The sequence below is a fragment of the Saccoglossus kowalevskii genome, chromosome 22 (genome assembly GCF_978046115.1).
Source record: "Saccoglossus kowalevskii chromosome 22, keSacKowa6.1, whole genome shotgun sequence".
Taxonomy (NCBI): domain Eukaryota; kingdom Metazoa; phylum Hemichordata; class Enteropneusta; family Harrimaniidae; genus Saccoglossus; species Saccoglossus kowalevskii.
The window spans coordinates 29912791-30201148 of NC_140662.1; the positions used below are offsets into that span (position 1 = coordinate 29912791).

Here is a 288358-nt window from a genome sequence, read left to right on the forward strand (position 1 = left end):
GTTGGCTTCAAAGTTGTGTTGTGTTGGCTTCAAAGTTGTGTTGTGTTGGCTTCAGTGTTGTGTTGTGTTGGTTTCCATGCTGTGTTGGCTTTAAGGTTGTGTTGTGTTGGCTTCAATGTTGTGTTGTGTTGGCTTAAACGTTGTGTTGTGTTGGCTTCAGTGTTGTATTGTGTTGGCTTCAATGTTGTGTTGTGTTGGCTTCAGTAGTGTTGTGTTGTGTTGGCTTCAATGTTGTGTTGTGTTGGCTTCAGTGTTGTGTTGGCTTTAAGGTTGTATTGTGTTGGCTTTAATGTTGTGTTGGCTTTAATGTTGTGTTGTGTTGTGTTGGCTTAAACGTTGTGTTGGCTTTAAGGTGAACTTGTGTTGGCTTCAATGTTGTGTTGGCTTCAATATTGTGTTGTGCTTGCTTCAATGTGAAGTTGTGTTGGCTTTCATGTTGTGTTGTGTTGTCTTCAATGTTGTGTCGTGATGGCTTCAATGTTGTGTTGAGTTACCTTCAGTATTGTGTTGTGTTGGCTTTAAGGCTGAGTTGGCTTTAAGGTCGTGTTGTGTTGGATTTAAGGTTGAGTTGTGTTGGCTTCAATGTTCAGTTGTGTTGACTTCAACATTGTGTTGGTTTGGCTTTAACGTTGTGTTGGGTTGGCTCCAATGTTGTGTTGTGTTGGCTTTAAGATTGTGTTGTGTTGGCTTCAATGTTGTGTTGGGTTGGCTTCCATGTTGTGTTGGTTTTAAGATTGTGTTGTGTTGGCTTAAATGTTGTGTTGGCTTTAAGGTGAACTTATGTTGGCTTCAATGTTGTGTTGGCTTCAAAGTTGTGTTGAGCTTGCTTCAATGCGAAGTTGTGTTGGCTTCCATGTTGTGTTGTGTTGTCTTCAATGTTGTGTTGTGTTGGCTTTATGGTCGTGCTGTGTTGGCTTTAAGGTTGTGTTGTGTTGGCTTTAAGGTTGAGTTGTGTTGGCTTCAATGTTGTGTTGTGTTGGCTTCAATGTTGTGTTGTGTTGGCTTTATGGTCGTGCTGTGTTGGCTTTAAGGTTGTGTTGTGTTGGCTTTAAGGTTGAGTTGTGTTGCTTCAATGTTGTGTTGTGTTGACTTTCATGCTGTGTTGGCTTTAAGGTTATATTGTGTTGGCTTCAATGTTGTGTTATGTTGGTTTAAACGTCGTATTGTGTTGGCTTAAGTGTTGTGTTGTGTTGGCTTCAATGTTGTGTTGTGTTGGCGTCAGTGTTGTGTTGTGATGGCTTCAAAGTTGTGTTGTGTTGGCTTAAACGTTGTGTTGTGTTGGCTTCAGTGTTGTATTGTGTTGGCTTCAATGTTGTGTTGTGTTGGCTTCAGTGTTGTGTTGTGTTGGCTTCAGTGTTGTGTTGTGTTGGTTTCAGTGTTGTGTTGTGCTGGCTTCAATGTTGTGTTGGCTTCCATGCTGTGTTGGCTTTAAGGTCGTATTGTGTTGGCTTCAATGTTGTGTTGTGTTGGCTTCAGTGTTGTGCTTCAGTGTTGTGTTGGCTTCAGTGTTGTGTTGTGTTGGCTTCAATGTTGTGTTCTGTTGGCTTCCATGCTGTGTTGTGTTGACTTCAGTATAGTGTTGTGTTGGTTTCAAAGTTGTGTTGTGTTGGCTTCAAAGTTGTGTTGTGTTGGCTTCAGTGTTGTGTTGTGTTGGTTTCCATGCTGTGTTGGCTTTAAGGTTGTGTTGTGTTGGCTTCAATGTTGTGTTGTGTTGGCTTAAACGTTGTGTTTTGTTGGCTTCAGTGTTGTATTGTGTTGGCTTCAATGTTGTGTTGTGTTGGCTTCAGTGTTGTGTTGTGTTGGCTTCAAAGTTGTGTTGCGTTGTTTTCAGTGCTGTGTTGCGTTGACTTCCCTGTTGTGTTGTGTTGGCTTCCATGCTGAGTTGGCTTAAAGGTTGTATTGTGTTGGCTTCAATGTTGTGTTGTGTTGGCTTCAGTAGTGTTGTGTTGTGTTGGCTTCAATGTTGTGTTGTGTTGGCTTCAGTGTTGTGTTGGCTTTAAGGTTGTATTGTGTTGGCTTTAATGTTGTGTTGGCTTTAATGTTGTGTTGTGTTGTGTTGGCTTAAACGTTGTGTTGGCTTTAAGGTGAACTTGTGTTGGCTTTAATGTTGTGTTAGCTTCAATATTGTGTTGTGCTTGCTTCAATGTGAAGTTGTGTTGGCTTTCATGTTGTGTTGTGTTGTCTTCAATGTTGTGTCGTGATGGCTTCAATGTTGTGTTGAGTTACCTTCAATATTGTGTTGTGTTGGCTTTAAGGCTGAGTTGGTTTTAAGGTCGTGTTGTGTTGGATTTAAGGTTGAGTTGTGTTGGCTTCAATGTTCAGTTGTGTTGATTTCAACATTGTGTTGGGTTGGATTTGACGTTGTGTTGGGTTGGCTCCAATGTTGTGTTGTGTTGGCTTTAGATTGTGTTGTGTTGGCTTCAAATTTGTGTTGGGTTGGCTTCCATGTTGTGTTGGTTTTAAGATTGTGTTGTGTTGGCTTAAATGTTGTGTTGGCTTTAAGGTGAACTTATGTTGGCTTCAATGTTGTGTTGGCTTCAAAGTTGTGTTGAGCTTGCTTCAATGCGAAGTTGTGTTGGCTTCCATGTTGTGTTGTGTTGTCTTCAATGTTGTGTTGTGTTGGCTTTATGGTCGTGCTGTGTTGGCTTTAAGGTTGTGTTGTGTTGGTTTTAAGGTTGAGTTGTGTTGGCTTCAATGTTGTGTTGTGTTGGCTTCAATGTTGTGTTGTGTTGGCTTTATGGTCGTGCTGTGTTGGCTTTAAGGTTGTGTTGTGTTGTGTTGGCTTTAAGGTTGAGTTGTGTTGCTTCAATGTTGTGTTGTGTTGACTTTCATGCTGTGTTGGCTTTAAGGTTATATTGTGTTGGCTTCAATGTTGTGTTATGTTGGTTTAAACGTCGTGTTGTGTTGGCTTAAGTGTTGTGTTGTGTTAGCTTCAATGTTGTGTTGTGTTGGCGTCAGTGTTGTGTTGTGATGGCTTCAAAGTTGTGTTGTGTTGGCTTAAACGTTGTGTTGTGTTGGCTTCAGTGTTGTATTGTGTTGGCTTCAATGTTTTGTTGTGTTGGCTTCAGTGTTGTGTTGGCTTCAATGTTGTGTTGGGTTGTCTTCCATGTTGTGTTGGTTTTAAGACTGTGTTGTGTTGGCTTAAATGTTGTGTTGGCTTTGAGGTGAACTTGTGTTGGCGTCAATATTGTGTTGTGCTTGCTTCAATGCGAAGTTGTGTTGGCTTCCATGTTGTGTTGTGTTGTGTTGTCTTCAATGTTGTGTTGTGTTGGCTTTAAGGCTGAGTTGTGTTGGCTTCAATGCTGTGTTGTGTTGGCTTTAAGGCTGAGTTGTGTTGGCTTCAATGCTGTGTTGTGTTGGCTTCAATGTTGTGTTGTGTTGTGTTGGCTTAAACGTTGTGTTGGCTTTAAGGTGACCTTGTGATGGCTTCAATGTTGTGTTGGCTTCAATATTGTGTTGTGCTTGCTTCAATGTGAAGTTGTGTTGGCTTTCATGTTGTGTTGTGTTGTCTTCAATGTTGTGTTGTGATGGCTTCAATGTTGTGTTGTGTTACCTTCAATATTGTGTTGTGTTGGCTTTAAGGCTGAGTTGGCTTTACGGTCGTGTTGTGTTGGATGTAAGGTTGAGTTGTTTTGGCTTCAGTGTTCAGTTGTGTTGACTTCAACGTTGTGTTGGGTTGGCTTTAACGTTGTGTTGCGTTGGCTCCAATGTTGTGTTGTGTTGGTTTTAAGATTGTGTTGTGTTGGCTTAGATGTTGTGTTGTGTTACCTTCAGTGTAGTGTTGTGTTGGCTTTATGGTTGTGTTGTGTTGGCTTTAAGGTTGGGTTGTGTTGGCTTCAATGTTGTATTGTGTTGCTTCATTGTTGTGTTGTATTGGCTTCAATGATGTGTTGTGTTGGCTTTATGATTGTGTTGTGTTGGCTTTAAGGTTGTGTTGTGTTGGCTTTTGCGTTGTATTGTGTAATATTGGCTTTTGGGTTGCGTTGTGTTGGTTTCAATATTGTAAATACTACGATAAAGTCTTTCAGTTTTTTTAGTTTTTTTTTCTCCTCCCAAAACTCGAGAATTTCACAATGTCGAAAACAGAAAGTCTTTATCGTTGTTTGTATTTGTATCTGAGTTGCGTTGTGCTGGCTTTGTGTTTGCTTTTGTGTTGTGATGTTTTTTTGTGTTGTGGTGTATTGTGTTGTGGTGTATTGTGTTGTGCTGCGTTGCTCCACGTTGCGTTATTGACTTATATCAATACTATGTTAGCTTTGGTCGTGGCATGCTATCAACCGCAATGATATATCAAGGGAATATTTGTTACATCTTCCAAGTGTATGGCAAGTCTTTAGTTGCAATATAATTAACAATGATCTTTAATTAGGTATATATTTCAGGAGAAAAACGTTACGTTACTGATATTATTGACAGATTTTCAGTGAAGAAATAATACCTTTGATTTACTCTCCTGCAGTTAGTGACATAATTACCGTAATTACTTCCCATTTCTATACTTAGTGAAATGATTTTGAAATTGCATAATTTAAGTACAAATAATGTAAGAAGCATTTAATTTTTGTAACTCTAGAAGAAAAGCTATAACCATGTCCACACCACCAGAAAAGAAATCAACAAACAGGCAAAGGCTAAAAGGAACCAGTTGATTCGAGTAACGAAACTGTTCAAGGTACTCAAGCAAAAAAAGATAAAATAGAATAGCATAGATAGATAAAATAACATAAAATGATTCATGACCAAATTTATATTTAGGTATTTTATATCTATATCAACATATCGATTTTTAATCGATGCATCGAGGCATTGAACACACCTTGTGTTCTAAACACAACATAATATCCATTGCTATTTTAAATACAACCCGCCTTCAATTTCGCTGTTAGCTGGGGCTTCACGAGTGCAGTTGGAATCAGACCAAGTGAAATCGCTGAATTCTTCTATTTGTTCCGCTCGACAAAGTGACTGTTAGTTTTTGTAAAACCCGGAAATGCAAAATGGCATCCATTTTGTGGGTCTAGAAATTTATTTGTGTAGCAGCTATGGAATATGCATAGTAATATTCAAAGCAAAAACTCTATCGGTCATGTGACATCTTTAATTTTCGTAAAACATTCAAGCATTAAATTCAATTTACGTGATATTTTTGTACACAGCATCTTCAGTTAAATCTCTCTCTTCAAAGAGACTTTTTATGATTTGTTATTAATCTCGTAATTCGGGGGTCATCTTGGATATTTTTGTTCAGCAGATATTGAAGAATTACTCGTGATCTATTTGTCAAATTTTATGAAAAAGTGAAGTTGGCTATTTTCGATTTGAATTTTGTTTTGCATGTGATTTGCATATTTTTTATTGAACAAAAGGTCATTTTGTTGCCTATTAAACAGACTACATAAATCTCAAGTTTCTCTACACAAAATATTGTTGAATAGTAGAGTTGAATATTTTCAAATCTTTTATTACATTTTTTTTAGATTGTGCAAAAGGGGTTGGTCCAGTATGCACTGTATACCGATGATGATGGGACGGGGGGGGGGGGTTATGTGACATCATTAATATGCATATCTGCAATATAGATGGCGCTGTTACAGACAGAGACATGGATCTAAAGCTATATTGAAGGCATTGGACATATGGAGATATGATCTACAAAACAGAAAGCAATGTATGGTCATGTGTCCTCATTAATATGCGTAACATGAAACCGATGCTAAAATGATACCATTATAGCTGATTTATTTGTATGATGGTAGTATATGTTACTTTATTGAAATGCCTAATTGTAATATCTCATGCACTATTACAGATAGGGACTTACAGTCAGTATCATAATGATGGCATGGGACAAGACATATGAGTTATGGGACGACCATACATGGTCATGTAACCTCAATATTATGCATAACTGTAATATCTCATGAATCTTGCAGATAGAAGTACAAAACCATATATATAAAGGGGACATCGGACAAGAGATATGACTAACATATCAGATGACATTTATAGTCATGTGACCTCATTATTATGCGTTACTGTAATATGATATCGATTGCAGATTTTCTAAAGCAACCAAACATTTGAAGCATTAGAAAGAAGATATGGCTAACATAACATGGCTAACATATGTCCTATGATATTTTTAACTTTAATATCTCGAATACTATGAAAAATTAGAACACAAATATTACAACGAAGACATTGGACAGGAGATATGATTGACATGTCAGATGGCACATAAGATAATGCAATCTCATTAATATGCACAACTGTAATACATCGAGAATATTGAAAAAAACGTGCAACCAGTGCTATAATAAAGACATTGAAAAAGAGATATGACTAACACATTAGATATTATTGTAAAGCTTAACTGTCGTATACTTGGCATCACAAAAAAATGAAAGCGTCATATGTACTACCGTCTGACACGTGTCTTGCCAACATGATTTGCCTGGATGAGATATGAAACATATCAATGTCCTACAGGACAGGCCAAATTTCTATCCCCCGACACCAGATGTTATAATTCATCGAGGAGGGCCAAAGTCGAATTACTGTCATTTGACCTCAATTGTTATGTCTATAATCGTTGTACCTCTTCGGCCAGGTACCCTAATTCGTGTGCTTCTAGGTGTTCAACTAAGGCATTTGTTGTGGCCTTTGACCCCCGTTTATATTTCCATCTTTGCAGCATCTGATACTTTATTTCCATCAAGTCTGTGGGATACGCAAACAGTAGATGCTGTATTTCTTCATCACTTAATCCAAGTTGACGACGACCAAATGTCTTCCAGTTGTCCTTGTCAAGTTTACTAGCTACCATATCAATAGCTTTACCAAGACGGTCTAAAATAAATAAATAAATAAATAAATAAATAAATAAATAAATCAATCAATCAATCAATCAATCAATAAAACTTGCCTGGGGTAACCTCTTCATTCTTTGGCGATGAACATTGCACTTGAACGTCGTCTGAGAGAATTTTTTCTGTATGCGTTTCTGGTTCCTCTTCGTTCCACGAAATCTGTAAAGATGACAAAATGTGTTAAGACGTTTATTGTATACCTGTGTTTGGAGCTGGCAACTAGGTGTTACGAATAGCAATGTTGGCCACATTTAGCAATTTTGTTATTGTATAAGAATAATAATATGTGGTACCGAAAATAATAATTATTATTATTATTCATGCATATTCAGACCATTAATGATCTCAGAGTGTAAATTTAAATATAGAACGAAAATAACATACCATTGGCAAGACAAATGGCAACTCAACAAGTGGCTCTATATGGCGAGAACAAAATCGCAATCGAGATAAAATTGATCTTTTGTCACGCATCTGGTTTTCACAATAAAACTGAATGATGCCTGTCACTCTTGGCCGTGATCCTGTAACTGTCTGCTTAATATCAACGGATACAAACCAGTCATTGTTACGACTTTCATAAAATGTGTATGTTCTCTTCTTTGTACTCAAAATGAAGTTGTGGTCCACACCAATTGTGACACTTTCACCATTCTCCATCTGAATATCTTCACTACAAGGTATGTCTTTCTCGTAGTATGACCTATAACCTCTGTTTTCTAGCTGGCATATTTTTGTGGTCAGTTTATCCACCTTCACTATACTTAGTACCAGTCGACGTGGATCATCTTTTAATTGAAGTAATACAAATCGTACGGTAAATTCGCCATGTTTGACTCCCTGGATTAATTGATTGCATAGCTTGGACATGTTTTGCTTTTCCGTTGAGGGCGCTGATACTGAAATATAACTACAGATGCAGTATTCAGTATATTATTATTATTATTTTGTTTTCTGTGCATTGTTAAATGCTCATTTAAATCTCTGATAAAAGGTGAAACAGCTGGGCCTTTATGAAAGAGTTTTCAACAACAAAATAAAGAAAAGAACAAACAAACCCAAAGTGGGAATATCTTGCGTACGCTCACAAAAAGTACAATTTAAAAATTATAATTGTAATTAATTTAAGTTGAATAAAGAAAACAACTGATGACTAACAACACAGACTGAAATAACGTTCATGTACATTTCGTCAACCAAAAGCTGCAATATAATAAACACTGAGTATTAAATAACATAACAGCGTTTTGAGTCATGACAACTGGTCAATGTATTTAATACAAAAATTATCAAACAATAATATTATAATTGACATATTGCATGTTGAAGAGACCTGGATGAGATGACTCTTACCCGGATAAATCACGAACTTTAAAATTGATAGCTTGATCCGTCTGTGACTGTTCCACGACATCAGTTATATCTTTCCATCGTCCTTTGCCAATTTCTTCCAATATTCTCACTTCTCGTTCGCTAGCTACGTCATCGGTTGAAGGTATGGGCAGGTTGACAACAACGTGCTCAGTAAACTGAGGCTTATTCTCGCTAGACTTATTAATGTAAACAACAGGACCAAATTTAACTTGTTCCTCTCTTTCTATTTTGTGGACAAAAGCCAAGCTTTTATCGGGAACAAAAACCTGCGTAAATATTGAATGCAAGTAATTCATTTGCTGCGACAAAAGTGCCATAGTGAACTTCAAATTGACTAAACATTTATTTTACAGTAAACAATGAATGACATTGGCTTCCATCGAATTGTACACAAATTATTCCATATTAAATAACTTGATTGATTTTACCTCCATAGAAAGGTCAACAGTCTTGTCTGTTGCATTTGCAGGGACATCAATAGACACATCATTGGACACATTAGATACACAGTTGCCACCGTGTTTGTCGACACTAAACGTGTCCCTTTTCGGTGTCGATATCGCAACAAACATGCTTAGACCAATAACTTCTGCTGTAGATCTTGATTCATTCTTCAAACAAAACACAATTATAGTTTACTTAATATAGCATTTAATTAAAACTCATTGGATACTCAATATTAGAATCTTTAACTAATTGCGTTGTTCGTGCTAATATACGCAGGTCATGTAAATTCATATATAGGACATATTTCCAGTCAAATTTTCCAGAGTTCAAATCGAAAATCTGAGTGAAATCTAGTGTTATTGCTACTATATATCATTATTGATAATATTAAGACATTGGCAGAGTAGAACGCACGATGTATCCACATACCAACTAAATAGTATTTCATACGGTGGATGAACGAATTGGTCAGTTACCTGTTTGGTTGAAAGTTCATTCCAAGTGAAACCATTGTCACTCTGTAAAATCGTTATTTGTCTTGTAAGATACGACGCAAAACGAAAACTTAGAGTTACAGGTTTATAAAACAAATCTGAATGAGGCATCATGTCGATGACGTCAGATTCCAGCATCTGATAATCACCCAATACAGGTCTCAACTTTTTTTCTTGTACTGACGTCACTGTTACATCACTAGATACATTAATAGATCCAGGTGGCAGCATTAGTGAGAAGCCGCTGAGTAGTATGTGTACCCTGGTGTCCTACAAACATATTAATCATTGGTGACTGCTGGTGTTGATATCATGGATAGCGCCCTCAATGTGTGTAGATGCCACATTTATATAGTATGCAAAACAGTCTGTTACCGGCATGCATTTCATTAACACATAGCAAAGACCAAATATTATATCACACATAATAATGCACATAAATTTAACATGGCCGACCAGAGGCCGTACTGATTAATATTTAATTTGTGTCGTCGACGTCATTAACGATTTTTAATTTTCATTCACTTCCGATTCACTTTCGTTCATGTTGATGAGAAATATTTAAAATGAAATGGAATAAAAAATGAAAAAAACAAAAAAAAAACACCTTTCATTAAAGAACAACAACAGAAACAATATTTTAAAACCAAACTAGTGTGCTCATCCCATAACCAATATCAAGATATGAGAGTAGCTTCAGTTAGTGTATGGTTCAATACACCAGTATGGAGGTCGTATTCCCCACACTCTGAACAGATAATGGTCACTTCCTGTGAAAATCTCACCCATTCCCAGCCATTCTTGACGTCACAAATACGACGTGATACGAGTTAGTTTTGTGTGTGTGTGTGCGAATACTCGTGTTACCATATATGGTAAGTCACGTGACACTGATAAATATCACCTCATAGTCGGGAACTAGTTGAATACAACGTCGCTCCTCGGAATTCTCGAGATCTGGAGGTCAGAAAACAAAATTATATAGACAATGTGTGTCGTCATATGTCCCCACACTTTGACATACAAACAATGACCATTAAAACCCGACGAGTATTTTAACTTTGAAAAAAAACTTGAGAGTGTATCGCTATATGCAATCTGGTACACTCTCGTACACTGGTACCCACCTTCTTCATCCCAATATTGTAGCATTCTCTCAATACCACGAATACATATATTCATAGGTGGGTCTTCAATCGAATTGCCGTCAACGTAGAATTCAGATACACTAACAAGCCTTTTAATTTCTCTTGGCAGAGCCCTAAGTTTGTTGTCACGAATATCAAGTGATTCCAGTGATGAAAGTCGACCTACATTAAAATTATTGTACAAAATTATAGTTTAAATTCGAGAAAACCTAAAGAACGATAATTAATTCCAATTAATTGTACCCTGAATGTAACACTAATAACGAACATAGCCACTCAAACTATTATGCAAAGTTACATGAACAATACGGTAGTAATTTTAAAAAAAATAAAAAAATCATATTTATAAATATAATTACGAAGTACCATCAAGGTAAGTCTAAGGACAATAATTCCATCTCATCAACAATTTGGTGAGTGTGTCATGCTACGTATCAAACAGTGAGTGCACAGAAAGTGAGTGAATGTTTGAAGAAGTTCTCAAAAAAGAAAAAAAGAAAATAAAAAGATGGAATATTAAATACAAAGGTAACAACATTGGTACACATGAATACATGGATACATGTGGCATTGGAAGACGTCATCATGTTCGAAAATAAAGTCAGTGCCGAGTATAATGAATGAGCTGGACGAGGTTTTCAATGCAATTGCGACGAAGGAGTGGGGTAACTCATAGTCTTGTCTAAGTTTCATATCGTTGAGGCAAGCATACCAAAATTAAATAGTGGACAGCCAGCCTGAGTTAAAGAGAAAAAAAAAAACAGATTGGAAATAAAGTCTCAGGCTTGCAATTTGTTTACAAGTCTGGCATGATCGCTATAAGTTATTGCGCCCTCGCCGGCGGATTCACTAGGACGCAAACTAGTAGTTGGCGTCCTAGTGAATCCGTCGGCTAGGGCGCACTAAATGTCGCTGACCATGTCAGAATATATGCTTACCTATTTCTGGTGGTAACGCCAGTAACTGATTCTTAGCGATGTACAACGCTATTAGCTGTGTAAGTTTACCGATCGTCTCAGGTAAGTACATAACCTGGTTGTCCGTTAAACGTAATTCCTGTAGTTTTACAAGGTTACCAATACCAGAGGATATCGTTATTACCTGATTACAGCGAACGTCGAATTTAACGAGATTCTGTAAATCACCAATCTCTGGAGGAATTTCGCTTATTTTGTTTTCCGATACACAGAGCATCCGAAGGTTAATTAGTTGACCTATAACCGGAGGAATGACCCTCAGTTTGTTTCTGCTGATGTCAAGGTCAGTGAGATGACGTAATTTTCCAATGGACTGGGGAATCTCGGAAATATTGTTGCTCGATAAATACAGTTCTTTTAGTTTTCTCAGTCGTCGTATTTCAGATGGGATAATCTGTAGTTCGTTGACATTCATAAATAGGATAGAAAGACTTTTGAGTTTAAAGATAGGGGTGGGCATTCTTTCAAACCAGTTAAACGACATTCTTAGTTCTCTGAGTTGCTGAAGGTACGACATCTCCGGCGGTAGTCTTGACAACGAATTCCAATCAAGATCTAGCTTCCTTAAATTCAGATATTTGCCGATAGATGACGACAGATTATCAAGAAAACTGTTGTTAAGACTGATTGATTCTGAGTTCACAGGAAAATCATCCAACGATTCCATATTTCTCTGATTTAAATGTAAAGCACAACATTAAAAACATGACAACATTAACATACGTAACAGTGTTTTATCAAATATTAATCCGCTTTATGAAAATGGGTTCTCAAACTATATGGTTAAAGTGTGTGTATAACAGACAAATTGACGAGTTTAATTCATCACAAATAGTTGCGATTTATATATTCATAACAAAAACATAATTATACCATGACCGGCGTCTAAGTGGTCTTATTTGAGGACCTAAATTCAACCGTGACGAAATAGACATGCTCTTATCAGTCAAGCTAAGGGTTTGTTCAAACAATATGACAGAGTTGTGAATAGATATACTGGTATGCATATTGGTAGATCACCCTCTAATACCCCCGGTTTCATGTAAACTTGGAATGAGTCTTCAATATTGGCTCGAAACTAGGAAATCGGAAATTCCAATGATTGACTAATGGTTATCATTCAATACTTATGGAGACCCTAACGGATGGAATTTAGACTCAAAAAACTTATTGGGGTCACTTTTAGCATGCCATAACAACATTAATATTCATATAAATTATTCATTGTTATCTGGCTGTGTACTGTTCCCTCCAACGCATGACACGCCATTCCTAACGCCCAATACACATAGTATTGGTTGAAGTAGATTTCTATTATTATTTTCATATAAAATGTACACAGACCGAGTAAAAAACATGATTATCTTCAAATCAATGGGTCATATGACCTTTGACACTATCTCCTACCATCATCGTTCATAGTCTGAGCTTTGAGAATAATACTATTGCTTCCAATTTTTTTAGTTGACGATGAATAATGCATTAATACGAGAGTGAAATGGGATGAACGTTTTCTAATATTCTGAAAACAATAGTCGCTGTCCTAGGAAACATATTCACAATTTAAGTCAAGAACCGGTATCCATGGAGATGACATTACAACAGTCACAACAAACATATACAAAACAACATTACAAAACGCATAAATGTCTCTGCCATTTATTGATGGACAAACTGACGTCATGACTTAAAGTATCACGACTTAAAATAAGACGGAAGGTATATCACATGACTCACTTACCTATGATGAGGAGGGATAAGAAGATATCTTGAGTAATTAATTACCAAACATCACCACAGTAAATGCCAATGCCATCTAAACCAGAATTGATAGTATCCACTTGGTAATGGTTAAATACGGGAATTTTTGGAGTCACTGTTTAGATGTATGCATGGCTAGTATAACCTATGATCAGACAGTGTGACCAAAGTACGTTACTAAACTGTGTTACCAAAGCAGCACAGGTACCGTATCAAAGTACACTACATATGAATATGGCATGCACACATTCGTCAGTGCGAACTAATTATAGTATTCTTTCTTTCTTTTTTTCTTTCTTTCTTTCATTCGACAAACCATTGAATAATGCCGATAGATTTCAAATCTTCAAATTTTCAGATGCATCTTTCATCTATGATGAATTTGTTGCTAATTAATATGTATGTTGATATGTTTGACACTTATTGCTTGAATTTGGCATGGGTAAAATGCAGTATCTATAAACACTATATACCAAGAACTGGGTTTTATTTACATTGGTATAAACTGGTCATCTTAAGAAGTGTAAACACAAATATGAAATGAATATGTTCGTAATAGTCCAGCAGTTCATCTGTTAAAGATTCAACCTCACCAGTGGCGGCGCTACATAACTAGAAAATCAGTTAATGGACACGGTTCACAAAACAAATACTATGCTGTATTGAGGGCATTGTTTGAATATCCAAGGAATTTGCACTTGAATATATAGTTGCCAGGGAAAAGGTAACTATGTGAATGCTATGGCAACAGTATTGACCTGAACACATTTCTAAAGACCACTTAGGCTTTTATGTTAACGTTAGGTTGGGTTACCATAATCCAAAACACGTACGTTGCCAAATAATTGTGTCTTTCTTCTCTTGTTGGTTACCTGTACACGAGCGAACCAATCGCTGTTAAGCGAGTACAATTTAGCATGTTTGTTATACTGCCATCAACGCATGTCTTATTACAGCCAAGGCAGAAATACAGTCGTGAAGCGTTAAAAGATTAGTTGCATGTAAACCTTGTATGTTTGCATAGGTAAATTATAGTATGTACAATTACTGGCTGTACAAATACAGCGTTGGATACTCTGGGTTAATATGCATACGACCGTTTGCCATGAATGCATATCACGTCATTGGTCAAACCAGATATAACCAGCTGCAGATATAAGAATACGTTATGCATGATGGCGAAGCCAGCTAACAAAGAGATTATTGTGGCGGATACCAGATGACAACGGTGACCCTTGAGATTGTACATTACCGTCATTCATTCATTCATTCATTCAGTCAGTCAGTCAATCACCCGTGAGGTAACCAACGTTACAGTTTCTGGACGCTACGAAATCGACTATACAGTCAGTCTAAAACTAAATTACGGGAAGAATAACAGCAGTCAACAACGTACACACTTACATGTACTTGAGTGTTACCTAATTATATAGGTCAAAATAACCTCATTTATAAGAAGTAAAGAATTGAATCGTACACCATGACAGTTACTGGGTGAAGTGTTATCTTTCAAACTGACCAATAACGTAATTCCATGTAATTACTGAAAGTCTGCTTCTTAGCCATATGGATCAGTGTTAAAGTGAGGTGAATACAACAATAGAGTGAAACTTGTTAAAATGTGTGTAACTTTTGACTACTAGACAATATCAAATCAAGTTAACGGAATAAAATAAACAGTAATTTTCTAACATCGATAAAGTAACAGTGAATCAAAACAAGTAAAAATAAATGTCTATTGTAAGCATTTAAACGATACAAACTAGCACAAACTAGCACAAACTAGCACATGCCTGAGTTGTCATTAATAAATATTTGTTCGGTTTCGCCAATTGATGAAAGACGTTTGTTTGTATAAAACCGGATATTGAGGGAATCAAAATTACTGCATTGAATATTGGTATACTAAAAAGATCAAATAAACCCAAGTTACGCATGTATGTTAAATTAAAATAATAGTTCGATAAAGAAACTCGTTTTTGCATATCTCAAAGGCAGTAAAAGTTGCTTCTTGTTCATCATGCACGAAACGTTAGAGCATATTTTGCAACTATTAGAGCAAAATAAGCTGGAATATGAAAGTCGTATCACTTGATAAATTATCGATTACGTGACAAGAGCAAATACATGAATAACTAAATCTTTTCCACGACAACGAAACACTAAATTTGCATAATCATATAGTATAATATTATTTGCAAAGTCGTTTATGATTGTATTGATTTGTAAGCCTGGCAGGCTGGGCAATCCTTTAAAGGTTATAATCTTGTGAAATTACAGGATATATGTAAACACAATCAACAACAACTACCATGGAGAGTGTTTGTTTCGTTTACAATTATATAAACGAGTCGTGGTGTGTGACAACACAAATAAAATCAATTAGTCTGGAAAGTTAGGCAAATTAATAATACATTTGAATTACAAAAGAGAGTTGAATTGTCAATCGCTGTCGATAATGCAACATTACCTATGGTGGCGCTGCATAATTTGAAATTCAGTTTATTGTGTTGCCGTGGATGGCTTATCAAACGAGCTTGCCAACGTATATGCAGTAACTGTGTTGTCATGGCACCGCAACTATGTCAATGTTATGAACCAAATATTCACCCAGAGTACATTTCCCGGGACCACTTAGGTCACTGTGTTAAATTGTGATTGCATTGCCATATTGTTACATTTTCTGCTATTAAGAAGCGTCAACTCAATAAGTTATGCTCACCCACGCCACTTCCGCTCACTTCAATTAGGATGCAATCGTTTTTTACTGGATGAAGAACTATTGGTATTCGCCAAAGATATTGGTAACACTGTTCATTGATCAAATGTATTATTAATCTGTGTCCAGTATTGTGGGCACAAAGATTGCCTTCCTATCCCAGAATTCCAATTTTGATACTGTTTACAGTGCCATGTTGTTAGTTTTGTGACATTTAAATTGTCATGCTCTCGTCACTTAAGATAACACCTCGGTCACTCTAAAAACTACACACAATATGATAGGTTGAGTTCAATTTTGTCTACTAGCAGAGGGTTTGCCGACGCTCTAACTCTGTTTATTCAACTTATATACAGCGAAAGCAAATACAATGATATTTTGCTTAGCTTCAAAACAACATAAACGTATTCAAATAAACAAATCACAATTGAATAAACATAATACACAATATTAACATATAAGTTACAAACTATGCATCAGACAACCTCGTTAAGCACAATCACTGCCACACTTGATCAAAACCATCCGTTAATCGAATGCTTTAATTATACATTAAAGTCACATAAGTATTCAATCATATACAGTATTTGCAATTTCATGTTCAACAATTACATAATTAGTAATTCATGAATTGTGCTGTACAACGATAGATAATCGATATCGCCAGTGAGAAAGATATTTAGAGCTATACAACCTTGTTACTAGGAAATACTAAATAGTGTCACTTTAAGTAGGGGAGACTAAATAATGTCACTTTAAGTAGGGAATACCAAATAATGTCACTTTAAAGAGGGAAGACTAAATAATGTCACTTTAAGTAGGGAAGACTAAATAATGTCACTTTAAGTAGGGAATACTAAATAATGTCACTTTAAAGAGGGAAGACTAAATAATGTCACTTTAAGTAGGGAAGACTAAATAATGTCACTTTAAGTAGGGAATACTAAATAATGTCACTTTAAGTAGGGAATACTAAATAATGTCACTTTAAGTAGGAAATACTAAATAATGTCACTTTAAGTAGGGAAGACTAAATAATGTCACTTTAAGTAGGGAATACTAAATAATGTCACTTCAAGTAGGGAATACTAAATAATGTCACTTTAAGTAGGGAAGACTAAATAATGTCACTTTACGTAGGGAAGACTAAATAATGTCACTTTAAGTAGGGAAGACTAAATAATGTCACTTTAAGTAGGGAAGACTAAATAATGTCACTTTAAGTAGGGAAGACTAAATAATGTCACTTTATGTAGGGAAGACTAAATAATGTCACTTTGAAGAGGGAGGACTAAATAATGTCACTTTGAGAAGGGAATACTAAATAATGTCACTTTAAGTAGGGAAGACTAAATAATGTCACTTTAAGTAGGGAAGACTAAATAATGTCACTTTAAGTAGGGAAGACTAAATAATGTCACTTTGAAGAGGGAAGACTAAATAATGTCACTTTGAAGAGGGAGGACTAAATAATGTCACTTTAAGTAGGGAAGACTAAATAATGTCACTTTAAGTAGGGAAGACTAAATAATGCCACTTTGAGAAGGAAATGCTAAATAATGTCACTTTTAGAAGGTAATACTGTATAATGTCACTTTTAGAAGGTAATACTGGATAAGGTCACTCTGAGGAAGGAATATTAAATAATGATATTTTGAGAAGGGAATACTAAATAATGCCACTTTGGTGAATTAGACTAATTGGTGAACGGTGAATTAGCAATATTTTTTCATCTAAAATATTATTAAAGTGTCAACCGCTTGTTAATAAAATTTCAATTATAGTTACAATACTGTCACTTCAAATTTTATAAAGGTAATATATTGAGAAAATTTAGTATTTATAATCAAGATTTGAAACACATTCTCGTACATTAATTATTTTTAAATCTAGGTTACTGAAGTGTATTGATTAAGCAGACAGGAATACTCAATAAGCAATATTATCCTGCTATAGCCATCTGCAAATATAATGTGACCTTCTGAAAGGAGATATTCTGAGAATGGCACCAAGTCAAATCAAAGAAAATCCACACAAAGTCAGTTCTGGGCTCTCCCATGTACAGTTACAAACACAGAATGGAGAAGCTAAAAACAAAACACATAGATAGATTGTTAATATGACAATTTAAAGTATGTATTTTATATATACAAGTATATCACTATGCTTTATTAACGAGAATAGTTGTGCTCTATTTTGAAACGAAATACGAAGAAATTAAGTATCAACACTATGATACCGAGAATGACATTTTTGAGTAGTAACCAATTTGTTAGGAAACGGAGAAAAACAATGTGACATACCTTGTGTATCTTCTCCTGAATGTGATGTGTCTTTGGATGAACACTTGCCAATCATATTCTGAAAACATGAAACATATGTGCACTCATTATATGAGAATAGAGGCGACTAACTACTAAAATTGACATTTACAAACACATATATCACTTAACCTACCTTTGGAATAGTAAACGAGAATTCTTCCACAGGTTCTATTGGATAGGTTGCACCAGAACAACAACGCCTTTTACGTCGTGTATCTCTGTCGTGGAGATGCATAACGACTGTCACGTCATCTTCTAACACGGCATCAACGTCTCTTACACTTAATGCAGTGAGCAAACTACTGTGGTGACTTTCATAAAACCTGTATCTTCTCTTTTTACTTGTCAGCATGAATTTGTCCTCTACACCAATATACCAGTCTTTTCCATTAGTTGAACTTATGTCATCAGCTTCAATGATGTTATTACCCCATTTCCTACGTTGATGCGATAATTCACTCTTTTTAACAAGACTGAAGAATAAATTCTTATTGTCCTGGCGTAGGATTGGTTTGACTATGTACTGTGGCTTGACCAACGCATCTACTATGTTTTTGCAAATGCGAGCCAGATTTGGCACCTTACTTGCTGCTACAAGTGCCACGACATATCTAAATAATAAACAAAGTAGAGTTGTAAGCGAATGGCGACACAACATTATGTAACTGGTGAAAAATGAAAACAAACTTTTTACACCCAATGGCGATTTATGGAAACAATAGATTTTAAATTTCATAATTCTAATCAATTCAACTAATATTACAAACTAGTGATCTACAGCGACAATACAACCACACTTAAGTGGTACCAACTAGTGACCAGCAAATGCAACACTACTAAACTCACTAACACTAAAAGATGGTTTCAGTAGGTGATCTACAAATGCTTCCAACATAAAGTCAACAATAAAAATACTACCAAACATAAGTGATACCAACTAGTACAAGCAAAAGACTTTCAACTTTAGTGTTTAGCTTGTGGTGATGTACGATGAAAATACTCATGACATTAGGTGGTACCAGAAGTGACCTATACCAAGAGCAATAAACGTAGATGGTACAAACATCTATTAAACATAGATGGAAGTTTCGATATATCACGTGTTGTGTATTGTGCTCGTAAAGCACACTACACAATAGGTGATGTATGGAAACTACTAATCACAGGTGGTACCAACTATGGATCTACACAGACAGCACTACCACTAGCATTACCGATATCTTGGAAAATATAAATGTCACAATTAGAATTCTCTAAATGTCAAATTGGGTTATAAAATGTCGGAGAATCCAAATTGCTTAATGTTCAAAAAATCGAATAAAAATTGTTTATTCTGTGGATCGAATTCAGACTGTTACTGTAACCACAAGATAAACTTGTTTATGCTGGAGAAAACAACAACTACAATGATAACAATAGCATCCAGGGCGTTCATTTACCCATCAATCACTTTTCCATTCATGATCTGATGATCGAGCAGTGTAATACTCATTAAACCTTTAAACCGTTTGTCATTTTAGATATTTGAATGAATACATATGCAAATGAGATTGAAAGTTGCTGAGCAAATGGTCTGATACCCACTTTGCTAAATGCTGCCATGTAAATGTGACTTGACCATTGACTTGACCAGAAAAACTGTAATGTATAGGTTCCCATTTTCCTTGAACCTCCTCCATTACCATCACATCCTTGTCGTCTCTATCACTGCTCTCTGGGACTGGCATTGTTAAGGTAGATCTATTTTGTAGTGCAGTTTTCACAGTAGTGTTGTCTCCAGAATCTACTCGCATTGAAACCACAGGACTGAATAACATATCCTTCTTAATAGCATTTGTGATTATGAGATCACGTGTTTCCTCAACCTGCCGACACATTTATAGTAATTTATTAGTATATGATTATAGATTAACAATGCTTGAGCGCTTAAAAGATGAATGTGAATAACTTGATACAAGTAACTATAGGTGATTCATGCAAGCGCATATTAGTGTCCAGGCATTTCATCGAACGATTTAAAGTTCGTACTCGAAAGTTTTATCATAACGCAATATCGACAATTGTTTAAACATGCTTTATCCACACTGCCTTTTTAGTAAACACAATAATTATTTCTTATTAATTGTTTAGTATAAATATTAAAGTTTACCTCCAATTGTAGATTGGTCTTATTGTCCTGTTCATCTTGCGTAGGTGATATATCTATGGCTATCTTATCATTAACAATAGACGCATGGTGCACACTCTTGTTTCCAACTTCAATTATATCCTTTACACGTTTATACATCAAAACGAACACCCCCATGTTTGATACCCTCGCTTTTACATGCGAACTGCACTGAAATAATGTAAACATACATTTTCAAAATATTATTAATTATGTCCATGAAATGGAGTATATGAATCACAAAATGTGTGCATTACTTCATGGTAGATATTTCAATTTACTCATCGTTTAAAACAAATTAATGTCGCAAACTGTATTAAATGTGAGGTTTAAAGTCATCTTTAGCGACAACATAAGCCCAGCATCAAATTACTATTCTAAGGTGAAATATGAATGTTAAAGAAACATTGGCAAATATGAGCTGCGCATTTGTTATGATTGTCAGGAAGCGAAATTAATTATACTTAATACTTGTCTTAAGTCAGTAGTTTATAAAATGACATAACGGCGTTGATGCAATGCTACATGTATGAATGGTTGTTACCTGAGATGCATTTAATTGTAGCCACTTCTTATTATCTTGACTGAAGATTTCTCTATCTTTTCCAGCGAATCTTTTCACTCTAAATCCTAAATGAACCGGAGTCATCAGAGAATCCCTACCCTCTATAGATATATGAATGGCATCAGATTCTAGTTGATATCCATCAGGTATGACTACATCATTAATGTCGTATTTGACTTTGACTTTGACTTTGATGTCTCCGCTATGATTAAAAGTGTCACGAGGAATATACAGATAAAATCCACATAGCAGAGGCAGGTGGACATCAATCTGTGTGAAACAACAATTATTCTCCATAATAGCAGTCGTATGACAGTCCTATTACAGCGTACAATCAAAGTACAGTTAAACTACAAAGTCATATTACTATCGAATTACGATCATAGTACAGTCGTAATACAAACCCACTACAATCGCACTACAATCCTACTACAGTTGTATTAATATCCCACTACAGATGTACTACAATTCTACTATAGTCGTACTACAACCAAAATACAGCCGTACTACAATCCCACTATAGTCATACTACAACTATTGTACATTCGTACTGCAACCATATTACAGTCGTACTACAATCCTACTATAGTCGTACTACACCCATATTACATTCGTACTACAATTCTACTATAGTCGTACTACAACCATATTACATTCGTACTACAATTTTACAAATAGTCGTACTACAACCAAAATACATTCGTACTACAATCCCACTATAGTCATACTACAACCATATTACATTCGTACAGCAACCATATTACAGTCGTACTACAATCCTACTATAGTCGTACTACAATCATATTACATTCATACTACAATTCTACTATAGTCGTACTACAACCATATTACAGTCGTACTACAATGCTACTATAGTCGTACTACAACCATATTACAGTCGCACTACAGTCCTACTGTAGTCGTACTACAATCTTATTCCATTCGTACTACAACCAAAATACAGTCGTACTACAATCCCAGTTTAGTCATACTACAACCATATTACATTCGTACTGCAACCATATTACAGTCGTACTACAATCCTACTATAGTCGTACTACAACCATATTACATTCGTACTACAATTCTACTATAGTCGTACTACAACCATATTGCAGTCGTACTACAATCCTACTATATTCATACTACAACCATATTACAGTCGCACTACAGTCGTACTACAATCATATTACATTCGTACTGCAACCAAAAAAAAAGTCGTACTACAATCCCACTATAGTCATACTACAACCATAGTACAGTCGTACTACAACCATATTACATTCGTACTACTCTACTATAGTCGTACTACAACCATATTTCAGTCGTACTACAATCATACTATCGTCGTACTACAACCATATTACAATCGCACTGCAGTTCTACTATAGTCGTACTACAACCATATTACAGTCGTACTACAACCATGTTACAGTCACACTACAGTGCTACTATAGTCGTACTACAACCATATTACAGTCGTACTACAATCCTACTATAGTCGTACTACAACCATATTACATTCATACTAGAATTCTACTATAGTCGTACTACAACCATATTACAGTCGTACTACAACCATATTACAGTCACACTGCAGTGCTACTATAGTCGTACTACAACCATATTACAGTCGTACTACAATCCTACTATAGTCGTACTACAACTATTTTACATTCGTACTGCAACCATATTACAGTCGTACTACAATCTTATTATAATCGTACTACAACCATATTACAGTCGTACTACAACCATATTACAGTCGTACTACAATCCTACTAGAGTCGTACTACACCCATATTACATTCGTACTACAATTCTACTATAGTCGTACTACAACCATATTACATTCGTACTACAATTCTACTATAGTCGTACTACAACCAAAATACAGTCGTACTACAATCCCACTATAGTCATACTACAACCATATTGCATTCGTACAGCAACCGTATTACAGTCGTACTACAATCCTACTATAGTCGTACTACAACCATATTACATTCATACTAGAATTCTACTATAGTCGTACTACAACCATATTACAGTCGTACTACAATGCTACTCTAGTCGTACTACAACCATATTACAGTCGCACTACAGTCCTACTATAGTCGTACTACAATCATATTCCATTCGTACTACAACCAAAATACAGTCGTACTACAATCCCACTTTAGTCATACTACAACCATATTACATTCGTACTGCAACCATATTACAGTCGTACTACAATCCTACTATAGTCGTACTACAACCATATTACATTCGTACTACAATTCTACTATAGTCGTACTACAACCATATTGCTGTCGTACTACAATCCTACTATATTCATACTACAACCATATTACAGTCGCACTACAGTCATACTATAGTCGTACTACAATCATATTACATTCGTACTACAACCAAAAAAAGTCGTACTACAATCCCACTATAGTCATACTACAACCATAGTACAGTCGTACTACAACCATATTACATTCGTACTACTCTACTATAGTCGTACTACAACCATATTTCAGTCGTACTACAATCATACTATCGTCGTACTACAACCATATTACAATCGCACTGCAGTTTTACTATAGTCGTACTACAACCATATTACAGTCGTACTACAACCATATTACAGTCACACTACAGTGCTACTATAGTCGTACTACAACCATATTACAGTCGTACTACAACCATATTACAGTCGTACTACAATCCTACTATAGTCGTACTACAACCATATTACATTCATACTAGAATTCTACTATAGTCGTACTACAACCATATTACAGTCGTACTACAACCATATTACAGTCACACTACAGTGCTACTATAGTCGTACTACAACCATATTACAGTCGTACTACAATCCTACTATAGTCGTACTACAACTATTTTACATTCGTACTGCAACCATATTACAGTCGTACTACAATCCTATTATAGTCGTACTACAACCATATTACAGTCGTACTACAACCATATTACAGTCGTACTACAATCCTACTATAGTCGTACTACACCCATATTACATTCGTACTACAATTCTACTATAGTCGTACTACAACCATATTACATTCGTACTACAATTCTACTATAGTCGTACTACAACCAAAATACAGTCGTACTACAATCCCAATATAGTCATACTACAACCATATTGCATTCGTACAGCAACCGTATTACAGTCGTACTACAATCCTACTATAGTCGTACTACAACCATATTACATTCATACTAGAATTCTACTATAGTCGTACTACAACCATATTACAGTCGTACTACAATGCTACTCTAGTCGTACTACAACCATATTACAGTCGCACTACAGTCCTACTATAGTCGTACTACAATCATATTCCATTCGTACTACAACCAAAATACAGTCGTACTACAATCCCACTTTAGTCATACTACAACCATATTACATTCGTACTGCAACCATATTACAGTCGTACTACAATCCTACTATAGTCGTACTACAACCATATTACATTCGTACTACAATTCTACTATAGTCGTACTACAACCATATTGCTGTCGTACTACAATCCTACTATATTCATACTACAACCATATTACAGTCGCACTACAGTCATACTATAGTCGTACTACAATCATATTACATTCGTACTACAACCAAAAAAAGTCGTACTACAATCCCACTATAGTCATACTACAACCATATTACATTCGTACTACTCTACTATAGTCGTACTACAACCATATTTCAGTCGTACTACAATCATACTATCGTCGTACTACAACAATATTACAATCGCACTGCAGTCCTACTATAGTCGTACTACAACCATATTACAGTCGTACTACAACCATATTACGTCACACTACAGTGCTACTATAGTCGTACTACAACCATATTACAGGCGTACTACAACCATATTACAGTCGGACTACAATCCTACTATAGTCGTACTACAACCATATTACAGTCGTACTACAGTCCTACTATAGTCGTACTACAACGATTTTACATTCGTACTGCAACCATATTACAGTCGTACTACAATCCTACTATAGTCGTACTACAACCATATTACATTCATACTACAATTCTACTACAGTCGTACTACACCCATATTACATTCGTACTACAATTCTACTATAGTCGTACTACAACCAAAATACAGTCGTACTACAATCCCACTATAGTCATACTACAACCATATTACATTCGTACAGCAACCATATTACAGTCGTACTACAATCCTACTATAGTCGTACTACAACCATATTACATTCATACTAGAATTCTACTATAGTCGTACTACAACCATATTACAGTCGTACTACAATGCTACTATAGTCGTACTACAACCATATTACAGTAGCACTACAGTCCTACTGTAGTCGTACTACAATCATATTACATTGTACTACAACCAAAATACAGTCGTACTACAATCCCACTATAGTCATACTACAAGCATATTACATTCGTACTGCAACCATATTACAGTTGTACTACAATCCTACTATAGTCGTACTACAACCATATTACATTCGTACTACAAATCTACTATAGTCGTACTACAACCATATTGCAGTCGTAATACAATCCTACTATATTCATACTACAACCATATTACAGTCGCACTACAGTCATAGTATAGTCGTACTACAATTATATTACATTCGTACTACAACCCAAAAAAGTCGTACTACAATCCCACTATAGTCATACTACAACCATATTACAGTCGTACTACAACCATATTACATTCGTACCACTCTACCACTCTACTATAGTCGTACTACAACCATATTTCAGTCGTACTACAATCATACAATCGCCGTACTACACCCATATTACAATCGTACTGCAGTCCTACTATAGTCGTACTACAACCATATTACAGTCGTACTACGACCATATTACACTCACACTACAGTGCTACTATAGTCATACTACAACCATATTACAGTCGTACTACAACCATATTACAGTCGTACTACAATCCTACTATAGTCGTACTGCAACCATATTACAGTCGCACTACAGTCCTACTATAGTCGTACTACAACTATATTACAGTCGTACTACAACCATATTACAGTCGCACTACAATCCAACTATAGTCGTACTATAACCATATTAGTCGTACTACAATCATATTATAGTCGTACTACAACCATATTACAGTCGTACTACAATCCTACTACCGTCGTACTACAACCATATTACAGTCGTACTACAATCCTACTATAGTCGTACTACAACCATATTACAGTCGTACTACAATCCTATTATAGTCGTACTACAACCATATTACAGTCGTACTACAACCATATTATATTCGTACTGCAATCCTGCTATAGTCGTACTACAACCATATTACAGTCGTACTACAATACTACTATAGTCATACTACAACCACATTACAGTCGTACTAAAGCCATATTACAGTCGTACTACAATCCTACTATAGTCATACTACTACCATATTACAGTCGTTCCACATTCCTACTATAGTCGCACTACAACCATATTACAGTCGTACTACAATACTACTATAGTCATACTACAACCATATTACAGTCGCACTACAACCATATTACAGTCGTACTACAATTCTACTATAGTCGTACTACAACCATATTACAGTCGTTCCACATTCCTACTATAACCGCACTACAACCATATTACAGTCGTACTGTAATTATACTATAGTCGTACTACAACCATATTACAGTCGTACTATAATACTACTATAGTCATACTACAACCATATTACAGTCGTACTACAGCCATATTACAATCGTACTACAATCCTACTATAGTCATACTACAACCATATTACAGTCGTTCTACATTCCTACTATAGTCACACTACAACCATATTACAGTCGTACTGTAATTATACTATAGTCCTTCTACAACCATATTATAGTCGTACTACAACCATATTACATTCGTACTTCAATCCTACTATAGTCGTACTACAACCATATTACAATCGTACTACAACCATATTACAGTCGTACTACAATCCTACTATAGTCGTACTACAACCATATTACATTCATGCTACAATTCTACTACAGTCGTACTACACCCATATTACATTCGTACTACAATTCTACTATAGTCGTACTACAACCAAAATACAGTCGTACTACAATCCCACTATAGTCATACTACAACCATATTACATTCGTACAGCAACCATATTACAGTCGTACTACAATCCTACTATAGTCGTACTACAACCATATTACATTCATACTAGAATTCTACTATAGTCGTACTACAACCATATTACAGTCGTACTACAATGCTACTATAGTCGTACTACAACCATATTACAGTAGCACTACAGTCCTACTGTAGTCGTACTACAATCATATTACATTGTACTACAACCAAAATACAGTCGTACTACAATCCCACTATAGTCATACTGCAAGCATATTACATTCGTACTGCAACCATATTACAGTTGTACTACAATCCTACTATAGTCGTACTACAACCATATTACATTCGTACTACAAATCTACTATAGTCGTACTACAACCATATTGCAGTCGTAATACAATCCTACTATATTCATACTACAACCATATTACAGTCGCACTACAGTCATACTATAGTCGTACTACAATTATATTACATTCGTACTACAACCCAAAAAAGTCGTACTACAATCCCACTATAGTCATACTACAACCATATTACAGTCGTACTACAACCATATTACATTCGTACCACTCTACCACACTACTATAGTCGTACTACAACCATATTTCAGTCGTACTGTAATTATACTATAGTCCTACTACAACCATATTATAGTCGTACTACAACCATATTACATTCGTACTTCAATCCTACTATAGTCGTACTACAACCATATTACAATCGTACTACAACCATATTACAGTCGTTCCACATTCCTACTATAGTCGTACTACAACTATATTACAGTCGTACTGTAATTATACTATAGTAGTACTACAACCATATTTCTGTCATACTACAATACTACTATAGTCATACTACAATCATATTACAGTCGTACTACAGCCATACTACAGTCGTACTACAATCCTACTATAGTCGTACTACAACCATATTACAGTCGCACTACAACCATATTACAGTCGTACTACAACCATATTACAGTCGTTCCACATTCCTACTATAGTCGTACTACAACCATATTACAGTCGTACTGTAATTATACTATAGTAGTACTACAACCATATTTCTGTCATACTACAATACTACTATAGTCATACTACAATCATATTACAGTCGTACTACAACCATATTACAGTCGTACTACAATCCTACTATAGTCATACTACAACCATATTACAGTCGTACTACAACCATATTACAGTCGTATTGTAATTATACTATAGTCGTACTACAACCATATTACAGTCGTACTACAACCATATTACATTCGTACTGCAATCCTACTATAGTCGTACTACAACCATATTACATTCGTACTACAACCATATTACATTTGTACTGCAATCCTACTATAGTCGTACTACAAACATATTACATTCGTACTACAACCATATTACATTCGTACTGTAATCCTACTATAGTCGTACTACAACCATATTACAGTCGTACTACAATCCTACTATAGTCATACTACAACCATATTACATTCCTACTGCATTCATACTATAGTCGTACTACAACCATATTACATTCGTACTACAATCCTATTATAGTCGTACTACAATCCTACTATACTCATGCTACAACCATATTACAGTCGTTCCACATTCCTACTATAGTCGCACTACAACCATATTACATTCATACTGTAATTATACTATAGTCGTACTACAACTATATTACAGTCGTACTACAACCATATTACATTCGTACTGCAATGCTACTATTGTCGTACTACAACCATATTACATTTGTACTACAACCATATTACATTCGTACTGCAATCATACTGTAGTCGTACTAGAACCATATTACATTCGTACTACAACCATATTACATTCGTACTGTAATCCTACTATAGTCGTACTACAACCATATTACAGTCATACTACAACTCTACTATAGTCGTACTACACCCATATTACATTCGTACTACAATTCTACTATAGTCGTACTACAACCAAAATACAGTCGTACTACAATCCCACTATAGTCATACTACAACCATATTACATTCGTACTACAATCCTATTATAGTCGTACTACAACCATATTACAGTCGTACTACAACCATATTACATTCGTACTGCAATCCTACTATAGTCGTACTACAACCATATTACAGTCGTACTACAATCCTATTATATTCGTACTACAACCATATTACAGTTGTACTGTAATTGTACTATAGTCGTACTACAACCATATTACAGTCGTTCTACAATCCTACTATAGTCGTACTACAACCATATTACATTCATACTGCAATCCTACTATAGTCGTACTACAACCATATTACAGTCGTACTGCAACCATATTACAGTCGTACTACAATACTACTATAGTCATACTACAACCATATTACATTCGTACTGCAATTCTACTATAGTCGTACTACAACCATATTACAGTCGTTCCACATTCCTACTATAACCGCACTACAACCATATTACAGTCGTACTGTAATTATACTATAGTCGTACTACAACCATATTACAGTCGTACTATAATACTACTATAGTCATACTACAACCATATTACAGTCGTACTACAGCCATATTACAATCGTACTACAATCCTACTATAGTCATACTACAACCATATTACAGTCGTTCTACATTCCTACTATAGTCACACTACAACCATATTACAGTCGTACTGTAATTATACTATAGTCCTACTACAACCATATTATAGTCGTACTACAACCATATTACATTCGTACTTCAATCCTACTATAGTCGTACTACAACCATATTACAATCGTACTACAACCATATTACAGTCGTACTACAATCCTACTATAGTCGTACTACAACCATATTACATTCATACTACAATTCTACTACAGTCGTACTACACCCATATTACATTCGTACTACAATTCTACTATAGTCGTACTACAACCAAAATACAGTCGTACTACAATCCCACTATAGTCATACTACAACCATATTACATTCGTACAGCAACCATATTACAGTCGTACTACAATCCTACTATAGTCGTACTACAACCATATTACATTCATACTAGAATTCTACTATAGTCGTACTACAACCATATTACAGTCGTACTACAATGCTACTATAGTCGTACTACAACCATATTACAGTAGCACTACAGTCCTACTGTAGTCGTACTACAATCATATTACATTGTACTACAACCAAAATACAGTCGTACTACAATCCCACTATAGTCATACTGCAAGCATATTACATTCGTACTGCAACCATATTACAGTTGTACTACAATCCTACTATAGTCGTACTACAACCATATTACATTCGTACTACAAATCTACTATAGTCGTACTACAACCATATTGCAGTCGTAATACAATCCTACTATATTCATACTACAACCATATTACAGTCGCACTACAGTCATACTATAGTCGTACTACAATTATATTACATTCGTACTACAACCCAAAAAAGTCGTACTACAATCCCACTATAGTCATACTACAACCATATTACAGTCGTACTACAACCATATTACATTCGTACCACTCTACCACTCTACTATAGTCGTACTACAACCATATTTCAGTCGTACTGTAATTATACTATAGTCCTACTACAACCATATTATAGTCGTACTACAACCATATTACATTCGTACTTCAATCCTACTATAGTCGTACTACAACCATATTACAATCGTACTACAACCATATTACAGTCGTACTACAATTCTACTATAGTCGTACTACAACCATATTACAGTCGCACTACAACGATATTACAGTCGTAATACAACCATATTACAGTCGTTCCACATTCCTACTATAGTCGTACTACAACTATATTACAGTCGTACTGTAATTATACTATAGTAGTACTACAACCATATTTCTGTCATACTACAATACTACTATAGTCATACTACAATCATATTACAGTCGTACTACAGCCATACTACAGTCGTACTACAATCCTACTATAGTCGTACTACAACCATATTACAGTCGCACTACAACCATATTACATTCGTACTACAATTCTACTATAGTCGTACTACAACCAAAATACAGTCGTACTACAATCCCACTATAGTCATACTACAACCATATTACATTCGTACTACAATCCTATTATAGTCGTACTACAACCATATTACAGTCGTACTACAACCATATTACATTCGTACTGCAATCCTACTATAGTCGTACTACAACCATATTACAGTCGTACTACAATCCTATTATAGTCGTACTACAACCATATTACAGTTGTACTGTAATTCTACTATAGTCGTACTACAACCATATTACAGTCGTTCCACATTCCTACTATAGTCGCACTACAACCATATTACATTCGTACTGTAATTATACTATAGTCGTACTACAACCATATTACAGTCGTACTACAACCATATTACATTCGTACTGCAATCCTACTATAGTCGTACTACAACCATATTACATTCGTACTACAACCATATTACATTTGTACTGCAATCCTACTATAGTCGTACTACAAACATATTACATTCGTACTACAACCATATTACATTCGTACTGTAATCCTACTATAGTCGTACTACAACCATATTACAGTCGTACTACAATCCTACTATAGTCATACTACAACCATATTACATTCCTACTGCATTCATACTATAGTCGTACTACAACCATATTACATTCGTACTACAATCATATTATAGTCGTACTACAATCCTACTATACTCATGCTACAACCATATTACAGTCGTTCCACATTCCTACTATAGTCGCACTACAACGATATTACATTCATACTGTAATTATACTATAGTCGTACTACAACTATATTACAGTCGTACTACAACCATATTACATTCGTACTGCAATGCTACTATTGTCGTACTACAACCATATTACATTCGTACTATAACCATATTACATTCGTACTGCAATCATACTGTAGTCGTACTAGAACCATATTACATTCGTACTACAACCATATTACATTCGTACTGTAATCCTACTATAGTCGTACTACAACCATATTACAGTCATACTACAACTCTACTATAGTCGTACTACACCCATATTACATTCGTACTACAATTCTACTATAGTCGTACTACAACCAAAATACAGTCGTACTACAATCCCACTATAGTCATACTACAACCATATTACATTCGTACTACAATCCTATTATAGTCGTACTACAACCATATTACAGTCGTACTGCAACCATATTACAGTCGTACTACAATACTACTATAGTCATACTACAACCATATTACATTCGTACTGCAATTCTACTATAGTCGTACTACAACCATATTACAGTCGTTCCACATTCCTACTATAACCGCACTACAACCATATTACAGTCGTACTGTAATTATACTATAGTCGTACTACAACCATATTACAGTCGTACTATAATACTACTATAGTCATACTACAACCATATTACAGTCGTACTACAGCCATATTACAATCGTACTACAATCCTACTATAGTCATACTACAACCATATTACAGTCGTTCTACATTCCTACTATAGTCACACTACAACCATATTACAGTCGTACTGTAATTATACTATAGTCCTACTACAACCATATTATAGTCGTACTACAACCATATTACATTCGTACTTCAATCCTACTATAGTCGTACTACAACCATATTACAATCGTACTACAACCATATTACAGTCGTACTACAATCCTACTATAGTCGTACTACAACCATATTACATTCATACTACAATTCTACTACAGTCGTACTACACCCATATTACATTCGTACTACAATTCTACTATAGTCGTACTACAACCAAAATACAGTCGTACTACAATCCCACTATAGTCATACTACAACCATATTACATTCGTACAGCAACCATATTACAGTCGTACTACAATCCTACTATAGTCGTACTACAACCATATTACATTCATACTAGAATTCTACTATAGTCGTACTACAACCATATTACAGTCGTACTACAATGCTACTATAGTCGTACTACAACCATATTACAGTAGCACTACAGTCCTACTGTAGTCGTACTACAATCATATTACATTGTACTACAACCAAAATACAGTCGTACTACAATCCCACTATAGTCATACTGCAAGCATATTACATTCGTACTGCAACCATATTACAGTTGTACTACAATCCTACTATAGTCGTACTACAACCATATTACATTCGTACTACAAATCTACTATAGTCGTACTACAACCATATTGCAGTCGTAATACAATCCTACTATATTCATACTACAACCATATTACAGTCGCACTACAGTCATACTATAGTCGTACTACAATTATATTACATTCGTACTACAACCCAAAAAAGTCGTACTACAATCCCACTATAGTCATACTACAACCATATTACAGTCGTACTACAACCATATTACATTCGTACCACTCTACCACTCTACTATAGTCGTACTACAACCATATTTCAGTCGTACTGTAATTATACTATAGTCCTACTACAACCATATTATAGTCGTACTACAACCATATTACATTCGTACTTCAATCCTACTATAGTCGTACTACAACCATATTACAATCGTACTACAACCATATTACAGTCGTACTACAATTCTACTATAGTCGTACTACAACCATATTACAGTCGCACTACAACGATATTACAGTCGTAATACAACCATATTACAGTCGTTCCACATTCCTACTATAGTCGTACTACAACTATATTACAGTCGTACTGTAATTATACTATAGTAGTACTACAACCATATTTCTGTCATACTACAATACTACTATAGTCATACTACAATCATATTACAGTCGTACTACAGCCATACTACAGTCGTACTACAATCCTACTATAGTCGTACTACAACCATATTACAGTCGCACTACAACCATATTACATTCGTACTACAATTCTACTATAGTCGTACTACAACCAAAATACAGTCGTACTACAATCCCACTATAGTCATACTACAACCATATTACATTCGTACTACAATCCTATTATAGTCGTACTACAACCATATTACAGTCGTACTACAACCATATTACATTCGTACTGCAATCCTACTATAGTCGTACTACAACCATATTACAGTCGTACTACAATCCTATTATAGTCGTACTACAACCATATTACAGTTGTACTGTAATTCTACTATAGTCGTACTACAACCATATTACAGTCGTTCCACATTCCTACTATAGTCGCACTACAACCATATTACATTCGTACTGTAATTATACTATAGTCGTACTACAACCATATTACAGTCGTACTACAACCATATTACATTCGTACTGCAATCCTACTATAGTCGTACTACAACCATATTACATTCGTACTACAACCATATTACATTTGTACTGCAATCCTACTATAGTCGTACTACAAACATATTACATTCGTACTACAACCATATTACATTCGTACTGTAATCCTACTATAGTCGTACTACAACCATATTACAGTCGTACTACAATCCTACTATAGTCATACTACAACCATATTACATTCCTACTGCATTCATACTATAGTCGTACTACAACCATATTACATTCGTACTACAATCATATTATAGTCGTACTACAATCCTACTATACTCATGCTACAACCATATTACAGTCGTTCCACATTCCTACTATAGTCGCACTACAACCATATTACATTCATACTGTAATTATACTATAGTCGTACTACAACTATATTACAGTCGTACTACAACCATATTACATTCGTACTGCAATGCTACTATTGTCGTACTACAACCATATTACATTCGTACTATAACCATATTACATTCGTACTGCAATCATACTGTAGTCGTACTAGAACCATATTACATTCGTACTACAACCATATTACATTCGTACTGTAATCCTACTATAGTCGTACTACAACCATATTACAGTCATACTACAACTCTACTATAGTCGTACTACACCCATATTACATTCGTACTACAATTCTACTATAGTCGTACTACAACCAAAATACAGTCGTACTACAATCCCACTATAGTCATACTACAACCATATTACATTCGTACTACAATCCTATTATAGTCGTACTACAACCATATTACAGTCGTACTACAACCATATTACATTCGTACTGCAACCATATTACATTCGTACTGCAATCATACTGTAGTCGTACTAGAACTATATTACATTCGTACTACAACCATATTACATTCGTACTGTAATCCTACTATAGTCGTACTACAACCATATTACAGTCATACTACAACTCTACTATAGTCGTACTACACCCATATTACATTCGTACTACAATTCTACTATAGTCGTACTACAACCAAAATACAGTCGTACTACAATCCCACTATATGCATACTACAACCATATTACATTCGTACTACAATCCTATTATAGTCGTACTACAACCATATTACAGTCGTACTACAACCATATTACATTCGTACTGCAATCCTACTATAGTCGTACTACAACCATATTACAGTCGTACTACAATCCTATTATAGTCGTACTACAACCATATTACAGTTGTACTGTAATTCTACTATAGTCGTACTACAACCATATTACAGTCGTTCTACAATCCTACTATAGTCGTACTACAACCATATTACATTCATACTGCAATCCTACTATAGTCGTACTACAACCATATTACAGTCGTACTGCAACCATATTACAGTCGTACTACAATACTACTATAGTCATACTACAACCATATTACATTCGTACTGCAATTCTACTATAGTCGTACTACAACCATATTACAGTCGTACTACAATACTAATATAGTCATACTACAACCATATTACAGTCGTACTACAATCTACTATAGTCGTACTACAACCATATTACATTCGTACTACAACCATATTACATTTGTACTGTAATCCTACTATAGTCGTACTACAACCATATTACAGTCGTACTGCATTCATACTATAGTCGTACTACAACCATATTACATTCGTACTGCATTCATACTATAGTCGTACTACAACCATATTACATTCGTACTGCAATTCTACTATAGTCGTACTCCAACCATATTACATTCGTACTACAATCATATTATAGTCGTACTACAACCATATTACATTCGTACTGCAATCCTACTATAGTCGCACAACAACCATATTACAGTCGTACTACAATCCTATTATAGTCGTACTACAACCATATTACAGTTGTACTTTAATTCTACTATAGTCGTACTACAACCATATTACAGTCGTTCTACAATCCTACTATAGTCGTACTACAACCATATTACATTCGTACTGCAACCATATTACAGTCGTACTGCAATACTACTATTGTCATACTACAACCATATTACATTCGTACTGCAATCCTACTATAGTCGTACAACAACCATAATACTTTCGTACTGCAATCCTACTATAGTCGTACTACAACCATATTACAGTCGTACTACAATACTAATATAGTCATACTACAACCATATTACAGTCGTACTCCAATCCTATTATAGTTGTACTACAAACATATTACATTCGTACTGTAATTCTACTATAGTCATACTACAACCATATTACAGTCGTTCCACATTCCTACTATAGTCGTACTACAACTATATTACAGTCGTACTGTAATTATACTATAGTAGTACTACAACCATATTTCTGTCATACTACAATACTACTATAGTCATACTACAATCATATTACAGTCGTACTACAGCCATACTACAGTCGTACTACAATCCTACTATAGTCGTACTACAACCATATTACAGTCGCACTACAACCATATTACATTCGTACTACAATTCTACTATAGTCGTACTACAACCAAAATACAGTCGTACTACAATCCCACTATAGTCATACTACAACCATATTACATTCGTACTACAATCCTATTATAGTCGTACTACAACCATATTACAGTCGTACTACAACCATATTACATTCGTACTGCAATCCTACTATAGTCGTACTACAACCATATTACAGTCGTACTACAATCCTATTATAGTCGTACTACAACCATATTACAGTTGTACTGTAATTCTACTATAGTCGTACTACAACCATATTACAGTCGTTCCACATTCCTACTATAGTCGCACTACAACCATATTACATTCGTACTGTAATTATACTATAGTCGTACTACAACCATATTACAGTCGTACTACAACCATATTACATTCGTACTGCAATCCTACTATAGTCGTACTACAACCATATTACATTCGTACTACAACCATATTACATTTGTACTGCAATCCTACTATAGTCGTACTACAAACATATTACATTCGTACTACAACCATATTACATTCGTACTGTAATCCTACTATAGTCGTACTACAACCATATTACAGTCGTACTACAATCCTACTATAGTCATACTACAACCATATTACATTCCTACTGCATTCATACTATAGTCGTACTACAACCATATTACATTCGTACTACAATCCTATTATAGTCGTACTACAATCCTACTATACTCATGCTACAACCATATTACAGTCGTTCCACATTCCTACTATAGTCGCACTACAACCATATTACATTCATACTGTAATTATACTATAGTCGTACTACAACTATATTACAGTCGTACTACAACCATATTACATTCGTACTGCAATGCTACTATTGTCGTACTACAACCATATTACATTCGTACTATAACCATATTACATTCGTACTGCAATCATACTGTAGTCGTACTAGAACCATATTACATTCGTACTACAACCATATTACATTCGTACTGTAATCCTACTATAGTCGTACTACAACCATATTACAGTCATACTACAACTCTACTATAGTCGTACTACACCCATATTACATTCGTACTACAATTCTACTATAGTCGTACTACAACCAAAATACAGTCGTACTACAATCCCACTATAGTCATACTACAACCATATTACATTCGTACTACAATCCTATTATAGTCGTACTACAACCATATTACAGTCGTACTACAACCATATTACATTCGTACTGCAACCATATTACATTCGTACTGCAATCATACTGTAGTCGTACTAGAACCATATTACATTCGTACTACAACCATATTACATTCGTACTGTAATCCTACTATAGTCGTACTACAACCATATTACAGTCATACTACAACTCTACTATAGTCGTACTACACCCATATTACATTCGTACTACAATTCTACTATAGTCGTACTACAACCAAAATACAGTCGTACTACAATCCCACTATAGTCATACTACAACCATATTACATTCGTACTACAATCCTATTATAGTCGTACTACAACCATATTACAGTCGTACTACAACCATATTACATTCGTACTGCAATCCTACTATAGTCGTACTACAACCATATTACAGTCGTACTACAATCCTATTATAGTCGTACTACAACCATATTACAGTTGTACTGTAATTCTACTATAGTCGTACTACAACCATATTACAGTCGTTCTACAATCCTACTATAGTCGTACTACAACCATATTACATTCATACTGCAATCCTACTATAGTCGTACTACAACCATATTACAGTCGTACTACAATCCTATTATAGTCGTACTACAACCATATTACAGTTGTACTGTAATTCTACTATAGTCGTACTACAACCATATTACAGTCGTTCTACAATCCTACTATAGTCGTACTACAACCATATTACATTCGTACTGCAACCATATTACAGTCGTACTGCAATACTACTATTGTCATACTACAACCATATTACATTCGTACTGCAATCCTACTATAGTCGTACAACAACCATAATACTTTCGTACTGCAATCCTACTATAGTCGTACTACAACCATATTACAGTCGTACTACAATACTAATATAGTCATACTACAACCATATTACAGTCGTACTCCAATCCTATTATAGTTGTACTACAAACATATTACATTCGTACTGTAATTCTACTATAGTCATACTACAACCATATTACAGTCGTACTACAATACTAGTATACTCATACTACAACCATATTACTTTCGTACTACAATCCTATTATAGTCGTACTACAACCATATTACATTCGCACTGTAATTCTACTATAGTCGTACTACAACCATATTACAGGCGTAATACAACCATATTACATTCGTACCTCAATCCTACTATAGTCGTACTACAACTATATTACAGTCGTACTACAATGCTACTATAGTCGTACTACAACCATATTGCATTCGTACTGCAATCCCACTATAGTCGTACTACAACCATATTACAGGCGTAATACAACCATATTACATTCGTACCTCAATCCTACTATAGTCGTACTACAACTATATTACAGTCGTACTACAATCCTACTATAGTCGTACTACAACCATATTACAGTCGTTCTACATTCCTACTATAGTCGTACTGTAACACTTTATTATCATCACACCACATTCTAATAATATTTACCTTGGTTTTATGATCTAGTGAAATGCTACGTTCTTCTTTAGAATTCTCGGTATCTACAAACGAAAATTATTGACGTCATCGAAGAATCGAATTCGAGGTACTATAGTGAATATTGAACTACTTATAGGATATATTGGATACATATTCATGTTACAAGAACTCATATATGTAATTAACGATGACCGTTATAAGTCAATCGGAATGTAGCTAATTCACAGTTACCTATATCACGCCAGTATCTTTTTATCTTGTCTATACCGTGCAAATATATTGCTGATGGTACATCGCCAATGTAATCAGGGTTACCATCCAACCTTATATCTTTCAAGGCTGGCAGTTGTCCTAACTCTCGTGGTAACGACTCTAATTTATTGGAACATAAATTCAATGTTGTCAGCTTCTCAAGTGACTCTGTTGATAAATGCAAAGATCTATCACACAATCGTGAACACATATCATTCCTACCTACTGATTACTCCTTGTAATGTTACTGTACATTGTAGTTGTATTATGTTCTAACTTATAACTGTTTCATCAATACTTACCAATTTCTTTCGGAATTCTAGTTACTTCATTATGACTGAGATCTACGTCGAGCAATTCAACCAAATGGGCAATGGATGATGGTAATGCTGTCAGATAATTGTTGCTGGCCTTCAAAACCGTAAGCGTTTTGAGTTTAGATATTTCCTGTGGAATTTGCTTTATCGGATTGTTCTCAATATTGAGGTATGTTAACATACATAGTTGATGAATACCGTCAATAGATTTTATCTCATTGATAGAAATATTCAGTTGCTGCAGTTTCTCAAACATGCCGACATTTTCTCTAAATGAAGTCAATCTATTCTTACTGACATCTAACTTAGTAAGTTTGTATGAGTGATTGGTTTCATTTGTAATAATGCTGATACTATTATGTGAAAGATCAACCTCCTTTATATTCCCAATATCTGACGAAACCACTGACAATTGATTGTCACTGACATCAAGCATACTGAGCTTACTGAGATTCAAAATAATTGATGGTAACTCTGGAAATTTATTTCTTGACAAATTAAGTTCTTCTAAATCCGTAAGTTTTCCGACTTCCTCTGGTAAAGCTGACAAATAGTTGTTATGTAGATTTAGTTTCTTGAGGTGTGTGTACTGACTAATCATGGATGGGATGTAAACTAATTGTTTGGAACTGAGATCCATCTCTTCACAGGATTCACCATTTTTCTCCATCATACCTATAGTGCCATAGATTAGAAAAAACATGCAATTATTACATATTTATATAAAATTGTATCGAGTGGTCATTATCTGGCGAGTAACCGATAAGTCAGCTCTAGAAGTAATCGAATTTTGTTATCGGTAGTTCTAGAATTACCCGAGTATTTAAGGAAATACTAGACCCACCCGGAATGTGTTCTAGAACACGTCGTACAAATCATATAGACATATCATATGATGAATGTAAGTGCATCAAACCCTGCTACCTTTATATTAGAGTAGGCAGGTAGCTCTAGTGACTGAATTAAGCTAGCGATTGATGAAGGAAATGCAATGCTTGACCCATGATAAACAAGACATGTCACATTATGACAGAGTGAACACAAGTGAAATGAATAAACCATTTTGAATCAAAACATGAAACAATGATGAATAATGTACCCGTAGTTGTGAAGTTTAATTACGATCAGTCAATGTATGTCAAAAACATGGTTCTAGAACAGCATTTGTGACCCCATTATATATATATATCTGGTTCCAGAATGGCAGAAATGCTTGTTTTTGATGAATTTTTAACATTGAAATGGCCGTCATTCGACAAAGATATACAATACCTCGGTTATTCCCTGAGATAATAATAGCAAAATGCAATATTCCAATGTCACAGGTGTGTTTCAAACTATGTTATACCACGATCGTGACGTCACATTTTGTTGTATTGTGCGGCAATTATAGCTTGAAGAATAGCCGCCAACTTGGACCAGAACACTCAGAAAACGTTTTAAAACCATCTAGAGTGATTTCCAAGCCCAAAACACCTCGATGTTGATAGTTCTCCATTACCTAACCAATTATACTATTATATTAACCCTGGTAACAGGCAATATTCTGACATAGACTAATGAAACGATAAAATAATAACTTTTAAAATAAGAAACATTGTTAGGTCTAGGCTTACCAATGATGTCCCAATAATGATTGAATGCTTTAAAACCTTTACAACATATGTCATACGGGGGCTCTTCGATTGGATTTCTTTCAACACAGAGTTTCGTCAATTTCTTTAGGGAAGTTAACTCGCGAGGAAGGTTGTGAATATCATTGTCCTGTAGATCAAGCACTTCTAATTTGTCTAGAGCTCCTGGAAAACAGAAATAAGAACAATATTACGATAAAATGTTTTATTAACCTTTAAGTTTTAGGTTAATTAAACATGGAAGAAATAGTTCAATATGTGCATGACAGGTTAAAACGTGAATGTCAAGTCAACATATGAGTGAATGTTAGGTCAAAATATAAGGAATAGTTCAACACGTGAGCGCCAGAATAACACATGAATGTCAGTTCTCATGTGAGTGTAATGTCAACTTGTCAGTGCAAGCTTCACATGTAAATGTCATGTCGTGTTAGGGTTAGGGCCATCATGTGAGTGTCGGGTCAGGTCACATGTGAGTGTGAGGTTAAAATATGAACATTTTTTAACAATATTGTCTAATAATAAACTTTACTTGATTGGGAGATGACTTACCTAATTCTGGTGGCAACTTAGTGATTACATTGCCTTTTACATCGAGTAATTCAAGCTTTGTTAGATTGCAAATATTTGAGTCAACGATGGATATTCTAGTCCCGCTTAAGATGAGATGTTGTAAATTTGTGAGCTTGTATAAGGACGGTGGAATATTTTCTAATTTATTTCCGGATACATCTAGTACTTCAAGCTGTGTTAGGTTTCTCATCTCGTCGGGTAAATCAGACAAACGGTTATTCTGTAAATTTAACTTCTTGATATGTCCATATTCACTGATAATACATGGAAGATATTCCAAATTCTGGTTGTTAAGATCCATCTCCTTGTTATCTTTGTTTTTGCTCTTCTCCATCAATTCTAAAAGATATTTTAGAGCAATATAATTTCAGTTATTTATATATCTTGTGTGCATCTATTTTGTGCATTGTTAACTTCGTTAAATATTGTTTTTCAAAATTGAAAACCATCACAGCAAGGAATTATTAAATCCAATTGTTTATATCGGTAACACGCCCGGCTATTGAACTGGGAGGCTTTTAAAGTGAAATCTACACAAAGAATGAACGAACAATGCCCAAATTTGATAAAAAGTTTTACATAATAATAAGTACGAAATAATAATCCTTTGTAATGGAATTATACCTATTATTTGCCAATATCTTTTGAACGCATCAACGCCTTTACTACATATATCCATTGGCGGACACTTTATATCATTGCCACCTATATCAAGAATCTTCAAATTAGTCAGATCCTTTATTTCACGTGGTAGGGTACTGAGACAGTTTTCACTTACGTCCAGTGTCTCCAATCTTTGTAGTGACCCTAGACAAATTGAAAAGCCACAGACAAATAATATTAGTACTGTGCGGTTATATATCTGCCATATACAGTCGACAAAAACTATACTTTTTTAGCTTTTCAAAATAAAATTGTCTAATTTTATTGATTTCTCATTTAAAACAACTTACCGATATTTGGGGGAATAAGGGATATTTGGTTTCCACGTATGTCAAGATGACTCAGGTTCGACAGATCAAACAAAGAAGAGGGAATTTCTTTTAATTTATTGTGAGACAAGTCAAGAATTTCTAACTGTGTCAGTTCTGAGATCGTTTCTGGTAACTCCGACAGTTTATTGCCTCCGAGAATTATCTTCTTGATATGTCTATACTCTCCAACTGAAGCAGGGAGGCAGATAAATCCATTACCGCTAAGATTCATTTCGTCCAGTGAGGTGTCCTTGTATTTCTCCAGCATTCCTACAAAAAGGTAAGTGTAAAGTAATTTACATATCCCATGATTCCAGTGTAACACTTCAAATTTAAATCGTTCCAGTAGAATGATAATAATCAATGTATGCTGTGGCTTGTATTATGTTACTTAGTGTATGATTTGAAAGTGTAGTTCTTCTGTTGTATATTTTGAAATACCACTCTCAAACCAAGTTAAAAACATAAAATGTGTCAAAGTGAGTTGTTTTTGCTAACAAATAGATATCCTATCAGCACTCTATACACATTATGTTGAGACTTCTGTTATCAATTAGACAGTACTGTCTACAATGTAACTTTATTCAGTGTCTTTTGCTTACTAATCTATGTTATATAATATTTACCTATTATTTGCCAGTATTGTTTGAATTCTGGGACACCTTTCTCACATATAGTCAAAGGAGGTTCTTCGATTGGGTTACCGCCAACTTGTAGCGTCTCCAGTATTGGTAGTTCAGCCAACTCTCTAATTAGGCGCATAACTTTGTTGCCATTTAAGTCTAGTGTTTGTAACTTACGTAGGCGTTCTGAAATAACACAATGCATGTGACGTCTATTATGATATTTACGAGTCATGACAGTATGGTTCACATAAGAAAACATTTATCAAAACTTACTGATATCCGGGGATATGTTGTGTATGACATTGCCATTCAGGTTTAGATAAGTTAGGTTAGTTAGCTGAAGTACGCAGCGTGGAATCTCATCTAATTTATTACATGATAGGTCCAATTCGTCAAGCTCCTCACTCATGTATTTCATTTCATCTGGTAATGTCGTCAGCTCGTTCCCACTAAGTCGCAGTTTCTTTATATGCTTATAGTCTCCAATACAATTAGGCAGATAGAATAGACGTCGACCAGTGAAGTTCATCTCTACACGGGATTCGTCTTGGTACTCTTCTAACATTTCTGAAAATACAATCACAGGTAATTATAAATTCTATAGTTAATTCAATAGTTCAATGCTAAAAACACACGTGTGCATTTATAATTTGCATATATTATTGTAATTAACACATACCTATAATTTGCCAATATTGCCTAAAATCCGCAACACTGCCACATTTATCCATTGGTGGTTCTGTAATTGAGTTGCCATCAATTATCAATTCTTTTAACTTCGATAACTTTTTCAACTCACGCGGGATTGACGTGATGTGATTTCCTGTTAAATCCAGCACTTCTAAGTTGGAAACGTTCCCTGAAAAAGGTTGCAAGCATGTTTTATATGGCTTCTACATGAAACAAATAGAACACCATCTCCCATATGAAACATACACTCTTATATTTTAGCTTACATTGTCCTTCTAGTCACAGTAAGACTATACGCTATATCAAGCTGTTATTTTAGGGAGTGCGCGCGTTTGAATCTCATGTTTCCTTTTTATATGTCCGTACATGTGCCTGTAATTTTGTTCTTACCGAGTTCAGGTGGAAGGAATTCTATTCCAATCCTTCTCATTTCAAGTGACGTCAGTTCGGTCATCTCACCCATTGCAAGTGGAAGCACCCCGATATTATTTCCCGATATATTTAACTTTTGTAAATGACTAAGACTGCATATTTCATTTGGTAATGACGTCATTGCATTTTCACTTAGATCCAGCACACTAAGTCTGGTCAATTTCATCAAAGATGGCGGAAAATGAACTAACTTATTACAAGATAAGTCAATTTCTTGTAGTTGCTCCATGTCTTTCACTTCATCTGGCAATGTAGACAAATTATTACCACTTAGCCTTATCTTCTTTATATGTCCGTATTGCCCAATTGTAGCAGGAATATAGGTCAGGCCCTTATCCCTTAGGTCAATCTCAATACAAGTGGTATCTTTGTATTTCTCTAATATTTCTATAATAGAGATATTACAACAAAAATATTAAACATTGTATAAGAATAATATGTCGTGTTGTCCTTACACAACACCAAGATGAAACACTATATTTATATAAATATTAGGTTCTCTCGTGTGTGAATGTAATTGTTCATTTCCTTATAATTGATACTTGAATATTATGAGTACAACTTACCTACAAGTTCCCAATATCGCCTAAATTCTTCAACGCCAGAACATCTGTCTGGAGGGGGGTCTTCAATAGGGTTGTTCTTGACGAGGAGATCCTCCAATAGTTCAATGTCCTTCAACTGTCTTGGTAAAACACGAATATTGTTGTCTTGTAAATCCAATACTTTCAATTCCTTGAGATTCCCTGGGACAAGAATCGACGTGTATTTAATAATTATTAACACAATTTATTTTAATTTGCATGTAATCAAATATTTAGTAAATTCATCAAAAAGTTGTATAGTTTAAACAGAGAGAATATTAACTGACCCAAAGATGTTGGTACTTGTAACATGCTGTTATTGGAGAGTTCTAAACTCTGCAAAGATAACAGCTCACTTATTTCGTCTGGAACTGAACTAAGATCATTTCCCTTCATCTGTAAACATTTCAACTGAGAAAGTTTCCCGATCTTTGATGACATACTCTTGATGTTATTATCATTGAGGTTAAGTAGAACTAGATTGACTAATTCATATACACACATAGGAATCTCTTTCAATTCATTCCCAGAAACGCTGAGCTCTTCCAACTGTGTCAGACTTTTTATGTCAGGAAATGTCGTCAACTTGTTGTCATCGAGACGAATTTTTGTCACGTGATTATATTCGCAAATTCCAGTTCCAATGTAGGTAAACCCATGCCCACTTAGATCCATCAAGTCATGAGATTCATCTTGGTAGTGTTCCATTAATTCTAGAATATAAGTTGATTTCAAGTTTCAGCGATGTTTGTCAAGAACACTCACAGTTATTCTACATACAATAAAAACACCTTGGAATGCAAAGTTAGTTACCACATACAATACAGACACCTTGGTATGCAAAGTTCGATACAACATACAATACAGACACCTTGGTATGCAAAGTTCGTTACCACATACAATACAGACACATTGGTATGCAATGTTCGTTACCACATGCAATACAGACACGTTGGTATGCAAAGTTCGTTACCACATACAATAAAGACACCTTGGTATGCAAAGTTTGTTACCACATACAATACAGACACCTTGGTATGCAAAATTCGTTACCACATACAACAAAGACACATTGGTATGCAAAGTTCGTTACCACATACAATACAGACACCTTGGTATGCAATGTTCGTTACCACATACAATACAGACACCTTGGTATGCAAAGTTCGTTACCACATACAATACAGACACCTTGGTATGCAAAGTTCGTTACCACATACGATATAGACACCTTGGTATGTCATGTTCGTTACCACATACAATACAGACACCTTGGTATGCAAAGTTCGTTACTACATACAATACAGACACCTTGGTATGCAAAGTCCGTTACCACATGCAATACAGACACTTTGGTATGCAAAGTTCGTTACCACATACAATACAGACACCTTGGTATGCAATGTTCGTTACCACATACAATATAGACACCTTGGTATGTAATGTTCGTTACCACATACAATACTGACACCTTGGTATGCAAAGTCCGTTACCACATGCAGTACAGACACCTTGGTACGCAAGGTTCGTTACCACATACAATAAAGACACCTTGGTATGCAAAGTCCGTTAGCACATGCAATACAGGCACCTTGGTATGCAAAGTCCGTTACCACATACAATAAAGACACCTTGGTATGCAAAGTCCGTTACCCCATGCAATGCAGAAACCTTGGTATGCAAAGTGCGTTACCACATACAATACAGACACCTTGGTATGCAAAGTTCGTTACCACATACAATACAGACACATTGGTATGCAAAGTTCGTTACCACATACAATAAAGACACCTTGGTATGCAAAGTTAGTTACCACATACAATACAGACACCTTGGTATGCAAAGTTCGTTACCACATACAATAAAGACACATTGGTATGCAAAGTTCGTTACCACATACAATACAGACACCTTGGTATGCAATGTTCGTTACCACATACAATACAGACACCTTGGTATGCAAAGTTCGTTACCACATACAGTACAGACACCTTGGTAGGCAAAGTTCGTTACCACATACAATATAGACACCTTGGTATGTAATGTTCGTTACTACATACAATACAGACACCTTGGTATGCAAAGTCCGTTACCACATGCAATACAGACACCTTGGTACGCAAAGTTCGTTACCACATACAATAAAGACACATTGGTATGCAATGTTCGTTACCACATGCAATACAGACACGTTGGTATGCAAAGTTCGTTACCACATACAATAAAGACACCTTGGTATGCAAAGTTTGTTACCACATACAATACAGACACCTTGGTATGCAAAGTTCGTTACCACATACAATAAAGACACATTGGTATGCAAAGTTCGTTACCACATACAATACAGACACCTTGGTATGCAATGTTCGTTACCACATACAATACAGACACCTTGGTATGCAAAGTTCGTTACCACATACAATACAGTCACCTTGGTATGCAAAGTTCGTTACCACATACGATATAGACACCTTGGTATGTAATGTTCGTTACCACATACAATACAGACACCTTGGTATGCAAATTTGTTACCACATACAATACAGACACCTTGGTATGCAATGTTTGTTACCACATACAATGAAGACGCCTTGGTATGCAATTTTGTTACCACATACAATGAAGACACCTTGGTATGCAAATTTGTTACCACATACAATACAGACACCTTGGTATGCAAAGTTTGTTACCACATGCAATACAGGCACATTGGTATACAAAGTTCGTTACCACATACAATAAAGACACCTTGGTATGCAAAGTTCGTTACCACATACAATATAGACACCTTGGTATGTAATGTTCGTTACCACATACAATATAGACACCTTGGTATGTAATGTTCGTTACCACATACAATACTGACACCTTGGTATGCAAAGTCCGTTACCACATGCAGTACAGACACCTTGGTACGCAAGGTTCGTTACCACATACAATAAAGACACCTTGGTATGCAAAGTCCGTTAGCACATGCAATACAGACACCTTGGTATGCAAAGTCCGTTACCACATACAATAAAGACACCTTGGTATGCAAAGTCCGTTACCCCATGCAATACAGAAACCTTGGTATGCAAAGTGCGTTACCACATACAATACAGACACCTTGGTATGCAAAGTTCGTTACCACATACAATACAGACACATTGGTATGCAAAGTTCGTTACCACATACAATAAAGACACCTTGGTATGCAAAGTTAGTTACCACATACAATACAGACACCTTGGTATGCAAAGTTCGTTACCACATACAATAAAGACACATTGGTATGCAAAGTTCGTTACCACATACAATACAGACACCTTGGTATGCAATGTTCGTTACCACATACAATACAGACACCTTGGTGTGCAAAGTTCGTTACCACATACAGTACAGACACCTTGGTAGGCAAAGTTCGTTACCACATACAATATAGACACCTTGGTATGTAATGTTCGTTACTACATACAATACAGACACCTTGGTATGCAAAGTCCGTTACCACATGCAATACAGACACCTTGGTACGCAAAGTTCGTTACCACATACAATAAAGACACATTGGTATGCAATGTTCGTTACCACATGCAATACAGACACGTTGGTATGCAAAGTTCGTTACCACATACAATAAAGACACCTTGGTATGCAAAGTTTGTTACCACATACAATACAGACACCTTGGTATGCAAAGTTCGTTACCACATACAATAAAGACACATTGGTATGCAAAGTTCGTTACCACATACAATACAGACACCTTGGTATGCAATGTTCGTTACCACATACAATACAGACACCTTGGTATGCAAAGTTCGTTACCACATACAATACAGTCACCTTGGTATGCAAAGTTCGTTACCACATACGATATAGACACCTTGGTATGTAATGTTCGTTACCACATACAATACAGACACCTTGGTATGCAAATTTGTTATCACATACAATACAGACACCTTGGTATGCAATGTTTGTTACCACATACAATGAAGACGCCTTGGTATGCAATTTTGTTACCACATACAATGAAGACACCTTGGTATGCAAATTTGTTACCACATACAATACAGACACCTTGGTATGCAATGTTTGTTACCACATACAATACAGACACCTTGGTATGCAAATTTGTTACCACATACAACACAGACACCTTGGTATGCAAAGTTTGTTACCACATGCAATACAGACACATTGGTATACAAAGTTCGTTACCACATACAATAAAGACACCTTGGTATGCAAAGTTCGTTACCACATACAATATAGACACATTGGTATGTAATGTTCGTTACCACATACAATACAGACACCTTGGTATGCAAAGTCCGTTACCACATGCAATACAGACACCTTGGTACGCAAAGTTCGTTACCACATACAATAAAGACACCTTGGTATGCAAAGTTCGTTACCATATACAATACAGACACATAGGTATGCAAAGTTCGTTACCACATACAATACAGACACCTTGGTATGCAAAGTCCTTTACCAGATGCAATACAGACACCTTGGTACGCAAGGTTCGTTACCACATACAATAAAGACACCTTGGTATGCAAAGTCCGTTACCCCATGCAATACAGAAACCTTGGTATGCAAAGTTCGTTGTTACCACATACAATACAGACACATTGGTATGCAAGGTCCGTTACCAAATGCAATACAGACACCTTGGTATGCAAAGTTCGTTACCACATACAATACAGTCACCTTGGTATGCAAAGTTCGTTACCACATACGATATAGACACCTTGGTATGTAATGTTCGTTACCACATACAATACAGACACCTTGGTATGCAAATTTGTTACCACATACAATACAGACACCTTGGTATGCAATGTTTGTTACCACATACAATGAAGACGCCTTGGTATGCAATTTTGTTACCACATACAATGAAGACACCTTGGTATGCAAATTTGTTACCACATACAATACAGACACCTTGGTATGCAATGTTTGTTACCACATACAATACAGACACCTTGGTATGCAAATTTGTTACCACATACAATAAAGACACCTTGGTATGCAAAGTTTGTTACCACATGCAATACAGACACATTGGTATACAAAGTTCGTTACCACATACAATAAAGACACCTTGGTATGCAAAGTTCGTTACCACATACAATATAGACACCTTGGTATGTAATGTTCGTTACCACATACAATATAGACACCTTGGTATGTAATGTTCGTTACCACATACAATACTGACACCTTGGTATGCAAAGTCCGTTACCACATGCAGTACAGACACCTTGGTACGCAAGGTTCGTTACCACATACAATAAAGACACCTTGGTATGCAAAGTCCGTTACCCCATGCAATACAGAAACCTTGGTATGCAAAGTGCGTTACCACATACAATACAGACACCTTGGTATGCAAAGTGCGTTACCACATACAATACAGACACCTTGGTATGCAAAGTTCGTTACCACATACAATACAGACACATTGGTATGCAAAGTTCGTTACCACATACAATAAAGACACCTTGGTATGCAAAGTTAGTTACCACATACAATACAGACACCTTGGTATGCAAAGTTCGTTACCACATACAATAAAGACACATTGGTATGCAAAGTTCGTTACCACATACAATACAGACACCTTGGTATGCAATGTTCGTTACCACATACAATACAGACACCTTGGTATGCAAAGTTCGTTACCACATACAGTACAGACACCTTGGTAGGCAAAGTTCGTTACCACATACAATATAGACACCTTGGTATGTAATGTTCGTTACTACATACAATACAGACACCTTGGTATGCAAAGTCCGTTACCACATGCAATACAGACACCTTGGTACGCAAAGTTCGTTACCACATACAATAAAGACACATTGGTATGCAATGTTCGTTACCACATGCAATACAGTCACGTTGGTATGCAAAGTTCGTTACCACATACAATAAAGACACCTTGGTATGCAAAGTTTGTTACCACATACAATACAGACACCTTGGTATGCAAAGTTCGTTACCACATACAATAAAGACACATTGGTATGCAAAGTTCGTTACCACATACAATACAGACACCTTGGTATGCAAAGTTCGTTACCACATACAATATAGACTCCTTGGTATGTAATGTTCGTTACCACATACAATACAGACACCTTGGTATGCAAAGTTCGTTACCACATACAATGAAGACACCTTGGTATGCAAACTTGTTACCACATACAATACAGATACCTTGGTATGCAAAGTTCGTTACCACATACAATAAAGACACCTTGGTATACAAAGTTCGTTACCACATCCAATACAGACACCTTGGTATGCAAAGTTCGTTATCGCATGCAACAAAGACACATTGGTATGCAAAGTTCGTCACCACATACAATACATACACCTTGGTATGCAAAGTTCGTTAACGCATACAATAAAGACACATTGGTATGCAAAGTTCGTTACCACATACAATAAAGACACCTTGGTATGCAATGTTCGGTACCACATACAATAAAGACACCTTGGTATGCAATGTTCGGTACCACATACAATACAGACACCTTGGTATGCAAGGTCCGTTACCACATACAATGAAGACACCTTGGTATGCAAGGTTCGTTACCACATACAATGAAGACACCTTGGTACGCAAATTTGTTACCACATACAATACAGACACCTTGGTATGCAATGTTCGGTACCACATACAATAAAGACACCTTGGTATGCAATGTTCGGTACCACATACAATACAGACACCTTGGTATGCAAGGTCCGTTACCACATACAATGAAGACACCTTGGTATGCAAGGTTCGTTACCACATACAATGAAGACACCTTGGTACGCAAATTTGTTACCACATACAATACAGACACCTTGGTATGCAAAGTTCGTTACCACATACAATACAGACACCTTGGTATACAAAGTTCGTTACCACATACAACACAGACACCTTGGTATGCAAAGTTTGTTACCACATGCAATACAGACACCTTGGTATACAAAGTTCGTTACCACATACAATAAAGCCACCTTGGTATGCAAAGTTCGTTACCACATACAATATAGACACCTTGGTATGTAATGTTCGTTACCACATACAATACAGACACCTTGGTATGCAAAGTCCGTTACCACATGCAATACAGACACCTTGGTACGCAAAGTTCGTTACCACATACAATAAAGACACCTTGGTATGCAAAGTTCGTTACCATATACAATACAGACACATAGGTATGCAAAGTTCGTTACCACATACAAAACAGACACCTTGGTATGCAAAGTCCTTTACCAGATGCAATACAGACACCTTGGTACGCAAAGTTCGTTACCACATACAATAAAGACACCTTGGTATGCAAAGTCCGTTACCCCATGCAATACAGAAACCTTGGTATGCAAAGTTCGTTGTTACCACATACAATACAGACACATTGGTATGCAAGGTCCGTTACCAAATGCAATACAGACACCTTGGTATGCAAAGTTCGTTACCACATACAATACAGACACCTTGGTATGCAAAGTTCGTTACCACATACAATATAGACTCCTTGGTATGTAATGTTCGTTACCACATACAATACAGACACCTTGGTATGCAAAGTTCGTTACCGCATACAATGAAGACACCTTGGTATGCAAACTTGTTACCACATACAATACAGATACCTTGGTATGCAAAGTTCGTTACCACATACAATAAAGACACCTTGGTATACAAAGTTCGTTACCACATCCAATACAGACACCTTGGTATGCAAAGTTCGTTATCGCATGCAACAAAGACACATTGGTATGCAAAGTTCGTCACCACATACAATACATACACCTTGGTATGCAAAGTTCGTTAACGCATACAATAAAGACACATTGGTATGCAAAGTTCGTTACCACATACAATAAAGACACCTTGGTATGCAATGTTCGGTACCACATACAATAAAGACACCTTGGTATGCAATGTTCGGTACCACATACAATACAGACACCTTGGTATGCAAGGTCCGTTACCACATACAGTGAGGACACCTTGGTATGCAAGGTTCGTTACCACATACAATGAAGACACCTTGGTACGCAAATTTGTTACCACATACAATACAGACACCTTGGTATGCAAAGTTCGTTACCACATACAATACAGACACCTTGGTATACAAAGTTCGTTACCACATACAACACAGACACCTTGGTATGCAAAGTTTGTTACCACATGCAATACAGACACCTTGGTATACAAAGTTCGTTACCACATACAATAAAGCCACCTTGGTATGCAAAGTTCGTTACCACATACAATATAGGCACCTTGGTATGTAATGTTCGTTACCACATACAATACAGACACCTTGGTATGCAAAGTCCGTTACCACATGCAATACAGACACCTTGGTACGCAAAGTTCGTTACCACATACAATAAAGACACCTTGGTATGCAAAGTTCGTTACCATATACAATACAGACACATAGGTATGCAAAGTTCGTTACCACATACAATACTGACACCTTGGTATGCAAAGTCCTTTACCAGATGCAATACAGACACCTTGGTACGCAAAGTTCGTTACCACATACAATAAAGACACCTTGGTATGCAAAGTCCGTTACCCCATGCAATACAGAAACCTTGGTATGCAAAGTTCGTTGTTACCACATACAATACAGACACATTGGTATGCAAGGTCCGTTACCAAATGCAATACAGACACCTTGGTATGCAAAGTTCGTTACCACATACAATACAGACACCCTGGTATGCAAAGTTCGTTACCACATATAATATAGACTCCTTGGTATGTAATGTTCGTTACCACATACAATAGAGACACCTTGGTATGCAAAGTTCGTTACCACATACAATGAAGACACCTTGGTATGCAAACTTGTTACAAATACAATACAGACACATTGGTATGCAAAGTTCGTTACCACATACAATAAAGACACCTTGGTATACAAAGTTCGTTACCACATCCAATACAGACACCTTGGTATGCAAAGTTCGTTACCGCATACAACAAAGACACATTGGTATGCAAAGTTCGTCACCACATACAATACATACACCTTGGTATGCAAAGTTCGTTAACGCATACAATAAAGACACATTGGTATGCAAAGTTCGTTACCACATACAATAAAGACACCTTGGTATGCATTGTTCGGTACCACATACAATAAAGACACCTTGGTATGCAATGTTCGTTACCACATACAATACAGACACCTTGGTATGCAAAGTTCGTTACCACATACAATACAGTCACCTTGGTATGCAAAGTTCGTTACCACATACGATATAGACACCTTGGTATGTAATGTTCGTTACCACATACAATACAGACACCTTGGTATGCAAATTTGTTACCACATACAATACAGACACCTTGGTATGCAATGTTTGTTACCACATACAATGAAGACGCCTTGGTATGCAAATTTGTTACCACATACAATGAAGACACGTTGGTATGCAAAGTTCGTTAACACATACAACACAAACACCTTGGTATGCAAATTTCGTTACCACATACAATAAAGACACCTTGGTATGCAATGTTCGTTACCACATACAATACAGACACATTGGTATGCAAGGTCCATTACCACATGCAATACAGACACCTTGGTATACAAAGTTCGTTACCACATACAATAAAGACACCTTGGTATGCAAAGTTCGTTACCACATACAATATAGACACCTTGGTATGTAATGTTCGTTACCACATACAATACAGACACCTTGGTATGCAAAGTCCGTTACCACATACAATACAGACACCTTGGTACGCAAAGTTCGTTACCACATACAATAAAGACAACTTGGTATGCAAAGTTCGTTACCATATACAATACAGACACATAGGTATGCAAAGTTCGTTACCACATACAATACAGACACCTTGGTATGCAAAGTCCTTTACCAGATGCAATACAGACACATTGGTACACAAAGTTCGTTACCACATACAATAAAGACACCTTGGTATGCAAAGTCCGTTACCCCATGCAATACAGAAACCTTGGTATGCAAAGTTCGTTGTTACCACATACAATACAGACACATTGGTATGCAAGGTCCGTTACCAAATGCAATACAGACACCTTGGTATGCAAAGTTCGTTACCACATACAATACAGACACCTTGGTATGCAAAGTTCGTTACCACATACAATAAAGACACCTTGGTATACAAAGTTCGTTACCACATCCAATACAGACACCTTGGTATGCAAAGTTCGTTACCGCATACAACAAAGACACATTGGTATGCAAAGTTCGTCACCACATACAATACATACACCTTGGTATGCAAAGTTCGTTAACGCATACAATAAAGACACATTGTATGCAAAGTTCGTTACCACATACAATAAAGACACCTTGGTATGCAATGTTGGGTACCACATACAATAAAGACACCTTGGTATTCAAGGTCCGTTACCACATACAATGAAGACACCTTGGTATGCAAGGTTCGTTACCACATACAATGAAGACACCTTGGTACGCAAATTTGTTACCACATACAATACAGACACCTTGGTATGCAAAGTTCGTTACCACATACAATACAGACACCTTGGTATACAAAGTTCGTTACCACATACAACACAGACACCTTGGTATGCAAAGTTTGTTACCACATGCAATACAGACACATTGGTATACAAAGTTCGTTACCACATACAATAAAGACACCTTGGTATGCAAAGTTCGTTACCACATACAATATAGACACCTTGGTATGTAATGTTCGTTACCACATACAATACAGACACCTTGGTATGCAAAGTCCGTTACCACATGCAATACAGACACCTTGGTACGCAAAGTTCGTTACCACATACAATAAAGACACCTTGGTATGCAAAGTTCGTTACCATATACAATACAGACACATAGGTATGCAAAGTTCGTTACCACATACAATATAGACTCCTTGGTATGTTATGTTCGTTACCACATACAATACAGACACCTTGGTATGCAAAGTTCGTTACCACATACAATGAAGACACCTTGGTATGCAAACTTGTTACAAATACAATACAGACACATTGGTATGCAAAGTTCGTTACCACATACAATAAAGACACCTTGGTATACAAAGTTCGTTACCACATCCAATACAGACACCTTGGTATGCAAAGTTCGTTACCGCATACAACAAAGACACATTGGTATGCAAAGTTCGTCACCACATACAATACATACACCTTGGTATGCAAAGTTCGTTAACACATACAATAAAGACACATTGGTATGCAAAGTTCGTTACCACATACAATAAAGACACCTTGGTATGCAATGTTCGGTACCACATACAATAAAGACACCTTGGTATGCAATGTTCGGTACCACATACAATACAAACACCTTGGTATGCAATGTTCGTTACCACATACAATACAGACACCTTGGTATGCAAAGTTCGTTACCACATACAATACAGTCACCTTGGTATGCAAAGTTCGTTACCACATACGATATAGACACCTTGGTATGTAATGTTCTTTACCACATACAATACAGACACCTTGGTATGCAAATTTGTTACCACATACAATACAGACACCTTGGTATGCAATGTTTGTTACCACATACAATGAAGACGCCTTGGTATGCAAATTTTTTACCACATACAATGAAGACACCTTGGTATGCAAATGTGTTACCACATACAATACAGACACCTTGGTATGCAATTTTTGTTACCACATACAATACAGACACCTTGGTATGCAAATTTGTTACCACATACAACACAGACACCTTGGTATGCAAAGTTTGTTACCACATGCAATACAGACACCTTGGTATACAAAGTTCGTTACCACATACAATAAGGACACCTTGGTATGCAAAGTTCGTTACCACATACAATATAGACACCTTGGTATGTAATGTTCGTTACCACATACAATACAGACACCTTGGTATGCAAAGTCCGTTACCACATGCAATACAGACACCTTGGTACGCAAAGTTCGTTACCACATACAATAAAGACACCTTGGTATGCAAAGTTCGTTACCATATACAATACAGACACATAGGTATGCAAAGTTCGTTACCACATACAATACAGACACCTTGGTATGCAAAGTCCTTTACCAGATGCAATACAGACACCTTGGTACACAAAGTTCGTTACCACATACAATAAAGACACCTTGGTATGCAAAGTCTGTTACCCCATGCAATACAGAAACCTTGGTATGCAAAGTTCGTTGTTACCACATACAATACAGACACATTGGTATGCAAGGTCCGTTACCAAATGCAATACAGACACCTTGGTATGCAAAGTTCGTTACCACATACAATACAGACACCTTGGTATGCAAAGTTCGTTACCACATACAATATAGACTCCTTGGTATGTAATGTTCGTTACCACATACAATACAGACACCTTGGTATGCAAAGTTCGTTACCACATACAATGAAGACACCTTGGTATGCAAACTTGTTACCACATACAATACAGATACCTTGGTATGCAAAGTTCGTTACCACATACAATAAAGACACCTTGGTATACAAAGTTCGATACCACATCCAATACAGACACCTTGGTATCCAAAGTTCGTTACCGCATACAACAAAGACACATTGGTATGCAAAGTTCGTCACCACATACAATACATACACCTTGGTATGCAAAGTTTGTTAACGCATACAATAAAGACACATTGGTATGCAAAGTTCGTTACCACATACAATAAAGACACCTTGGTATGCAATGTTCGGTACCACATACAATAAAGACACCTTGGTATGCAATGTTCGGTACCACATACAATACAGACACCTTGGTATGCAAGGTCCGTTACCACATACAATGAAGACACCTTGGTATGCAAGGTTCGTTACCACATACAATGAAGACACCTTGGTACGCAAATTTGTTACCACATACAATACAGACACCTTGGTATGCAAAGTTCGTTACCACATACAATACAGACACCTTGGTATACAAAGTTCGTTACCACATACAATAAAGACACCTTGCTATGCAAAGTTCGTTACCACATACAATACAGTCACATTGGTATGCAAAGTTCGTTACCACATACAATAAAGACACGTTGGTATGCAAAGTTCGTTACCACATACAATACAGACACATTGGTATGCAAAGTTTGTTACAACATACAATAAAGACACCTTGGTATGCAAAGTTCGTTACAACATACAATACAGACACCTTGGTATGCAAAGTTCGTTACCACATACGATATAGACACCTTGGTATGTCATGTTCGTTACCACATACAATACAGACACCTTGGTATGCAAAGTTCGTTACTACATACAATACAGACACCTTGGTATGCAAAGTCTGTTACCACATGCAATACAGACACTTTGGTATGCAAAGTTCGTTACCACATACAATACAGACACCTTGGTATGCAATGTTCGTTACCACATACAATATAGACACCTTGGTATGTAATGTTCGTTACCACATACAATACTGACACCTTGGTATGCAAAGTCCGTAACCACATGCAGTACAGACACCTTGGTACGCAAGGTTCGTTACCACATACAATAAAGACACCTTGGTATGCAAAGTCCGTTAGCACATGCAATACAGACACCTTGGTATGCAAAGTCCGTTACCACATACAATAAAGACACCTTGGTATGCAAAGTCCGTTACCCCATGCAATACAGAAACCTTGGTATGCAAAGTGCGTTACCACATACAATACAGACACCTTGGTATGCAAAGTTCGTTATCACATACAATACAGACACATTGGTATGCAAAGTTCGTTACCACATACAATAAAGACACCTTGGTATGCAAAGTTAGTTACCACATACAATACAGACACCTTGGTATGCAAAGTTCGTTACTACATACAATAAAGACACATTGGTATGCAAAGTTCGTTACCACATACAATACAGACACCTTGGTATGCAATGTTCGTTACCACATACAATACAGACACCTTGGTATGCAAAGTTCGTTACCACATACAGTACAGACACCTTGGTAGGCAAAGTTCGTTACCACATACAATATAGACACCTTGGTATGTAATGTTCGTTACTACATACAATACAGACACCTTGGTATGCAAAGTCCGTTACCACATGCAATACAGACACCTTGGTACGCAAAGTTCGTTACCACATACAATAAAGACACATTGGTATGCAATGTTCGTTACCACATGCAATACAGACACGTTGGTATGCAAAGTTCGTTACCACATACAATAAAGACACCTTGGTATGCAAAGTTTGTTACCACATACAATACAGACACCTTGGTATGCAAAGTTCGTTACCACATACAATAAAGACACATTGGTATGCAAAGTTCGTTACCACATACAATACAGACACCTTGGTATGCAATGTTCGTTACCACATACAATACAGACACCTTGGTATGCAAAGTTCGTTACCACATACAATACAGTCACCTTGGTATGCAAAGTTCGTTACCACATACGATATAGACACCTTGGTATGTAATGTTCGTTACCACATACAATACAGACACCATGGTATGCAAATTTGTTACCACATACAATACAGACACCTTGGTATGCAATGTTTGTTACCACATACAATGAAGACGCCTTGGTATGCAAAGTCTGTTACCACATGCAATACAGACACTTTGGTATGCAAAGTTCGTTACCACATACAATACAGACACCTTGGTATGCAATGTTCGTTACCACATACAATATAGACACCTTGGTATGTAATGTTCGTTACCACATACAATACTGACACCTTGGTATGCAAAGTCCGTAACCACATGCAGTACAGACACCTTGGTACGCAAGGTTCGTTACCACATACAATAAAGACACCTTGGTATGCAAAGTCCGTTAGCACATGCAATACAGACACCTTGGTATGCAAAGTCCGTTACCACATACAATAAAGACACCTTGGTATGCAAAGTCCGTTACCCCATGCAATACAGAAACCTTGGTATGCAAAGTGCGTTACCACATACAATACAGACACCTTGGTATGCAAAGTTCGTTATCACATACAATACAGACACATTGGTATGCAAAGTTCGTTACCACATACAATAAAGACACCTTGGTATGCAAAGTTAGTTACCACATACAATACAGACACCTTGGTTTGCAAAGTTCGTTACTACATACAATAAAGACACATTGGTATGCAAAGTTCGTTACCACATACAATACAGACACCTTGGTATGCAATGTTCGTTACCACATACAATACAGACACCTTGGTATGCAAAGTTCGTTACCACATACAGTACAGACACCTTGGTAGGCAAAGTTCGTTACCACATACAATATAGACACCTTGGTATGTAATGTTCGTTACTACATACAATACAGACACCTTGGTATGCAAAGTCCGTTACCACATGCAATACAGACACCTTGGTACGCAAAGTTCGTTACCACATACAATAAAGACACATTGGTATGCAATGTTCGTTACCACATGCAATACAGACACGTTGGTATGCAAAGTTCGTTACCACATACAATAAAGACACCTTGGTATGCAAAGTTTGTTACCACATACAATACAGACACCTTGGTATGCAAAGTTCGTTACCACATACAATAAAGACACATTGGTATGCAAAGTTCGTTACCACATACAATACAGACACCTTGGTATGCAATGTTCGTTACCACATACAATACAGACACCTTGGTATGCAAAGTTCGTTACCACATACAATACAGTCACCTTGGTATGCAAAGTTCGTTACCACATACGATATAGACACCTTGGTATGTAATGTTCGTTACCACATACAATACAGACACCATGGTATGCAAATTTGTTACCACATACAATACAGACACCTTGGTATGCAATGTTTGTTACCACATACAATGAAGACGCCTTGGTATGCAATTTTGTTACCACATACAATGAAGACACCTTGGTATGCAAATTTGTTACCACATACAATACAGACACCTTGGTATGCAAAGTTTGTTACCACATGCAATACAGGCACATTGGTATACAAAGTTCGTTACCACATACAATAAAGACACCTTGGTATGCAAAGTTCGTTACCACATACAATATAGACACCTTGGTATGTAATGTTCGTTACCACATACAATATAGACACCTTGGTATGTAATGTTCGTTACCACATACAATACTGACACCTTGGTATGCAAAGTCCGTTACCACATGCAGTACAGACACCTTGGTACGCAAGGTTCGTTACCACATACAATAAAGACACCTTGGTATGCAAAGTCCGTTAGCACATGCAATACAGACACCTTGGTATGCAAAGTCCGTTACCACATACAATAAAGACACCTTGGTATGCAAAGTCCGTTACCCCATGCAATACAGAAACCTTGGTATGCAAAGTGCGTTACCACATACAATACAGACACCTTGGTATGCAAAGTTCGTTACCACATACAATACAGACACATTGGTATGCAAAGTTCGTTACCACATACAATAAAGACACCTTGGTATGCAAAGTTAGTTACCACATACAATACAGACACCTTGGTATGCAAAGTTCGTTACCACATACAATAAAGACACATTGGTATGCAAAGTTCGTTACCACATACAATACAGACACCTTGGTATGCAATGTTCGTTACCACATACAATACAGACACCTTGGTATGCAAAGTTCGTTACCACATACAGTACAGACACCTTGGTAGGCAAAGTTCGTTACCACATACAATATAGACACCTTGGTATGTAATGTTCGTTACTACATACAATACAGACACCTTGGTATGCAAAGTCCGTTACCACATGCAATACAGACACCTTGGTACGCAAAGTTCGTTACCACATACAATAAAGACACATTGGTATGCAATGTTCGTTACCACATGCAATACAGACACGTTGGTATGCAAAGTTCGTTACCACATACAATAAAGACACCTTGGTATGCAAAGTTTGTTACCACATACAATACAGACACCTTGGTATGCAAAGTTCGTTACCACATACAATAAAGACACATTGGTATGCAAAGTTCGTTACCACATACAATACAGACACCTTGGTATGCAAAGTTCGTTACCGCATACAACAAAGACACATTGGTATGCAAAGTTCGTCACCACATACAATACATACACCTTGGTATGCAAAGTTTGTTAACGCATACAATAAAGACACATTGGTATGCAAAGTTCGTTACCACATACAATAAAGACACCTTGGTATGCAATGTTCGGTACCACATACAATAAAGACACCTTGGTATGCAATGTTCGGTACCACATACAATACAGACACCTTGGTATGCAAGGTCCGTTACCACATACAATGAAGACACCTTGGTATGCAAGGTTCGTTACCACATACAATGAAGACACCTTGGTACGCAAATTTGTTACCACATACAATACAGACACCTTGGTATGCAAAGTTCGTTACCACATACAATACAGACACCTTGGTATACAAAGTTCGTTACCACATACAATAAAGACACCTTGCTATGCAAAGTTCGTTACCACATACAATACAGTCACATTGGTATGCAAAGTTCGTTACCACATACAATAAAGACACGTTGGTATGCAAAGTTCGTTACCACATACAATACAGACACATTGGTATGCAAAGTTTGTTACAACATACAATAAAGACACCTTGGTATGCAAAGTTCGTTACAACATACAATACAGACACCTTGGTATGCAAAGTTCGTTACCACATACGATATAGACACCTTGGTATGTCATGTTCGTTACCACATACAATACAGACACCTTGGTATGCAAAGTTCGTTACTACATACAATACAGACACCTTGGTATGCAAAGTCCGTTACCACATGCAATACAGACACTTTGGTATGCAAAGTTCGTTACCACATACAATACAGACACCTTGGTATGCAATGTTCGTTACCACATACAATATAGACACCTTGGTATGTAATGTTCGTTACCACATACAATACTGACACCTTGGTATGCAAAGTCCGTAACCACATGCAGTACAGACACCTTGGTACGCAAGGTTCGTTACCACATACAATAAAGACACCTTGGTATGCAAAGTCCGTTAGCACATGCAATACAGACACCTTGGTATGCAAAGTCCGTTACCACATACAATAAAGACACCTTGGTATGCAAAGTCCGTTACCCCATGCAATACAGAAACCTTGGTATGCAAAGTGCGTTACCACATACAATACAGACACCTTGGTATGCAAAGTTCGTTATCACATACAATACAGACACATTGGTATGCAAAGTTCGTTACCACATACAATAAAGACACCTTGGTATGCAAAGTTAGTTACCACATACAATACAGACACCTTGGTATGCAAAGTTCGTTACCACATACAATAAAGACACATTGGTATGCAAAGTTCGTTACCACATACAATACAGACACCTTGGTATGCAATGTTCGTTACCACATACAATACAGACACCTTGGTATGCAAAGTTCGTTACCACATACAGTACAGACACCTTGGTAGGCAAAGTTCGTTACCACATACAATATAGACACCTTGGTATGTAATGTTCGTTACTACATACAATACAGACACCTTGGTATGCAAAGTCCGTTACCACATGCAATACAGACACCTTGGTACGCAAAGTTCGTTACCACATACAATAAAGACACATTGGTATGCAATGTTCGTTACCACATGCAATACAGACACGTTGGTATGCAAAGTTCGTTACCACATACAATAAAGACACCTTGGTATGCAAAGTTTGTTACCACATACAATACAGACACCTTGGTATGCAAAGTTCGTTACCACATACAATAAAGACACATTGGTATGCAAAGTTCGTTACCACATACAATACAGACACCTTGGTATGCAATGTTCGTTACCACATACAATACAGACACCTTGGTATGCAAAGTTCGTTACCACATACAATACAGTCACCTTGGTATGCAAAGTTCGTTACCACATACGATATAGACACCTTGGTATGTAATGTTCGTTACCACATACAATACAGACACCTTGGTATGCAAATTTGTTACCACATACAATACAGACACCTTGGTATGCAATGTTTGTTACCACATACAATGAAGACGCCTTGGTATGCAATTTTGTTACCACATACAATGAAGACACCTTGGTATGCAAATTTGTTACCACATACAATACAGACACCTTGGTATGCAAAGTTTGTTACCACATGCAATACAGGCACATTGGTATACAAAGTTCGTTACCACATACAATAAAGACACCTTGGTATGCAAAGTTCGTTACCACATACAATATAGACACCTTGGTATGTAATGTTCGTTACCACATACAATATAGACACCTTGGTATGTAATGTTCGTTACCACATACAATACTGACACCTTGGTATGCAAAGTCCGTTACCACATGCAGTACAGACACCTTGGTACGCAAGGTTCGTCACCACATACAATAAAGACACCTTGGTATGCAAAGTCCGTTAGCACATGCAATACAGACACCTTGGTATGCAAAGTCCGTTACCACATACAATAAAGACACCTTGGTATGCAAAGTCCGTTACCCCATGCAATACAGAAACCTTGGTATGCAAAGTGCGTTACCACATACAATACAGACACCTTGGTATGCAAAGTTCGTTACCACATACAATACAGACACATTGGTATGCAAAGTTCGTTACCACATACAATAAAGACACCTTGGTATGCAAAGTTAGTTACCACATACAATACAGACACCTTGGTATGCAAAGTTCGTTACCACATACAATAAAGACACATTGGTATGCAAAGTTCGTTACCACATACAATACAGACACCTTGGTATGCAATGTTCGTTACCACATACAATACAGACACCTTGGTATGCAAAGTTCGTTACCACATACAGTACAGACACCTTGGTAGGCAAAGTTCGTTACCACATACAATATAGACACCTTGGTATGTAATGTTCGTTACTACATACAATACAGACACCTTGGTATGCAAAGTCCGTTACCACATGCAATACAGACACCTTGGTACGCAAAGTTCGTTACCACATACAATAAAGACACATTGGTATGCAATGTTCGTTACCACATGCAATACAGACACGTTGGTATGCAAAGTTCGTTACCACATACAATAAAGACACCTTGGTATGCAAAGTTTGTTACCACATACAATACAGACACCTTGGTATGCAAAGTTCGTTACCACATACAATAAAGACACATTGGTATGCAAAGTTCGTTACCACATACAATACAGACACCTTGGTATGCAATGTTCGTTACCACATACAATACAGACACCTTGGTATGCAAAGTTCGTTACCACATACAATACAGTCACCTTGGTATGCAAAGTTCGTTACCACATACGATATAGACACCTTGGTATGTAATGTTCGTTACCACATACAATACAGACACCTTGGTATGCAAATTTGTTACCACATACAATACAGACACCTTGGTATGCAATGTTTGTTACCACATACAATGAAGACGCCTTGGTATGCAATTTTGTTACCACATACAATGAAGACACCTTGGTATGCAAATTTGTTACCACATACAATACAGACACCTTGGTATGCAATGTTTGTTACCACATACAATACAGACACCTTGGTATGCAAATTTGTTACCACATACAACACAGACACCTTGGTATGCAAAGTTTGTTACCACATGCAATACAGACACATTGGTATACAAAGTTCGTTACCACATACAATAAAGACACCTTGGTATGCAAAGTTCGTTACCACATACAATATAGACACATTGGTATGTAATGTTCGTTACCACATACAATACAGACACCTTGGTATGCAAAGTCCGTTACCACATGCAATACAGACACCTTGGTACGCAAAGTTCGTTACCACATACAATAAAGACACCTTGGTATGCAAAGTTCGTTACCATATACAATACAGACACATAGGTATGCAAAGTTCGTTACCACATACAATACAGACACCTTGGTATGCAAAGTCCTTTACCAGATGCAATACAGACACCTTGGTACGCAAAGTTCGTTACCACATACAATAAAGACACCTTGGTATGCAAAGTCCGTTAACCCATGCAATACAGAAACCTTGGTATGCAAAGTTCGTTGTTACCACATACAATACAGACACATTGGTATGCAAGGTCCGTTACCAAATGCAATACAGACACCTTGGTATGCAAAGTTCGTTACCACATACAATACAGTCACCTTGGTATGCAAAGTTCGTTACCACATACGATATAGACACCTTTGTATGTAATGTTCGTTACCACATACAATACAGACACCTTGGTATGCAAAGTCCGTTACCACATACAATAAAGACACCTTGGTATGCAAAGTCCGTTACCCCATGCAATACAGAAACCTTGGTATGCAAAGTGCGTTACCACATACAATACAGACACCTTGGTATGCAAAGTTCGTTACCACATACAATACAGACACATTGGTATGCAAAGTTCGTTACCACATACAATAAAGACACCTTGGTATGCAAAGTTAGTTACCACATACAATACAGACACCTTGGTATGCAAAGTTCGTTACCACATACAATAAAGACACATTGGTATGCAAAGTTCGTTACCACATACAATACAGACACCTTGGTATGCAATGTTCGTTACCACATACAATACAGACACCTTGGTATGCAAAGTTCGTTACCACATACAGTACAGACACCTTGGTAGGCAAAGTTCGTTACCACATACAATATAGACACCTTGGTATGTAATGTTCGTTACTACATACAATACAGACACCTTGGTATGCAAAGTCCGTTACCACATGCAATACAGACACCTTGGTACGCAAAGTTCGTTACCACATACAATAAAGACACATTGGTATGCAATGTTCGTTACCACATGCAATACAGACACGTTGGTATGCAAAGTTCGTTACCACATACAATAAAGACACCTTGGTATGCAAAGTTTGTTACCACATACAATACAGACACCTTGGTATGCAAAGTTCGTTACCACATACAATAAAGACACATTGGTATGCAAAGTTCGTTACCACATACAATACAGACACCTTGGTATGCAATGTTCGTTACCACATACAATACAGACACCTTGGTATGCAAAGTTCGTTACCACATACAATACAGTCACCTTGGTATGCAAAGTTCGTTACCACATACGATATAGACACCTTGGTATGTAATGTTCGTTACCACATACAATACAGACACCTTGGTATGCAAATTTGTTACCACATACAATACAGACACCTTGGTATGCAATGTTTGTTACCACATACAATGAAGACGCCTTGGTATGCAATTTTGTTACCACATACAATGAAGACACCTTGGTATGCAAATTTGTTACCACATACAATACAGACACCTTGGTATGCAATGTTTGTTACCACATACAATACAGACACCTTGGTATGCAAATTTGTTACCACATACAACACAGACACCTTGGTATGCAAAGTTTGTTACCACATGCAATACAGACACATTGGTATACAAAGTTCGTTACCACATACAATAAAGACACCTTGGTATGCAAAGTTCGTTACCACATACAATATAGACACATTGGTATGTAATGTTCGTTACCACATACAATACAGACACCTTGGTATGCAAAGTCCGTTACCACATGCAATACAGACACCTTGGTACGCAAAGTTCGTTACCACATACAATAAAGACACCTTGGTATGCAAAGTTCGTTACCATATACAATACAGACACATAGGTATGCAAAGTTCGTTACCACATACAATACAGACACCTTGGTATGCAAAGTCCTTTACCAGATGCAATACAGACACCTTGGTACGCAAAGTTCGTTACCACATACAATAAAGACACCTTGGTATGCAAAGTCCGTTACCCCATGCAATACAGAAACCTTGGTATGCAAAGTTCGTTGTTACCACATACAATACAGACACATTGGTATGCAAGGTCCGTTACCAAATGCAATACAGACACCTTGGTATGCAAAGTTCGTTACCACATACAATACAGTCACCTTGGTATGCAAAGTCCGTTACCACATACAATAAAGACACCTTGGTATGCAAAGTCCGTTACCCCATGCAATACAGAAACCTTGGTATGCAAAGTGCGTTACCACATACAATACAGACACCTTGGTATGCAAAGTTCGTTACCACATACAATACAGACACATTGGTATGCAAAGTTCGTTACCACATACAATAAAGACACCTTGGTATGCAAAGTTAGTTACCACATACAATACAGACACCTTGGTATGCAAAGTTCGTTACCACATACAATAAAGACACATTGGTATGCAAAGTTCGTTACCACATACAATACAGACACCTTGGTATGCAATGTTCGTTACCACATACAATACAGACACCTTGGTATGCAAAGTTCGTTACCACATACAGTACAGACACCTTGGTAGGCAATGTTCGTTACCACATACAATATAGACACCTTGGTATGTAATGTTCGTTACTACATACAATACAGACACCTTGGTATGCAAAGTCCGTTACCACATGCAATACAGACACCTTGGTACGCAAAGTTCGTTACCACATACAATAAAGACACATTGGTATGCAATGTTCGTTACCACATGCAATACAGACACGTTGGTATGCAAAGTTCGTTACCACATACAATAAAGACACCTTGGTATGCAAAGTTTGTTACCACATACAATACAGACACCTTGGTATGCAAAGTTCGTTACCACATACAATAAAGACACATTGGTATGCAAAGTTCGTTACCACATACAATACAGACACCTTGGTATGCAATGTTCGTTACCACATACAATACAGACACCTTGGTATGCAAAGTTCGTTACCACATACAATACAGTCACCTTGGTATGCAAAGTTCGTTACCACATACGATATAGACACATTGGTATGTAATGTTCGTTACCACATACAATACAGACACCTTGGTATGCAAATTTGTTACCACATACAATACAGACACCTTGGTATGCAATGTTTGTTACCACATACAATGAAGACGCCTTGGTATGCAATTTTGTTACCACATACAATGAAGACACCTTGGTATGCAAATTTGTTACCACATACAATACAGACACCTTGGTATGCAATGTTTGTTACCACATACAATACAGACACCTTGGTATGCAAATTTGTTACCACATACAACACAGACACCTTGGTATGCAAAGTTTGTTACCACATGCAATACAGACACATTGGTATACAAAGTTCGTTACCACATACAATAAAGACACCTTGGTATGCAAAGTTCGTTACCACATACAATATAGACACATTGGTATGTAATGTTCGTTACCACATACAATACAGACACCTTGGTATGCAAAGTCCGTTACCACATGCAATACAGACACCTTGGTACGCAAAGTTCGTTACCACATACAATAAAGACACCTTGGTATGCAAAGTTCGTTACCATATACAATACAGACACATAGGTATGCAAAGTTCGTTACCACATACAATACAGACACCTTGGTATGCAAAGTCCTTTACCAGATGCAATACAGACACCTTGGTACGCAAAGTTCGTTACCACATACAATAAAGACACCTTGGTATGCAAAGTCCGTTACCCCATGCAATACAGAAACCTTGGTATGCAAAGTTCGTTGTTACCACATACAATACAGACACATTGGTATGCAAGGTCCGTTACCAAATGCAATACAGACACCTTGGTATGCAAAGTTCGTTACCACATACAATACAGTCACCTTGGTATGCAAAGTTCGTTACCACATACGATATAGACACCTTTGTATGTAATGTTCGTTACCACATACAATACAGACACCTTGGTATGCAAATTTGTTACCACATACAATACAGACACCTTGGTATGCAATGTTTGTTACCACATACAATGAAGACGCCTTGGTATGCAATTTTGTTACCACATACAATGAAGACACCTTGGTATGCAAATTTGTTACCACATACAATACAGTCACCTTGGTATGCAATGTTTGTTACCACATACAATACAGACACCTTGGTATGCAAATTTGTTACCACATACAATATAGACACCTTGGTATGTAATGTTCGTTACCACATACAATATAGACACCTTGGTATGTAATGTTCGTTACCACATACAATACTGACACCTTGGTATGCAAAGTCCGTTACCACATGCAGTACAGACACCTTGGTACGCAAGGTTCGTTACCACATACAATAAAGACACCTTGGTATGCAAAGTCCGTTAGCACATGCAATACAGACACCTTGGTATGCAAAGTCCGTTACCACATACAATAAAGACACCTTGGTATGCAAAGTCCGTTACCCCATGCAATACAGAAACCTTGGTATGCAAAGTGCGTTACCACATACAATACAGACACCTTGGTATGCAAAGTTCGTTACCACATACAATACAGACACATTGGTATGCAAAGTTCGTTACCACATACAATAAAGACACCTTGGTATGCAAAGTTAGTTACCACATACAATACAGACACCTTGGTATGCAAAGTTCGTTACCACATACAATAAAGACACATTGGTATGCAAAGTTCGTTACCACATACAATACAGACACCTTGGTATGCAATGTTCGTTACCACATACAATACAGACACCTTGGTATGCAAAGTTCGTTACCACATACAGTACAGACACCTTGGTAGGCAAAGTTCGTTACCACATACAATATAGACACCTTGGTATGTAATGTTCGTTACTACATACAATACAGACACCTTGGTATGCAAAGTCCGTTACCACATGCAATACAGACACCTTGGTACGCAAAGTTCGTTACCACATACAATAAAGACACATTGGTATGCAATGTTCGTTACCACATGCAATACAGACACGTTAGTATGCAAAGTTCGTTACCACATACAATAAAGACACCTTGGTATGCAAAGTTTGTTACCACATACAATACAGACACCTTGGTATGCAAAGTTCGTTACCACATACAATAAAGACACATTGGTATGCAAAGTTCGTTACCACATACAATACAGACACCTTGGTATGCAAAGATTGTTACCACATACAATATAGACTCCTTGGTATGTAATGTTCGTTACCACATACAATACAGACACCTTGGTATGCAAAGTTCGTTACCACATACAATGAAGACACCTTGGTATGCAAACTTGTTACCACATACAATACAGATACCTTGGTATGCAAAGTTCGTTACCACATACAATAAAGACACCTTGGTATACAAAGTTCGTTACCACATCCAATACAGACACCTTGGTATGCAAAGTTCGTTATCGCATGCAACAAAGACACATTGGTATGCAAAGTTCGTCACCACATACAATACATACACCTTGGTATGCAAAGTTCGTTAACGCATACAATAAAGACACATTGGTATGCAAAGTTCGTTACCACATACAATAAAGACACCTTGGTATGCAATGTTCGGTACCACATACAATAAAGACACCTTGGTATGCAATGTTCGGTACCACATACAATACAGACACCTTGGTATGCAAGGTCCGTTACCACATACAATGAAGACACCTTGGTATGCAAGGTTCGTTACCACATACAATGAAGACACCTTGGTACGCAAATTTGTTACCACATACAATACAGACACCTTGGTATGCAATGTTCGGTACCACATACAATAAAGACACCTTGGTATGCAATGTTCGGTACCACATACAATACAGACACCTTGGTATGCAAGGTCCGTTACCACATACAATGAAGACACCTTGGTATGCAAGGTTCGTTACCACATACAATGAAGACACCTTGGTACGCAAATTTGTTACCACATACAATACAGACACCTTGGTATGCAAAGTTCGTTACCACATACAATACAGACACCTTGGTATACAAAGTTCGTTACCACATACAACACAGACACCTTGGTATGCAAAGTTTGTTACCACATGCAATACAGACACCTTGGTATACAAAGTTCGTTACCACATACAATAAAGCCACCTTGGTATGCAAAGTTCGTTACCACATACAATATAGACACCTTGGTATGTAATGTTCGTTACCACATACAATACAGACACCTTGGTATGCAAAGTCCGTTACCACATGCAATACAGACACCTTGGTACGCAAAGTTCGTTACCACATACAATAAAGACACCTTGGTATGCAAAGTCCGTTACCCCATGCAATACAGAAACCTTGGTATGCAAAGTTCGTTGTTACCACATACAATACAGACACAGTGGTATGCAAGGTCCGTTACCAAATGCAATACAGACACCTTGGTATGCAAAGTTCGTTACCACATACAATACAGACACCTTGGTATGCAAAGTTCGTTACCACATACAATATAGACTCCTTGGTATGTAATGTTCGTTACCACATACAATACAGACACCTTGGTATGCAAAGTTGGTTACCGCATACAATGAAGACACCTTGGTATGCAAACTTGTTACCACATACAATACAGATACCTTGGTATGCAAAGTTCGTTACCACATACAATAAAGACACCTTGGTATACAAAGTTCGTTACCACATCCAATACAGACACCTTGGTATGCAAAGTTCGTTATCGCATGCAACAAAGACACATTGGTATGCAAAGTTCGTCACCACATACAATACATACACCTTGGTATGCAAAGTTCGTTAACGCATACAATAAAGACACATTGGTATGCAAAGTTCGTTACCACATACAATAAAGACACCTTGGTATGCAATGTTCGGTACCACATACAATAAAGACACCTTGGTATGCAATGTTCGGTACCACATACAATACAGACACCTTGGTATGCAAGGTCCGTTCCCACATACAGTGAAGACACCTTGGTATGCAAGGTTCGTTACCACATACAATGAAGACACCTTGGTACGCAAATTTGTTACCACATACAATACAGACACCTTGGTATGCAAAGTTCGTTACCACATACAATACAGACACCTTGGTATACAAAGTTCGTTACCACATACAACACAGACACCTTGGTATGCAAAGTTTGTTACCACATGCAATACAGACACCTTGGTATACAAAGTTCGTTACCACATACAATAAAGCCACCTTGGTATGCAAAGTTCGTTACCACATACAATATAGGCACCTTGGTATGTAATGTTCGTTACCACATACAATACAGACACCTTGGTATGCAAAGTCCGTTACCACATGCAATACAGACACCTTGGTACGCAAAGTTCGTTACCACATACAATAAAGACACCTTGGTATGCACAGTTCGTTACCATATACAATACAGACACATAGGTATGCAAAGTTCGTTACCACATACAATACTGACACCTTGGTATGCAAAGTCCTTTACCAGATGCAATACAGACACCTTGGTACGCAAAGTTCGTTACCACATACAATAAAGACACCTTGGTATGCAAAGTCCGTTACCCCATGCAATACAGAAACCTTGGTATGCAAAGTTCGTTGTTACCACATACAATACAGACACATTGGTATGCAAGGTCCGTTACCAAATGCAATACAGACACCTTGGTATGCAAAGTTCGTTACCACATACAATACAGACACCCTGGTATGCAAAGTTCGTTACCACATATAATATAGACTCCTTGGTATGTAATGTTCGTTACCACATACAATAGAGACACCTTGGTATGCAAAGTTCGTTACCACATACAATGAAGACACCTTGGTATGCAAACTTGTTACAAATACAATACAGACACATTGGTATGCAAAGTTCGTTACCACATACAATAAAGACACCTTGGTATACAAAGTTCGTTACCACATCCAATACAGACACCTTGGTATGCAAAGTTCGTTACCGCATACAACAAAGACACATTGGTATGCAAAGTTCGTCACCACATACAATACATACACCTTGGTATGCAAAGTTCGTTAACGCATACAATAAAGACACATTGGTATGCAAAGTTCGTTACCACATACAATAAAGACACCTTGGTATGCAATGTTCGGTACCACATACAATAAAGACACCTTGGTATGCAATGTTCGGTACCACATACAATACATACACCTTGGTATGCAATGTTCGTTACCACATACAATACAGACACCTTGGTATGCAAAGTTCGTTACCACATACAATACAGTCACCTTGGTATGCAAAGTTCGTTACCACATACGATATAGACACCTTGGTATGTAATGTTCGTTACCACATACAATACAGACACCTTGGTATGTAATGTTCGTTACCACATACAATACAGACACCTTGGTACGCAAAGTTCGTTACCACATACAATAAAGACACCTTGGTATGCAAAGTTCGTTACCATATACAATACAGACACATAGGTATGCAAAGTTCGTTACCACATATAAAACAGACACCTTGGTATGCAAAGTCCTTTACCAGATGCAATACAGACACCTTGGTACGCAAAGTTCGTTACCACATACAATAAAGACACCTTGGTATGCAAAGTCCGTTACCCCATGCAATACAGAAACCTTGGTATGCAAAGTTCGTTGTTACCACATACAATACAGACACATTGGTATGCAAGGTCCGTTACCAAATGCAATACAGACACCTTGGTATGCAAAGTTCGTTACCACATACAATACAGACACCTTGGTATGCAAAGTTCGTTACCACATACAATATAGACTCCTTGGTATGTAATGTTCGTTACCACATACAATACAGACACCTTGGTATGCAAAGTTCGTTACCGCATACAATGAAGACACCTTGGTATGCAAACTTGTTACCACATACAATACAGATACCTTGGTATGCAAAGTTCGTTACCACATACAATAAAGACACCTTGGTATACAAAGTTCGTTACCACATCCAATACAGACACCTTGGTATGCAAAGTTCGTTATCGCATGCAACAAAGACACATTGGTATGCAAAGTTCGTCACCACATACAATACATACACCTTGGTATGCAAAGTTCGTTAACGCATACAATAAAGACACATTGGTATGCAAAGTTCGTTACCACATACAATAAAGACACCTTGGTATGCAATGTTCGGTACCACATACAATAAAGACACCTTGGTATGCAATGTTCGGTACCACATACAATACAGACACCTTGGTATGCAAGGTCCGTTACCACATACAGTGAAGACACCTTGGTATGCAAGGTTCGTTACCACATACAATGAAGACACCTTGGTACGCAAATTTGTTACCACATACAATACAGACACCTTGGTATGCAAAGTTCGTTACCACATACAATACAGACACCTTGGTATACAAAGTTCGTTACCACATACAACACAGACACCTTGGTATGCAAAGTTTGTTACCACATGCAATACAGACACCTTGGTATACAAAGTTCGTTACCACATACAATAAAGCCACCTTGGTATGCAAAGTTCGTTACCACATACAATATAGGCACCTTGGTATGTAATGTTCGTTACCACATACAATACAGACACCTTGGTATGCAAAGTCCGTTACCACATGCAATACAGACACCTTGGTACGCAAAGTTCGTTACCACATACAATAAAGACACCTTGGTATGCACAGTTTGTTACCATATACAATACAGACACATAGGTATGCAAAGTTCGTTACCACATACAATACTGACACCTTGGTATGCAAAGTCCTTTACCAGATGCAATACAGACACCTTGGTACGCAAAGTTCGTTACCACATACAATAAAGACACCTTGGTATGCAAAGTCCGTTACCCCATGCAATACAGAAACCTTGGTATGCAAAGTTCGTTGTTACCACATACAATACAGACACATTGGTATGCAAGGTCCGTTACCAAATGCAATACAGACACCTTGGTATGCAAAGTTCGTTACCACATACAATACAGACACCCTGGTATGCAAAGTTCGTTACCACATATAATATAGACTCCTTGGTATGTAATGTTCGTTACCACATACAATAGAGACACCTTGGTATGCAAAGTTCGTTACCACATACAATGAAGACACCTTGGTATGCAAACTTGTTACAAATACAATACAGACACATTGGTATGCAAAGTTCGTTACCACATACAATAAAGACACCTTGGTATACAAAGTTCGTTACCACATCCAATACAGACACCTTGGTATGCAAAGTTCGTTACCGCATACAACAAAGACACATTGGTATGCAAAGTTCGTCACCACATACAATACATACACCTTGGTATGCAAAGTTCGTTAACGCATACAATAAAGACACATTGGTATGCAAAGTTCGTTACCACATACAATAAAGACACCTTGGTATGCAATGTTCGGTACCACATACAATAAAGACACCTTGGTATGCAATGTTCGGTACCACATACAATACAGACACCTTGGTATGCAATGTTCGTTACCACATACAATACAGACACCTTGGTATGCAAAGTTCGTTACCACATACGATATAGACACCTTGGTATGTAATGTTCGTTACCACATACAATACAGACACCTTGGTATGCAAATTTGTTACCACATACAATACAGACACCTTGGTATGCAATGTTTGTTACCACATACAATGAAGACGCCTTGGTATGCAAATTTGTTACCACATACAATGAAGACACGTTGGTATGCAAAGTTCGTTAACACATACAACACAAACACCTTGGTATGCAAATTTCGTTACCACATACAATAAAGACACCTTGGTATGCAAAGTTCGTTACCACATACAAAACAGACACCTTGGTATGCAAAGTCCTTTACCAGATGCAATACAGACACCTTGGTACGCAAAGTTCGTTACCACATACAATAAAGACACCTTGGTATGCAAAGTCCGTTACCCCATGCAATACAGAAACCTTGGTATGCAAAGTTCGTTGTTACCACATACAATACAGACACATTGGTATGCAAGGTCCGTTACCAAATGCAATACAGACACCTTGGTATGCAAAGTTCGTTACCACATACAATACAGACATCTTGGTATGCAAAGTTCGTTACCACATACAATATAGACTCCTTGGTATGTAATGTTCGTTACCACATACAATACAGACACCTTGGTATGCAAAGTTCGTTACCGCATACAATGAAGACACCTTGGTATGCAAACTTGTTACCACATACAATACAGATACCTTGGTATGCAAAGTTCGTTACCACATACAATAAAGACACCTTGGTATACAAAGTTCGTTACCACATCCAATACAGACACCTTGGTATGCAAAGTTCGTTATCGCATGCAACAAAGACACATTGGTATGCAAAGTTCGTCACCACATACAATACATACACCTTGGTATGCAAAGTTCGTTAACGCATACAATAAAGACACATTGGTATGCAAAGTTCGTTACCACATACAATAAAGACACCTTGGTATGCAATGTTCGGTACCACATACAATAAAGACACCTTGGTATGCAATGTTCGGTACCACATACAATACAGACACCTTGGTATGCAAGGTCCGTTACCACATACAGTGAAGACACCTTGGTATGCAAGGTTCGTTACCACATACAATGAAGACACCTTGGTACGCAAATTTGTTACCACATACAATACAGACACCTTGGTATGCAAAGTTCGTTACCACATACAATACAGACACCTTGGTATACAAAGTTCGTTACCACATACAACACAGACACCTTGGTATGCAAAGTTTGTTACCACATGCAATACAGACACCTTGGTATACAAAGTTCGTTACCACATACAATAAAGCCACCTTGGTATGCAAAGTTCGTTACCACATACAATACAGACACCTTGGTACGCAAAGTTCGTTACCACATACAATAAAGACACCTTGGTATGCACAGTTCGTTACCATATACAATACAGACACATAGGTATGCAAAGTTCGTTACCACATACAATACTGACACCTTGGTATGCAAAGTCCTTTACCAGATGCAATACAGACACCTTGGTACGCAAAGTTCGTTACCACATACAATAAAGACACCTTGGTATGCAAAGTCCGTTACCCCATGCAATACAGAAACCTTGGTATGCAAAGTTCGTTGTTACCACATACAATACAGACACATTGGTATGCAAGGTCCGTTACCAAATGCAATACAGACACCTTGGTATGCAAAGTTCGTTACCACATACAATACAGACACCCTGGTATGCAAAGTTCGTTACCACATATAATATAGACTCCTTGGTATGTAATGTTCGTTACCACATACAATAGAGACACCTTGGTATGCAAAGTTCGTTACCACATACAATGAAGACACCTTGGTATGCAAACTTGTTACAAATACAATACAGACACATTGGTATGCAAAGTTCGTTACCACATACAATAAAGACACCTTGGTATACAAAGTTCGTTACCACATCCAATACAGACACCTTGGTATGCAAAGTTCGTTACCGCATACAACAAAGACACATTGGTATGCAAAGTTCGTCACCACATACAATACATACACCTTGGTATGCAAAGTTCGTTAACGCATACAATAAAGACACATTGGTATGCAAAGTTCGTTACCACATACAATAAAGACACCTTGGTATGCAATGTTCGGTACCACATACAATAAAGACACCTTGGTATGCAATGTTCGGTACCACATTCAATACAGACACCTTGGTATGCAATGTTCGTTACCACATACAATACAGACACCTTGGTATGCAAAGTTCGTTACCACATACAATACAGTCACCTTGGTATGCAAAGTTCGTTACCACATACGATATAGACACCTTGGTATGTAATGTTCGTTACCACATACAATACAGACACCTTGGTATGCAAATTTGTTACCACATACAATACAGACACCTTGGTATGCAATGTTTGTTACCACATACAATGAAGACGCCTTGGTATGCAAATTTGTTACCACATACAATGAAGACACGTTGGTATGCAAAGTTCGTTAACACATACAACACAAACACCTTGGTATGCAAATTTCGTTACCACATACAATAAAGACACCTTGGTATGCAATGTTCGTTACCACATACAATACAGACACATTGGTATGCAAGGTCCATTACCACATGCAATACAGACACCTTGGTATACAAAGTTCGTTACCACATACAATAAAGACACCTTGGTATGCAAAGTTCGTTACCACATACAATATAGACACCTTGGTATGTAATGTTCGTTACCACATACAATACAGACACCTTGGTATGCAAAGTCCGTTACCACATACAATACAGACACCTTGGTACGCAAAGTTCGTTACCACATACAATAAAGACAACTTGGTATGCAAAGTTCGTTACCATATACAATACAGACACATAGGTATGCAAAGTTCGTTACCACATACAATACAGACACCTTGGTATGCAAAGTCCTTTACCAGATGCAATACAGACACCTTGGTACACAAAGTTCGTTACCACATACAATAAAGACACCTTGGTATGCAAAGTCCGTTACCCCATGCAATACAGAAACCTTGGTATGCAAAGTTCGTTGTTACCACATACAATACAGACACATTGGTATGCAAGGTCCGTTACCAAATGCAATACAGACACCTTGGTATGCAAAGTTCGTTACCACATACAATACAGACACCTTGGTATGCAAAGTTCGTTACCACATACAATGAAGACACCTTGGTATGCAAACTTGTTACCACATACAATACAGATACCTTGGTATGCAAAGTTCGTTACCACATACAATAAAGACACCTTGGTATAAAAAGTTCGTTACCACATCCAATACAGACACCTTGGTATGCAAAGTTCGTTACCGCATACAACAAAGACACATTGGTATGCAAAGTTCGTCACCACATACAATACATACACCTTGGTATGCAAAGTTCGTTAACGCATACAATAAAGACACATTGTATGCAAAGTTCGTTACCACATACAATAAAGACACCTTGGTATGCAATGTTGGGTACCACATACAATAAAGACACCTTGGTATTCAAGGTCCGTTACCACATACAATGAAGACACCTTGGTATGCAAGGTTCGTTACCACATACAATGAAGACACCTTGGTACGCAAATTTGTTACCACATACAATACAGACACCTTGGTATGCAAAGTTCGTTACCACATACAATACAGACACCTTGGTATACAAAGTTCGTTACCACATACAACACAGACACCTTGGTATGCAAAGTTTGTTACCACATGCAATACAGACACATTGGTATACAAAGTTCGTTACCACATACAATAAAGACACCTTGGTATGCAAAGTTCGTTACCACATACAATATAGACACCTTGGTATGTAATGTTCGTTACCACATACAATACAGACACCTTGGTATGCAAAGTCCGTTACCACATGCAATACAGACACCTTGGTACGCAAAGTTCGTTACCACATACAATAAAGACACCTTGGTATGCAAAGTTCGTTACCATATACAATACAGACACATAGGTATGCAAAGTTCGTTACCACATACAATATAGACTCCTTGGTATGTAATGTTCGTTACCACATACAATACAGACACATTGGTATGCAAAGTTCGTTACCACATACAATGAAGACACCTTGGTATGCAAACTTGTTACAAATACAATACAGACACATTGGTATGCAAAGTTCGTTACCACATACAATAAAGACACCTTGGTATACAAAGTTCGTTACCACATCCAATACAGACACCTTGGTATGCAAAGTTCGTTACCGCATACAACAAAGACACATTGGTATGCAAAGTTCGTCACCACATACAATACATACACCTTGGTATGCAAAGTTCGTTAACACATACAATAAAGACACATTGGTATGCAAAGTTCGTTACCACATACAATAAAGACACCTTGGTATGCAATGTTCGGTGCCACATACAATAAAGACACCTTGGTATGCAATGTTCGGTACCACATACAATACAAACACCTTGGTATGCAATGTTCGTTACCACATACAATACAGACACCTTGGTATGCAAAGTTCGTTACCACATACAATACAGTCACCTTGGTATGCAAAGTTCGTTACCACATACGATATAGACACCTTGGTATGTAATGTTCGTTACCACATACAATACAGACACCTTGGTATGCAAATTTGTTACCACATACAATACAGACACCTTGGTATGCAATGTTTGTTACCACATACAATGAAGACGCCTTGGTATGCAAATTTGTTACCACATACAATGAAGACACCTTGGTATGCAAATGTGTTACCACATACAATACAGACACCTTGGTATGCAATTTTTGTTACCACATACAATACAGACACCTTGGTATGCAAATTTGTTACCACATACAACACAGACACCTTGGTATGCAAAGTTTGTTACCACATGCAATACAGACACCTTGGTATACAAAGTTCGTTACCACATACAATAAGGACACCTTGGTATGCAAAGTTCGTTACCACATACAATATAGACACCTTGGTATGTAATGTTCGTTACCACATACAATGCAGACACCTTGGTATGCAAAGTCCGTTACCACATGCAATACAGACACCTTGGTACGCAAAGTTCGTTACCACATACAATAAAGACACCTTGGTATGCAAAGTTCGTTACCATATACAATACAGACACATAGGTATGCAAAGTTCGTTACCACATACAACACAGACACCTTGGTATGCAAAGTTTGTTACCACATGCAATACAGACACATTGGTATACAAAGTTCGTTACCACATACAATAAAGACACCTTGGTATGCAAAGTTCGTTACCACATACAATATAGACACCTTGGTATGTAATGTTCGTTACCACATACAATACAGACACCTTGGTATGCAAAGTCCGTTACCACATGCAATACAGACACCTTGGTACGCAAAGTTCGTTACCACATACAATAAAGACACCTTGGTATGCAAAGTTCGTTACCATATACAATACAGACACATAGGTATGCAAAGTTCGTTACCACATACAATATAGACTCCTTGGTATGTAATGTTCGTTACCACATACAATACAGACACATTGGTATGCAATGTTCGTTACCACATACAATGAAGACACCTTGGTATGCAAACTTGTTACAAATACAATACAGACACATTGGTATGCAAAGTTCGTTACCACATACAATAAAGACACCTTGGTATACAAAGTTCGTTACCACATCCAATACAGACACCTTGGTATGCACAGTTCGTTACCATATACAATACAGACACATAGGTATGCAAAGTTCGTTACCACATACAATACTGACACCTTGGTATGCAAAGTCCTTTACCAGATGCAATACAGACACCTTGGTACGCAAAGTTCGTTACCACATACAATAAAGACACCTTGGTATGCAAAGTCCGTTACCCCATGCAATACAGAAACCTTGGTATGCAAAGTTCGTTGTTACCACATACAATACAGACACATTGGTATGCAAGGTCCGTTACCAAATGCAATACAGACACCTTGGTATGCAAAGTTCGTTACCACATACAATACAGACACCCTGGTATGCAAAGTTCGTTACCACATATAATATAGACTCCTTGGTATGTAATGTTCGTTACCACATACAATAGAGACACCTTGGTATGCAAAGTTCGTTACCACATACAATAAAGACACCTTGGTATACAAAGTTCGTTACCACATCCAATACAGACACCTTGGTATGCAAAGTTCGTTACCGCATACAACAAAGACACATTGGTATGCAAAGTTCGTCACCACATACAATACATACACCTTGGTATGCAAAGTTCGTTAACGCATACAATAAAGACACATTGGTATGCAAAGTTCGTTACCACATACAATAAAGACACCTTGGTATGCAATGTTCGGTACCACATACAATAAAGACACCTTGGTATGCAATGTTCGGTACCACATACAATACAGACACCTTGGTATGCAATGTTCGTTACCACATACAATACAGACACCTTGGTATGCAAAGTTCGTTACCACATACGATATAGACACCTTGGTATGTAATGTTCGTTACCACATACAATACAGACACCTTGGTATGCAAATTTGTTACCACATACAATACAGACACCTTGGTATGCAATGTTTGTTACCACATACAATGAAGACGCCTTGGTATGCAAATTTGTTACCACATACAATGAAGACACGTTGGTATGCAAAGTTCGTTAACACATACAACACAAACACCTTGGTATGCAAATTTCGTTACCACATACAATAAAGACACCTTGGTATGCAAAGTTCGTTACCACATACAAAACAGACACCTTGGTATGCAAAGTCCTTTACCAGATGCAATACAGACACCTTGGTACGCAAAGTTCGTTACCACATACAATAAAGACACCTTGGTATGCAAAGTCCGTTACCCCATGCAATACAGAAACCTTGGTATGCAAAGTTCGTTGTTACCACATACAATACAGACACATTGGTATGCAAGGTCCGTTACCAAATGCAATACAGACACCTTGGTATGCAAAGTTCGTTACCACATACAATACAGACACCTTGGTATGCAAAGTTCGTTACCACATACAATATAGACTCCTTGGTATGTAATGTTCGTTACCACATACAATACAGACACCTTGGTATGCAAAGTTCGTTACCGCATACAATGAAGACACCTTGGTATGCAAACTTGTTACCACATACAATACAGATACCTTGGTATGCAAAGTTCGTTACCACATACAATAAAGACACCTTGGTATACAAAGTTCGTTACCACATCCAATACAGACACCTTGGTATGCAAAGTTCGTTATCGCATGCAACAAAGACACATTGGTATGCAAAGTTCGTCACCACATACAATACATACACCTTGGTATGCAAAGTTCGTTAACGCATACAATAAAGACACATTGGTATGCAAAGTTCGTTACCACATACAATAAAGACACCTTGGTATGCAATGTTCGGTACCACATACAATAAAGACACCTTGGTATGCAATGTTCGGTACCACATACAATACAGACACCTTGGTATGCAAGGTCCGTTACCACATACAGTGAAGACACCTTGGTATGCAAGGTTCGTTACCACATACAATGAAGACACCTTGGTACGCAAATTTGTTACCACATACAATACAGACACCTTGGTATGCAAAGTTCGTTACCACATACAATACAGACACCTTGGTATACAAAGTTCGTTACCACATACAACACAGACACCTTGGTATGCAAAGTTTGTTACCACATGCAATACAGACACCTTGGTATACAAAGTTCGTTACCACATACAATAAAGCCACCTTGGTATGCAAAGTTCGTTACCACATACAATATAGGCACCTTGGTATGTAATGTTCGTTACCACATACAATACAGACACCTTGGTATGCAAAGTCCGTTACCACATGCAATACAGACACCTTGGTACGCAAAGTTCGTTACCACATACAATAAAGACACCTTGGTATGCACAGTTCGTTACCATATACAATACAGACACATAGGTATGCAAAGTTCGTTACCACATACAATACTGACACCTTGGTATGCAAAGTCCTTTACCAGATGCAATACAGACACCTTGGTACGCAAAGTTCGTTACCACATACAATAAAGACACCTTGGTATGCAAAGTCCGTTACCCCATGCAATACAGAAACCTTGGTATGCAAAGTTCGTTGTTACCACATACAATACAGACACATTGGTATGCAAGGTCCGTTACCAAATGCAATACAGACACCTTGGTATGCAAAGTTCGTTACCACATACAATACAGACACCCTGGTATGCAAAGTTCGTTACCACATATAATATAGACTCCTTGGTATGTAATGTTCGTTACCACATACAATAGAGACACCTTGGTATGCAAAGTTCGTTACCACATACAATGAAGACACCTTGGTATGCAAACTTGTTACAAATACAATACAGACACATTGGTATGCAAAGTTCGTTACCACATACAATAAAGACACCTTGGTATACAAAGTTCGTTACCACATCCAATACAGACACCTTGGTATGCAAAGTTCGTTACCGCATACAACAAAGACACATTGGTATGCAAAGTTCGTCACCACATACAATACATACACCTTGGTATGCAAAGTTCGTTAACGCATACAATAAAGACACATTGGTATGCAAAGTTCGTTACCACATACAATAAAGACACCTTGGTATGCAATGTTCGGTACCACATACAATAAAGACACCTTGGTATGCAATGTTCGGTACCACATACAATACAGACACCTTGGTATGCAATGTTCGTTACCACATACAATACAGACACCTTGGTATGCAAAGTTCGTTACCACATACAATACAGTCACCTTGGTATGCAAAGTTCGTTACCACATACGATATAGACACCTTGGTATGTAATGTTCGTTACCACATACAATACAGACACCTTGGTATGCAAATTTGTTACCACATACAATACAGACACCTTGGTATGCAATGTTTGTTACCACATACAATGAAGACGCCTTGGTATGCAAATTTGTTACCACATACAATGAAGACACGTTGGTATGCAAAGTTCGTTAACACATACAACACAAACACCTTGGTATGCAAATTTCGTTACCACATACAATAAAGACACCTTGGTATGCAATGTTCGTTACCACATACAATACAGACACATTGGTATGCAAGGTCCATTACCACATGCAATACAGACACCTTGGTATACAAAGTTCGTTACCACATACAATAAAGACACCTTGGTATGCAAAGTTCGTTACCACATACAATATAGACACCTTGGTATGTAATGTTCGTTACCACATACAATACAGACACCTTGGTATGCAAAGTCCGTTACCACATACAATACAGACACCTTGGTACGCAAAGTTCGTTACCACATACAATAAAGACAACTTGGTATGCAAAGTTCGTTACCATATACAATACAGACACATAGGTATGCAAAGTTCGTTACCACATACAATACAGACACCTTGGTATGCAAAGTCCTTTACCAGATGCAATACAGACACCTTGGTACACAAAGTTCGTTACCACATACAATAAAGACACCTTGGTATGCAAAGTCCGTTACCCCATGCAATACAGAAACCTTGGTATGCAAAGTTCGTTGTTACCACATACAATACAGACACATTGGTATGCAAGGTCCGTTACCAAATGCAATACAGACACCTTGGTATGCAAAGTTCGTTACCACATACAATACAGACACCTTGGTATGCAAAGTTCGTTACCACATACAATGAAGACACCTTGGTATGCAAACTTGTTACCACATACAATACAGATACCTTGGTATGCAAAGTTCGTTACCACATACAATAAAGACACCTTGGTATACAAAGTTCGTTACCACATCCAATACAGACACCTTGGTATGCAAAGTTCGTTACCGCATACAACAAAGACACATTGGTATGCAAAGTTCGTCACCACATACAATACATACACCTTGGTATGCAAAGTTCGTTAACGCATACAATAAAGACACATTGTATGCAAAGTTCGTTACCACATACAATAAAGACACCTTGGTATGCAATGTTGGGTACCACATACAATAAAGACACCTTGGTATTCAAGGTCCGTTACCACATACAATGAAGACACCTTGGTATGCAAGGTTCGTTACCACATACAATGAAGACACCTTGGTACGCAAATTTGTTACCACATACAATACAGACACCTTGGTATGCAAAGTTCGTTACCACATACAATACAGACACCTTGGTATACAAAGTTCGTTACCACATACAACACAGACACCTTGGTATGCAAAGTTTGTTACCACATGCAATACAGACACATTGGTATACAAAGTTCGTTACCACATACAATAAAGACACCTTGGTATGCAAAGTTCGTTACCACATACAATATAGACACCTTGGTATGTAATGTTCGTTACCACATACAATACAGACACCTTGGTATGCAAAGTCCGTTACCACATGCAATACAGACACCTTGGTACGCAAAGTTCGTTACCACATACAATAAAGACACCTTGGTATGCAAAGTTCGTTACCATATACAATACAGACACATAGGTATGCAAAGTTCGTTACCACATACAATATAGACTCCTTGGTATGTAATGTTCGTTACCACATACAATACAGACACATTGGTATGCAAAGTTCGTTACCACATACAATGAAGACACCTTGGTATGCAAACTTGTTACAAATACAATACAGACACATTGGTATGCAAAGTTCGTTACCACATACAATAAAGACACCTTGGTATACAAAGTTCGTTACCACATCCAATACAGACACCTTGGTATGCAAAGTTCGTTACCGCATACAACAAAGACACATTGGTATGCAAAGTTCGTCACCACATACAATACATACACCTTGGTATGCAAAGTTCGTTAACACATACAATAAAGACACATTGGTATGCAAAGTTCGTTACCACATACAATAAAGACACCTTGGTATGCAATGTTCGGTGCCACATACAATAAAGACACCTTGGTATGCAATGTTCGGTACCACATACAATACAAACACCTTGGTATGCAATGTTCGTTACCACATACAATACAGACACCTTGGTATGCAAAGTTCGTTACCACATACAATACAGTCACCTTGGTATGCAAAGTTCGTTACCACATACGATATAGACACCTTGGTATGTAATGTTCGTTACCACATACAATACAGACACCTTGGTATGCAAATTTGTTACCACATACAATACAGACACCTTGGTATGCAATGTTTGTTACCACATACAATGAAGACGCCTTGGTATGCAAATTTGTTACCACATACAATGAAGACACCTTGGTATGCAAATGTGTTACCACATACAATACAGACACCTTGGTATGCAATTTTTGTTACCACATACAATACAGACACCTTGGTATGCAAATTTGTTACCACATACAACACAGACACCTTGGTATGCAAAGTTTGTTACCACATGCAATACAGACACCTTGGTATACAAAGTTCGTTACCACATACAATAAGGACACCTTGGTATGCAAAGTTCGTTACCACATACAATATAGACACCTTGGTATGTAATGTTCGTTACCACATACAATGCAGACACCTTGGTATGCAAAGTCCGTTACCACATGCAATACAGACACCTTGGTACGCAAAGTTCGTTACCACATACAATAAAGACACCTTGGTATGCAAAGTTCGTTACCATATACAATACAGACACATAGGTATGCAAAGTTCGTTACCACATACAACACAGACACCTTGGTATGCAAAGTTTGTTACCACATGCAATACAGACACATTGGTATACAAAGTTCGTTACCACATACAATAAAGACACCTTGGTATGCAAAGTTCGTTACCACATACAATATAGACACCTTGGTATGTAATGTTCGTTACCACATACAATACAGACACCTTGGTATGCAAAGTCCGTTACCACATGCAATACAGACACCTTGGTACGCAAAGTTCGTTACCACATACAATAAAGACACCTTGGTATGCAAAGTTCGTTACCATATACAATACAGACACATAGGTATGCAAAGTTCGTTACCACATACAATATAGACTCCTTGGTATGTAATGTTCGTTACCACATACAATACAGACACATTGGTATGCAAAGTTCGTTACCACATACAATGAAGACACCTTGGTATGCAAACTTGTTACAAATACAATACAGACACATTGGTATGCAAAGTTCGTTACCACATACAATAAAGACACCTTGGTATACAAAGTTCGTTACCACATCCAATACAGACACCTTGGTATGCAAAGTTCGTTACCGCATACAACAAAGACACATTGGTATGCAAAGTTCGTCACCACATACAATACATACACCTTGGTATGCAAAGTTCGTTAACACATACAATAAAGACACATTGGTATGCAAAGTTCGTTACCACATACAATAAAGACACCTTGGTATGCAATGTTCGGTACCACATACAATAAAGACACCTTGGTATGCAATGTTCGGTACCACATACAATACAAACACCTTGGTATGCAATGTTCGTTACCACATACAATACAGACACCTTGGTATGCAAAGTTCGTTACCACATACAATACAGTCACCTTGGTATGCAAAGTTCGTTACCACATACGATATAGACACCTTGGTATGTAATGTTCGTTACCACATACAATACAGACACCTTGGTATGCAAATTTGTTACCACATACAATACAGACACCTTGGTATGCAATGTTTGTTACCACATACAATGAAGACGCCTTGGTATGCAAATTTGTTACCACATACAATGAAGACACCTTGGTATGCAAATGTGTTACCACATACAATACAGACACCTTGGTATGCAATTTTTGTTACCACATACAATACAGACACCTTGGTATGCAAATTTGTTACCACATACAACACAGACACCTTGGTATGCAAAGTTTGTTACCACATGCAATACAGACACCTTGGTATACAAAGTTCGTTACCACATACAATAAGGACACCTTGGTATGCAAAGTTCGTTACCACATACAATATAGACACCTTGGTATGTAATGTTCGTTACCACATACAATGCAGACACCTTGGTATGCAAAGTCCGTTACCACATGCAATACAGACACCTTGGTACGCAAAGTTCGTTACCACATACAATAAAGACACCTTGGTATGCAAAGTTCGTTACCATATACAATACAGACACATAGGTATGCAAAGTTCGTTACCACATACAATACAGACACCTTGGTATGCAAAGTCCTTTACCAGATGCAATACAGACACCTTGGTACACAAAGTTCGTTACCACATACAATAAAGACACCTTGGTATGCAAAGTCTGTTACCCCATGCAATACAGAAACCTTGGTATGCAAAGTTCGTTGTTACCACATACAATACAGACACATTGGTATGCAAGGTCCGTTACCAAATGCAATACAGACACCTTGGTATGCAAAGTTCGTTACCACATACAATACAGACACCTTGGTATGCAAAGTTCGTTACCACATACAATATAGACTCCTTGGTATGTAATGTTCGTTACCACATACAATACAGACACCTTGGTATGCAAAGTTCGTTACCACATACAATGAAGACACCTTGGTATGCAAACTTGTTACCACATACAATACAGATACCTTGGTATGCAAAGTTCGTTACCACATACAATAAAGACACCTTGGTATACAAAGTTCGATACCACATCCAATACAGACACCTTGGTATGCAAAGTTCGTTACCGCATACAACAAAGACACATTGGTATGCAAAGTTCGTCACCACATACAATACATACACCTTGGTATGCAAAGTTTGTTAACGCATACAATAAAGACACATTGGTATGCAAAGTTCGTTACCACATACAATAAAGACACCTTGGTATGCAATGTTCGGTACCACATACAATAAAGACACCTTGGTATGCAATGTTCGGTACCACATACAATACAGACACCTTGGTATACAAAGTTCGTTACCACATACAATAAAGACACCTTGGTATACAAAGTTCGTTACCACATACAATAAAGACACCTTGGTATGCAAAGTTCGTTACCACATACAATACAGTCACATTGGTATGCAAAGTTCGTTACCACATACAATAAAGACACGTTGGTATGCAAAGTTCGTTACCACATACAATACAGACACATTGGTATGCAAAGTTTGTTACAACATACAATAAAGACACCTTGGTATGCAAAGTTCGTTACAACATACAATACAGACACATTGGTATGCAAGGTCCGTTACCACATGCAATACAGACACCTTGGTATGCAAAGTTCGTTACCACATACAATACAGACACCTTGGTATGCAAAGTTCGTTACCACATACAATATAGACACCTTGGTATGCAAAGTCCGTTACCACATGCAATACAGACACCTTGGTACGCAAAGTCCGTTACCACATACAATAAAGACACCTTGGTATGCAAAGTCTGTTACCCCTTGCAATACAGACACCTTGGTATGCAAGGTTCGTTACCACATACAATACAGACACCTTGGTATGCAAAGTTCGTTACCACATGCAATACAGACACCTCGGTATGCAAAGTTCGTTACCACATACAATACAGACACCTTGGTATGCAAAGTCCGTTACCACATACAATACAGACACCTTGGTATGTAATGTTCGTTACCACATACAATGCAGACACCTTGGTATGCAAAGTCCGTTACCACATGCAATACAGACACCTTGGTACGCAAAGTTCGTTACCACATACAATAAAGACACCTTGGTATGCAAAGTTCGTTACCATATACAATACAGACACATAGGTATGCAAAGTTCGTTACCACATACAATACAGACACCCTGGTATGCAAAGTCCTTTACCAGATGCAATACAGACACCTTGGTACACAAAGTTCGTTACCACATACAATAAAGACACCTTGGTATGCAAAGTCTGTTACCCCATGCAATACAGAAACCTTGGTATGCAAAGTTCGTTGTTACCACATACAATACAGACACATTGGTATGCAAGGTCCGTTACCAAATGCAATACAGACACCTTGGTATGCAAAGTTCGTTACCACATACAATACAGACACCTTGGTATGCAAAGTTCGTTACCACATACAATATAGACTCCTTGGTATGTAATGTTCGTTACCACATACAATACAGACACCTTGGTATGCAAAGTTCGTTACCACATACAATGAAGACACCTTGGTATGCAAACTTGTTACCACATACAATACAGATACCTTGGTATGCAAAGTTCGTTACCACATACAATAAAGACACCTTGGTATACAAAGTTCGATACCACATCCAATACAGACACCTTGGTATGCAAAGTTCGTTACCGCATACAACAAAGACACATTGGTATGCAAAGTTCGTCACCACATACAATACATACACCTTGGTATGCAAAGTTTGTTAACGCATACAATAAAGACACATTGGTATGCAAAGTTCGTTACCACATACAATAAAGACACCTTGGTATGCAATGTTCGGTACCACATACAATAAAGACACCTTGGTATGCAATGTTCGGTACCACATACAATACAGACACCTTGGTATACAAAGTTCGTTACCACATACAATAAAGACACCTTGGTATACAAAGTTCGTTACCACATACAATAAAGACACCTTGGTATGCAAAGTTCGTTACCACATACAATACAGTCACATTGGTATGCAAAGTTCGTTACCACATACAATAAAGACACGTTGGTATGCAAAGTTCGTTACCACATACAATACAGACACATTGGTATGCAAAGTTTGTTACAACATACAATAAAGACACCTTGGTATGCAAAGTTCGTTACAACATACAATACAGACACATTGGTATGCAAGGTCCGTTACCACATGCAATACAGACACCTTGGTATGCAAAGTTCGTTACCACATACAATACAGACACCTTGGTATGCAAAGTTCGTTACCACATACAATATAGACACCTTGGTATGCAAAGTCCGTTACCACATGCAATACAGACACCTTGGTACGCAAAGTCCGTTACCACATACAATAAAGACACCTTGGTATGCAAAGTCTGTTACCCCTTGCAATACAGACACCTTGGTATGCAAGGTTCGTTACCACATACAATACAGACACCTTGGTATGCAAAGTTCGTTACCACATGCAATACAGACACCTCGGTATGCAAAGTTCGTTACCACATACAATACAGACACCTTGGTATGCAAAGTCCGTTACCACATACAATACAGACACCTTGGTATGCAAAGTTCGTTACCACATACATTACAGACACATTGGTATGCAAAGTTTGTTACCACATACAATATAGACACCTTGGTATGTAATGTTCGTTACCACATACAATACAGACACCTTGGTATGCAAAGTCCGTTACCACATGCAATACAGACACCTTGGTACGCAAAGTTCGTTACCACATACAATAAAGACACCTTGGTATGCAAAGTTCGTTACCATATACAATACAGACACATAGGTATGCAAAGTTCGTTACCACATACAATACAGACACCTTGGTATGCAAAGTCCTTTACCAGATGCAATACAGACACCTTGGTACACAAAGTTCGTTACCACATACAATAAAGACACCTTGGTATGCAAAGTCTGTTACCCCATGCAATACAGAAACCTTGGTATGCAAAGTTCGTTGTTACCACATACAATACAGACACATTGGTATGCAAGGTCCGTTACCAAATGCAATACAGACACCTTGGTATGCAAAGTTCGTTACCACATACAATACAGACACCTTGGTATGCAAAGTTCGTTACCACATACAATATAGACTCCTTGGTATGTAATGTTCGTTACCACATACAATACAGACACCTTGGTATGCAAAGTTCGTTACCACATACAATGAAGACACCTTGGTATGCAAACTTGTTACCACATACAATACAGATACCTTGGTATGCAAAGTTCGTTACCACATACAATAAAGACACCTTGGTATACAAAGTTCGATACCACATCCAATACAGACACCTTGGTATGCAAAGTTCGTTACCGCATACAACAAAGACACATTGGTATGCAAAGTTCGTCACCACATACAATACATACACCTTGGTATGCAAAGTTCGTTAACGCATACAATAAAGACACATTGGTATGCAAAGTTCGTTACCACATACAATAAAGACACCTTGGTATGCAATGTTCGGTACCACATACAATAAAGACACCTTGGTATGCAATGTTCGGTACCACATACAATACAGACACCTTGGTATGCAAGGTCCGTTACCACATACAATGAAGACACCTTGGTATGCAAGGTTCGTTACCACATACAATGAAGACACCTTGGTACGCAAATTTGTTACCACATACAATACAGACACCTTGGTATGCAAAGTTCGTTACCACATACAATACAGACACCTTGGTATACAAAGTTCGTTACCACATACAATAAAGACACCTTGGTATGCAAAGTTCGTTACCACATACAATACAGTCACATTGGTATGCAAAGTTCGTTACCACATACAATAAAGACACGTTGGTATGCAAAGTTCGTTACCACATACAATACAGACACATTGGTATGCAAAGTTTGTTACAACATACAATAAAGACACCTTGGTATGCAAAGTTCGTTACAACATACAATACAGACACATTGGTATGCAAGGTCCGTTACCACATGCAATACAGACACCTTGGTATGCAAAGTTCGTTACCACATACAATACAGACACCTTGGTATGCAAAGTTCGTTACCACATACAATATAGACACCTTGGTATGCAAAGTCCGTTACCACATGCAATACAGACACCTTGGTACGCAAAGTCCGTTACCACATACAATAAAGACACCTTGGTATGCAAAGTCTGTTACCCCTTGCAATACAGACACCTTGGTATGCAAGGTTCGTTACCACATACAATACAGACACCTTGGTATGCAAAGTTCGTTACCACATGCAATACAGACACCTCGGTATGCAAAGTTCGTTACCACATACAATACAGACAACTTGGTATGCAAAGTCCGTTACCACATACAATACAGACACCTTGGTATGCAAAGTTCGTTACCACATACATTACAGACACATTGGTATGCAAAGTTTGTTACCACATACAATACAGACACCTTGGTATGCAATGTTCGTTACCACATACAATACAGACACCTTGGTATGCAAAGTTCGTTACCACATACAGTACAGACACCTTGGTATGCAAAGTTCGTTACCAGATACAATATAGACACCTTGGTATGTAATGTTCGTTACTACATACAATACAGACACCTTGGTATGCAAAGTCCGTTACCACATGCAATACAGACACCTTGGTACGCAAAGTTCGTTACCACATACAATAAAGACACATTGGTATGCAATGTTCGTTACCACATGCAATACAGACACGTTGGTATGCAAAGTTCGTTACCACATACAATAAAGACACCTTGGTATGCAAAGTTTGTTACCACATACAATACAGACACCTTGGTATGCAAAGTTCTTTACCACATACAATAAAGACACATTGGTATGCAAAGTTCGTTACCACATACAATACAGACACCTTGGTATGCAAAGTTCGTTACCACATACAATACAGACACCTTGGTATGCAAAGTTCGTTACCACATACGATATAGACACCTTGGTATATAATGTTGGTTACCACATACAATAAAGACACCTTGGTATGCAAAGTCCGTTACCACATACAATACAGACACCTTGGTATGCAAATTTGTTACCACATACAATACAGACACCTTGGTATGCAATGTTTGTTACCACATACAATGAAGACGCCTTGGTATGCACATTTGTTACCACATACAATGAAGACACCTTGGTATGCAAATTTGTTACCACATACAATACAGTCACCGTGGTATGCAAATTTGTTACCACATACAATACAGACACCTTGGTATGCAATGTTTGTTACCACATACAATGAAGACGCCTTGGTATGCAAATTTGTTACCACATACAATGAAGACACCTTGGTATGCAAATTTGTTTCCACATACAATACAGACACCTTGGTATGCAATGTTTGTTACCACATACAATACAGACACCTTGGTATGCAAATTTGTTACCACATACAACACAAACACCTTGGTATGCAAAGTTTGTTACCACATGCAATACAGACACCTTGGTATACAAAGTTCGTTACCACATACAATAAAGACACCTTGTTATGCAAAGTTCGTTACCACATACAATATAGACACCTTGGTATGTAATGTTCGTTACCACATACAATACAGACACCTTGGTATGCAAAGTCCGTTACCACATGCAATACAGACACCTTGGTACGCAAAGTTCGTTACCACATACAATAAAGACACCTTGGTATGCAAAGTTCGTTACCATATACAATACAGACACATAGGTATGCAAAGTTCGTTACCACATACAATACAGACACCTTGGTATGCAAATTCCTTTACCAGATGCAATACAGACACCTTGGTACGCAAAGTTCTTTATCACATACAATAAAGACACCTTGGTATGCAAAGTCCGTTACCCCATGCAATACAGAAACCTTGGTATGCAAAGTTCGTTGTTACCACATACAATACAGACACATTGGTATGCAAGGTCCGTTACCAAATGCAATACAGACACCTTGGTATGCAAAGTTCGTTACCACATACAATACAGACACCTTGGTATGCAAAGTTCGTTACCACATACAATGAAGACACCTTGGTATGCAAACTTGTTACCACATACAATACAGATACCTTGGTATGCAAAGTTCGTTACCACATACAATAAAGACACCTTGGTATACAAAGTTCGTTACCACATCCAATACAGACACCTTGGTATGCAAAGTTCGTTACCGCATACAACAAAGACACATTGGTATGCAAAGTTCGTCACCACATACAATACATACACCTTGGTATGCAAAGTTCGTTAACGCATACAATAAAGACACATTGGTATGCAAAGTTCGTTACCACATACAATAAAGACACCTTGGTATGCAATGTTCGATACCACATACAATAAAGACACCTTGGTATGCAATGTTCGGAACCACATACAATACAGACACGTTGGTATGCAAGGTCCGTTACCACATACAATGAAGACACCTTGGTATGCAAGGTTCGTTACCACATACAATGAAGACACCTTGGTACGCAAATTTGTTACCACATACAATACAGACACCATGGTATGCAAAATTCGTTACCACATACAATACAGACACATAGGTATGCAAAGTTCGTTACCTCATACAATACAGACACCTTGGTATGCAAAGTACTTTACCAGATGCAATACAGACACCTTGGTACGCAAAGTTCTTTATCACATACAATAAAGACACCTTGGTATGCAAAGTCCGTTACCCCATGCAATACAGAAACCTTGGTATGCAAAGTTCGTTGTTACCACATACAATACAGACACATTGGTATGCAAGGTCCGTTACCAAATGCAATACAGACACCTTGGTATGCAAAGTTCGTTACCACATACAATACAGACACCTTGGTATGCAAAGTTCGTTACCACATACAATATAGACTCCTTGGTATGTAATGTTCGTTACCACATACAATACAGACACCTTGGTATGCAAAGTTCGTTACCACATACAATGAAGACACCTTGGTATGCAAACTTGTTACCACATACAATACAGATACCTTGGTATGCAAAGTTCGTTACCACATTCAATAAAGACACCTTGGTATACAAAGTTCGTTACCACATCCAATACAGACACCTTGGTATGCAAAGTTCGTTACCGCATACAACAAAGACACATTGGTATGCAAAGTTCGTCACCACATACAATACATACACCTTGGTATGCAAAGTTCGGTAACGCATACAATAAAGACACATTGGTATGCAAAGTTCGTTACCACATACAATAAAGACACCTTGGTATGCAATGTTCGATACCACATACAATAAAGACACCTTGGTATGCAATGTTCGGAACCACATACAATACAGACACCTTGGTATGCATGGTCCGTTACCACATACAATGAAGACACCTTGGTATGCAAGGTTCGTTACCACATACAATGAAGACACCTTGGTACGCAAATTTGTTACCACATACAATACAGACACCTTGGTATGCAAAATTCGTTACCACATACAATACAGACACCTTGGTATACAAAGTTAGTTACCACATACAACACAGACACCTTGGTATGCGAAGTTTGTTACCACATGCAATACAGACACCTTGGTATACAACGTTCGTTACCACATACAATAAAGACACCTTGGTATGCAAAGTTCGTTACCATATACAATACAGACACATAGGTATGCAAAGTTCGTTACCACATACAATACAGACACCTTGGTATGCAAAGTCCTTTACCAGATGCAATACAGACACCTTGGTACGCAAAGTTCGTTACCACATACAATAAAGACACCTTGGTATGCAAATTTGTTACCACATACAATACAGACACCTTGGTATGCAATGTTTGTTACCACATACAATGAAGACGCCTTGGTATGCACATTTGTTACCACATACAATGAAGACACCTTGGTATGCAAATTTGTTACCACATACAATACAGTCACCTTGGTATGCAAATTTGTTACCACATACAATACAGACACCTTGGTATGCAATGTTTGTTACCACATACAATGAAGACGCCTTGGTATGCAAATTTGTTACCACATACAATGAAGACACCTTGGTATGCAAATTTGTTACCACATACAATACAGACACCTTGGTATGCAATGTTTGTTACCACATACAATACAGACACCTTGGTATGCAAATTTGTTACCACATACAACACAGACACCTTGGTATGCAAAGTTTGTTACCACATGCAATACAGACACCTTTGTATACAAAGTTCGTTACCACATACAATAAAGCCACCTTGTTATGCAAAGTTCGTTACCACATACAATATAGACACCTTGGTATGTAATGTTCGTTACCACATACAATACAGACACCTTGGTATGCAAAGTCCGTTACCACATGCAATACAGACACCTTGGTACGCAAAGTTCGTTACCACATACAATAAAGACACCTTGGTATGCAAAGTTCGTTACCATATACAATACAGACACATAGGTATGCAAAGTTCGTTACCACATACAATACAGACACCTTGGTATGCAAATTCCTTTACCAGATGCAATACAGACACCTTGGTACGCAAAGTTCTTTATCACATACAATAAAGACACCTTGGTATGCAAAGTCCGTTACCCCATGCAATACAGAAACCTTGGTATGCAAAGTTCGTTGTTACCACATACAATACAGACACATTGGTATGAAAGGTCCGTTACCAAATGCAATACAGACACCTTGGTATGCAAAGTTCGTTACCACATACAATACAGACACCTTGGTATGCAAAGTTCGTTACCACATACAATATAGACTCCTTGGTATGTAATGTTCGTTACCACATACAATACAGACACCTTGGTATGCAAAGTTCGTTACCACATACAATGAAGACACCTTGGTATGCAAACTTGTTACCACATACAATACAGATACCTTGGTATGCAAAGTTCGTTACCACATACAATAAAGACACCTTGGTATACAAAGTTCGTTACCACATCCAATACAGACACCTTGGTATGCAAAGTTCGTTACCGCATACAACAAAGACACATTGGTATGCAAAGTTCGTCACCACATACAATACATTCACCTTGGTATGCAAAGTTCGTTAACGCATACAATAAAGACACATTGGTATTCAAAGTTCGTTACCACATACAATAAAGACACCTTGGTATGCAATGTTCGATACCACATACAATAAAGACACCTTGGTATGCAATGTTCGGAACCACATACAATACAGACACCTTGGTATGCAAGGTCCGTTACCACATACAATGAAGACACCTTGGTATGCAAGGTTCGTTACCACATACAATGAAGACACCTTGGTACGCAAATTTGTTACCACATACAATACAGACACCTTGGTATGCAAAATTCGTTACCACATACAATACAGACACATAGGTATGCAAAGTTCGTTACCTCATACAATACAGACACCTTGGTATGCAAAGTACTTTACCAGATGCAATACAGACACCTTGGTACGCAAAGTTCTTTATCACATACAATAAAGACACCTTGGTATGCAAAGTCCGTTACCCCATGCAATACAGAAACCTTGGTATGCAAAGTTCGTTGTTACCACATACAATACAGACACATTGGTATGCAAGGTCCGTTACCAAATGCAATACAGACACCTTGGTACGCAAAGTTCTTTATCACATACAATAAAGACACCTTGGTATGCAAAGTCCGTTACCCCATGCAATACAGAAACCTTGGTATGCAAAGTTCGTTGTTACCACATACAATACAGACACATTGGTATGAAAGGTCCGTTACCAAATGCAATACAGACACCTTGGTATGCAAAGTTCGTTACCACATACAATACAGACACCTTGGTATGCAAAGTTCGTTACCACATACAATATAGACTCCTTGGTATGTAATGTTCGTTACCACATACAATACAGACACCTTGGTATGCAAAGTTCGTTACCACATACAATGAAGACACCTTGGTATGCAAACTTGTTACCACATACAATACAGATACCTTGGTATGCAAAGTTCGTTACCACATACAATAAAGACACCTTGGTATACAAAGTTCGTTACCACATCCAATACAGACACCATGGTATGCAAAGTTCGTTACCGCATACAACAAAGACACATTGGTATGCAAAGTTCGTCACCACATACAATACATTCACCTTGGTATGCAAAGTTCGTTAACGCATACAATAAAGACACATTGGTATTCAAAGTTCGTTACCACATACAATAAAGACACCTTGGTATGCAATGTTCGATACCACATACAATAAAGACACATTGGTATGCAATGTTCGGAACCACATACAATACAGACACCTTGGTATGCAAGGTCCGTTACCACATACAATGAAGACACCTTGGTATGCAAGGTTCGTTACCACATACAATGAAGACACCTTGGTACGCAAATTTGTTACCACATACAATACAGACACCTTGGTATGCAAAATTCGTTACCACATACAATACAGACACATAGGTATGCAAAGTTCGTTACCTCATACAATACAGACACCTTGGTATGCAAAGTACTTTACCAGATGCAATACAGACACCTTGGTACGCAAAGTTCTTTATCACATACAATAAAGACACCTTGGTATGCAAAGTCCGTTACCCCATGCAATACAGAAACCTTGGTATGCAAAGTTCGTTGTTACCACATACAATACAGACACATTGGTATGCAAGGTCCGTTACCAAATGCAATACAGACACCTTGGTATGCAAAGTTCGTTACCACATACAATACAGACACCTTGGTATGCAAAGTTCGTTACCACATACAATATAGACTCCTTGGTATGTAATGTTCGTTACCACATACAATACAGACACCTTGGTATGCAAAGTTCGTTACCACATACAATGAAGACACCTTGGTATGCAAACTTGTTACCACATACAATACAGATACCTTGGTATGCAAAGTTCGTTACCACATACAATAAAGACACCTTGGTATACAAAGTTCGTTACCACATCCAATACAGACACCTTGGTATGCAAAGTTCGTTACCGCATACAACAAAGACACATTGGTATGCAAAGTTCGTCACCACATACAATACATACACCTTGGTATGCAAAGTTCGTTAACGCATACAATAAAGACACATTGGTATGCAAAGTTCGTTACCACATACAATAAAGACACCTTGGTATGCAATGTTCGATACCACATACAATAAAGACACCTTGGTATGCAATGTTCGGAACCACATACAATACAGACACCTTGGTATGCAAGGTCCGTTACCACATACAATGAAGACACCTTGGTATGCAAGGTTCGTTACCACATACAATGAAGACACCTTGGTATGCAAAGTTCGTTACCACATACAATGAAGACACCTTGGTATGCAAACTTGTTACCACATACAATACAGATACCTTGGTATGCAAAGTTCGTTACCACATACAATAAAGACACCTTGGTATACAAAGTTCGTTACCACATGCAATACAGACACCTTGGTATACAACGTTCGTTACCACATACAATAAAGACACCTTGGTATGCAAAGTTCGTTACCATATACAATACAGACACATAGGTATGCAAAGTTCGTTACTACATACAATACAGACACCTTGGTATGCAAAGTCCTTTACCAGATGCAATACAGACACCTTGGTACGCAAAGTTCGTTACCACATACAATAAAGACACCTTGGTATGCAAAGTCCGTTACCCCATGCAATACAGAAACCTTGGTATGCAAAGTTCGTTGTTACCACATACAATACAGACACATTGGCATGCAAGGTCCGTTACCAAATGCAATACAGACACCTTGGTATGCAAAGTTCGTTACCACATACAATACAGACACCTTGGTTTGCAAAGTTCGTTACCACATACAATATAGACTCCTTGGTATGTAATGTTCGTTACCACATACAATACAGACACCTTGGTATGCAAAGTTCGTTACCACATACAATGAAGACACCTTGGTATGCAAACTTGTTACCACATACAGTACAGACACATTGGTATGCAAGGTCCGTTACCAAATGCAATACAGACACCTTGGTATGCAAAGTTCGTTACCACATACAATACAGACACCTTGGTATGCAAAGTTCGTTACCACATACAATATAGACTCCTTGGTATGTAATGTTCGTTACCACATACAATACAGACACCTTGGTATGCAAAGTTCGTTACCACATACAATGAAGACACCTTGGTATGCAAACTTGTTACCACATACAATACAGATACCTTGGTATGCAAAGTTCGTTACCACATACAATAAAGACACCTTGGTATACAAAGTTCGTTACCACATCCAATACAGACACCTTGGTATGCAAAGTTCGTTACCGCATACAACAAAGACACATTGGTATGCAAAGTTCGTCACCACATACAATACATACACCTTGGTATGCAAAGTTCGTTAACGCATACAATAAAGACACATTGGTATGCAAAGTTCGTTACCACATACAATAAAGACACCTTGGTATGCAATGTTCGATACCACATACAATAAAGACACCTTGGTATGCAATGTTCGGAACCACATACAATACAGACACCTTGGTATGCAAGGTCCGTTACCACATACAATGAAGACACCTTGGTATGCAAGGTTCGTTACCACATACAATGAAGACACCTTGGTATGCAAAGTTCGTTACCACATACAATGAAGACACCTTGGTATGCAAACTTGTTACCACATACAATACAGATACCTTGGTATGCAAAGTTCGTTACCACATACAATAAAGACACCTTGGTATACAAAGTTCGTTACCACATGCAATACAGACACCTTGGTATACAACGTTCGTTACCACATACAATAAAGACACCTTGGTATGCAAAGTTCGTTACCATATACAATACAGACACATAGGTATGCAAAGTTCGTTACTACATACAATACAGACACCTTGGTATGCAAAGTCCTTTACCAGATGCAATACAGACACCTTGGTACGCAAAGTTCGTTACCACATACAATAAAGACACCTTGGTATGCAAAGTCCGTTACCCCATGCAATACAGAAACCTTGGTATGCAAAGTTCGTTGTTACCACATACAATACAGACACATTGGCATGCAAGGTCCGTTACCAAATGCAATACAGACACCTTGGTATGCAAAGTTCGTTACCACATACAATACAGACACCTTGGTTTGCAAAGTTCGTTACCACATACAATATAGACTCCTTGGTATGTAATGTTCGTTACCACATACAATACAGACACCTTGGTATGCAAAGTTCGTTACCACATACAATGAAGACACCTTGGTATGCAAACTTGTTACCACATACAGTACAGACACATTGGTATGCAAGGTCCGTTACCAAATGCAATACAGACACCTTGGTATGCAAAGTTCGTTACCACATACAATACAGACACCTTGGTATGCAAAGTTCGTTACCACATACAATATAGACTCCTTGGTATGTAATGTTCGTTACCACATACAATACAGACACCTTGGTATGCAAAGTTCGTTACCACATACAATGAAGACACCTTGGTATGCAAACTTGTTACCACATACAATACAGATACCTTGGTATGCAAAGTTCGTTACCACATACAATAAAGACACCTTGGTATACAAAGTTCGTTACCACATCCAATACAGACACCTTGGTATGCAAAGTTCGTTACCGCATACAACAAAGACACATTGGTATGCAAAGTTCGTCACCACATACAATACATACACCTTGGTATGCAAAGTTCGTTAACGCATACAATAAAGACACATTGGTATGCAAAGTTCGTTACCACATACAATAAAGACACCTTGGTATGCAATGTTCGATACCACATACAATAAAGACACCTTGGTATGCAATGTTCGGAACCACATACAATACAGACACCTTGGTATGCAAGGTCCGTTACCACATACAATGAAGACACCTTGGTATGCAAGGTTCGTTACCACATACAATGAAGACACCTTGGTACGCAAATTTGTTACCACATACAATACAGACCCCTTGGTATGCAAAATTCGTTACCACATACAATACAGACACCTTGGTATACAAAGTTAGTTACCACATACAACACAGACACCTTGGTATGCGAAGTTTGTTACCACATGCAATACAGACACCTTGTTATACAACGTTCGTTACCACATACAATAAAGACACCTTGGTATGCAAAGTTCGTTACCATATACAATACAGACACATAGGTATGCAAAGTTCGTTACTACATACAATACAGACACCTTGGTATGCAAAGTCCTTTACCAGATGCAATACAGACACCTTGGTACGCAAAGTTCGTTACCACATACAATAAAGACACCTTGGTATGCAAAGTCCGTTACCCCGTGCAATACAGAAACCTTGGTATGCAAAGTTCGTTGTTACCACATACAATACAGACACATTGGTATGCAAGGTCCGTTACCAAATGCAATACAGACACCTTGGTATGCAAAGTTCGTTACCACATACAATACAGACACCTTGGTTTGCAAAGTTCGTTACCACATACAATATAGACTCCTTGGTATGTAATGTTCGTTACCACATACAATACAGACACCTTGGTATGCAAAGTTCGTTACCACATACAATGAAGACACCTTGGTATGCAAACTTGTTACCACATACAATACAGATACCTTGGTATGCAAAGTTCGTTACCACATACAATAAAGACACCTTGGTATACAAAGTTCGTTACCACATCCAATACAGACACCTTGGTATGCAAAGTTCGTTACCGCATACAACAAAGACACATTGGTATGCAAAGTTCGTCACCACATACAATACATACACCTTGGTATGCAAAGTTCGTTAACGCATACAATAAAGACACATTGGTATGCAAAGTTCGTTACCACATACAATAAAGACACCTTGGTATGCAATGTTCGGTACCACATACAATAAAGACACCTTGGTATGCAATGTTCGGTACCACATACAATACAGACAGCTTGGTATGCAAGGTCCGTTACCACATTCAATGAAGACACCTTAGTATGCAAGATTCGTTACCACATACAATGAAGACACCTTGGTACGCAAATTTGTTACCACATACAATACAGACACCTTGGTATGCAAAATTCGTTACCACATACAACACAGACACCTTGGTATGCAAAGTTTGTTACCACATGCAATACAGACACCTTGGTATACAAAGTTCGTTACCACATACAATAAAGACACCTTGGTATGCAAAGTTCGTTACCACATACAATATAGACACCTTGGTATGTAATGTTCGTTACCATATACAATACAGACACCTTGGTATGCAAAGTGCGTTACCACATGCAATACAGACACCTTGGTACGCAAAGTTCGTTACCACATACAATAAAGACACCTTGGTATGCAAAGTTCGTTACCATATACAACACAGACACATAGGTATGCAAAGTTCGTTACCACATACAATACAGACACCTTGGTATGCAAAGTCCTTTACCAGATGCAATACAGACACCTTGGTACGCAAAGTTCGTTACCACATACAATAAAGACACCTTGGTATGCAAAGTCCGTTACCCCATGCAATACAGAAACCTTGGTATGCAAAGTTCGTTGTTACCACATACAATACAGACACATTGGTATGCAAGGTCCGTTACCAAATGCAATACAGACACCTTGGTATGCAAAGTTCGTTACCACATACAATACAGACACCTTGGTATGCAAAGTTCGTTACCACATACAATATAGACTCCTTGGTATGTAATGTTCGTTACCACATACAATACAGACACCTTGGTATGCAAAGTTCGTTACCACATACAATGAAGACACCTTGGTATGCAAACTTGTTACCACATACAATACAGATACCTTGGTATGCAAAGTTCGTTAACACATACAATAAAGACACCTTGGTATACAAAGTTCGTTACCACATCCAATACAGACACCTTGGTATGCAAAGTTCGTTACCGCATACAACAAAGACACATTGGTATGCAAAGTTCGTCACCACATACAATACATACACCTTGGTATGCAAAGTTCGTTAACGCATACAATAAAGACACATTGGTATGCAAAGTTCGTTACCACATACAATAAAGACACCTTGGTATGCAATGTTCGGTACCACATACAATAAAGACACCTTGGTATGCAATGTTCGGTACCACATACAATACAGACACCTTGGTATGCAAGGTCCGTTACCACATACAATGAAGACACCTTGGTATGCAAGGTTCGTTACCACATACAATGAAGACACCTTGGTACGCAAATTTGTTACCACATACAATACAGACACCTTGGTATGCAAAGTTCGTTACCACATACAATACAGACACCTTGGTATACAAAGTTCGTTACCACATACAACACACACACCTTGGTATGCAAAGTTTGTTACCACATGCAATACAGACACCTTGGTATACAAAGTTCGTTACCACATACAATAAAGACACCTTGGTATGCAAAGTTCGTTACCACATACAATATAGACACCTTGGTATGTAATGTTCGTTACCACATACAATACAGACACCTTGGTATGCAAAGTCCGTTACCACATGCAATACAGACACCTTGGTACGCAAAGTTTGTTACCACATACAATAAAGACACCTTGGTATGCAAAGTTCGTTACCATATACAAGACAGACACATAGGTATGCAAAGTTCGTTACCACATACAATACAGACACCTTGGTATGCAATGTTCGGTACCACATACAATAAAGACACCTTGGTATGCAATGTTCGGTACCACATACAATACAGACACCTTGGTATGCAAGGTCCGTTACCACATACAATGAAGACACCTTGGTATGCAAGGTTCGTTACCACATACAATGAAGACACCTTGGTACGCAAATTTGTTACCACATACAATACAGACACCTTGGTATGCAAAGTTCGTTACCACATACAATACAGACACCTTGGTATACAAAGTTCGTTACCACATACAACACACACACCTTGGTATGCAAAGTTTGTTACCACATGCAATACAGACACCTTGGTATACAAAGTTCGTTACCACATACAATAAAGACACCTTGGTATGCAAAGTTCGTTACCACATACAATATAGACACCTTGGTATGTAATGTTCGTTACCACATACAATACAGACACCTTGGTATGCAAAGTCCGTTACCACATGCAATACAGACACCTTGGTACGCAAAGTTTGTTACCACATACAATAAAGACACCTTGGTATGCAAAGTTCGTTACCATATACAAGACAGACACATAGGTATGCAAAGTTCGTTACCACATACAATACAGACACCTTGGTATGCAAAGTCCTTTACCAGATGCAATACAGACACCTTGGTACGCAAAGTTCGTTACCACATACAATAAAGACACCTTGGTATGCAAAGTCCGTTACCCCATGCAATACAGAAACCTTGGTATGCAAAGTTCGTTGTTACCACATACAATACAGACACATTGGTATGCAAGGTCCGTTACCAAATGCAATACAGACACCTTGGTATGCAAGGTTCGTTACCACATACAATACAGACACCTTGGTATGAAAAGTTCGTTACCACATACAATATAGACTCCTTGGTATGTAATGTTCGTTACCACATACAATACAGACACCTTGGTATGCAAAGTTCGTTACCACATACAATGAAGACACCTTGGTATGCAAACTTGTTACCACATACAATACAGATACCTTGGTATGCAAAGTTCGTTACCACATACAATAAAGACACCTTGGTATACAAAGTTCGTTACCACATCCAATACAGACACCTTGGTATGCAAAGTTCGTTACCGCATACAACACAGACACATTGGTATGCAAAGTTCGTCACCACATACAATACATACACCTTGGTATGCAAAGTTCGTTAACGCATACAATAAAGACACATTGGTATGCAAAGTTCGTTACCACATACAATAAAGACACCTTGGTATGCAATGTTCGGTACCACATACAATAAAGACACCTTGGTATGCAATGTTCGGTACCACATACAATACAGACACCTTGGTATGCAAGGTCCGTTACCACATACAATGAAGACACCTTGGTATGCAAGGTTCGTTACCACATACAATGAAGACACCTTGGTACGCAAATTTGTTACCACATACAATACAGACACCTTGGTATGCAAAGTTCGTTACCACATACAATACAGACACCTTGGTATACAAAGTTCGTTACCACATACAATAAAGACACCTTGGTATGCAAAGTTCGTTACCACATACAATACAGACACATTGGTATGCATAGTTCGTTACCACATACAATAAAGACACGTTGGTATGCAAAGTTTGTTACCACATACAATACATACACATTGGTATGCAAAGTTTGTTACAACATACAATAAAGACACCTTGGTATGCAAAGTTCGTTACAACATACAATACAGACACATTGGTATGCAAGGTCCGTTACCACATGCAATACAGACACCTTGGTATGCAAAGTTCGTTACCACATACAATACAGACACCTTGGTATGCAAAGTTCGTTACCACATACAATATAGACACCTTGCTATGCAAAGTCCGTTACCACATGCAATACAGACACCTTGGTACGCAAAGTCCGTTACCACATACAATAAAGACACCTTGGTATGCAAAGTCTGTTACCCCATGCAATACAGAAACCTTGGTATGCAAAGTTCGTTACCACATGCAATACAGACACCTCGGTATGCAAAGTTCGTTACCACATACAATACAGACACCTTGGTATGCAAAGTCCGTTACCACATACAATACAGACACCTTGGTATGCAAAGTTCGTTAACACATACATTACAGACACCTTGGTATGCAAAGTGCGTTACCACATACAATACAAACACCTTGGTATGCAAAGTTCGTTACCATATACAATACAGACACCTTGGTATGCAAAGTCCGTTACCAATTACAATACAGACACCTTGGTATGCAAAGTTCGTTACCAGATACATTACAGACACCTTGGTATGCAAAGTGCGTTACCACATACAATACAAACACCTTGGTATGCAAAGTTCGTTACCATATACAATACAGACTCCTTGGTATGTAATGTTCGTTACCACATACAATACAGACACCTTGGTATGCTAAGTTCGTTACCACATACATTACAGACACCTTGGTATGCAAAGTGCGTTACCAAATACAATACAAACACCTTGGTATGCAAAGTCCTTTACCAGATGCAATACAGACACCTTGGTACGCAAAGTTCGTTACCACATACAATAAAGACACCTTGGTATGCAAAGTCCGTTACCCCATGAAATACAGAAACCTTGGTATGCAAAGTTCGTTGTTACCACATACAATACAGACACATTGGTATGCAAGGTCCGTTACCAAATGCAATACAGACACCTTGGTATGCAAAGTTCGTTACCACATACAATACAGACACCTTGGTATGCAAAGTTCGTTACCACATACAATATAGACTCCTTGGTATGTAATGTTCGTTATCACATACAATACAGACACCTTGGTATGCAAAGTTCGTTACCTCATACAATGAAGACACCTTGGTATGCAAACTTGTTACCACATACAATACAGATACCTTGGTATGCAAAGTTCGTTACCACATACAATAAAGACACCTTGGTATACAAAGTTCGTTACCACATCCAATACAGACACCTTGGTATGCAAAGTTCGTTACCGCATACAACACAGACACATTGGTATGCAAAGTTCGTCACCACATACAATACATACACCTTGGTATGCAAAGTTCGTAAACGCATACAATAAAGACACATTGGTATGCAAAGTTCGTTACCACATACAATAAAGACACCTTGGTATGCAATGTTCGGTACCACATACAATAAAGACACCTTGGTATGCAATGTTCGGTACCACATACAATACAGACACCTTGGTATGCAAGGTCCGTTACCACATACAATGAAGACACCTTGGTATGCAAGGTTCGTTACCACATACAATGAAGACACCTTGGTACGCAAATTTGTTACCACATACAATACAGACACCTTGGTATGCAAAGTTCGTTACCACATACAATACAGACACCTTGGTATACAAAGTTCGTTACCACATACAATAAAGACACCTTGGTATGCAAAGTTCGTTACCACATGCAATACAGACACCTTGGTATACAAAGTTCGTTACAACATACAATACAGACACATTGGTATGCAAGGTCCGTTACCACATGCAATACAGACACCTTGGTATGCAAAGTTCGTTACCACATACAATACAGACACCTTGGTATGCAAAGTTCGTTACCACATACAATATAGACACCTTGCTATGCAAAGTCCGTTACCACATGCAATACAGACACCTTGGTACGCAAAGTCCGTTACCACATACAATAAAGACACCTTGGTATGCAAAGTCTGTTACCCCATGCAATACAGAAACCTTGGTATGCAAAGTTCGTTACCACATGCAATACAGACACCTCGGTATGCAAAGTTCGTTACCACATACAATACAGACACCTTGGTATGCAAAGTCCGTTACCACATACAATACAGACACCTTGGTATGCAAAGTTCGTTAACACATACATTACAGACACCTTGGTATGCAAAGTGCGTTACCACATACAATACAAACACCTTGGTATGCAAAGTTCGTTACCATATACAATACAGACACCTTGGTATGCAAAGTCCGTTACCAATTACAATACAGACACCTTGGTATGCAAAGTTCGTTACCACATACATTACAGACACCTTGGTATGCAAAGTGCGTTACCACGTACAATACAAACACCTTGGTATGCAAAGTTCGTTACCATATACAATACAGACTCCTTGGTATGTAATGTTCGTTACCACATACAATACAGACACCTTGGTATGCTAAGTTCGTTACCACATACATTACAGACACCTTGGTATGCAAAGTGCGTTACCACATACAATACAAACACCTTGGTATGCAAAGTCCTTTACCAGATGCAATACAGACACCTTGGTACGCAAAGTTCGTTACCACATACAATAAAGACACCTTGGTATGCAAAGTCCGTTACCCCATGCAATACAGAAACCTTGGTATGCAAAGTTCGTTGTTACCACATACAATACAGACACATTGGTATGCAAGGTCCGTTACCAAATGCAATACAGACACCTTGGTATGCAAAGTTCGTTACCACATACAATACAGACACCTTGGTATGCAAAGTTCGTTACCACATACAATATAGACTCCTTGGTATGTAATGTTCGTTACCACATACAATACAGACACCTTGGTATGCAAAGTTCGTTACCACATACAATGAAGACACCTTGGTATGCAAACTTGTTACCACATACAATACAGATACCTTGGTATGCAAAGTTCGTTACCACATACAATAAAGACACCTTGGTATACAAAGCTCGTTACCACATCCAATACAGACACCTTGGTATGCAAAGTTCGTTACCGCATACAACACAGACACATTGGTATGTAAAGTTCGTCACCACATACAATACATACACCTTGGTATGCAAAGTTCGTTAACGCATACAATAAAGACACATTGGTATGCAAAGTTCGTTACCACATACAATAAAGACACCTTGGTATGCAATGTTCGGTACCACATACAATAAAGACACCTTGGTATGCAATGTTCGGTACCACATACAATATAGACACCTTGGTATGCAAGGTCCGTTATCACATACAATGAAGACACCTTGGTATGCAAGGTTCGTTACCACATACAATGAAGACACCTTGGTACGCAAATTTGTTACCACATACAATACAGACACCTTGGTATGCAAAGTTCGTTACCACATACAATACAGACACCTTGGTATACAAAGTTCGTTACCACATACAATAAAGACACCTTGGTATGCAAAGTTCGTTACCACATACAATACAGACACATTGGTATGCATAGTTCGTTACCACATACAATAAAGACACGTTGGTATGCAAAGTTTGTTACCACATACAATACATACACATTGGTATGCAAAGTTTGTTACAACATACAATAAAGACACCTTGGTATGCAAAGTTCGTTACAACATACAATACAGACACATTGGTATGCAAGGTCCGTTACCACATGCAATACAGACACCTTGGTATGCAAAGTTCGTTACCACATACAATACAGACACCTTGGTATGCAAAGTTCGTTACCACATACAATATAGACACCTTGCTATGCAAAGTCCGTTACCACATGCAATACAGACACCTTGGTACGCAAAGTCCGTTACCACATACAATAAAGACACCTTGGTATGCAAAGTCTGTTACCCCATGCAATACAGAAACCTTGGTATGCAAAGTTCGTTACCACATGCAATACAGACACCTCGGTATGCAAAGTTCGTTACCACATACAATACAGACACCTTGGTATGCAAAGTCCGTTACCACATACAATACAGACACCTTGGTATGCAAAGTTCGTTAACACATACATTACAGACACCTTGGTATGCAAAGTGCGTTACCACATACAATACAAACACCTTGGTATGCAAAGTTCGTTACCATATACAATACAGACACCTTGGTATGCAAAGTCCGTTACCAATTACAATACAGACACCTTGGTATGCAAAGTTCGTTACCACATACATTACAGACACCTTGGTATGCAAAGTGCGTTACCACATACAATACAAACACCTTGGTATGCAAAGTTCGTTACCATATACAATACAGACTCCTTGGTATGTAATGTTCGTTACCACATACAATACAGACACCTTGGTATGCTAAGTTCGTTACCACATACATTACAGACACCTTGGTATGCAAAGTGCGTTACCACATACAATACAAACACCTTGGTATGCAAAGTTCGTTACCATATACAATACAGACACCTTGGTATGCAAAGTTCGTTACCACATACAATACAGACACCTTGGTATGCAAAGTTCGTTACCTCATACAATGAAGACACCTTGGTATGCAAATTTGTTACCACATACAATACAGACACCTTGGTATACAAAGTTCGTTACCACATACAATAAAGACACCTTGGTATGCAAAGTTCGTTACCACATACAATACAGACACATTGGTATGCAAAGATCGTTACCACATACAATAAAGACACGTTGGTATGCAAAGTTCGTTAACACATACAACACAAACACCTTGGTATGCAAATTTCTTTACCACATACAATAAAGACACCTTGGTATGCAATGTTCGTTACCACATACAATACAGACACATTGGTATGCAAGGTCCATTACCACATGCAATACAGACACCTTGGTATGCAAAGTTCGTTACCACATACAATACAGACACCTTGGTATGCAATGTTCGTTACCACATACAATGAAGACACCTTGGTATGCAAATTTGTTACCACATACAATACAGACACCTTGGTATGCAAATTTGTTACCACATACAATACAGACACCTTGGTATGCAATGTTTATTACCACATACAATGAAGACACCTTGGTATGCAAATTTGTTACCACATACAATACAGACACCTTGGTATGCAAAGTTCGTTACCTCATACAATGAAGACACCTTGGTATGCAAATTTGTTACCACATACAATACAGACACCTTGGTATACAAAGTTCGTTACCACATACAATAAAGACACCTTGGTATGCAAAGTTCGTTACCACATACAATACAGACACATTGGTATGCAAAGTTCGTTACCACATACAATAAAGACACGTTGGTATGCAAAGTTCGTTACCACATACAACACAGACACCTTGGTATGCAAATTTCGTTACCACATACAATAAAGACACCTTTGTATGCAATGTTCGTTACCACATACAATACAGACACATTGGTATGCAAGGTCCGTTACCACATACAATAAAGACACCTTGGTATGCAATGTTCGGTACCACATACAATAAAGACACCTTGGTATGCAATGTTCGGTACCACATACAATATAGACACCTTGGTATGCAAGGTTCGTTACCACATACAATGAAGACACCTTGGTACGCAAATTTGTTACCACATACAATACAGACACCTTGGTATGCAAAGTTCGTTACCACATACAATACAGACACCTTGGTATACAAAGTTCGTTACCACATACAATAAAGACACCTTGGTATGCAAAGTTCGTTACCACATACAATACAGACACATTGGTATGCATAGTTCGTTACCACATACAATAAAGACACGTTGGTATGCAAAGTTTGTTACCACATACAATACATACACATTGGTATGCAAAGTTTGTTACAACATACAATAAAGACACCTTGGTATGCAAAGTTCGTTACAACATACAATACAGACACATTGGTATGCAAGGTCCGTTACCACATGCAATACAGACACCTTGGTATGCAAAGTTCGTTACCACATACAATACAGACACCTTGGTATGCAAAGTTCGTTACCACATACAATATAGACACCTTGCTATGCAAAGTTCGTTACCACATACAATAAAGACACCTTGGTATGCAAAGTTCGTTACCACATACAATACAGACACATTGGTATGCAAAGTTCGTTACCACATACAATAAAGACACGTTGGTATGCAAAGTTCGTTACCACATACAACACAGACACCTTGGTATGCAAATTTCGTTACCACATACAATAAAGACACCTTTGTATGCAATGTTCGTTACCACATACAATACAGACACATTGGTATGCAAGGTCCGTTACCACATACAATAAAGACACCTTGGTATGCAATGTTCGGTACCACATACAATAAAGACACCTTGGTATGCAATGTTCGGTACCACATACAATATAGACACCTTGGTATGCAAGGTTCGTTACCACATACAATGAAGACACCTTGGTACGCAAATTTGTTACCACATACAATACAGACACCTTGGTATGCAAAGTTCGTTACCACATACAATACAGACACCTTGGTATACAAAGTTCGTTACCACATACAATAAAGACACCTTGGTATGCAAAGTTCGTTACCACATACAATACAGACACATTGGTATGCATAGTTCGTTACCACATACAATAAAGACACGTTGGTATGCAAAGTTTGTTACCACATACAATACATACACATTGGTATGCAAAGTTTGTTACAACATACAATAAAGACACCTTGGTATGCAAAGTTCGTTACAACATACAATACAGACACATTGGTATGCAAGGTCCGTTACCACATGCAATACAGACACCTTGGTATGCAAAGTTCGTTACCACATACAATACAGACACCTTGGTATGCAAAGTTCGTTACCACATACAATATAGACACCTTGCTATGCAAAGTCCGTTACCACATGCAATACAGACACCTTGGTACGCAAAGTCCGTTACCACATACAATAAAGACACCTTGGTATGCAAAGTCTGTTACCCCATGCAATACAGAAACCTTGGTATGCAAAGTTCGTTACCACATGCAATACAGACACCTCGGTATGCAAAGTTCGTTACCACATACAATACAGACACCTTGGTATGCAAAGTCCGTTACCACATACAATACAGACACCTTGGTATGCAAAGTTCGTTAACACATACATTACAGACACCTTGGTATGCAAAGTGCGTTACCACATACAATACAAACACCTTGGTATGCAAAGTTCGTTACCATATACAATACAGACACCTTGGTATGCAAAGTCCGTTACCAATTACAATACAGACACCTTGGTATGCAAAGTTCGTTACCACATACATTACAGACACCTTGGTATGCAAAGTGCGTTACCACATACAATACAAACACCTTGGTATGCAAAGTTCGTTACCATATACAATACAGACTCCTTGGTATGTAATGTTCGTTACCACATACAATACAGACACCTTGGTATGCTAAGTTCGTTACCACATACATTACAGACACCTTGGTATGCAAAGTGCGTTACCACATACAATACAAACACCTTGGTATGCAAAGTTCGTTACCATATACAATACAGACACCTTGGTATGCAAAGTTCGTTACCACATACAATACAGACACCTTGGTATGCAAAGTTCGTTACCTCATACAATGAAGACACCTTGGTATGCAAATTTGTTACCACATACAATACAGACACCTTGGTATACAAAGTTCGTTACCACATACAATAAAGACACCTTGGTATGCAAAGTTCGTTACCACATACAATACAGACACATTGGTATGCAAAGATCGTTACCACATACAATAAAGACACGTTGGTATGCAAAGTTCGTTAACACATACAACACAAACACCTTGGTATGCAAATTTCGTTACCACATACAATAAAGACACCTTGGTATGCAATGTTCGTTACCACATACAATACAGACACATTGGTATGCAAGGTCCATTACCACATGCAATACAGACACCTTGGTATGCAAAGTTCGTTACCACATACAATACAGACACCTTGGTATGCAATGTTCGTTACCACATACAATGAAGACACCTTGGTATGCAAATTTGTTACCACATACAATACAGACACCTTGGTATGCAAATTTGTTACCACATACAATACAGACACCTTGGTATGCAATGTTTATTACCACATACAATGAAGACACCTTGGTATGCAAATTTGTTACCACATACAATACAGACACCTTGGTATGCAAAGTTCGTTACCTCATACAATGAAGACACCTTGGTATGCAAATTTGTTACCACATACAATACAGACACCTTGGTATACAAAGTTCGTTACCACATACAATAAAGACACCTTGGTATGCAAAGTTCGTTACCACATACAATACAGACACATTGGTATGCAAAGTTCGTTACCACATACAATAAAGACACGTTGGTATGCAAAGTTCGTTACCACATACAACACAGACACCTTGGTATGCAAATTTCGTTACCACATACAATAAAGACACCTTTGTATGCAATGTTCGTTACCACATACAATACAGACACATTGGTATGCAAGGTCCGTTACCACATGCAATACAGACACCTTGGTATGCAAAGTTCGTTACCGCATACAATACAGACACCTTGGTATGCAATGTTCGTTACCACATACAATGAAGACACCTTGGTATGCAAATTTGTTACCACATACAATACAGACACCTTGGTATGCAAATTTGTTACCACATACAATACAGACACCTTGGTATGCAATGTTTATTACCACATACAATGAAGACACCTTGGTATGCAAATTTGTTACCACATACAATACAGACACCTTGGTATGCAATGCTTGTTACCACATACAATACAGACACCTTGGTATGCAAATTTGTTACCACATACAATATAGACACCTTGGTATGTAATGTTCGTTACCACATACAATACAGACACTTTGGTATGCAAAGTTCGTTACCACATACAATACAGACACCTTGGTATGCAATGTTCGTTACCACATACAATACAGACACCTTGGTATGCAAAGTTCGTTACCACATACAATACAGACACCTTGGTACCCAAAGTTCGTTACCACATACAATAAAGACACCTTGGTATGCAAAGTTCGTTACCATATACAATACAGACACAGAGGTATGCAAAGTTCGTTACCACATACAATACAGACACCTTGGTATGCAAAGTCCTTTACCAGATGCAATACAGACACCTTGGTACGCAAAGTTCGTTACCACATACAATAAAGACACCTTGGTATGCAAGGTCCGTTACCCCATGCAATACTGAAACCTTGGTATGCAAAGTTCGTTGTTACCACATACAATACAGACACATTGGTATGCAAGGTCCGTTACCAAATGCAATACAGACACCTTGGTATGCAAAGTTCGTTACCACATACAATACAGACACCTTGGTATGCAAAGTTCGTTACCACATACAATATAGACTCCTTGGTATGTAATGTTCGTTACCACATACAATACAGACACCTTGGTATGCAAAGTTCGTTACCACATACAATGAAGACACCTTGGTATGCAAACTTGTTACCACATACAATACAGATACCTTGGTATGCAAAGTTCGTTACCACATACAATAAAGACACCTTGGTATACAAAGTTCGTTACCACATCCAATACAGACACCTTGGTATGCAAAGTTCGTTACCGCATACAACAAAGACACATTGGTATGCAAAGTTCGTCACCACATACAATACATACACCTTGGTATGCAAAGTTCGTTAACGCATACAATAAAGACACATTGGTATGCAAAGTTCGTTACCACATACAATAAAGACACCTTGGCATGCAATGTTCGGTACCACATACAATAAAGACACCTTTGTATGCAATGTTCGTTACCACATACAATACAGACACATTGGTATGCAAGGTCCGTTACCACATGCAATACAGACACCTTGGTATGCAAAGTTCGTTACCAATTACAATACAGACACCTTGGTATGCAAAGTTCGTTACCACATACATTACAGACACCTTGGTATGCAAATTTGTTACCACATACAATACAGACACCTTGGTATGCAAATTTGTTACCACATACAATACAGACACCTTGGTATGCAATGTTTATTACCACATACAATGAAGACACCTTGGTATGCAAATTTGTTACCACATACAATACAGACACCTTGGTATGCAAAGTTCGTTACCTCATACAATGAAGACACCTTGGTATGCAAATTTGTTACCACATACAATACAGACACCTTGGTATACAAAGTTCGTTACCACATACAATAAAGACACCTTGGTATGCAAAGTTCGTTACCACATACAATACAGACACATTGGTATGCAAAGTTCGTTACCACATACAATAAAGACACGTTGGTATGCAAAGTTCGTTACCACATACAACACAGACACCTTGGTATGCAAATTTCGTTACCACATACAATAAAGACACCTTTGTATGCAATGTTCGTTACCACATACAATACAGACACATTGGTATGCAAGGTCCGTTACCACATACAATAAAGACACCTTGGTATGCAATGTTCGGTACCACATACAATAAAGACACCTTGGTATGCAATGTTCGCTACCACATACAATATAGACACCTTGGTATGCAAGGTCCGTTACCACATACAATGAAGACACCTTGGTATGCAAGGTTCGTTACCACATACAATGAAGACACCTTGGTACGCAAATTTGTTACCACATACAATACAGACACCTTGGTATGCAAAGTTCGTTACCACATACAATACAGACACCTTGGTATACAAAGTTCGTTACCACATACAATAAAGACACCTTGGTATGCAAAGTTCGTTACCACATACAATACAGACACATTGGTATGCATAGTTCGTTACCACATACAATAAAGACACCTTGGTATGCAAAGTTTGTTACCACATACAATACATACACGTTGGTATGCAAAGTTTGTTACAACATACAATAAAGACACCTTGGTATGCAAAGTTCGTTACAACATACAATACAGACACATTGGTATGCAAGGTCCGTTACCACATGCAATACAGACACCTTGGTATGCAAAGTTCGTTACCACATACAATACAGACACCTTGGTATGCAAAGTTCGTTACCACATACAATATAGACACCTTGCTATGCAAAGTCCGTTACCACATGCAATACAGACACCTTGGTACGCAAAGTCCGTTACCACATACAATAAAGACACCTTGGTATGCAAAGTCTGTTACCCCATGCAATACAGAAACCTTGGTATGCAAAGTTCGTTACCACATGCAATACAGACACCTCGGTATGCAAAGTTCGTTACCACATACAATACAGACACCTTGGTATGCAAAGTCCGTTACCACATACAATACAGACACCTTGGTATGCAAAGTTCGTTAACACATACATTACAGACACCTTGGTATGCAAAGTGCGTTACCACATACAATACAAACACCTTGGTATGCAAAGTTCGTTACCATATACAATACAGACACCTTGGTATGCAAAGTCCGTTACCAATTACAATACAGACACCTTGGTATGCAAAGTTCGTTACCACATACATTACAGACACCTTGGTATGCAAAGTGCGTTACCACATACAATACAAACACCTTGGTATGCAAAGTTCGTTACCATATACAATACAGACTCCTTGGTATGTAATGTTCGTTACCACATACAATACAGACACCTTGGTATGCTAAGTTCGTTACCACATACATTACAGACACCTTGGTATGCAAAGTGCGTTACCACATACAATACAAACACCTTGGTATGCAAAGTTCGTTACCATATACAATACAGACACCTTGGTATGCAAAGTTCGTTACCACATACAATACAGACACCTTGGTATGCAAAGTTCGTTACCTCATACAATGAAGACACCTTGGTATGCAAATTTGTTACCACAAACAATACAGACACCTTGGTATACAAAGTTCGTTACCACATACAATAAAGACACCTTGGTATGCAAAGTTCGTTACCACATACAATACAGACACATTGGTATGCAAAGATCGTTACCACATACAATAAAGACACGTTGGTATGCAAAGTTCGTTAACACATACAACACAAACACCTTGGTATGCAAATTTCGTTACCACATACAATAAAGACACCTTGGTATGCAATGTTCGTTACCACATACAATACAGACACATTGGTATGCAAGGTCCATTACCACATGCAATACAGACACCTTGGTATGCAAAGTTCGTTACCACATACAATACAGACACCTTGGTATGCAATGTTCGTTACCACATACAATGAAGCCACCTTGGTATGCAAATTTGTTACCACATACAATACAGACACATTGGTATGCAAATTTGTTACCACATACAATACAGACACCTTGGTATGCAATGTTTATTACCACATACAATGAAGACACCTTGGTATGCAAATTTGTTACCACATACAATACAGACACCTTGGTATGCAAAGTTCGTTACCTCATACAATGAAGACACCTTGGTATGCAAATTTGTTACCACATACAATACAGACACCTTGGTATACAAAGTTCGTTACCACATACAATAAAGACACCTTGGTATGCAAAGTTCGTTACCACATACAATACAGACACATTGGTATGCAAAGTTCGTTACCACATACAATAAAGACACGTTGGTATGCAAAGTTCGTTACCACATACAACACAGACACCTTGGTATGCAAATTTCGTTACCACATACAATAAAGACACCTTTGTATGCAATGTTCGTTACCACATACAATACAGACACATTGGTATGCAAGGTCCGTTACCACATGCAATACAGACACCTTGGTATGCAAAGTTCGTTACCGCATACAATACAGACACCTTGGTATGCAATGTTCGTTACCACATACAATGAAGACACCTTGGTATGCAAATTTGTTACCACATACAATACAGACACCTTGGTATGCAAATTTGTTACCACATACAATACAGACACCTTGGTATGCAATGTTTATTACCACATACAATGAAGACACCTTGGTATGCAAATTTGTTACCACATACAATACAGACACCTTGGTATGCAATGCTTGTTACCACATACAATACAGACACCTTGGTATTCAAATTTGTTACCACATACAATATAGACACCTTGGTATGTAATGTTCGTTACCACATACAACACAGACACCTTGGTATGCAAATTTCGTTACCACATACAATAAAGACACCTTTGTATGCAATGTTCGTTACCACATACAATACAGACACATTGGTATGCAAGGTCCGTTACCACATACAATAAAGACACCTTGGTATGCAATGTTCGGTACCACATACAATAAAGACACCTTGGTATGCAATGTTCGCTACCACATACAATATAGACACCTTGGTATGCAAGGTCCGTTACCACATACAATGAAGACACCTTGGTATGCAAGGTTCGTTACCACATACAATGAAGACACCTTGGTACGCAAATTTGTTACCACATACAATACAGACACCTTGGTATGCAAAGTTCGTTACCACATACAATACAGACACCTTGGTATACAAAGTTCGTTACCACATACAATAAAGACACCTTGGTATGCAAAGTTCGTTACCACATACAATACAGACACATTGGTATGCATAGTTCGTTACCACATACAATAAAGACACGTTGGTATGCAAAGTTTGTTACCACATACAATACATACACGTTGGTATGCAAAGTTTGTTACAACATACAATAAAGACACCTTGGTATGCAAAGTTCGTTACAACATACAATACAGACACATTGGTATGCAAGGTCCGTTACCACATGCAATACAGACACCTTGGTATGCAAAGTTCGTTACCACATACAATACAGACACCTTGGTATGCAAAGTTCGTTACCACATACAATATAGACACCTTGCTATGCAAAGTCCGTTACCACATGCAATACAGACACCTTGGTACGCAAAGTCCGTTACCACATACAATAAAGACACCTTGGTATGCAAAGTCTGTTACCCCATGCAATACAGAAACCTTGGTATGCAAAGTTCGTTACCACATGCAATACAGACACCTCGGTATGCAAAGTTCGTTACCACATACAATACAGACACCTTGGTATGCAAAGTCCGTTACCACATACAATACAGACACCTTGGTATGCAAAGTTCGTTAATACATACATTACAGACACCTTGGTATGCAAAGTGCGTTACCACATACAATACAAACACCTTGGTATGCAAAGTTCGTTACCATATACAATACAGACACCTTGGTATGCAAAGTCCGTTACCAATTACAATACAGACACATTGGTATGCAAAGATCGTTACCACATACAATAAAGACACGTTGGTATGCAAAGTTCGTTAACACATACAACACAAACACCTTGGTATGCAAAGTTCGTTACCTCATACAATGAAGACACCTTGGTATGCAAATTTGTTACCACATACAATACAGACACCTTGGTATACAAAGTTCGTTACCACATACAATAAAGACACCTTGGTATGCAAAGTTCGTTACCACATACAATACAGACACATTGGTATGCAAAGATCGTTACCACATACAATAAAGACACGTTGGTATGCAAAGTTCGTTAACACATACAACACAAACACCTTGGTATGCAAATTTCGTTACCACATACAATAAAGACACCTTGGTATGCAATGTTCGTTACCACATACAATACAGACACATTGGTATGCAAGGTCCATTACCACATGCAATACAGACACCTTGGTATGCAAAGTTCGTTACCACATACAATACAGACACCTTGGTATGCAATGTTCGTTACCACATACAATGAAGACACCTTGGTATGCAAATTTGTTACCACATACAATACAGACACCTTGGTATGCAAATTTGTTACCACATACAATACAGACACCTTGGTATGCAATGTTTATTACCACATACAATGAAGACACCTTGGTATGCAAATTTGTTACCACATACAATACAGACACCTTGGTATGCAAAGTTCGTTACCTCATACAATGAAGACACCTTGGTATGCAAATTTGTTACCACATACAATACAGACACCTTGGTATACAAAGTTCGTTACCACATACAATAAAGACACCTTGGTATGCAAAGTTCGTTACCACATACAATACAGACACATTGGTATGCAAAGTTCGTTACCACATACAATAAAGACACGTTGGTATGCAAAGTTCGTTACCACATACAACACAGACACCTTGGTATGCAAATTTCGTTACCACATACAATAAAGACACCTTTGTATGCAATGTTCGTTACCACATACAATACAGACACATTGGTATGCAAGGTCCGTTACCACATGCAATACAGACACCTTGGTATGCAAAGTTCGTTACCGCATACAATACAGACACCTTGGTATGCAATGTTCGTTACCACATACAATGAAGACACCTTGGTATGCAAATTTGTTACCACATACAATACAGACACCTTGGTATGCAAATTTGTTACCACATACAATACAGACACCTTGGTATGCAATGTTTATTACCACATACAATGAAGACACCTTGGTATGCAAATTTGTTACCACATACAATACAGACACCTTGGTATGCAATGCTTGTTACCACATACAATACAGACACCTTGGTATGCAAATTTGTTACCACATACAATATAGACACATTGGTATGTAATGTTCGTTACCACATACAACACAGACACCTTGGTATGCAAATTTCGTTACCACATACAATAAAGACACCTTTGTATGCAATGTTCGTTACCACATACAATACAGACACATTGGTATGCAAGGTCCGTTACCACATACAATAAAGACACCTTGGTATGCAATGTTCGGTACCACATACAATAAAGACACCTTGGTATGCAATGTTCGCTACCACATACAATATAGACACCTTGGTATGCAAGGTCCGTTACCACATACAATGAAGACACCTTGGTATGCAAGGTTCGTTACCACATACAATGAAGACACCTTGGTACGCAAATTTGTTACCACATACAATACAGACACCTTGGTATGCAAAGTTCGTTACCACATACAATACAGACACCTTGGTATACAAAGTTCGTTACCACATACAATAAAGACACCTTGGTATGCAAAGTTCGTTACCACATACAATACAGACACATTGGTATGCATAGTTCGTTACCACATACAATAAAGACACGTTGGTATGCAAAGTTTGTTACCACATACAATACATACACGTTGGTATGCAAAGTTTGTTACAACATACAATAAAGACACCTTGGTATGCAAAGTTCGTTACAACATACAATACAGACACATTGGTATGCAAGGTCCGTTACCACATGCAATACAGACACCTTGGTATGCAAAGTTCGTTACCACATACAATACAGACACCTTGGTATGCAAAGTTCGTTACCACATACAATATAGACACCTTGCTATGCAAAGTCCGTTACCACATGCAATACAGACACCTTGGTACGCAAAGTCCGTTACCACATACAATAAAGACACCTTGGTATGCAAAGTCTGTTACCCCATGCAATACAGAAACCTTGGTATGCAAAGTTCGTTACCACATGCAATACAGACACCTCGGTATGCAAAGTTCGTTACCACATACAATACAGACACCTTGGTATGCAAAGTCCGTTACCACATACAATACAGACACCTTGGTATGCAAAGTTCGTTAATACATACATTACAGACACCTTGGTATGCAAAGTGCGTTACCACATACAATACAAACACCTTGGTATGCAAAGTTCGTTACCATATACAATACAGACACCTTGGTATGCAAAGTCCGTTACCAATTACAATACAGACACCTTGGTATGCAAAGTTCGTTACCACATACATTACAGACACCTTGGTATGCAAAGTGCGTTACCACATACAATACAAACACCTTGGTATGCAAAGTTCGTTACCATATACAATACAGACTCCTTGGTATGTAATGTTCGTTACCACATACAATACAGACACCTTGGTATGCTAAGTTCGTTACCACATACATTACAGACACCTTGGTATGCAAAGTGCGTTACCACATACAATACAAACACCTTGGTATGCAAAGTTCGTTACCATATACAATACAGACACCTTGGTATGCAAAGTTCGTTACCACATACAATACAGACACCTTGGTATGCAAAGTTCGTTACCTCATACAATGAAGACACCTTGGTATGCAAATTTGTTACCACATACAATACAGACACCTTGGTATACAAAGTTCGTTACCACATACAATAAAGACACCTTGGTATGCAAAGTTCGTTACCACATACAATACAGACACATTGGTATGCAAAGATCGTTACCACATACAATAAAGACACGTTGGTATGCAAAGTTCGTTAACACATACAACACAAACACCTTGGTATGCAAATTTCGTTACCACATACAATAAAGACACCTTGGTATGCAATGTTCGTTACCACATACAATACAGACACATTGGTATGCAAGGTCCATTACCACATGCAATACAGACACCTTGGTATGCAAAGTTCGTTACCACATACAATACAGACACCTTGGTATGCAATGTTCGTTACCACATACAATGAAGACACCTTGGTATGCAAATTTGTTACCACATACAATACAGACACCTTGGTATGCAAATTTGTTACCACATACAATACAGACACCTTGGTATGCAATGTTTATTACCACATACAATGAAGACACCTTGGTATGCAAATTTGTTACCACATACAATACAGACACCTTGGTATGCAAAGTTCGTTACCTCATACAATGAAGACACCTTGGTATGCAAATGTGTTACCACATACAATACAGACACCTTGGTATACAAAGTTCGTTACCACATACAATAAAGACACCTTGGTATGCAAAGTTCGTTACCACATACAATACAGACACATTGGTATGCAAAGTTCGTTACCACATACAATAAAGACACGTTGGTATGCAAAGTTCGTTACCACATACAACACAGACACCTTGGTATGCAAATTTCGTTACCACATACAATAAAGACACCTTTGTATGCAATGTTCGTTACCACATACAATACAGACACATTGGTATGCAAGGTCCGTTACCACATGCAATACAGACACCTTGGTATGCAAAGTTCGTTACCGCATACAATACAGACACCTTGGTATGCAATGTTCGTTACCACATACAATGAAGACACCTTGGTATGCAAATTTGTTACCACATACAATACAGACACCTTGGTATGCAAATTTGTTACCACATACAATACAGACACCTTGGTATGCAATGTTTATTACCACATACAATGAAGACACCTTGGTATGCAAATTTGTTACCACATACAATACAGACACCTTGGTATGCAATGCTTGTTACCACATACAATACAGACACCTTGGTATGCAAATTTGTTACCACATACAATATAGACACCTTGGTATGTAATGTTCGTTACCACATACAATACAGACACTTTGGTATGCAAAGTTCGTTACCACATACAATACAGACACCTTGGTATGCAATGTTCGTTACCACATACAATACAGACACCTTGGTATGCAAAGTTCGTTACCACATACAATACAGACACCTTGGTATGCAAAGTTCGTTACCACATACAATATAGACTCCTTGGTATGTAATGTTCGTTACCACATACAATACAGACACCTTGGTATGCAAAGTTCGTTACCACATACAATACAGACACCTTGGTATGCAAAGTTCGTTACCACATACAATAAAGACACCTTGGTATACAAAGTTCGTTACCACATCCAATACAGACACCTTGGTATGCAAAGTTCGTTACCGCATACAACAAAGACACATTGGTATGCAAAGTTCGTCACCACATACAATACATACACCTTGGTATGCAAAGTTCGTTAACGCATACAATAAAGACACATTGGTATGCAAAGTTCGTTACCACATACAATAAAGACACCTTGGTATGCAATGTTCGGTACCACATACAATAAAGACACCTTTGTATGCAATGTTCGTTACCACATACAATACAGACACATTGGTATGCAAGGTCCGTTACCACATGCAATACAGACACCTTGGTATGCAAAGTTCGTTACCAATTACAATACAGACACCTTGGTATGCAAAGTTCGTTACCACATACATTACAGACACCTTGGTATGCAAAGTGCGTTACCACATACAATACGAACACCTTGGTATGCAAAGTTCGTTACCATATACAATACAGACTCCTTGGTATGTAATGTTCGTTACCACATACAATACAGACACCTTGGTATGCTAAGTTCGTTACCACATACATTACAGACACCTTGGTATGCAAAGTGCGTTACCACATACAATACAACACCTTGGTATGCAAAGTTCGTTACCATATACAATACAGACACCTTGGTATGCAAAGTTCGTTACCACATACAATACAGACACCTTGGTATGCAAAGTTCGTTACCTCATACAATGAAGACACCTTGGTATGCAAATTTGTTACCACATACAATACAGACACCTTGGTATACAAAGTTCGTTACCACATACAATAAAGACACCTTGGTATGCAAAGTTCGTTACCACATACAATACAGACACATTGGTATGCAAAGATCGTTACCACATACAATAAAGACACCTTGGTATGCAATGTTCGTTACCACATACAATACAGACACATTGGTATGCAAGGTCCATTACCACATGCAATACAGACACCTTGGTATGCAATGTTCGTTACCACATACAATGAAGACACCTTGGTATGCAAATTTGTTACCACATACAATACAGACACCTTGGTATGCAATGTTCGTTACCACATACAATGAAGACACCTTGGTATGCAAATTTGTTACCACATACAATACAGACACCTTGGTTTGCAAATTTGTTACCACATACAATACAGACACCTTGGTATGCAATGTTTATTACCACATACAATGAAGACACCTTGGTATGCAAATTTGTTACCACATACAATACAGACACCTTGGTATGCAAAGTTCGTTACCTCATACAATGAAGACACCTTGGTATGCAAATTTGTTACCACATACAATACAGACACCTTGGTATACAAAGTTCGTTACCACATACAATAAAGACACCTTGGTATGCAAAGTTCGTTACCACATACAATACAGACACATTGGTATGCAAAGTTCGTTACCACATACAATAAAGACACGTTGGTATGCAAAGTTCGTTACCACATACAACACAGACACCTTGGTATGCAAATTTCGTTACCACATACAATAAAGACACCTTTGTATGCAATGTTCGTTACCACATACAATACAGACACATTGGTATGCAAGGTCCGTTACCACATGCAATACAGACACCTTGGTATGCAAAGTTCGTTACCACATACAATACAGACACCTTGGTATGCAATGTTCGTTACCACATACAATGAAGACACCTTGGTATGCAAATTTGTTACCACATACAATACAGACACCTTGGTATGCAAATTTGTTACCACATACAATACAGACACCTTGGTATGCAATGTTTATTACCACATACAATGAAGACACCTTGGTATGCAAATTTGTTACCACATACAATACAGACACCTTGGTATGCAATGCTTGTTACCACATACAATACAGACACCTTGGTATGCAAATTTGTTACCACATACAATATAGACACCTTGGTATGTAATGTTCGTTACCACATACAATAAAGACACCTTGGTATGCAAAGTTCGTTACCACATACAATACAGACACATTGGTATGCAAAGTTCGTTACCACATACAATAAAGACACGTTGGTATGCAAAGTTCGTTACCACATACAACACAGACACCTTGGTATGCAAATTTCGTTACCACATACAATAAAGACACCTTTGTATGCAATGTTCGTTACCACATACAATACAGACACATTGGTATGCAAGGTCCGTTACCACATACAATAAAGACACCTTGGTATGCAATGTTCGGTACCACATACAATAAAGACACCTTGGTATGCAATGTTCGGTACCACATACAATATAGACACCTTGGTATGCAAGGTCCGTTACCACATACAATGAAGACACCTTGGTATGCAAGGTTCGTTACCACATACAATGAAGACACCTTGGTACGCAAATTTGTTACCACATACAATACAGACACCTTGGTATGCAAAGTTCGTTACCACATACAATACAGACACCTTGGTATACAAAGTTCGTTACCACATACAATAAAGACACCTTGGTATGCAAAGTTCGTTACCACATACAATACAGACACATTGGTATGCATAGTTCGTTACCACATACAATAAAGACACGTTGGTATGCAAAGTTTGTTACCACATACAATACATACACATTGGTATGCAAAGTTTGTTACAACATACAATAAAGACACCTTGGTATGCAAAGTTCGTTACAACATACAATACAGACACATTGGTATGCAAGGTCCGTTACCACATGCAATACAGACACCTTGGTATGCAAAGTTCGTTACCACATACAATACAGACACCTTGGTATGCAAAGTTCGTTACCACATACAATATAGACACCTTGCTATGCAAAGTCCGTTACCACATGCAATACAGACACCTTGGTACGCAAAGTCCGTTACCACATACAATAAAGACACCTTGGTATGCAAAGTCTGTTACCCCATGCAATACAGAAACCTTGGTATGCAAAGTTCGTTACCACATGCAATACAGTCACCTCGGTATGCAAAGTTCGTTACCACATACAATACAGACACCTTGGTATGCAAAGTCCGTTACCACATACAATACAGACACCTTGGTATGCAAAGTTCGTTAACACATACATTACAGACACCTTGGTATGCAAAGTGCGTTACCACATACAATACAAACACCTTGGTATGCAAAGTTCGTTACCATATACAATACAGACACCTTGGTATGCAAAGTCCGTTACCAATTACAATACAGACACCTTGGTATGCAAAGTTCGTTACCACATACATTACAGACACCTTGGTATGCAAAGTGCGTTACCACATACAATACAAACACCTTGGTATGCAAAGTTCGTTACCATATACAATACAGACTCCTTGGTATGTAATGTTCGTTACCACATACAATACAGACACCTTGGTATGCTAAGTTCGTTACCACATACATTACAGACACCTTGGTATGCAAAGTGCGTTACCACATACAATACAAACACCTTGGTATGCAAAGTTCGTTACCATATACAATACAGACACCTTGGTATGCAAAGTTCGTTACCACATACAATACAGACACCTTGGTATGCAAAGTTCGTTACCTCATACAATGAAGACACCTTGGTATGCAAATTTGTTACCACATACAATACAGACACCTTGGTATACAAAGTTCGTTACCACATACAATAAAGACACCTTGGTATGCAAAGTTCGTTACCACATACAATACAGACACATTGGTATGCAAAGATCGTTACCACATACAATAAAGACACGTTGGTATGCAAAGTTCGTTAACACATACAACACAAACACCTTGGTATGCAAATTTCGTTACCACATACAATAAAGACACCTTGGTATGCAATGTTCGTTACCACATACAATACAGACACATTGGTATGCAAGGTCCATTACCACATGCAATACAGACACCTTGGTATGCAAAGTTCGTTACCACATACAATACAGACACCTTGGTATGCAATGTTCGTTACCACATACAATGAAGACACCTTGGTATGCAAATTTGTTACCACATACAATACAGACACCTTGGTATGCAAATTTGTTACCACATACAATACAGACACCTTGGTATGCAATGTTTATTACCACATACAATGAAGACACCTTGGTATGCAAATTTGTTACCACATACAATACAGACACCTTGGTATGCAAAGTTCGTTACCTCATACAATGAAGACACCTTGGTATGCAAATTTGTTACCACATACAATACAGACACCTTGGTATACAAAGTTCGTTACCACATACAATAAAGACACCTTGGTATGCAAAGTTCGTTACCACATACAATACAGACACATTGGTATGCAAAGTTCGTTACCACATACAATAAAGACACGTTGGTATGCAAAGTTCGTTACCACATACAACACAGACACCTTGGTATGCAAATTTCGTTACCACATACAATAAAGACACCTTTGTATGCAATGTTCGTTACCACATTCAATACAGACACATTGGTATGCAAGGTCCGTTACCACATGCAATACAGACACCTTGGTATGCAAAGTTCGTTACCGCATACAATACAGACACCTTGGTATGCAATGTTCGTTACCACATAGAATGAAGACACCTTGGTATGCAAATTTGTTACCACATACAATACAGACACCTTGGTATGCAAATTTGTTACCACATACAATACAGACACCTTGGTATGCAATGTTTATTACCACATACAATGAAGACACCTTGGTATGCAAATTTGTTACCACATACAATACAGACACCTTGGTATGCAATGCTTGTTACCACATACAATACAGACACCTTGGTATGCAAATTTGTTACCACATACAATATAGACACCTTGGTATGTAATGTTCGTTACCACATACAATACAGACACTTTGGTATGCAAAGTTCGTTACCACATACAATACAGACACCTTGGTATGCAAAGTTCGTTACCACATACAATACAGACACCTTGGTACCCAAAGTTCGTTACCACATACAATAAAGACACCTTGGTATGCAAAGTTCGTTACCATATACAATACAGACACATAGGTATGCAAAGTTCGTTACCACATACAATACAGACACCTTGGTATGCAAAGTCCTTTACCAGATGCAATACAGACACCTTGGTACGCAAAGTTCGTTACCACATACAATAAAGACACCTTGGTATGCAAGGTCCGTTACCCCATGCAATACTGAAACCTTGGTATGCAAAGTTCGTTGTTACCACATACAATACAGACACATTGGTATGCAAGGTCCGTTACCAAATGCAATACAGACACCTTGGTATGCAAAGTTCGTTACCACATACAATACAGACACCTTGGTATGCAAAGTTCGTTACCACATACAATATAGACTCCTTGGTATGTAATGTTCGTTACCACATACAATACAGACACCTTGGTATGCAAAGTTCGTTACCACATACAATGAAGACACCTTGGTATGCAAACTTGTTACCACATACAATACAGACACCTTGGTATGCAAAGTTCGTTACCACATACAATAAAGACACCTTGGTATACAAAGTTCGTTACCACATCCAATACAGACACCTTGGTATGCAAAGTTCGTTACCGCATACAACAAAGACACATTGGTATGCAAAGTTCGTCACCACATACAATACATACACCTTGGTATGCAAAGTTCGTTAACGCATACAATAAAGACACATTGGTATGCAAAGTTCGTTACCACATACAATAAAGACACCTTGGTATGCAATGTTCGGTACCACATACAATAAAGACACCTTTGTATGCAATGTTCGTTACCACATACAATACAGACACATTGGTATGCAAGGTCCGTTACCACATGCAATACAGACACCTTGGTATGCAAAGTTCGTTACCAATTACAATACAGACACCTTGGTATGCAAAGTTCGTTACCACATACATTACAGACACATTGGTATGCAAAGTGCGTTACCACATACAATACAAACACCTTGGTATGCAAAGTTCGTTACCATATACAATACAGACTCCTTGGTATGTAATGTTCGTTACCACATACAATACAGACACCTTGGTATGCTAAGTTCGTTACCACATACATTACAGACACCTTGGTATGCAAAGTGCGTTACCACATACAATACAACACCTTGGTATGCAAAGTTCGTTACCATATACAATACAGACACCTTGGTATGCAAAGTTCGTTACCACATACAATACAGACACCTTGGTATGCAAAGTTCGTTACCTCATACAATGAAGACACCTTGGTATGCAAATTTGTTACCACATACAATACAGACACCTTGGTATACAAAGTTCGTTACCACATACAATAAAGACACCTTGGTATGCAAAGTTCGTTACCACATACAATACAGACACATTGGTATGCAAAGATCGTTACCACATACAATAAAGACACCTTGGTATGCAATGTTCGTTACCACATACAATACAGACACATTGGTATGCAAGGTCCATTACCACATGCAATACAGACACCTTGGTATGCAAAGTTCGTTACCACATACAATACAGACACCTTGGTATGCAATGTTCGTTACCACATACAATGAAGACACCTTGGTATGCAAATTTGTTACCACATACAATACAGACACCTTGGTATGCAAATTTGTTACCACATACAATACAGACACCTTGGTATGCAATGTTTATTACCACATACAATGAAGACACCTTGGTATGCAAATTTGTTACCACATACAATACAGACACCTTGGTATGCAAAGTTCGTTACCTCATACAATGAAGACACCTTGGTATGCAAATTTGTTACCACATACAATACAGACACCTTGGTATACAAAGTTCGTTACCACATACAATAAAGACACCTTGGTATGCAAAGTTCGTTACCACATACAATACAGACACATTGGTATGCAAAGTTCGTTACCACATACAATAAAGACACGTTGGTATGCAAAGTTCGTTACCACATACAACACAGACACCTTGGTATGCAAATTTCGTTACCACATACAATAAAGACACCTTTGTATGCAATGTTCGTTACCACATACAATACAGACACATTGGTATGCAAGGTCCGTTACCACATGCAATACAGACACCTTGGTATGCAAAGTTCGTTACCACATACAATACAGACACCTTGGTATGCAATGTTCGTTACCACATACAATGAAGACACCTTGGTATGCAAATTTGTTACCACATACAATACAGACACCTTGGTATGCAAATTTGTTACCACATACAATACAGACACCTTGGTATGCAATGTTTATTACCACATACAATGAAGACACCTTGGTATGCAAATTTGTTACCACATACAATACAGACACCTTGGTATGCAATGCTTGTTACCACATACAATACAGACACCTTGGTATGCAAATTTGTTACCACATACAATATAGACACCTTGGTATGTAATGTTCGTTACCACATACAATACAGACACCTTGGTATGCAAAGTTCGTTACCACATACAATACAGACACCTTGGTATGCAATGTTTATTACCACATACAATGAAGACACCTTGGTATGCAATGTTTGTTACCACATACAATGAAGACGCCTTGGTATGCAAATTTGTTACCACATACAATGAAGACACCTTGGTATGCAAATTTGTTACCACATACAATACAGACACCTTGGTATGCAATGTTTGTTACCACATACAATACAGACACCTTGGTATGCAAATTTGTTACCACATACAACACAGACACCTTGGTATGCAAAGTTTGTTACCACATGCAATACAGACACCTTGGTATACAAAGTTCGTTACCACATACAATAAAGACACCATGGTATGCAAAGTTCGTTACCACATACAATATAGACACCTTGGTATGTAATGTTCGTTACCACATACAATACAGACACCTTGGTATGCAAAGTCCGTTACCACATGCAATACAGACACCTTGGTACCCAAAGTTCGTTACCACATACAATAAAGACACCTTGGTATGCAAAGTTCGTTACCATATACAATACAGACACATAGGTATGCAAAGTTCGTTACCACATACAATACAGACACCTTGGTATGCAAAGTCCTTTACCAGATGCAATACAGACACCTTGGTACGCAAAGTTCGTTACCACATACAATAAAGACACCTTGGTATGCAAGGTCCGTTACCCCATGCAATACTGAAACCTTGGTATGCAAAGTTCGTTGTTACCACATACAATACAGACACATTGGTATGCAAGGTCCGTTACCAAATGCAATACAGACACCTTGGTATGCAAAGTTCGTTACCACATACAATACAGACACCTTGGTATGCAAAGTTCGTTACCACATACAATATAGACTCCTTGGTATGTAATGTTCGTTACCACATACAATACAGACACCTTGGTATGCAAAGTTCGTTACCACATACAATGAAGACACCTTGGTATGCAAACTTGTTACCACATACAATACAGACACCTTGGTATGCAAAGTTCGTTACCACATACAATAAAGACACCTTGGTATACAAAGTTCGTTACCACATCCAATACAGACACCTTGGTATGCAAAGTTCGTTACCGCATACAACAAAGACACATTGGTATGCAAAGTCCGTCACCACATACAATACATACACCTTGGTATGCAAAGTTCGTTAACGCATACAATAAAGACACATTGGTATGCAAATTTCGTTACCACATACAATAAAGACACCTTGGTATGCAATGTTCGGTACCACATACAATAAAGACACCTTGGTATGCAATGTTCGGTACCACATACAATACAGACACCTTGGTATGCAATGTTTATTACCACATACAATGAAGACACCTTGGTATGCAAATGTGTTACCACATACAATGAAGACACCTTGGTATGCAAATTTGTTACCACATACAATACAGACACCTTGGTACGCAAATTTGTTACCACATGCAATACAGACACCTTGGTATGCAAAGTTCGTTACCACATACGATATAGACACCTTGGTATGTAATGTTCGTTACCACATACAATACAGACACCTTGGTATGCAATGTTTGTTACCACATACAATGAAGACGCCTTGGTATGCAAATTTGTTACCACATACAATGAAGACACCTTGGTATGCAAATTTGTTACCACATACAATACAGACACCTTGGTATGCAATGTTTGTTACCACATACAATACAGACACCTTGGTATGCAAATTTGTTACCACATACAACACAGACACCTTGGTATGCAAAGTTTGTTACCACATGCAATACAGACACCTTGGTATACAAAGTTCGTTACCACATACAATAAAGACACCATGGTATGCAAAGTTCGTTACCACATACAATATAGACACCTTGGTATGTAATGTTCGTTACCACATACAATACAGACACCTTGGTAATGCGTTCAATGTGTGAACAGTGAACACGGCCAATTTCCTGCTCTTGAGATTTTCACGGGAAAACTACCTCAAATTCGTTATACTATATCATTATCCACTAAAGAATGAAGTGCGACGACTGTAATATAAAACGGGGTGTGCATTTGTGCCAAGGAGATTTGCAATTGTGTGAAAAATGCAAAAAGAAGCGTTTCCAGCACGATGGTCACTCGGCAATGACAGGCACGGTGGTGAATGCCACTGCAACAGATGATGGTAACAACAGTGAAGCCAATATACTAACAATTCTACAGGAAATACGTGGAATTAATGAAAAGTTGGAGAAAATGGGTGCATTGGAGGCAAAACTTGAAAAGGTAGAAACATCTATGCAATTTATTAACGCTTTGTTTGAAGAAAACAGAAAGAAATTAGAGGAGGTGCAGGCTGCTAACCAATTACTTGTGGAAGAGAACAGAGTCCTGAAACACAGAGTCTCGGATTTAGAATGTAATCATAACGAATTAGATCAGTATATAAGAAGAGAAAACCTTGTCATTAGTGGTGTGCCACAAACAGAATGTGAAAATACAGATGCAATAGCTCTGAAAATCGCTCAGATCGCGGACAAAAACATCACCATGTCGGACATAGATGTCTCGCATCGTATCGGAAAACGAAAGCCGTCGGTTGGTCAGCGTTACAATCCCCCCTCTCAAATTATTGTCAGGTTCACAAGTAGAAGAGCTCGCGATGCTGTGTACAAGGCCCGCAAAAACCTGTCAACCGTTAAAACATCGAGTCTCGGTTACGAAGTTACAAATGATATATATATAAATGAGAACTTAACGCCTATTGGGAAAGCTTTATTTACTAAGGTAAACATCAAAAGGAAACAGTGTGGCTGGAAATTTCTATGGACACATTATGGCAAAATTTTAACAAAGAAAGACGAGAATTCACCAGTTGTCTACATTCCAAACGAAGACAGTCTTTGCAAAATATGTTAATGTGACTGTTTGCAGCGTGAAAAGCTGAATTATTCATGAATCCTGACGTAACAGACTCATTGCTATCCAGTAATTACAACTGTGAATCTTATTCAATCGAGCAATTTAACAACAGTGAGTCATTGTCAGTAAATTCCTTTTCTGCCTTACATTTGAATGTTAGATCCATTAGTGCACATTTTGACGACCTTTCAACTCTTTTACACCTTCTGAAAATGAAATTTTCAGTCATTGGTCTCAGTGAGACGTGGTTGCACAGTAATTCTGACACCTCAATTTATAATCTGCCATCTTACAATTTTATTTCAAATTGCCGCACATCTACTTCAGGAGGTGGTGTTGGTCTCTATATACACGAATCGTTGCCTTATACTGTTATTGACTCAGTTATTCTAAGTCATTGTGAGTGTTTATTTGTTGAAACTACATTGGACAACAAACAAGTTATAATAGGTGTAATTTACCGTAAGCCCAATACCTCTGTGCAAGATTTCCTTGATAGTTTTGAGCATTGTCTTGAAACTTTTTGTGCCAATAAAAAATGTATTTTTCTTGGCGATGTCAACATTGATGTTGCTAGCAGCAATAATGCGCATGCTGCCTATGACACAGTTCTCAATGCCAATAATTTTCAACAAATTATACACTCTCCAACTAGAGTAACCGAATCAACATCTACAACAATAGATCACTGTCTTATGAATTTTTTTGATTATTTTATTGAAGCCGGTACCCTAGAGGCGGATCTTAGTGATCATTTTCCAATTTTTGCTGTTTTTAAACATTTACGTCATATATTTAACACAAATCCAACAAATAGTTACAAACATGACTTTTCTTTGTTTAATCCTGAATCATTCAAAGCGGATGTTGCAAAAACGTCATGGATACCAATTTATGAAATATCAGATCCAAATTTGGCCTACGACGCCTTTTACAAACTGTTTAACAACGTTGTCGCTAAACATGTCCCAAGGATTAAAACTCGTTTTTCGTCCAAATCACTCAAAAAGCCCTGGATTACTAAGGGATTGCTTGTCTCTATTAAAAATAAACACAAACTATTTTCTAAAACAAAACGACATTCTGTCAGCTCAATAGTACATAATCAGTATAAAAAGTACCGTAATATTCTCTGTAAACTGTTGAAAGCTGCCAAAAAGTCGTATTTTCGTGACAGATTTTGCACCTCCGCTGGCAATAATAATAAAACATGGCAGGCCATTAATGAAATAATGAATGGAAACATGTGCAAAGCTGGAACCCCTCAAAAATTAAAATCAACCACCAAACCAGATGAATTTGTTACAAACAGTAAGGATATTGCACATTTGTTCAATTCTTACTTTGTTAACATTGGCCCAAAGCTTGCTTCGGAGATTACCTGTAACACCAATTTTAATGACTACCTTGGCAACAGACAATCAGAGTCATTTTTCTTTCGCCCTGTCTGTGCACACGATGTCTTAAATGAAATTGACAAATTTGACATTCGTAAATCCGTTGGTTATGACGGTATTCACCCAAAACTTGTGAAAGTGGCTGCTGAATATATTGCCGAACCAATCGCCTATATTATAAATTGTTCCTTGCCGAAAGGTGTATTCCCTGACAAACTGAAAAAAGCACGGGTGACTCCCATTTTCAAGAAAGGGTGTGCTTATGAAGTTGGAAACTACAGGCCGATTTCCGTTTTACCTGTCTTCAGCAAACTATTCGAATCATTCGCCAATAAACAGTTGTGTGCCTTTATGGACAAATTTAAAATTCTTTCAGAAAATCAGTACGGGTTCCGAAAGCAATATAGCACTAAACTCGCCTTAGCTGATCTCACAGCTGAAATCTCAAAAAGAATAGATGAAGGTTTTGTCACACTTGGTGCTTTTATAGATTTGAGAAAAGCTTTCGATACCATTGATCACATTATTTTGCTAGCTAAACTACAACAATATGGGATTAGAGGGTCAACTTTGAACTGGTTTAAAACTTTTTTGGACGGTCGGCAACAATATGTCAGTACTAAAAACAATGATTCTGACTGTGAAACTATTTCCACAGGGGTACCACAAGGGTCAATCCTAGGCCCTCTTCTTTTTTTAGTTTATATTAATGACATTTCTAGATCATCCCCCCTTTTTTCATTCAGACTATTTGCTGATGACACCAGTCTATTTTATTCCGTAAAAGACCGTTCTGTAAACCTTCACACACTTAATATTGAATTAAATAAAGTTGCTACCTGGTGTAAATCAAATAAATTAACTATAAACATTGACAAAACAAATTTCATGATTTTTCAGACAGCTCAAAGAAAAACAACTATTGAGGGCGTATTATCAATTGATGATTTGTCATTAAGAATGGTGTCGTCAGCTGTTTATTTAGGTGTCACGCTTGACTCAACACTTTGTTGGAGACCCCATATCGATAACATTGTTAAAAAAATCAGTAAAACAATTGGGATAATCTCATACTTGAGGCATTATTTACCAAAATCCATTATGATATTACTTTACAACTCGTTGATTCTCCCACACATTGCTTATTGTATAGAAATATGGGGACACACTTTTAGCACATATATTGATCCAATTTTTAAATTACAAAAAAAGTTTGTCAGATTAATTTCTTTCTCTCATTTTCGAGCAAGTACCACACCACTTTTCCTGCAACTTGGCATTCTTGATGTGTATAAATTATGTAAGTACAATACATGTTTATTTGCATACGATTTGAAAAATGGCCGCCATGCACACTCTCTGGATCATTACGCCTTATCAATATCACATCCATACCATACACGATCAGTAACCTCTGAGAAACTTGCCACACCATAAATTAATTTAAGTTCAACTAAGAAAAGTCTGACATTTTCTCTTGTAAAACATTGGAATGAGCTCCCAACTTCGTTAAAAATATTAACTTTACGAAACTCGTTCAAAACGGCATTAAAAAAATATCTTTTAACTAATGTATAAATACTTGCATTATTGTAGTATATGTATTAGTATTGTCTATTTTTGTTTTCTTCATTATTATTGATTATGAGAGTTTGTAGTCTCTTTACTTACTTAATTATGTATTTATTTATTTATTTTTAACTTAACATTATAATTTTTTTTGTGTATCACTATTCACAACAACGTATATTTTAACAGTTGAGTATGGTTTTGGGGCCAGGGACTAGATTAGTTCTGCTAGAACTACCTCTCTGGTCCCCACCAGGAATAATATATATATTATTATTATTCATTCAGATAAAGTTTCCTGTACAATTGTCTCTTTTTTCTGGTGGAATAAATCTATTCTATTCTATTCTATTCTATTCTATTCTATTCTAAAGTCCGTTACCACATGCAATACAGACACCTTGGTACCCAAAGTTCGTTACCACATACAATAAAGACACCTTGGTATGCAAAGTTCGTTACCATATACAATACAGACACATAGGTATGCAAAGTTCGTTACCACATACAATACAGACACCTTGGTATGCAAAGTCCTTTACCAGATGCAATACAGACACCTTGGTACGCAAAGTTCGTTACCACATACAATAAAGACACCTTGGTATGCAAGGTCCGTTACCCCATGCAATACTGAAACCTTGGTATGCAAAGTTCGTTGTTACCACATACAATACAGACACATTGGTATGCAAGGTCCGTTACCAAATGCAATACAGACACCTTGGTATGCAAAGTTCGTTACCACATACAATACAGACACCTTGGTATGCAAAGTTCGTTACCACATACAATATAGACTCCTTGGTATGTAATGTTCGTTACCACATACAATACAGACACCTTGGTATGCAAAGTTCGTTACCACATACAATGAAGACACCTTGGTATGCAAACTTGTTACCACATACAATACAGACACCTTGGTATGCAAAGTTCGTTACCACATACAATAAAGACACCTTGGTATACAAAGTTCGTTACCACATCCAATACAGACACCTTGGTATGCAAAGTTCGTTACCGCATACAACAAAGACACATTGGTATGCAAAGTTCGTCACCACATACAATACATACACCTTGGTATGCAAAGTTCGTTAACGCATACAATAAAGACACATTGGTATGCAAATTTCGTTACCACATACAATAAAGACACCTTGGTATGCAATGTTCGGGACCACATACAATAAAGACACCTTGGTATGCAATGTTCGGTACCACATACAATACAGACACCTTGGTATGCAATGTTTATTACCACATACAATGAAGACACCTTGGTATGCAATGTTTGTTACCACATACAATACAGACACCTTGGTATGCAAATTTGTTACCACATACAACACAGACACCTTGGTATGCAAAGTTTGTTACCACATGCAATACAGACACCTTGGTATACAAAGTTCGTTACCACATACAATAAAGACACCATGGTATGCAAAGTTCGTTACCACATACAATATAGACACCTTGGTATGTAATGTTCGTTACCACATACAATACAGACACCTTGGTATGCAAAGTCCGTTACCACATGCAATACAGACACCTTGGTACCCAAAGTTCGTTACCACATACAATAAAGACACCTTGGTATGCAAAGTTCGTTACCATATACAATACAGACACATAGGTATGCAAAGTTCGTTACCACATACAATACAGACACCTTGGTATGCAAAGTCCTTTACCAGATGCAATACAGACACCTTGGTACGCAAAGTTCGTTACCACATACAATAAAGACACCTTGGTATGCAAGGTCCGTTACCCCATGCAATACTGAAACCTTGGTATGCAAAGTTCGTTGTTACCACATACAATACAGACACATTGGTATGCAAGGTCCGTTACCAAATGCAATACAGACACCTTGGTATGCAAAGTTCGTTACCACATACAATACAGACACCTTGGTATGCAAAGTTCGTTACCACATACAATATAGACTCCTTGGTATGTAATGTTCGTTACCACATACAATACAGACACCTTGGTATGCAAAGTTCGTTACCACATACAATGAAGACACCTTGGTATGCAAACTTGTTACCACATACAATACAGACACCTTGGTATGCAAAGTTCGTTACCACATACAATAAAGACACCTTGGTATACAAAGTTCGTTACCACATCCAATACAGACACCTTGGTATGCAAAGTTCGTTACCGCATACAACAAAGACACATTGGTATGCAAAGTTCGTCACCACATACAATACATACACCTTGGTATGCAAAGTTCGTTAACGCATACAATAAAGACACATTGGTATGCAAATTTCGTTACCACATACAATAAAGACACCTTGGTATGCAATGTTCGGTACCACATACAATAAAGACACCTTGGTATGCAATGTTCGGTACCACATACAATACAGACACCTTGGTATGCAATGTTTATTACCACATACAATGAAGACACCTTGGTATGCAAATGTGTTACCACATACAATGAAGACACCTTGGTATGCAAATTTGTTACCACATACAATACAGACACCTTGGTACGCAAATTTGTTACCACATGCAATACAGACACCTTGGTATACAAAGTTCGTTACCACATACAATAAAGACACCTTGGTATGCAAAGTTCGTTACCACATACAATATAGACACCTTGGTATGTAATGTTCGTTACCACATACAATACAGACACCTTGGTATGCAAAGTCCGTTACCACATGCAATACAGACACCTTGGTACGCAAAGTTTGTTACCACATACAATAAAGACACCTTGGTATGCAAAGTTCGTTACCATATACAAGACAGACACATAGGTATGCAAAGTTCGTTACCACATACAATAAAGACACCTTGGTATGCAAAGTCCGTTACCCCATGCAATACAGAAACCTTGGTATGCAAAGTTCGTTGTTACCACATACAATACAGACACATTGGTATGCAAGGTCCGTTACCAAATGCAATACAGACACCTTGGTATGCAAAGTTCGTTACCACATACAATACAGACACCTTGGTATGCAAAGTTCGTTACCACATACAATATAGACTCCTTGGTATGTAATGTTCGTTACCACATACAATACAGACACCTTGGTATGCAAAGTTCGTTACCACATACAATGAAGACACCTTGGTATGCAAACTTGTTACCACATACAATACAGATACCTTGGTATGCAAAGTTCGTTACCACATACAATAAAGACACCTTGGTATACAAAGTTCGTTACCACATCCAATACAGACACCTTGGTATGCAAAGTTCGTTACCGCATACAACACAGACACATTGGTATGCAAAGTTCGTCACCACATACAATACATACACCTTGGTATGCAAAGTTCGTTAACGCATACAATAAAGACACATTGGTATGCAAAGTTCGTTACCACATACAATAAAGACACCTTGGTATGCAATGTTCGGTACCACATACAATAAAGACACCTTGGTATGCAATGTTCGGTACCACATACAATACAGACACCTTGGTATGCAAGGTCCGTTACCACATACAATGAAGACACCTTGGTATGCAAGGTTCGTTACCACATACAATGAAGACACCTTGGTACGCAAATTTGTTACCACATACAATACAGACACCTTGGTATGCAAAGTTCGTTACCACATACAATACAGACACCTTGGTATACAAAGTTCGTTACCACATATAATAAAGACACCTTGGTATGCAAAGTTCGTTACCACATACAATACAGACACATTGGTATGCATAGTTCGTTACCACATACAATAAAGACACGTTGGTATGCAAAGTTTGTTACCACATACAATACATACACATTGGTATGCAAAGTTTGTTACAACATACAATAAAGACACCTTGGTATGCAAAGTTCGTTACAACATACAATACAGACACATTGGTATGCAAGGTCCGTTACCACATGCAATACAGACACCTTGGTATGCAAAGTTCGTTACCACATACAATACAGACACCTTGGTATGCAAAGTTCGTTACCACATACAATATAGACACCTTGGTATGCAAAGTCCGTTACCACATGCAATACAGACACCTTGGTACGCAAAGTCCGTTACCACATACAATAAAGACACCTTGGTATGCAAAGTCTGTTACCCCATGCAATACAGAAACCTTGGTATGCAAAGTTCGTTACCACATGCAATACAGACACCTCGGTATGCAAAGTTCGTTACCACATACAATACAGACACCTTGGTATGCAAAGTCCGTTACCACATACAATACAGACACCTTGGTATGCAAAGTTCGTTAACACATACATTACAGACACCTTGGTATGCAAAGTGCGATACCACATACAATACAAACACCTTGGTATGCAAAGTTCGTTACCATATACAATACAGACACCTTGGTATGCAAAGTCCGTTACCAATTACAATACAGACACCTTGGTATGCAAAGTTCGTTACCACATACATTACAGACACCTTGGTATGCAAAGTACGTTACCACATACAATACAAACACCTTGGTATGCAAAGTTCGTTACCATATACAATACAGACTCCTTGGTATGTAATGTTCGTTACCACATACAATACAGACACCTTGGTATGCTAAGTTCGTTACCACATACATTACAGACACCTTGGTATGCAAAGTGCGTTACCACATACAATACAAACACCTTGGTATGCAAAGTTCGTTACCACATACAATACAGACACCTTGGTATGCAAAGTTCGTTACCTCATACAATGAAGACACCTTGGTATGCAAATTTGTTACCACATACAATACAGACACCTTGGTATACAAAGTTCGTTACCACATACAATAAAGACACCTTGGTATGCAAAGTTCGTTACCACATACAATACAGACACATTGGTATGCAAAGATCGTTACCACATACAATAAAGACACGTTGGTATGCAAAGTTCGTTAACATATACAACACAAACACCTTGGTATGCAAATTTCGTTACCACATACAATAAAGACACCTTGGTATGCAATGTTCGTTACCACATATAATACAGACACATTGGTATGCAAGGTCCATTACCACATGCAATACAGACACCTTGGTATGCAAAGTTCGTTACCACATACAATACAGACACCTTGGTATTCAATGTTCGTTACCACATACAATGAAGACACCTTGGTATGCAAATTTGTTCCCACATACAATACAGACACCTTGGTATGCAAATTTGTTACCACATACAATACAGACACCTTGGTATGCAATGTTTATTACCACATACAATGAAGACACCTTGGTATGCAAATTTGTTACCACATACAATACAGACACCTTGGTATGCAAAGTTCGTTACCTCATACAATGAAGACACCTTGGTATGCAAATTTGTTACCACATACAATACAGACACCTTGGTATACAAAGTTCGTTACCACATACAATAAAGACACCTTGGTATGCAAAGTTCGTTACCACATACAATACAGACACATTGGTATGCAAAGTTCGTTACCACATACAATAAAGACACGTTGGTATGCAAAGTTCGTTACCACATACAACACAGACACCTTGGTATGCAAATTTCGTTACCACATACAATAAAGACACCTTTGTATGCAATGTTCGTTACCACATACAATACAGACACATTGGTATGCAAGGTCCGTTACCACATGCAATACAGACACCTTGGTATGCAAAGTTCGTTACCACATACAATACAGACACCTTGGTATGCAATGTTCGTTACCACATACAATGAAGACACCTTGGTATGCAAATTTGTTACCACATACAATACAGACACCTTGGTATGCAAATTTGTTACCACATACAATACAGACACCTTGGTATGCAATGTTTATTACCACATACAATGAAGACACCTTGGTATGCAAATTTGTTACCACATACAATACAGACACCTTGGTATGCAATGCTTGTTACCACATACAATACAGACACCTTGGTATGCAAATTTGTTACCACATACAATATGGACACCTTGGTATGTAATGTTCGTTACCACATACAATACAGACACCTTGGTATGCAAAGTTCGTTACCACATACAATACAGACACCTTGGTATGCAATGTTCGTTACCACATACAATACAGACACCTTGGTATGCAAAGTTCGTTACCACATACAATACAGACACCTTGGTATGCAAAGTTCGTTACCACATACGATATAGACACCTTGGTATGTAATGTTCGTTACCACATACAATACAGACACCTTGGTATGCAAATTTGTTACCACATACAATACAGACACCTTGGTATGCAATGTTTGTTACCACATACAATGAAGACGCCTTGGTATGCAAATTTGTTACCACATACAATGAAGACACCTTGGTATGCAGATTTGTTACCACATACAATACAGACACCTTGGTATGCAATGTTTGTTACCACATACAATACAGACACCTTGGTATGCAAATTTGTTACCACATACAATATAGACACCTTGGTATGTAATGTTCGTTACCACATACAATACAGACACCTTGGTATGCAAAGTTCGTTACCACATACAATACAGACACCTTGGTATGCAATGTTCGTTACCACATACAATACAGACACCTTGGTATGCAAAGTTCGTTACCACATACAATACAGACACCTTGGTATGCAAAGTTCGTTACCACATACGATATAGACACCTTGGTATGTAATGTTCGTTACCACATACAATACAGACACCTTGGTATGCAAATTTGTTACCACATACAATACAGACACCTTGGTATGCAATGTTTGTTACCACATACAATGAAGACGCCTTGGTATGCAAATTTGTTACCACATACAATGAAGACACCTTGGTATGCAAATTTGTTACCACATACAATACAGACCCCTTGGTATGCAATGTTTGTTACCACATACAATACAGACACCTTGGTATGCAAATTTGTTACCACATACAACACAGACACCTTGGTATGCAAAGTTTGTTACAACATGCAATACAGACACATTGGTATACAAAGTTCGTTACCACATACAATAAAGACACCATGGTATGCAAAGTTCGTTACCACATACAATATAGACACCTTGGTATGTAATGTTCGTTACCACATACAATACAGACACCTTGGTATGCAAAGTCCGTTACCACATGCAATACAGACACCTTGGTACCCAAAGTTCGTTACCACATACAATAAAGACACCTTGGTATGCAAAGTTCGTTACCATATACAATACAGACACATAGGTATGCAAAGTTCGTTACCACATACAATACAGACACCTTGGTATGCAAAGTCCTTTACCAGATGCAATACAGACACCTTGGTACGCAAAGTTCGTTACCACATACAATAAAGACACCTTGGTATGCAAGGTCCGTTACCCCATGCAATACTGAAACCTTGGTATGCAAAGTTCGTTGTTACCACATACAATACAGACACATTGGTATGCAAGGTCCGTTACCACATACAATACAGACACCTTGGTATGCAAAGTTCGTTACCACATACAATGAAGACACCTTGGTATGCAAACTTGTTACCACATACAATACAGACACCTTGGTATGCAAAGTTCGTTACCACATACAATAAAGACACCTTGGTATACAAAGTTCGTTACAACATCCAATACAGACACCTTGGTATGCAAAGTTCGTTACCGCATACAACAAAGACACATTGGTATGCAAAGTTCGTCAACACATACAATACATACACCTTGGTATGCAAAGTTCGTTAACGCATACAATAAAGACACATTGGTATGCAAAGTTCGTTACCACATACAATAAAGACACCTTGGTATGCAATGTTCGGTACCACATACAATAAAGACACCTTTGTATGCAATGTTCGTTACCACATACAATACAGACACATTGGTATGCAAGGTCCGTTACCACATGCAATACAGACACCTTGGTATGCAAAGTTCGTTACCAATTACAATACAGACACCTTGGTATGCAAAGTTCGTTACCACATACATTACAGACACCTTGGTATGCAAAGTGCGTTACCACATACAATACAAACACCTTGGTATGCAAAGTTCGTTACCATATACAATACAGACTCCTTGGTATGTAATGTTCGTTACCACATACAATACAGACACCTTGGTATGCTAAGTTCGTTACCACATACATTACAGACACCTTGGTATGCAAAGTGCGTTACCACATACAATACAACACCTTGGTATGCAAAGTTCGTTACCATATACAATACAGACACCTTGGTATGCAAAGTTCGTTACCACATACAATACAGACACCTTGGTATGCAAAGTTCGTTACCTCATACAATGAAGACACCTTGGTATGCAAATTTGTTACCACATACAATACAGACACCTTGGTATACAAAGTTCGTTACCACATACAATAAAGACACCTTGGTATGCAAAGTTTGTTACCACATACAATACAGACACATTGGTATGCAAAGATCGTTACCACATACAATAAAGACACGTTGGTATGCAAAGTTCGTTAACACATACAACACAAACACCTTGGTATGCAAATTTCGTTACCACATACAATAAAGACACCTTGGTATGCAATGTTCGTTACCACATACAATACAGACACATTGGTATGCAAGGTCCATTACCACATGCAATACAGACACCTTGGTATGCAAAGTTCGTTACCACATACAATACAGACTCCTTGGTATGCAATGTTCGTTACCACATACAATGAAGACACCTTGGTATGCAAATTTGTTACCACATACAATACAGACACCTTGGTATGCAAATTTGTTACCACATACAATACAGACACCTTGGTATGCAATGTGTATTACCACATACAATGAAGACACCTTGGTATGCAAATTTGTTACCACATACAATACAGACACCTTGGTATGCAAAGTTCGTTACCTCATACAATGAAGACACCTTGGTATGCAAATTTGTTACCACATACAATACAGACACCTTGGTATACAAAGTTCGTTACCACATACAATAAAGACACCTTGGTATGCAAAGTTCGTTACCACATACAATACAGACACATTGGTATGCAAAGTTCGTTACCACATACAATAAAGACACGTTGGTATGCAAAGTTCGTTACCACATACAACACAGACACCTTGGTATGCAAATTTCGTTACCACATACAATAAAGACACCTTTGTATGCAATGTTCGTTACCGCATACAATACAGACACATTGGTATGCAAGGTCCGTTACCACATGCAATACAGACACCTTGGTATGCAAAGTTCGTTACCACATACAATACAGACACCTTGGTATGCAATGTTCGTTACCACATACAATGAAGACACCTTGGTATGCAAATTTGTTACCACATACAATACAGACACCTTGGTATGCAAATTTGTTACCACATACAATACAGACACCTTGGTATGCAAACTTGTTACCACATACAATACAGACACCTTGGTATGCAAAGTTCGTTACCACATACAATAAAGACACCTTGGTATACAAAGTTCGTTACAACATCCAATACAGACACCTTGGTATGCAAAGTTCGTTACCGCATACAACAAAGACACATTGGTATGCAAAGTTCGTCACCACATACAATACATACACCTTGGTATGCAAAGTTCGTTAACGCATACAATAAAGACACATTGGTATGCAAAGTTCGTTACCACATACAATAAAGACACCTTGGTATGCAATGTTCGGTACCACATACAATAAAGACACCTTTGTATGCAATGTTCGTTACCACATACAATACAGACACATTGGTATGCAAGGTCCGTTACCACATGCAATACAGACACCTTGGTATGCAAAGTTCGTTACCAATTACAATACAGACACCTTGGTATGCAAAGTTCGTTACCACATACATTACAGACACCTTGGTATGCAAAGTGCGTTACCACATACAATACAAACACCTTGGTATGCAAAGTTCGTTACCACATACAATACAACACCTTGGTATGCAAAGTTCGTTACCATATACAATACAGACACCTTGGTATGCAAAGTTCGTTACCACATACAATACAGACACCTTGGTATGCAAAGTTCGTTACCTCATACAATGAAGACACCTTGGTATGCAAATTTGTTACCACATACAATACAGACACCTTGGTATACAAAGTTCGTTACCACATACAATAAAGACACCTTGGTATGCAAAGTTTGTTACCACATACAATACAGACACATTGGTATGCAAAGATCGTTACCACATACAATAAAGACACGTTGGTATGCAAAGTTCGTTAACACATACAACACAAACACCTTGGTATGCAAATTTCGTTACCACATACAATAAAGACACCTTGGTATGCAATGTTCGTTACCACATACAATACAGACACATTGGTATGCAAGGTCCATTACCACATGCAATACAGACACCTTGGTATGCAAAGTTCGTTACCACATACAATACAGACTCCTTGGTATGCAATGTTCGTTACCACATACAATGAAGACACCTTGGTATGCAAATTTGTTACCACATACAATACAGACACCTTGGTATGCAAATTTGTTACCACATACAATACAGACACCTTGGTATGCAATGTTTATTACCACATACAATGAAGACACCTTGGTATGCAAATTTGTTACCACATACAATACAGACACCTTGGTATGCAAAGTTCGTTACCTCATACAATGAAGACACCTTGGTATGCAAATTTGTTACCACATACAATACAGACACCTTGGTATACAAAGTTCGTTACCACATACAATAAAGACACCTTGGTATGCAAAGTTCGTTACCACATACAATACAGACACATTGGTATGCAAAGTTCGTTACCACATACAATAAAGACACGTTGGTATGCAAAGTTCGTTACCACATACAACACAGACACCTTGGTATGCAAATTTCGTTACCACATACAATAAAGACACCTTTGTATGCAATGTTCGTTACCGCATACAATACAGACACATTGGTATGCAAGGTCCGTTACCACATGCAATACAGACACCTTGGTATGCAAAGTTCGTTACCACATACAATACAGACACCTTGGTATGCAATGTTCTTTACCACATACAATGAAGACACCTTGGTATGCAAATTTGTTACCACATACAATACAGACACCTTGGTATGCAAATTTGTTACCACATACAATACAGACACCTTGGTATGCAATGTTTATTACCACATACAATGAAGACACCTTGGTATGCAATGTTCGTTACCACATACAATGAAGACACCTTGGTATGCAAATTTGTTACCACATACAATACAGACACCTTGGTATGCAAATTTGTTACCACATACAATACAGACACCTTGGTATGCAATGTTTATTACCACATACAATGAAGACACCTTGGTATGCAAATTTGTTACCACATACAATACAGACACCTTGGTATGCAATGCTTGTTACCACATACAATACAGACACCTTGGTATGCAAATTTGTTACCACATACAATATAGACACCTTGGTATGTAATGTTCGTTACCACATACAATACAGACACTTTGGTATGCAAAGTTCGTTACCACATACAATACAGACACCTTGGTATGCAATGTTCGTTACCACATACAATACAGACACCTTGGTATGCAAAGTTCGTTACCACATACAATACAGACACCTTGGTACCCAAAGTTCGTTACCACATACAATAAAGACACCTTGGTATGCAAAGTTCGTTACCATATACAATACAGACACATAGGTATGCAAAGTTCGTTACCACATACAATACAGACACCTTGGTATGCAAAGTCCTTTACCAGATGCAATACAGACACCTTGGTACGCAAAGTTCGTTACCACATACAATAAAGACACCTTGGTATGCAAGGTCCGTTACCCCATGCAATACTGAAACCTTGGTATGCAAAGTTCGTTGTTACCACATACAATACAGACACATTGGTATGCAAGGTCCGTTACCAAATGCAATACAGACACCTTGGTATGCAAAGTTCGTTACCACATACAATACAGACACCTTGGTATGCAAAGTTCGTTACCACATACAATATAGACTCCTTGGTATGTAATGTTCGTTACCACATACAATACAGACACCTTGGTATGCAAAGTTCGTTACCACATACAATGAAGACACCTTGGTATGCAAACATGTTACCACATACAATACAGACACCTTGGTATGCAAAGTTCGTTACCACATACAATAAAGACACCTTGGTATACAAAGTTCGTTACCACATCCAATACAGACACCTTGGTATGCAAAGTTCGTTACCGCATACAACAAAGACACATTGGTATGCAAAGTTCGTCACCACATACAATACATACACCTTGGTATGCAAAGTTCGTTAACGCATACAATAAAGACACATTGGTATGCAAAGTTCGTTACCACATACAATAAAGACACCTTGGTATGCAATGTTCGGTACCACATACAATAAAGACACCTTTGTATGCAATGTTCGTTACCACATACAATACAGACACATTGGTATGCAAGGTCCGTTACCACATGCAATACAGACACCTTGGTATGCAAAGTTCGTTACCAATTACAATACAGACACCTTGGTATGCAAAGTTCGTTACCACATACATTACAGACACCTTGGTATGCAAAGTGCGTTACCACATACAATACAAACACCTTGGTATGCAAAGTTCGTTACCATATACAATACAGACTCCTTGGTATGTAATGTTCGTTACCACATACAATACAGACACCTTGGTATGCTAAGTTCGTTACCACATACATTACAGACACCTTGGTATGCAAAGTGCGTTACCACATACAATACAACACCTTGGTATGCAAAGTTCGTTACCATATACAATACAGACACCTTGGTATGCAAAGTTCGTTACCACATACAATACAGACACCTTGGTATGCAAAGTTCGTTACCTCATACAATGAAGACACCTTGGTATGCAAATTTGTTACCACATACAATACAGACACCTTGGTATACAAAGTTCGTTACCACATACAATAAAGACACCTTGGTATGCAAAGTTCGTTACCACATACAATACAGACACATTGGTATGCAAAGATCGTTACCACATACAATAAAGACACCTTGGTATGCAATGTTCGTTACCACATACAATACAGACACATTGGTATGCAAGGTCCATTACCACATGCAATACAGACACCTTGGTATGCAAAGTTCGTTACCACATACAATACAGACACCTTGGTATGCAATGTTCGTTACCACATACAATGAAGACACCTTGGTATGCAAATTTGTTACCACATACAATACAGACACCTTGGTATGCAAATTTGTTACCACATACAATACAGACACCTTGGTATGCAATGTTTATTACCACATACAATGAAGACACCTTGGTATGCAAATTTGTTACCACATACAATACAGACACCTTGGTATGCAAAGTTCGTTACCTCATACAATGAAGACACCTTGGTATGCAAATTTGTTACCACATACAATACAGACACCTTGGTATACAAAGTTCGTTACCACATACAATAAAGACACCTTGGTATGCAAAGTTCGTTACCACATACAATACAGACACATTGGTATGCAAAGTTCGTTACCACATACAATAAAGACACGTTGGTATGCAAAGTTCGTTACCACATACAACACAGACACCTTGGTATGCAAATTTCGTTACCACATACAATAAAGACACCTTTGTATGCAATGTTCGTTACCACATACAATACAGACACATTGGTATGCAAGGTCCGTTACCACATGCAATACAGACACCTTGGTATGCAAAGTTCGTTACCACATACAATACAGACACCTTGGTATGCAATGTTCGTTACCACATACAATGAAGACACCTTGGTATGCAAAGTTCGTTACCACATACAATAAAGACACCTTGGTATACAAAGTTCGTTACAACATCCAATACAGACACCTTGGTATGCAAAGTTCGTTACCGCATACAACAAAGACACATTGGTATGCAAAGTTCGTCAACACATACAATACATACACCTTGGTATGCAAAGTTCGTTAACGCATACAATAAAGACACATTGGTATGCAAAGTTCGTTACCACATACAATAAAGACACCTTGGTATGCAATGTTCGGTACCACATACAATAAAGACACCTTTGTATGCAATGTTCGTTACCACATACAATACAGACACATTGGTATGCAAGGTCCGTTACCACATGCAATACAGACACCTTGGTATGCAAAGTTCGTTACCAATTACAATACAGACACCTTGGTATGCAAAGTTCGTTACCACATACATTACAGACACCTTGGTATGCAAAGTGCGTTACCACATACAATACAAACACCTTGGTATGCAAAGTTCGTTACCATATACAATACAGACTCCTTGGTATGTAATGTTCGTTACCACATACAATACAGACACCTTGGTATGCTAAGTTCGTTACCACATACATTACAGACACCTTGGTATGCAAAGTGCGTTACCACATACAATACAACACCTTGGTATGCAAAGTTCGTTACCATATACAATACAGACACCTTGGTATGCAAAGTTCGTTACCACATACAATACAGACACCTTGGTATGCAAAGTTCGTTACCTCATACAATGAAGACACCTTGGTATGCAAATTTGTTACCACATACAATACAGACACCTTGGTATACAAAGTTCGTTACCACATACAATAAAGACACCTTGGTATGCAAAGTTTGTTACCACATACAATACAGACACATTGGTATGCAAAGATCGTTACCACATACAATAAAGACACGTTGGTATGCAAAGTTCGTTAACACATACAACACAAACACCTTGGTATGCAAATTTCGTTACCACATACAATAAAGACACCTTGGTATGCAATGTTCGTTACCACATACAATACAGACACATTGGTATGCAAGGTCCATTACCACATGCAATACAGACACCTTGGTATGCAAAGTTCGTTACCACATACAATACAGACTCCTTGGTATGCAATGTTCGTTACCACATACAATGAAGACACCTTGGTATGCAAATTTGTTACCACATACAATACAGACACCTTGGTATGCAAATTTGTTACCACATACAATACAGACACCTTGGTATGCAATGTGTATTACCACATACAATGAAGACACCTTGGTATGCAAATTTGTTACCACATACAATACAGACACCTTGGTATGCAAAGTTCGTTACCTCATACAATGAAGACACCTTGGTATGCAAATTTGTTACCACATACAATACAGACACCTTGGTATACAAAGTTCGTTACCACATACAATAAAGACACCTTGGTATGCAAAGTTCGTTACCACATACAATACAGACACATTGGTATGCAAAGTTCGTTACCACATACAATAAAGACACGTTGGTATGCAAAGTTCGTTACCACATACAACACAGACACCTTGGTATGCAAATTTCGTTACCACATACAATAAAGACACCTTTGTATGCAATGTTCGTTACCGCATACAATACAGACACATTGGTATGCAAGGTCCGTTACCACATGCAATACAGACACCTTGGTATGCAAAGTTCGTTACCACATACAATACAGACACCTTGGTATGCAATGTTCGTTACCACATACAATGAAGACACCTTGGTATGCAAATTTGTTACCACATACAATACAGACACCTTGGTATGCAAATTTGTTACCACATACAATACAGACACCTTGGTATGCAAACTTGTTACCACATACAATACAGACACCTTGGTATGCAAAGTTCGTTACCACATACAATAAAGACACCTTGGTATACAAAGTTCGTTACAACATCCAATACAGACACCTTGGTATGCAAAGTTCGTTACCGCATACAACAAAGACACATTGGTATGCAAAGTTCGTCACCACATACAATACATACACCTTGGTATGCAAAGTTCGTTAACGCATACAATAAAGACACATTGGTATGCAAAGTTCGTTACCACATACAATAAAGACACCTTGGTATGCAATGTTCGGTACCACATACAATAAAGACACCTTTGTATGCAATGTTCGTTACCACATACAATACAGACACATTGGTATGCAAGGTCCGTTACCACATGCAATACAGACACCTTGGTATGCAAAGTTCGTTACCAATTACAATACAGACACCTTGGTATGCAAAGTTCGTTACCACATACATTACAGACACCTTGGTATGCAAAGTGCGTTACCACATACAATACAAACACCTTGGTATGCAAAGTTCGTTACCACATACAATACAACACCTTGGTATGCAAAGTTCGTTACCATATACAATACAGACACCTTGGTATGCAAAGTTCGTTACCACATACAATACAGACACCTTGGTATGCAAAGTTCGTTACCTCATACAATGAAGACACCTTGGTATGCAAATTTGTTACCACATACAATACAGACACCTTGGTATACAAAGTTCGTTACCACATACAATAAAGACACCTTGGTATGCAAAGTTTGTTACCACATACAATACAGACACATTGGTATGCAAAGATCGTTACCACATACAATAAAGACACGTTGGTATGCAAAGTTCGTTAACACATACAACACAAACACCTTGGTATGCAAATTTCGTTACCACATACAATAAAGACACCTTGGTATGCAATGTTCGTTACCACATACAATACAGACACATTGGTATGCAAGGTCCATTACCACATGCAATACAGACACCTTGGTATGCAAAGTTCGTTACCACATACAATACAGACTCCTTGGTATGCAATGTTCGTTACCACATACAATGAAGACACCTTGGTATGCAAATTTGTTACCACATACAATACAGACACCTTGGTATGCAAATTTGTTACCACATACAATACAGACACCTTGGTATGCAATGTTTATTACCACATACAATGAAGACACCTTGGTATGCAAATTTGTTACCACATACAATACAGACACCTTGGTATGCAAAGTTCGTTACCTCATACAATGAAGACACCTTGGTATGCAAATTTGTTACCACATACAATACAGACACCTTGGTATACAAAGTTCGTTACCACATACAATAAAGACACCTTGGTATGCAAAGTTCGTTACCACATACAATACAGACACATTGGTATGCAAAGTTCGTTACCACATACAATAAAGACACGTTGGTATGCAAAGTTCGTTACCACATACAACACAGACACCTTGGTATGCAAATTTCGTTACCACATACAATAAAGACACCTTTGTATGCAATGTTCGTTACCGCATACAATACAGACACATTGGTATGCAAGGTCCGTTACCACATGCAATACAGACACCTTGGTATGCAAAGTTCGTTACCACATACAATACAGACACCTTGGTATGCAATGTTCTTTACCACATACAATGAAGACACCTTGGTATGCAAATTTGTTACCACATACAATACAGACACCTTGGTATGCAAATTTGTTACCACATACAATACAGACACCTTGGTATGCAATGTTTATTACCACATACAATGAAGACACCTTGGTATGCAATGTTCGTTACCACATACAATGAAGACACCTTGGTATGCAAATTTGTTACCACATACAATACAGACACCTTGGTATGCAAATTTGTTACCACATACAATACAGACACCTTGGTATGCAATGTTTATTACCACATACAATGAAGACACCTTGGTATGCAAATTTGTTACCACATACAATACAGACACCTTGGTATGCAATGCTTGTTACCACATACAATACAGACACCTTGGTATGCAAATTTGTTACCACATACAATATAGACACCTTGGTATGTAATGTTCGTTACCACATACAATACAGACACTTTGGTATGCAAAGTTCGTTACCACATACAATACAGACACCTTGGTATGCAATGTTCGTTACCACATACAATACAGACACCTTGGTATGCAAAGTTCGTTACCACATACAATACAGACACCTTGGTACCCAAAGTTCGTTACCACATACAATAAAGACACCTTGGTATGCAAAGTTCGTTACCATATACAATACAGACACATAGGTATGCAAAGTTCGTTACCACATACAATACAGACACCTTGGTATGCAAAGTCCTTTACCAGATGCAATACAGACACCTTGGTACGCAAAGTTCGTTACCACATACAATAAAGACACCTTGGTATGCAAGGTCCGTTACCCCATGCAATACTGAAACCTTGGTATGCAAAGTTCGTTGTTACCACATACAATACAGACACATTGGTATGCAAGGTCCGTTACCAAATGCAATACAGACACCTTGGTATGCAAAGTTCGTTACCACATACAATACAGACACCTTGGTATGCAAAGTTCGTTACCACATACAATATAGACTCCTTGGTATGTAATGTTCGTTACCACATACAATACAGACACCTTGGTATGCAAAGTTCGTTACCACATACAATGAAGACACCTTGGTATGCAAACATGTTACCACATACAATACAGACACCTTGGTATGCAAAGTTCGTTACCACATACAATAAAGACACCTTGGTATACAAAGTTCGTTACCACATCCAATACAGACACCTTGGTATGCAAAGTTCGTTACCGCATACAACAAAGACACATTGGTATGCAAAGTTCGTCACCACATACAATACATACACCTTGGTATGCAAAGTTCGTTAACGCATACAATAAAGACACATTGGTATGCAAAGTTCGTTACCACATACAATAAAGACACCTTGGTATGCAATGTTCGGTACCACATACAATAAAGACACCTTTGTATGCAATGTTCGTTACCACATACAATACAGACACATTGGTATGCAAGGTCCGTTACCACATGCAATACAGACACCTTGGTATGCAAAGTTCGTTACCAATTACAATACAGACACCTTGGTATGCAAAGTTCGTTACCACATACATTACAGACACCTTGGTATGCAAAGTGCGTTACCACATACAATACAAACACCTTGGTATGCAAAGTTCGTTACCATATACAATACAGACTCCTTGGTATGTAATGTTCGTTACCACATACAATACAGACACCTTGGTATGCTAAGTTCGTTACCACATACATTACAGACACCTTGGTATGCAAAGTGCGTTACCACATACAATACAACACCTTGGTATGCAAAGTTCGTTACCATATACAATACAGACACCTTGGTATGCAAAGTTCGTTACCACATACAATACAGACACCTTGGTATGCAAAGTTCGTTACCTCATACAATGAAGACACCTTGGTATGCAAATTTGTTACCACATACAATACAGACACCTTGGTATACAAAGTTCGTTACCACATACAATAAAGACACCTTGGTATGCAAAGTTCGTTACCACATACAATACAGACACATTGGTATGCAAAGATCGTTACCACATACAATAAAGACACCTTGGTATGCAATGTTCGTTACCACATACAATACAGACACATTGGTATGCAAGGTCCATTACCACATGCAATACAGACACCTTGGTATGCAAAGTTCGTTACCACATACAATACAGACACCTTGGTATGCAATGTTCGTTACCACATACAATGAAGACACCTTGGTATGCAAATTTGTTACCACATACAATACAGACACCTTGGTATGCAAATTTGTTACCACATACAATACAGACACCTTGGTATGCAATGTTTATTACCACATACAATGAAGACACCTTGGTATGCAAATTTGTTACCACATACAATACAGACACCTTGGTATGCAAAGTTCGTTACCTCATACAATGAAGACACCTTGGTATGCAAATTTGTTACCACATACAATACAGACACCTTGGTATACAAAGTTCGTTACCACATACAATAAAGACACCTTGGTATGCAAAGTTCGTTACCACATACAATACAGACACATTGGTATGCAAAGTTCGTTACCACATACAATAAAGACACGTTGGTATGCAAAGTTCGTTACCACATACAACACAGACACCTTGGTATGCAAATTTCGTTACCACATACAATAAAGACACCTTTGTATGCAATGTTCGTTACCACATACAATACAGACACATTGGTATGCAAGGTCCGTTACCACATGCAATACAGACACCTTGGTATGCAAAGTTCGTTACCACATACAATACAGACACCTTGGTATGCAATGTTCGTTACCACATACAATGAAGACACCTTGGTATGCAAATTTGTTACCACATACAATACAGACACCTTGGTATGCAAATTTGTTACCACATACAATACAGACACCTTGGTATGCAATGTTTATTACCACATACAATGAAGACACCTTGGTATGCAAATTTGTTACCACATACAATACAGACACCTTGGTATGCAATGCTTGTTACCACATACAATACAGACACCTTGGTATGCAAATTTGTTACCACATACAATATAGACACCTTGGTATGTAATGTTCGTTACCACATACAATACAGACACCTTGGTATGCAAAGTTCGTTACCACATACAATACAGACACCTTGGTATGCAATGTTCGTTACCACATACAATACAGACACCTTGGTATGCAAAGTTCGTTACCACATACAATACAGACACCTTGGTATGCAAAGTTCGTTACCACATACGATATAGACACCTTGGTATGTAATGTTCGTTACCACATACAATACAGACACCTTGGTATGCAATGTTTGTTACCACATACAATGAAGACGCCTTGGTATGCAAATTTGTTACCACATACAATGAAGACACCTTGGTATGCAAATTTGTTACCACATACAATACAGACACCTTGGTATGCAATGTTTGTTACCACATACAATACAGACACCTTGGTATGCAAATTTGTTACCACATACAACACAGACACCTTGGTATGCAAAGTTTGTTACCACATGCAATACAGACACCTTGGTATACAAAGTTCGTTACCACATACAATAAAGACACCATGGTATGCAAAGTTCGTTACCACATACAATATAGACACCTTGGTATGTAATGTTCGTTACCACATACAATACAGACACCTTGGTATGCAAAGTCCGTTACCACATGCAATACAGACACCTTGGTACCCAAAGTTCGTTACCACATACAATAAAGACACCTTGGTATGCAAAGTTCGTTACCATATACAATACAGACACATAGGTATGCAAAGTTCGTTACCACATACAATACAGACACCTTGGTATGCAAAGTCCTTTACCAGATGCAATACAGACACCTTGGTACGCAAAGTTCGTTACCACATACAATAAAGACACCTTGGTATGCAAGGTCCGTTACCCCATGCAATACTGAAACCTTGGTATGCAAAGTTCGTTGTTACCACATACAATACAGACACATTGGTATGCAAGGTCCGTTACCAAATGCAATACAGACACCTTGGTATGCAAAGTTCGTTACCACATACAATACAGACACCTTGGTATGCAAAGTTCGTTACCACATACAATATAGACTCCTTGGTATGTAATGTTCGTTACCACATACAATACAGACACCTTGGTATGCAAAGTTCGTTACCACATACAATGAAGACACCTTGGTATGCAAACTTGTTACCACATACAATACAGACACCTTGGTATGCAAAGTTCGTTACCACATACAATAAAGACACCTTGGTATACAAAGTTCGTTACCACATCCAATACAGACACCTTGGTATGCAAAGTTCGTTACCGCATACAACAAAGACACATTGGTATGCAAAGTTCGTCACCACATACAATACATACACCTTGGTATGCAAAGTTCGTTAACGCATACAATAAAGACACATTGGTATGCAAATTTCGTTACCACATACAATAAAGACACCTTGGTATGCAATGTTCGGTACCACATACAATAAAGACACCTTGGTATGCAATGTTCGGTACCACATACAATACAGACACCTTGGTATGCAATGTTTATTACCACATACAATGAAGACACCTTGGTATGCAAATGTGTTACCACATACAATGAAGACACCTTGGTATGCAAATTTGTTACCACATACAATACAGACACCTTGGTACGCAAATTTGTTACCACATGCAATACAGACACCTTGGTATGCAAAGTTCGTTACCACATACGATATAGACACCTTGGTATGTAATGTTCGTTACCACATACAATGCAGACACCTTGGTATGCAATGTTTGTTACCACATACAATGAAGACGCCTTGGTATGCAAATTTGTTACCACATACAATGAAGACACCTTGGTATGCAAATTTGTTACCACATACAATACAGACACCTTGGTATGCAATGTTTGTTACCACATACAATACAGACACCTTGGTATGCAAATTTGTTACCACATACAACACAGACACCTTGGTATGCAAAGTTTGTTACCACATGCAATACAGACACCTTGGTATACAAAGTTCGTTACCACATACAATAAAGACACCATGGTATGCAAAGTTCGTTACCACATACAATATAGACACCTTGGTATGTAATGTTCGTTACCACATACAATACAGACACCTTGGTATGCAAAGTCCGTTACCACATGCAATACAGACACCTTGGTACCCAAAGTTCGTTACCACATACAATAAAGACACCTTGGTATGCAAAGTTCGTTACCATATACAATACAGACACATAGGTATGCAAAGTTCGTTACCACATACAATACAGACACCTTGGTATGCAAAGTCCTTTACCAGATGCAATACAGACACCTTGGTACGCAAAGTTCGTTACCACATACAATAAAGACACCTTGGTATGCAAGGTCCGTTACCCCATGCAATACTGAAACCTTGGTATGCAAAGTTCGTTGTTACCACATACAATACAGACACATTGGTATGCAAGGTCCGTTACCAAATGCAATACAGACACCTTGGTATGCAAAGTTCGTTACCACATACAATACAGACACCTTGGTATGCAAAGTTCGTTACCACATACAATATAGACTCCTTGGTATGTAATGTTCGTTACCACATACAATACAGACACCTTGGTATGCAAAGTTCGTTACCACATACAATGAAGACACCTTGGTATGCAAACTTGTTACCACATACAATACAGACACCTTGGTATGCAAAGTTCGTTACCACATACAATAAAGACACCTTGGTATACAAAGTTCGTTACCACATCCAATACAGACACCTTGGTATGCAAAGTTCGTTACCGCATACAACAAAGACACATTGGTATGCAAAGTTCGTCACCACATACAATACATACACCTTGGTATGCAAAGTTCGTTAACGCATACAATAAAGACACATTGGTATGCAAATTTCGTTACCACATACAATAAAGACACCTTGGTATGCAATGTTCGGTACCACATACAATAAAGACACCTTGGTATGCAATGTTCGGTACCACATACAATACAGACACCTTGGTATGCAATGTTTATTACCACATACAATGAAGACACCTTGGTATGCAAATGTGTTACCACATACAATGAAGACACCTTGGTATGCAAATTTGTTACCACATACAATACAGACACCTTGGTACGCAAATTTGTTACCACATGCAATACAGACTCCTTGGTATGCAAAGTTCGTTACCACATACGATATAGACACCTTGGTATGTAATGTTCGTTACCACATACAATACAGACACCTTGGTATGCAATGTTTGTTACCACATACAATGAAGACGCCTTGGTATGCAAATTTGTTACCACATACAATGAAGACACCTTGGTATGCAAATTTGTTACCACATACAATACAGACACCTTGGTATGCAATGTTTGTTACCACATACAATACAGACACCTTGGTATGCAAATTTGTTACCACATACAACACAGACACCTTGGTATGCAAAGTTTGTTACCACATGCAATACAGACACCTTGGTATACAAAGTTCGTTACCACATACAATAAAGACACCATGGTATGCAAAGTTCGTTACCACATACAATATAGACACCTTGGTATGTAATGTTCGTTACCACATACAATACAGACACCTTGGTATGCAAAGTCCGTTACCACATGCAATACAGACACCTTGGTACCCAAAGTTCGTTACCACATACAATAAAGACACCTTGGTATGCAAAGTTCGTTACCATATACAATACAGACACATAGGTATGCAAAGTTCGTTACCACATACAATACAGACACCTTGGTATGCAAAGTCCTTTACCAGATGCAATACAGACACCTTGGTACGCAAAGTTCGTTACCACATACAATAAAGACACCTTGGTATGCAAGGTCCGTTACCCCATGCAATACTGAAACCTTGGTATGCAAAGTTCGTTGTTACCACATACAATACAGACACATTGGTATGCAAGGTCCGTTACCAAATGCAATACAGACACCTTGGTATGCAAAGTTCGTTACCACATACAATACAGACACCTTGGTATGCAAAGTTCGTTACCACATACAATATAGACTCCTTGGTATGTAATGTTCGTTACCACATACAATACAGACACCTTGGTATGCAAAGTTCGTTACCACATACAATGAAGACACCTTGGTATGCAAACTTGTTACCACATACAATACAGACACCTTGGTATGCAAAGTTCGTTACCACATACAATAAAGACACCTTGGTATACAAAGTTCGTTACCACATCCAATACAGACACCTTGGTATGCAAAGTTCGTTACCGCATACAACAAAGACACATTGGTATGCAAAGTTCGTCACCACATACAATACATACACCTTGGTATGCAAAGTTCGTTAACGCATACAATAAAGACACATTGGTATGCAAATTTCGTTACCACATACAATAAAGACACCTTGGTATGCAATGTTCGGTACCACATACAATAAAGACACCTTGGTATGCAATGTTCGGTACCACATACAATACAGACACCTTGGTATGCAATGTTTATTACCACATACAATGAAGACACCTTGGTATGCAATGTTTGTTACCACATACAACACAGACACCTTGGTATGCAAAGTTTGTTACCACATGCAATACAGACACCTTGGTATACAAAGTTCGTTACCACATACAATAAAGACACCATGGTATGCAAAGTTCGTTACCACATACAATATAGACACCTTGGTATGTAATGTTCGTTACCACATACAATACAGACACCTTGGTATGCAAAGTCCGTTACCACATGCAATACAGACACCTTGGTACCCAAAGTTCGTTACCACATACAATAAAGACACCTTGGTATGCAAAGTTCGTTACCATATACAATACAGACACATAGGTATGCAAAGTTCGTTACCACATACAATACAGACACCTTGGTATGCAAAGTCCTTTACCAGATGCAATACAGACACCTTGGTACGCAAAGTTCGTTACCACATACAATAAAGACACCTTGGTATGCAAGGTCCGTTACCCCATGCAATACTGAAACCTTGGTATGCAAAGTTCGTTGTTACCACATACAATACAGACACATTGGTATGCAAGGTCCGTTACCAAATGCAATACAGACACCTTGGTATGCAAAGTTCGTTACCACATACAATACAGACACCTTGGTATGCAAAGTTCGTTACCACATACAATATAGACTCCTTGGTATGTAATGTTCGTTACCACATACAATACAGACACCTTGGTATGCAAAGTTCGTTACCACATACAATGAAGACACCTTGGTATGCAAACTTGTTACCACATACAATACAGACACCTTGGTATGCAAAGTTCGTTACCACATACAATAAAGACACCTTGGTATACAAAGTTCGTTACCACATCCAATACAGACACCTTGGTATGCAAAGTTCGTTACCGCATACAACAAAGACACATTGGTATGCAAAGTTCGTCACCACATACAATACATACACCTTGGTATGCAAAGTTCGTTAACGCATACAATAAAGACACATTGGTATGCAAATTTCGTTACCACATACAATAAAGACACCTTGGTATGCAATGTTCGGTACCACATACAATAAAGACACCTTGGTATGCAATGTTCGGTACCACATACAATACAGACACCTTGGTATGCAATGTTTATTACCACATACAATGAAGACACCTTGGTATGCAATGTTTGTTACCACATACAATACAGACACCTTGGTATGCAAATTTGTTACCACATACAACACAGACACCTTGGTATGCAAAGTTTGTTACCACATGCAATACAGACACCTTGGTATACAAAGTTCGTTACCACATACAATAAAGACACCATGGTATGCAAAGTTCGTTACCACATACAATATAGACACCTTGGTATGTAATGTTCGTTACCACATACAATACAGACACCTTGGTATGCAAAGTCCGTTACCACATGCAATACAGACACCTTGGTACCCAAAGTTCGTTACCACATACAATAAAGACACCTTGGTATGCAAAGTTCGTTACCATATACAATACAGACACATAGGTATGCAAAGTTCGTTACCACATACAATACAGACACCTTGGTATGCAAAGTCCTTTACCAGATGCAATACAGACACCTTGGTACGCAAAGTTCGTTACCACATACAATAAAGACACCTTGGTATGCAAGGTCCGTTACCCCATGCAATACTGAAACCTTGGTATGCAAAGTTCGTTGTTACCACATACAATACAGACACATTGGTATGCAAGGTCCGTTACCAAATGCAATACAGACACCTTGGTATGCAAAGTTCGTTACCACATACAATACAGACACCTTGGTATGCAAAGTTCGTTACCACATACAATATAGACTCCTTGGTATGTAATGTTCGTTACCACATACAATACAGACACCTTGGTATGCAAAGTTCGTTACCACATACAATGAAGACACCTTGGTATGCAAACTTGTTACCACATACAATACAGACACCTTGGTATGCAAAGTTCGTTACCACATACAATAAAGACACCTTGGTATACAAAGTTCGTTACCACATCCAATACAGACACCTTGGTATGCAAAGTTCGTTACCGCATACAACAAAGACACATTGGTATGCAAAGTTCGTCACCACATACAATACATACACCTTGGTATGCAAAGTTCGTTAACGCATACAATAAAGACACATTGGTATGCAAATTTCGTTACCACATACAATAAAGACACCTTGGTATGCAATGTTCGGTACCACATACAATAAAGACACCTTGGTATGCAATGTTCGGTACCACATACAATACAGACACCTTGGTATGCAATGTTTATTACCACATACAATGAAGACACCTTGGTATGCAAATGTGTTACCACATACAATGAAGACACCTTGGTATGCAAATTTGTTACCACATACAATACAGACACCTTGGTACGCAAATTTGTTACCACATGCAATACAGACACCTTGGTATACAAAGTTCGTTACCACATACAAGCGAAAACTCATTGCAGCTACAACTAAAAAATCATGAATCACTCTCTCTACCTAAAGCCAACTTAGACAAGTACATCTCACAATTAGAAATCCAAAATGCTATAACTAAACTCAAAAATAAAAAAGCTCCAGGCGCAGATAAAATTACCAATGAAATGATCAAGGCCAGCAGGAACCCACTAATAAAACCACTACAAAAACTATTCAATTTAATCCTGCAGAGTGGATACATCCCTAATCGCTGGAATTTAGGTATGATCACTCCTATTTTCAAAAAAGGAGACAAAACAAATCCAAACAATTACAGAGGCATCACACTTCTTAATAGTGTCAGTAAACTTTTCACCTCCATTCTTAAGCAACGGCTTTTGAAACATCTAAAGGAAAACAACACAATTATCAGAGAACAAATAGGATTCATGCCAAACTGTAGCACCAAAGACCATTTATTTGTCCTCAAACAACTAACCACAAAATACCTGAGCAACAAAAAGACTTTGTTTGCTTGTTTCATTGACTTCCAGAAAGCCTTTGATTCCATCTGGCATCTAGGTCTCTTCTGGAAACTTATCCAAAGTGGTATTACAGGTAAATTCTACAACATCATAAAATCCATTTATCTGAACTCAACAGGATGTGTTAAACTTAAACAGTGTGTAACAGACAGCTTCACAATTAATAGAGGAATTAGACAAGGGGATGGACTCAGCCCACTCCTTTTCAATATCTATGTAAATGACATTAAAACATCATTAGACTTGGCTCATAATGACCCACCAAGTCTCCTAAACACAAGTCTCCCATGTCTGCTATATGCAGACGACCTTGTAGTATTATCCCAATCACATACTGGCTTACAAAATGCCATAAATTCTCTTGAAACTTACTGTCAGAAATGGAAACTCAATATTAATATCTCTAAGTCAAAAATCATCATGTTTAGTAGGTCAAAAAAATCACAGGACAAACTAAAATTCTATGTTGATGGAAAGGAACTTGAAAATACAAAAACCTACACATACCTCGGCATTAAACTACACAAATCAGGTAAATTCATCGGAGCACAAGAAGACCTCAGAGCTAGAGCAATGAAGGCATGTTTCAAAATGAAACAAATGCTATTCTCAGAAAAACTAACTCCAATCAAAACATACTTAAAAATGTTCGATGCAATTGTAAAACCAATTATGCTTTACTGCAGTGAAATTTGGACGAGCGAGAACATCAATAAATCGCATCTAATGGCAAATCTGTCAACACCAATGGAAAAAGTACAAATACATTTCTGCAAATACCTTCTAAAAGTAAATAGCAAAGCAAGTAATTTGGCAAGCCTACTAGAGTTGGGAAGATATCCTCTCCTAGCATCAAGCTTAAAATATATGATCAAATATTGGATCAAAATTAATAATTCTAACCCAAATTCGCTAGTACATGAAGCTTACAATCTTGGGATACATCTTGATAAAAAAGGAAAAGACAACTGGGTAACAGACATAAAACAAATTTTAGAAAATTTAAATATGGGAAATATTTGGGAAAACCATAAATCTCTTGATGAAAAACAAATCACTGAAACAGTAACGCGCAAACTAGAACAATCCTTTGAAATACATAGTACAGAAACATTACACAATGACAATAAAGGTAAAAACCATAAAAACAAGTTACGAACCTATAGGAAAATTAAAACAGAATTTGCATATGAAAAATATCTCACCACAATCAAAAATCCAAATCATAGAGCAGCTATGACAAAACTCAGAATAAGTGCTCATACCCTTCAAATCGAAAGGGGCAGATACAATAACATTTTAGCGGAGGACCGAATTTGCCCAGTTTGTGACAAACAGGAAATTGAAAACGAAAAACATTTTCTTCTCAATTGTGATTTATACAAGAAGGAACGAGAAATCATGATCAAGAATATTAAATACAATATAAGCAACTTGGGGACGGATGACGAAAAACTTACAAATATACTAAAAATTAAAAATGACAAAACAATCATTGAACTAGGAAAATTCATCCACACTTGTTTCAAATTACGACAAGAAAAAATCTTAAAATGCCAGTTGCCTCAACCAACCGCCAAATAATTTAATTTTATTTTTTATTTTCTATTGTCTTTGAATGTCTTGTGTTATTTTTTATCTTTTTTGTATTACTTTATTGTATTTTCAACTAAGATCCCACTCCGGGATACGGTTTCAATAAAGATTATTATTATTATTATTATTATTATTACAATAAAGACACCTTGGTATGCAAAGTTCGTTACCACATACAATATAGACACCTTGGTATGTAATGTTCGTTACCACATACAATACAGACACCTTGGTATGCAAAGTCCGTTACCACATGCAATACAGACACCTTGGTACGCAAAGTTTGTTACCACATACAATAAAGACACCTTGGTATGCAAAGTTCGTTACCATATACAAGACAGACACATAGGTATGCAAAGGTCGTTACCACATACAATAAAGACACCTTGGTATGCAAAGTCCGTTACCCCATGCAATACAGAAACCTTGGTATGCAAAGTTCGTTGTTACCACATACAATACAGACACATTGGTATGCAAGGTCCGTTACCAAATGCAATACAGACACCTTGGTATGCAAAGTTCGTTAACGCATACAATAAAGACACATTGGTATGCAAATTTCGTTACCACATACAATAAAGACACCTTGGTATGCAATGTTCGGTACCACATACAATAAAGACACCTTGGTATGCAATGTTCGGTACCACATACAATACAGACACCTTGGTATGCAATGTTTATTACCACATACAATGAAGACACCTTGGTATGCAATGTTTGTTACCACATACAATACAGACACCTTGGTATGCAAATTTGTTACCACATACAACACAGACACCTTGGTATGCAAAGTTTGTTACCACATGCAATACAGACACCTTGGTATACAAAGTTCGTTACCACATACAATAAAGACACCATGGTATGCAAAGTTCGTTACCACATACAATATAGACACCTTGGTATGTAATGTTCGTTACCACATACAATACAGACACCTTGGTATGCAAAGTCCGTTACCACATGCAATACAGACACCTTGGTACCCAAAGTTCGTTACCACATACAATAAAGACACCTTGGTATGCAAAGTTCGTTACCATATACAATACAGACACATAGGTATGCAAAGTTCGTTACCACATACAATACAGACACCTTGGTATGCAAAGTCCTTTACCAGATGCAATACAGACACCTTGGTACGCAAAGTTCGTTACCACATACAATAAAGACACCTTGGTATGCAAGGTCCGTTACCCCATGCAATACTGAAACCTTGGTATGCAAAGTTCGTTGTTACCACATACAATACAGACACATTGGTATGCAAGGTCCGTTACCAAATGCAATACAGACACCTTGGTATGCAAAGTTCGTTACCACATACAATACAGACACCTTGGTATGCAAAGTTCGTTACCACATACAATATAGACTCCTTGGTATGTAATGTTCGTTACCACATACAATACAGACACCTTGGTATGCAAAGTTCGTTACCACATACAATGAAGACACCTTGGTATGCAAACTTGTTACCACATACAATACAGACACCTTGGTATGCAAAGTTCGTTACCACATACAATAAAGACACCTTGGTATACAAAGTTCGTTACCACATCCAATACAGACACCTTGGTATGCAAAGTTCGTTACCGCATACAACAAAGACACATTGGTATGCAAAGTTCGTCACCACATACAATACATACACCTTGGTATGCAAAGTTCGTTAACGCATACAATAAAGACACATTGGTATGCAAATTTCGTTACCACATACAATAAAGACACCTTGGTATGCAATGTTCGGTACCACATACAATAAAGACACCTTGGTATGCAATGTTCGGTACCACATACAATACAGACACCTTGGTATGCAATGTTTATTACCACATACAATGAAGACACCTTGGTATGCAAATGTGTTACCACATACAATGAAGACACCTTGGTATGCAAATTTGTTACCACATACAATACAGACACCTTGGTACGCAAATTTGTTACCACATGCAATACAGACACCTTGGTATACAAAGTTCGTTACCACATACAATAAAGACACCTTGGTATGCAAAGTTCGTTACCACATACAATATAGACACCTTGGTATGTAATGTTCGTTACCACATACAATACAGACACCTTGGTATGCAAAGTCCGTTACCACATGCAATACAGACACCTTGGTACGCAAAGTTTGTTACCACATACAATAAAGACACCTTGGTATGCAAAGTTCGTTACCATATACAAGACAGACACATAGGTATGCAAAGGTCGTTACCACATACAATAAAGACACCTTGGTATGCAAAGTCCGTTACCCCATGCAATACAGAAACCTTGGTATGCAAAGTTCGTTGTTACCACATACAATACAGACACATTGGTATGCAAGGTCCGTTACCAAATGCAATACAGACACCTTGGTATGCAAAGTTCGTTACCACATACAATACAGACACCTTGGTATGCAAAGTTCGTTACCACATACAATATAGACTCCTTGGTATGTAATGTTCGTTACCACATACAATACAGACACCTTGGTATGCAAAGTTCGTTACCACATACAATGAAGACACCTTGGTATGCAAACTTGTTACCACATACAATACAGATACCTTGGTATGCAAAGTTCGTTACCACATACAATAAAGACACCTTGGTATACAAAGTTCGTTACCACATCCAATACAGACACCTTGGTATGCAAAGTTCGTTACCGCATACAACACAGACACATTGGTATGCAAAGTTCGTCACCACATACAATACATACACCTTGGTATGCAAAGTTCGTTACCACATACAATAAAGACACCTTGGTATGCAATGTTCGGTACCACATACAATAAAGACACCTTGGTATGCAATGTTCGGTACCACATACAATACAGACACCTTGGTATGCAATGTTTATTACCACATACAATGAAGACACCTTGGTATGCAAATTTGTTACCACATACAATACAGACACCTTGGTATGCAATGCTTGTTACCACATACAATACAGACACCTTGGTATGCAAATTTGTTACCACATACAATATAGACACCTTGGTATGTAATGTTCGTTACCACATACAATACAGACACTTTGGTATGCAAGGTCCGTTACCACATACAATGAAGACACCTTGGTATGCAAGGTTCGTTACCACATACAATGAAGACACCTTGGTACGCAAATTTGTTACCACATACAATACAGACACCTTGGTATGCAAAGTTCGTTACCACATACAATACAGACACCTTGGTATACAAAGTTCGTTACCACATACAATAAAGACACCTTGGTATGCAAAGTTCGTTACCACATACAATACAGACACATTGGTATGCATAGTTCGTTACCACATACAATAAAGACACGTTGGTATGCAAAGTTTGTTACCACATACAATACATACACATTGGTATGCAAAGTTTGTTACAACATACAATAAAGACACCTTGGTATGCAAAGTTCGTTACAACATACAATACAGACACATTGGTATGCAAGGTCCGTTACCACATGCAATACAGACACCTTGGTATGCAAAGATCGTTACCACATACAATACAGACACCTTGGTATGCAAAGTTCGTTACCACATACAATATAGACACCTTGGTATGCAAAGTCCGTTACCACATGCAATACAGACACCTTGGTACGCAAAGTCCGTTACCACATACAATAAAGACACCTTGGTATGCAAAGTCTGTTACCCCATGCAATACAGAAACCTTGGTATGCAAAGTTCGTTACCACATGCAATACAGACACCTCGGTATGCAAAGTTCGTTACCACATACAATACAGACACCTTGGTATGCAAAGTCCGTTACCACATACAATACAGACACCTTGGTATGCAAAGTTCGTTAACACATACATTACAGACACCTTGGTATGCAAAGTGCGATACCACATACAATACAAACACCTTGGTATGCAAAGTTCGTTACCATATACAATACAGACACCTTGGTATGCAAAGTCCGTTACCAATTACAATACAGACACCTTGGTATGCAAAGTTCGTTACCACATACATTACAGACACCTTGGTATGCAAAGTACGTTACCACATACAATACAAACACCTTGGTATGCAAAGTTCGTTACCATATACAATACAGACTCCTTGGTATGTAATGTTCGTTACCACATACAATACAGACACCTTGGTATGCTAAGTTCGTTACCACATACATTACAGACACCTTGGTATGCAAAGTGCGTTACCACATACAATACAAACACCTTGGTATGCAAAGTTCGTTACCATATACAATACAGACACCTTGGTATGCAAAGTTCGTTACCACATACAATACAGACACCTTGGTATGCAAAGTTCGTTACCTCATACAATGAAGACACCTTGGTATGCAAATTTGTTACCACATACAATACAGACACCTTGGTATACAAAGTTCGTTACCACATACAATAAAGACACCTTGGTATGCAAAGTTCGTTACCACATACAATACAGACACATTGGTATGCAAAGATCGTTACCACATACAATAAAGACACGTTGGTATGCAAAGTTCGTTAACATATACAACACAAACACCTTGGTATGCAAATTTCGTTACCACATTCAATAAAGACACCTTGGTATGCAATGTTCGTTACCACATACAATACAGACACATTGGTATGCAAGGTCCATTACCACATGCAATACAGACACCTTGGTATGCAAAGTTCGTTACCACATACAATACAGACACCTTGGTATGCAATGTTCGTTACCACATACAATGAAGACACCTTGGTATGCAAATTTGTTCCCACATACAATACAGACACCTTGGTATGCAAATTTGTTACCACATACAATACAGACACCTTGGTATGCAATGTTTATTACCACATACAATGAAGACACCTTGGTATACAAAGTTCGTTACCACATACAATAAAGACACCTTGGTATGCAAAGTTCGTTACCACATACAATACAGACACATTGGTATGCAAAGTTCGTTACCACATACAATAAAGACACGTTGGTATGCAAAGTTCGTTACCACATACAACACAGACACCTTGGTATGCAAATTTCGTTACCACATACAATAAAGACACCTTTGTATGCAATGTTCGTTACCACATACAATACAGACACATTGGTATGCAAGGTCCGTTACCACATGCAATACAGACACCTTGGTATGCAAAGTTCGTTACCACATACAATACAGACACCTTGGTATGCAATGTTCGTTACCACATACAATGAAGACACCTTGGTATGCAAATTTGTTACCACATACAATACAGACACCTTGGTATGCAAATTTGTTACCACATACAATACAGACACCTTGGTATGCAATGTTTATTACCACATACAATGAAGACACCTTGGTATGCAAATTTGTTACCACATACAATACAGACACCTTGGTATGCAATGCTTGTTACCACATACAATACAGACACCTTGGTATGCAAATTTGTTACCACATACAATATGGACACCTTGGTATGTAATGTTCGTTACCACATACAATACAGACACCTTGGTATGCAAAGTTCGTTACCACATACAATACAGACACCTTGGTATGCAATGTTCGTTACCACATACAATACAGACACCTTGGTATGCAAAGTTCGTTACCACATACAATACAGACACCTTGGTATGCAAAGTTCGTTACCACATACGATATAGACACCTTGGTATGTAATGTTCGTTACCACATACAATACAGACACCTTGGTATGCAAATTTGTTACCACATACAATACAGACACCTTGGTATGCAATGTTTGTTACCACATACAATGAAGACGCCTTGGTATGCAAATTTGTTACCACATACAATGAAGACACCTTGGTATGCAGATTTGTTACCACATACAATACAGACACCTTGGTATGCAATGTTTGTTACCACATACAATACAGACACCTTGGTATGCAAATTTGTTACCACATACAATATAGACACCTTGGTATGTAATGTTCGTTACCACATACAATACAGACACCTTGGTATGCAAAGTTCGTTACCACATACAATACAGACACCTTGGTATGCAATGTTCGTTACCACATACAATACAGACACCTTGGTATGCAAAGTTCGTTACCACATACAATACAGACACCTTGGTATGCAAAGTTCGTTACCACATACGATATAGACACCTTGGTATGTAATGTTCGTTACCACATACAATACAGACACCTTGGTATGCAAATTTGTTACCACATACAATACAGACACCTTGGTATGCAATGTTTGTTACCACATACAATGAAGACGCCTTGGTATGCAAATTTGTTACCACATACAATGAAGACACCTTGGTATGCAAATTTGTTACCACATACAATACAGACCCCTTGGTATGCAATGTTTGTTACCACATACAATACAGACACCTTGGTATGCAAATTTGTTACCACATACAACACAGACACCTTGGTATGCAAAGTTTGTTACAACATGCAATACAGACACATTGGTATACAAAGTTCGTTACCACATACAATAAAGACACCATGGTATGCAAAGTTCGTTACCACATACAATATAGACACCTTGGTATGTAATGTTCGTTACCACATACAATACAGACACCTTGGTATGCAAAGTCCGTTACCACATGCAATACAGACACCTTGGTACCCAAAGTTCGTTACCACATACAATAAAGACACCTTGGTATGCAAAGTTCGTTACCATATACAATACAGACACATAGGTATGCAAAGTTCGTTACCACATACAATACAGACACCTTGGTATGCAAAGTCCTTTACCAGATGCAATACAGACACCTTGGTACGCAAAGTTCGTTACCACATACAATAAAGACACCTTGGTATGCAAGGTCCGTTACCCCATGCAATACTGAAACCTTGGTATGCAAAGTTCGTTGTTACCACATACAATACAGACACCTTGGTATGCAAACTTGTTACCACATACAATACAGACACCTTGGTATGCAAAGTTCGTTACCACATACAATAAAGACACCTTGGTATACAAAGTTCGTTACAACATCCAATACAGACACCTTGGTATGCAAAGTTCGTTACCGCATACAACAAAGACACATTGGTATGCAAAGTTCGTCACCACATACAATACATACACCTTGGTATGCAAAGTTCGTTAACGCATACAATAAAGACACATTGGTATGCAAAGTTCGTTACCACATACAATAAAGACACCTTGGTATGCAATGTTCGGTACCACATACAATAAAGACACCTTTGTATGCAATGTTCGTTACCACATACAATACAGACACATTGGTATGCAAGGTCCGTTACCACATGCAATACAGACACCTTGGTATGCAAAGTTCGTTACCAATTACAATACAGACACCTTGGTATGCAAAGTTCGTTACCACATACATTACAGACACCTTGGTATGCAATGCTTGTTACCACATACAATACAGACACCTTGGTATGCAAATTTGTTACCACATACAATATAGACACCTTGGTATGTAATGTTCGTTACCACATACAATACAGACACTTTGGTATGCAAGGTCCGTTACCACATACAATGAAGACACCTTGGTATGCAAGGTTCGTTACCACATACAATGAAGACACCTTGGTACGCAAATTTGTTACCACATACAATACAGACACCTTGGTATGCAAAGTTCGTTACCACATACAATACAGACACCTTGGTATACAAAGTTCGTTACCACATACAATAAAGACACCTTGGTATGCAAAGTTCGTTACCACATACAATACAGACACATTGGTATGCATAGTTCGTTACCACATACAATAAAGACACGTTGGTATGCAAAGTTTGTTACCACATACAATACATACACATTGGTATGCAAAGTTTGTTACAACATACAATAAAGACACCTTGGTATGCAAAGTTCGTTACAACATACAATACAGACACATTGGTATGCAAGGTCCGTTACCACATGCAATACAGACACCTTGGTATGCAAAGTTCGTTACCACATACAATACAGACACCTTGGTATGCAAAGTTCGTTACCACATACAATATAGACACCTTGGTATGCAAAGTCCGTTACCACATGCAATACAGACACCTTGGTACGCAAAGTCCGTTACCACATACAATAAAGACACCTTGGTATGCAAAGTCTGTTACCCCATGCAATACAGAAACCTTGGTATGCAAAGTTCGTTACCACATGCAATACAGACACCTCGGTATGCAAAGTTCGTTACCACATACAATACAGACACCTTGGTATGCAAAGTCCGTTACCACATACAATACAGACACCTTGGTATGCAAAGTTCGTTAACACATACATTACAGACACCTTGGTATGCAAAGTGCGATACCACATACAATACAAACACCTTGGTATGCAAAGTTCGTTACCATATACAATACAGACACCTTGGTATGCAAAGTCCGTTACCAATTACAATACAGACACCTTGGTATGCAAAGTTCGTTACCACATACATTACAGACACCTTGGTATGCAAAGTACGTTACCACATACAATACAAACACCTTGGTATGCAAAGTTCGTTACCATATACAATACAGACTCCTTGGTATGTAATGTTCGTTACCACATACAATACAGACACCTTGGTATGCTAAGTTCGTTACCACATACATTACAGACACCTTGGTATGCAAAGTGCGTTACCACATACAATACAAACACCTTGGTATGCAAAGTTCGTTACCATATACAATACAGACACCTTGGTATGCAAAGTTCGTTACCACATACAATACAGACACCTTGGTATGCAAAGTTCGTTACCTCATACAATGAAGACACCTTGGTATGCAAATTTGTTACCACATACAATACAGACACCTTGGTATACAAAGTTCGTTACCACATACAATAAAGACACCTTGGTATGCAAAGTTCGTTACCACATACAATACAGACACATTGGTATGCAAAGATCGTTACCACATACAATAAAGACACGTTGGTATGCAAAGTTCGTTAACATATACAACACAAACACCTTGGTATGCAAATTTCGTTACCACATACAATAAAGACACCTTGGTATGCAATGTTCGTTACCACATACAATACAGACACTTTGGTATGCAAGGTCCATTACCACATGCAATACAGACACCTTGGTATGCAAAGTTCGTTACCACATACAATACAGACACCTTGGTATGCAATGTTCGTTACCACATACAATGAAGACACCTTGGTATGCAAATTTGTTCCCACATACAATACAGACACCTTGGTATGCAAATTTGTTACCACATACAATACAGACACCTTGGTATGCAATGTTTATTACCACATACAATGAAGACACCTTGGTATACAAAGTTCGTTACCACATACAATAAAGACACCTTGGTATGCAAAGTTCGTTACCACATACAATACAGACACATTGGTATGCAAAGTTCGTTACCACATACAATAAAGACACGTTGGTATGCAAAGTTCGTTACCACATACAACACAGACACCTTGGTATGCAAATTTCGTTACCACATACAATAAAGACACCTTTGTATGCAATGTTCGTTACCACATACAATACAGACACATTGGTATGCAAGGTCCGTTACCACATGCAATACAGACACCTTGGTATGCAAAGTTCGTTACCACATACAATACAGACACCTTGGTATGCAATGTTCGTTACCACATACAATGAAGACACCTTGGTATGCAAATTTGTTACCACATACAATACAGACACCTTGGTATGCAAATTTGTTACCACATACAATACAGACACCTTGGTATGCAATGTTTATTACCACATACAATGAAGACACCTTGGTATGCAAATTTGTTACCACATACAATACAGACACCTTGGTATGCAATGCTTGTTACCACATACAATACAGACACCTTGGTATGCAAATTTGTTACCACATACAATATGGACACCTTGGTATGTAATGTTCGTTACCACATACAATACAGACACCTTGGTATGCAAAGTTCGTTACCACATACAATACAGACACCTTGGTATGCAATGTTCGTTACCACATACAATACAGACACCTTGGTATGCAAAGTTCGTTACCACATACAATACAGACACCTTGGTATGCAAAGTTCGTTACCACATACGATATAGACACCTTGGTATGTAATGTTCGTTACCACATACAATACAGACACCTTGGTATGCAAATTTGTTACCACATACAATACAGACACCTTGGTATGCAATGTTTGTTACCACATACAATGAAGACGCCTTGGTATGCAAATTTGTTACCACATACAATGAAGACACCTTGGTATGCAGATTTGTTACCACATACAATACAGACACCTTGGTATGCAATGTTTGTTACCACATACAATACAGACACCTTGGTATGCAAATTTGTTACCACATACAATATAGACACCTTGGTATGTAATGTTCGTTACCACATACAATACAGACACCTTGGTATGCAAAGTTCGTTACCACATACAATACAGACACCTTGGTATGCAATGTTCGTTACCACATACAATACAGACACCTTGGTATGCAAAGTTCGTTACCACATACAATACAGACACCTTGGTATGCAAAGTTCGTTACCACATACGATATAGACACCTTGGTATGTAATGTTCGTTACCACATACAATACAGACACCTTGGTATGCAAATTTGTTACCACATACAATACAGACACCTTGGTATGCAATGTTTGTTACCACATACAATGAAGACGCCTTGGTATGCAAATTTGTTACCACATACAATGAAGACACCTTGGTATGCAAATTTGTTACCACATACAATACAGACCCCTTGGTATGCAATGTTTGTTACCACATACAATACAGACACCTTGGTATGCAAATTTGTTACCACATACAACACAGACACCTTGGTATGCAAAGTTTGTTACAACATGCAATACAGACACATTGGTATACAAAGTTCGTTACCACATACAATAAAGACACCATGGTATGCAAAGTTCGTTACCACATACAATATAGACACCTTGGTATGTAATGTTCGTTACCACATACAATACAGACACCTTGGTATGCAAAGTCCGTTACCACATGCAATACAGACACCTTGGTACCCAAAGTTCGTTACCACATACAATAAAGACACCTTGGTATGCAAAGTTCGTTACCATATACAATACAGACACATAGGTATGCAAAGTTCGTTACCACATACAATACAGACACCTTGGTATGCAAAGTCCTTTACCAGATGCAATACAGACACCTTGGTACGCAAAGTTCGTTACCACATACAATAAAGACACCTTGGTATGCAAGGTCCGTTACCCCATGCAATACTGAAACCTTGGTATGCAAAGTTCGTTGTTACCACATACAATACAGACACCTTGGTATGCAAACTTGTTACCACATACAATACAGACACCTTGGTATGCAAAGTTCGTTACCACATACAATAAAGACACCTTGGTATACAAAGTTCGTTACAACATCCAATACAGACACCTTGGTATGCAAAGTTCGTTACCGCATACAACAAAGACACATTGGTATGCAAAGTTCGTCACCACATACAATACATACACCTTGGTATGCAAAGTTCGTTAACGCATACAATAAAGACACATTGGTATGCAAAGTTCGTTACCACATACAATAAAGACACCTTGGTATGCAATGTTCGGTACCACATACAATAAAGACACCTTTGTATGCAATGTTCGTTACCACATACAATACAGACACATTGGTATGCAAGGTCCGTTACCACATGCAATACAGACACCTTGGTATGCAAAGTTCGTTACCAATTACAATACAGACACCTTGGTATGCAAAGTTCGTTACCACATACATTACAGACACCTTGGTATGCAAAGTGCGTTACCACATACAATACAAACACCTTGGTATGCAAAGTTCGTTACCATATACAATACAGACTCCTTGGTATGTAATGTTCGTTACCACATACAATACAGACACCTTGGTATGCTAAGTTCGTTACCACATACATTACAGACACCTTGGTATGCAAAGTGCGTTACCACATACAATACAACACCTTGGTATGCAAAGTTCGTTACCATATACAATACAGACACCTTGGTATGCAAAGTTCGTTACCACATACAATACAGACACCTTGGTATGCAAAGTTCGTTACCTCATACAATGAAGACACCTTGGTATGCAAATTTGTTACCACATACAATACAGACACCTTGGTATACAAAGTTCGTTACCACATACAATAAAGACACCTTGGTATGCAAAGTTTGTTACCACATACAATACAGACACATTGGTATGCAAAGATCGTTACCACATACAATAAAGACACGTTGGTATGCAAAGTTCGTTAACACATACAACACAAACACCTTGGTATGCAAATTTCGTTACCACATACAATAAAGACACCTTGGTATGCAATGTTCGTTACCACATACAATACAGACACATTGGTATGCAAGGTCCATTACCACATGCAATACAGACACCTTGGTATGCAAAGTTCGGTACCACATACAATACAGACTCCTTGGTATGCAATGTTCGTTACCACATACAATGAAGACACCTTGGTATGCAAATTTGTTACCACATACAATACAGACACCTTGGTATGCAAATTTGTTACCACATACAATACAGACACCTTGGTATGCAATGTTTATTACCACATACAATGAAGACACCCTGGTATGCAAATTTGTTACCACATACAATACAGACACCTTGGTATGCAAAGTTCGTTACCTCATACAATGAAGACACCTTGGTATGCAAATTTGTTACCACATACAATACAGACACCTTGGTATACAAAGTTCGTTACCACATACAATAAAGACACCTTGGTATGCAAAGTTCGTTACCACATACAATACAGACACATTGGTATGCAAAGTTCGTTACCACATACAATAAAGACACGTTGGTATGCAAAGTTCGTTACCACATACAACACAGACACCTTGGTATGCAAATTTCGTTACCACATACAATAAAGACACCTTTGTATGCAATGTTCGTTACCGCATACAATACAGACACATTGGTATGCAAGGTCCGTTACCACATGCAATACAGACACCTTGGTATGCAAAGTTCGTTACCACATACAATACAGACACCTTGGTATGCAATGTTCGTTACCACATACAATGAAGACACCTTGGTATGCAAATTTGTTACCACATACAATACAGACACCTTGGTATGCAAATTTGTTACCACATACAATACAGACACCTTGGTATGCAATGTTTATTACCACATACAATGAAGACACCTTGGTATGCAAATTTGTTACCACATACAATACAGACACCTTGGTATGCAATGCTTGTTACCACATACAATACAGACACCTTGGTATGCAAATTTGTTACCACATACAATATAGACACCTTGGTATGTAATGTTCGTTACCACATACAATACAGACACCTTGGTATGCAAAGTTCGTTACCACATACAATACAGACACCTTGGTATGCAATGTTCGTTACCACATACAATACAGACACCTTGGTATGCAAAGTTCGTTACCACATACAATACAGACACCTTGGTATGCAAAGTTCGTTACCACATACGATATAGACACCTTGGTATGTAATGTTCGTTACCACATACAATACAGACACCTTGGTATGCAAATTTGTTACCACATACAATACAGACACCTTGGTATGCAATGTTTGTTACCACATACAATGAAGACGCCTTGGTATGCAAATTTGTTACCACATACAATGAAGACACCTTGGTATGCAAATTTGTTACCACATACAATACAGACACCTTGGTATGCAATGTTTGTTACCACATACAATACAGACACCTTGGTATGCAAATTTGTTACCACATACAACACAGACACCTTGGTATGCAAAGTTTGTTACCACATGCAATACAGACACCTTGGTATACAAAGTTCGTTACCACATACAATAAAGGCACCATGGTATGCAAAGTTCGTTACCACATACAATATAGACACCTTGGTATGTAATGTTCGTTACCACATACAATACAGACACCTTGGTATGCAAAGTCCGTTACCACATGCAATACAGACACCTTGGTACCCAAAGTTCGTTACCACATACAATAAAGACACCTTGGTATGCAAAGTTCGTTACCATATACAATACAGACACATAGGTATGCAAAGTTCGTTACCACATACAATACAGACACCTTGGTATGCAAAGTCCTTTACCAGATGCAATACAGACACCTTGGTACGCAAAGTTCGTTACCACATACAATAAAGACACCTTGGTATGCAAGGTCCGTTACCCCATGCAATACTGAAACCTTGGTATGCAAAGTTCGTTGTTACCACATACAATACAGACACATTGGTATGCAAGGTCCGTTACCAAATGCAATACAGACACCTTGGTATGCAAAGTTCGTTACCACATACAATACAGACACCTTGGTATGCAAAGTTCGTTACCACATACAATATAGACTCCTTGGTATGTAATGTTCGTTACCACATACAATACAGACACCTTGGTATGCAAAGTTCGTTACCACATACAATGAAGACACCTTGGTATGCAAACTTGTTACCACATACAATACAGACACCTTGGTATGCAAAGTTCGTTACCACATACAATAAAGACACCTTGGTATACAAAGTTCGTTACCACATCCAATACAGACACCTCGGTATGCAAAGTTCGTTACCGCATACAACAAAGACACATTGGTATGCAAAGTTCGTCACCACATACAATACATACACCTTGGTATGCAAAGTTCGTTAACGCATACAATAAAGACACATTGGTATGCAAAGTTCGTTACCACATACAATAAAGACACCTTGGTATGCAATGTTCGGTACCACATACAATAAAGACACCTTGGTATGCAATGTTCGGTACCACATACAATACAGACACCTTGGTATGCAATGTTTATTACCACATACAATGAAGACACCTTGGTATGCAAATGTGTTACCACATACAATGAAGACACCTTTGTATGCAAATTTGTTACCACATACAATACAGACACCTTGGTATGCAATGTTTGTTACCACATACAATACAGACACCTTTGTATGCAAATTTGTTACCACATACAACACAGACACCTTGGTATGCAAAGTTTGTTACCACATACAATACAGACACCTTGGTATACAAAGTTCGTTACCACATACAATAAAGACACCTTGGTATGCAAAGTTCGTTACCACATACAATATAGACACCTTGGTATGTAATGTTCGTTACCACATACAATACAGACACCTTGGATGCAAAGTTCGTTACCACATACAATACAGACACCTTGGTATGCAATGTTCGTTACCACATACAATACAGACACCTTGGTATGCAAAGTTCGTTACCACATACAATACAGACACCTTGGTATGCAAAGTTCGTTACCACATACGATATAGACACCTTGGTATGTAATGTTCGTTACCACATACAATACAGACACCTTGGTATGCAAATTTGTTACCACATACAATACAGACACCTTGGTATGCAATGTTTGTTACCACATACAATGAAGACGCCTTGGTATGCAAATTTGTTACCACATACAATGAAGACACCTTGGTATGCAAATTTGTTACCACATACAATACAGACACCTTGGTATGCAATGTTTGTTACCACATACAATACAGACACCTTGGTATGCAAATTTGTTACCACATAAAACACAGACACCTTGGTATGCAAAGTTTGTTACCACATGCAATACAGACACCTTGGTATACAAAGTTCGTTACCACATACAATAAAGACACCCCTTGTATGCAAAGTTCGTTATCAATACAATATAGACACCTTGGTATGTAATGTTCGTTACCACATACAATACAGACACCTTGGTATGCAAAGTCCGTTACCACATGCAATACAGACACCTTGGTACGCAAAGTTCGTTACCACATACAATAAAGACACCTTGGTATGCAAAGTTCGTTACCATATACAATACAGACACATAGGTATGCAAAGTTCGTTACCACATACAATACAGACACCTTGGTCTGAAAAGTCCTTTACCAGATGCAATACAGACACCTTGGTACGCAAAGTTCGTTACCACATACAATAAAGACACCTTGGTATGCAAAGTCCGTTACCCCATGCAATACAGAAACCTTGGTATGCAAAGTTCGTTGTTACCACATACAATACAGACACATTGGTATGCAAGGTCCGTTACCAAATGCAATACAGACACCTTGGTATGCAAAGTTCGTTACCACATACAATACAGACACCTTGGCATGCAAAGTTCGTTACCACATACAATATAGACTCCTTGGTATGTAATGTTCGTTACCACATACAATACAGACACCTTGGTATGCAAAGTTCGTTACCACATACAATGAAGACACCTTGGTATGCAAACTTGTTACCACATACAATACAGACACCTTGGTATGCAAAGTTCGTTACCACATACAATAAAGACACCTTGGTATGCAAAGTTCGTTACCACATCCAATACAGACACCTTGGTATGCAAAGTTCGTTACCGCATACAACAAAGACACATTGGTATGCAAAGTTCGTCACCACATACAATACATACACCTTGGTATGCAAAGTTCGTTAACGCATACAATAAAGACACATTGGTATGCAAAGTTCGTTACCACATACAATAAAGACAACTTGGTATGTAATGTTCGGTACCACATACAATAAAGACACCTTGGTATGCAATGTTCGGTACGCAAATGCAAATTTGTTACCACGTACAATGAAGACACCTTGGTATGCAAATTTGTTACCACATACAATACAGACACCTTGGTATGCAAATTTGTTACCACATACAATACAGACACCTTGGTATGCAATGTTTGTTACCACATACAATGAAGACGCCTTGGTATGCAAATTTGTTACCACATACAATGAAGACACCTTGGTATGCAAATTTGTTACCACATACAATACAGACACCTTGGTATGCAATGTTTGTTACCACATACAATACAGACACCTTGGTATGCAAATTTGTTACCACATAAAACACAGACACCTTGGTATGCAAAGTTTGTTACCACATGCAATACAGACACCTTGGTATACAAAGTTCGTTACCACATACAATAAAGACACCCCTTGTATGCAAAGTTCGTTATCAATACAATATAGACACCTTGGTATGTAATGTTCGTTACCACATACAATACAGACACCTTGGTATGCAAAGTCCGTTACCACATGCAATACAGACACCTTGGTACGCAAAGTTCGTTACCACATACAATAAAGACACCTTGGTATGCAAAGTTCGTTACCATATACAATACAGACACATAGGTATGCAAAGTTCGTTACCACATACAATACAGACACCTTGGTCTGAAAAGTCCTTTACCAGATGCAATACAGACACCTTGGTACGCAAAGTTCGTTACCACATACAATAAAGACACCTTGGTATGCAAAGTCCGTTACCCCATGCAATACAGAAACCTTGGTATGCAAAGTTCGTTGTTACCACATACAATACAGACACATTGGTATGCAAGGTCCGTTACCAAATGCAATACAGACACCTTGGTATGCAAAGTTCGTTACCACATACAATACAGACACCTTGGTATGCAAAGTTCGTTACCACATACAATATAGGCTCCTTGGTATGTAATGTTCGTTACCACATACAATACAGACACCTTGGTATGCAAAGTTCGTTACCACATACAATGAAGACACCTTGGTATGCAAACTTGTTACCACATACAATACAGACACCTTGGTATGCAAAGTTCGTTACCACATCCAATACAGACACCTTGGTATGCAAAGTTCGTTACCGCATACAACAAAGACACATTGGTATGCAAAGTTCGTCACCACATACAATACATACACCTTGGTATGCAAAGTTCGTTAACGCATACAATAAAGACACATTGGTATGCAAAGTTCGTTACCACATACAATAAAGACAACTTGGTATGTAATGTTCGGTACCACATACAATAAAGACACCTTGGTATGCAATGTTCGGTACGCAAATGCAAATTTGTTACCACATACAATGAAGACACCTTGGTATGCAAATTTGTTACCACATACAATACAGACACCTTGGTATGCAATGTTTGTTACCACATACAATACAGACACCTTGGTATGCAAATTTGTTACCACATACAACACAGACACCTTGGTATGCAAAGATCGTTACCACATACAATAAAGACACGTTGGTATGCAAAGTTCGTTAACACATACAACACAAACACCTTGGTATGCAAATTTCGGTGCCACATACAATAAAGACACCTTGGTATGCAATGTTCCGTACCACATACAATACAGACAGCTTGGTATGCAAGGTCCGTTACCACATTCAATGAAGACACCTTGGTATGCAAGGTTCGTTACCACATACAATGAAGACACCTTGGTACGCAAATTTGTTACCACATACAATACAGACACCTTGGTATGCAAAGTTCGTTACCACATACAACACAGACACCTTGGTATGCAAAGTTTGTTACCACATGCAATACAGACACCTTGGTATACAAAGTTCGTTACCACATACAATAAAGACACCTTGGTATGCAAAGTTCGTTACCACATACAATATAGACACCTTGGTATGTAATGTTCGTTACCACATACAATACAGACACCTTGGTATGCAAAGTCCGTTACCACATGCAATACAGACACCTTGGTACGCAAAGTTCGTTACCACATACAATAAAGACACCTTGGTATGCAAAGTTCGTTACCATATACAACACAGACACATAGGTATGCAAAGTTCGTTACCACATACAATACAGACACCTTGGTATGCAAAGTCCTTTACCAGATGCAATACAGACACCTTGGTACGCAAAGTTCGTTACCACATACAATAAAGACACCTTGGTATGCAAAGTCCGTTACCCCATGCAATACAGAAACCTTGGTATGCAAAGTTCGTTGTTACCACATACAATACAGACACATTGGTATGCAAGGTCCGTTACCAAATGCAATACAGACACCTTGGTATGCAAAGTTCGTTACCACATACAATACAGACACCTTGGTATGCAAAGTTCGTTACCACATACAATATAGACTCCTTGGTATGTAATGTTCGTTACCACATACTATACAGACACCTTGGTATGCAAAGTTCGTTACCACATACAATAAAGACACCTTGGTATACAAAGTTCGTTACCACATCCAATACAGACACCTTGGTATGCAAAGTTCGTTACCGCATACAACAAAGACACATTGGTATGCAAAGTTCGTCACCACATACAATACATACACCTTGGTATGCAAAGTTCGTTAACGCATACAATAAAGACACATTGGTATGCAAAGTTCGTTACCACATACAATAAAGACACCTTGGTATGCAATGTTCGGTACCACATACAATAAAGACACCTTGGTATGCAATGTTCGGTATCACATACAATACAGACACCTTGGTATGCAAGGTCCGTTACCACATACAATGAAGACACCTTGGTATGCAGGGTTCGTTACCACATACAATGAAGACACCTTGGTACGCAAATTTGTTACCACATACAATACAGACACCTTGGTATGCAAAGTTCGTTACCACATACAAAACAGACACCTTGGTATACAAAGTTCGTTACCACATACAACACACACACCTTGGTATGCAAAGTTTGTTACCACATGCAATACAGACACCTTGGTATACAAAGTTCGTTACCACATACAATAAAGACACCTTGGTATGCAAAGTTCGTTACCACATACAATATAGACACCTTGGTATGTAATGTTCGTTACCACATACAATACAGACACCTTGGTATGCAAAGTCCGTTACCACATGCAATACAGACACCTTGGTACGCAAAGTTTGTTACCACATACAATAAAGACACCTTGGTATGCAAAGTTCGTTACCATATACAAGACAGACACATAGGTATGCAAAGTTCGTTACCACATACAATACAGACACCTTGGTATGCAAAGTCCTTTACCAGATGCAATACAGACACCTTGGTACGCGAAGTTCGTTACCACATACAATAAAGACACCTTGGTATGCAAAGTCCGTTACCCCATGCAATACAGAAACCTTGGTATGCAAAGTTCGTTGTTACCACAAACAATACAGACACATTGGTATGCAAGGTCCGTTACCAAATGCAATACAGACACCTTGGTATGCAAAGTTCGTTACCACATACAATACAGACACCTTGGTATGCAAAGTTCGTTACCACATACAATATAGACTCCTTGGTATGTAATGTTCGTTACCACATACAATACAGACACCTTGGTATGCAAAGTTCGTTACCACATACAATGAAGACACCTTGGTATGCAAACTTGTTACCACATACAATACAGATACCTTGGTATGCAAAGTTCGTTACCACATACAATAAAGACACATTGGTATGCAAAGTTCGTTACCACATACAATAAAGACACCTTGGTATGCAATGTTCGGTACCACATACAATAAAGACACCTTGGTATGCAATGTTCGGTACCACATACAATACAGACACCTTGGTATGCAAGGTCCGTTACCACATACAATGAAGACACCTTGGTATGCAAGGTTCGTTACCACATACAATGAAGACACCTTGGTACGCAAATTTGTTACCACATACAATACAGACACCTTGGTATGCAAAGTTCGTTACCACATACAATACAGACACCTTGGTATACAAAGTTCGTTACCACATACAATAAAGACATCTTGGTATGCAAAGTTCGTTACCACATACAATACATACACATTGGTATGCATAGTTCGTTACCACATACAATAAAGACACGTTGGTATGCAAAGTTTGTTACCACATACAATACATACACATTGGTATGCAAAGTTTGTTACAACATACAATAAAAACACCTTGGTATGCAAAGTTCGTTACAACATACAATACAGACACATTGGTATGCAAGGTCCGTTACCACATGCAATACAGACACCTTGGTATGCAAAGTCCTTTACCAGATGCAATACAGACACCTTGGTACGCAAAGTTCGTTACCACATACAATAAAGACACCTTGGTATGCAAAGTCCGTTACCCCATGCAATACAGAAACCTTGGTATGCAAAGTTCGTTGTTACCACATACAATACAGACACATTGGTATGCAAGGTCCGTTACCAAATGCAATACAGACACCTTGGTATGCAAAGTTCGTTACCACATACAATACAGACACCTTGGTATGCAAAGTTCGTTACCACATACAATATAGACTCCTTGGTATGTAATGTTCGTTACCACATACAATACAGACACCTTGGTATGCAAAGTTCGTTACCACATACAATGAAGACACCTTGGTATGCAAACTTGTTACCACATACAATACAGATACCTTGGTATGCAAAGTTCGTTACCACATACAATAAAGACACCTTGGTATACAAAGTTCGTTACCACATCCAATACAGACACCTTGGTATACAAAGTTCGTTACCACATACAATACAGACACCTTGGTATACAAAGTTCGTTACCACATACAATAAAGACATCTTGGTATGCAAAGTTCGTTACCACATACAATACATACACATTGGTATGCATAGTTCGTTACCACATACAATAAAGACACGTTGGTATGCAAAGTTTGTTACCACATACAATACATACACATTGGTATGCAAAGTTTGTTACAACATACAATAAAAACACCTTGGTATGCAAAGTTCGTTACAACATACAATACAGACACATTGGTATGCAAGGTCCGTTACCACATGCAATACAGACACCTTGGTATGCAAAGTCCTTTACCAGATGCAATACAGACACCTTGGTACGCAAAGTTCATTACCACATACAATAAAGACACCTTGGTATGCAAAGTCCGTTACCCCATGCAATACAGAAACCTTGGTATGCAAAGTTCGTTGTTACCACATACAATACAGACACATTGGTATGCAAGGTCCGTTACCAAATGCAATACAGACACCTTGGTATGCAAAGTTCGTTACCACATACAATACAGACACCTTGGTATGCAAAGTTCGTTACCACATACAATATAGACTCCTTGGTATGTAATGTTCGTTACCACATACAATACAGACACCTTGGTATGCAAAGTTCGTTACCACATACAATGAAGACACCTTGGTATGCAAACTTGTTACCACATACAATACAGATACCTTGGTATGCAAAGTTCGTTACCACATACAATAAAGACACCTTGGTATACAAAGTTCGTTACCACATCCAATACAGACACCTTGGTATGCAAAGTTCGTTACCGCATACAACAAAGACACATTGGTATGCAAAGTTCGTCACCACATACAATACATACACCTTGGTATGCAAAGTTCGTTAACGCATACAATAAAGACACATTGGTATGCAAAGTTCGTTACCACATACAATAAAGACACCTTGGTATGCAATGTTCGGTACCACATACAATAAAGACACCTTGGTATGCAATGTTCGGTACCACATACAATACAGACACCTTGGTATGCAAGGTCCGTTACCACATACAATGAAGACACCTTGGTATGCAAGGTTCGTTACCACATACAATGAAGACACCTTGGTACGCAAATTTGTTACCACATACAATACAGACACCTTGGTATGCAAAGTTCGTTACCACATACAATACAGACACCTTGGTATACAAAGTTCGTTACCACATACAATATAGACACCTTGGTATGTAATGTTCGTTACCACATACAATACAGACACCTTGGTATGCAAAGTCCGTTACCACATGCAATACAGACACCTTGGTACGCAAAGTTTGTTACCACATACAATAAAGACACCTTGGTATGCAAAGTTCGTACCATATACAAGACAGACACATAGGTATGCAAAGTTCGTTACCACATACAATACAGACACCTTGGTATGCAAAGTCCTTTACCAGATGCAATACAGACACCTTGGTACGCAAAGTTCGTTACCACATACAATAAAGACACCTTGGTATGCAAAGTCCGTTACCCCATGCAATACAGAAACCTTGGTATGCAAAGTTCGTTGTTACCACAAACAATACAGACACATTGGTATGCAAGGTCCGTTACCAAATGCAATACAGACACCTTGGTATGCAAAGTTCGTTACCACATACAATACAGACACCTTGGTATGCAAAGTTCGTTACCACATACAATATAGACTCCTTGGTATGTAATGTTCGTTACCACATACAATACAGACACCTTGGTATGCAAAGTTCGTTACCACATACAATGAAGACACCTTGGTATGCAAACTTGTTACCACATACAATACAGATACCTTGGTACGCAAAGTTCGTTACCACATACAATAAAGACACCTTGGTATGCAAAGTCCGTTACCCCATGCAATACAGAAACCTTGGTATGCAAAGTTCGTTGTTACCACAAACAATACAGACACATTGGTATGCAAGGTCCGTTACCAAATGCAATACAGACACCTTGGTATGCAAAGTTCGTTACCACATACAATACAGACACCTTGGTATGCAAAGTTCGTTACCACATACAATATAGACTCCTTGGTATGTAATGTTCGTTACCACATACAATACAGACACCTTGGTATGCAAAGTTCGTTACCACATACAATGAAGACACCTTGGTATGCAAACTTGTTACCACATACAATACAGATACCTTGGTATGCAAAGTTCGTTACCACATACAATAAAGACACCTTGGTATACAAAGTTCGGTACCACATACAATAAAGACACCTTGGTATGCAATGTTCGGTACCACATACAATACAGACACCTTGGTATGCAAGGTCCGTTACCACATACAATGAAGACACCTTGGTATGCAAGGTTCGTTACCACATACAATGAAGACACCTTGGTACGCAAATTTGTTACCACATACAATACAGACACCTTGGTATGCAAAGTTCGTTACCACATACAATACAGACACCTTGGTATACAAAGTTCGTTACCACATACAATAAAGACACCTTGGTATGCAAAGTTCGTTACCACATACAATACATACACATTGGTATGCATAGTTCGTTACCACATACAATAAAGACACGTTGGTATGCAAAGTTTGTTACCACATACAATACATACACATTGGTATGCAAAGTTTGTTACAACATACAATAAAGACACCTTGGCATGCAAAGTTCGTTACAACATACAATACAGACACATTGGTATGCAAGGTCCGTTACCACATGCAATACAGACACCTTGGTATGCAAAGTTCGTTACCACATACAATACAGACACCTTGGTATGCAAAGTTCGTTACCACATACAATATAGACACCTTGGTATGCAAAGTCCGTTACCACATGCAATACAGACACCTTGGTACGCAAAGTCCGTTACCACATACAATAAAGACACCTTGGTATGCAAAGTCTGTTACCCCATGCAATACAGAAACCTTGGTATGCAAAGTTCGTTACCACATGCAATACAGACACCTCGGTATGCAAAGTTCGTTACCACATACAATACAGACACCTTGGTATGCAAAGTCCGTTACCACATACAATACAGTCACCTTGGTATGCAAAGTTCGTTAACACATACATTACAGACACCTTGGTATGCAAAGTGCGTTACCACATACAATACAAACACCTTGGTATGCAAAGTTCGTTACCATATACAATACAGACACCTTGGTATGCAAAGTCCGTTACCAATTACAATACAGACACCTTGGTATGCAAAGTTCGTTACCACATACATTACAGACACCTTGGTATGCAAAGTGCGTTACCACATACAATACAAACACCTTGGTATGCAAAGTTCGTTACCATATACAATACAGACTCCTTGGTATGTAATGTTCGTTACCACATACAATACAGACACCTTGGTATGCTAAGTTCGTTACCACATACATTACATACACCTTGGTATGCAAAGTGCGTTACCACATACAATACAAACACCTTGGTATGCAAAGTTCGTTACCATATACAATACAGACACCTTGGTATGCAATGTTCGTTACCACATACAATACAGACACCTTGGTATGCAAAGTTCGTTACCTCATACAATGAAGACACCTTGGTATGCAAATTTGTTACCACATACAATACAGACACCTTGGTATACAAAGTTCGTTACCACATACAATAAAGACACCTTGGTATGCAAAGTTCGTTACCACATACAATACAGACACATTGGTATGCAAAGATCGTTACCACATACAATAAAGACACGTTGGTATGCAAAGTTCGTTAACACATACAACACAAACACCTTGGTATGCAAATTTCGTTACCACATACAATAAAGACACCTTGGTATGCAATGTTCGTTACCACATACAATACAGACACATTGGTATGCAAGGTCCATTACCACATGCAATACAGACACCTTGGTATGCAAAGTTCGTTACCACATACAATACAGACACCTTGGTATGCAATGTTCGTTACCACATACAATGAAGACACCTTGGTATGCAAATTTTTTACCACATACAATACAGACACCTTGGTATGCAAATTTGTTACCACATACAATACAGACACCTTGGTATGCAATGTTTATTACCACATACAATGAAGACACCTTGGTATGCAAATTTGTTACCACATACAATACAGACACCTTGGTATGCAAAGTTCGTTACCTCATACAATGAAGACACCTTGGTATGCAAATTTGTTACCACATACAATACAGACACCTTGGTATACAAAGTTCGTTACCACATACAATAAAGACACCTTGGTATGCAAAGTTCGTTACCACATACAATACAGACACATTGGTATGCAAAGTTCGTTACCACATACAATAAAGACACGTTGGTATGCAAAGTTCGCTACCACATACAACACAGACACCTTGGTATGCAAATTTCGTTACCACATACAATAAAGACACCTTTGTATGCAATGTTCGTTACCACATACAATACAGACACATTGGTATGCAAGGTCCATTACCACATGCAATACAGACACCTTGGTATGCAAAGTTCGTTACCACATACAATACAGACAGTAAGCAAATAACACCGAATAAACGGCAAGGTAAAGACTATGTCTAATTATAGTAAATACGTACTGCGTGCGTGACTCGAACCGGCGCTCGCGTACGGCACCTAATCGCCTAGCTACACGCCACTACACGTCTTCCCCTCGGCCACCGGGCATCCCCAAAAAAGGATGCTTAATAACCGAGCTTATTACGTGCAGAGAACGTGAAACCCGTCCACGCGATACGCGCCACACAGCATGGCCAGAATGCGGCAAAGGCCTTCAGATCTGGCTGTAGTAGGATGGTGAAAGTAATGGTACAGCATTTTAACAGTGAATAAGTACTGAGAAATTATTTTTAAACTCATAGTTGCTGTCGACATAGGAAGTAAAGTAAGCAAATAACACCGAATAAACGGCAAGGTAAAGACTATGTCTAATTATAGTAAATACGTACTGCGTGCGTGACTCGAACCGGCGCTCGCGTACGGCACCTAATCAGTACTTATTCACTGTTAAAATGCTGTACCATTACTTTCACCATCCTACTACAGCCAGATCTGAAGGCCTTTGCCGCATTCTGGCCATGCTGTGTGGCGCGTATCGCGTGGACGGGTTTCACGTTCTCTGCACGTAATAAGCTCGGTTATTAAGCATCCTTTTTTGGGGATGCCCGGTGGCCGAGGGGAAGACGTGTAGTGGCGTGTAGCTAGGCGATTAGGTGCCGTACGCGAGCGCCGGTTCGAGTCACGCACGCAGTACGTATTTACTATAATTAGACATAGTCTTTACCTTGCCGTTTATTCGGTGTTATTTGCTTACTTTACTTCCTATGTCGACAGCAACTATGAGTTTAAAAATAATTTCTCAGTACTTATTCACTGTTAAAATGCTGTACCATTACTTTCACCATCCTACTACAGCCAGATCTGAAGGCCTTTGCCGCATTCTGGCCATGCTGTGTGGCGCGTATCGCGTGGACGGGTTTCACGTTCTCTGCACGTAATAAGCTCGGTTATTAAGCATCCTTTTTTGGGGATGCCCGGTGGCCGAGGGGAAGATGTGTAGTGGCGTGTAGCTAGGCGATTAGGTGCCGTACGCGAGCGCCGGTTCGAGTCACGCACGCAGTACGTATTTACTATAATTAGACATAGTCTTTACCTTGCCGTTTATTCGGTGTTATTTGCTTACTTTACTTCCTATGTCGACAGCAACTATGAGTTTACAATACAGACACCTTGGTATGCAATGTTCGTTACCACATACAATGAAGACACCTTGGTATGCAAATTTGTTACCACATACAATACAGACACCTTGGTGTGCAAATTTGTTACCACATACAATACAGACACCTTGGTATGCAATGTTTATTACCACATACAATGAAGACACCTTGGTATGCAAATTTGTTACCACATACAATACAGACACCTTGGTATGCAATGCTTGTTACCACATACAATACAGACACCTTGGTATGCAAATTTGTTACCACATACAATATAGACACCTTGGTATGTAATGTTCGTTACCACATACAATACAGACACCTTGGCATGCAAAGTTCGTTACCACATACAATACAGACACCTTGGTATGCAATGTTCGTTACCACATACAATACAGACACCTTTGTATGCAAAGTTCGTTACCACATACAATACAGACACCTTGGTATGCAAAGTTCGTTACCACATACGATATAGACACCTTGGTATGTAATGTTCGTTACCACATACAATACAGACACCTTGGTATGCAAATTTGTTACCACATACAATACAGACACCTTGGTATGCAATGTTTGTTACCACATACAATGAAGACGCCTTGGTATGCAAATTTGTTACCACATACAATGAAGACACCTTGGTATGCAAATTTGTTACCACATACAATACAGACACCTTGGTATGCAATGTTTGTTACCACATACAATACAGACACCTTGGTATGCAAATTTGTTACCACATACAACACAGACACCTTGGTATGCAAAGTTTGTTACCACATGCAATACAGACACCTTGGTATACAAAGTTCGTTACCACATACAATAAAGACACCATGGTATGCAAAGTTCGTTACCACATACAATATAGACACCTTGGTATGTAATGTTCGTTACCACATACAATACAGACACCTTGGTATGCAAAGTCCGTTACCACATGCAATACAGACACCTTGGTACCCAAAGTTTGTTACCACATACAATAAAGACACCTTGGTATGCAAAGTTCGTTACCATATACAATACAGACACATAGGTATGCAAAGTTCGTTACCACATACAATACAGACACCTTGGTATGCAAAGTCCTTTACCAGATGCAATACAGACACCTTGGTACGCAAAGTTCGTTACCACATACAATAAAGACACCTTGGTATGCAAGGTCCGTTACCCCATGCAATACTGAAACCTTGGTATGCAAAGTTCGTTGTTACCACATACAATACAGACACATTGGTATGCAAGGTCCGTTACCAAATGCAATACAGACACCTTGGTATGCAAAGTTCGTTACCACATACAATACAGACACCTTGGTATGCAAAGTTCGTTACCACATACAATATAGACTCCTTGGTATGTAATGTTCGTTACCACATACAATACAGACACCTTGGTATGCAAAGTTCGTTACCACATACAATGAAGACACCTTGGTATGCAAACTTGTTACCACATACAATACAGACACCTTGGTATGCAAAGTTCGTTACCACATACAATAAAGACACCTTGGTATACAAAGTTCGTTACCACATCCAATACAGACACCTTGGTATGCAAAGTTCGTTACCGCATACAACAAAGACACATTGGTATGCAAAGTTCGTCACCACATACAATACATACACCTTGGTATGCAAAGTTCGTTAACGCATACAATAAAGACACATTGGTATGCAAATGTGTTACCACATACAATGAAGACACCTTGGTATGCAAATTTGTTACCACATACAATGAAGACACCTTGGTATGCAAATTTGTTACCACATACAATACAGACACCTTGGTATGCAATGTTTGTTACCACATACAATACAGACACCTTGGTATGCAAATTTGTTACCACATACAACACAGACACCTTGGTATGCAAAGTTTGTTACCACATACAATACAGACACCTTGGTATACAAAGTTCGTTACCACATACAATAAAGACACCTTGGTATGCAAAGTTCGTTACCACATACAATATAGACACCTTGGTATGTAATGTTCGTTACCACATACAATACAGACACCTTGGTATGCAAAGTTCGTTACCACATACAATACAGACACCTTGGTATGCAATGTTCGTTACCACATACAATACAGACACCTTGGTATGCAAAGTTCGTTACCACATACAATACAGACACCTTGGTATGCAAAGTTCGTTACCACATACGATATAGACACCTTGGTATGTAATGTTCGTTACCACATACAATACAGACACCTTGGTATGCAAATTTGTTACCACATACAATACAGACACCTTGGTATGCAATGTTTGTTACCACATACAATGAAGACGCCTTGGTATGCAAATTTGTTACCACATACAATGAAGACACCTTGGTATGCAAATTTGTTACCACATACAATACAGACACCTTGGTATGCAATGTTTGTTACCACATACAATACAGACACCTTGGTATGCAAATTTGTTACCACATAAAACACAGACACCTTGGTATGCAAAGTTTGTTACCACATGCAATACAGACACCTTGGTATACAAAGTTCGTTACCACATACAATAAAGACACCTTGGTATGCAAAGTTCGTTATCAATACAATATAGACACCTTGGTATGTAATGTTCGTTACCACATACAATACAGACACCTTGGTATGCAAAGTCCGTTACCACATGCAATACAGACACCTTGGTACGCAAAGTTCGTTACCACATACAATAAAGACACCTTGGTATGCAAAGTTCGTTACCATATACAATACAGACACATAGGTATGCAAAGTTCGTTACCACATACAATACAGACACCTTGGTCTGAAAAGTCCTTTACCAGATGCAATACAGACACCTTGGTACGCAAAGTTCGTTACCACATACAATAAAGACACCTTGGTATGCAAAGTCCGTTACCCCATGCAATACAGAAACCTTGGTATGCAAAGTTCGTTGTTACCACATACAATACAGACACATTGGTATGCAAGGTCCGTTACCAAATGCAATACAGACACCTTGGTACGCAAAGTTCGTTACCACATACAATAAAGACACCTTGGTATGCAAAGTTCGTTACCATATACAATACAGACACATAGGTATGCAAAGTTCGTTACCACATACAATACAGACACCTTGGTCTGAAAAGTCCTTTACCAGATGCAATACAGACACCTTGGTACGCAAAGTTCGTTACCACATACAATAAAGACACCTTGGTATGCAAAGTCCGTTACCCCATGCAATACAGAAACCTTGGTATGCAAAGTTCGTTGTTACCACATACAATACAGACACATTGGTATGCAAGGTCCGTTACCAAATGCAATACAGACACCTTGGTATGCAAAGTTCGTTACCACATACAATACAGACACCTTGGTATGCAAAGTTCGTTACCACATACAATATAGACTCCTTGGTATGTAATGTTCGTTACCACATACAATACAGACACCTTGGTATGCAAAGTTCGTTACCACATACAATGAAGACACCTTGGTATGCAAACTTGTTACCACATACAATACAGACACCTTGGTATGCAAAGTTCGTTACCACATACAATAAAGACACCTTGGTATGCAAAGTTCGTTACCACATCCAATACAGACACCTTGGTATGCAAAGTTCGTTACCGCATACAACAAAGACACATTGGTATGCAAAGTTCGTCACCACATACAATACATACACCTTGGTATGCAAAGTTCGTTAACGCATACAATAAAGACACATTGGTATGCAAAGTTCGTTACCACATACAATAAAGACAACTTGGTATGTAATGTTCGGTACCACATACAATAAAGACACCTTGGTATGCAATGTTCGGTACCACATACAATACAGACACCTTGGTATGCAAGGTCCGTTACCACATACAATGAAGACACCTTGGTATGCAAGGTTCGTTACCACATACAATGAAGACACCTTGGTACGCAAATGTGTTACCACATACAATACAGACACCTTGGTATGCAAAGTTCGTTACCACATACAATACAGACACCTTGGTATACAAAGTTCGTTACCACATACAATAAAGTCACCTTGGTATGCAAAGTTCGTTACCACATACAATACAGACACATTGGTATGCAAAGTTCGTTACCACATACAATAAAGACACGTTGGTATGCAAAGTTCGTTACCACATACAATACAGACACATTGGTATGCAAAGTTTGTTACAACATACAATAAAGATACCTTGGTATGCAAAGTTCGTTACAACATACAATACAGACACATTGGTATGCAAGGTCCGTTACCACATGCAATACAGACACCTTGGTATGCAAAGTTCGTTACCACATACAATACAGACACCTTGGTATGCAAAGTTCGTTACCACATACAATATAGACACCTTGGTATGCAAAGTCCGTTACCACATGCAATACAGACACCTTGGTACGCAAAGTCCGTTACCACATACAATAAAGACACCTTGGTATGCAAAGTCTGTTACCCCATGCAATACAGAAACCTTGGTATGCAAAGTTCGTTACCACATGCAATACAGACACCTCGGTATGCAAAGTTCGTTACCACATACAATACAGACACCTTGGTATGCAAAGTCCGTTACCACATACAATACAGACACCTTGGTATGCAAAGTTCGTTACCACATACATTACAGACACCTTGGTATGCAAAGTGCGTTACCACATACAATACAAACACCTTGGTATGCAAAGTTCGTTACCATATACAATACAGACACCTTGGTATGCAAAGTCCGTTACCACATACAATACAGACACCTTGGTATGCAAAGTTCGTTACCACATACAATATAGACACATTGGTATGTAATGTTCGTTACCACATACAATAAAGACAACTTGGTATGCAATGTTCGGTACCACATACAATAAAGACACCTTGGTATGCAATGTTCGGTACCACATACAATACAGACACCTTGGTATGCAAGGTCCGTTACCACATACAATGAAGACACCTTGGTATGCAAGGTTCGTTACCACATACAATGAAGACACCTTGGTACGCAAATTTGTTACCACATACAATACAGACACCTTGGTATGCAAATTTGTTACCACATACAATACAGACACCTTGGTATGCAATGTTTGTTACCACATACAATACAGACACCTTGGTATGCAAATTTGTTACCACATACAACACAGACACCTTGGTATGCAAAGTTTGTTACCACATACAATAAAGACACCTTGGTATGCAAAGTTCGTTACCACATACAATATAGACACCTTGGTATGTAATGTTCGTTACCACATACAATACAGACACCTTGGTATGCAAAGTTCGTTACCACATACAATACAGACACCTTGGTATGCAATGTTCGTTACCACATACAATACAGACACCTTGGTATGCAAAGTTCGTTACCACATACAATACAGACACCTTGGTATGCAAAGTTCGTTACCACATACGATATAGACACCTTGGTATGTAATGTTCGTTACCACATACAATACAGACACCTTGGTATGCAAATTTGTTACCACATACAATACAGACACCTTGGTATGCAATGTTTGTTACCACATACAATGAAGACGCCTTGGTATGCAAATTTGTTACCACATACAATGAAGACACCTTGGTATACAAATTTGTTACCACATACAATACAGACACCTTGGTATGCAATGTTTGTTACCACATACAATACAGACACCTTGGTATGCAAATTTGTTACCACATAAAACACAGACACCTTGGTATGCAAAGTTTGTTACCACATGCAATACAGACACCTTGGTATACAAAGTTCGTTACCACATACAATAAAGACACCTTGGTATGCAAAGTTCGTTATCAATACAATATAGACACCTTGGTATGTAATGTTCGTTACCACATACAATACAGACACCTTGGTATGCAAAGTCCGTTACCACATGCAATACAGACACCTTGGTACGCAAAGTTCGTTACCACATACAATAAAGACACCTTGGTATGCAAAGTTCGTTACCATATACAATACAGACACATAGGTATGCAAAGTTCGTTACCACATACAATACAGACACCTTGGTCTGAAAAGTCCTTTACCAGATGCAATACAGACACCTTGGTACGCAAAGTTCGTTACCACATACAATAAAGACACCTTGGTATGCAAAGTCCGTTACCCCATGCAATACAGAAACCTTGGTATGCAAAGTTCGTTGTTACCACATACAATACAGACACATTGGTATGCAAGGTCCGTTACCAAATGCAATACAGACACCTTGGTATGCAAAGTTCGTTACCACATACAATACAGACACCTTGGTATGCAAAGTTCGTTACCACATACAATATAGACTCCTTGGTATGTAATGTTCGTTACCACATACAATACAGACACCTTGGTATGCAAAGTTCGTTACCACATACAATGAAGACACCTTGGTATGCAAACTTGTTACCACATACAATACAGACACCTTGGTATGCAAAGTTCGTTACCACATACAATAAAGACACCTTGGTATGCAAAGTTCGTTACCACATCCAATACAGACACCTTGGTATGCAAAGTTCGTTACCGCATACAACAAAGACACATTGGTATGCAAAGTTCGTCACCACATACAATACATACACCTTGGTATGCAAAGTTCGTTAACGCATACAATAAAGACACATTGGTATGCAAAGTTCGTTACCACATACAATAAAGACAACTTGGTATGTAATGTTCGGTACCACATACAATAAAGACACCTTGGTATGCAATGTTCGGTACCACATACAATACAGACACCTTGGTATGCAAGGTCCGTTACCACATACAATGAAGACACCTTGGTATGCAAGGTTCGTTACCACATACAATGAAGACACCTTGGTACGCAAATGTGTTACCACATACAATACAGACACCTTGGTATGCAAAGTTCGTTACCACATACAATACAGACACCTTGGTATACAAAGTTCGTTACCACATACAATAAAGTCACCTTGGTATGCAAAGTTCGTTACCACATACAATACAGACACATTGGTATGCAAAGTTCGTTACCACATACAATAAAGACACGTTGGTATGCAAAGTTCGTTACCACATACAATACAGACACATTGGTATGCAAAGTTTGTTACAACATACAATAAAGATACCTTGGTATGCAAAGTTCGTTACAACATACAATACAGACACATTGGTATGCAAGGTCCGTTACCACATGCAATACAGACACCTTGGTATGCAAAGTTCGTTACCACATACAATACAGACACCTTGGTATGCAAAGTTCGTTACCACATACAATATAGACACCTTGGTATGCAAAGTCCGTTACCACATGCAATACAGACACCTTGGTACGCAAAGTCCGTTACCACATACAATAAAGACACCTTGGTATGCAAAGTCTGTTACCCCATGCAATACAGAAACCTTGGTATGCAAAGTTCGTTACCACATGCAATACAGACACCTCGGTATGCAAAGTTCGTTACCACATACAATACAGACACCTTGGTATGCAAAGTCCGTTACCACATACAATACAGACACCTTGGTATGCAAAGTTCGTTACCACATACATTACAGACACCTTGGTATGCAAAGTGCGTTACCACATACAATACAAACACCTTGGTATGCAAAGTTCGTTACCATATACAATACAGACACCTTGGTATGCAAAGTCCGTTACCACATACAATACAGACACCTTGGTATGCAAAGTTCGTTACCACATACAATATAGACACATTGGTATGTAATGTTCGTTACCACATACAATAAAGACAACTTGGTATGCAATGTTCGGTACCACATACAATAAAGACACCTTGGTATGCAATGTTCGGTACCACATACAATACAGACACCTTGGTATGCAAGGTCCGTTACCACATACAATGAAGACACCTTGGTATGCAAGGTTCGTTACCACATACAATGAAGACACCTTGGTACGCAAATTTGTTACCACATACAATACAGACACCTTGGTATGCAAATTTGTTACCACATACAATACAGACACCTTGGTATGCAATGTTTGTTACCACATACAATACAGACACCTTGGTATGCAAATTTGTTACCACATACAACACAGACACCTTGGTATGCAAAGTTTGTTACCACATACAATAAAGACACCTTGGTATGCAAAGTTCGTTACCACATACAATATAGACACCTTGGTATGTAATGTTCGTTACCACATACAATACAGACACCTTGGTATGCAAAGTTCGTTACCACATACAATACAGACACCTTGGTATGCAATGTTCGTTACCACATACAATACAGACACCTTGGTATGCAAAGTTCGTTACCACATACAATACAGACACCTTGGTATGCAAAGTTCGTTACCACATACGATATAGACACCTTGGTATGTAATGTTCGTTACCACATACAATACAGACACCTTGGTATGCAAATTTGTTACCACATACAATACAGACACCTTGGTATGCAATGTTTGTTACCACATACAATGAAGACGCCTTGGTATGCAAATTTGTTACCACATACAATGAAGACACCTTGGTATGCAAATTTGTTACCACATACAATACAGACACCTTGGTATGCAATGTTTGTTACCACATACAATACAGACACCTTGGTATGCAAATTTGTTACCACATAAAACACAGACACCTTGGTATGCAAAGTTTGTTACCACATGCAATACAGACACCTTGGTATACAAAGTTCGTTACCACATACAATAAAGACACCTTGGTATGCAAAGTTCGTTATCAATACAATATAGACACCTTGGTATGTAATGTTCGTTACCACATACAATACAGACACCTTGGTATGCAAAGTCCGTTACCACATGCAATACAGACACCTTGGTACGCAAAGTTCGTTACCACATACAATAAAGACACCTTGGTATGCAAAGTTCGTTACCATATACAATACAGACACATAGCTATGCAAAGTTCGTTACCACATACAATACAGACACCTTGGTCTGAAAAGTCCTTTACCAGATGCAATACAGACACCTTGGTACGCAAAGTTCGTTACCACATACAATAAAGACACCTTGGTATGCAAAGTCCGTTACCCCATGCAATACAGAAACCTTGGTATGCAAAGTTCGTTGTTACCACATACAATACAGACACATTGGTATGCAAGGTCCGTTACCAAATGCAATACAGACACCTTGGTATGCAAAGTTCGTTACCACATACAATACAGACACCTTGGTATGCAAAGTTCGTTACCACATACAATATAGACTCCTTGGTATGTAATGTTCGTTACCACATACAATACAGACACCTTGGTATGCAAAGTTCGTTACCACATACAATGAAGACACCTTGGTATGCAAACTTGTTACCACATACAATACAGACACCTTGGTATGCAAAGTTCGTTACCACATACAATAAAGACACCTTGGTATGCAAAGTTCGTTACCACATCCAATACAGACACCTTGGTATGCAAAGTTCGTTACCGCATACAACAAAGACACATTGGTATGCAAAGTTCGTCACCACATACAATACATACACCTTGGTATGCAAAGTTCGTTAACGCATACAATAAAGACACATTGGTATGCAAAGTTCGTTACCACATACAATAAAGACAACTTGGTATGTAATGTTCGGTACCACATACAATAAAGACACCTTGGTATGCAATGTTCGGTACCACATACAATACAGACACCTTGGTATGCAAGGTCCGTTACCACATACAATGAAGACACCTTGGTATGCAAGGTTCGTTACCACATACAATGAAGACACCTTGGTACGCAAATGTGTTACCACATACAATACAGACACCTTGGTATGCAAAGTTCGTTACCACATACAATACAGACACCTTGGTATACAAAGTTCGTTACCACATACAATAAAGTCACCTTGGTATGCAAAGTTCGTTACCACATACAATACAGACACATTGGTATGCAAAGTTCGTTACCACATACAATAAAGACACGTTGGTATGCAAAGTTCGTTACCACATACAATACAGACACATTGGTATGCAAAGTTTGTTACAACATACAATAAAGATACCTTGGTATGCAAAGTTCGTTACAACATACAATACAGACACATTGGTATGCAAGGTCCGTTACCACATGCAATACAGACACCTTGGTATGCAAAGTTCGTTACCACATACAATACAGACACCTTGGTATGCAAAGTTCGTTACCACATACAATATAGACACCTTGGTATGCAAAGTCCGTTACCACATGCAATACAGACACCTTGGTACGCAAAGTCCGTTACCACATACAATAAAGACACCTTGGTATGCAAAGTCTGTTACTCCATGCAATACAGAAACCTTGGTATGCAAAGTTCGTTACCACATGCAATACAGACACCTCGGTATGCAAAGTTCGTTACCACATACAATACAGACACCTTGGTATGCAAAGTCCGTTACCACATACAATACAGACACCTTGGTATGCAAAGTTCGTTACCACATACATTACAGACACCTTGGTATGCAAAGTGCGTTACCACATACAATACAAACACCTTGGTATGCAAAGTTCGTTACCATATACAATACAGACACCTTGGTATGCAAAGTCCGTTACCACATACAATACAGACACCTTGGTATGCAAAGTTCGTTACCACATACAATATAGACACATTGGTATGTAATGTTCGTTACCACATACAATAAAGACAACTTGGTATGCAATGTTCGGTACCACATACAATAAAGACACCTTGGTATGCAATGTTCGGTACCACATACAATACAGACACCTTGGTATGCAAGGTCCGTTACCACATACAATGAAGACACCTTGGTATGCAAGGTTCGTTACCACATACAATGAAGACACCTTGGTACGCAAATTTGTTACCACATACAATACAGACACCTTGGTATGCAAATTTGTTACCACATACAATACAGACACCTTGGTATGCAATGTTTGTTACCACATACAATACAGACACCTTGGTATGCAAATTTGTTACCACATACAACACAGACACCTTGGTATGCAAAGTTTGTTACCACATACAATAAAGACACCTTGGTATGCAAAGTTCGTTACCACATACAATATAGACACCTTGGTTTGTAATGTTCGTTACCACATACAATACAAACACCTTGGTATGCAAAGACCGTTACCATATACAATACAGACACATTGGTATGCAAAGTTCGTTACCACATACAATACAGACACCTTGGTATGCAAAGTCCTTTACCAGATGCAATACAGACACCTTGGTACGCAAAGTTCGTTACCACATACAATAAAGACACCTTGGTATGCAAGGTCCGTTACCCCATGCAATACTGAAACCTTGGTATGCAAAGTTCGTTGTTACCACATACAATACAGACACATTGGTATGCAAGGTCCGTTACCAAATGCAATACAGACACCTTGGTATGCAAAGTTCGTTACCACATACAATACAGACACCTTGGTATGCAAAGTTCGTTACCACATACAATATAGACTCCTTGGTATGTAATGTTCGTTACCACATACAATACAGACACCTTGGTATGCAAAGTTCGTTACCACATACAATGAAGACACCTTGGTATGCAAACTTGTTACCACATACAATACAGACACCTTGGTATGCAAAGTTCGTTACCACATACAATAAAGACACCTTGGTATACAAAGTTCGTTACCACATCCAATACAGACACCTTGGTATGCAAAGTTCGTTACCGCATACAACAAAGACACATTGGTATGCAAAGTTCGTCACCACATACAATACATACACCTTGGTATGCAAAGTTCGTTAACGCATACAATAAAGACACATTGGTATGCAAAGTTCGTTACCACATACAATAAAGACACCTTGGTATGCAATGTTCGGTACCACATACAATAAAGACACCTTGGTATGCAATGTTTGTTACCACATACAATACAGACACCTTGGTATGCAAATTTGTTACCACATACAACACAGACACCTTGGTATGCAAAGTTTGTTACCACATACAATACAGACACCTTGGTATACAAAGTTCGTTACCACATACAATAAAGACACCTTGGTATGCAAAGTTCGTTACCACATACAATATAGACACCTTGGTATGTAATGTTCGTTACCACATACAATACAGACACCTTGGTATGCAAAGTTCGTTACCACATACAATACAGACACCTTGGTATGCAATGTTCGTTACCACATACAATACAGACACCTTGGTATGCAAAGTTCGTTACCACATACAATACAGACACCTTGGTATGCAAAGTTCGTTACCACATACGATATAGACACCTTGGTATGTAATGTTCGTTACCACATACAATACAGACACCTTGGTATGCAAATTTGTTACCACATACAATACAGACACCTTGGTATGCAATGTTTGTTACCACATACAATGAAGACGCCTTGGTATGCAAAGTTGTTACCACATACAATGAAGACACCTTGGTATGCAAATTTGTTACCACATACAATACAGACACCTTGGTATGCAATGTTTGTTACCACATACAATACAGACACCTTGGTATGCAAATTTGTTACCACATACAACACAGACACCTTGGTATGCAAAGTTTGTTACCACATGCAATACAGACACCTTGGTATACAAAGTTCGTTACCACATACAATAAAGACATCTTGGTATGCAAAGTTCGTTATCACATACAATATAGACACCTTGGTATGTAATGTTCGTTACCACATACAATACAGACACCTTGGTATGCAAAGTCCGTTACCACATGCAATACAGACACCTTGGTACGCAAAGTTCGTTACCACATACAATAAAGACACCTTGGTATGCAAAGTTCGTTACCATATACAATACAGACACATAGGTATGCAAAGTTCGTTACCACATACAATACAGACACCTTGGTCTGAAAAGTCCTTTACCAGATGCAATACAGACACCTTGGTACGCAAAGTTCGTTACCACATACAATAAAGACACCTTGGTATGCAAAGTCCGTTACCCCATGCAATACAGAAACCTTGGTATGCAAAGTTCGTTGTTACCACATACAATACAGACACATTGGTATGCAAGGTCCGTTACCAAATGCAATACAGACACCTTGGTATGCAAAGTTCGTTACCACATACAATACAGACACCTTGGTATGCAAAGTTCGTTACCACATACAATATAGACTCCTTGGTATGTAATGTTCGTTACCACATACAATACAGACACCTTGGTATGCAAAGTTCGTTACCACATACAATGAAGACACCTTGGTATGCAAACTTGTTACCACATACAATACAGACACCTTGGTATGCAAAGTTCGTTACCACATACAATACAGACACCTTGGTATGCAAAGTTCGTTACCACATCCAATACAGACACCTTGGTATGCAAAGTTCGTTACCGCATACAACAAAGACACATTGGTATGCAAAGTTCGTCACCACATACAATACATACACCTTGGTATGCAAAGTTCGTTAACGCATACAATAAAGACACATTGGTATGCAAAGTTCGTTACCACATACAATAAAGACAACTTGGTATGCAATGTTCGGTACCACATACAATAAAGACACCTTGGTATGCAATGTTCGGTACCACATACAATACAGACACCTTGGTATGCAAGGTCCGTTACCACATACAATGAAGACACCTTGGTATGCAAGGTTCGTTACCACATACAATGAAGACACCTTGGTACGCAAATTTGTTACCACATACAATACAGACACCTTGGTATGCAAAGTTCGTTACCACATACAATACAGACACCTTGGTATACAAAGTTCGTTACCACATACAATAAAGTCACCTTGGTATGCAAAGTTCGTTACCACATACAATACAGACACATTGGTATGCAAAGTTCGTTACCACATACAATAAAGACACGTTGGTATGCAAAGTTCGTTACCACATACAATACAGACACATTGGTATGCAAAGTTTGTTACAACATACAATAAAGATACCTTGGTATGCAAAGTTCGTTACAACATACAATACAGACACATTGGTATGCAAGGTCCGTTACCACATGCAATACAGACACCTTGGTATGCAAAGTTCGTTACCACATACAATACAGACACCTTGGTATGCAAAGTTCGTTACCACATACAATATAGACACCTTGGTATGCAAAGTCCGTTACCACATGCAATACAGACACCTTGGTACGCAAAGTCCGTTACCACATACAATAAAGACGCCTTGGTATGCAAAGTCTGTTACCCCATGCAATACAGAAACCTTGGTATGCAAAGTTCGTTACCGCATACATTACAGACACCTTGGTATGCAAATTGCGTTACCATATACAATACAAACACCTTGGTATGCAAAGTTCGTTACCACATACAATACAGACACCTTGGTATGCAAAGTCCGTTACCACATACAATACAGACACCTTGGTATGCAAAGTTCGTTACCACATACATTACAGACACCTTGGTATGCAAAGTGCGTTACCACATACAATACAAACACCTTGGTATGCAAAGTTCGTTACCATATACAATACAGACACCTTGGTATGCAAAGTCCGTTACCACATACAATACAGACACCTTGGTATGCAAAGTTCGTTACCACATACATTACAGACACCTTGGTATGCAAAGTGCGTTACCACATACAATACAAACACCTTGGTATGCAAAGTTCGTTACCATATACAATACAGACACCTTGGTATGTAATGTTTGTTACCACATACAATACAGACACCTTGGTATGCTAAGTTCGTTACCACATACATTACAGACACCTTGGTATGCAAAGTGCGTTACCACATACAATACAAACCCCTTGGTATGCAAAGTTCGTTACCATATACAATACAGACACCTTGGTATGCAAAGTTCGTTACCACATACAATACAGACACCTTGGTACGCAAAGTTCGTTACCACATACAATAAAGACACCTTGGTATGCAAGGTCCGTTACCCCATGCAATACTGAAACCTTGGTATGCAAAGTTCGTTGTTACCACATACAATACAGACACATTGGTATGCAAGGTCCGTTACCAAATGCAATACAGACACCTTGGTATGCAAAGTTCGTTACCACATACAATACAGACACCTTGGTATGCAAAGTTCGTTACCACATACAATATAGACTCCTTGGTATGTAATGTTCGTTACCACATACAATACAGACACCTTGGTATGCAAAGTTCGTTACCACATACAATGAAGACACCTTGGTATGCAAACTTGTTACCACATACAATACAGACACCTTGGTATGCAAAGTTCGTTACCACATACAATAAAGACACCTTGGTATACAAAGTTCGTTACCACATCCAATACAGACACCTTGGTATGCAAAGTTCGTTACCGCATACAACAAAGACACATTGGTATGCAAAGTTCGTCACCACATACAATACATACACCTTGGTATGCAAAGTTCGTTAACGCATACAATAAAGACACATTGGTATGCAAAGTTCGTTACCACATACAATAAAGACACCTTGGTATGCAATGTTCGGTACCACATACAATAAAGACACCTTGGTATGCAATGTTTGTTACCACATACAATACAGACACCTTGGTATGCAAATTTGTTACCACATACAACACAGACACCTTGGTATGCAAAGTTTGTTACCACATACAATACAGACACCTTGGTATACAAAGTTCGTTACCACATACAATAAAGACACCTTGGTATGCAAAGTTCGTTACCACATACAATATAGACACCTTGGTATGTAATGTTCGTTACCACATACAATACAGACACCTTGGTATGCAAAGTTCGTTACCACATACAATACAGACACCTTGGTATGCAATGTTCGTTACCACATACAATACAGACACCTTGGTATGCAAAGTTCGTTACCACATACAATACAGACACCTTGGTATGCAAAGTTCGTTACCACATACGATATAGACACCTTGGTATGTAATGTTCGTTACCACATACAATACAGACACCTTGGTATGCAAATTTGTTACCACATACAATACAGACACCTTGGTATGCAATGTTTGTTACCACATACAATGAAGACGCCTTGGTATGCAAATTTGTTACCACATACAATGAAGACACCTTGGTATGCAAATTTGTTACCACATACAATACAGACACCTTGGTATGCAATGTTTGTTACCACATACAATACAGACACCTTGGTATGCAAATTTGTTACCACATACAACACAGACACCTTGGTATGCAAAGTTTGTTACCACATGCAATACAGACACCTTGGTATACAAAGTTCGTTACCACATACAATAAAGACATCTTGGTATGCAAAGTTCGTTATCACATACAATATAGACACCTTGGTATGTAATGTTCGTTACCACATACAATACAGACACCTTGGTATGCAAAGTCCGTTACCACATGCAATACAGACACCTTGGTACGCAAAGTTCGTTACCACATACAATAAAGACACCTTGGTATGCAAAGTTCGTTACCATATACAATACAGACACATAGGTATGCAAAGTTCGTTACCACATACAATACAGACACCTTGGTCTGAAAAGTCCTTTACCAGATGCAATACAGACACCTTGGTACGCAAAGTTCGTTACCACATACAATAAAGACACCTTGGTATGCAAAGTCCGTTACCCCATGCAATACAGAAACCTTGGTATGCAAAGTTCGTTGTTACCACATACAATACAGACACATTGGTATGCAAGGTCCGTTACCAAATGCAATACAGACACCTTGGTATGCAAAGTTCGTTACCACATACAATACAGACACCTTGGTATGCAAAGTTCGTTACCACATACAATATAGACTCCTTGGTATGTAATGTTCGTTACCACATACAATACAGACACCTTGGTATGCAAAGTTCGTTACCACATACAATGAAGACACCTTGGTATGCAAACTTGTTACCACATACAATACAGACACCTTGGTATGCAAAGTTCGTTACCACATACAATACAGACACCTTGGTATGCAAAGTTCGTTACCACATCCAATACAGACACCTTGGTATGCAAAGTTCGTTACCGCATACAACAAAGACACATTGGTATGCAAAGTTCGTCACCACATACAATACATACACCTTGGTATGCAAAGTTCGTTAACGCATACAATAAAGACACATTGGTATGCAAAGTTCGTTACCACATACAATAAAGACAACTTGGTATGCAATGTTCGGTACCACATACAATAAAGACACCTTGGTATGCAATGTTCGGTACCACATACAATACAGACACCTTGGTATGCAAGGTCCGTTACCACATACAATGAAGACACCTTGGTATGCAAGGTTCGTTACCACATACAATGAAGACACCTTGGTACGCAAATTTGTTACCACATACAATACAGACACCTTGGTATGCAAAGTTCGTTACCACATACAATACAGACACCTTGGTATACAAAGTTCGTTACCACATACAATAAAGTCACCTTGGTATGCAAAGTTCGTTACCACATACAATACAGACACATTGGTATGCAAAGTTCGTTACCACATACAATAAAGACACGTTGGTATGCAAAGTTCGTTACCACATACAATACAGACACATTGGTATGCAAAGTTTGTTACAACATACAATAAAGATACCTTGGTATGCAAAGTTCGTTACAACATACAATACAGACACATTGGTATGCAAGGTCCGTTACCACATGCAATACAGACACCTTGGTATGCAAAGTTCGTTACCACATACAATACAGACACCTTGGTATGCAAAGTTCGTTACCACATACAATATAGACACCTTGGTATGCAAAGTCCGTTACCACATGCAATACAGACACCTTGGTACGCAAAGTCCGTTACCACATACAATAAAGACGCCTTGGTATGCAAAGTCTGTTACCCCATGCAATACAGAAACCTTGGTATGCAAAGTTCGTTACCGCATACATTACAGACACCTTGGTATGCAAATTGCGTTACCATATACAATACAAACACCTTGGTATGCAAAGTTCGTTACCACATACAATACAGACACCTTGGTATGCAAAGTCCGTTACCACATACAATACAGACACCTTGGTATGCAAAGTTCGTTACCACATACATTACAGACACCTTGGTATGCAAAGTGCGTTACCACATACAATACAAACACCTTGGTATGCAAAGTTCGTTACCATATACAATACAGACACCTTGGTATGCAAAGTCCGTTACCACATACAATACAGACACCTTGGTATGCAAAGTTCGTTACCACATACATTACAGACACCTTGGTATGCAAAGTGCGTTACCACATACAATACAAACACCTTGGTATGCAAAGTTCGTTACCATATACAATACAGACACCTTGGTATGTAATGTTTGTTACCACATACAATACAGACACCTTGGTATGCTAAGTTCGTTACCACATACATTACAGACACCTTGGTATGCAAAGTGCGTTACCACATACAATACAAACCCCTTGGTATGCAAAGTTCGTTACCATATACAATACAGACACCTTGGTATGCAAAGTTCGTTACCACATACAATACAGACACCTTGGTATGCAAAGTTCGTTACCTCATACAATGAAGACACTTTGGTTTGCAAATGTGTTACCACATACAATACAGACACCTTGGTATACAAAGTTCGTTACCACATACAATAAAGACACCTTGGTATGCAAAGTTCGTTACCACATACAATACAGACACATTGGTATGCAAAGTTCGTTACCACATACAATAAAGACACATTGGTATGCAAAGTTCATTACCACATACAACACAGACACCTTGGTATGCAAATTTCGTTACCACATACAATAAAGACACCTTGGTATGCAATGTTCGTTACCACATACAATACAGACACATTGGTATGCAAAGTCCATTACCACATGCAATACAGACACCTTGGTACGCAAAGTTCGTTACCACATACAATAAAGACACGTTGGTATGCAAAGTTCGTTACCACATACAATACAGACACATTGGTATGCAAAGTTTGTTACAACATACAATAAAGATACCTTGGTATGCAAAGTTCGTTACAACATACAATACAGACACATTGGTATGCAAGGTCCGTTACCACATGCAATACAGACACCTTGGTATGCAAAGTTCGTTACCACATACAATACAGACACCTTGGTATGCAAAGTTCGTTACCACATACAATATAGACACCTTGGTATGCAAAGTCCGTTACCACATGCAATACAGACACCTTGGTACGCAAAGTCCGTTACCACATACAATAAAGACGCCTTGGTATGCAAAGTCTGTTACCCCATGCAATACAGAAACCTTGGTATGCAAAGTTCGTTACCGCATACATTACAGACACCTTGGTATGCAAATTGCGTTACCATATACAATACAAACACCTTGGTATGCAAAGTTCGTTACCACATACAATACAGACACCTTGGTATGCAAAGTCCGTTACCACATACAATACAGACACCTTGGTATGCAAAGTTCGTTACCACATACATTACAGACACCTTGGTATGCAAAGTGCGTTACCACATACAATACAAACACCTTGGTATGCAAAGTTCGTTACCATATACAATACAGACACCTTGGTATGCAAAGTCCGTTACCACATACAATACAGACACCTTGGTATGCAAAGTTCGTTACCACATACATTACAGACACCTTGGTATGCAAAGTGCGTTACCACATACAATACAAACACCTTGGTATGCAAAGTTCGTTACCATATACAATACAGACACCTTGGTATGTAATGTTTGTTACCACATACAATACAGACACCTTGGTATGCTAAGTTCGTTACCACATACATTACAGACACCTTGGTATGCAAAGTGCGTTACCACATACAATACAAACCCCTTGGTATGCAAAGTTCGTTACCATATACAATACAGACACCTTGGTATGCAAAGTTCGTTACCACATACAATACAGACACCTTGGTATGCAAAGTTCGTTACCTCATACAATGAAGACACTTTGGTTTGCAAATGTGTTACCACATACAATACAGACACCTTGGTATACAAAGTTCGTTACCACATACAATAAAGACACCTTGGTATGCAAAGTTCGTTACCACATACAATACAGACACATTGGTATGCAAAGTTCGTTACCACATACAATAAAGACACATTGGTATGCAAAGTTCATTACCACATACAACACAGACACCTTGGTATGCAAATTTCGTTACCACATACAATAAAGACACCTTGGCATGCAATGTTCGTTACCACATACAATACAGACACATTGGTATGCAAAGTCCATTACCACATGCAATACAGACACCTTGGTACGCAAAGTTCGTTACCACATACAATAAAGACACCTTGGTATGCAAAGTTCGTTACCATATACAATACAGACATATAGGTATGCAAAGTTCGTTACCACATTCAATACAGACACCTTGGTATGCAAAGTCCGTTACCACATGCAATACAGACACCTTGGTACGCAAAGTTCGTTACCACATACAATAAAGACACCTTGGTATGCAAAGTCCGTTACCCCATGCAATACAGAAACCTTGGTATGCAAAGTTCGTTGTTACCACATACAATACAGACACATTGGTATGCAAGGTCCGTTACCACATGCAATACAGACACCTTGGTATGCAAAGTTCGTTACCACATACAATACAGACACCTTGGTATGCAATGTTCGGTACCACATACAATAAAGACACCTTGGTATGCAATGTTCGGTACCACATACAATACAGACACCTTGGTATGCAAGGTCCGTTACCACATACAATGAAGACACCTTGGTATGCAAGGTTCGTTACCACATACAATGAAGACACCTTGGTACGCAAATTTGTTACCACATACAATACAGACACCTTGGTATGCAAAGTTCGTTACCACATACAATACAGACACCTTGGTATACAAAGTTCGTTACCACATACAATAAAGACACCTTGGTATGCAAAGTTCGTTACCACATACAATGAAGACACCTTGGTATGCAAACTTGTTACCACATACAATACAGACACCTTGGTATGCAAAGTTCGTTACCACATACAATACAGACACCTTGGTATGCAAAGTTCGTTACCACATCCAATACAGACACCTTGGTATGCAAAGTTCGTTACCGCATACAACAAAGACACATTGGTATGCAAAGTTCGTCACCACATACAATACATACACCTTGGTATGCAAAGTTCGTTAACGCATACAATAAAGACACATTGGTATGCAAAGTTCGTTACCACATACAATAAAGACAACTTGGTATGCAATGTTCGGTACCACATACAATAAAGACACCTTGGTATGCAATGTTCGGTACCACATACAATACAGACACCTTGGTATGCAAGGTCCGTTACCACATACAATGAAGACACCTTGGTATGCAAGGTTCGTTACCACATACAATGAAGACACCTTGGTACGCAAATTTGTTACCACATACAATACAGACACCTTGGTATGCAAAGTTCGTTACCACATACAATACAGACACCTTGGTATACAAAGTTCGTTACCACATACAATAAAGTCACCTTGGTATGCAAAGTTCGTTACCACATACAATACAGACACATTGGTATGCAAAGTTCGTTACCACATACAATAAAGACACGTTGGTATGCAAAGTTCGTTACCACATACAATACAGACACATTGGTATGCAAAGTTTGTTACAACATACAATAAAGATACCTTGGTATGCAAAGTTCGTTACAACATACAATACAGACACATTGGTATGCAAGGTCCGTTACCACATGCAATACAGACACCTTGGTATGCAAAGTTCGTTACCACATACAATACAGACACCTTGGTATGCAAAGTTCGTTACCACATACAATATAGACACCTTGGTATGCAAAGTCCGTTACCACATGCAATACAGACACCTTGGTACGCAAAGTCCGTTACCACATACAATAAAGACGCCTTGGTATGCAAAGTCTGTTACCCCATGCAATACAGAAACCTTGGTATGCAAAGTTCGTTACCGCATACATTACAGACACCTTGGTATGCAAATTGCGTTACCATATACAATACAAACACCTTGGTATGCAAAGTTCGTTACCACATACAATACAGACACCTTGGTATGCAAAGTCCGTTACCACATACAATACAGACACCTTGGTATGCAAAGTTCGTTACCACATACATTACAGACACCTTGGTATGCAAAGTGCGTTACCACATACAATACAAACACCTTGGTATGCAAAGTTCGTTACCATATACAATACAGACACCTTGGTATGCAAAGTCCGTTACCACATACAATACAGACACCTTGGTATGCAAAGTTCGTTACCACATACATTACAGACACCTTGGTATGCAAAGTGCGTTACCACATACAATACAAACACCTTGGTATGCAAAGTTCGTTACCATATACAATACAGACACCTTGGTATGTAATGTTTGTTACCACATACAATACAGACACCTTGGTATGCTAAGTTCGTTACCACATACATTACAGACACCTTGGTATGCAAAGTGCGTTACCACATACAATACAAACCCCTTGGTATGCAAAGTTCGTTACCATATACAATACAGACACCTTGGTATGCAAAGTTCGTTACCACATACAATACAGACACCTTGGTATGCAAAGTTCGTTACCTCATACAATGAAGACACTTTGGTTTGCAAATGTGTTACCACATACAATACAGACACCTTGGTATACAAAGTTCGTTACCACATACAATAAAGACACCTTGGTATGCAAAGTTCGTTACCACATACAATACAGACACATTGGTATGCAAAGTTCGTTACCACATACAATAAAGACACATTGGTATGCAAAGTTCATTACCACATACAACACAGACACCTTGGTATGCAAATTTCGTTACCACATACAATAAAGACACCTTGGTATGCAATGTTCGTTACCACATACAATACAGACACATTGGTATGCAAGGTCCGTTACCACATGCAATACAGACACCTTGGTATGCAAAGTTCGTTACCACATACAATACAGACACTTTGGTATGCAATGTTCGTTACCACATACAATGAAGACACATTGGTATGCAAATTTGTTACCACATACAATACAGACACCTTGGTATGCAAATTTGTTACCACATACAATACAGACACCTTGGTATGCAATGTTTATTACCACATACAATGAAGACACCTTGGTATGCAAATGTGTTACCACATACAATGAAGACACCTTGGTATGCAAATTTGTTACCACATACAATACAGACACCTTGGTATGCAATGTTTGTTACCACATACAATACAGACACCTTGGTATGCAAATGTGTTACCACATACAACACAGACACCTTGGTATGCAAAGTTTGTTACCACATACAATACAGACACCTTGGTATACAAAGTTCGTTACCACATACAATATAGACACCTTGGTATGTAATGTTCGTTACCACATACAATACAGACACCTTGGTATGCAAAGTCCATTACCACATGCAATACAGACACCTTGGTACGCAAAGTTCGTTACCACATACAATAAAGACACCTTGGTATGCAAAGTTCGTTACCATATACAATACAGACATATAGGTATGCAAAGTTCGTTACCACATTCAATACAGACACCTTGGTATGCAAAGTCCGTTACCACATGCAATACAGACACCTTGGTACGCAAAGTTCGTTACCACATACAATAAAGACACCTTGGTATGCAAAGTCCGTTACCCCATGCAATACAGAAACCTTGGTATGCAAAGTTCGTTGTTACCACATACAATACAGACACATTGGTATGCAAGGTCCGTTACCACATGCAATACAGACACCTTGGTATGCAAAGTTCGTTACCACATACAATACAGACACCTTGGTATGCAATGTTCGGTACCACATACAATAAAGACACCTTGGTATGCAATGTTCGGTACCACATACAATACAGACACCTTGGTATGCAAGGTCCGTTACCACATACAATGAAGACACCTTGGTATGCAAGGTTCGTTACCACATACAATGAAGACACCTTGGTACGCAAATTTGTTACCACATACAATACAGACACCTTGGTATGCAAAGTTCGTTACCACATACAATACAGACACCTTGGTATACAAAGTTCGTTACCACATACAATAAAGACACCTTGGTATGCAAAGTTCGTTACCACATACAATACATACACATTGGTATGCATAGTTCGTTACCACATACAATAAAGACACGTTGGTATGCAAAGTTTGTTACCACATACAATACATACACATTGGTATGCAAAGTTTGTTACAACATACAATAAAGACACCTTGGCATGCAAAGTTCGTTACAACATACAATACAGACACATTGGTATGCAAGGTCCGTTACCACATGCAATACAGACACCTTGGTATGCAAAGTCCGTTACCACATACAATAAAGACACCTTGGTATGCAAAGTTCGTTACCACATACAATATAGACACCTTGGTATGCAAAGTCCGTTACCACATGCAATACAGACACCTTGGTACGCAAAGTCCGTTACCACATACAATAAAGACACCTTGGTATGCAAAGTCTGTTACCCCATGCAATACAGAAACCTTGGTATGCAAAGTTCGTTACCACATGCAATACAGACACCTCGGTATGCAAAGTTCGTTACCACATACAATACAGACACCTTGGTATGCAAAGTCCGTTACCACATACAATACAGTCACCTTGGTATGCAAAGTTCGTTAACACATACATTACAGACACCTTGGTATGCAAAGTGCGTTACCACATACAATACAAACACCTTGGTATGCAAAGTTCGTTACCATATACAATACAGACACCTTGGTATGCAAAGTCCGTTACCAATTACAATACAGACACCTTGGTATGCAAAGTTCGTTACCACATACATTACAGACACCTTGGTATGCAAAGTGCGTTACCACATACAATACAAACACCTTGGTATGCAAAGTTCGTTACCATATACAATACAGACTCCTTGGTATGTAATGTTCGTTACCACATACAATACAGACACCTTGGTATGCTAAGTTCGTTACCACATACATTACATACACCTTGGTATGCAAAGTGCGTTACCACATACAATACAAACACCTTGGTATGCAAAGTTCGTTACCATATACAATACAGACACCTTGGTATGCAAAGTTCGTTACCACATACAATACAGACACCTTGGTATGCAAAGTTCGTTACCTCATACAATGAAGACACCTTGGTATGCAAATTTGTTACCACATACAATACAGACACCTTGGTATACAAAGTTCGTTACCACATACAATAAAGACACCTTGGTATGCAAAGATCGTTACCACATACAATAAAGACACGTTGGTATGCAAAGTTCGTTAACACATACAACACAAACACCTTGGTATGCAAATTTCGTTACCACATACAATAAAGACACCTTGGTATGCAATGTTCGTTACCACATACAATACAGACACATTGGTATGCAAGGTCCATTACCACATGCAATACAGACACCTTGGTATGCAAAGTTCGTTACCACATACAATACAGACACCTTGGTATGCAATGTTCGTTACCACATACAATGAAGACACCTTGGTATGCAAATTTTTTACCACATACAATACAGACACCTTGGTATGCAAATTTGTTACCACATACAATACAGACACCTTGGTATGCAATGTTTATTACCACATACAATGAAGACACCTTGGTATGCAAATTTGTTACCACATACAATACAGACACCTTGGTATGCAAAGTTCGTTACCTCATACAATGAAGACACCTTGGTATGCAAATTTGTTACCACATACAATACAGACACCTTGGTATACAAAGTTCGTTACCACATACAATAAAGACACCTTGGTATGCAAAGTTCGTTACCACATACAATACAGACACATTGGTATGCAAAGTTCGTTACCACATACAATAAAGACACGTTGGTATGCAAAGTTCGCTACCACATACAACACAGACACCTTGGTATGCAAATTTCGTTACCACATACAATAAAGACACCTTTGTATGCAATGTTCGTTACCACATACAATACAGACACATTGGTATGCAAGGTCCATTACCACATGCAATACAGACACCTTGGTATGCAAAGTTCGTTACCACATACAATACAGACACCTTGGTATGCAATGTTCGTTACCACATACAATGAAGACACCTTGGTATGCAAATTTGTTACCACATACAATACAGACACCTTGGTATGCAAATTTGTTACCACATACAATACAGACACCTTGGTATGCAATGTTTATTACCACATACAATGAAGACACCTTGGTATGCAAATTTGTTACCACATACAATACAGACACCTTGGTATGCAATGCTTGTTACCACATACAATACAGACACCTTGGTATGCAAATTTGTTACCACATACAATATAGACACCTTGGTATGTAATGTTCGTTACCACATACAATACAGACACCTTGGTATGCAAAGTTCGTTACCACATACAATACAGACACCTTGGTATGCAATGTTCGTTACCACATACAATACAGACACCTTTGTATGCAAAGTTCGTTACCACATACAATACAGACACCTTGGTATGCAAAGTTCGTTACCACATACGATATAGACACCTTGGTATGTAATGTTCGTTACCACATACAATACAGACACCTTGGTATGCAAATTTGTTACCACATACAATACAGACACCTTGGTATGCAATGTTTGTTACCACATACAATGAAGACGCCTTGGTATGCAAATTTGTTACCACATACAATGAAGACACCTTGGTATGCAAATTTGTTACCACATACAATACAGACACCTTGGTATGCAATGTTTGTTACCACATACAATACAGACACCTTGGTATGCAAATTTGTTACCACATACAACACAGACACCTTGGTATGCAAAGTTTGTTACCACATGCAATACAGACACCTTGGTATACAAAGTTCGTTACCACATACAATAAAGACACCATGGTATGCAAAGTTCGTTACCACATACAATATAGACACCTTGGTATGTAATGTTCGTTACCACATACAATACAGACACCTTGGTATGCAAAGTCCGTTACCACATGCAATACAGACACCTTGGTACCCAAAGTTTGTTACCACATACAATAAAGACACCTTGGTATGCAAAGTTCGTTACCATATACAATACAGACACATAGGTATGCAAAGTTCGTTACCACATACAATACAGACACCTTGGTATGCAAAGTCCTTTACCAGATGCAATACAGACACCTTGGTACGCAAAGTTCGTTACCACATACAATAAAGACACCTTGGTATGCAAGGTCCGTTACCCCATGCAATACTGAAACCTTGGTATGCAAAGTTCGTTGTTACCACATACAATACAGACACATTGGTATGCAAGGTCCGTTACCAAATGCAATACAGACACCTTGGTATGCAAAGTTCGTTACCACATACAATACAGACACCTTGGTATGCAAAGTTCGTTACCACATACAATATAGACTCCTTGGTATGTAATGTTCGTTACCACATACAATACAGACACCTTGGTATGCAAAGTTCGTTACCACATACAATGAAGACACCTTGGTATGCAAACTTGTTACCACATACAATACAGACACCTTGGTATGCAAAGTTCGTTACCACATACAATAAAGACACCTTGGTATACAAAGTTCGTTACCACATCCAATACAGACACCTTGGTATGCAAAGTTCGTTACCGCATACAACAAAGACACATTGGTATGCAAAGTTCGTCACCACATACAATACATACACCTTGGTATGCAAAGTTCGTTAACGCATACAATAAAGACACATTGGTATGCAAATGTGTTACCACATACAATGAAGACACCTTGGTATGCAAATTTGTTACCACATACAATGAAGACACCTTGGTATGCAAATTTGTTACCACATACAATACAGACACCTTGGTATGCAATGTTTGTTACCACATACAATACAGACACCTTGGTATGCAAATTTGTTACCACATAAAACACAGACACCTTGGTATGCAAAGTTTGTTACCACATGCAATACAGACACCTTGGTATACAAAGTTCGTTACCACATACAATAAAGACACCTTGGTATGCAAAGTTCGTTATCAATACAATATAGACACCTTGGTATGTAATGTTCGTTACCACATACAATACAGACACCTTGGTATGCAAAGTCCGTTACCACATGCAATACAGACACCTTGGTACGCAAAGTTCGTTACCACATACAATAAAGACACCTTGGTATGCAAAGTTCGTTACCATATACAATACAGACACATAGGTATGCAAAGTTCGTTACCACATACAATACAGACACCTTGGTCTGAAAAGTCCTTTACCAGATGCAATACAGACACCTTGGTACGCAAAGTTCGTTACCACATACAATAAAGACACCTTGGTATGCAAAGTCCGTTACCCCATGCAATACAGAAACCTTGGTATGCAAAGTTCGTTGTTACCACATACAATACAGACACATTGGTATGCAAGGTCCGTTACCAAATGCAATACAGACACCTTGGTATGCAAAGTTCGTTACCACATACAATACAGACACCTTGGTATGCAAAGTTCGTTACCACATACAATATAGACTCCTTGGTATGTAATGTTCGTTACCACATACAATACAGACACCTTGGTATGCAAAGTTCGTTACCACATACAATGAAGACACCTTGGTATGCAAACTTGTTACCACATACAATACAGACACCTTGGTATGCAAAGTTCGTTACCACATACAATAAAGACACCTTGGTATGCAAAGTTCGTTACCACATCCAATACAGACACCTTGGTATGCAAAGTTCGTTACCGCATACAACAAAGACACATTGGTATGCAAAGTTCGTCACCACATACAATACATACACCTTGGTATGCAAAGTTCGTTAACGCATACAATAAAGACACATTGGTATGCAAAGTTCGTTACCACATACAATAAAGACAACTTGGTATGTAATGTTCGGTACCACATACAATAAAGACACCTTGGTATGCAATGTTCGGTACCACATACAATACAGACACCTTGGTATGCAAGGTCCGTTACCACATACAATGAAGACACCTTGGTATGCAAGGTTCGTTACCACATACAATGAAGACACCTTGGTACGCAAATGTGTTACCACATACAATACAGACACCTTGGTATGCAAAGTTCGTTACCACATACAATACAGACACCTTGGTATACAAAGTTCGTTACCACATACAATAAAGTCACCTTGGTATGCAAAGTTCGTTACCACATACAATACAGACACATTGGTATGCAAAGTTCGTTACCACATACAATAAAGACACGTTGGTATGCAAAGTTCGTTACCACATACAATACAGACACATTGGTATGCAAAGTTTGTTACAACATACAATAAAGATACCTTGGTATGCAAAGTTCGTTACAACATACAATACAGACACATTGGTATGCAAGGTCCGTTACCACATGCAATACAGACACCTTGGTATGCAAAGTTCGTTACCACATACAATACAGACACCTTGGTATGCAAAGTTCGTTACCACATACAATATAGACACCTTGGTATGCAAAGTCCGTTACCACATGCAATACAGACACCTTGGTACGCAAAGTCCGTTACCACATACAATAAAGACACCTTGGTATGCAAAGTCTGTTACCCCATGCAATACAGAAACCTTGGTATGCAAAGTTCGTTACCACATGCAATACAGACACCTCGGTATGCAAAGTTCGTTACCACATACAATACAGACACCTTGGTATGCAAAGTCCGTTACCACATACAATACAGACACCTTGGTATGCAAAGTTCGTTACCACATACATTACAGACACCTTGGTATGCAAAGTGCGTTACCACATACAATACAAACACCTTGGTATGCAAAGTTCGTTACCATATACAATACAGACACCTTGGTATGCAAAGTCCGTTACCACATACAATACAGACACCTTGGTATGCAAAGTTCGTTACCACATACAATATAGACACATTGGTATGTAATGTTCGTTACCACATACAATAAAGACAACTTGGTATGCAATGTTCGGTACCACATACAATAAAGACACCTTGGTATGCAATGTTCGGTACCACATACAATACAGACACCTTGGTATGCAAGGTCCGTTACCACATACAATGAAGACACCTTGGTATGCAAGGTTCGTTACCACATACAATGAAGACACCTTGGTACGCAAATTTGTTACCACATACAATACAGACACCTTGGTATGCAAATTTGTTACCACATACAATACAGACACCTTGGTATGCAATGTTTGTTACCACATACAATACAGACACCTTGGTATGCAAATTTGTTACCACATACAACACAGACACCTTGGTATGCAAAGTTTGTTACCACATACAATAAAGACACCTTGGTATGCAAAGTTCGTTACCACATACAATATAGACACCTTGGTTTGTAATGTTCGTTACCACATACAATACAAACACCTTGGTATGCAAAGTCCGTTACCACATGCAATACAGACACCTTGGTACCCAAAGTTCGTTACCACATACAATAAAGACACCTTGGTATGCAAAGTTCGTTACCATATACAATACAGACACATTGGTATGCAAAGTTCGTTACCACATACAATACAGACACCTTGGTATGCAAAGTCCTTTACCAGATGCAATACAGACACCTTGGTACGCAAAGTTCGTTACCACATACAATAAAGACACCTTGGTATGCAAGGTCCGTTACCCCATGCAATACTGAAACCTTGGTATGCAAAGTTCGTTGTTACCACATACAATACAGACACATTGGTATGCAAGGTCCGTTACCAAATGCAATACAGACACCTTGGTATGCAAAGTTCGTTACCACATACAATACAGACACCTTGGTATGCAAAGTTCGTTACCACATACAATATAGACTCCTTGGTATGTAATGTTCGTTACCACATACAATACAGACACCTTGGTATGCAAAGTTCGTTACCACATACAATGAAGACACCTTGGTATGCAAACTTGTTACCACATACAATACAGACACCTTGGTATGCAAAGTTCGTTACCACATACAATAAAGACACCTTGGTATACAAAGTTCGTTACCACATCCAATACAGACACCTTGGTATGCAAAGTTCGTTACCGCATACAACAAAGACACATTGGTATGCAAAGTTCGTCACCACATACAATACATACACCTTGGTATGCAAAGTTCGTTAACGCATACAATAAAGACACATTGGTATGCAAAGTTCGTTACCACATACAATAAAGACACCTTGGTATGCAATGTTCGGTACCACATACAATAAAGACACCTTGGTATGCAATGTTCGGTACCACATACAATACAGACACCTTGGTATGCAATGTTTATTACCACATACAATGAAGACACCTTGGTATGCAAATGTGTTACCACATACAATGAAGACACCTTGGTATGCAAATTTGTTACCACATACAATACAGACACCTTGGTATGCAATGTTTGTTACCACATACAATACAGACACCTTGGTATGCAAATTTGTTACCACATACAACACAGACACCTTGGTATGCAAAGTTTGTTACCACATACAATACAGACACCTTGGTATACAAAGTTCGTTACCACATACAATAAAGACACCTTGGTATGCAAAGTTCGTTACCACATACAATATAGACACCTTGGTATGTAATGTTCGTTACCACATACAATACAGACACCTTGGTATGCAAAGTTCGTTACCACATACAATACAGACACCTTGGTATGCAATGTTCGTTACCACATACAATACAGACACCTTGGTATGCAAAGTTCGTTACCACATACAATACAGACACCTTGGTATGCAAAGTTCGTTACCACATACGATATAGACACCTTGGTATGTAATGTTCGTTACCACATACAATACAGACACCTTGGTATGCAAATTTGTTACCACATACAATACAGACACCTTGGTATGCAATGTTTGTTACCACATACAATGAAGACGCCTTGGTATGCAAATTTGTTACCACATACAATGAAGACACCTTGGTATGCAAATTTGTTACCACATACAATACAGACACCTTGGTATGCAATGTTTGTTACCACATACAATACAGACACCTTGGTATGCAAATTTGTTACCACATACAACACAGACACCTTGGTATGCAAAGTTTGTTACCACATGCAATACAGACACCTTGGTATACAAAGTTCGTTACCACATACAATAAAGACATCTTGGTATGCAAAGTTCGTTATCACATACAATATAGACACCTTGGTATGTAATGTTCGTTACCACATACAATACAGACACCTTGGTATGCAAAGTCCGTTACCACATGCAATACAGACACCTTGGTACGCAAAGTTCGTTACCACATACAATAAAGACACCTTGGTATGCAAAGTTCGTTACCATATACAATACAGACACATAGGTATGCAAAGTTCGTTACCACATACAATACAGACACCTTGGTCTGAAAAGTCCTTTACCAGATGCAATACAGACACCTTGGTACGCAAAGTTCGTTACCACATACAATAAAGACACCTTGGTATGCAAAGTCCGTTACCCCATGCAATACAGAAACCTTGGTATGCAAAGTTCGTTGTTACCACATACAATACAGACACATTGGTATGCAAGGTCCGTTACCAAATGCAATACAGACACCTTGGTATGCAAAGTTCGTTACCACATACAATACAGACACCTTGGTATGCAAAGTTCGTTACCACATACAATATAGACTCCTTGGTATGTAATGTTCGTTACCACATACAATACAGACACCTTGGTATGCAAAGTTCGTTACCACATACAATGAAGACACCTTGGTATGCAAACTTGTTACCACATACAATACAGACACCTTGGTATGCAAAGTTCGTTACCACATACAATAAAGACACCTTGGTATGCAAAGTTCGTTACCACATCCAATACAGACACCTTGGTATGCAAAGTTCGTTACCGCATACAACAAAGACACATTGGTATGCAAAGTTCGTCACCACATACAATACATACACCTTGGTATGCAAAGTTCGTTAACGCATACAATAAAGACACATTGGTATGCAAAGTTCGTTACCACATACAATAAAGACAACTTGGTATGCAATGTTCGGTACCACATACAATAAAGACACCTTGGTATGCAATGTTCGGTACCACATACAATACAGACACCTTGGTATGCAAGGTCCGTTACCACATACAATGAAGACACCTTGGTATGCAAGGTTCGTTACCACATACAATGAAGACACCTTGGTACGCAAATTTGTTACCACATACAATACAGACACCTTGGTATGCAAAGTTCGTTACCACATACAATACAGACACCTTGGTATACAAAGTTCGTTACCACATACAATAAAGTCACCTTGGTATGCAAAGTTCGTTACCACATACAATACAGACACATTGGTATGCAAAGTTCGTTACCACATACAATAAAGACACGTTGGTATGCAAAGTTCGTTACCACATACAATACAGACACATTGGTATGCAAAGTTTGTTACAACATACAATAAAGATACCTTGGTATGCAAAGTTCGTTACAACATACAATACAGACACATTGGTATGCAAGGTCCGTTACCACATGCAATACAGACACCTTGGTATGCAAAGTTCGTTACCACATACAATACAGACACCTTGGTATGCAAAGTTCGTTACCACATACAATATAGACACCTTGGTATGCAAAGTCCGTTACCACATGCAATACAGACACCTTGGTACGCAAAGTCCGTTACCACATACAATAAAGACGCCTTGGTATGCAAAGTCTGTTACCCCATGCAATACAGAAACCTTGGTATGCAAAGTTCGTTACCACATACATTACAGACACCTTGGTATGCAAATTGCGTTACCACATACAATACAAACACCTTGGTATGCAAAGTTCGTTACCACATACAATACAGACACCTTGGTATGCAAAGTCCGTTACCACATACAATACAGACACCTTGGTATGCAAAGTTCGTTACCACATACATTACAGACACCTTGGTATGCAAAGTGCGTTACCACATACAATACAAACACCTTGGTATGCAAAGTTCGTTACCATATACAATACAGACACCTTGGTATGCAAAGTCCGTTACCACATACAATACAGACACCTTGGTATGCAAAGTTCGTTACCACATACATTACAGACACCTTGGTATGCAAAGTGCGTTACCACATACAATACAAACACCTTGGTATGCAAAGTTCGTTACCATATACAATACAGACACCTTGGTATGTAATGTTTGTTACCACATACAATACAGACACCTTGGTATGCTAAGTTCGTTACCACATACATTACAGACACCTTGGTATGCAAAGTGCGTTACCACATACAATACAAACCCCTTGGTATGCAAAGTTCGTTACCATATACAATACAGACACCTTGGTATGCAAAGTTCGTTACCACATACAATACAGACACCTTGGTATGCAAAGTTCGTTACCTCATACAATGAAGACACTTTGGTTTGCAAATGTGTTACCACATACAATACAGACACCTTGGTATACAAAGTTCGTTACCACATACAATAAAGACACCTTGGTATGCAAAGTTCGTTACCACATACAATACAGACACATTGGTATGCAAAGTTCGTTACCACATACAATAAAGACACATTGGTATGCAAAGTTCATTACCACATACAACACAGACACCTTGGTATGCAAATTTCGTTACCACATACAATAAAGACACCTTGGTATGCAATGTTCGTTACCACATACAATACAGACACATTGGTATGCAAGGTCCGTTACCACATGCAATACAGACACCTTGGTATGCAAAGTTCGTTACCACATACAATACAGACACTTTGGTATGCAATGTTCGTTACCACATACAATGAAGACACATTGGTATGCAAATTTGTTACCACATACAATACAGACACCTTGGTATGCAAATTTGTTACCACATACAATACAGACACCTTGGTATGCAATGTTTATTACCACATACAATGAAGACACCTTGGTATGCAAATGTGTTACCACATACAATGAAGACACCTTGGTATGCAAATTTGTTACCACATACAATACAGACACCTTGGTATGCAATGTTTGTTACCACATACAATACAGACACCTTGGTATGCAAATGTGTTACCACATACAACACAGACACCTTGGTATGCAAAGTTTGTTACCACATACAATACAGACACCTTGGTATACAAAGTTCGTTACCACATACAATATAGACACCTTGGTATGTAATGTTCGTTACCACATACAATACAGACACCTTGGTATGCAAAGTCCATTACCACATGCAATACAGACACCTTGGTACGCAAAGTTCGTTACCACATACAATAAAGACACCTTGGTATGCAAAGTTCGTTACCATATACAATACAGACATATAGGTATGCAAAGTTCGTTACCACATTCAATACAGACACCTTGGTATGCAAAGTCCGTTACCACATGCAATACAGACACCTTGGTACGCAAAGTTCGTTACCACATACAATAAAGACACCTTGGTATGCAAAGTCCGTTACCCCATGCAATACAGAAACCTTGGTATGCAAAGTTCGTTGTTACCACATACAATACAGACACATTGGTATGCAAGGTCCGTTACCACATGCAATACAGACACCTTGGTATGCAAAGTTCGTTACCACATACAATACAGACACCTTGGTATGCAAAGTTCGTTACCACATACAATATAGACTCCTTGGTATGTAATGTTCGTTACCACATACAATACAGACACCTTGGTATGCAAAGTTCGTTACCATATACAATACAGACACCTTGGTATGTAATGTTCGTTACCACAAACAATACAGACACCTTGGTATGCTAAGTTCGTTACCACATACATTACAGACACCTTGGTATGCAAAGTGCGTTACCACATACAATACAAACCCCTTGGTATGCAAAGTTCGTTACCATATACAATACAGACACCTTGGTATGCAAAGTGCGTTACCACATACAATACAAACACCTTGGTATGCAAAGTTCGTTACCATATACAATACAGACACCTTGGTATGTAATGTTCGTTACCACATACAATACAGACACCTTGGTATGCTAAGTTCGTTACCACATACATTACAGACACCTTGGTATGCAAAGTGCGTTACCACATACAATACAAACCCCTTGGTATGCAAAGTTCGTTACCATATACAATGCAGACACCTTGGTGTGCAAAGTTCGTTACCACATACAATACAGACACCTTGGTATGCAAAGTTCGTTACCTCATACAATGAAGACACTTTGGTATGCAAATTTGTTACCACATACAATACAGACACCTTGGTATACAAAGTTCGTTACCACATACAATAAAGACACCTTGGTATGCAAAGTTCGTTACCACATACAATACAGACACATTGGTATGCAAAGTTCTTTACCACATACAATAAAGACACATTGGTATGCAAAGTTCATTACCACATACAACACAGACACCTTGGTATGCAAATTTCGTTACCACATACAATAAAGACACCTTGGTATGCAATGTTCGTTACCACATACAATACAGACACATTGGTATGCAAGGTCCGTTACCACATGCAATACAGACACCTTGGTATGCAAAGTTCGTTACCACATACAATACAGACACCTTGGTATGCAATGTTCGTTACCACATACAATGAAGACACATTGGTATGCAAATTTGTTACCACATACAATACAGACACCTTTGTATGCAAATTTGTTACCACATACAATACAGACACCTTGGTATGCAATGTTTATTACCACATACAATGAAGACACTTTGGTATGCAAATGTGTTACCACATACAATGAAGACACCTTGGTATGCAAATTTGTTACCACATACAATACAGACACCTTGTTATGCAATGTTTGTTACCACATACAATACAGACACCTTGGTATGCAAATGTGTTACCACATACAACACAGACACCTTGGTATGCAAAGTTTGTTACCACATACAATACAGACACCTTGGTATACAAAGTTCGTTACCACATACAATATAGACACCTTGGTATGTAATGTTCGTTACCACATACAATACAGACACCTTGGTATGCAAAGTCCATTACCACATGCAATACAGACACCTTGGTACGCAAAGTTCGTTACCACATACAATAAAGACACCTTGGTATGCAAAGTTCGTTACCATATACAATACAGACATATAGGTATGCAAAGTTCGTTACCACATTCAATACAGACACCTTGGTATGCAAAGTCCGTTACCACATGCAATACAGACACCTTGGTACGCAAAGTTCGTTACCACATACAATAATGACACCTTGGTATGCAAAGTCCGTTACCCCATGCAATACAGAAACCTTGGTATGCAAAGTTCGTTGTTACCACATACAATACAGACACATTGGTATGCAAGGTCCGTTACCACATGCAATACAGACACCTTGGTATGCAAAGTTCGTTACCACATACAATACAGACACCTTGGTATGCAAAGTGCGTTACCACATACAATTCAAACACCTTGGTATGCAAAGTTTGTTACCATATACAATACAGACACCTTCGTATGCAAAGTTCGTTACCACATACAATACAGACACCTTGGTATGCAATGTTCGTTACCACATACAATAAAGACACATTGGTATGCAATGTTCGTTACCACATACAATACAACACCTTGGTATGCAATGTTCGTTACCACATACAATAAAGACACATTGGTATGGAATGTTCGTTACCACATACAATAAAGACACCTTGTTATGAAAGTAATTATGCATTATGAATTCTTACCTAATAATTTCCAAAATTTTGTGAATGTTTGGATGGCATTGGTTGTGTCATCAAGAGGTGGTTCTTGTATTGGATTTTTATTAACATACAGGTTCTTCAGTGACGTTATTTTCTTCATCACAACTGGCAAACTGGTCAGTTGGTTAGCTTCTACATTTAGTGTCTCCATGCTTTCAAGTTTTGCTAAAATATAAATTCAAATTACAGTATAGCTTCTTCAGTGAAAAATGTATATCTTTATATTTAAATTATTAATAACAGCATGTACTTACCTATTTCTTGTGAAATGGACTTGAGTTCATTTTTATCTATATCCAAGTGTTTAAGTTTCACCCACAAACCAATACTGTCTGGGATTTCGGATATCGCATTGCCCGATAGTTTCAAAATTTCAAGTTGATTCAAACATTTTGGGATATGGGTGAGTTGGGTCCTAGATAAGTCAAGCTCGGTGAGTTGAGGCCAATCCGCTATAAGAAGAAATTATATATGATTATTCAAAGAGAACTATGCACTGTTATACCGAATTTCTACATTACTATTCTATATAAATTCGACAAATACGTGATGGCATGCAAGATATCTCACCTGATTCAAAAGTCGTTAACGAATTGTCTGCTAGACGCAACGTCTTTAGATTATTTAATTGGCAAAGTTTAGGCGTTATTGATTTCAATCTATTTTTACTCAGATTGAGGCTGCTTAGTGTCTTCAGTTCACACAAAGATTCAGGAACATTTTTAAATTGATTGTTTGATAGATCTAAATCTGATAGACTTTCAAAACTAGATACGTTATGTGGTAAATTAGTTAGCTGATTACTAGCGGCTGACAGAGTTGTCAATCTCTCCAGTCGAAATATTGACTCTGGTATATTTTGGAATGTATTTTCTGACATATCCAATGATCTAATATTTCCTCTTTTGAACTTATCTAGAAAATGCTTATTCAATTCAGGAGGCAGTTCACTCTTGTTCCATCTTTTGATATCTACAACTGTGCCAGTATGGTCGAAGTATTTCGTAAGATCCATGACTGCAAGACAATGTAAATATTCATTATACTTATAGCCAATCCGATTTGTCTATTTCAGCTATTGTTGGTCAACTTGATGATTTTTCAAAAGTTGAACGCACAGCCCTGACATGTGCGACCATCTCTTTATTAATGCCCATTAATTCATGTCTGAAACTACATGACAGGGCTGTGCGACCATCTCTCCACCAAATGCCCATTATTCCTTTCGGGAACTACATGGCATGAATACATTTTGATTTTAGGAAACCTATAGTCATATAGGTTTCATGACCTATAGTCATAGATACGGTACAACAAACCCCACTATCACACAAGTTGTTGCTATGTCAAAACTCCCGGGTCAAACGTCACATGTTACTTAACAAATATGTGACGTATAAAACATGCGTTGAAGTCACTCCCAATTGTACTTAGCTCTTCTGGGGTGTTTTTAAAATTGCGTGAAGGAATTCAATATGTGACTGCATTCTTTGAAGGAATCCAATATGTGACTGCATTCTTTGAATGAATTCAATATGTGACTGCATTCTTTGAAGGAATCCAATATGTGACTACGAAGATGAGATAGATTTATAAATGTAACAATAGTTTTGAAACGTATTTTGATGTATTATTAGTTTTAAACACAATACAATTAAAATTACGTGTAGAACGCTATCAGGCGGGTAACGAAAAACTGCTTGTCGATTGAATTGTTTTAAAATTGACAGTTTTATGGGTAGTAGATTTTATGCAATATTTCTAAGATCCATTGATGTGAAATCGCTAAAATGATTTCATCCAGTCTAATATCAACGTTGTTGCTGGGTTTTTTATTCAAATACGGCCGGCCGATGACTGATTTCGAAAGGTTCCATTTATATCGCGTAGCCCGTATTGTCAATTCGATGTCTAGTTTACAATACTGTAATATATTCTCATTTCGACTATCGCGTGTGTAGGTTGTTTACATGATTAGCATTGCTTACACTTTATATTTACGCGGTGTCTGCATTCTTTGGTAGCCATAGTAAGGTGGGACAATGAAAATTACAACTATGGTGTACCTTGTCTTTTGTAGTGTTTCTTTCACCGTGTTTCAAAGCGTCTGTGTTCATTCTTTGCGAACTAGGCATGCATACTGATAAGGTGAATTCACTGCTGGCTTTGAAAGGCCAACTCGTGGAGTTGATGTATTTAACAAAAGAGGCGGCGGCACGACATTTTGCATGGGGGAGGGGAACGATATCTGCTCACCAACCTTGCACCAAATGGGCGACCTTACTTGTGGGCCCGGGGCATGCTCCCCCTTAGGAAATTTGAAATATAGACCCTCTGAAACGCTATTTGCTATATTTTGAAGTGCAAACTTTGCTGACACAAAAGGGTTTATTTAAGCTTGATTTTGGAGGTGCGACGCCCCCAAAAAAAAATTTCGAGGGGGCGCCCGCCCCTCTGCCTGCCCTGTCCCGCCGCCACTAAACAACTCAATTATAAATTTGTGTTAGTAACTTACGAAACTCGTTATGATTCACGACTTCTTAAATTAAATATTATCATATCATTAACCTCACTTCAATCATTTAGCGTTCCTGCTATATTCAGTTATGAATGTCTGTCTCATTTAAAATTATTCTTAGGGTTATAACTCTAGGCTTGTGGGTTTTTGTTAACAAGTGAAAATGAGTACAATGCCATTTCAACTAGATGATTATGTGTATGTTTTTCGTCAAAAGAAAAAAATGTGCTTTTTCAGAAGAGAGACACATTCATCGTCACATATCGTATAATGTTACATGAACGTGCTAATGTGGTCGCCATTTTAATTGTTTAACTTTGTATTTGCCGCAGCTTGGTGTCGTACTTCGTGGATCAGATTTGCCTCCCTCTAGATGCCCAACTTTGTACATCACATTCGTATACGCATAGATGCCTAACTTTGTAATTATTATTTAGATATGCCTAACTTTGTATTTATGCATGCCTAGATCCATAACGCTGTATCTATTATGCCAAACTTTGTTATTGTGATTTATGTCTAACTTTTAACATTTGATTTAGATATGCATAGGAATATAATTTAATACATGTAATTTTGACATGCCTAATCTTGCATTTATGATTTTGACTTGATTTGGATATGCCGAGATGCATAACTTTGTAATTATGATTTGAATATTACATACGCTTCAGGTTACTATGGTTGTTAGTTGACCTGTACAGAGAATTTGTTTTTGCCATCTCATTTCGCCCCACGACATATACAGGTGTACATGGATTATGTACCAAGATTTCACACCAGGTTCCCATTCACTCTTGGGTAATAGTGAAAAGCAGTAGAGTTAAATACGAAATTATATAATAGACAGTGTAGTTGTATGCATAAAAAGGATACAGTACGCCTAGCCAAAGAACGAACTTACAACTCTGTTCAATGCGATAGCCATTGAACCATGCTTCCTTCTCAATACATCTAATTTGATTATACTTGGATAATAATAATATCTGGAATTTGCTTGCCTGATCAGAGAATTTCACTTTAACTTAAAGTCCTTGATAATATAATTATCATCAATGAAGTGTTAGGACGATCGTGGCATGATATAGAATACAGGGTGGCTATATTATTGTGCTATAGTTATATGGATTGTCGAACTGGCGTCGAATGTTCCAGGGAAAAAAAAAAACATACCGCCAAGAATACAGTTAGAAAACGTTGATTTCAGTCCAGTTCACTTCTACCGGGGCTAGATAGTGTTGTGTAGTGTTGACTATTAAAAGCTGTGAATCATATTATGAACTAGCTCCATGTAACTAAATATATACTTACATGCAGAAGTTTTAGGACTGCGGTGCTCTAGACAACGTCGTCGTATGCAACTCCTAGCTCACACACGGATACTATGTACAAATACAATAAAGCATTATTTCATGAGAAATAGTGTTTACCTGGAAGAAACACAATACATGACTTGAAGTTTCTTGGAAGGGCCTAATTAAAAGTAGCAACATAGGGTGTCTTTTTCAATTATTCTGCAACGGGGGTTTAAAGGAAACAATTCGGTTAATTACAGTATTCCCCTATATTATGACCTTATTTTGATTTTGATACAGTCGATTTCTAGCTTAAACATAAATGAGATGAAAGAATGTTACATGGTCATTTTGTATTAAAGTATTGCCTTCATATCTGCTTCAATTAGGTTTTTATTTGCAAGTGCAAGTGATGACTGAGTATATAGAGAATTTTGTCACAGACACTAAATGCCATGATTGAACTACGTAACAAGAAAATGTACGCCAATTACCTTAATTTAATTTAAGGTGCTGCTCAGGAGTTATATCGCTAATTCCAGTGACTATTCTTTATTCCTGATACACACTGATTTAACACGCACATGTCACAACCATTGTGCAGAAAGCATAGCACTAGTCTGCAATGCAGTCATTTGTAGTAGGCAACTAAGTAGTTGACACAGATATTGGCTACTCCTGGCTACTTCAGTTCATTGCACTGGGAAAACCCAGGCACAGACTGAGCTGTATTTAAAGTTCGCCCTCAACACGTGAGAGCGAATCACTAGTCTATTACTCGTAACGTGTTCACAGTCAAACGAGTATAGACGGCATCTATTGTAGCACAGCACTCGTAAATGATAGTTTAATGTACCGATGATTTTGTTGTATATAAGTGATCATCATTAGATGGAATAGTAGATTGCCCGTGGTACAATGTTGTCTCACTTCCAGGCATTCATCTGCCCACACGCATTGTTGCCATGGTTTCTTTCGACCAGTGGCGACGGCATGGGGGTTTACAGAGGGGGAAGTCGCCCACCCGGAAAAATGTCGGGGGGCGTCGCCCCTCAAGCTGAAACCCTTTGTGTCAGCAAATGTTACCTGTCAAAATGCAGGAAATAGCGTTTCAGAAGGTCTAGATTTCAGATATCCCCTCATGCAAAATTTCGGCCGGGGTGCCGCCGCCTCTGTCCTCTCATGCTGGTACATGCTGACGTGATCAATACTTGAGTATCATTTTAAGTCGCTTGCATTGCATTGATTGTAACAACACTGAACTTGATATACAATAAAGTCTCCGGGTTCGTCCCGCGAGTTGTTGTTGTTCACAAATAATATAGTAATATAAACTGTTCAAAAAATTGAAATTTTAGCTGTATTAACAAAGCTTGCTCAATTACCATCGAGAAACTAAACTTGCGTTACAGGGCACCCCCCCCCCCCTGCCTAAGCGTGCCCAAGCGTGCACTTTCACTTGCGCCAAACACCACGACGAGTGTTCCGGGGACGGTTATTCTTGATGAGATAACGATAACAAAGAACGCAGCCAAAAAAAACTTAATCAGAGAGTGAAGAAATGATAGGATAGACGTTTCAATTGTTTTATTAAATTATTCGCAGATATAGAAGATACTGCATATTTAACGCGCATAACACATTTTAATATACTACATTCAAAAATGAATATACAACAGAATTCACATTTATTTATTCATAGAAATCAGATTTTTCCAAATTATGTCATTCTCACCATCACTGCTAAAACAACATATTGCGGTTTCATTTTCAAAAAGTATTGGAAGATGCAACCAGTCTGTAACCAAGATGCGTCGCCAATCGATGGTTTCAACTGGTTCAGTCCAGGGAACTATTATGGGCGCTTTGAACAAAACAGAGTCAGTTAGTATTTTTATGGTATTAACCTATTAGAACGTATTTGAGGCTAAATAAGACACTATTTGAATCAGGATTAATGCCGACCATAAATAATTTAGTGTTGTTTTGATCTAATCACACGAGTGCGCGATCGCCTTTTTTTGATTTATTTTGTGTTGGGCAACTCGAATCGTGATGTCTAGCAACAGTTAAAGTAATGATTAGATTGTCTGACAGTAGGTGTAAAACTACGTGTCAACTGCTACATTTTAGGTGACCAACTACGTGTCAACTGCTACATTCTAGGTGACCAACTACGTTTCAACTGCTCCATTCTAGGTGACCAACTACGTGCCAACTGCTCCATTCTAGGTATCAAACTACGTGTCAACTGCTCCATTCTAGGTGACCAACTTCGTGTCAACTGCTACATTCTAGGTGTCAAACTACGTGTCAACTGCTACATTTTAGGTGACTAACTACGTTTCAACTGCTCCATTCTAGGTGACCAACTTCGTGTCAACTGCTACATTCTAGGTGTTCAACTTCGTGTCAACTGCTACATTCTAGGTGTTCAACTACGTTTCAACTGCTACATTTTAGGTGACCAACTACGTGTGAACTGCTACATTCTAGGTGTTAAACTACGTGTCAACTGCTCCATTCTAGGTGACCAGCTTCGTGTCAACTGCTACATTCTAGGTGTCAAACTACGTGTCAACTGCTACATTTTAGGTGACTAACTACGTTTCAACTGCTCCATTCTAGGTGACCAACTTCGTGTCAACTGCTACATTCTAGGTGTTCAACTTCGTGTCAACTGCTCCATTCTAGGTGACCAACTACGTGTCAACTGCTCCATTCTAGGTGTTCAACTTCGTGTCAACTGCTACATTCTAGATGACCAACTACGTGTCAACTGCTCCATTCTAGGTGACCAACTTTGTGTCAACTGCTACATTCTAGGTGTACAACTACGTGTCAACTGCTCCATTCTAGGTGACCAACTACGTGTCAACTGCTCCATTCTAGGTGACCAACTACGTTTCAACTGCTCCATTCTAGGTGACCAACTTCGTGTCAACTGCTCCATTCTAGGTGACCAACTTCGTGTCAACTGCTCCATTCTAGGTGTTCAACTTCGTGTCAACTGCTACATTCTAGATGACCAACTACGTGTCAACTGCTCCATTCTAGGTGACCAACTTTGTGTCAACTGCTACATTCTAGGTGTACAACTACGTGTCAACTGCTCCATTCTAGGTGACCAACTACGTGTCAACTGCTCCATTCTAGGTGACCAACTACGTTTCAACTGCTCCATTCTAGGTGACCAACTTCGTGTCAACTGCTACATTCTAGGTGTTCAACTTCGTGTCAACTGCTACATTCTAGGTAACCAACTACGTGTCAACTGCTCCATTCTAGGTGACCAACTTTGTGTCAACTGCTACATTCTAGGTGTACAACTACGTGTCAACTGCTCCATTCTAGGTGACCAACTACGTGTCAACTGCTCCATTCTAGGTGACCAACTACGTGTCAACTGCTACATTCTAGGTGTACAACTACGTGTCAACTGCTCCATTCTAGGTGACCAACTACGTGTCAACTGCTCCATTCTAGGTGACCAACTTCGTGTCAACTGCTACATTCTAGGTGTTCAACTTCGTGTCAACTGCTCCATTCTAGGTGACCAACTTCGTGTCAACTGCTACATTCTAGGTGTTCAACTTCGTGTCAACTGCTCCATTTTAGGTGTTCAACTTCGTGTCAACTGCTACATTCTAGGTGTTCAACTTCTTGTCAACTGCTACATTCTAGGTGCCAACTCGTGTCAACTGCTACATTCTAGGTGACCAACTTCGTGTCAACTGCTCCATTCTAGGTGAGCAACTACGTGTCAACTGCTCCATTCTAGGTGAGCAACTACGTGTCAACTGCTACATTCTAGGTGACCAACTTCGTGTCAACTGCTACATTCTATATGACCAACTTCGTGTCAACTGCTACATTCTATATGACCAACTTCGTGTCAACTGCTACATTCTAGGTGACCAACTACGTGTGTTAAGGTAGCGAGAAGGTTTTGTGACGTTTTTAAATAAAACATTCTCTGTCTGTTGTCTCGTTCAGAACAGTAATTTAGGTTATATATATCAAAAGACTAAGTATAGAGGTGCAAGTTCGCACAAACTGGACAGACATTGTTTACATAATGTGTCCTTGACTTCAAAAGTGTCCCCCTATTTTCTGTTGAAATTGGTTGCCGCATAATCTAAGAATACTTGTATTTATATTCTAGTATAAAGTTGTTAATATTTATATTATGCACATTACCAATCTGTTTTGCGGTTCTTTAGTGATAATGCCCTCACTTTAATCGTTGTTTTAACTTTCAATATCATTTTATCATCCGACGCTGGTGCAAAATTCACGTCGCAATTTTTCACTAGCTTGGGGGGGGGGGGGGGGGGGCTTAGAGAAGACATTATGGGATATTTCTAGTTCGTAGTATGGCCGTTTTCCAGTGTCGCTGCATGACGATATTTCATTCACTGACGGTAAGATGTGGCATTTAATTGTATTATTTGACAATAGGGTTGATACTAGAAACCGTGTACACTTGTATGTCAGCGATTGTGCTGTATACCGTATTTTCTATGCTCAACTTAAGTGCGTGTGATACCGGTAATCCGGGACTGTGGTGGTAACGGCTCAGAGATCAAACGCCTGTGATAGACTTTAAAATATGACACATCAGCATTAATCCTTACCACAACGAAAAGTTTCCAATTTATTCAATTCCATAAATTTCGTATAATAAATCAACCAGTAATAATTATCGAAAATTGTTTTTTGGAAAAGGAGTTTGGGGCTATCCGACAATCAACTGGCAACATCAAGTCTAGTCGCCAATTTTTGGATATGGTCAATTTACTTGCCACTTAGCTGTATGACTCATTTGAATCAAAATTACAATGTTTTGTGTTGGTCCTTCGTCCACAACTATGTCCACACCTCATCATCTCATTGGTCTTGTTTGAATAAAGTCAAAAAACGCTGACTTATAAATTTTACTTCTTTGCACTTCTGTGTCCTGTCCGTCAATCTGTCAGCTTACAGCTTCCAGTATAACTCAAACTTCATACATGCAATAATACAGTGACTTCATATATTTTGGGATGTATAATCATAATCTAAATTACGATGGCAACCATTTTAATGCCAAAAATTCATTAAAATCAAGCATGTCTGTCATTTCGGAACCAGATCTATAAAAATAAAACTCACATTTTATATAATGGGGATATTCATGCACATCCTATTGTTTCTCGGATCAGATTTAATATGGCCGTTTGGTGGCTGTTCCAGAGCTACATGTACCCCGGTATATCTCTGACATGCCTCGAGCAATCGTATTTCAAGCTTCACATCCACATATAAAACATGTTGCACATCGTGTACACATGCACTTCTACATGTATGTGTACTTAGATTGAAAATAGGCAGAGACTACCTATTTTGTTTGTTTGTTGGGATGGGATATTTATTTTATTTTATGTTGTGCATTTCTCTAATGATTGTTATATCTTTATGATTAAAAAAAATTCTGTATATGCCATTTTGCAAGTCAAGAAAAAAAGATTTTGTCCATGTAATATGAATCATGATAAAATAGTGTTTTTTTATTTTGATGCATTTTGAAAATTGTAATTTATTCCAGCATTTGGTTGCACCAAATTTAACTATAATATTGTGAAGCAATAGATGTTTTTGCGGTCACCCTGCTTTATGTGTGTATGTTTGTCCCACCATTATCTTGAGAACCAATTTTTGCATTTCATTGAAATTTGGTACATTTGGTGAAATTTTAAAGTTGAATCATCTATGGCGAGAGAAATAGAAGAAAAGCTTGTTGTACAATTAAATGTTTGCTTTATTCATTGATCGATTTAATTCTCAGACAAAATCCTGACTTTAAATTACACACATGTAAAACGAAAATAATTTTACAACAGTGAGTTTTTATGGTATTCAGTGCATTGCACTTGCATGGCTTCTCCTCATTGTCTGCCGTTTAGTGGTGCAGTTTCACTTCGGCAGAAGTTGGAAAAACAGACTGTAGCCGGACTCAGAATCTTTTATTGAATTATTAGTCCCCATTCGGACAAAGTCCGGAACTTATAATTTGGTCTCCGTCCATCCGTCCGTCTGTTCGGAGTCATATTTCAGAATCCTTTGAACCGATTTTGTTCATTCTTTGCATTTGCCTAGTACTTTATGTGGGACATATGCACATGCAGTGGTTTAGCAATTTGATGAAAAATGGCCAACTGGCAGCCATCTTGATTTTGTATGTTGTATTATAGTTTGGACATGCTTTGTCAGTTTTCATTCAAATTTGGTACATAGATTATACATGTTGAGACACATGTCCTCTGACCGTCTGCGCATCCGTTCGTCCATCTGTGCGTCGTCCGTCCGAGGTCATATTTCAGAATCCTTTTGGACCGATTCTGTTCATTCTTTGCATGTGCCTAGTTTATGTGGGACATAGGCACATGCAGTGGTTTAGCAATTCGATAAAAAATGGCCAACTGGCAGCCATCTTGATTTTTTGAAAATGTTGTATTTTGGACATGCTTTGTCAGTTTTCATTCAAATTTGGTACATAGATTATACATGTTGAGACACATGTCCTCTGACTGTCTGTGCATCCGTTCGTCCATCTGTGCATCATCCATCCGAGGTAATATTTCAGAATCTTTGGATCGATTCTGTTCATTCTTTGCATGCCTAGTACTTTATTTGGGACATACATGTATGCACATGCAAACATTTAGCGATACGATTCAAAATGGACATGATTTTGCATATACTTTATACATGTAAAGATACATGTCCATGACAATTTGTTTCAAAATCGATCAAAGATGGCTGATTGACAGCCATCTGACTTTTTGGCCTTACTACTATATTTCCAAGATTTATGTACCATTTTCATTCGTAATTGGCACATACATCAGACATGTCACTTTGTTTCATAATCAGATTAAAGATGGCCGAATAACGGCTGTTTTTATTTGCGACCATATTACGATATCTCTGTCACCCATGTAGCATTTTCATTGATATTTAGCATGTCATAAATGGATACATGTACATGTCAATTCAATTTGAAATTTGATCAAATTTAGCTGACTGCTTGTTTGAAATGTGATAACTTGGACATGCTTTCACTTGTGATCTATGTTTTTCTTTACTATGTCTTAAACCGGATGGTCATCACGCAACACATTTTCGAATTTGATGTAAATAAACAATCTGTTGTATTCGCCACTTGGGACTCAAGTTTCAAGGACATGCTCGCGACAACCCCTCCACTTTAATATGACGAGCACAAAGAGAACTTTCAAAAATTTAACAAGGACTGTGTCATTTTCAATGACTTGTTGATTAATGATTTATTATATTATTTTATTCTACAAATGTCCATTCCATCATCTCTAGTAGGAACACATTTTGTGTTCTTGTCTGGTAATTTAAAAAGACTAATATTGTGTATTTTCAGAAATGACTTTGTTTGAAGCTTTTTTTGCAAGACCAAATAATCAGTATGTTCGACAGCCTGATGTTAAAGATTATGATGAAGAAGTAAGTTGTCTGAACAATTTGTCTTTCGTAACTACATGTATAAATTAATTTTTAGTTTAATTGGCTCATTCTCAATGAAAATATATACGTGTAGATATTTTGACAACAAGATTATCAATATCATTGCACATTTTGTTTTTTTAAATTTGTTGACATATACTGTAGTTTCATTATGATTGCTTTTCGCATGATCAATCACTAGTGTGTCCATTATAGTTATTTTTTATGTATGTATGGCGGTCTAAAAACTAACTCTGCGACGCGATTGTGCGACTCGCCGAATGTTGATTATTGCACTCTGCAACAGGAAGGCAGTGTCACTCTGCGAAGAGCACGATTCCTATTGGTTGGTGGGTCGAACAGCGCAAATCCCAATGGTTGATGTTCACTGCATGTCTTATAAAAAATTAAGTTTTAAATGGTAAAAATGGTATGGTAAAAAAAGTGTGTAAACACTATGTACCGGCGACATGCCGCACTGTTCGGTGATCGGCAAGCACATGGAGGACACATTGTGGGACCAAACAAATGACACATGGTTTACGGTGATTAGAAAAATTAAATAGTGTAACGTGCACGTTGGTTTTGACTGCCTATTTACGGTGTAACGTTATCGCCATCTTAGAGTTGTAAGGCTTAGTCCCGACGACTATGCTCATTAGCATAGGCGTCAGCTTCAAAGCGAGTGGAACACAAAGTACTTTTCACATGTTTTTCATCGGAATAGCAACAGACTGCAAGCACGTCTAGATCATATTATGACCAACCTCGCGAAAGGGGTTCGAAAGGGGCGATTAGGCTGAAATATTTGCATCAACACAAAAGAGTTTCAACTACTTAACCGATGACGACACCGATACATGAGACCGTTGAGGGCCGCTGATCAGACGAGGAAGTGAGTACAGGAAATCTGTTGCTCGTCAACATCGGCCAAATAAACAAAGCCATTGTTTCTTTTTATGCAGAGAGCGTGCAACCATCTAATTTTACGTTGACACTGCTGTTTTTGTTTTCTATCTTCAGCAGTAGTTTCAATCCATTCACACAGCTTTACGTTTTTTCTCCCTTAATATTTTTAATAAAACGATATTGATTACCTAGAAACAGTTTGACCCACTACACGCTTTATTTGGGAATTCAAAGTGATAAATATAGTCATAACAAATTATACTTGCTAATGACAAAAAAAAGAACGTAATATCATGTGAAACGTACTTCGCGCTCTACTCGCTTTAAAGCTGCTGCCTATGCTAATGAGCATAGTTGCGGACGAAGCCTTACAACTTCAAGATGGGGTTAATGTTACCAGCTCCCTGATGTTACACCGTAATAAGGCAGCCAACACCAACGTGCATGTGTTTTGTAACCCCTTTCATCCCCTTCGGGAGATGTTATATATGTTAATAAATCATTGTTAAATACTTGCTGATTACCAAACCGTGCGGCATGTCGGCGAAATAAACATTTAAAACTAAACATTTCTATAAGGCATGCTGTGTACCCTTACATCGATCGACCATTGAGATTCACGCTTTTCGACCAACCAACCAATGGGAATCGTGCTCTTCGCAGAATGACACTGCGATCCTGTCGCAGAGTGCAATAATCGACATTCGGTGAGTCGCACAATCGCGTCACAGAGTTAGTTTTTAGACCCCCATACATACCTCTATTTTTTAATATTTTTTTTATCTTAAGTGGAATCTACAAAATAAGCTTCCAACACTTGAAAGTAGGCAAGCGTTTTCTAATTGATTATTTTGGTAAATGAAATTTGTAGTAAAGCCAGTAAAACAAGTTTTGAAGCAGCACAGTGTTGCATCGAAATATAGCAAAGCATACTTCTGCATTTTATGAAATAAATGACAAGGTTATGATAAAGCTGCAAGCTAAAACAAAGCTGACAGGAAAAAAATAAACCTTGGTTGACACTAACATGTATAAAGTGGAAATGCTAATATAAAGAAGAAAGTATATCAGTGGTTCTCTCTATCTGACCCAACCAGCACAACTCATGCTAAAGAGAGAGACAGGTGATAAGCTTGTCATCTCAAAATTGATTAATTAATTCTTGTAACCATAATGAGTTAATAGCATACTGGTAATAAAACATTGTGCAGATTAAGTGTTATAATACATGTATTAATCATTTTAATATAACACAGGTTTTTCTAGAAAAAAACTGCAAGAGGGCACACTGCAATTCAGCGGCACCACCAAAGGGGGGAGATAGGCTTCTCCCTACCAGGGTGTGGAGTTTTTGATAATTCTAAGTTAAAATAGAGCATTTTATTGCTTCCTTGGGTCCAATCCCTGAATATATTTCATAGCAGACGCTGATAGGGTTCTACCTTTAAAACAACCATATAGACAAGAAAAAAATGATGGTCTGAAACAAAAAACAAGACATTAAGACGTTGGTGATGAAACTAATGTGCATATTTGATTAGGTTTTGGTAAAAATCCATACATATTAATTACCTAATTTGCATAATGATTAGTCAATTTTCGGCTTTTCAACTGATATCCCAAGTATTAATTTAATCATCACATTTCAATAAAACTTGGTAGATATGTCATAGGAAACTGCACATGTGTCTCCAATTTCAAAGCTTTCTTTGATTCTAGACTTGATAGAACCATTTCATTGATAGTTGTGCTGTCTATGATTCACTATTTTATTGTGCTGGCCACAATTATTTGCAAGTTATTCTGTATTAACTTGATCTACAAATATTATTTATAATTTTTTGTAATAACTAATAAGGGCAGTTGATTATTAACTGATGCAAAGCATGTACTTTGTTCATTGCTGCAGCAACCACTCCCCTCAAAATTACTGATTTTTTTTATTTTTAATCACATACAAATAGGCTGTCACTTGTTTATATTTTTGCCAACCAGCATGCAATTGTCTGATAACAAATGTTGCTTACCATGAAGTTGTCTTATTACCAGAAACACAGAAATGTAATTTAATAAACAGCAGTCGTAATGCTATTATTACCTTGCCCGTATCATCAAAGATGGAAGGGAAAGATATATTGAGGGGAGAATGTCTGTCGTCGATGTTGTCGTCATCGTTGTTAATAATTGTCAATGTGTGCACAATAACTTCACTAATTCTATTCCAAACTTTATTAAACTCAGTCACCTAATTCGCCAATATAAAATCTTGCCTTAGTTCAAACGACAGATGACCTGTGTAATAAAATCATGCAAAAATTGTGAAAATCTGATAAAATATTTCGACTGTTTCTACTTGACTGATCACTGGTGATGCACATTCAAAGGTCACTGATCCCAGTGGGAATATGCATTGTTGTTTGTGTTCAATGAAGTAAATCATTTATCTTATAAAAATATCAATGGTAATGTACCGTAAAAACTCGTAAAAACTTCGACCAGTTTTAATTAGTTGGTTTTTTTGATAGTCGAATTTTTAGACTCACAAAATAATCAAAAATTCTAAAGTGGACGAAATTTTGGTAGAAATATTGGTCGTTTTGGAATAACATGGGAAGCTTTTTGGATTTCTTAAAAAGTATGGACAAATTTGTTTGCAATAACGTGCGGTACATGTTCAGCTAGGGGTCACGACCTACATGACCTAATTTACACAAGAGTGAAAAAAACAAGCACGTAGCGGCGTATAAATAAAGTTTATTAATAAGTTATAGACCTTAGAAAAGATTACATTTTGGGCGGTCAATGAAATTTGTAAATGTCCTTTTTTACAGTAGTCTTACAGTTATTGATAGAGTGCTACTGTCATTACAGTATCTGCAGTTGTTGTGTTAATAAATAAATAAAACTGTTATTGTTGGTATGAATTCATCATGATGTAAATCATTGAAAAAAATGCAACTTTATTTTATTCAAAACAATAAACTTTGATTGTAACTGTATCTCTTTTTGGAGGAAGTATATATAAATTATATATATATTGCGGATGTCGGTGAACACCTCGAACCACAGTCCCTCCACAAACAGCCTGTTCGTTCTGTCAATCTGTGTGAGGCTATTCTCACTGCCATCCAGTGCATTGGTTATGCGGATTAGCAAATGTCCAGGCGGATGTGTTTCACTCCGTCCCAAATGTGCGAGACTGGTATTACCAGACGCTGTCGTTTGGAAAATCACTGTGGTGAAATTGTGATTTTTGGCGGTGTCTACATGAGGGAAAATAAACTGCGAATAGGCATACGTCGCTTCAAAATACGCAAACCGGGAAGTCAAATAAGTGTTAAAGTTGGAAGCTTGCGAGCTTAGTTTCCGATTTATTCACTTACAAAATTTTTGTTTTATTCCATACCGAGTGTTTAAAATGCATGGGAGCTTGGCCGATGTAAAACGTACTCCGGGAAATAGACACCCCGCTCATTACAGCTCCCTGCGAGGACATTCTGCTTACATTCGAGAAATTTCTGTACTCGTTCTAGTAATAATCATACTGTATTCTTTGGTCGCCCACATCTGTAAATTTTGACTTATTTGACGGTGACACAAGTCAAGTGTCTAAGCAATCACATAACCAGATTCACGCAATGGGGGCTGTCCTTTGACCAGCAAAAACGTTGCATTTGGTTTTATTCTGGATCAACCTTTTTAAGAGCAAATACAGATTGTGATTGTTATTCGAATCGACTTTTTTTCAAAAGCAAATACAAACTCTGATGTTTTTTTATTAAATAATAAATTTCATAGATATAAAAATAAATGCATGTGACTTCAATGTTATTTTAGTTCATGCAAATTACGCATGGGCAAACCTGACCTCGCTCACACTCGATGAGTACAGGAGTACAGAAACCCGTAATCTGACAGAGTTGGTGCAAATTACCAAGAGCTCTGGAATATGAAAGTTAGGTCGAATTTTCAGAGTCGCTAAAACCGTCATTTCCGGGCAGGGTCGAAATTTCGGAGGTCGTAAAATTATGGAAACTTGCCAAAAACACCGGCGATCGAATTCCTAGAGAGGTCGAAATTTTAGAGTTTTTGCGGTATCTCCCAAATCCCATGGGAATACTAGACTGGGTTTCAAAGCCAACTCATATAGAGAATTTTTGCACAGTCTGATACACATTTGCAAACCTACCAATAAAATCTTTACAGAAAACAAGATGTCAGAAAATCAATATAAGCACTCCTATGAATTGGGTGCCAAACTTTTGATCAAGATCTGCAGTCAAAAGAAAATCTGTTAAGTCCAAAGTTATCAAAACAAAAACAACGCTAAAATACATAAAAAGCAAAAAGTTGCATCCACATTTTGAAAGAAAAATTGTACTCAAAAAGTAAAGTTCAAGCGACAAAAAAAAATGTTTTGTTGAAATGTATAAATTTTTAAAATTAAAATTCACAGGAATTTGTTTCAGCTATTAGAACAGAATGATATAGCTTTTATAATGTTAATTTAAAAATGTACTTCAAAAACAAAGATTGCAGTGTTTGAAAATGTAGATTCTTAGGAGGTAACAGTATTGTTGACTTCACTTTTCACTGGACACCAACCAACTGTTTGATTTGATTTACATTTACAAAGCAGATCTTGATAAATGTGAAATGATAGTTATTCCTAGAGGGTGTTTTTTTTAGCTCCGCTGTCGACTTTGTCGAGCGGAGCTTATCATATGAGTGATTGTCCGGCGTCCGGCGTCGTCCGTGTCAATGTTTTACTTTTTTGACTTCTTTTTGAAAACTATAAGCCTGAATGCTTTGATACTTGGTGTATATGTACCTTGGGTAGAGCTCTCTCAGATTTGTTCATTTTGTAATGATATCTTCAGTTCTCTAACTTTGGTGAATATTTTTGTCATTTTTAGTAAAAAGTGATATTTTCGACTTCTTGTTAAAAACCGCAAGTCCAATTGCTTTGATATTACATATATAGGTACTACATGTGGACCTCTCTCAGATTTGTTCATTTTGTAATGATATCTTCAATTCTCTAATTTTGGTGAATATTTTTGTCATTTTTGGTAAAAAGTGATATTTTCGACTTCTTGTTAAAAACCACAAGTCTGATTGCTTTGATATTACATATATAGGTACTACATGTGGACCTCTCTCAGATTTGTTCATTTTGTAATGATATCTTCAATTCTCTAATTTTGGTGAATATTTTTGTCATTTTTGGTAAAAAGTGATATTTTCGACTTCTTGTTAAAAACTACAAGTCCAATTGCTTTGATATTACATATATAGGTACTACATGTGGACCACTCTGAGATTTGTTCATTTCATGATGATATCTTCAATTCTCTAATTTTGATGAATATTTTTGCCATTTTTGGTAAAAAGTGATATTTTCGACTTCTTGTTGAAAATCGCAAGTCTGATTGTTTTTATATTACATATATAGGTCCTACATGTGGACGACTTTCAGATTTGATAATTTTGTGGTGATATCTTCAATTATGTAATTTTGATGAAAGTTTTTGTCATTTTTAGTGAAAAGTGATATTTTTAAATTCTTGATGAAAACAGCAAGTCCCATTGCTTTGACACTATACATATTGTTCATTTTCTAATGATATCTTCTGTTCTTTCATTGAAATGTGCATTGCTAACAGCGGAGCTATCTCAGCCATCAGGCTGCTTGTTTATTTTTCAAACAATACAGTAGTCACATATGATAAGGCAGTTCATATTTGTCTCAGTGAATCATTAATTTTTGACAGACACCTGTACAAATTACTTGGACAAAAGCCAGCTAAGATATTCTGTTATCTTTTATGAATTTATTCGTGTCTAAGTGCAGCACTTTTTTTCAGAGATGAAGCATTTGTTTTTATACTAAAATATCAGAATTTCTTTGAATAAAGCTTAAAATAATTAAACAAATTAGACATCAATTTTTTTGTAAGATATTTATATTATTAAGAGCATTCCCACTGCTGTTTCATTCAAAAAACTTGTTTTAATTCAAAATTGATTATGACAATGCATATTCATATTTAACCCTTAACATGCTTCAATTTATCTGACCATAACGTTCCCCCCACTGCATTCTTTTCAAAAAAAATAAGACAGACAGTCACTATGGATTCAATAATCGTAACTTTTTTATTTGCCATGCAAAAGTCAATAATGTGATATGTAAACATATCTAGAAAAAACAGTCTTTCATAATATTGTATTGTTATGACCACTTATAGATTTTGTGGTATACATTTTGGGTATATAAAAACAACAGTTTTAGTAAAATTTAAATGAAAATATTATTCTTCTATTATTTAATATTTATAAGTCAGATGGCTATCATTTATCTGAGGAATTTGTTGATATTCTGAAAGTATGCATTTAGAAAAAAAAATTCGGACCATATATACATAAATTAGCATATCATTTGCATATCATTTAGCACCAATGAATGACATTTTGTAAAAAAGACTACCTAAATAAGTCGTTATAGTGAATGAAATAACCAACACTTGGATTTGCAGTTTGTGATCATCAAACAGTTGCCACTCCTTATTGATGTAATTTACACAAATTTGGGACTTTATTTTGATGTAATAATGATTGTTTTTGGTAAAAAAAAATTAAGACAGAAATTATGTAAATGTCCACGAAAAAAAACTCATGGAAGTAAAATATATAAAATATTGAACAAAACTGTAAATATATTATATGAAGAATGTGATATTTTGATAACAAAAATTGCATTGTAATAAATAAATTTGCATATCATTAGCATATCCATTAGCACCAACAACAGCTGTTTGATGAAAAACACATTTGAATGCAAAAGCTGTAAGCATTCAATACATCGCAATTTAGGGGGAAAATCTCCATTTTGTTTACGAAAGCTGTGAAAAGCATTCATGGATAATTATTTATTTACAATTGCAACTAGATCAATTTATTTGTAGTAGTTGCTTGTGTTTTCAAATATGTGTATATATAATAAACAAGCTAATGAGCTTCAGCATGCAGTAGTGAAAATTAGAGAATTGCAGGCAAGTCAAGACAAAATTTCCAAATTATTCAATAAAAATTCAGACCACAGATGCACACAATACTAAGTGAGTAACGAATTAGGTATCAAAATGGAAATCTGCTGGATCTACTGCATCAAAGTGACATCTGCTGTGATAAATCTCAAAGCATGGGTATGTACATAAGGCGACTTCACACTTGCGGCACCACACACGACTCTCTTGTGGACGCTTGCCATCTTGATGCTTTTTGTAGTAGGCTCTGTGAACTACACACTGGCGAGTTGGGTTTTGTTTTTTACTACCAGGGAAAGCAGGGATGGGTGAGGGGAAGTGGCGTTCTTCGAGTCGCCTTAGTGGCTGACCAACTGATCTTCGCCCTTTCGGTGCTGGGATGGGAGCAGTGGTTGCACTAGAAACAAGATCATGAACAATGGATAAACAAAATTTAGCGTGAGTTAGCTTCTTGGCACTGAACTTCCTGTGAAGGATGTAGGCATTAGTGACAAGAAGAGCTATCATGTGGAAAAAAAGCTTGATATACCACTTTGAACGTCGGCGATGCATTGTGTACGATCTGATCATCTGGTCTGAAAGATCCACACCTCCCATATTTTTGTTGTAATCAACAACACACAAAGGCTTCACAATTGGTTCTCCGGATCCCCTGGATAGGCCAACAAATTTCCAAATTGGCATGTGTACTGATGACAACATAGAACATCACGCTTGTCTTTCCATTTCATCGCCAAGACTCCATTTCTCTGACTGTAAATGACTTCACCTTGTCGCAATGGCAATTTCAGGGCTGCAGGCATTTCTTTTCTATTCATTCTAGCTGTACCAACTAACATTGTATCTTCAGCTTTTAGATAGTCAATAAGCGTAGGACTGGTGTAGTAATTGTCCATGTACAGTTTGTATCCCTTGTTCAGCAAACTACCTTTTCTCATCAGCCCCATTACTACATTGAAAGTATGGCCTTCATTTTCACTTTCTATTGTATCAGGGTTAGGGGTGTAATTTTTCCCAGTATATATATCAAAAACAGAAGTGTACCCACTTGATGATTCTGACACCATGTATGATTTCAAACCAAAACGATCTGGTTTACTTGGAATGTACTGCCTGAAGTGAATATTTCCTCTCCATGGCACCATTCCTTCATCAAGACTGATACACTGCTCACATGTATAAACTTCCGACAAATGGCGTGTTATGGTGTCATACAGAGGTCGGATTTTGAAGAGAGGGTCATATCCGGCTTCACCGCGAACGACGTAGGCAGCATTATCATTGAAGTGCAGAAATTTTAAAATGAGCTTGAATCTATCCCTTGGCATCATGCTACGATAAAAAGGCGTCGAAATTATCGGATTTAGGCTCCAATAATCATCAAGATCGTTTTTATGGAGCATCGACATAGCGATTGTCATGGCAAGAAAAATCTTCATCTCGTCTATGTTTACATTCTTCCACTTCCGGAGTCTGGAGTGCGGTTCCAAGTTTTCATTGTTGCGTGCAAGATGACCATTTGCGTACGAATTTGTCTGGTCAACAATACTGATAATGTCCTCATCTTTAATAAATAACTTGACAAAATCTAATGCGGTTGCGTTTTCCGGCAATTGAACATTGAGTCCCGGAACACCGGTGAACGGCGGTACCAAAATGTCGTCGCCACTTGCTTTCGATGACCAACCAACTTCCACTCCAGAATTGTCAATCTCCCACTCGGTATCATCTTTCGGAATATCACCAAAATCGATCTCTTCCGCAGTAAAACCTTCAAATTCGTATTCAGAATCAGAATCGGCAAATATCTCATCCCATACAGCTTGTATTTCAGGGTCATTGAAATGCAAATTTGGCGTCGCCATTTTGATTTCATATGTTTTTCGGCTTTATTGATGATGTACTCCACATATACGTCATTCAAAACAACGCAATTTCTCAGAGGGTCGTTTACGATTATTCTCGTACTTTGCTGTGGGATTCAGACGCGCTATTATGAGTATTCTCGTACATCGTGTCTTGAGGGTTAAACAAACTATGATAAAGGAATAACATTATATAGCAAAGGGTAAAGTCACCAGAGTTCAACTATGTTTTTATCTTCAGGTACGAATACATTGTTATAGCCAACCAGTTACTGTGCACACATACATGCACAAAATGTAAACCAGTATGGCAGCATATAACCCCCCCCCCATAATCAGATAATCAGTTCTAATAATCAATGCCTTTAAAATTTCTTAAATCATGTAAAAGTGATTGCTTCCAATCATGCAGATATTCATAGCATCATTCAATTTATGAATTTGTTTGACATATACTCTTTTCTTTCAAAGGCGTAATTTTGCTCAACTACTCTCTCCTTCTTTTTCTATCTAGTTACTCTTGCCAGTGTTCAAAGTCATGTTTGAAGAAAGTAAATAAATGTGTTCTTACCAAATGAACAAAGTTTGCTGTAGAAAGAATACCATAACGAAAAACTACAACACAACCATGCAAAGCAGTTGTAAGTTTCCATTAGAATCAATTTCAAATATCTTAATATGAATAATTAAAGCCACAAGTTGTATCAGTTGGACCCAAGCTTTCAGGCATCTGTTTCATAATTAATGAGGTCACATGTTGCCATATTTTCACCATGCTAAATACTTAAAATCTATTATTTATCATGGCATGTCAGTCTATTAAGACTGGATGGGGACTAAATCAGTGACAATGAATTGTTCTGTTGAAGTTGTTTGTCCTTACATTAGTGCTGTGTTTAACAGTGAAAAACTCAAAGATTGAATTAAAGTACATATCATACAGAAAATGTACTGTTTCAGGTTTTATATGCTCTACTGTTAAAGATGCACTTTTGATACAAGTACAGTATACATATTTAAAAAGGTTGAAATATTTGTAATTCAGAATATGGACAGAAGCATTCCATTGCATACTGAGTGAAAGCCGATTTCATTTTGAATTAATGCCATATATGTAAAACACATGTTTCCATCTATTTGGAATTTCAAGCATTTTATTTTCTCCATAGGAATACATACAAAATGAAAACAAATATGGGAAACATTTTGTTGCTAAATCCTTCTACAAATTACATACAAATTGCAAAACCACCTAATTAGGCACAAAGACTTTATAAAAAAGTACATTGTTCAATTCAACATATTGTAAAAGGAAACCCTTAATTTTGTATGGTTATAGCAGTGACTGCATACACATACCAGTAAGAATATGTGACAGCTGTTATGAAATATGATTAGTAAAATTATTCTGCCTGTTACTACAATGGGGCATGTATGCATGAATGATTGAAAAGTGTCTTGTGTGGAAATTACAAAAAATGTTTGAAAAGAAAATTGTATGTAGGAAGCAAGATCTATAAAGAACCTCAGAGATCTTTTTTTCAATGCCTTCTCCCCAATATGTGTATAAAGATATTTGAAAAGGCTATTCTTTTGTTTCAGGGTTCAGAACAACTCCTCCTTCAACTGGAGAGAAAAATATATTTTGCTGAAGAGAATGACGGAAAGGTATTTAATTTTGTATAATATGCATCATTTATTCAATGCTAGATTATTAACTATTATATCCAAGCATCAATGTATCATTTTGTAGGTTGATTGAAAACTTGCCAATGAAAATTTCTGATAATGTCTCCCAGTGTAAAATTGTTTTTGTCATTGCATACTCTTGTAAATGTTCACATTTGGGGTGTATTTCTTTTTTTATTTGCAACTGTATTCTTGTTTGTGCTACTGCTTGTTACGTGATATATTTATGATACATGTACTATTTTATTTTTCAATTTTTTTGAGGTGTGTACAAGATTTTTGTGTACACCCCCCCCAATTGTAATGATGGAGGAAGTGATTGATTCACCAATGTAATGAGTTACTTTTTTATTTTAGCCCAGGTTTAGAGTAAGGAAAATGTTTATTAAGCAAAAATTTATTACATGTTGCAAGGTGTTCAATGCATGTTGATTATAATATATTTATTGCATTTATACTATACCACAGGGAAGCTTATAATAGTTTCACTATGTTATTTTTCATAAAACGTACCTATGTATTTATAATAGATGTTACTGCCTTATTTACAGTTTTGCAACCAGATTTGTGCAAGATTTCTTGCTTAAAGAAGCAATAGCATTTCTAGTGGCAAGAAAGAATGGTATATCATTAAAAACAGCTGATGAGCTTTGCCAGCAAACAGAGATGCTAAAAAGATAAGGTACATGTAACTACATGTAAATACAAATCTGCTTGAATTCTATTGTATCTTATACCAACACTTGAGAGAATGCATTAACAAAATTATCTCTGTTTTGTCATCAGGTGGGAAAAGCCAGACTTCAATAGCTTCATTAGACATTACCACAATCCATGAAAAAATAATTATTTTTGGGAGTGATAGAATTATTAGAAGAAAAACATAAATTATCAGAAATGCATTTTGAGTGGTTGAATTATAAGATTATAATTCTAGTAACTAAACTGCAGGATTGGAAACGAAGAAGAGATTGCAACAGACGTTAGCGTTACATGTACCATCCACAGAGTTTGTCAAGTTTTGAGAACAATGTATTTGTTTATTCATGCCACTGTAACAACCATGTGCTGTGAAAAAAAATTGAATAAAAGTTGTAATGTGCAATAAAAATAATAAACACTTACACTTGCTCAATCTTTTTCTCATACATTTTATTGGTACCACTCATCTCATTTTGCAGGAGTTGGGTGGCCCTGAGAATGACTTCAAAAGTGTCCCCATAACTTCAAAAGTGTCCCATAATATATATAATTTAATAATTTGCATTTATGTCACCATTAGTTGGTCATGAATTTAACAAATTAATATGACCTCAAAAGTGTCCCCATGTCTTCAATAGTGTCCTTTAATATTTTTAATTTAATAATTTGCATTTATGTCATCATGACTTGTTCATGAATATAACAAATTAATTATACCTCAAAAGTGTCCCCATGTCTTCAAAAGTGTTCTTTTAATATTTTTAAATTAATAATTTGCTTTTATGTCACCATTAATTGTTAATGAATATAACAAATTAATATGACCTCAAAAGTGTCCCCATGTCTTCAATAGTGTCCTTTAATATTTTTAATTTAATAATTTGCATTTATGTCACCATTACTTGTTCATGAATATAACAATATGACCTCAAAAGTGTCCCCATGTCTTCAAAAGTGTCCTTTAATATTTTTAAATTAATAATTTGCTTTTATGTCACCATTAATTGTTAATGAATATAACAAATTAATATGACCTCAAAAGTGTCGCTTATATTTTTAATTTAATAATTTGCATTTATGTCGCCATTACTTGGTCATGAATATAACAAATTAAAAATGACCTCAAAAGTGTCCCCATGTCTTCAAAAGTGTCCCTTAATATATATAATTTAATAATTTGCATTTATGTCACCATTACTTGGTCATGAATATAACAAATTAATATGACCTCAAAAGTGTCCCCATGTCTTCAAAAGTGTCCCTTAATATATATAATTTAATAATTTGCATTTATGTCACAATTACTTGTTAATGAATATAAAAAATTAATATGACTTCAAAAGTGTCCCCTGATATTTTTAATTTAATAATTTGCATTCATGGTACAATTAGTTGTTTGTGAATATAACAAATTAATACGACTTCAAAAGTGTCCTGTGTCTTCAAAAGTGTCCCTTAATATATATAATTTAATAATTTGCATTTATGTCACCATTACTTGTTCATGAATATAACAAATTAATATGACCTGAAAAGTGTCCCCATGTCTTCAAAAGTGTCTTTTAATATATATAATTTAATAGTTTGCATTTATGTCACTATTAGTTGGTCATGAATTTAACAAATTAATATGACCTCAAAAGTGTCCCCATGTCTTCAATAGTGTCCTTTAATATTTTTAATTTAATAATTTGCATTTATGTCACAATTACTTGTTAATGAATATAAAAAATTAATATGACTTCAAAAGTGTCCCCTGATATTTTTAATTTAATAATTTGCATTCATGGTACAATTAGTTTGTGAATATAACAAATTAATATGACCTCAAAAGTGTCCCCATGTCTTCAAAAGTGTCCCTTAATATATAGTTTAATAATTTGCATTTATGTCACCATTACTTGTTCATGATTATAACAAATTAATATGACCTCAAAAGTGTCCCCATGTCTTCAAAAGTGTCCCTTAATATATATAGTTTAATAATTTGCATTTATGTCACCATTACTTGGTCATGAATATAACAAATTAATATGATCTCAAAAGTGTCCCCATGTCTTCAAAAGTGTCCTTTAATATTTTTAATTTAATAATTTGCATTTACGTCACTATTACTTGGTCATGAATATAACAAATTAATATGACCTCAAAAGTGTCCCCATGTCTTCAAAAGTGTCCCTTAATATATATAATTTAATAATTTGCATTTATGTCACCATTACTTGGTCATAAATATAACAAATTAATATGACTTCAAAAGTGTCCCCTGATATTTTTAATTTAATAATTTGCATTCATGGTACAATTAGTTGTTTGTGAATATAACAAATTAATATGACTTCAAAAGTGTCCCCATGTCTTCAAAAGTGTCCCTTAATATATATAATTTAATAATTTGCATTTATGTCACCATTACTTGGTCATAAATATAACAAATTAATATGACTTCAAAAGTGTCCCCTGATATTTTTAATTTAATAATTTGCATTCATGGTACAATTAGTTGTTTGTGAATATAACAAATTAATATGACCTCAAAAGTGTCCCTTATATTTTTAATTTAATAATTTGCATTTACGTCACTATTACTTGGTCATGAATATAACAAATTAATTTGACCTCAAAAGTGTCCCCATGTCTTCAAAAGTGTCCCTTACTATATATAATTTAATAATTTGCATTTACGTCACCATTACTTGTTCATGATTATAACAAATTAATATGACCTCAAAAGTGTCCCCATGTCTTCAAAAGTGTCCCTTAATATATATAGTTTAATAATTTGCATTTATGTCACCTTTACTTGTTCATGAATATAACAAATTAATATGACTTCAAAAGTGTCCCCATGTCTTCAAAAGTGTTCTTTAATAGTTTTAATTTGATAATTTGCATTTATGTCACCATTACTTGTTCATGAATATAACAAATTAATATGACCTGAAAAGTGTCCCCATGTCTTCAAAAGTGTCTTTTAATATATATAATTTAATAGTTTGCATTTATGTCACTATTAGTTGGTCATGAATTTAACAAATTAATATGACCTCAAAAGTGTCCCCATGTCTTCAAAAGTGTCCCTTAATATATATAGTTTAATAATTTGCATTTATGTCACCATTACTTGTTCATGAATATAACAAATTAATATGACTTCAAAAGTGTCCCCATGTCTTCAAAAGTGTTCTTTAATAGTTTTAATTTGATAATTTGCATATATGTCAACAATACTTGTTCATGAATATAACAAATTAATATGACTTCAAAAGAGTCACTTAATATTTTAATTTAATTATTTGCATTTATTTTGCACGCACTAGAAATACATATATGAACTAATTTTCATCACACTTTCAAATTAGCCTCAGTCACTAAATCTTAACAATCTCTAAACGAAACTTTAATATGTTATAAATATTAAATTATAAATAATATTAATTGTGTTTGTTAAAACTATACTGTAGGTTACATTATACCTGTATATATCATTTATTTATAACTAATATTTATATATTAAACTATATATCTCTTCTGTGTTTAGTGTCTGCTAGCATTGCTGTCATTTCACTATGCTGACTTACTACATCTTCACATGGGATACACACCGAGCATAACCCCCTATCTTACTGCATTTACGCTCTGGGACACTTTTGAAGTCAGGGACACTTTTGAAGTCTTAACATACGTGCCAACTGCTCCATTCTAGGTGACCAACTACGTGTCAACTGCTCCTTTCTAGGTGTTCAACTTCGTGTCAACTGCTCCTTTCTAGGTGACCAACTTCGTGTCAACTGCTACATTCTAGGTGTACAACTACGTTTCAAGGGTTCCATTCTAGGTGTACAACTACGTGTCAACTGCTCCATTCTAGGTGACCAACTACGTGTCAACTGCTACATTCTAGGTGACCAACTACGTGTCAACTGCTTCATTCTAGGTGACCAACTACGTGTCAACTGCTCCATTTTGGTGACTATAGCTACGTGCCTTAACTGCTCCTTTCTAGGTGTTCAACTTCGTATCAACTGCTCCATTCTAGGTGACCAACTACATGTATTGTCAACTGCTACATTCTAGGTGATCAACTACGTTTCAATTAAGTGTTCCATTCTAGGTGTACAACTACGTTTCAACTGCTCCATTCTAGGTGACCAACTACGTGTCAACTGCTACATTCTAGGTGTACAACTACGTGTCAACTGCTCCATTCTAGGTGTACAACTACATTTCAACTGCTCCATTCTAGGTGACCAACTACGTGTCAACTGCTCCATTCTAGGTGACCTACTACGTGTCAACTGCTCCTTTCTAGGTGTACAACTACATGTACATGTCAACTGCTACATTCTAGGTGTACAACTACGTTTGTTAAGCCACTATTTTGGTATTTGCCACTATTTTGGGACCCGGGAAAATTAAAACCAATGTTCTCTTGCTTTTTGTTATTATTTTTCTTCACAAATCAATAAGTCTCATAATTCTGAATAATTCTGGACAGTTTGTGTATAATTTGAAGTAATTTGTTATGTTTAATTTAAGTTTTCTTTGCTTGCGCATCTTTTCCGACCGAATCTTTTTGACGCAGACACAGTTACGCTAACTTAGGAGGTATTACAATCAGCGGTCCTAACAGCCATATCACGGAGCTCAATTCAACAGTCGTACTTTTAAAAATCAATTGCATAGCATATCCGTCGCCGATTGAAATGGTATCAGTGCATCGAAACTGTTCGGCGAAGCTGCTAGGTAAGTATATGGCGATTCAATACTAATATTGATATTTACTAGCTAGCTATCGCACTATGACTTGTTCAGTGTGCCTGCTCAGACTGCTGCGGCGTCTCTAACTGCAGTTCTGTAGCTCACTTGGTTTCGCTGTCGGTTATTTCGCTCTCGTGGTGACATGTATATAGTTCATCTGATCCAGAAAGTGATAGTTTAATCTTCATGTACATGTCCAGCTTGAATTTAAATAATCTATATGCGGACGTTGAGCAGGCGGACAACAACAGAGCCACCGAGTGATATGCTATTTTCCGTTTTGTGTTTCTTCCATTTGAGATGCATTTCTGTAAAATATTCCGTATATGATGACTTTCCAGAATTCGCTGGTGTTGTCAAGAGTTGTAGCATCCATTCTGGAAAATCCATATTTTAGCAGCTATTTATTTTCTTGAAATTAAAATGTTTTAATACACAAGATTTACAGTAATTAATGAGGTTTTGATGTTAGTAATTTATATCCATAACCTGAATGGTATTCTTTTATAAAACATGTCAGTCACTTTCTTATTTTATCATATTTTTCTCTATAACATGACGAGATAGAACAATTTGTACAATATATCATACACTTGCGTAAATGACAAAGGTGTGTCAATAGTCAATAAAACAGCCTAGGCAATACTATAGTCATTTAGAAAAGACATACAATTTTGTTATTAATCTCATACACTTGTTATTAATCTTACTAATAACAACCATTCATGTTTATTTCAATCTTTGTATTACATTTTAATTTGTTTAATAAGTTTTACAATACAAAAACCATCTTTATTATTGCTGCATTGTGGATATACATTTGTAAATGTAGCTCCAGAATGTGAGTAACCACTTGGAATTCCTACTGAATTTTGGGACGCCATGAATTCACTGAAATGCTTTCTTAATTTCATTTCCAAATACTTGCTGTGATAGATTAATGTTTAAACTATCATTTATACATGTACCATAAGTGAATAAATAATATTATTAAAAAAATCCTTTGAAAATCAAAAGTTTACCATTCAATCTATTTGTATCTAACAACCTTGGCCTGACTCACTGACCTGATCAATGGGATAATGGCTTCCTATAGAGGAGAAATGTGTTAACTCAATATTGGATTTTGCAAAGAATTGTGGGATTGAAAATTGAACTGAGCAATATACCCCCCCCCTCCCCAAATGCCCTCTACAGTTCAATTATCTATCCCACAACTTTTTGCAAAATCAAATATGGAGTTAACACAGTTCTTCCCTATACATGTATATAACACATTTCTTCCCTATACATGTATAACTAAAACTGGATATTATGAATCACTGCCTTAACTATGAAACAAATAATAAGGTATAATTATTCCCTTAGAACCTAACCTGACTCACTGCACTAACAACCAATAAGACATTTGTTACTCATAATTAGGACTAGGTATTATTATTATTTTTACTAATTTTTTTTCGCCAGGCAACAGTCTCGGACATTGAATGTCACTGTTGTCTCTCGTGACTTTTTTTATGTGCAAATTGCAAGTGCTGACATATAGTGCATTTTTGCCACAGAAGTCATATTCAAGTTTGGGACTACATGACCGGGCTGTGCGGCCATTTTCCTATCAAATGGCAATTTAATGCGCTATCCTAGTGGACCTTAATCAAGGTTCCCCCAAAGTCGTATTCGTTAGTGAATAATTCTTAGCCAGTGGAATTGGGCTTTCCATGTTCAGCCTAAGTAGGATTTGAACTTGGGTCTACAAATCATGAGTCTGATGCGACAACCACTATGCTACCAGTGACCGGTAGGACTAAGTATTATTAATCGAAGACGACCTGACCCGACTCACTGCACTAACAATAAAACTAATAATAAGGTATTATTATTGCCCTCGAACCTAACCTGACTCACTGCACTAACAACCAATTGGACATTTTTTACGTACATGTATAACAACAGTGTTCTCCCCGGACCTCTAAAGCGTCATGGTACAGTGATGTGACCCTGTGAGAAGTTCTTTCAAGGGTGTGGACCCTCTAAATCCAAATCAGATACTAGAATATTAATAATTTGCCCATTGCACGTAAAAGCAACAATGTGACAAAACAAGTCTCACAAATCACAATCGCTGCATACGTCCGGAAGATATACTGATTTGGTACACTGCTGTTATTTGCAGTTTTTGCTTTAATTTAAAAAAAACAAGTGAAATTAAGCCCCATTGAAAATAAACCTGTACATAAATCGAAGCAAAAATTATTCAACTGCAGGCGAGATCGCCAAAGAAAAAAACTGACTGGCAACACTATTGTTTGGAGGTGTCAATCTGCCCAACGAATGTGTGTCTCGACTACGCTGGTGGCTCACGCTTTATGTATAAACCATCTTTATAGTAATGTTCTTGAATGAATAAAAAAGAAAAATGAACGACTTTTACCATAACATTTTTTCTGATAGTTAGTCGATTTTTCTAGGATAGTTGACGTCGCCATGTCTACAACAGAGCTGGTATTATGTTACTGTATTTTGCCGATCATGTTTTAAAAAACTCTTGAAAATATGATACATCAGGGTAAAATGTAATATAAAATATGAAACTTTGGTCTGATTTTTTACATCACTTCCTGTTGAAACACCATAGTTCCTCACAGAGTCGTATGTTATCGCATGACTTTGTGGACATTTTTTTTATCATCCCCAATTCTTTCTAAGATTAAAACATTAACTCGAGACACACGTTAGATCAAAAGAAATTCCTGGATTGCCAGTCTGTTTATTAGTGGTTCTAAGATAATCGCCAATGAATCATTTTCAGGAATTTTTTTAAACAAGAAACAGGGGCGCATCGCCCTCATGCCATGGCCATGCACCCCTTACCCTAGAGAGCAGATTTTCTGGCAACCACAAAATTCTGAATGACAAGGGATCACAAGTGGCTTCAGTCTTCAACTTTGACCTGTCTGACAGTAATTTTGGCCCTAAGGAAGCCATAGAATGCTCCACACCCTGATAAGAAAAACCCCAACTCCCCCTCTTGGTGGTGCCGATGAATTGCAGTGCTCCCTCTTGCAGTTTTTTTCAAGAAAAAACCCTGATTTTAATTAACAAAACATTCTAAATTTGTTCAATGCAAGAATGTTACAGTTCAGCTGACAAGGTTAGGGTGATCATAGCATTACACATAAGGTATAGATCAATGAAAAATCGTTGACTTTAGTTTGAAATTTTATCATTATTGATTTATTATTTTCATCCTATTTTGATAACTCGCAATCTCACAACAACAAAAAATGTTTGCCCTAACGTCTCATGAACCGACAGTGACATGGGCACTAAAACTGACTGTACTTGTTGTATACAAAATAATGATAAACAGTTATCTCCATGGATAACAATATATTTACTGACTGGCTGTAACATATTAACTATTTCTATTGCTTTTTAGCTCCGCTGTCGACAAAGTCGACACAGCTAGGCATTAGTGGAATGGTGCATAGCAGAGTGTCAAAACCTCAAATTCTCTAATTTTGGTGAATATTTTTGTCATTTTTGGTAAAAAGTGATATTTTCGACTTCTTGTTAAAAACCGCTAGTCCGATTGCTTTGATATTACATATATAGGTACTACATGTGGACCTCTCTCAGATTTGTTCATTTCATAATGATATCTTAAATTCTCTAATTTTGGTGAATATTTTTGTCATTTTTGGTAAAAAGTGATATTTTCGACTCTTGTTAAAAACAGCAAGTCTGATTGCTTTGATATTACATATATAGGTACTACATATGGACCTCTCTCAGATTTGTTCATTTCATGATGATATCTTCAATTATCAAATTTTGATGAATATTTTTGTTATTTTTAGTAAAAAGTGATATTTTTGAATTCTTGTTGAAACAGCAAGTCTGATTGCTATACATACTATACATATTGTTCATTTTCTTATATGATATCCTCAGTTCTTTAATTGAAATGTGCCTTGTTAACAGCGGAGCTATCTCAGCCGACAGCTAGGCTGCTTGTTTTGCTGTTCTATTTCAAACTTTATTTGACTTGATAAATACATAAAAGACAATGGAGTAAAATGATATAAAATATCAGACTCGTCTCGTCTTTAATTAATTGTAGATTGATTGTTAAATAATTTTATACTAACACAGTTATTGTATCACAATGTTCAATGGGAAAATTATGCAAATTAGATACAGTGTTTGACATGGGGTCTGGGGAGAACACTGAAATTGGACTGGATTTTATTAATCCTGAGGCCCTGACCTGAATCACTGCACTAACAACCAATGAGACATTTGTTATCTATAACTAGAACTGGGTTTTACATGTATTAATCCTGAGGCCATGGCCATAATCATTGCACTGATGACCAATGGGACACAGGTTACCTATAACTAGAACTGGGTATATTAGTTTCAGAGGACCTGACTTGACTCAGTGCACTAACTACCAATGGGTCATTTGTTATCTATAACCAGGACTGGGTATTATTAATCCCAGAGAACCTGATCTAACTCACTGCACTAACTAGCAATGAAACTTTTGTTACTTATAACTAATACTGGGTATTATTAATCCCAGAGGACCTGACCTAACTCACTGCACCAACTAGCAAAGGACCTTTTGTTACCTATATCTAGGACTGGGCATTATTATACCGAAGGAACCTGATCTGACTCACTGTACTAACTAGCAATGGGACTTTTGTTACCTATATCTAGGACTAGGCATTATTATACCCAGGGAACCTGACCTAACTCACTGTACTAACTAGCAATGGGACTTTTGTTACCTATATCTAGGACTAGGCATTATTATACCCAGGGAACCTGACCTGACTCACTGCACTAACTTCATGTATAAATCAGACTTTTGTCACTTATACTAATACTGGGTATTATTAAACCCTGAGGCTCTGTTCTGGCATTTGTTAATGAGGACTGGGTTTTATTAATCCCAGAGAACCTGACCTGACTCACTGCACGAATGACCAATGTGTCATTTGTTACTTATAATTAGGACTGGGTACTACCGGTATTAATATTAATTCCCTGACCTGACTCACTACACTAACTACTAATGGAAGACTTGTTACCGATAACCCTTAGGCCCTGTACTGGGATAAATTAGCATAACATACAAGCTTTGTATTTTGATAGATATTTTTACAATTTTTTTTTTAATTATTGTAGGAAACTTGGAAATACTATACAGAGAATAGAAAGAATATGGTATCAATGGCTTCAGTACCTGTAACAATGATTTATGACTTTTTAGTAATTGTATTACCACTTTTTCAGTTTTCTGATTATTTCGTGACTATTTTGTTATAACAAGATGATAATAACAAAAATATTATAAAACTGTATTACAAAGATACCTTACAGTATAACAAGAATTATAGTGTGATTATAAATTTATACTTAATCTAGAAATAACGTTTCTCTTCTGTACCCTTGTCAGTGGTGGTCATTTTGTAGTAAAGCATGTGATCATGTCAGCATTATGGATATTGTCAACAATTATAATATTTGAACTCTCAATATTTTCCAAATGAGTGAGATGATAAGTAAGATGGTGCATTGTTTATTTTCAAGCATGCTATATATTAAATTGCTCAGTACTATGGAAAATTCTATAATATTTGAAATTGCAGTGTTAGATTCGTTAATTGGGCAAATAATATAGTTTGTACACCTACAAGACAAAAATATATTATTTCTGCTTCTTGCAATACCACATTGTGTTGTGTTTATATTCTACAAAATGTTTGCTTTAAAAATTTAAACTTGATTGATGCATAAAGCGTTGATCTCTATGATTTATGTCTAATAATTTAAAAACAACTGTTCATATGTAGCACAAATTAGGGGCTTACAGTTTGACCTAGGTTCATGGTGTACACTAATTGTGGTTGACATGGTTACACTGATTTCCCAGCAGTGTAAAGGCAGATAACAACAAACTTGATATGAGCATCATACATGTACATAGTGGATTGTTATGTCACATTGTTTTGTTCAAAAATGGGAACTGATTGGGATTGATCTTTGTGTGTGTGTACAAGCGTACATCTCCAGCTGCATCGTTAACATGCCAGGACTGCTAACATTCTAACTGTACACATGCATCAAATATCTTGTGATATACCGGTATATATCAATATGTATATACATTGTGCTGAAAAAAGAATTAGATATTTCTATCATTCTGAAACCAGATCTTGGTCGTGTGTATGGGATTCTTTTAAATTTGGTATAAACATGGGATCATCCAATATGTCAATAAAATAGATCATGTGTGGGGTCCAGTGCCCTTTAGTTTAGTTCTATATTTTCTGATGAGTCAAGTCTACTCAAAAATTCTTGGGATAGATAAGTGAGGTATGTAATGGCAATCTTGAGCTTCAACCTGAGCTTGCTCAGAGTCAACCTGAGCTCCAACTTGAGCTCCAACTTGAGCTTCAACCTGAGCTTCAACCTGAGCTCCAACTTGAACTTCAACCTGAGCTTCAACCTGAGCTCCACCCTGAGCTTCAACCTGAGCTCCACCCTGAGCTTCAACCTGAGCTTCAACCTGAGCTTCAACCTGAGCTCCACCCAACCTGAGCTTCAACCTGAGCTCCACCCAACCTGAGCTTCAACCTGAGCTCCAACTTGAACTTCAACCTGAACTTCAACCTGAGCTCCACCCAACTTGAGCTTGGGAAATTGTTTACAGCAGAAACTCAAAACGAAGTTGGAGCGCCAACACTGAACTCCAACTTGAGCATCTGAGATCAAATCAGCTCGATTTAAGTCACCCGTTAAAGCAAGTGAAAGAAACATACTCGCTAGCGAAAACACACATACCCCCGGTATCTCTAAACACAGTTTAAATTTGCCATCGAAAATGATTGCGCTGTATGTAAATTGAAGTCTTCCATTGATGGTAGTGTTGATTGAAATCAGCAAAAATGGCAACAAAACTGAGCGTTATGACCTGGGCGTAGATGACAAAACAGGAAATAATTTTATTTTTAAGTCTCCCATTGGATGGGAGAATTAGTCAGTGAAGTGTGAGCGTCCAGTAATGATATTGAATACGATCTGGACATAAAAGACAAAACAGAAAATATTTTATCCCGGTATTTTTCAAGAGTGGAAGAATGTTAAAATAAACATGAAAGGACCTCTATGAAAACATGGGCGCAGTGCCACCCTGAGCTTTAACTTGAGCTTGGAATATTGTTTATAGCAGATCGAAGCTTGAAACGAAGTTGGCCAGGCGCTGCACGACTTTGAGTTCCAACCTGCTCATTTTTCCTTAATCTTTATTCTAATCTTTATTTCTGCAGTTACAATTTAATTTTTTTCTGGTGAGTTTTTTTTTTTTTTCAAGAGACTTGTGTCTGATTCCACAGACTAGTATATTTTTTTAGCTTGTTGATCTCAGATGCTCAAGTTGGAGTTCAGTGTTGGCGCTCCAACTTCATTTTGAGCTTCTGCTGTGAACAAATTCTCAAGCTCAAGTTGAAGCTCAGGGTGGAGCTTAGGTTGACTTTGAGCAAGCTCAGGTTGAAGCTCAAGATTGCCATTACATACCTGGATAAGTATATGAGGTGACTGAGGTGGTACAATAACCTCAGTGTAGAGCCACTGTTATACCACTGCCACCTGTTGTTGATTCATTCTCGAGCAGAGGGCAGGGATAATAGGTAGGGTTGCAAATTCCACACCACGCCAAAGCACCATTAGATTACAAGTGGGAACATCAGTACTGTATTTCTGGTGACAAACCAGATTGTAAAGGAGACCCTGTATCATATGATCCAGTACTGTTGGTGGGCCCAGATGTACCATTCTTTTGCAAGGAAGAATGTCTAACCCTGCGCACGGTGTTAAAGAAATTTTAATTTCCACATAAGTTGCATTTTTCTGATTTACCAAGTGCTGCTGCAGTCTCTGGCTTTAAGCTGGCACTCAATGGTCAATACAAGAATTTGCTGATCGTAACGTGTTCCTTTTTTTACATGGCTAACATCACCCAGAATGTTGTATTTATGGTAAAAGGATATTCACTGAACAGGGGCATGCAAAACTATTTTGATTCAATGGGACCAAATATAAGGAATTAGTTTGGCCCAGTCCTGCCTAGGTAGCTTGTCATTTTGAGGGCCTCAACAGAGGCATAATGCAGCAGTCAACCATATTGCCAGAACCAATGATACTAGGCATAGATGCACCAATATAATATGTGTTCTAAATATGGTAAACCGAAGACAGATACACACGAATATATATATTTCTCCTTGTACTTTGTGACCATTTTCTTTCCCTCCGGGGATTGTGTAAGAGTCAATAAGTAAATAAAGATAAATAAAGTAATCTCATTCATAGGGTCAGAATGCCCAATAATGACAGTCTGGTCGAGGGGAATACAGGAACAATCATAGCAACCAAGGAAATGATCGTTGAGGTGGATATGGTTGGGATCAGGTGTTTTCAGTGGTATGAATTAAAGGATTCATTTTGTTTCCCAACCCTTATTTCCTGTGGCGTTAAATTGTTCGGTTACCGTAGCAAACTGGCTAACTATCACAATGACCCTGCAGGACCTTTCAGAAGTCAAGCACAGCTACAAGATCAAGTTAGCCAGAAAGCTTCAGTTGACTACATCACCAGTGTCAATGGCTCTGCCAAGAGTAATGGTAGGCATGATTTTCCAGGAAGTGAGAGAATTATTGGTAAATTGCAGCAGTGCCTGACTTTTCTGTGTTATTCTCCCATATTTTTGGTGAACAATAAAGAACAATATAGACCCAAGCCAACTGAATCAATATATTCTCTCAGAGCATTTCATGATGGTGACCCCAGCAGAGGTACACTGCTGTGTACATCATGGGATTTCCTGAAATCACTCAATCTCATACATTTGATTCAAGATATTAGTTCAATGTTTTCCCATTGTAGCCTCACAGGTTTTTTCCAAAATGATTGGCAGTGCCAGTTTTGTGGCTGTACAGCAGGCCAACAATGTGAATCCATTCTATCAATATCTGGTTGATACAAGAGCAGTTATTTTAGCACACATCCTTCAAACAATCACATTTAGTATTTCCGGGAATGTATTTTTGGGAGTGTTTCAGGTTGAGAGACACTTTTTGGCATGCAAGCACAGCTCAGACAATTAATGAGCTTTGTGAAAATGGCTTCATCTATGAGAGGCCTTGTGCCTCAAACAGCTCTCAAGGGTATGCTCGTCCAGGTACACACACTACAGTTGTGTGGGTCGCCACATGAGAAATATCATGGACCCCACAAAGCTTGACTGCCCTCAAGTGGATGGACTTAACCAACATAAGACAGAGATAACAGATTGCTCCATCAACTCCGGCTATAACACTGGTCATGGGTGCCTTGAAAATAGTATGGGGAGTGGTTCCCTTGGTAAGCACAACTCCACATAAACATACCTAATATGTTGGGAGGGCACTAGATTGCTTTCTAGATGAAGTATAGAATAAAATAGTTCCCATCCATTGCGACAACACAACTGTATTAGCATATATCACAAAACATGGGTGAACAAATCCCACACACTAGCCAGCTAGTGAAGGAGATAAAGAGTGGGAAATAGAGCTGAAGCCCACCTGGCAGGGATTAGAAGCACATTCCAATCTTGTGTTTCAGTTTATATGTTCATATATGTGCCTGTAATTTTGAATAGATAATTATTTAGCTGCGCCCCTTTCCCCTTTTTGGGATTTACTTGAGGGTCACTAATGGGCTTGAACTCCCACGGTTCACTCACCACCAGGGTATACTTTGTACCCATTGAACATACATACAATATATTAGTCTTGGCAAGGTAGGTATGGCTTCACTATGCAAAATTTCGAATAATTCCCCGGGAATCTGATAATGCAATGATCAGTACATTAACAAAGGGAATTATGAATTGTTGGGGGTCATGTGACAACAAAAGAATGCACACTCCTATGTTGGCACCTTTCGTATATTGATTAATAACAGATCCCGACAAGAGAATAATACATGCCACTATTTTCGTACCAATCGTATATTGTATAATAACAGATCCGACAACAGAGTGATACATGCCACTATTTTTGTACCAATCTTATATCGAATAATAACATATACCGACAACAGAATATTACATGCAACTATTTTTGTACCAATCCTATATCGAATAATAAAATATACCGACAACAGAATATTACATGCCACTATTTTTGTGACCAAATCCAATATCGAATAATAACAGATACCGACAACAGAATAATACATGCCACTATTTTTGTACCAATCCTATATCGAATAATAAAATATACCGACAACAGAATATTACATGCCACTATTTTTGTGACCAAATCCAATATCGAATAATAACAGATACCGACAACAGAATAATACATGCCACTATTTTTGTACCAATCCTATATCGAATAATAACAGATCCCGACATTAGAATAATACATGCCACTATTCTGGTACCACCCCTATAGTAAAGTATAGCAGTTCCCGCCAACTAAATTATATGTGCTACTATTTTGGTACCATCCCTATTGTGAAGTATAGCAGTCCCCGACAACAAAATTATATGTGCTACTATTTTGGTACCATCCCTATAGTAAAGTATAGCAGTTCCTGCCAACTAAATTATATGTGCTACTATTTTGGTACCATCACTATAGTGAAGTATAACAGTCCCGACAACTAAATTATATGTGCTACTATTTTGGTACCACCCCTATAGTGAAGTATAGCAGTTCCCGCCAACAAAATTGTATGCGCCACTATTTTGGTACCACCCCTATAGTGAAGTAAAACAGTACCCGCTAACAAAATTATATGTGCTACTATTTTGGTACCATTCCTATAATAAAGTATAGCAGTTCCCGCCAACAAAGTTGTATGTGCCACTATGTACCACCCCTATAGTGAAGTAAAACAGTCCCCGACAATAAAATTATATGTGCTACTATTTTAGTACCACCCCTATAGTGAAGTATAATAGGTCCCGACAACAAAATTGTATTTGCTACTATTTTGGTACCATCACTATAGTGAAGTATGGGAGTTCCCGACAACTAAATTATATGTGCTACTATTTTGGTACCATCCCTATATTGAAATATGGCAGTTCCTGACAACTAAATTATATGTGCTACTGTTTTGGTACCATCCCTATAGTGAAGTATGGCAGTTCCGAACAACTAAGTTATATTTGCTACTATTTTGGTACCATCCCTATAGTGAAGTATGGCAGTTCCTAGCAACTAAATTATATGTGCTACTATTTTGGTACCATCACCATAGCGAAGTATAACAGGTCCTGACAACAAAATTATATGTGCTACTATTTTGGTACCATCCCAATAGTGAAGTATAGCAGTTCCCGCCAATAAAATTGTATGCGCCACTATTTTGGTACCATCCCTATAGTGAAGTATAACAGGTCCCGACAACAAAATTATATGTGCTACTATTTTGGTACCATCACTATAGCGAAGTTATGGCAGATCCGACAACAAAACTATATGTGCTACTATTTTGGTACCACCCCTATAGTGAAGTATAACAGTCCCCGACAACAAAATTATATGTGCTACTATTTTGGTACCACCCCTATAGTGAAGTATAACAGGTCCCGACAACAAAATCAGATGTGCTGCTATTTTTGTACCATCCCTATAGTGAAGTATAACAGGTCCCGACAACAAAATTGTATGTGCTACTATATTGGTACCATCCCAATAGTGAAGTATAGCAGTTCCCGCCAACAAAGTTGTATGTGCCACTATGTACCACCCCTATAGTGAAGTATAACAGTCCCTGACAACACAATTATATGTGCTACTATTTTGGTACCATCACTATAGTGAAGTATAACAGTGCCGACAACTAAATTATATGTGCCACTATTTTGGTACCATCCCTATAGTGAAGTATGGCAGTTCCCGACAACAAAATTATATGTGCCACTATTTTGGTACCATCCCTATAGTGAAGTATAACAGGTCCCGACAACAAAATTATATGTGCTACTATTTTGGTACCATCACTTTAGTGAAGTATGACAGTTCCTGACAACTAAATTATGTGTGCTACTATTTTGGTACAATCACTATAGTGAAGTATAACTGTCCCGACAACTAAATTATATGTGCTACTATTTTGGTACCACACCTATAGTGAAGTATAACAGGTCCCAACAACAAAATTATATGTGCTACTATTTTGGTACCATCACTATAGTGAAGTATGACAGTTCCTGACAACTAAATTATATGTGCTACTATTTTGGTACAATCACTATAGTGAAGTATAACTGTCCCGACAACTAAATTATATGTGCTACTATTTTGGTACCATCCCTATAGTGAAGTAAAACAGTCCTTGACAACAAAATTATATGTGCTACTATTTTGGTACCATCACTATAGTGAAGTATAACAGTGCCGACAACTAAATTATATGTGCTACTATTTTGGTACCATCCCAATAGTGAAGTATAGCAGTTCCCGCCAACAAAATTATATGTGCTACTATTTTGGTACCATCACTATAGTGAAGTATAACAGTCCCGACAACTAAATTATATGTGCTACTATTTTGGTACCACCCCTATAGTGAAGTATAGCAGTTCCCGCCAACAAAATTGTATGCGCCACTATTTTGGTACCACCCCTATAGTGAAGTAAAACAGTCCCCGACAACAAAATTATATGTGCTACTATTTTAGTACCACCCCTATAGTGAAGTATAATAGGTCCCAACAACAAAATTGTATTTGCTACTATTTTGGTACCATCCCTATATTGAAATATGGCAGTTCCTGACAACTAAATTATATGTGCTACTGTTTTGGTACCATCCCTATAGTGAAGTATGGCAGTTCCTGGCAACTAAATTATATGTGCCACTATTTTGGTACCATCCCTATAGTGAAGTTAGCAGTTCCCGCCAACAAAATTATATGTGCTACTATTTTGGTACCACCCCTATAGTGAAGTATAACAGGTCCCAACAACAAAATTATATGTGCTACTATTTTGGTACCATCACTATAGTGAAGTATGGCAGTTCCAGACAACTAAATTATATGTGCTACTATTTTGGTACCATCCCTATAGTGAAGTATGGCAGTTCCCGACAACTAAATTATATGTGCTACTATTTTGGTACCACCCCTACAGTGAAGTATGGCAGTTCCCGACAACAAAATAATATGTGCTACTATTTTGGTACCATCCCTATAGTGAAGTAAAACAGTACCCGCTAACAAAATTATATGTGCTACTATTTTGGTACCATTCCTATAATAAAGTATAGCAGTTCCCGCCAACAAAGTTGTATGTGCCACTATGTACCACCCCTATAGTGAAGTAAAACAGTCCCCGACAATAAAATTATATGTGCTACTTTTTTAGTACCACCCCTATAGTGAAGTATAATAGGTCCCGACAACAAAATTGTATTTGCTACTATTTTGGTACCATCACTATAGTGAAGTATGGGAGTTCCCGACAACTAAATTATATGTGCTACTATTTTGGTACCATCCCTATATTGAAATATGGCAGTTCCTGACAACTAAATTATATGTGCTACTGTTTTGGTACCATCCCTATAGTGAAGTATGGCAGTTCCGAACAACTAAGTTATATTTGCTACTATTTTGGTACCATCCCTATAGTGAAGTATGGCAGTTCCTAGCAACTAAATTATATGTGCTACTATTTTGGTACCATCACCATAGCGAAGTATAACAGGTCCTGACAACAAAATTATATGTGCTACTATTTTGGTACCATCCCAATAGTGAAGTATAGCAGTTCCCGCCAATAAAATTGTATGCGCCACTATTTTGGTACCATCCCTATAGTGAAGTATAACAGGTCCCGACAACAAAATTATATGTGCTACTATTTTGGTACCATCACTATAGCGAAGTTATGGCAGATCCCGACAACAAAACTATATGTGCTACTATTTTGGTACCACCCCTATAGTGAAGTATAACAGTCCCCGACAACAAAATTATATGTGCTACTATTTTGGTACCACCCCTATAGTGAAGTATAACAGGTCCCGACAACAAAATCAGATGTGCTGCTATTTTTGTACCATCCCTATAGTGAAGTATAACAGGTCCCGACAACAAAATTGAATGTGCTACTATATTGGTACCATCCCAATAGTGAAGTATAGCAGTTCCCGCCAACAAAGTTGTATGTGCCACTATGTACCACCCCTATAGTGAAGTATAACAGTCCCTGACAACAAAATTATATGTGCTACTATTTTTGTACCATCACTATAGTGAAGTATAACAGTGCCGACAACAAAATTATATGTGCTACTATTTTGGTACCATCCCAATAGTGAAGTATAGCAGTTCCCGACAACAAAATTATATGTGCCACTATGTAACATCCCTATAGTGAAGTATAACAGTTCCCGCCAACAAAGTTGTATGTGCCACTATGTACCACCCCTATAGTGAAGTATAACAGTCCCTGACAACACAATTATATGTGCTACTATTTTGGTACCATCACTATAGTGAAGTATAACAGTGCCGACAACTAAATTATATGTGCCACTATTTTGGTACCATCCCTATAGTGAAGTATGGCAGTTCCCGACAACAAAATTATATGTGCCACTATTTTGGTACCATCCCTATAGTGAAGTATAACAGGTCCCGACAACAAAATTATATGTGCTACTATTTTGGTACCATCACTTTAGTGAAGTATGACAGTTCCTGACAACTAAATTATGTGTGCTACTATTTTGGTACAATCACTATAGTGAAGTATAACTGTCCCGACAACTAAATTATATGTGCTACTATTTTGGTACCACACCTATAGTGAAGTATAACAGGTCCCAACAACAAAATTATATGTGCTACTATTTTGGTACCATCACTATAGTGAAGTATGACAGTTCCTGACAACTAAATTATATGTGCTACTATTTTGGTACAATCACTATAGTGAAGTATAACTGTCCCGACAACTAAATTATATGTGCTACTATTTTGGTACCATCCCTATAGTGAAGTAAAACAGTCCCTGACAACAAAATTATATGTGCTACTATTTTGGTACCATCACTATAGTGAAGTATAACAGTGCCGACAACTAAATTATATGTGCTACTATTTTGGTACCATCCCAATAGTGAAGTATAGCAGTTCCCGCCAACAAAATTATATGTGCTACTATTTTGGTACCATCACTATAGTGAAGTATAACAGTCCCGACAACTAAATTATATGTGCTACTATTTTGGTACCACCCCTATAGTGAAGTATAGCAGTTCCCGCCAACAAAATTGTATGCGCCACTATTTTGGTACCACCCCTATAGTGAAGTAAAACAGTCCCCGACAACAAAATTATATGTGCTACTATTTTAGTACCACCCCTATAGTGAAGTATAATAGGTCCCAACAACAAAATTGTATTTGCTACTATTTTGGTACCATCCCTATATTGAAATATGGCAGTTCCTGACAACTAAATTATATGTGCTACTGTTTTGGTACCATCCCTATAGTGAAGTATGGCAGTTCCTGGCAACTAAATTATATGTGCCACTATTTTGGTACCATCCCTATAGTGAAGTTAGCAGTTCCCGCCAACAAAATTATATGTGCTACTATTTTGGTACCACCCCTATAGTGAAGTATAACAGGTCCCAACAACAAAATTATATGTGCTACTATTTTGGTACCATCACTATAGTGAAGTATGGCAGTTCCAGACAACTAAATTATATGTGCTACTATTTTGGTACCATCCCTATAGTGAAGTATGGCAGTTCCCGACAACTAAATTATATGTGCTACTATTTTGGTACCACCCCTACAGTGAAGTATGGCAGTTCCCGACAACAAAATAATATGTGCTACTATTTTGGTACCATCCCTATAGTGAAGTATGGCTGTTCCCGACAAAAAAATTATATGTGCTACTATTTTGGTACCAACCCTATAGTGAAGTATAGCAGTTCCTGCCAACAAAATTATATGTGCTACTATTTTGGTACCATCACTATAGTGAAGTATAACAGTCCCGACAACTAAATTATATGTGCTACTATTTTGGTACCACCCCTATAGTGAAGTATAGCAGTTCCCGACAACAAAATTATATGCGCCACTATTTTGGTACCACCCCTATAGTGAAATAAAACAGTCCCCGACAACAAAATTATATGTGCTACTATTTTAGTACCACCCCTATAGTGAAGTATAATAGGTCCCGACAACAAAATTGTATTTGCTACTATTTTGGTACCGTCTCTATAGTGAAGTATGGGAGTTCCCGACAACAAAATTATATGTGCTACTATTTTGGTACCATCACTATAGTGAAGTATAACAGTGCCGACAACTAAATTATATGTGCTACTATTTTGGTACCATCCCAATAGTGAAGTATAGCAGTTCCCGCCAACAAAATTATATGTGCTACTATTTTGGTACCATCACTATAGTGAAGTATAACAGTCCCGACAACTAAATTATATGTGCTACTATTTTGGTACCACCCCTATAGTGAAGTATAGCAGTTCCCGCCAACAAAATTGTATGCGCCACTATTTTGGTACCACCCCTATAGTGAAGTAAAACAGTCCCCGACAACAAAATTATATGAGCTACAATTTTAGTACCACCCCTATAGTGAAGTATAATAGGTCCCAACAACAAAATTGTATTTGCTACTATTTTGGTACCACCCCTATAGTGAAGTATAGCAGTTCCCGACAACAAAATTATATGCGCCACTATTTTGGTACCACCCCTATAGTGAAATAAAACAGTCCCCGACAACAAAATTATATGTGCTACTATTTTAGTACCACCCCTATAGTGAAGTATAATAGGTCCCGACAACAAAATTGTATTTGCTACTATTTTGGTACCGTCACTATAGTGAAGTATGGGAGTTCCCGACAACAAAATTATATGTGCTACTATTTTGGTACCATCACTATAGTGAAGTATAACAGTGCCGACAACTAAATTATATGTGCTACTATTTTGGTACCATCCCAATAGTGAAGTATAGCAGTTCCCGCCAACAAAATTATATGTGCTACTATTTTGGTACCATCCCTATAGTGAAGTATGGCAGTTCCCGACAACTAAATTATATGTGCTACTATTTTGGTACCACCCCTACAGTGAAGTATGGCAGTTCCCGACAACAAAATTATATGTGCTACTATTTTGGTACCATCCCTATAGTGAAGTATGGCAGTTCTCGACAAAAAAATTATATGTGCTACTATTTTGGTACCAACCCTATAGTGAAGTATAGCAGTTCCTGCCAACAAAATTATATGTGCTACTATTTTGGTACCATCACTATAGTGAAGTATAACAGTCCCGACAACTAAATTATATGTGCTACTATTTTGGTACCACCCCTATAGTGAAGTATAGCAGTTCCCGCCAACAAAATTGTATGCGCCACTATTTTGGTACCACCCCTATAGTGAAGTAAAACAGTCCCCGACAACAAAATTATATGAGCTACTATTTTAGTACCACCCCTATAGTGAAGTATAATAGGTCCCAACAACAAAATTGTATTTGCTACTATTTTGGTACCATCCCTATATTGAAATATGGCAGTTCCTGACAACTAAATTATATGTGCTACTGTTTTGGTACCATCCCTATAGTGAAGTATGGCAGTTCCTGGCAACTAAATTATATGTGCTACTATTTTGGTACCATCCCTATAGTGAAGTATGGCAGTTTCTGGCAACTAAATTATATTTGCCACTATTTTGGTACCATCCCTATAGTGAAGTTAGCAGTTCCCGCCAACAAAATTATATGTGCTACTATTTTGGTACCATCACCATAGTGAAGTTTAACAATTCCCAACAACTAAATTATATGTGCTACTATTTTTGTACCACCCCTATAGTGAAGTATAACAGTCCCCGACAACAAAATGATATGTGCTACTATTTTGGTACCATCACCATAGTGAAGTATAACAGGTCCTGACAACTAAATTATATGTGCTACTATTTTGGTACCATCCCCATAGTGAAGTATAGCAGTTCCCGACAACAACATTATATTTGCCACTATTTTGTTACCATCCCTATAGTGAAGTAAAACAGTACCCGCTAACAAAATTATATGTGCTACTATTTTGGTACCATTCCAATAATAAAGTATAGCAGTTCCCGCCAACAAAGTTGTATGTGCCACTATGTACCACCCCTATAGTGAAGTAAAACAGTCCCCAACAATAAAATTATATGTGCTACTATTTTAGTACCACCCCTATAGTGAAGTATAATAGGTCCCGACAACAAAATTGTATTTGCTACTATTTTGGTACCATCACTATAGTGAAGTATGGGAGTTCCCGACAACTAAATTATATGTGCTACTATTTTGGTACCATCCCTATATTGAAATATGGCAGTTCCTGACAACTAAATTATATGTGCTACTGTTTTGGTACCATCCCTATAGTGAAGTATGGCAGTTCCGAACAACTAAGTTATATTTGCTACTATTTTGGTACCATCCCTATAGTGAAGTATGGCAGTTCCTAGCAACTAAATTATATGTGCTACTATTTTGGTACCATCACCATAGCGAAGTATAACAGGTCCTGACAACAAAATTATATGTGCTACTATTTTGGTACCATCCCAATAGTGAAGTATAGCAGTTCCCGCCAATAAAATTGTATGCGCCACTATTTTGGTACCATCCCTATAGTGAAGTATAACAGGTCCCGACAACAAAATTATATGTGCTACTATTTTGGTACCATCACTATAGCGAAGTTATGGTAGATCCCGACAACAAAACTATATGTGCTACTATTTTGGTACCACCCCTATAGTGAAGTATAACAGTCCCCGACAACAAAATTATATGTGCTACTATTTTGGTACCACCCCTATAGTGAAGTATAACAGGTCCCGACAACAAAATTGTATGTGCTACTATATTGGTACCATCCCAATAGTGAAGTATAGCAGTTCCCGCCAACAAAGTTGTATGTGCCACTATGTACCACCCCTATAGTGAAGTATAACAGTCCCTGACAACAAAATTATATGTGCTACTATTTTTGTACCATCACTATAGTGAAGTATAACAGTGCCGACAACAAAATTATATGTGCTACTATTTTGGTACCATCCCAATAGTGAAGTATAGCAGTTCCCGACAACAAAATTATATGTGCCACTATGTACCATCCCTATAGTGAAGTATAACAGTTCCCGCCAACAAAGTTGTATGTGCCACTATGTACCACCCCTATAGTGAAGTATAACAGTCCCTGACAACACAATTATATGTGCTACTATTTTGGTACCATCACTATAGTGAAGTATAACAGTGCCGACAACTAAATTATATGTGCCACTATTTTGGTACCATCCCTATAGTGAAGTATGGCAGTTCCCGACAACAAAATTATATGTGCCACTATTTTGGTACCATCCCTATAGTGAAGTATAACAGGTCCCGACAACAAAATTATATGTGCTACTATTTTGGTACCATCACTTTAGTGAAGTATGACAGTTCCTGACAACTAAATTATGTGTGCTACTATTTTGGTACAATCACTATAGTGAAGTATAACTGTCCCGACAACTAAATTATATGTGCTACTATTTTGGTACCACACCTATAGTGAAGTATAACAGGTCCCAACAACAAAATTATATGTGCTACTATTTTGGTACCATCACTATAGTGAAGTATGACAGTTCCTGACAACTAAATTATATGTGCTACTATTTTGGTACCACCCCTATAGTGAAGTATAATAGGTCCCAACAACAAAATTGTATTTGCTACTATTTTGGTACCACCCCTATAGTGAAGTATAGCAGTTCCCGACAACAAAATTATATGCGCCACTATTTTGGTACCACCCCTATAGTGAAATAAAACAGTCCCCGACAACAAAATTATATGTGCTACTATTTTAGTACCACCCCTATAGTGAAGTATAATAGGTCCCGACAACAAAATTATATGTGCTACTATTTTGGTACCATCACTATAGTGAAGTATAACAGTGCCGACAACTAAATTATATGTGCTACTATTTTGGTACCATCCCAATAGTGAAGTATAGCAGTTCCCGCCAACAAAATTATATGTGCTACTATTTTGGTACCATCACTATAGTGAAGTATAACAGTCCCGACAACTAAATTATATGTGCTACTATTTTGGTACCACCCCTATAGTGAAGTATAGCAGTTCCCGCCAACAAAATTGTATGCGCCACTATTTTGGTACCACCCCTATAGTGAAGTAAAACAGTCCCCGACAACAAAATTATATGAGCTACTATTTTAGTACCACCCCTATAGTGAAGTATAATAGGTCCCAACAACAAAATTGTATTTGCTACTATTTTGGTACCATCCCTATATTGAAATATGGCAGTTCCTGACAACTAAATTATATGTGCTACTGTTTTGGTACCATCCCTATAGTGAAGTATGGCAGTTCCTGGCAACTAAATTATATGTGCTACTATTTTGGTACCATCCCTATAGTGAAGTATGGCAGTTTCTGGCAACTAAATTATATTTGCCACTATTTTGGTACCATCCCTATAGTGAAGTTAGCAGTTCCCGCCAACAAAATTATATGTGCTACTATTTTGGTACCACCCCTATAGTGAAGTTATAACAGGTCCCAACAACAAAATTATATGTGCTACTATTTTGGTACCATCCCTATAGTGAAGTATGGCAGTTCCCGACAACTAAATTATATGTGCTACTATTTTGGTACCACCCCTACAGTGAAGTATGGCAGTTCCCGACAACAAAATTATATGTGCTACTATTTTGGTACCATCCCTATAGTGAAGTATGGCAGTTCCCGACAAAAAAATTATATGTGCTACTATTTTGGTACCAACCCTATAGTGAAGTATAGCAGTTCCTGCCAACAAAATTATATGTGCTACTATTTTGGTACCATCACTATAGTGAAGTATAACAGTCCCGACAACTAAATTATATGTGCTACTATTTTGGTACCACCCCTATAGTGAAGTATAGCAGTTCCCGCCAACAAAATTGTATGCGCCACTATTTTGGTACCACCCCTATAGTGAAGTAAAACAGTCCCCGACAACAAAATTATATGAGCTACTATTTTAGTACCACCCCTATAGTGAAGTATAATAGGTCCCAACAACAAAATTGTATTTGCTACTATTTTGGTACCATCCCTATATTGAAATATGGCAGTTCCTGACAACTAAATTATATGTGCTACTGTTTTGTTACCATCCCTATAGTGAAGTATGGCAGTTCCTGGCAACTAAATTATATGAGCTACTATTTTGGTACCATCCCTATAGTGAAGTATGGCAGTTTCTGGCAACTAAATTATATTTGCCACTATTTTGGTACCATCCCTATAGTGAAGTTAGCAGTTCCCGCCAACAAAATTATATGTGCTACTATTTTGGTACCATCACCATAGTGAAGTTTAACAATTCCCAACAACTAAATTATATGTGCTACTATTTTTGTACCACCCCTATAGTGAAGTATAACAGTCCCCGACAACAAAATGATATGTGCTACTATTTTGGTACCATCACCATAGTGAAGTATAACAGGTCCTGACAACTAAATTATATGTGCTACTATTTTGGTACCATCCCCATAGTGAAGTATAGCAGTTCCCGACAACAACATTATATTTGCCACTATTTTGTTACCATCCCTATAGTGAAGTAAAACAGTACCCGCTAACAAAATTATATGTGCTACTATTTTGGTACCATTCCTATAATAAAGTATAGCAGTTCCCGCCAACAAAGTTGTATGTGCCACTATGTACCACCCCTATAGTGAAGTAAAACAGTCCCCAACAATAAAATTATATGTGCTACTATTTTAGTACCACCCCTATAGTGAAGTATAATAGGTCCCGACAACAAAATTGTATTTGCTACTATTTTGGTACCATCACTATAGTGAAGTATGGGAGTTCCCGACAACTAAATTATATGTGCTACTATTTTGGTACCATCCCTATATTGAAATATGGCAGTTCCTGACAACTAAATTATATGTGCTACTGTTTTGGTACCATCCCTATAGTGAAGTATGGCAGTTCCGAACAACTAAGTTATATTTGCTACTATTTTGGTACCATCCCTATAGTGAAGTATGGCAGTTCCTAGCAACTAAATTATATGTGCTACTATTTTGGTACCATCACCATAGCGAAGTATAACAGGTCCTGACAACAAAATTATATGTGCTACTATTTTGGTACCATCCCAATAGTGAAGTATAGCAGTTCCCGCCAATAAAATTGTATGCGCCACTATTTTGGTACCATCCCTATAGTGAAGTATAACAGGTCCCGACAACAAAATTATATGTGCTACTATTTTGGTACCATCACTATAGCGAAGTTATGGTAGATCCCGACAACAAAACTATATGTGCTACTATTTTGGTACCACCCCTATAGTGAAGTATAACAGTCCCCGACAACAAAATTATATGTGCTACTATTTTGGTACCACCCCTATAGTGAAGTATAACAGGTCCCGACAACAAAATTGTATGTGCTACTATATTGGTACCATCCCAATAGTGAAGTATAGCAGTTCCCGCCAACAAAGTTGTATGTGCCACTATGTACCACCCCTATAGTGAAGTATAACAGTCCCTGACAACAAAATTATATGTGCTACTATTTTTGTACCATCACTATAGTGAAGTATAACAGTGCCGACAACAAAATTATATGTGCTACTATTTTGGTACCATCCCAATAGTGAAGTATAGCAGTTCCCGACAACAAAATTATATGTGCCACTATGTACCATCCCTATAGTGAAGTATAACAGTTCCCGCCAACAAAGTTGTATGTGCCACTATGTACCACCCCTATAGTGAAGTATAACAGTCCCTGACAACACAATTATATGTGCTACTATTTTGGTACCATCACTATAGTGAAGTATAACAGTGCCGACAACTAAATTATATGTGCCACTATTTTGGTACCATCCCTATAGTGAAGTATGGCAGTTCCCGACAACAAAATTATATGTGCCACTATTTTGGTACCATCCCTATAGTGAAGTATAACAGGTCCCGACAACAAAATTATATGTGCTACTATTTTGGTACCATCACTTTAGTGAAGTATGACAGTTCCTGACAACTAAATTATGTGTGCTACTATTTTGGTACAATCACTATAGTGAAGTATAACTGTCCCGACAACTAAATTATATGTGCTACTATTTTGGTACCACACCTATAGTGAAGTATAACAGGTCCCAACAACAAAATTATATGTGCTACTATTTTGGTACCATCACTATAGTGAAGTATGACAGTTCCTGACAACTAAATTATATGTGCTACTATTTTGGTACAATCACTATAGTGAAGTATAACTGTCCCGACAAATAAATTATATGTGCTACTATTTTGGTACCATCCCTATAGTGAAGTATGGCAGTTTCTGGCAACTAAATTATATTTGCCACTATTTTGGTACCATCCCTATAGTGAAGTTAGCAGTTCCCGCCAACAAAATTATATGTGCTACTATTTTGGTACCATCACCATAGTGAAGTTTAACAGTTCCCAACAACTAAATTATATGTGCTACTATTTTTGTACCACCCCTATAGTGAAGTATAACAGTCCCCGACAACAAAATGATATGTGCTACTATTTTGGTACCATCACCATATTGAAGTATAACAGGTCCTGACAACTAAATTATATGTGCTACTATTTTGGTACCATCCCCATAGTGAAGTATAGCAGTTCCCGACAACAACATTATATTTGCCACTATTTTGTTACCATCCCTATAGTGAAGTAAAACAGTACCCGCTAACAAAATTATATGTGCTACTATTTTGGTACCATTCCTATAATAAAGTATAGCAGTTCCCGCCAACAAAGTTGTATGTGCCACTATGTACCACCCCTATAGTGAAGTAAAACAGTCCCCAACAATAAAATTATATGTGCTACTATTTTAGTACCACCCCTATAGTGAAGTATAATAGGTCCCGACAACAAAATTGTATTTGCTACTATTTTGGTACCATCACTATAGTGAAGTATGGGAGTTCCCGACAACTAAATTATATGTGCTACTATTTTGGTACCATCCCTATATTGAAATATGGCAGTTCCTGACAACTAAATTATATGTGCTACTGTTTTGGTACCATCCCTATAGTGAAGTATGGCAGTTCCGAACAACTAAGTTATATTTGCTACTATTTTGGTACCATCCCTATAGTGAAGTATGGCAGTTCCTAGCAACTAATTTATATGTGCTACTATTTTGGTACCATCACCATAGCGAAGTATAACAGGTCCTGACAACAAAATTATATGTGCTACTATTTTGGTACCATCCCAATAGTGAAGTATAGCAGTTCCCGCCAATAAAATTGTATGCGCCACTATTTTGGTACCATCCCTATAGTGAAGTATAACAGGTCCCGACAACAAAATTATATGTGCTACTATTTTGGTACCATCACTATAGCGAAGTTATGGTAGATCCCGACAACAAAACTATATGTGCTACTATTTTGGTACCACCCCTATAGTGAAGTATAACAGTCCCCGACAACAAAATTATATGTGCTACTATTTTGGTACCACCCCTATAGTGAAGTATAACAGGTCCCGACAACAAAATTGTATGTGCTACTATATTGGTACCATCCCAATAGTGAAGTATAGCAGTTCCCGCCAACAAAGTTGTATGTGCCACTATGTACCACCCCTATAGTGAAGTATAACAGTCCCTGACAACAAAATTATATGTGCTACTATTTTTGTACCATCACTATAGTGAAGTATAACAGTGCCGACAACAAAATTATATGTGCTACTATTTTGGTACCATCCCAATAGTGAAGTATAGCAGTTCCCGACAACAAAATTATATGTGCCACTATGTACCATCCCTATAGTGAAGTATAACAGTTCCCGCCAACAAAGTTGTATGTGCCACTATGTACCACCCC

General features: G+C 37.7%; 1 protein-coding gene and 1 long non-coding RNA gene across 5 annotated transcripts; one reads left to right on the plus strand and one right to left on the minus strand.

Annotated features, from left to right (window-relative positions):
• Positions 1 to 16074: 16074 nt before the first annotated feature.
• On the minus strand, positions 16075 to 238876 carry LOC100372412 (uncharacterized). Of its 2 annotated transcripts, none has more exons than XM_085495528.1 (23): positions 238795 to 238876; positions 235536 to 235982; positions 235220 to 235417; positions 234948 to 235130; positions 45785 to 46210; positions 45480 to 45659; positions 45181 to 45300; positions 44471 to 44650; positions 44065 to 44358; positions 43792 to 43974; positions 43145 to 43435; positions 42816 to 42998; positions 42171 to 42530; positions 41601 to 41783; positions 39970 to 40659; positions 39647 to 39835; positions 39425 to 39477; positions 20825 to 21115; positions 20263 to 20451; positions 19698 to 19978; positions 18247 to 18724; positions 18093 to 18150; positions 16075 to 17876 (listed from the first exon to the last, which is right to left on the minus strand). In XM_085495528.1, the coding sequence occupies exons 2-23, from the start codon at positions 235978 to 235980 to the stop codon at positions 17803 to 17805; spliced, it is 5529 nt and encodes a 1842-aa protein (XP_085351654.1). In that variant the 5' UTR covers positions 235981 to 235982; positions 238795 to 238876; the 3' UTR covers positions 16075 to 17802. The 2 variants fall into 2 exon arrangements, with proteins under 2 accessions (XP_085351654.1, XP_085351653.1); XM_085495527.1 differs by having other exon boundaries at positions 44872 to 45300.
• Positions 238877 to 243115: 4239 nt separating this feature from the next.
• Positions 243116 to 258926, plus strand: LOC146729497 (uncharacterized). Of its 3 annotated transcripts, none has more exons than XR_014928222.1 (6): positions 243116 to 243202; positions 246214 to 246296; positions 256634 to 256760; positions 257722 to 257787; positions 258360 to 258490; positions 258595 to 258926. It is a non-coding gene; the product is annotated as an uncharacterized LOC146729497 (long non-coding RNA). The 3 variants fall into 3 exon arrangements; XR_014928223.1 differs by having other exon boundaries at positions 257729 to 257787; XR_014928221.1 differs by lacking the exon at positions 256634 to 256760.
• The last annotated feature ends 29432 nt before the right edge of the window (positions 258927 to 288358 follow it).

Bases quoted from the DNA above. Each gene is read 5' to 3' on its own strand.
- LOC100372412 (XM_085495527.1), bottom strand. From the start codon at position 235,980: ATGGATCTTACGAAATACTTCGACCATACTGGCACAGTTGTAGATATC. The intron at 44,359-44,470 runs GTATGTGTTAAT...TTGTATTTTCAG, and splicing joins GCAATATTGGCAAATTATAG to AAATGTTAGAAGAGTACCAA. The intron at 39,478-39,646 runs GTAACTGTGAAT...TTTCGTTTGTAG, and splicing joins AAGATACTGGCGTGATATAG to ATACCGAGAATTCTAAAGAA.